Consider the following 250,311-nt stretch of genomic DNA (forward strand, 5'->3'; position numbering starts at 1 on the left):
CCCCTCTGTGCTTCCTCTCACTTCCTGCCAAGCCAACAAGACCACTCAGGCCCCAGGGGCAACTTGTGTGGCACAGACTCCCCTCCCCTTCTGTATCCCCTCCACCTCTCGCAAGCTATACATGGTTACATGTGCTTACCATCTTGTTACTTTGTCATTACCTTGTAGGACCATAACAGCTCTGCATGACCTATGGGAACTCTCTATAATGGTTCTGCAAAGCACCAAACTAGCAAAATAAAATAACACAGTTACACAGGAACAGTTACAGTCTAGTTATGAAATGATTCATAACTTCGCTCCATTGCACGCAGGTTAGTTTGACCCAGACTGTCTCCAGTCGGCTTGATTGTACCTTAAACCTTTTATTACGCTGCAACCCCCTGACAAGAAACATAAACAGAGATCACAGCTTGTTCCTTACACAGACACACACACACACACACACGCACACACACACACACACACACACACACACACACACACACACACACACACACACACACACAGAGCTTGTTCTCAGGGATCAAGAGAAATGAGGGTGGCCTGGTTTAAAATGAGATGGTGGGGGGTTAGCTCCACCTGCAGATGAAGCAAACCAAAATCAATCATTGATCGTTAAAAGTAAACACACAATATTAAAGTTTATGATTACAAAAAAAGTTTTATATGCAAAATACACCAAAATGATGTATGTGATATACAGTATTCCACTATAAAGAGACTGCGGCTTGTGGCTGTATTATAATATTATATACTCTAATATTGTTATGTTGGTAGTTTTGGTAAAATAGTAGATATGAAAATTCATGGATAAGAAAAAATATTATATTTTAGCATTAAAAATATCATTTTTATTAAAGAGCCTGTGAAAACTGGTGGATTAACCATTACAGAAACATAAAAAATGATTTTTGTAATTACCGGTATTCTTCATTTAGGGCAGCTGTGGTATAAACCTTACACTGGGTGGAGGTCTGATAAATTTAGATGTTAGATTCAACTCATTGTGCGCACATCGAAATGATTGTTCCAGATCACTCATCCAGAGACAAGCATCTGCAGTAACACTGCCAGAGACCGGCGCTATCGTTAGGCAATGTGGTTTAAGTTTCTTGCCCAAGGACACAACACAGCGCAGGGACAGGGGCTCGAACCGGCAACCCTCCAGCTGCAAGCATTTTTTCCCCTCATGGCTGCAAGCAGGTTTGAAGCCATTTCATTGTTCTGTAAGCTTCACTGATCATAAAGCAGAGCACCTATTTGTGCTTGTGGCTCTCACGTCAAATTTGCACATAGACTATTTATACTTGACTATTTTTCAACTCCACCAGGCTACAGCTGAAAGATTAAGGATAAAACCGTCCAACGCACGTCTGAAAGTTAATTTAAAGGAACACTTGGCCTGGCCTCCCTGTGTGAAGTTTGTATGTTCTCCCCTTGTTTGCGTGGGTTTTCTCCGGTTTCCTCCCACAGTCCAGAGACATGCAGTTAGTGGGGTTAGGTTAGCTGGTGATTCTAAATTGCCCATGAGTGTGTAAGGTTGTCTGTCTCTGTGTGTTAGCCCTGTGACAGGCTGGCGACCTGTCCGGGGTGTACTCCGCCTCTCGCCCTGTGACAGGCTCTAAAAAATAACTAACTGGTTAAATTAATGTACGGCTACTCCCACTCCTTAATAAAAGATTTACGTCACTGGAAGGAACAGTGGATGAGTTCATGTATGAAACACAGGAGACACGACCAGCGACGGGGAGGACATAACGAGACCAAACTCTGGGAGCAGATACAACTCTCACAGTTACACAGCATTTCCCTCAGCCAGCTGCACAGCCAGGAGACCCACTGGCTGCAGTTTATTTGGCTGGACTGGGCTTGGTTCTCTTGCTACGAATGCACTCATGTGCAAACTAACTTTTCCATATTTTCTGCATTGAAAGTCTGGTTTGCATAAATGCCCACATCCTATTATCATGCCCCTAGAAAGTAACCAGAGAACTCTTTGCCTCATGAAATTTTATCTGGCATTTAATGACTGTAATCCGGTGCTGATATAATGAAGAGCCTCAGGTCTCTGACCAATGTTTAAACAGCAGCCCAGTGCATTATTAAAACCCGGATGGACAGTGGTGAATCGCTGTATTATCACAAATTGCCATCTTGATCCCATTTAATCTCAAACTGATGCTACACTGGCTCCGTCTTATTGCCATTTTAATGCTGTCTTGACTCGCTAAAGTTGTCGCGAGTGGTTGCAGACTCGGTCCCAGTCTTTGAAGCAACCGTGTCAAAGGCAACGAGATTGTTCAGTGCACACGGTCACAAGTAAGTCAGCAACTACTGGTTTCTCTGGTGTGACTGAAGCACAAGGTAAATATCTTTTTCTCATGTTTAGTAGGTGTCTCAGTGTTACCCACACAGCAATGTTACATACAAACCTGAGTTTACTACATTTTATTGGGGATAAATAGAGCCAAGAATGTCAAGATCAAGTTGCATTGTGGGCAATGTAGTGTCACAACCCAGAGATAATAAAAGAGAAAGATGCAGCGTGAAGGCCAATAACAACTTAAAAAGGGTCTGAAGATAGGTGGGGCTAACACTGGGCCCAGGTGTCTCTGATTGACCTGATGTGTGCTCCACCCATCTGCTGCAGCACACAAACAGAACACACACAGAGATTAGACAGGACCAGGACAGCAGGCACAACAAAACCAAGGAAGAAAGGAAGGATGTCTGTGCGGTTTTTTTCTGCATCTGTTTTGACACTTCACTCTAATTATGAACTAATAAAGTAGCTACATCCTTTTTCTTTGTAAAAAATGACTAATTTTAGTCAGATATAAAAATCTGGAAAGAACCATGCCAACAATGCACAAATGAAGAAACACAAGCACCAGCTGTCCTTTAAATCCACGTTGACGGTCAGATGTCACCACCAGCTGCAAAATAAAAAAAGCACACACACACCCACGTCATGCAGTTTGGATGGAGCAATATATAGGCCGGTAGTAATCATGCATTATTGAGGATATGTCTGCATGTGTGTGTTTCCATCAAGAATGTGAATGTCTTCTGTCACAGCCAAATCATTTCTATGGTTTGTCCCAAAGAAAAAAACTGCAGTGATTTCTGTCTGGTTAACCTGCGTATCCATGTCATTATACCACATTATACAATTTTATTTAAATTGCATTTAAAATGCTACAAATTATAAATTACAAATTCCCCCAAATTGATAATGAGAGAGTACAAGTTTAATGGAGGCGTGAATACATAAATCAAAATTTTTTCCTGCTTTGTTGGTGGGTTGTTTATCTAGACAGATGTCCTTAAAGCTGTCGGAGCTCCTGGAATTCTACTATTCTGTATTCTTTGGAAAGAAAGCCGGACATGATGGATTGGTTTCTTGACCATGTTTTTGTTTGTGGAGATTTTTTTCAGACCTCACTGAAATGAGCAACTTCCAAAACAATATCCAAAACCGGCTGGTAATCTATTAAGTGGGTCGGGCTATTTGTCTGAGTTGACCATATAAGGGATATCCCCTCTCATTGACATCATACAGAGCCAAGAGTGGAAAAACTGTCTCAAACTGAGCTTTTATAGCTGTTTCTTAGTTCTCACCTCCCTCTTGTTGGGATCAGTGTTAATTTCGTTGACGAAATCTTTTTGTCATAGTTTTCGTCAACGACCCTTTTTTTCATGACAAAAATGACATGATAACTAAATAAAAACAACGTAAAAGGATAAAACGATGATGAAATTAATTGACACTTTCGTCAACGAATGAAAACGAAACAAAAATGCCTGGCGGGGATGACATCCAATCAGAACTTATTTAAGTTTGTGACAGGGCGGGACAATTAGGAAAACATCCAATCAAACGCACAGTTGAACAAATTTGCTCTAAACCCGGGAAGACCAAACTAGCCTGTGATTTGTTTTTACTTCGGATAGAACTGAGTTATGTAACCAGTGTCAGCAGGGAGAAAGAGAAGAGCCGATGTATGGACACATTTAACCTTTGACATTGTGACAAACAAAACGATGTGTAAACCATGTGGGGCGACTATCTCGGGTAAAAACACGGGAAAGCTTAAACAACATCTGCAAACCAGTCACCCAGACCTCCATGCAAAGGTCAGCATTTTAATGTCACGCAGGGTAAAGTGTTTTTCCAAGTTTAGCGTTTGTGTTTAGAGAAAATCTCCACACCGCGGTGGATTAGCCTTTCCTAATCTTAGTCCTGAACACTGCCCTGTACCTTTCAGAGCGTCCTGCTGTAAAACGCTCGGATTATCTCAGTAAGGTGGCGTTAATGATCAGGTGTTTAAGGAGTTATTCCATAACTTTAAATAAATATTTAATTTTGTGTAAGTGTGTATAATGACTAATTCAAGGGAACTGATGAAAAAGCATTTACATTTTACACCCTTTATATTTTAGTCGACTAAATCGACTGTAGATTTAGTCGACTATATTCTTACGATAATTCGTCGACTAAAACTAAAACTATTCAGATGACTAAATTATGACTAAAACTAAATCAAAATTTGCTGTCAAAATTAACACTGGCTGGGATGGGGGAGATCTGCCCGGCCTGGCAGTCACTGCTGATCATCACTGAAGCCTTCCTCAGGCCACAGTCTCAGGCCCAGATCGTTGCTCGCTCCATCTGCCGATGTTTATTGAAAGAGAATGGTGTGGTCCGAGCTTGTGGATTTTTAAATCTCACAGTCACCATCAGTACGAGGTTGTCATGGCACCCCCACTCCATTTTAAAGACATCAATGTAATGACTGAGTAATTTCTAAAATTACACAGTCAAGCTTTGGGTTCTTAAATTTATACATCGGCTTGGCAGTATTGAGAGAAGCAGTTCTGTTTCTAATTTTCCAGGAAATAAATCAAACTCCTTAAACTTTCAGTCAAAGGTCTGGGAAACTCTGCCTCTGATAATAGAACTCATATCAGTGTCTAATACCCTGCAGCTCCCTGGGAGACTCACCTAAGCTGCATTCGAGTGCAGTCTGAGCTGCTTTATTGGCTCTGGGAGAAAAAGAGTCTGTCTGGTCAGTGTGTTGATCCTGGAAACAGAGTGCGCTTAACTGCAGCTGTCTGTGCTCTTCTGTGATGTGTATGTGCCGTCTCTCGTCATTGAGGCCTCTGATGTCGAGTTTTCTTTATGTTTCTGCTGCCACAGCTCATCAGCCTCTGCAGAATAAAATCTGAGCTCAAGCTAACTGACCTTATTTGGGTATTTAACCAATATAGGTGCTGAGATCTGGTGACTGCAGAGGCCGTCTGAGTACAGTGAACTCATCATAATGTTTGTGCGCTTTGTGACATGGTGCGTTATCCTGATGGAAGCAGCCATCAGAAGATGGGCACAGTGAGATCAGCAACAATACTCAGGTAGGCTGTGGTGTTTAAATGATGCTCAGTTGGTCCTAAGGGGGGCAGAGTGTGCCAAGAAAATATCCCACACACCATGACATCACTACCAGCAGCCTGAACTGTTGACATGAGGCAGGATGGAGTCGTGCTTTCATGCGGTTGATGCCAAATTCTTTTTAGCTCTGGCGTTTCTCCTCTGACATCAACAAGGCATTTTCGCTGCTCACTGGACATTTTCTCTTTTTTAGACCATTCTCTGTAAACTTAGAGATGGTCGTGTGGGAAAATCCCAGAAGATCAGCAGTTCCTGAAATACTCAGACCAGCCCGTCAGGCACCAACAACCACGCCACTTAAATCACCATTTTTCCCCACTCTGAGCTGCAGTTTGAACTTCAGAAGGTCGTCTTGACCGTTTCTTCATGCCTGAATGCACTGAGTCGCTGCCATGTGATTGGCTGATTAGATATGTGTGATAATGAGCAGTTGGAGCCAGTTATAATAAATTATCAGTACAGTGCAAAGTCAAAGTCAGTCAAGTACATTACCAGCCAGCAGCCAGACTTATTGCTTCGTTTATCTCATCATTTTCATTTTACATGTGCTTGCAGTCATTTTCAGATGATTCCTTGTTTATTTGTAGCTGTTTTGCATCTTTCTCTACTTGCCTGTCTGCAGTTTTGATTGCCTTTCCAAGAAGATATCTTAGCAGTGGTTTCAAACACTGGCCCAGGACCCCAGCTCCATCAGGCCTATGACAGCCTTCGCCCGGTTGGCCCATTCAGTAATCCTTCCATGCTTCCCATAGCGCTAAGCCTCGGAAACCGGCCTCAACTTGTAACACCTTTCACTGGCTCTGCTCCAAGTGGGTGCTGTGACGTGTCTGTCAGGCCATGGGGTGACCAGATTTGCAGTAGTAGTTTATGGTAGAAAGTATTAGGTGAGTCACACACATAAGATAGAATTAGAGGAGGTTTAGGTGTGAGCTGTGTGTGCAAGGTGAGCGTTAGGTAAGTGGATGAGGGTCCAGTTAAAGAGGGATTTGCTTTAAAGCCTCCAATAACTACTCCTAAAAGCACACATATACACATGCACACACAGGCGCGCGTGCGCACACACACACACACACACACACACACCAGTCTCCGTGCTGAGAGGATTTCACTTCATCTATTCCGGTTAAAGTCATCTGTTATTCTGGATTAAAGTCTGCTTTGCATAACAATTCTTTGTATTTATCCCACAAGGAAGTGCGCACACACGCCTCTCATAAACATCGTGATGACTCACGAATGACCTCCACAGTTCCTGTAAGTCAGTGATTGTAGGTTCTCTATAAGTCTGTTTTACACTGAAATGAATCAGTGTTTAGCAATAATGGTGGTTTTTGTCGTAAAGCAAGCCAGCATGACACTGTAGATAGAGCTGCTGAGAGGAGAATTAAAGGAAAGCAGATTAGTGTGCCCAGTAACAACACCACTTTTAGGGAAATGGCCACTTTTGACTTGTTTACTTTTGCCTTGAAACACAGCATATTTGCCATGGATAGCTGCATTTGTCCTCAAATGCTGCTATCTGTGGCTAATTTCATCTGCTGCCTGAAACAAACAATTAAACCATCAAAGCAGAAAAAGCAAAAGTAAAATCTAGTTTCTGTGGTAAAATGTTTTCTTTTAGTGATGAGGGGAAAATAGTAAATATCTCCTGACCTGATATGAGCTGGAAAAAGCAGAAAACGAGTGAAGGGGGGCTGAAATGATCAGAAACTCAGCAGCAACAGCCGTCAAACAGAAATCATTCAGTAACTTTACGGTTCTGTTGGTGCCTTTCTGGGATTGTGGATCATAGGAAATTCCACTTATACAACCAAGGAAAAATGGCAGTCAGCGCTTCGAGATGGAAAACACCCGAGATTTCTTAAGAATTTAAGAAAGTCACTTAGTTATCACTTTCGCCTTAAGGCATGGTGCACCATCAGGCTGCAAAACACGCCAAACTGCTCTTGGACAGATGGGAGAAGCTGCTTTCGGAGGATGTTTTTGGTGCCATTCTTTATTCACGGCTGTGTTCTCAGGCAAATTGTGAGTGAGCCCACTTGCTTGGATGAGAAGCAACCACACAGGATGCTTTACTGTTGGCATGACACAGGACTGATGGTAGCACTCACCTTTTCATCTCCAGACAATCATTTTTCCAGATGCCCCAAACAATCGGAAAAGGGGCTTCATCAGAGTAAAATGACTTCCCGATCCCTGCACCTTTATGCAGAATATCAGTCTGTCCTTGGTGCTTTTGCAGACTTCTTCGCTGCCCTTCCTGAGACCAGGCCATCTCCCAAAAGTCTCCTCCTCACTGCGCAGGCAGATGCATTCATACCTGCCTGCTGCCATTCCTGAGTAAGCTCTGCACTGGTGGTGCCCCAGGCCTGCAGCTGAATCACCTTTAGGAGATGTTCCTGGTACTTGCTAGACTTTCTTGGGAACCCTGAAGCCTTTTTTCACAATAATCAAACCTCACTCCTCAAAGTTCTTGATGATCCAATATATATGGTTCATTTAGATGTAATCTAAATGAACCATATAAAACCCATGAATGTGAAGCCCTTTTTGTGCAAAGCAGTGATGACTCATTTGCAAACACTCTGCTGCATATTGAATTAATCTCGTAAAAGTTCAGGCCGGACTTTGCAGTTCATCGGGGAGGATTGGTGTAAAATTTATGATGTCCACTACTGTTGTTTTGCTGCACGGAGAAAAATAAAATGCACACATTACAATGTGGAAGGTTATATAAAACATGTGACTGACATCCAGTCTCCATGGCAAGGTTAGGACCCCTTAGGCGTCAGGGTCTGTCCGAGCTTTCATAAACCTCTGTGTTGTGGAGTCAGGGTCATCCTGGGACTGCCTGTGGGGGAACAGAGCGCAGAATAAGACTGACTGGGCGAGTGACCGCAAACGCAGCGCTCCCTGTGAAATTCCTCTGTCAATAGGGGCTTTTTCCAGGCCTGGTGCACCACAGCCCTCCGGAGACCCTCTGTTGACTGTATTTGCAGAGACTGAGAAAAAGACAGCCCATAGCTGCACTGCAAGTTCCCTCTGAAATGTAGGCCCTGCAAAAAGTGCAGAAGAAAAATGCCCCCATTTAATATCCACAACAAAATCTGATGCATTTCTCTTTTTTTTTTTTTTTTGCTCTTAACACTTCAGTCCCTGTGGTTTCCTACCTCCTAGACAGGAAGTGATGCATTTTATAGTTTTGATGTGTTCATATTTTAGCAGAAATAAAACATGCATCCATCATAACCACTCCTGCTCGCCACAGATCAGCTGCATAAGAAGAGACGAGCGCCACCTAGAGAAACTCAAACCGCAACAGGAGAAACTTCTGGAAAGACTGTCCGATTACTTTGCCACCCACGCTTTAAAAAGACAAGTGGCTGCTGGGAAATGCAGTGCAGAAACATTACAGGAACATAACAGGACGTCCCGGTAGCTTTAACATGTCTATAATACCACCGCTGATTAGAAGAGCCTGATTTTGAAAGGGCTCAAAAGTATTTTTAAGAAAGTTGGGAGTAATTTTATTAGCTCGTGTACTATAATGCCTTTTTTATGCTGTGCAGAAAGTGTGTAAACATGCAAAAATGCAATGCTTTTTCATTAAAAAAAATTTTTTTTTTTAAACTCCATAATTCTTTCCTTCAACCTCTCAGTTTGGGCAGGGCTGTTTTCAGGAAACACACATGCTGTAAATCATGTCATTCCTGCACAAATAAAGCTGTTTGTTTCATCCACCTCTGCTCAGGAAGGTTTGCCCAACAGCACAGCTCCACCTTGTGGTAAAGAACAAAACAACAACAAAAAATATATACTTATTTCTCCAATTAAAAACACAAACACATGCTTCATTTGTACAATAGTTTGATTTTATTCAACCATTTCAAATACTGATTTAAAAAGAAATCAGATTTAAAAATGAACTTAACAAAAGGTACAATAATTTTGTAGAGGCCATTCCAGACATATCCATTAAAGGATGTCATTTATCTTTTTCTACACACTTGGGTGGTGCAGACTTAAACTTAAAAAAATATGCATTAGGATTTCTTTTCTTTGAGTGCTTTAGATATGGCTGCTCTTGTTCCAAAACAAATAGAAAGCTTTAACTTCTGTGATATTAATGTATGAAGTGTTCTCAAATTTTAAAAAATAAAAAAAAATAAAATCAATAAATATAGCCAGCTTGTTATGGCTTTTATAACCAGCTTAATATGAAATTTAGTCATCTGTGTACCATGAACATACATGTGTGTGATATCACATTTATTTCAGTCAAGTCTTCCATGTCTGCAGGTATATTTGAATGAGTTTGAGACGGTAGGCAGGATGTTGACCGTGTGTGCGATCAGTGTCCATTTGCATTGCTCCTGATTGAAGTCTGACAGGTTGAGGGTGCTCAGCGAACAATGAAAGAGGCCAAACACAGACTGTATATAAAAGCTGGACAAAGCTGCAGTGACGTCACCCCAGACGTGATGAGTCAGATGTGGATCTGACTCCGAAACAGAGGAACACTGCACACTCATGTGGTAGCATCTTGCCAATCAGAAGGTAGCCCTAACACAGACCTTTATGGCTCTTAATATGGACTATAATTTAACTGAACATCAGACTGTATGCATGTAGACTTAAAAAAGCGACTGAGGCCATAAATTCATGTAGAAAATGTTTACTGAGATCAGATTATGTGAGGAGCAGGGTCAGACTTCTACAGTAATGACAGGAGTAGCCCCCTGCTGGCGATACGAGAGGGTGCAGCTTTAAGGCACTTCCACACTGGCTTCACTGCTGAAACCCAGAAGCTATGTCCATGTTTTTTGGGTTTTTTTCTACAGTCTGTGGTTGAGAAACACCTCAAAGTGTGGTTAAGGGCTCTGATCTCAAGTCTTCCTTTTCATTTGAAAACACTTCCAGCTGATTGAAAATATCATAAAGGTGACTCAAGCGCTGCTCGTCTCACTTCTCAAAGCTGCTGGGCTTGTACAGTTTTGAGCGCTTGATTTCTTGTAAACGGTTAGATTTAACTGAAAAGCTGAGTCAGAGGACTCAACTCAAACTTAAGGAGGTGAAGCGGTTCAGGACAGAATTTGGGGGGAGGTAATTAAACACATATAATACCTGCGCCGAGGCTGTCTTCAGATATTTTTATTTTTTTTAAAGGCACATTCAAAATAAGCTCTCTTGTCTGTTTCTCTTTAACATCAATGAGCTTCATTTAACACTGATATCAGATTTGGACCTTCTTCCAGCTCACCAGACAGACTCTGCTCAATCCAAATTTATGATCATATCATATGATAAATATGGGTGTATTTAGTCATATTTATCTTGAATTAACAGCTCTTGCATTACGAGAGCAAAAACACAACTTGACTGACATACTTGACTCGGCACTTAAACTCATGCCTCAGATTTTGAATTTTATCTGGTCTTCTTGTATTTTTTCCTGTTATTCAAAGTGGAGAGGATAATTTGTCTCCTAAGTGGGGGTTTAGGGGAAAACAGATATCAGTAATTCATGTCCAACGAGACAAAACTATTGCCAGCCGTAACATTTTTCTCTGGGTTAGTTCGCCAAGCTGATAAATGAAAATCACTGATAAGCGCAACAAAGCAAAACACAAACCTGCCTTAAAGTGCATCTGACCGATCTGCGGGACGCCGAGTCAGATGTGAGCTAAGATATGTTGAGGGAGTCTCACAGGCACTGTAGTCCTGAGGGGTTCTTCTTAAGACAGGAAGATTATTATGTCCCAATCTTTAATTAAGGCTGTAGAAATAACTTGCCCTGTGCACTGGTAACACACAAGAGAATTTCCAGAGTAACTGTGATAGATTAATGTGTTAACGAGATAACAAAGTAGCTCCCTTTTAACCTGTTCAAGGACTGGTTTCCCATAGAATTCTATAAGACCACAAGTCTTATTGCATCCACAGGTATCGCCCCCCGGTGGGCATTAAAAAGAATACAGGTTTAAGGTACTTTGGTGTTAGCTTCAGTTTTCAGACCTGTAAGGTATGTCCACCTTTTATATCATTTATAGCGAGCATGCACCCCCAGCCGCTGTTGTGGCTGAAGGTCTAGTGTTTTTTTTTTTTTAGGCCAGCTAACACAAAGAAAGTCTGGCTATGCTTCACAGTACACCTCAAGGGTCCAACCACACAGGTATTTCCACTTTGCCTTTAACTGCCATACTGAACCGCTAAACGTGAAGGGGACTGGTTTCAGTAGTTTGCATACGCTGTATCAGGGGGTCCTGTTTGCAGTTCTCTGAGGGCACCTTAAAGCGCTTTACAGTGTAATAACATGTGGTCCCTTTAAATTTGGACAACGGTCTCAAAGACATTAAAAAAGAGGACAAACTGAAGACAGAGCAAGCAATTTGTGGCTGGCTTCAGCACGAATGGTGTGAAAGGAGACGCCATCAATAAAGTGGTCAGCAGAGCACCCTCAAGTCCGGCGACACACTAACCTTCACGGCCAAGATGAGCGGTGCAGAATGCCAAATGGACACTGTGCGGGCAATTTTAATGTTTCGGTATTTTACTCTGGGAAAAGTGTCAAGGCGACAGCTAGGAACACATTTCAGAGACGACACAAACACTTCAAAGACCACCGACAGAGGCAGCTGATTGTAGCAGAGCTGTACTTTGACAATACTCATGGCTGGTGCTGTTGGAAATCAGCAAAAGCAGAATCAGACACAAAACTGATGAGGTCTATGTCTATTGTATTGCACATACAGAGAAAAATGCTCGTTCAAGTTTGCATACGATAGTTACAAAACATCCCTTTAAAGAACCACAAGCGAAGGCTGAAGAAAAACACACACACACACAAAAAGAAACATCCTTAAAACAGATACAACTTAATGAACCACAAGGCTGAGAAGTGGTGAGACGGGAAAGAAGGAACACCTTCTTGAAGTGACGAGCTGCTGCTGTGGCTCAGGTCAGTTTTATACCTTCCATGATGGTGCTGCAGGATGACGGTGTGACAGGAGCGGTGAGTGAAAACAGAGAGAACGAGGCGAAGTGTTATTCTGCAACACGACCCAGAACCGACGCACACAGTGCTCTCGTGTTTTTGGCTTTCCTCCTTTGAGTGCAGAAATAGAACAATAAAAACTTTAAGTGTGAAATATTCCACAAAATGACTCGACGTGGCTACGTCTGAACTGAGCAAAATCAGCCGTGTGTACTCTGCAGTGGGTAAATATCATGTCAATTGTTTTTAAAATTTATTTCAAACTTATTTACATTTTAAGGTTCCTCCTTTTTCCTCCTACACGCGTCAGATGAACTGAGAGGACTTGTGTGCAAACACACTGCTCAGGAAAGCAGTCTCATAATGCCTCCGACTGTAAATACAAGACAGGATAATTGTGTAAAGCATGATGTCTTACATACCGAGTGATCCATGGATATCATTCAGGCAAAATCATCTTGAGACTGCGCTCCAGTGTGAATATAGCCACAGAGATCTAACATGTATTCAGACTGTCAGACTGGAGGGGAACATCGAGGAGCTGCCAGTTTGTGGCTCGCCAGTCTGGGAGTCCATTAGCTACTATCTGATAGCCTATCCTCTGGGGACAATGTTCAATTTTTCAGGCATTCCAGCATCAGCCAAGCTTCAACTTCCTATTTTGTGCACTAGTCATCATTTATGAACATTGATGAATTTTTAAAAAAAGAAAAGAAAAAAAAAAAGAGCTAAATAGTTGTCAGATGATAGCCAGTGGTTTAAGGACTGCAATCCCTCTTTTGCTCTCCACACATGCTACTTTATCCATGCAAACAAAGTCTGCTAAAAGGTGATTGGTAAAGGGAACTCCGACTTCTAGCAGCTACAAATGAAAAGCAGAAATGTTCCACTACCAAAGATCTTGCAGCTCGTCTACAAATTGTGCGGATTTATGTGCAGATATCACATCTCACGTGTTTGTTTCCTCTGGCGACCACTGCGGCTGGTGACGAAGCTGATGGCTCTTTGCCCTCTAAACAATTATTGTTGCTCTTTGAGAGTCGGTTAGAGTCCGGGCATGAACACTAACAGATGTGCTATGATGTAAAGAAAACAGGCAGTACTTCACTGCTCAGTGTGAAACCGAGCCAGACAAACAAACTCGAGGTAATCTCTCCTTGTTCTCCGCATCTACACCGGCTTACAGGAAAGCCGCCACATCAAAGACGTTATTGCCTCAAGCACCAGTTTGGGTTTGGTTTCTTTTCCAGTCAAATCTATGCAATATGATTATATTAAAGCCTGTTAAATGGAAACTCCAGCAGTATTAGTACGAGCTACCAAGTGCCAACAGGTTTCCCATAAAGCAGCTGTCTTTCCCTGCATGCTTAAGACCAAATGCCACACCTCCAGTTTCATATCTCATCATCTCATTAATAAAGCTGCCTTCCCGATCCGCAGAAGGCATCACACGGCCGCTTTAACAGCAGCAGGTACGACATGCAGGGGTCACCAGTGCGGCCGGTCTCACCGAAAATCAGCTTTCGGCTCTTTGCTTTCGCTCACCGCTCCACATCAAACCGTCTGCATGCTGGTGAAGAAAACGTGACATCCAAAGGGCTGGATTTACATTCATCAAGTGGTGGAAAGAAAAAAAACAACTATAAGCAACTGAAGTGATTATATAAGGCCTGTGCTGCCCCCTCCTGCTGGTCAGGGTGTCACTACGGAGTCAGTAATGCAGCAGTTAAGACAACACCTTTTCCATGGGAATTCCTCTTTCTGATAAATAAATGGCATGAGCGACTTAAGCTATGACTTTTACCCCAGCCTCGTCTCTCAATGCATCATATAGGTCAGTTTCATAATCTTCTTGCACCCCCACACACATACACAACCATCCTGTTTTGTCTGCAAGACTTAAAACATCTTTTAAAAGAAAGAAAGAAAGAAAAAAAGGCAACACTTATAGCTTAGATTGATCTAAGGGTTCCTGAATCTAAAAAAATAGCCTAGCAGTCAAACTTGCAGGTGCTTAACCCTTTTTTTTGTCTTGTAGAAGGCACACAAACTACCACAAAAGTACTAATCTTTAAATGTGCAAAAAAGCCCAGTTTACATTATTTCCTCAATAAGAGAAAGAAGAGAAAAAAAGAAGGTTCAGCACGGCATTTCCTGCCTTCCTCTCCTGTTTCTGTGGAAGAGAAAGAGCAACCGTGCAGAGTTTATGAGTGTCATAGTAAAAATATGCTCTACAACCGACGCCTCTGCGATTCCTCTGTTGGCACTCTGCTAGCAGGCTAAAGGGCAAAGGCAGAGTCTGCATGTGCCGCTCAGATGTGCACATTTTGTATGTGGCTAAGAAAAGGCCGCGCGCCGGCACGAGGAGCTCTGCTTTGATTTGCAAAGATGACGAGCATCTCTGGTTCGTGTTGTGACTGGAACAACTCAGCAGACACAAAAAACACACATAGGTAAGATTAAAAAAATAAAAGCAGCACTTTTGAGTTCCTCCCTTGTGTGTTTTTTGTTTGCTCCAAAGTAGTTTTGTACCCCTCACAGTTTTATTTTTCCTTTCAGTAACAGTAGCTGTTGTCAAGAAGAACAAGTTATCCAGCATCGGGAGGCACCTCTGGTCCTTCATAGACTGCATCGCTCCTCCATCAGTCCCTCTTTGTCCTCAGTTATTCAGGTACAGGTGAGGAGGCGGTGGTTGTCGTCGACGGTTTGGGGGCTTGGAGTGCCTGCGGGTTGACGATGACCTGGATCACAAAGTCCTTCTGGATCTTAGTGTCTTGCAGCCGCGTCTTGTCCGTGAGCAGCTTTCCGGAGAAGAACCAGCGCTGGTGGGCAGCATCGATGTCTTCCTGGGCTTGCAGCTGCTTCTTCAGCTGACCTATGGTGTCCACCATGCTGACACTGAGACGCAGGTCCTTTCCTGTGGACAGCCGCACCTACAGAGGAGCAGGGAGCAAAACAGTGATTTAACAAGGGCTGCACGGAAAGGTGAACCAAGTCCCAAATGTAGATAATTTAAAAGCATTAGCATTTTACAGTTTTACCCGCATATGTTGCACTGTCACCAAGTGTTTCCTCTGTATTATTGTAGGGTCTTTACTTTACAATATAAAAGTGCCTTGAGGTGACTGTTATGATTTGGTGCTATATAAATAAAACTGAACTGAATCAGTTAATTGGGTGAATTTAATTAGCATCGCCTGGCTGCTATTTACCCTCCTAATTCCTATACAAGCAGTAAGGGTGTAATTAGATTTTCACACACTGTTTATGCATTTTTGGCTTAATTTGTATTAAATTAATAATGACGTGACAGGGATCTAGCCAGAAAAATTTCACAGGCCGGCGTGATCGTACAACCGGGGGTTGTCAGTTATCAATATTTAATACAACTCAAATATTTTCAGTTGCTCTGAATTAAATTTAGACTAGCTAATCTATTTAATTACTTTGCATACTGGGGTTTACTTATCACGGCACCTTGAGCTGGAATTCCTTCTTGGATGCTACTGGGGGTTCAGGGCTGTCGCTGGGGTCCTCATCACTGCGCTCTGAGATGAGGTTAATGGGTGGCGCCAGGCAGTAGACGGGCAGCTGGTAGCGGTTCCCAAGTTCATCGTAACACTCTGTCAGAGTACCTGAGGAGAGGACACCAAAGAAAAAAAAAAAACAGACAGGCTGTCACTTAAAACTATTAATTAAAAAAAAATAAAAATAAAAAATGGTTTATGCAACCTGTGTGAGTGTGAGGTGAGAACTGTATTGTATGTCTATACTGTGTGTTTTGTCCTCACCATGTGGCAGTGTGATACTGGCTCCGTCCACTATAGCCTGGGCTAATTCGTGGTCGTTACACTCCAGCGCCACAGCAGCTGCTTTCAGAGCATCCCAGATCTCTTTCCGCCCCTCAAAGGCCGGAGCTGTGTCCCAGAATTCATCCCGCTTGCTCCGTAGCTGGCCCTCCGTCATTGGGTAATCGCTCTTCCACTTAGGACGATCTTTTTTCAGAGGCTCATTACGTCCTGAGATGGGTAAAGGAGGAGTTGCCCTTAGACTTTGATGCACTTAGATAGGTTCATGACTTTCACACTCATAGCACAGTCATCATTCTCCAATCATAAAACAAGCAGCAAACCGTTTCACAGTCCTCATTATCATGTGTAAATGTGTCCCTCAGAATGCAAACAGATGGGTTAATGAGGAAAGCCCAAACTTAAGTCAGTACTTTCATCTCCTCGCTGTGATAAACAGAGCTGCCAGATAAGAAACTCTAGCTGTTATCAGAGATAGAACATCCTGCCCCACCCAAACATGCCCTCTCGATCTAAAATTAGGAGGCCATTCAGAGTTTTTTTTTACTCTGAATCTGTCTATGTAACCTTACCTTCATGTTTCCCACTATTCAGTATTAACACAGAGCACACCTAGGCCACGAGAGCACTTACTGATGTGGAGGTAAAGTATAAGGGCTGCATAAAGACAACAGGCTAGCATCAGGACAGTATGACAGTTTTGGCCGCTGCAGTTACTCATTGAATTTTCAGTGATTTTTCAATACAGGGTTTGTGTCATAGCTGGCTCTGACAGAAGCTACTATAGTTCAAAAATAAAATATAACCAGTTAGAAATTAGTGTAAAAGCTCCCCTACAGAATTAAATACTAAACTTGCCTATAGTTACAAATGCCTCAGACAGAGACGCCAGCCCCTGAGGAGTGGAGTGATGGAAAATAAGAGCATACAAAAGGGTCACCTCACATTCAGAGGGTTGCCTTTCTTTCAAACTAATTATTTATAGTGCAGGCTGCTCAGGAGGAGTAATCTGGAGGCCGTGGACTGGTGTAGGATTAGCAGTTCAAGGAGAGTGAATCCCAAGTAAAGCAAGAATAGCTTCTTCACTACCACTGCACTAAAAAAATGAAAGCAGATGTGGTGTCTACAGGAGACAAAAAGAATTTGGGTTGCAAATAAAACAGGTCAAGTGCAATTATACTACATACATTACAGACAAGGTGGCAATATTTTTAAAATTAATTAATACCACGAAAAGCCAACTCTAAAACAAGAAGTTTAACACAAGTCATCTATAGAAATATTGCAGCTATGTAATCAGGACCAATCCTTCAGCACATTCACACTGCCCAGTGACAGTGCCCGTGTGGACTCAACCCTGTGGCTGGTTATCACAGTGGATCCACTGTGGTTATCACCACAGTGGATCTTTCAGCTTTCTGCAGCTAAAGATACAGCCCACCTCTGCAGATTAAAGGTTTTTTTCTGGATCATCTATACTTTTAAAAAGCATGCATTATTATTACACTAGTACCAGTATCTTAATATGCTCAGTTTACTTCAGGTCACTCGACTCTAAAAGGTTTCTGAGAGATCCACCTGCTCCTAGTTTGTAGCTCTTTGACATTAGCATGTAATGTATTGGCTGTTATACACTTATTGCATCAGTATCACGTAACAAAACACTTCATGCACCTACAGGCTTTGAGGTTCCAAAAACTCTCGAGTTCGTGGCAAACCGCATCGTGCAACATGGCTCTATAAAATTTGGGTTCGCCTCTTTATTTATAAGCTGCAACACATGCTGCGAACCCTCTGCTATTTGCTTTCATTCTGCTGAGGCATCGTGATGATAACACGCCATACACATGAGGGTTCTGTTACAACAACTAAACTGTCTTCTTTTTTTAGTTTTGCATGTTTGCCCTCGACTTTTCCTAACTGTTTTTGTTTCCTCACCCACAGTGGCATGCCATTTCCTCCTGAATTCCTTTCTACTGGTTAGCACAGTACTGTGCAAAAGTCTCGAGCCACCCCTCATTTCTTTATACTTTGCTTCCAAGGAGCCAGTCTTTGTTGTAATTGTTAATGGGGCCTTAAGCCATAGTTCTCAAGGCTTTGTGAAGGTCTTTCAAAGTTTTTCCTTCAGGCATTGGCTGCTTGTTTGCTTATTTTCAGTCCACTCCTTCTTTTGTTTGTTTAAGCCATTAAACAATGAATTATGAATCAATCAAGCATAAAGAAAGGGCACCTAATTCAAGGGATGAACCACTGCTGTGTCTGAGAAACAACTTAGCAAAATTGTATCTTTAGGTACTTTGTTACAAGCAGGTTGTCACAAAAACACATCATTTGCTCCCATTTCCTTAGCCAAAGATAACACAGCTTGAAATAAAATAATACGTTGGCGCTAAGAAGCCGAAGAGCTATTAGCTGAAAACTTGGCAAATCCTTGAAAAGAATCTGAGGAAACTGGACAGGTGGATGACAAAAGAATAAGTGTCAGGCCTAAAATGCTATCTACAGCAGATGAACAGTATCTGAAAGTCATGTCCTTCATCATAGTCCTGACAGAGGACCTAAGAGATACATCTGGTCCTTCAGTTGATCCATCTACTGTTCAGTGGAAGGGTGGCTGCCTGGAAGTCATTCTTAAGGAGGGGAAACGGGGCAAAAAGACTGAGGTATGCCAAATTACACAAGAACTGGACTGAAAATCAGCTGCAAGAGATCTGACAGAGTGGAGTTATGAATCCAAATTTGAAATTTTTGGTTCAAATTGTCATCAGTAAGTACAGAGGAGGTCAGCAGAGAGGTACAACAGTGAGTGTCTATAGCAGTCTACTGCATTTCAGCCAGTGATGCTGGAAGCTCTCCCTCACGATGCAATGCAAGATCCCAAACCAAAAAAATATCCAACGATTCTTGTATACGAAGGTTTAAAGTCTCTGTTCCAGCAGCAACACAAATCTAGAGGAACTCAAGATTGCTATTCAGATCATTTAAATGAGAAGTGCATAACTTTCGAGGCGTTACTAGAGAGAATCAGGCATGCCGTTTCCCCCCATTTTCAGCCTTTATGCTTGAGTTCTGTCAAATAAGGTAACACAGACTTTGACCTCAGACTGGTTATTCCTGCTCGTGTTCCACCAACATGAGCAGCTCAGGAGATTGAAGTTTAACAAAAAAAAAAAAAAAAAAAAAATCCTCAGATGAGGGGATGGGTTAATGAACAGAGACAAACAGCAGCATTTTTCTGCAGTATACTTCTGTGAATCTGCACTTTCTTATAAACAGCTAAACTATGTACAAAAACTACAGAGTGAAACCGCACGCTAAAAATGTTTAGCTTATAGGAGAATACTGTAGAAACTGCACCACGGTTAGAGAGCCCGAGTGGCAGAAATAAAATTTATGGGAATAAGTGCGGTTTTGTGTGTCTGTGTGTAGAAAGACAGGACGCGTTGCACCACAACTAAATAAATAAAGCAACACATTACAGACACATGAAGCAATATGAAGGTGTTATTCATCATGCTGGGCTCGTAGAAGCCACATGATGAGGCTGCACTGAAGCTTCTTGTATTTACGAGCATCACTGAAATGCCTCATAAAATTGGAACAGCTACAAGGCTTCCTTGTGTTGCAAAAAACCCACACCTGACAGCTACAGGTGGCTGACAAAGGATTACCTCATTCTTGGAACACGTTTTCATTTAATAAGTTGCTTTGAACCTGCAAAGACATTTACCAGCTTCACACATTCACTTGATATGAGGCAAACAATCAGTGGGCAAGGTGTGGTTTTCTAGCTGTTCTTTTAAAGAGCAACAAAGATAAGACCAAACTGACACTGACCAAATCAACGTGTGGATGTATGGACACACACTCCCCCGCTTACGTAAAGTGAAAATGTGTGGGCTCATTCTTGTAAGCAATTATCTTATCACCACATTATTTCCTTCAGCTTTCTGCAGCTAAAGCTACAGTTAGCCTCTAAAAGCCACTTTCAGCTGCTCCCTTATTCACAAGGGGTCGTCACAGCGGGTAGCTCTGCGTGTTTGATTTTATGCTGCATGCACTTCCTAATGCAACCCCCAAAGGGATTTGTGTCTCCTCCTGAGATCAACGGATACAGTCAGCCTCTGTAAGTTGAAAATGGTCTCTGGAGGAACTCTAATATTTTAGAGAACCTTTTGAGTACATGGAGTAAAAGTAATTTATCTTGATACTAAGACTGGGTGATTCATTTTATTTTCAGTTACAATTTTGGTTTTCAGCAAATATGATAAAATAATCAGAATCAGGAAATGATTCTTGTGCAATAAAAATCAACAAACGCTTTTCCCTCGCTAAAAGCCAAAGCATTTATTGTATATTATATGGACAAAAGTACGCTCAGCCATAGAAAACCCATGCAGCGAAGCTCCCGGTATGCAGTTTTTGTGCTGATGTTGAGCCAGCGAAGGATCCCACTCTAACTGTATGTGGTCTTCCACTTTGTGGCTGAGTAGCTGTGGTTCCTAAATGCACAGAGACCACTAACAGTTGGTCCTGGAATATCTAGGAGGAAAATGGTGGCATCCTATTATAGTACTGTGCTTGAATTCAGTGGCCTCTTTAAAACGACTCATTCTTTCACAAATGTTTGCATAGGCAGACTGCATGGCTGGGGGACTGATTTTATACACCTGTGCAATGGGCCTGAAAACACCTGAATCCAAAGATTGAGAGGTGTGGCCCAACACTTTTGTCCATGTGTATGTTGGGTTTCTCACTCGATTAGTGATCAAACTCTAAATAGGAATGTGTTAGAGACAGTTGTGAAACAGGTTTGGTTGAACCAGAGTGATGATGTATTGGTATAGTTGTAATCCTGCTCAGCACGAGAGACAGCTGGATCCAGATGGTGCTGAAAGTCACTCACAGGAAGGCTGGTTTGAGGTTTGATCAATATCTGTTTTTGACTTAAATTGAAAACCACTGTTACAGAGATACTTTTTAAAACAAACTTGTAAACACAGATAGACAATGTTGACTAAAATAACGTGTTTCTCCTTAATCAAGCTGTTTTCTGGAGACACTGCATTCATAACAGACAGCCTACCTTGGAACTGGCAGGTTTCACTTTCCTTTAGAGCTCAGCTTACTTTCCAGTGAATTGTTTTCTTAATTCTTGAAATCTTAAACATAACTGCTGATCAATATCTACCCTTGTTATTAAGTGATACAATCAATATTTAAGAAATTGGAAATTGTACATTCATAATCACATTTCAGTTACATCTGTGCTGCTTCTAAATACTTTATTATACTACCATAACACCATCCCTCTATTGTGACAAATGGTCATTTCTGTGGGTGGCTGTGCAGCTTTATTTATTGTCCAAACTTGTTCTTCCAGTTTTTTCCACCCCGATGATGCAAATTAACCTCTTTTTGTCCCTCTGAGTATGTGGTACAGAGGCCAAACCCATGCATTACAATGCAACACAAATTATCAAATTCTGTCATCCAGATCAAATGAGTAAATAATCTTAGCACTAACTGTGAAAAACTGAGAGATCCCATATGAGCCATCTAATGCAATTTGCCTCTTCCTCCTGAGTGGTTGTGTTTCTTTATGAGTATGTATGAAGCAAAGGAGACTCAGTACGAGCCAATGCGGGGCATGATGTGACTTGTTCTCCTTGATTGAAGCCTTGTTTAGCAGAACGTGTCTGTTGATTCCAATCAAGTTGGGAAATCAACATGAGCCACTGCCAGAAAGCCCGGGTATCTTGGCTATGACCGCTTTAACTTTAAATAGCTACTCTGGCACAGGACAAAGAAACTTACTTTGAAGGTCATATTGGCATCAAAAATCTATGTTAGATGCTAATTTTAGGATAAGCAGGGGTCAGAAAGTCTACTCAAACAACGCCTTTTTTTATATGGAGAAAGCTGGAAACAATCTCAAAAACCTCCCATCTTTCTGATGCAAACTGGAGACAATTCCCACTGGAAAAAGACAGACTGAAAAACTTTCCAGCAGTAACAAATCAAGGGAACAGAACCTGCAACCAAATGAATAACAGACATTTAGTTTCCAAAGCAGCCACTATGAGGCAAACATTGAATTGAAGTGCACCTGCACTGTATTCAAACAACTGAGCATGCTTTTATAGCACTCTGACAGAAATCTGAGAAAGCAGGAAAGTCTTTTCCCCTAAGTGAGCACATTGTAAAAAGGTCAAACAATATAATCAGCATGTTTTTTTGGAAACTGAAGTTCCCAACATTTAAACAAGTCAACTGTACAGGACACGCATGCTGATGGTTAACTTCAGTTTGGTTGCCAAATTAAAAAAAAAAAAAAAAAGGAGGACTTCAGCATTGTTTTAACTTCCAGGAAGTTAACACACACGAACTCAAATCGTTGATGTGAAAAATGAGCAATTTTTGGAATCAATGCAGCTTTGCTGGCTGTTACAGTAACCACAAGGTTTTAATATAGAGAAGAAAAAAATAAATAAATCACTCAATAAGATTACTGTTTTCAGATGTTATCTGAATAACCAACTTCACATTCTGGGAACAGATGAGAAAGGAACCTTTTCTGAACTTCCCCCCTTTTACTGATGCAGAGGAAAACACATCTAAGTCACACAACATTTACACGTACAGCACAATCCAGGTTCCTCACCTAAAAAGTAAACTGGTGTTGTGCCAAAAAGTGATCGTCTGCCAAAAAGTGATTGCCAGAAAATGATTGCCCATATTTAAACTGTTGTAAATGACTTGCTGATCTATAATCTGTGAAAAATATGTCAAACATATCTCTCATGAATGATATCAAGTCATTTTGAGTAACAAACAACATTTCTGTCACAAGGTAGAAGCTGCAATCAGTTTTTGGCACAGACTTTTATATATTCTTTATTTATCAGGGTAAAAACTGCGATTGGCCAGATTTTTAAAGAGATATGTGGTCAAGAGGGCAGCAGAAATCAGATCAAATATGACATTACACTCTATAAAGATATTTTCAGTGACCAAAGAGGACTGGATTTATTATACGTACGTGCAATAATGCAGAGTCATAAACATACTCGAATAACAGGTCATTTCTTTATTTTATATCTAAGCCCTTCATAAATCCTATTGACTACACTCTATTCACCAATATGAGCAAATACATTACACATAAAAGCACATAGAAACATCAAAAATCACTTTCTGGCAGACAATCACTTTTTGGCACAACACTGGCACCTGTCAACCTGTTTTTACTTTCTGTAACTTTAATCAACCCATCTGAGGTAAGCCCTTCAACGCAATTCACGTATGTTTGATTTTACCAGTTTCCAGCTTTGGGTGTTTTAATGAAGCCCCCTGCACATTTACACAACAGCTACACAACGTTGCCTTACCTCCTCGTCCACCGTTCCTGGACGAGCCTCGGCTCTGTGATTCTTCCCAGCCTTCCAAGTATCTTCCCATACATCCCCCCATCGTTAACGGGCTCCAGGTCGTTTCCACGGGTCTTAGCAGCCAAACAGGGGCCCCATTGCGGACAAGGACGACGAACTAGGTCCGATGTAGAAGATGGGTCATTCGTAACCGCAGTGACGGTGGCAGTTACTGTTTAAATCACGTTATGCTAATCTATAGGTTGAGATTATGTCTCAAGTGTCCTCTTTGCGAGTAACTTCAGAGTTCACAGTTCGTGGCCCGCACCGATGTGCCAAGAGTCTGAGCAATCCGCAGCACCTGCCCCCGGCTCGTTGTTAGTTTTAGGAAACGGCCAGCATGTTTCCACTGTCTACCGCGCTCGTTAAGCTGGGCTGAGTTGTAAATGTTGCTGCTAACCCGTTCAAACGGAGCGCACCTTTCTCGCTAACAGGCTAACAGGGCCAGAACGCTAGCTACCACAGCGCAAGTAAACACAAACTTCCGCGCACACGAGCTCATTTCCCGCATGTTCCCTCTCCCATAACCGCAGCCGGTCTTTACAGTCTCCCCGTGTCCGCCCTGCGAAGGTGTGCTTCAGCTCTCTGACGCTCTCGTTGCAGTCTTTCCTTTAAATCCTCCAAACAATACTCCTCACTTCACTGGTAAAAGGTGACCAGCGGCGGTCTGCTAGCGCCACCGAACTTTTTTTTTTTTTTACGCTTGCGCAAAAGCATCCAGCCAGGTGTTGGTTTCTTTTGCGTCAGGACTTGACGTAATTATGAATGAAGGAGTCCGCAAGTGAATTTGACACCAATTGAGTTATCATATAACTGTTATTTTCAGCTACCTTGTCTGCTACTGTGGTCGTAATTTAAACCAATTAAAAGTAAAACTTCAGTGGAAGGGCAGAGGGCGTACAGCATGAATATCAAGAGAATTCCACTTTTGCGAGGTCTGGTGGCTGTAACATTTCGCAGTTCGGACGGTACGTGAATGCAGCACCAAACGGAAAAAAATATGGAGGGTTTTTTTTCCCAGCATTCAGCTGATGTTCACATTTCAATAAATGTGCAAATTCGCTGCTTGTTGTCGAAATAATACTATACTGTTGTCAATGGTCTCATTTTTATCAGATACAATGTAAAACCAGTCACTTTTTGCGAGTCACCTCAAGTTTTAGCGCATGCGTAGTCTCAGTGAAGTTGTTTCAGGGGCACGATGGCTGCGGACAGTACCTTAGTGCTGTCTCTGGTGGAGGAATTTGTCTCTGGACTACAGGACAGCAAGGCCAAAGATGCGGCAAAAGGTAAGCGGCCTTGGTCGCGTTTTGCCGGAGACATTTACAGAGCGGTTCGGTTGAAAGTAATGCCGCTGAGGCTGCAGAGCTGCTCCTCGGGGATGCGCAACGAGGCGTGATGGTTAACTAGCTAACTTAGCGCCGCAACATCCTGTGTAGTGTTACAACCGCACGATAAAAGAAAACATTCGTTGTGACATTGTTTCTGCTCATTTTATCAGCGTAACTGCTCGTTCCGGATGCATACGTCGTGTTTTAATGCACTGTCACTTCACCAGGACTTCTAATTTAATGCTAATCCGCAGTGGGTTAAGCACATGCTGCTTGCTAGCTGCTGTGTTTGTGTAGAAGTATTCTGTCAATGATCCCCGTGGCCTTCAACTTTGAGGTATAACCCGGTGCAACTGCTAGAGTTGATTACGGTGAGATCAGTGTTTAGCACCACTTGACTAAACTTGGCTTTTTTTTATGTTCAGGTGTCAGAGATGGGGAGTTTACAATCCTGCAGCTGGTGGAAGCACTTGGGTAAGCTGTGGTTAAAAAAAATATATATCCACCCTTGCATTGGACTGCGACAGTTAGCGCTTATATTCCTGTGTGATACCAGTTTCCATCTTCATTTCCTGTCCCGTTAAAGATTAAGTCTGACCAGTTCTCAGCCTCACACTCGAGCCAGAGGAGTCCAGCTTCTCTCTGAGGTTTTGCAGGAGTGCTATGGAGAGCTTACAGAGAGAGAAGGTACACCTCTTCTTCTGTATACTTTACTGGCATTGCACAGCTTCACAAAGACTGACACATCCAAAATGTGTCAAAATAATGGCAATTTTACATTCACATTTGTGTTGCAATGGTGCTTATACATGTAAAGGGTGATCAGCTTTCTTCCTGCACTTCTCCACAGTGGAAGTGCTCATTGCTTTCTATGAAAACCGTCTTAAGGATCATTATGTGGTCACACCGCCTGTCTTACAGGGGCTCAAAGCACTGGTGAGTCTTTCTTTGATACATGTCAGTGATTACTCAAAGTTGCAAGTTTTTTCAAAGCTGGAGAAATTTTTCTTGAAGTTCCAGATATGAGCAACATTGTGTGTTTTTATGTGGCCCCTCCTCCCCAGACAAAATCTACAACCCTGCCTCCGGGCTCAGCTGTGTCCATGCTGAGGTCTGTGTTCCAGGACATCCATGTACAGGTGGGACTGTCGTACTGTTGTAGACATTAAAGTTGCAGCAAGTGCGTTTTATGTATTTTTAACCTGCATATTTTGATAGTTGCAATACATAGTTATGAGCTTTGTTGCATCTTTGTTGAACATGAATTATTAAAAAAAAAAAAAAAAAAATTAGAAAGACAACGTAGTCCATTTTACTTTACCAGAGTTGTCAAGATTAGGTTGTTGCTTATAAATCACGTGACATTTCTAACTAATCCAGGTCATTGACGGGTTATGACGTAATACCATGTTGCATTTAAGCAATTTGCAGTGCATTAGATTGCACCGTTAATCAAAGAATTTATGATTAACCAAACAGTTCGTTGCATATGCTTTGTTTTTGAGAACATGAATTCATAGAGATGGAATCATCTAAAAATGTTCCTACTGATAGCTCATGCATTTATCCCCTCTCCCCTTCCCCAGTCGCTGATGCTGACAGAGAGAGCATGTGTCTACAACATGCTTATCAACCTCATGGAGACCAGGGAGGCTGGTAAGAGATAATAGTTTGATTTAGAGAAGCTCAGTTAACAGAGAAAGGCAGCTCTGCTGGAAGAAACAGGCTCTGTTGAAGGCACTGGTGATTTAAAACAGTCAAGCATGAGTTTTAAAAGTCAAATGTGTGAGCAGCTTCCTCATCTCAGGGTGGTAAAGAAAGGCTTACACGCCATCCTTTGTTTGACTAATATTTTGGCATGTATGTGTAGATATAGTGTAAAAGATGCAAATAGAGGGCTGACAGTGAGGTATTGTGTAGAGCTACCAGTGGTTAAAATGGAAATACTGACAGGAGGGATGGTACGCTGGGCCTTGTTCCAGAGAGCAGATTTAAAACGTGTTTGGTTCCAGATTTTGTTCACTCTGAGCTATGATGCCATGATTCACCATGGTGAGGGCTAAATAAAGGGCAAGGCCTTCCTTTTTAGTCCTGTGGATCATGTTGGTTCATGTTTGTATTAACAGAACAGGGGAAATCATTCATTTCCATATCATGTTGTCCACTCATTTATCCAGACTGAATTTTCAATTAATTATTCAGCTTGTTAACCTGACAGGGACAAAATGCAGATTACAGCAAGTGCAGATAACAGTTTATGTACTTGTTTTATTAATCTGACCCAGTAAGGCTGATTTAGGAGATTAGCAGATGTGTGCTGTGTATTTGAAAATGCTGCACACAACATTTTGCGTGTGTGTGTCAGTTAAATAAGAGGAAGTAAATGATTTACAATAAAACGATTAGGCAACTGATAAATCCCCTTAGTACCGATATTTTTGTAGTTCCTGTCTCCTTATTTCTTCCATTTTAATATTTTAATTTCACATGAGAAAATTAATTTTGCACAGTTTTTGGTTGCTGGTCAGACGACAATAATTATACAGACGTGGACGTAGTTGTAGCCTTCATCCATACATTTTGAGGAAGAGGTCAATATTTTTGGATGTGTCGTTCCTTTATCATGGTGCTTCCATATAAGACTTGGTCAGTCATTGTATGAACCTGCATTTGTCTCAGCTGTGTCAGAACTTTATAAAAATGCTTTTACATGATGTCTCCCTGCTTCGTTTTCCTGCAGAACTGAAGGGTTTGGGTGCCGACTTTGTGTTTGGTTTTGTGCAGTCCATGGATGGGGAGCGAGATCCTCGCAACCTCCTGTTAGCCTTTCAGATTGCCAAAAGCCTTATTCACAGAGGATATGATCTAGGTAAGAACACTACAATCTCTTCTCACTGTCGTCTCCTCTGTATTTCTGTCCTTCTCTGACTTTCGTCTCACCCTTTTCCATCACAGCATTCATGAAACTGTAGCTTTCATTCATTTCCCCGTCTGCCACCTCAGGTAAATTCACAGAGGAGCTGTTTGAAGTGACGTCCTGCTATTTCCCCATCGACTTCACCCCAGTAAGTCCCTGTTTACTCAGCTGGTTTGGACTGAGAACTGATGAAAGGAGGAGAGTGTAGCAGACATAAATGTCACCACTGACTTCCTGTGACCTCAGACAAACTCTGTAGGAAATAATAATGCAACGACTGCCTCGCCGTCTGCTCATGAGACACGTCTCTAGGTCACAGAGCATCACAGCTCTCTCTGGAGCAAAATAGGCACAAAGGGTGTCGTGTATGTGACATAAAACATCATGTAAGCTCTAAAAGTAGGCACAGCCATGGTCTTCTAATGTATTAATTTACAGTGGTTTAACAGATGTAAGTTGCAGGAGCTGCATTCAACCTCTTTATCTGTGTGTAGGATTCTGCATGTTTTAATAGACTTTCTATCTCTTCTCACTTTACCCTCTTTCTCTCAACATAACCATCTCTGGCCCATCTCAGCCTGCCAATGACCCCCATGGCATCACCAGAGAGGAACTGATTCAGGCACTAAGGGCCGTCCTCACTGGGACTCCAAAATTTGCTGAGGTGAGCAAGAGTATTGCTTTTCGTACCTGTGAAGGCTCTGTTAAGGGTTTCTATTCTAATATTTGCTGCCCTCTTACAGTTTCTGTTACCGCTCCTCATCGAGAAGCTGGACTCAGACGTTCAGAGTGCGAAGCTGGACTCGCTGCAGACTCTGGTGAGGAGCTCATCTCTTAAAAATGTTCTGTACTTCCAGACAAAACAGGAGCTTATATTGCAGATATAAACATATGACTGCCAGCTGTACAGAGTATGTATGGATAATGAATGATGCACAGCTCATGATTTCCTTAAGCAGGAGACTCATTCACCGCAGCTACAGTGGAGCTGCTGAGAGGCCCAGTGCAGAGAATCATGCAGATGACTTGTGATTATTTTACATTTTTCAGGCTGCTTGTGTGTCACAGTACGAACACAAGGATGTGGCTGAATTCCTGGAGGGACTGTGGACATCACTGCGCAGAGAGGTCTGTTTGAGATCAGTTTTAAAATACAAATACGAACAGTACTTGTGTATTTGGTGTCTTGGCTCTGTAAATAAATATTTTACCATCTTTTAATTTTTTTTTTTTTGGTGTGGGTTGATTTAACCTCTGTTATTAGCTCTTCTTCACCCACTCCACCCATCAGGTTTCTTTTGTAGCATTAAGAGAAAAGGAGGAGTAACTCATATAGTGAAATCTAATGAATCAGTTATATGCATGCATCATAATAACCTTCCAAACTGCTGTTGAGCCACCTACACCAAAGTGAAATGAAACTGTGTGCTTGTTGTGTCATTGCAGGTGTTTCAGACCTCCAGCGAGAAGATTGAGTCTGCAGGCCTCGCTGCTCTTACCGCACTCACTTCCTGTCTCTCTCGCTCAGTGCTCAGCTCTGACTCTGAGGACTCTCTCAGCACATTCCTGGATCTCATTCTCAAAGGTGAAATGCAGCTTTGTTGTATGTGCATGAAAACGTGAAAAAAAAAGGTCAAATGTGCATTTGTTCTGGAAAGAAACAGAAACTAAATGCCAACTAAATTTAGGCATCTATTTGAGTCTTAGCTGTGATTTAGTGTGATAAAGCACTCTCTTGGTTGTGAGTGGATTGTACAGACCTAGATACCAGTTGGTACCAGTTGGTTGAGGGAAAATTAGTACATCCTGACCGGTGGCGAGTGGTTGCAGGAGGTGGCTGGCTGTCACCGGGTGAAATCGATCGCAAACAGGTATACAGTGCTGCACTGAAAACCTCTTTGCAAGTCCTTTGGTCACCAGCATATTGCTTTAAACACTTGTAGTTTGCGTGGAAGATGCTGACTTGTCTGCAAAAGGTTGGATTGAGGGATGTTTTAAGTTTTTATACTTCTTAACTTGTAGTGAAACTGGGAAAAGCACAATGCAAACTGGAAACTGAGAGTATTTGCCTTCAAAATAAAAGCGGCCCCTTCTGAGCTGTGCTGGCTTCAACAGTAAGGTGCAGCTTCTCATTTGAAGTTTGTGGTTTGGTTTTTCTGTGCTTTGGGTTCAGTACTGCTCAGTGGTTAATAAGTGAGTGTCGTCTTCCATGCAAACCACGGATGACTGCAGCAATCACAAAGCAGTTTTTGGTGCAGCACTCTCTTTATTAGTGGTTTCACGTGGCAACAACAGTCAACGTCCAACAACCATTTGCAGACTGGTTGGGGATTAAGCATTTTTCCCTAGCCTCGAGCTTGAAAAAGAAGGCGACTGGACTTTTTGAAGATATTTCACCTCTCACCCAAGAGTTTTCTTCAGTTAAAACTAAAACAGCGCTTCTCAAATAGTGGTGCACCCCCTTGGGGGGGCATGGTGCGCTACCAGGGGGGGCACGTCTGACCCTGTGGAACATGCTTTTTTTTTCTTTTCTTTTTTTTTTTGCCTTACTAGAATTAAGTGTAATTGCACATCCACTACAGTAGGTGGCAGTGGCGCTCTCATTGTGAGTGTGCGCAGTAAGTAATAGCTCTATGTGTACGTTTTTTTTTTTTGCCTACTCACAGCGTAGAGCAGGCTCCACCGTGACTATTTATAGTCGCAGCGGGGGGGTGGGGGCGCAAAAGGTTTTCTTCCCTGGGGGGTGCATAACAGAAAATAATTGAGAAGCACTGAACTAAAAGGTAGAGAGTCCCAGGTCCCCCCTAGTGGGGGTTGTTCCCTTAATCAGTCAAGACTGCATTCTTGAGTTCCCTTCCCAGGCACCTGAACTCCTACTCACACACATGAACAATAATGGGTCAAAAACCAACTCCCAAGGGGACAACCCTCACTTGTCCACTGAGCCCACTGTATTGTAGTGGTGTGCTTCCAGAGTGGAGAAACGTCTCTGGAGTGCCTTCCAAAAATTTGCATTATGGTGAAGATCTAAGGCTGAAAAATTAATCTAATATGAACTGCAAAAAAATTGCAGTTCCTGGAGTGGCCACTTGAGGTTGACTCCAGAAGGAAGTCGATCTCCGTAGACTGCCATGGTAATTCATGAAAATGCATTTTTACACACTGGTACAAAAAGTTTTCTGCTGTTTTTTTTTTTTTGTTTGTTTTTTAAAATGCATTTAGATACTGTTAAAGCCAGGGGTGTGGCCTCCTTGATAGACAGGTGATGTAACAGCTACAGGATCCATCTTTTATTTACAGTCTATACCATTTGGTTGAGAACTGAAGAAGCCTTTCGGATGAGAGGTGAAACGTCTTCAAGAAACAAAAAGAAGTCCAGTCGCCTTTTTCAAGCTCCAGAGACTACAGTCTATAGTCTATTCACCGGTCCTTTTAATGGATGAAAATGCTATGCTTGTTATATGTAGTCATTTTAATTATTAGTCTCTGAGACATTCAAGGAGTCTCGTGTTTTTACTGTATTGTGCGTTTTCAGATTGCAAACATCACCTGTGTGAACCAGACCTAAAGCTTGTATGGCCGAGCGCTAAGCTCCTCCAAGCCGCCTGCAGCGCCTCCGCCAGGGCGAGTCACATCATTACAGCTGCCGTCATGCCCTCTCTCATTGAGCAATATAACAGCCGAACACAGGTAAGAGAGACCACCCATGCCCACTTGTTTAGCTGGTTTAATATGAGCAAGGCTTTTGTCTATTTAAGGATGGGGAGAGTAGAGATTTTACATTTGTTGTATTAGAACTTTCTAGACCATTTCCTTCAATTAACATCTGGATTTTTATGGGGTTTATTTTAATTTTAATAAGTCCATAATCTTTTCCCTCTCTCTCTGCAGTGTTCCCATAGACGGACATTACTGGAGGTTGTGCAGCGATTCATCCATTCAGTAAAAAACTGCCAGTCTTCAGACAATGGTAAATGACTAGACCTGTTTGATATCATCTAGTCACTGCTGCAGCTTATTCCACTAACACCTGAAATTATACTGCCCCAAGTGTTGCTCTGCAGTTGTTTCAGATTTGTGTGGCCTGTAAATATTTGAATCTTCTTGGCTCTGAACTGAGTCAAGCTAAAACATTCAATACAATGACCAAAGAAAGACTTTACTTGGTTGTGGCTGTTGACCTTTAATCAATCTCTTTCTGTGTCTTTACACTGTAATTGTCACAAACCTCAAGCAGTTATCTGTGTTTTTTTTTTTTAACAACACTGTAACTGTGTTTACTTGTATGTGAACAAGGAGACCACAAATTTGACCTCCTCAGTTTCTTGTATCTGCATTTGGTCCCTTCTTCAGATGAGAGTGTATTTTCAGCCTTCCGAGAAGCTCTGTGCAGCATCGTGTTCTCGGCTCTCTCTGAGAGCAACTCCAGTCTGCAGATCACCGCCACCTCCGTGCTCACGTCACTGGCACAGCAAACAGGTGAGATGTAGTAAATGCTTAAAGCTTATAGCAGAGTCACATGTTTGTGTTGTAAACTTTTTTTCCCCTCTTGCTCAGGTCTGCTGGTAGAATCTGATATCGAGCTAGCTCTAGATCATCTGACCAGACTGCTGCTGACTGAGGAGGATGACAGAGTCAGGTGAGCCTTCGTTTTTCCTCTGTCAGCTATTTGATTCCTCTTCATTCTCCACGTAGATGACGTCTCTCTTGTGTTTGTCCTCCAGTCTTTCTGTGGTGGAGTGTGCGGGAGCCGTAGCTCAGCTGCACCCGACAGTCGTCGTCACAAAACTGATTCCAAGACTAAAGAGCGAGATGTTTGCTGGTAAGAAGCTGCTGAATATATCACAGATATAAAGTACAGGAACATGTACAATCACATAGACATTAAATATGATCGTGCTTGCTTCACCTTGTTCTCCCCTCTGTTCAGAGCCCATGAATCAAGACCACAGAGAAGCTTCTGAACTACATTCCCATCATGCAGTGCGTCAGCGGTGTTTGTCTGCTCTGGCTGCAGTGTCCACCCAACCCAGTGTTGTCCAGGAAAGCACACCTGTCCTCCTGGAGGTCCTTAGTTCAGCACACACAGGTAATCTGGGTGGAAAGATGCTTTTCCGGCTTCAAGGACCCGCTCATTTGTTCACAGCTGATTTGTGCGACGTGGTGCAACCTTAGAATCACACATCAACTCGGACTTTAAAGATGCAGATCTTTAAAATTTCATTGGAGTTTGTCCCCAAATACAAAAAGCTGATGGTCAGTCAGGTTAAATGCTGAGTTGTAGGCGGTGAAACGTGTTGGTGTGCTTCGAACAGCACTGACACATCCTGCTCATTTCAGGTAGCGTTAGTTTTTCGGTGGATGAGGTGGTGCTGACGTGCCGCAGCCTTCAGAAAATAGCAGAGCAGGTTCAGGACACCGAGGAGACGGGACGCTGCTTCCATGACGTCGTCATCCCACGCCTGTTGTCTCTGGCGCTCCAGGCTGCACTGCAGGGTGAGTTGAGTTTGAGTTGACCTTTCACTGTTTTACTTTTGTAACATGTGTTTCTGGCAATACTCAGACATTTTGTCCTCACTGTTATTTGTGCGTTTCAGGTGAGGGGTCATCTGGAACTCGCAGTGCTCTGATGGAGGAGGTGGTCCTGTCTGCCATGGTTCCTGTCGTCAGTACTTCCTGCTCCAGGCTGCAGCCCACGTCAGTACTACTCTCATTCATCTCTTCCCCTGATCTTTTTTTTTTTTAATCTGTTGTAACTTAACACATCTCCATAATAAATCTCATTATTCTTATCTGAGCTGGTGTCTTAAGATATCCAAGTGTAGAGATATACTAAGCAAAGTTGCACTTTTGAAGCTTTTACTTGCTGTATTTCTTCTTTTGTGCCACAACCTCTGATCTAAATATATCATTTCCTGTTTCACACTCTCTCTTTTTTTCTATTTGAGTCTCTTTGATTTGTTTGCACAGTGTACTCTGACAGTTTTGTGGCGTGTGTGCGGCTTCCTTTCAGGCTGGCGGGACAGACGGCGTCGAGAGCTGTGTCTCTCTTCCTGGACAGTAATGTCTCCTTTTTGCCCGACAACTCCTTTCCTTCACACATTCAGCTGCTCAAGGTCCGTTTTTGTATGTGACCACATACCCGTTAATGTATTAAATATTCCCGATCATCTAATTAGATTTTGAATCTGACCTAATATAAAGGTTTTTTTTTTTTTTTTCTGATTGAACAAAATAGATTGTAAGAGGGGAAAAAACATATGAATGAAATATGAGTGCTTTGCCATTATTTAGCTCCAGAGAAAGAAGAGCTCTCAGTATTGAAAGAACATTAATGCCATACTGCATCACTATCATGTCATGCTTTAGTTGAAAAGTGTGATTGCTTTTCTTAGAAGCAGCAGGGGGATTCCTGGAGCCTGTCCCAGCTGGTTTGCCTGCTTATGGGCTGTGTATGCTCGTTACCTCGCAGCGTGAGTCTCAACTATTCAGATTTCAATTAAAAAACAAAAACCTTTATAGGAAGTGTATGCTGAGCTTTTCAAAGCTGCGTTTTTGAAAGTGTTAAGTATCGTTTGTGTAGGTGGAGGTGCCCCAGATCGACAAGCTGTTGTCGGCGCTGGAGGAGATGAGCTGCACCTGCAGCCACCCGCTGTCATACACGTCTGCTGCGAAGTGCTTTGCAGGCCTGGTCAACAAGAAGCCACAGGGTCAGTTTGCGTCCCGATACGAGTCGGCTTTTCTGTTAAATCCGATTTATTAAAGCAGTTTTTGTTTCCTCGTCAGGCGATTCTCTCGACGGCCTAATTCAGAGGACGATGAAGAGAGTTTGCAGTGAGCTGGACTCCCCTTCCTCCTCTGTTCGCACTCAGGCCTTCACGCTTATGATCTGGGTAAGAGTGACTCTGTGTCTGTACTGCTCGGTGCATTAGCACAGTTGGTGCATGATGCTGAACAATGATGTAGTTTTACTTGTTTTACTACATGCTTTATGCATCCTTTTATGAGTAATACTAAAGTTGCACTTGTCTCCAGGTTGCCAAGGCTTTGCTTCTGCGATACCACCCTCTGTTCACAACACTGACTGACAAGGTAAAAACAGTGAGCAGCATAAGGTGGATGCTGTGTCATTATGGTGGATGGTGCCTTTACATTTTGTCTCCCTCTGTGTTCTGCGCAGCTCTTCTCTCTCCTCGATGATGCTGATTTGGGTCCGATTGCCGCGGACGGCTTCTCTCTGCTGATGAGCGACTCCCCCGACGTGCTGAACCGAGCTTGCCACGCTGATGTACGCATCATGTACCGCCAGCGCTTCTTCAGCGAGAATTCAGCCAAGCTGGTGCAGGGCTTCAACGCTGCACCACAAGGTAGTGGGCACCAGAACAAGGACATGGACTTCATTAGCAAGAAGTCCATTAATATTTAGAGCACATGCATCTTTACACCCATACCTTTTTTGTATGGAGGAGCCAGAAAGGAAAAGAAGGAAGTCCTGTGATTAAAACGTTTTAAGCTACTGGATGATGATGAGTTTGTTTGTGTCTCCACCAGAGAAGAAGTCCAACTACCTGAAAGCTCTGTCTAATATAGTTAATAAGCTGCCCAAGCAGGTTCAAGTCACTGAGCTGCCAGCGGTGAGTAACACACAGCAGCTCTGGTCCCTTTTAATAAATGACTCAAACTAATGAGTGCCTGTAATCATTAAAAAGTTGTGTTCCTGTTTCTGTGCAGCTCCTTTCTTTGCTGCTCGAGGCCTTGTCGTGTCCTGATCAGAGCATCCAGCTGTCAACTCTGTCATGTCTGGAGCCCGTCCTCATTAACCCACCGCAGGTTCTCATACAGCAGCTGGAAGCTTTGGTCAACAGGCTGCTGGCTCTCATCTGCAGTCCAGCCATGGTTAGTGAGATCACTGCCCACACAGTGAGTCAGAATACTGTCAGCACAGGCTGAATGACAGCACTGCTCGAGGTTACAGTTACAATGTTTCTGGTATTTAGGCTTTCATAGAGCAACTTACAGCATTGTCTCCACTATTGGAGAGGATCAGGTCATAAATTGACTCACAATATTTCCTTTCCTTTGCAGAGTGTGCGGATTGCTTCGCTGTCCTGCATCAGTGCTCTTTCCCACTTCCCTGTACATGAGGTAAAACTTCAGATGTTTGAACACTTTGTCGAGTTGGTATAAATTCTTCCATTTTTAACGTCAGTCCCTCGTTGACCCACATTAAAGTAAAAGCTAAATTTAAAGCCAGTTTGTCACAAAGAAAGATTTTCCCTTTTTTTTCAGTGTAATAAATGCAGATTATTCAGTGACGCCGTTTTGGTGAGCTTGTTTACCTCAGAGTTGTTGTTATTGACTTTTTTTCCTTGATCAGTGTCTTTCTGACTTTTTTTTTCTATTTATTTTAAATAAGTCATTTCTGCAGGAGCGTGGGAAATCTTGTATCCAAAGTGTAATTTTAACACATTATTGCAATCTTTCTTCTGTCCCTGTGTGATTTAAGGTGTTGCCGTTTCGGGCCCGAGTGCTTCGAGCGCTGGCCAAACCTCTGGATGACAAGAAGAGGCTGGTGAGGAGAGAGGCAGTGCAGGCCAGAGGAGAGTGGTAAGGACCAACTATTCCTATTAAATATGGACTCATCTGGAAGGACAGTCAGGTTGTAATTGTAATTTAGGGGTCTCTGTGCATATATTAATGTTACTTTAACTCTTTTTCTGGTCCTGTGAATCTTACCGGGATGTAAACAGGTGCCATAGCACTCAGTGAGCGTGTGTTTATAGTTACTTATCTCTTATTTGCCCTTAGGTTCCTCTTAGGAAGTCCTGGGGGAAGATGATTTCCACCTTAATTGCCACCAAATTCCAAGTACCAAGTAGCAACGCTGTCCACTCAACAGCGCTCTCTCCTCGGGTAAACTCTCCAGCGCCCTCCATCTTCATGGATCTTCCTCCCCCCACCCCCCCCCCACCCCGTACTCTAACCCTGGCCGTTTTCTCCCCCTTTATACTGAAATCCTTTTGTTTTAACTGTCTGTGTTTTCACAAACTAAATAAGACTGTACAGACTGATGCACATAAGTGTGACTGTGGACCTTAGCCTAAGTGAAAAGAATGAAATGAGTGGTCTGTTAATATGCAACACGCCTCATGTATCGTATCATATATCACTGTCCTGTTGGCACAAACTGTCATGTGAACTGAAATGACTTCATTTTGGTCGGTAAATACTTAAATGTGAAGCGCTACAGTAAGGCCACGATCCTAATTAAATAAGGGACATTGGCTTTAGATGTTTGGTCAGCTAATCTTCTTTCAGTTAACAAAATAACAAAACCAACAAAGATAGTTTTGTGTTTCTTACCACGTCCAGTTTAAGTCCTGAAATTCAAAAATGGCTCAAATGTAGCTGTACTGTTCTGAGGTCACGAGCATCTGTCAGTCTGCACATACGATCTGAATATTTCCTGTATAAAGAGACGAGCGATTTCTTCACTGCGTATGAAGTGCAGATGGAGCCACGCTGAACCCAGCAGGCTGACAGTGTCAGTGTGAAGCCAGTACTGCCTTGATGCTTTTTAAGTGCCAGCCAGAAACGCGCGTACTTTTAGGAAGAAAAGCATCCTCTGTGTGCGTTTGTGTGTGTGCGCCACATCTGCGACATCATTGAAGAATTTTCGTGTAGTCGCCGTGACGACAGTAGTTAAGACGCTGCGGCTCGCACCTGCACCTTGGAGCCGCTGCTCCTCCAGCCCCACAGCTGAGACGCTGATGAGACCTTTTTACCTTCTGAATGTAACTCAGCAGCAGCTGGTTTGCTTGATTTGTGCCACACTGATGTTGAGAATATGAATGTGCCAAGTGTTCGCGTATCAAGCGCTTCTTAAAGCTTCCACGTTTTACAGAATCAAGGATCTCTTTGGGTAAATGTACTCTGAAGTTCAGATTGTAAGTTATGTGAACCACATGTCAAACATCTGTTATATTTGTTCAGATATTGATACTATAATCATAAATATCCTTTCAGTAAGGTTGGCTGACTTTGGACCTCACATCAACTTATGCCAAGGAAATAAGACAATATTTAAAATGTCTAATTTAAGATGTCATTAAAACCTTTGTTTACACAGAAAAATCTCATTTCTTTTAGTCTGAATATGATCACCTGAAAATGGAAACGCGTCAACCAAGAAATATCAAAACCGTGTTTTATTTTAAAAAGGTGGGATAAATGAAACCGGAGCACAGCTCCCAACATCATCACAGCTGGATGTCTGTTTCTATGGCAACTGCAGAGCCTACACAACCATCATGATTTCTGACGTGAAAAAGGAAAAAAAAAAACCCTGAAAGATGGAGTTATATTTCACAGTGTTTGATTCACACGTTTCAAGGCTGAATAACAAAAACAAGGCACACAACCACTTCTTCACCAGTGTGTAAGTTACTGGGAAATGAGTTGTGTAGCTGGCTTTTCACTCATCTTTGGCCAGTGGTCCCTGATGTTACCAGTGGACTTTTTTTTTTTTTTTTTACATGTAGAGTAGTCGATATTAAAAACATTTTTCAATCCAACACTTCTTAAATAAATCAGAAATTTTCATCTTTCATGATCTGCTTCCTCATAGATCCCCTCAGCCCACGCTGACAGTTATTCTGGCCAAACTACACAATTAAAACTCCAAAGACCTTTTAAAGAAGAAGAAGTTGAGGCTCAGAGCCAGAGATCAATACAGTCTCAGCTGTTAACGGTGCCACGTTCTGCACGTTTATCACTGATGAATAATAAGCACGTTAACGTTGGCACGACTTATTTTATAAGCTAACAAGTCAGATTTAGGGGAGCATCTGCAGCATGAACCAAGAGTAGAAGTTTACTGTAAATAGGAGGAAACTTTAAAGTTGTTTCTGCTGACTTGTACGGTGGCCCTGAAAGGTCAAATGCACTGCAACTTAAAAAAAAAAAACAGCAAATGGAGAAATGCTGCAAAAACCGCACAAAACAAAATGGAAGCTGAAGAAAACATTGTGGGTTTTTCTGCTGATATGATAGTGCCACACCCCACCCATCTCACATACCTGTAAGAAAAACACAATTATTCATGATCTCTTCAATAAAGGCTAGGTGAATGAGGCTTTACAAAGACGCTGGCCAGCAGCATCCATGAGTCTACAGTCACAGGTTAGTCTCACAGGTGGAAAAGTGACAGGTGGGCCTACGAAGTTGAGACACTAGCAGCTTCTGTTTCCCCCTTTCTATCGGTGGCAATACAGACACAGCAAAAGGCTCGTGATCTGTGTAAATGCACTGCTTCTTCCTTGCCAGTGATGCTGCTTGTAGCACAAATGCAGGTTAGAAGTTTTTGATGTGGTACAAAATTGATATGAAAGGCTGAAGGTCAGATGGCCATGGGGTCTCTCCTGGTGAAGGTGCAGTCCCACATGATGCCGTCTCCGTTGGGAAGATGGCTGGAGGGTAAGAGGACCCGTGTGATCCAGTGACTGAGGAAAAAAAAGAGCAGATGACACAAATTGTGACAGAAAACAATGAAGGACTCACAAAGCTGTAGTCTTTTGAAGGGTTACAGCTGATTTTACACATCAGATCGTTGTGTTTGTTTGAAAGAAACCCCACATCAAGACTGTTTTCACCAACTTACAGAAGTGCTTTTGTCCTTCACAGCCAGAACAAGGACAACTAATAGAACATGACTCAGTAAATACACTAAACTCACTGAGTAACTGGTCAGTAAGAAAACCACAAATCCTACAGTAACACCAACTGCATCACGTGGACACAAAGACCGGCAAGCAGCTCCTCAATTCATGCCAACTTTCTTCTGACTGGTACTCAGACTTGATTCTTTTACTTCAGTAGTAAAAAGAACAATTTAGGTTGTTTTGACAAAAATAAAAAATTAACCTGTGACTTCTGTTCATCTCTCTAAGTGGAATACTTGCACATAATCATTCAAGAACCGCAAAATCTGAAGCAGTGGCTGAACTCACCTCCTCTTCTCCACACCAAACAGTAGCTTCCAGTTGTTCATTTTACCGTGATGATACGGATTTCTGAACACCTGATTTGGAAGAGGAGAAAACAGGATTTTCAGAGACTGTTGATGAGTCTGGATTTTATTCTTGATCTCTGATTGATCTCTGCTGAGCTTCAACTGGTTTGTGTAACAAAAGACAAAACAATATAAAGCTAAACAGATGCAAATACTTTACCAACTTGGAATTTTATTTATAATGGAAGCAGCTATGGCAAGTCATTTATACCTTCAACAGAGTACATTATACATTATGTAAGTTACAGAGCAGGGCTGCTGAGCGCTGAGGCACACAGTTTCAAAACACCTCTGGCATTAACATCAGCACAAAAACTGGGATCTGGGAGCTTCATGGTGTGGGTTTCTATGACTGAGTGGCTCCTATAGGCAGTCCATGGCCCAGTACTTTATACTCCAGCTGACTTTGTATAGGAGTGAACACACCTTTTCCTTCTCCTTTAATCTTTTGGCTTCTTTGCAGTTGATGTGCCGCTCTATGCTGGTTTCACCTCTACTGATAAGTATGGCGTGCCACAGGGTGAGTCCTCCCAGAGCAACTGCCACAGAGCTGCAGGGAAGAAGTGGAAGGGGCATATTACAATTTGAATTATATGAATGATGTTATGAACTTTCTGAAAACATAAAGTGCCTCCCACCTGGTCAGCACCCAGAGGAAGAGGACGCTCTTATGGGCAGTGGTTTCTCTAAAGCTGTAGTCCGGAGGAGGGGTCTGATAGTAAGTCTGAAGGAGACAGGAAGTGCAGTTAGTGTCAAACTGGGCAGCATCCACAGTTTTAAATGAGAAGTTCAGGCAGAAAAGTCTTTCCAGAACCTTTTTGTTCAAACTACAGCCGCAAACTGCACAACCGTGCACGTGCAGAAGGAAGCACGCATCTACAAATGATGACAGGCTGATGCTCGTGACAGTCCCCTCCTCTCGTTCGTCAGAGTGTACATTCTCATTTAATTTCCTTTCAATTCAATTTAATTCAATTTTATTTATATAGCGCTAAATCACAACAAACAGCTGCCTCAAGGTGCTCAACAATAAGACAAATGCCTATGAGCAAGGGAAAAACTCCCTTTTAACAGGAAGAACCCCCCCCCCAGCAGCCTAGGCCTATAGCAGCATAACTAAGGGGTGGTTCAGGGTCACCTGATCCAGCTCTAACTATGAGCTTTATCAAAAAGGAAAGTTTTAAGTCTCATCTTAAAAATAGAGAGGGTGTCTGTCTCCTGAATCCAAGCTGGAAGCTGGTTCCACGGAAGAGGGGCCTGAAAGCTGAAAGCCTCCCATTCTACTCTTAAGTATCCGAGGAACCACAAGTAAGCCAGCAGTCTGAGAGCGAAGTGCTATACTTGGGTGATACGGGACTATAAGGTCTTTAAGATATGATGGGGCCTGATTATTCAAATCCTGCCCACCTCAGTTGAGCGTGGGAGCTGCCAGTTTAAAGATCCATCCATCTATTGTTTATTTACAGCCTCCTGCTATATTTTACGATCCTGGGTGTCTGATGAGTTTGGCTATTGGCTAACCACTCGTCAGATACAAGTGGTTCAGTAATGTGCATCCCCTGGATAACCCTCCTTTCTGACACTTTTTTTTTTAAATTAAAATAAATATTTTATTCAATATGACCCCAAATGAGAAAAAGTGTTTACAGAGGTCAGGGCTGTTCCCAAAGATGTCTACAGTGCCAGATCCCTTTCTGCAAGCACAGGAGTCGCCCCTTGGTGGGCATTCAAAAGAATGCAAGTTTAAGACACCATCTTCTATACTTTTATATATCAACACTACACAAAAGATACACCTTTGCATTCTCAATCGTAGCTCTTCCAGCAACCTTCCTCTTGGCAGAGACGAGGATGAGGAAATTAGAGAAACAAGTCCGGTGAAACAGGGAGTAAACATTGCAGGCATCCTACATCAGCTAACGTCAGCCAGCTGCATGGTTGTTTTAGTTGGCGGATGTAGACAGAAGGAGGAAAATAGTTCCTACATGAAACCAGATCATGATTTCAAATGACGGCTAGAAATCACTAAAGGCCAGGAAAAAAAGTACACTTGGATTTTGTGTTGAACTGCTCCTTTACCATTAATATCCAAAGCCTGCAGTTTTCTGTTTACCAGCTGGCACACTTAATCAGAATAAGTATGAAGGCAGAAGGTGCGGATCATTTTCAGGTCTCCTGTTTCTCGTGTTGTTTGTTACATGAGCTGACATTTTGCCTTCATACTATACTGACAGGTGCAAAACATTTCCTCATAGCTCCTCACTTAAACCATGCAGAGCAGCAGCATTACTAATAACTGGAAAAACCCAATTAAAAGAGTCGTGTCATAATGCATGTAAACTAGACTGGAACACCGAGATGTGTTTATGGGATGGCAGTTGCCAAGATGAAAACTCCAGCAATCTCTCCTCATCCAGCCTTACCTCTACAGCGTTGTAGGCGTCCAAAAACATGTTCCTGCTGCTGATGCTGCAGTAGATGCAGCCCATGGTCATGTAGAGGCAGAAGGAGAAGAAGTAGCGATGGTTGAAATGGCCCACGCAGTTATTCAACCAGGCTGGAAAAGTGCTCAGTTCAATATGTACAACAAGGGGAACACCAGAAAACACACAACTCTTAAAACATGAAATAAAAGTTCATTTTCATGCACTCCACTTTGAGTTTTTCCCGGTTAGAAGGATACGACAGTGGTGGTCCATCTTCAAAACACACCTGCAGTATAATATTATAACATTTTAGAATTATTTTAACATTATGGGGGGAAAAACATTTGAATCATGTGCCAAACTTACACGTTGCAGATACTGCAGTGGTGCGTCCTTGGTGGTTTTGGAATGATGCATTTCTTACAGATGGACACAGAAGGAATATGACTTTTGTCCTGATTTGAAAAAAATTATTCAGGTTATCTTTGTTTGATGATCTGAAACATGTAAGTGTGACAAACATGCAAAAAACAAAGAAATCAGGAACCGCCACTACGTCAGCTTCTGGGGGGTCTGAAGCCTACCTTCGGTGGGTGTCCTGGAGAGGTGGTGGTCGCCTTGTAATAATGGAAGACCACCATAGTGAGAAGCCAGTGGCCACAACAGAGGTGCCACGCAATCCAGTGTGCAGGGTACGTGCTGACAATTGTGGGTATGACAAACAGGTAGACGATGACCACAACTGAGGATGTCAGCAAGGTGACAAGACACACAAACACCTGGCCGGATGAGAGAAGAAGAAAGATTAAGGAAAGAAGTAGCAGGCGTAGGAATAAAAGAGGAGGGAAGTGAGCTTACCACTCCAAACCAGTGGGTCACGTTGTCCACGATCCAATAGACCGGTTCAAAAGCACAGTCCAGCAGAGTGTCTGAGTCGGTGAGACTGTTGTAATACAGGGACCTGAGCAGGAGCTTGCCGTAGCGCCACAGCTCCAACAACCTGCCGCCGATCCACGCTTTGGTACCCCCGCCTTGGCCCCCCCTCAGTGTGCGGCACAGCCAGCACCAGCGCAGCCCCAGTCGCATGGCTCGGGAGAGCTGCCACCTCCAGGTGCTGCTCATACGCATGCCACCACCGCTGCCTCCTCTCCTACACACTCTGCCTTCCAAACACACGCAAACACACAAACACACAGACCAGCAGTTTGAAACACAGGCCGCGTAAAACAGCAGCTCCTCATAACGCAGTCTGATAGACATCGAGCTTTCCATCGCTGCAGAGTGCCTGCAGAGAGCTCCCAGTATATTTGAAAAGGCGGCCAACAGGAAGAGTGGTGAGCTTTATACAGGTGAAGAAGGGCTTCCATTCCCAGAAAGTGTTCCCTTTCCCGAGAAAACACTCAAGCAATTTAAGTACAGTGACAACATCTCCTGTGTGACATATGCCCATTAAAGCAAACAAGGACAGGGGCTATCAGGTAAGGAGCTACGCCCGCCAGCCCCTACAAATAAACTTCTCCTGTTAATAATTGAAAGCAAATCTTCATCAGCGGGCCAAAAACCTCTCAGGGGGAGATGCAGAGTGGTAACCTTATAAGAGGGAAACGCAAAGGGACGTCTTAGGAAGGAAATAAAGTGGCCATCTGATCCTGGGGCCTCGTGTCATGAAAGTGAGTATTGGTTACACAGATAAGACTTGTTCAGGTTCTCCAAAATAGGATGACATTAATAATGAGAGCTAATCTCTCATTATTTACATTTAGAAGAGGACATCCAGCAGCTGGGCTTCCCATTAGACATTAAATCAGACCTATACACATACATATCGTGACCTTTCTATAAGAAGTTTTTTTTGGCAAAAAAATTATTTGTTTGGTTATTTTTTTTGGCCTAATTCATCATATTTTCGCTGTTTGTTTCATTTTTGGGGGTGTTTCTGAAAACCCTGAAAACAAATGACACAGACCATGATTTTAAGAGGGTGTAACATTAAATACACTGTACTGCCAAAAGTATTTGGTCATCTGCCTTCACACACATATAAACTTTAGTAACATCCATTCTTAATCCATGGGGTTTAATATGATGCTGGTTCACCCTTTGCAGCTATAGTAGCATCCACTCTTCTGGGAAGGCTTTCCACAGGTTCAGGAGTGTTTATGAGAATTATTGACCATTCTTCCAGTCGTGCATATGTGAGGTCAGACACTGATGTTGGATGAGAAGGCCTGGCTCACAGTCTCTGCTCTAATTCATCACAAAGGTGTTCCACTGGGTTGAGGTTCTTCCAAACCAAACCGGTTCATCCATGTCTTTATGGAGCTGCTTTGTGCACTGGTGTGCAGTCATGTTGGAACAGGAAGGGGCCATCCCCAAACTGTTCCCACAAAGTTGGGAGCATCAAATTGTCCCAAATGTGTTGGTATGCTGAAGCATTAAAAGTTCCTTTCACTGGAACTAAGGGGCCGAGCCCAACTCCTGAAAAACACCCCCACACCATAACCCCCCCCTCCACCAAACTTTACACTTGGCACAATGCAGTCAGACAGGTACAGTTCTCCTGGCAACTGTCAAACCCAGACTCATCCATCAGATTGACAGACGGAGAAGCGTGATTCATCCCTCCAGAGAACACGTCTCCACTGCTCTAGAGTCCAGTGGCGGGATCCTTTACACCACTGCATCCAACGCTTTGCATTGTGCTTAGTGATGTAAGGCTTGGATGCAGCTGCTCTGCCATGGAAACCCATTCCATGAAGCTCTCTACACACTGTTCTTGAGCTGATCTGAAGGCCACATCAAGTTTGGAGGTCTGTAGTGATCGACTCTGCAGAAAGTTGGTGACCTCTGTGCACTATGACCCTCAGCATCCACTGACCCCACTCTGATTTTATGTGGCCTACCACTACATGGCTGAGTTGCTGTCACTTCCATTCATTTCCATTTTGTTATAATCCCACTAACAGCTGATTGTGGAATATTTAATAGAGAGGAAATTTAATGACTGGACTCTTTACACAGGTGGCATCCTATCACAGTACCACGCTGGAATTCACTGAGCTCCTGAGAGCGCCCCATTCTTTCACTAATGTTTGTAGATGCAGTCTGCATGCAGAGGTGCTTGGTTTATACACCTGTGGAGATGGCCAGGTGATTGGAACACCTGTTCCTTGCAACAAAAAATAGACCTGCAATAGAAAAGTATTTGGAAGAAAAATATAACAACATTAAGTCCATGCATCCCCCAATTTTTTCAACAAAAAGAGTGATAACAGCAGCAGTGAAGGTGCTGTCACAGTTTTAAAAAGAATTTGGACACAGCAAATTTCCAGAAGCTAAGATGTTTATTGTATCATTAGAAAAAAAAAACAAAAAAGGCAACAAATCCTCTCTTATGAGTTGATGCAGCCAGCAAACAGATTTGTTTGAAAGTGCCTTCATTCAGTTTCTGCCAGTCTAGTGATTGTCTAACGGTTAATCTGTTTCAGCCCTGAATGAGATGGAAAGTCAGACTCTGCTTGAAGTTAAATTCATAACTTAATACATTTATAAAAGAAAAACACCTTTCTTTGACAATAAACAGAGCTAACACAATTTCTGTTTGTGTGACAAGCTGAACGAGTCGTATCACTGCACAGGCAGGCTGGTGGGCGTCTGAAGGGTTTTTAAAGGGCATAATATTAATGTTCATGGTTTGTACCTGACAGACAGGTGTGTGTGTGTGGGGGGGGGGGGGGGGGGGGGGGGGGGGCATGTGGGAAGAAGCAGTCTCTATGGAAACCCACTGCTCTAAATCTGGTCTTAGAAGAAAGGAAGGTCACAACCTGACAGTCTCACTATAATAGGCTTTACTTTGTCCTCTTCCTCTGCACTGTCTCTGAGTCACAGAGGAGGAGGAGGAGGAGGAGGAGGCACTGTCTGACATTTTTCCCTTGTAGACAGTAACTTGCCTTTTTTTTAATGTTTTTCAAGTAACTACTTGGATTCTGATTAATCAAACGTGGATACTGACTGAAGATAATCATTAGTGTAGCCCTGTCTTAATTTTAGTGACTGTGATGTAGCCCAACAGTTGTTTGCTTACTATTGATCGGGCTGCTGGACGAAAGGGTTTACAGCCTGCACGTCTTCGCCTTTAAGTCAGAAACCTGCAGCAAACTGAGAATCAGAGTCTGAATCTTTAGCATCTGTAACATCACCAAATTAATAACCACTATAACAAGTGCAAAAGCAGCTGCTTCACTGGATTTTCATCCCACCTTCATTCATTTCTTATTCTTGGCAAGTGCTGAACAAATAGCGTCTCTGAATGGGAGTTCACACTTATGTAAGCTGAAGTGAGATCTCATAACAGAAATGTCACAGGACTCTCTTTTAGGTCATCATTTCGTCATATGAGTCATTCATTCTCCTCAGACTCCATCACAGTTCACCGTTCAATTACACTTTGTGTGACAGCACCAACACAAACACAACTTCGTGTTCTGCTGTATCTGCTACTGACTTTAATGTTATTATATTGTAGCCACGTAAGTGTTTAAAAAGCACGTTTTCTACAATGACTGGTTATGGCTGAGACAAAACAGTATTACCAGTGTACACATGAATATAGCAGATTGACTGAATTATGTAGGGTGACTCTTTTTTGCCCTTTTTTTTATATAGGGTATTTTAGAGGACCCTAGAATTATGTCTACTGTATCCAAACAGTCAGATATGTCACATTTTAACGCTAGCTGGCTAACTGCAGCCGCTTCCATGCCCTACCCTTACCAGTTCGTTTTAATAGAAACAATTTGCCGCCTGGGCCAAACTTAACAACAACAGACTGTACCTGGTCAGGAGAACTGGGCGGAGAAACCTACAGGACCACGGTCAGGTCATGGTTCGGCTGGACTGGATCCTGCAGAGATCAGTGCCACCGGCAGCGAGCCTCACAAAGATCGTATATTGTTAGATGAGTCACTCAACAGCAGCAAAACTAGTGTGTCTCTGGACTCTGTTCTGGCTCCTAAACTGGACTGCCAGCGAAATATCTAGAAAAGGATATTTTTAAAGATAATGTGCCAGGAGTTGACAGCAACCGTCGCAGGCTGAGTAAACTCGGTGGCGTTACATAGCGGAAACTCAGCGCCTGAGATGTTGTTCCAAAGTGGAACCTCCTGTCTGTTTCCTCTTCCTCTCCTCTCAGCGGTGAAAGGTCGTCAAAAGCACGAAATGCATTCTGGGAAATTAAGTTCTATTTTGCCACCGTTCATTAAAATCCCTTTTAAATCACGCCGTTCGTTGCAACAAATTATTAGCGACATTTTATTACATATTAACAGCAGTATTTGTTTAGTGTGGCGACAGTAAATAACCAACAAACCCCCCCACTGTGAAACAAAAACACCCAAATTAAATTAACTTCCTATCGTGGAAGTCCTGAGGTGTCATATGATGTAGAAAAATGGCTGCGGTGCAGTGGTAAGATGCTATTTTCTTGTTATAAAAACAGCTTATTAGCAGCGGGAATCGTTAGTCTTCGAACACGGAGCGACTCTGAGAACATACATGCGGTGCAGTTACGTTTGTCTCGTTTAGTGTTACGTTAAACAAACGACATGTCAACTTTGTTTTCCAGGCTTGCAACATAACATTAAAGCCCAAAGCAGCTTTATTTGGTATTGTTATGGCTGTGGCTTTGACTCAAACGCGTTTTGTTTGGACTTATAAAGCCCGCGGCTGTGTATCACAGAAAGCTAGAGGTTAGGCGTTCCCATTTTCAGGAGTTTAGATTTAACAGCAGAGACGCACTCTCACATATAGACCTTAATACACCACCAGTCAAACTACTGCCATTATAGATATCCTGAATATATTAGCAGGGATACATAAGAAAGTGGTGGCTTATTCAGTCAAATATCCATCCATTCTCTTCCGCTTATCCTGTTGGGGGGGGTGGGGAGGCTGGAGCCTATCCCAGCTGTCATAGGGCGAGAGGTAGGGTACACCTTGTACAGGTTATCCATGCAATCTGTACCAATGCACCCCCGTGGCATCACAGATGCTGGCTTTTGAGCTCTGCGCTCCTCTTTAGCTTGGAAAATTAAGCACCCATTGTTTTTCCTGTCCACTTATTTCTCCAGATCTTTTAGTATTACGTACTGTAGATGAAGAAATATTATTTTTAATTTCACACTGAGCAGTGTAAACCGCTTAACTAATTGCCCGTGCTTTTCTTTCTTAGAGTGGTGCATCTTTTTTTTTGGCTTAAAGGGTCTTGTTCAGGCAGCCTGTCGCAGGGCTAACACAGAAAGCCAGGCAACCATTCACACTCCCATTCACACCTATGGGCAATTTAGAATCACCAATTAACTTAACCCCAGTAACTGCATGTCTTTGGACTGTGGGAGGAAACTGGAGTACCTGGAGAAAACCCACGCAAACATGGGGAGAACATGCAAACTCCACACACAAAGACCCTGTCCAAGGTGGAATCGAAACCTTGGACCTTCTTGCTGTGAGACCACCACTCCACCATGCTGGCGACCTGTACAAGGTGTGCCCTGCCTTTCACCCTATGACAGCTGCAGTGGGCTCCAGCCCCCCGTCACCCTGAACAGGATGGATGGAGAATGGATGGATGGATGGATGGGTCTTGTTCAGTTCATTATTAAAGAAATTAAGACCAAAAACTGTCTTTTGTGTAACCAGGCGTTCCCGCGGGCGCAACTATGATGCAGAGCTGCAGCGGTGTCGTCCTGAGGCCATTCCAGTTGATTTTGGAGACTACCATCCGCTGAAACCCATCATGGTATCAGTCTCTCACTCCTGTTGAGCTGCATCTTTATCAGCTTCATATGCATGTGATTAAAAACATCTGTCTGCATCATAAACCTTTTCTTCCTGTGACCTGACTCTCCATCTCTACTGCTTCCTCCTGGCATAATCTGCTAAAAAAAAAAAAATCTTTTTTAAAAAAATAGAAACTAAATAGATGATAACTTTATATAATTCACGGAAAACATACGAGAATATTGTAGTTTTTTTAATGTCCCTGTGACAGGTTTGACTCTCTCACTCCATCCAGGTGACAGATACAAAGACCCGTCGTGGGACCCGTAAAGGCAGCACCTCTTCCTCTTCATCCTCCTCTTCCTCAGCACCCCCAGACCCTCTGAGCTCCATGCTGGACGGGACCGACCCCCTGTCCATGTTTGCAGCAGCCTCGGCCAGCGAGACTCCAGCCATGTCGCACAGCAGCTCCACAGGAGTCAGTTACTTGGATAAATGTTATTCCTGAAGCACTGTTTATCTGAAAGTGATGGTGACAAGAGGTGTTGTGCTTTCAGGACCTGGGGAGGAAGAAGAGAGAGAAGGAAGAAGAGGCAGTGGGGCCAGATTTTGAACCTTGGTCACTGAAGCGAGGGGAAATCCTGGCCAGGTTCACCACCACAGAAAAACTCTCCATTGTGAGTCGTCTCCCATCGTAGCAGCGAGACTGAGCTGCTCTGTAGTTGAGGTTTTTACAGCTCTTACCCAGGGGCCTGTTATCTCATAATTTAGGCATGCAGTGGCCACAAAACTGCTGTCTTGGCTAGTTAGAAAAAATACTTGTGTTTATGAAATTTTACAGCTGGGAAGAAAGAAATATTCAGAGGAGTTTAAAGCTTTTTACATAGTTGTGCTTTGTGAGACTAAAACCTAATTAAAAATTTCTTTTTCCATAGAATCTTTTCATGGGCTCTGACAGAGGTAAGATCAACCTATGTTTCTATCCTGCATAATAATCTTTAATAAGCTTGTACTGCTGTCTATAGTTTCCTTATTGTCAATAAATCCTGTGACGGCATCGAAATGTAATGATTCTACTATCCAAAGCTGCCTTCATTGCATTCTTCTGTCCATGAAGCTCAGTCGTTCGAGCACTTTTGTTGAGTAGGGACTCAACAATATATGTGCAGAGTGTTGGTTTTTGACAGTATTGGCTCTGTTGACTGACACTGGCAAATAAAATAGTATAAAAGATTCATGCAGCCACCTTGACATACCCCACTGATTTGAAAAGTTGGAGATCTTAAAATGAGTATATGGGGATTGACTGGGTTTTGGAGTCAGCCTCAAGTGGCCATTGGAGGAACTGCAATTTTTGGCACTTCCTGTTGGCTTCAAATTTCAATCTTGGAAGTTGCTGCTTGGGGTTTGCAGATGTCAGTGGATAATCTTTACAGTATATTGCCAAAAGTATTCACTCACCCATCCAAATCTTTGAATTCAGGTGTTCCAATCACTTCCACAGGTGTATAAACCAAGCACCTCTGCATGCAGACTGCTTCTACAAACATTAGTGAAAGAATGGGTCGCTCTCAGGAGCTCAGTGAATTCCAGCGTGGTACTGTGATAGGATGCCACCTGTGCAACAAGTCCAGTTGTGAAATTTCCTCACTACTAAATATTCCACAATCAGCTGTTAGTGGGATTATAACAAAGTGGAAGCGATAAGAAACAACAGCAACTCGGCCATGTAGTGGTAGGCCATGTAAAATTACAGAGTGGGGTCAGTGGATGCTGAGGGTCATAGTGCACAGAGGTCACCAACTTTCTGCAGAGTCGATCACTACAGACCTCCAAACTTGATGTGGCCTTCAGATCAGCTCAAGAACAGTGTGTAGAGAGCTTCGTGGAATGGGTTTCCATGGCAGCTTCATCCAAGTCTTACATCACCGAGCTCAATGCAAAGTGTCAGATGCAGTGGTGTAAAGCACACCGCCACTGGACTCTAGAGCAATGGAGACGTGTTCTCTGGAGGGTTGAATCACACTTCTCCATCTGGCAATCTGATGGACGAGTCTGGGTTTGACGGTTTCCAGGAGAACTGTACTTATCTGACTGCATTGTGCCGAGTGTAGGTGGAGGGGAGATTATGGTGTGGGGGTGTTTTTCAGGAGTTGGGCTCGGCCCCTTAGTTCCAGTGAAAGGAACTTTTAATGCTTCAGCATACCAACACATTTGGGACAATTTGATGCTCCCAACTTTGTGGGAACAGTTTGGGGATGGCCCCTTCCTGTTCCAACATGACTGCACACCAGTGCACAAAGCAGCTCCATAAAGACATGGATGAACCAGTTTGGTTTGGAAGAACTTGACTGGCCTGCACAGAGTCCTGACCTCAGCCTGATAGAACACCTTTTGGATCCCATAAACACAAAACCTTTTGGAAAGCCTTCCCAGAAGAGTTGAAGCTGTTATAGCTGCAAAGGGTGGACTGACCTCACATGGATTAAGAATGGAATGTAACTCAAGTTCATATGTGTGTGAAGGCAAATGAGCAAATACTTTTGGCAATACAGTGTATTTATTGTGTTACATCAGTGTCACATCGGTTTTGCATTGGCTTAATGTTCAAGAATTGTGTGACAAACAGCTGAAAGACTCCAAAGCAGGTCAGTTATTTTTAATGAGGAAGATTTATTTGTTTCCTCTGAATAAATACTAATTGGCAACAATAACAAAAAGGAAAAACAACCAAAGTATCAGCAACAGTTATTGGTCAAATTGTTATTTGGTTCTTAACTTGGTTCATCACTTCCTGCTTTCACTAGGTAAAGCCACCAGTCCAGGATCAGCAGTTTCAGAGAAAGTTCGCACTCGTCTGGAGGAGCTGGATGATCTAGAGGAGGTAGGCGTCTCACTGCACATGTTGAACTTGCAGAAGCTAACATGTCTGAAGCTTTCAGAGTTCACTTCAAACTGGCAGAATTCATTCAAGTAAAAACAATTTCAGCTGAGCTTTCTTCAGAGTAGGGATGTTGTTTCAATCTCCTTGTCTGTGTGTGTTCAGGGCTCCCAGAGAGAGTTACTGAACCTCTCGCAGCAGGATTACGCCAACCGCATTGAGGAGCTGAACCAGTCCCTGAAGGAGGCCTGGTCCTCTGACCAGAAGGTCAAAGCCTTGAAGATTGTCATCCAGGTAATCTGGAATGTTTATTTAAGCTGTGGCAATATTGACTGGTGTTCCCTATAAGAGAATCAGCACTGAGCTGTGATCCGTGTTCCAGTGCTCCAAGCTTCTGTCCGACACCTCGGTGATCCAGTTCTACCCCAGCAAATTTGTTCTCATCACTGATATCCTCGACACATTTGGTCAGTAAAGACTCAGATTTTCCCTCGTTCATCCCTAACAATGTGCAAGTTTTGTTAGTATGGTCTTCCTTGTTTGCAGGGCGGCTAGTGTATGACAGGATCTGGACCATGTGTTCAGACCCACGCCCCTTACCAGGTAGGGTGGAGATATTCACAGCCAGCTTAAGCTGTTTTAAATGCTATTTATAGCATTTAACCTTTTTTTTGTAGCGTTTGTAACATTGCATTGATTCATTTGTTAACTATCACTTGACTTATTTTTTGCCACCTCAGATAACTTTGCAGCTGAAGATGTGAATGACACAGCAAAGGAGACGTGCCTCAACTGGTTCTACAAGATCGCCTCCATCAGAGAGCTTCTTCCAAGACTGTATCCTTCACCACCCTCACACAGAAGGATATGAGTTCATAGTTTGCTTTTGGAAAGAGTTTCATTCACTCACAGACCTAGTGTTGAAAGATGATGCTCTTATGAGCAGTGGTTTCTCTAAAGCTGTAGTCTGGAGGAGGGGTCTGATAGTAAGTCTGAAGGAGACAGGAAGACCCTACAGTAATTACAGAGAAAACCCAACGATGAGAACGACCCCCTATGAGCAGCACTTGGTGACAGTGGGAAGGAAAAACTCCCTTTTAAGAGGAAGAAACCTCCAGCAGATCCAGGCTCAGGGAGGGGCAGATATCTTCTGTGTCTGGTTGGGGGTGAGGGGAGGGAGATGAGACAGAAACATGCTGTGGAAGAGAGCCAGAGATTAATAATAACTAATGACTAAATGCAGAGTGACTTATGTATGTATGTAATTTGTATGTTGTATGCAAATTTGATTCTTTAACCTGTTTGTGCAGCTATGTAGAAGCTGCCATTCTCAAGTGCAACCGTTTCCTCAACAAATCGTGAGTCCTACAGTTTATCAGTTTCCTCCTGGATTTCTCTTTAGGATCCATAAAGATTTAGTAATAATATTTGGAAAGTGCTGTGTTAATAGTTGTGATACAGCACCCGTGTTTGTAAACTGGAAGATATAGTTTTTTTATCCTCATAAAACTTTGTTTGTCCACCCTGCCACCTTCCACAGCGGCATTCAGGAGACCCTTCCTCGGCTGACAGCCATGATCAGAGGGATTGGAGATCCTTTGGTGGCTGCATATGCCAGAGCTTATCTCTGCAGGGTGAGATGGGCTCTGCTCTGTATTCTGTCTCTCTTTCCCTCATTTTCCCTACTGGCCCATTTTTCTTTGCCTTCAGTCCCATAGACAGTTTAATGAACATATATTGATTTGTATAATTAATGCTGTTGTTTCAAGTTTTCAGGTAAGGTGTTGTTTTTGTCTCAGGTTTAAATGTGGCTGGAAATTTTAAATTGAGCATTGCGTACCTTTCTGTTAACAGATCTCATATGTGGGTGTGCTATTTAAGCTGCTTTGGCCTGTATACAGTTGTTGCTGCCTCTGCAACCCACTTTGCAACCCACTGCAGCCCCAGCTTCTGTCTTTCATGCTATTTCTGACTTAATCCATCTCCTACCCTTTGACCTTGATGCCTGCTTTTTTCTGAGTGCACATATCACTGCTGCTCCCTGATCCATAACAGTTTCCAATATATAAATTACTGCAAATGCAACATCAACAATCCTATTTTTGACTTGGGCTTATCAGTACCAGTTTTATAGGCTTTGTTTCATTGACACCGTATAATATGTCCCTCTTTGTAGGTGGGCATGGAGGTGGCCCCCCACCTGAAGGACAGCCTGAACCGCAACTTCTTCGACCCGCTCGGCACTTTTCGACAGATCAACAGCGAGAGCATCCACAACCAGCTGGTCCTGCAGAGGGTGGAGATGCCTGAGTACCTGACACTCTACTCACCTGCCATCAGCTGGATCCTGCAGTGCATCGCATACAGAGCTCCAGAGGTATTTTCTTAGACATTACTGAAAAAGTTGAACTTGGTGAAAGCCTCACAGAGGCACAAACTCACTGGTATTTCTGCTTTTAAGGCTGTTTGTGTTTCTATTCCAGTCTCTGCTTACAGAGATGATGGAGAGATGCAAGAAACTGGGAAATAAGTGAGTGCTTTTGGAAGCTAAATAATAAAAAATGTGAATTTCATTTTTTTTTTCCCAATCATGGTGAAAAAACTACTATTGGGGTGTGTTTCAGATCAGTGGTCTTTAACGGTTTATTAGATTATGTCGTGTTGTTGGGTTGCAAGAATGCCATTGTGTCTTGCCTAATGTTGATTTTTTTTGTAAGAAATGAATAGCTGAAGAATACTATGCTACTTTACACTCAGTACAACCACTGTTATTTAATTGTGCTCAAATTTTGTTTTGTAATGTTTTGTAATTGCTGTTACGTGTGATGTGCCTTAAAGTCTCATCGCACTTTTATTCCCTAGAAATGACCATTATTTTGAAAAACCTCTCATTCATATTTAGTGCAGGTATCATTAAAGTCACAAAATGTTTTTATTATAAAGAAAATGAGCACCGCAGTTCCCTAATTCATCGTGTTTCTGTTTCCCAAAGTGCTCTGCTTTTGAATTCAGTGATGAGGGCATTCAGGCCGGAGTTTGTTGCAGCCAGAGCCACAGACTTCATCGGTATGATCAAAGACTGCGACGAGGCCGGCTTCCCAAAGGTCAGAGAGCATGAAAGGCTGTGATGTTTGCTACATTTCTTTCAGACTTTTATTTTTTACCTCTGGTCTTAAATGTTCTTTTGTTTACGGCATGTGGGGAGTGTTTGAATGTCGTCTCCTTTTCAGCATCTGTTGTTCGGATCTCTGGGTCGCAGTCTGGCGTGTGCCGATCCTCCAGAATCCGAGAGGCTGACGATCCTGAACGAAGCCTGGAAAGTCGTCACCAAAGTCCGCAGTCCTCAGGTTCTAGCTGATCCTAGTTTTCAAAAAGGCTCGTTATTCCCGTCAGAATGTTCCAGATCTCAAAGTCTCATTTTGGTTTTCAGGATTACATCAACTGTGCTGAAATCTGGGTGGAGTTTACCTGCCGACACTTTACAGTGAGTACAAAGCAGTCAAACCGAATTTGGAAATGCATTAGCTTTCTTAATCCTCTCTCTATCTCTGACTGTCAGAAACGGGAGGTTAACACGATTTTGGCTGACATCATCAAACACATGACCCCTGACCGAGCATTCGAGGACGCCTATCCTCAGGTCAGCTGTCTCTGATATCTTGAATCTCAGCTGCTCTCCATCATCCTCATTCCCTTCTGCTCAGTAGTGACTGTTTCATGTCTGTTCTGCATGTAGCTGCAGTCAGTGATCAGGAAGATCCTCACCTACGTCCACGACTTCTCCGTCCTCTTCTCCATGGTGAGCATCCCCAGTTTGAAATGCATAACGAAACAGTGATTCAAATGTGAGGCTGCAGTTTCACAGTTTTTCTCTATTCGGTTCTTCAGGAGCGTTTCCTGCCGTTCCTGGACATGTTCCAGAAGGACAGCGTGAGGGTGGAGGTCTGCAAATCCATCATGGAGGTCTTCATCAAGTAAGAGCCACCTTAGAGTTTATTCAAGTCATGAGATTATTGAGGGTTGTGGCAGACGTACTGTAGTGATGCTTTCTTACAAATGTCACTGCTCTGCTCCTTTCCCTCTCCTGCAGGCACCAGGTGGAGCTCACCAGAGACCCAGTGATCCTCAACGCCATGCTCCACATCTGCAAGACCATGCACGACTCTGTCAAGTAGGGTATTGGTTTGTGTGTGTTATACAGATGTATATTACTACAATTGTTGTGGCTTTTAGGCATTTGGAGGCAATTTATAGTTGTAGTTTCAGCTAGTTTAATATAATAATGCATTAATTTTTCTCTTTGTCTTGAAGTGCTCTTACTCTTGAAGACGAGAAAAGATCTTTGGGTCTGCTGATCATCGGCTTCATCCGCATGGTGAGACCCCAACGCTGCTGTTACATTAGATTTTATTATGGTCAGCAAATCCCATGAAACAATCACAACTACTATTTATCTGACTTTATTAAGCTGCCAATGGCTGTTTGCTTCAAGCTGCCGTGTTGGATGAAGTATTAATTTAAAATGTATATATGTGTATGTGTAGGCAAGGTACAAGAGTTTAAGTACCAGAGGTTTTCTCATTTCTGTTTGTAGTCTTCTTGTAGTCTAAGTCTTTTGTTGTTGTTGTTTTTTTACCAATCACATTTGAGCAGGCTTTGGTTGCATTCACAAAAACAGTCTGTGTGGAAGCAAAAGATGGAATTCATCTGCCAAAATCTGCCACAGGCCATTGTCTAACTATGACTTTGCTTTTGATTAGCTTTTCTAAAACTATCTGCATTTGTGAACAGTGACTGTTCCACAGAAGAGGCTCAGATATCTACAGGCTGCACCGGAAGCCCTGAAAAACTGGATGTTGTCCCCAGAAGCTAACAGACTAGCCTTTGAGTTCCTTAAAAAAATCCTATCCTCGTCATCTTTTTCTTCTTTTATCTGCTCCCTTTAGGGGGGGGGATTATCTAACCCAGAATGTTGCTTGTTGAAATTTTTTGACTACATTTTTGTGCCTGTCTGTTCAGGTTTCCTTTGGGCGTGACTTTGAGCAGCAGCTGAGTTTCTGTGTGGAGGCCAGAGCCACCTTCTGTAACCTGGAGCCTGTTCTGGTGCAGCTCATTCATGTAAGCCTGTGTTTGTATATTTGGTGTTTCAGTATTAAGTCACCCAAACGCCAACTACGTCTTCTTCATGTGACCTTGTTGCTTTCAGACGGTGAACCAGCTGGCCATGGAGACCAGGAGGGTAATGGGAGGGAGTCACTCTCGCAAAACTGCTGCTTTCGTCAGAGTGAGTACACACATGCAGTTTCAAATCAGTGCACATCACTGAGCATTTCTTGTGGATGACATTTTAGCAATGCCAAAGGAAAGGGAGGTCATGCTATGGGGAGGGGGGAATAAACTGTATATAAAAGAAGGGCAGAGCCATTGTAACATTAACCACTGCTTTCTGGACTCCATATTTCAAAGCAGTTTGAGCCTGCCTCTAGTGGTCACTCCAGGAACTGCAGTTTTGGGGGTTTCTGTGTTGGCTTAATTTTTTTTTTTATAAACCCAGAGGCTGCATTCCTTTTCATGGAGTTTCTTCTTCCCTCGCTTTTCTTTAGGCATGTGCTGCCTACAGTTTCATCACCATCCCGTCTCTCAGCAGCATCTTCAGTCGACTCAGCCTCTACCTGTTGTCTGGTCAGGTTGCTTTGGCCAATCAGTGTCTGTCCCAGGGTGAGCAGCTGCCTCATTTCAGATTTAAGTATAAGATTTAGTTGCTCCAAACTTGGGCTCCTAATGTTTTTAACCATACCCTGATAATTTTATCTCCCTTCTTCCTCCTCTTGTTGTGTTGTTCCTTTCTCTATTTCTTCCTTTGCCTTTCTCATCCTTCCTTCCTTCCTTCCTTCAGCGGATGCTTTCTTAAAGGCAGCAGTAAGCATTCTTCCCGAGGTTCCTCGCTCCATCAGCGTGGAGGGAAAAGTTCGCTCTTCTGAGAGCTTCCTGCTGGACTTCATCAACAGCTTCTTGGCAACATTGCTGGTTATCCCGGTAAGGTTCATTACAGTTCAGAGGTGCGTTTACAAGAGATGTGTCACACCTGTAATTGCCCATTTTGTCCCAGTACATTTTGACAAATCAAATTTTTTACAGGACCATCCAGAGCATGGGGTGCTCTACTTAGTCCGGGGTCTGCTCAACATGGTCCAGGATTACACCTGGGAGGACAACAGCGACGCAAAGGTGCGGGTCTACATCAGCGCTCTGCCCCTGCTGGCAGCCATGAGCCAGGAAACCTATCTCTACTCCATCCCCAAAGGTAACAAACACACACAGAATTCCCATCAGAGTCCTCCTTTATGAATTTCTCCAGGCTAATTTCTGTATGCCCTTAAATTTTATGGCATTTTCTCTTTTTGTCACATGTAGCAGGACATGGAAGATTTTTTTTCTCTTCACTTTGCAGCAAACCTGTTCATCAAAAGTCTTTTCCCAGCTAAATGTACCTTTTCCTCTCGTTTCTCGGCTCAGTGGATTCGAATGAGACACTATATGGCGGAGACCCCAAATTTCTGTCAGAGATCAACAAGCTGTGCGAGACTCTGATCGGACAGATCCTCGACCATCTGAAGGCGCTCGGTCGTGACGAGGTGAGGACACGGTGTTTTTAAAGCATCCATTAGTGGATACTGTTTAACCAAAGTAATGCTGCCTTCATGTACACGTGGGAATGATCAAATCCACTTCTGGAAAACCGCGCTCATGTGTGTTTCCCACCCTCCTGCAGCAGAGCACACGCCGGCAGGGCGCTCTGGCCTTCTCCCTGTTTGGTGTCCTGCTGGCTCACAGCGATCTGAGGAACAACAAGCTGAGCCAGCTGGCAGTCAACCTTTGGAACCTCAGCCACAAGCATGGATACTGCGAGACCCGCACCTCTGTGAGTTCCCATTCCACAGCTTTCTCAAGCAGCTCCTCCCAGTTTTGAGGCAGATACATTTGTGGCGCTCTTCAGTTTAAATCTGCTTTCTGTGGATGCAGCCTCACAGACCTTCTCATCTTCGTGTGTCTGCTGCAGGTTCGGACTCTGGAGTTGATCAAACATCAAACTCAGCAGCCGGACATGGCTCACCTGTCAGATATGGTCCAGAGGCTTTCGCTGCAGTCCCGCACCTGAACCCCGGCCTCAATAACATGTGAGACATTGTTCTACAAAACTGCTCCAATCAAATTTCTGTAAATAAAAACTAACAAAGTAGTCGTATATGCCTGTTCTTTGTGGACACTTTGATGTAGCATATTCTCCCTACTTGAATCAGACCCTAGTGTGTTGACTGTCCAAGGCTGTAAGATGTTTCCTCCCACTGTGATTTCATCAGCTCTGCAAAGAAGGGGATCAAACTGACATACAGCCTCCCAACAACCTAAAATAGGTCCTGCCAGGGGAGAGTGGGCCCCCCTGTACCTTTATCAGGAACCAAACAACATCCTTTAAACCTCTGATAAGCTCCACCCTCACAGGCAAGTTAATGATGCAGGTTTAGCTTTGAATGAAACAAGCTGTACTGTTTAGCTTGTACATCATCTATTGTGGTTCCCAGTGTTTGAAAATTTAAAAAAAAAAAAAAAAAGCAGGAAGCTGTTTCACACTCACACTCTTCTCAGTTGTAGTTTATTTTTTTATTTACTGACAGCTGAAAAGTCAAACACTTCACTTTAGCTCTCAGAGGACAAAAGGATCAAAAACAGCAGCAAACAGCTGTGATGGCGCTCACTGACACACACACACCCCGCAGGCTCTCAGTCTCACACCTTTTCCCAGTAACAGGACAAATCTGACTAAACTGACTTGCAGGATAACAGAAACATAAGTTCCTTCCTCTTCTGACAAAACTGAAAATTAACACTGGGGAAAAAAAAAAAAAAAAAATAGGTAACTGACAAATACGGATACTGTAACACATTCTCGGATATCAGAGAATGTGCTCTGCCTGGAAGTCATTTTGGCCTGAATTTCCTTTGGAAGGTGGAGCTCTGTGGTGTAACAGAAGCCTGCAGGACAAGCCTAGTTCTGAATGCTTCATGACTTTAACTACAGTCATTTAAATAAGTTTCAATTCAATTTTATTTATATAGCGCCAAATCAACTGTCGCCTCAAGGCGCTTTGTATTTGCAGTTTTTGCAGTTTCTGACGACTCCGTCCCTGCCACATAAACAGTCTCTCTTCAACATGAGATAAATGCTAACAAAACAGCGTGCACAATAACCAATCAACACTATTCACCGTCCCTCTGCAGCCGCCAAATTCTTTAGGGGACGGCAGTAACGACGCATTTCAATAAATTATTCTGACAGCTAATTATCAGCTTGTCTATTGGCTTCTTGGATATTTTATTTAATGTATTTTTAATGAGGAAAAAAAACCATTTGCCCAGAGATTACTTTAATGTATTGGTTCATTTTTTTAAAAAATTCTATTAGTTAATTTGCTGTCTTTACTAATATTGGTAATTTAGGACTTCCATAAACCCAACACATAACTACATAAAAGTAAACTAGAAAGGCCCTCAGAGAGCACATACTCAAAGTCAGCTCACTTTTTTCAGTTTTAAAGAAAGCGATCCAGACTTCGCCGATGGGCTCTGTCTCCTGATTGGTAGTTTTTTTATTTTTTGCATAATCTGATGCACAATCAGGGCTTTGAAAAGGAAGCAAAGAAAAAGGAAGCCGTGCTCTCTGAGGGCCGATGACTTTAACACTGATAAGCAGCAGCTACTGAATGAATCATGCTTATTTTGCACTGGCTGAACTGATGTTTTCCTGCTGATCCAAGAAAAACTGGTTCACAGACCTAAAAATGGGCAGGAAACTACGCGAGAACGAGAGACAAGCAGAAGGTTTAAATATTAGCAATTTACAACATGCAATGCAGGTTTAAGTCTAACAAACAAACATTTTCACAGTGTCTCATTTCGCTCCTTTTATAAAAGGTCACTTTGCAGACTTTTAAGTGCTTTAAATGTTGCCACAATTTGACTTCTTGCAGCTGCAACAAAAAGTCAAATCTGGAGGTTTTGCCATTGAATCGTTCTTGGAGATCTGTGCTTGGAGCAACTCGGCAGCAGTTCAGCCAGTGGACAGCAAAAAAAGTTAAACCACTACAGTGGAGCCGTTTGCTGTCAGACAGCTGTGTGTTTGCAGTAGTGTTACCGAACAGAAATGACACTTTGTTTGGTTGATATATAAGGTGCAACGTGACCTCTGCTAATAGCTTAGCTTCAGATCTTTTTTTGCCCCCCCCGTGTCCATAAAACCAAAGATGAGACGCTGAAACGTGATCTTGACTAAAAGTACAATTTAATTTACTACCGAGAGGAGAAGGAGGAGACTTGTAACGGAATAAGTAGTTGAAAAATGCCAGCAGCAGCTACACCGTGGCAGTTGGAGAGCTGCTGTGAATTAACAAAACCCTTTTATATGCAACATTATGTAGAAGAGTTACACTTGTGATGCTGTCCTCTCCACTGAGACAATTCAGCTACCTCCTAGAAGCAGATTTTCACAGGCAGAGGACAGTTTGTGATGTCTTCTTCAAAAACCTTACACCCCTAAACAAAGAACAAAAATGCTGATTAAAATAATATTATATAAACAATTCAACACAGGAAGTTTGCAGTTTGGCATCGTCAGGCCAGGCAGTGCTGGCGGGGATGTTTTGCTGCCGGTGCAATACTTTTGATTTGAGAAATGGAGGGCGTTTCTGTGAAACGGCACACCTCTGAAATCATAAACCACCACCTTGCCCTGACCCCATGGTGGAGTTGAAGGAGGCAGACTGTGTGGTCGTCTTTTTTTTGTGTGTGTGTTGTGTGTGAGTGTGTGTGTGTGTTTGTTCGATCTTCTCGTCCCAGGCTGCAGGCTCAGTCTAGTTCTATGGGGCTGTCCTCCGGGGGTTCTTCAGCCCCGTCATCCTCCTCGCCCGAACCCATCAGGCTGTTCAGCAGATTGCCTGCATGGGTTCAAAATAGCGACTGTCAGTCTTTCACAGAAATGCAGTCAAATCGAGCGCATACAATGCTGCAGATAACTGTGAGATTAAATATATTTAACATAATACAAAAAAAGATCTGTTATTTTTACATTTTCTTTAATAGCTTCATAAATGATGCAAAGGTGAGGCTTTAGGGAGTTTCTTGGCAGCGTCACGTTTAAGAGTAACTGATGAAGAAAAGCACCGTCAAGCTTTTATCTTCATCTTGCTGACGTATTAACTTGTGTTCAAATAAATAGTGTTTAACAACTCACCTAGTAGTCCACCATACGATGGGGACTGTTTGGGTGGAACGCCAAAGAAAAGCTGTCCTATTCTGTCGAGATACTGAGGAGGCAGGAAAATATCAGAAGAGAGGATTACACTCGAGAACAGAGGTGGTGCTTACAGGTAAGATGATGTACTTTTTCCAGTATCGTTACCAAAATGAATTTGGTCCAAGCAAATCCAGCACAGCTCACCTCATTATACATGGGATCCCTCTTCAAGGAAGGCTGATATTGCTCACATAACACTGTGAAAACTGTTAATTTACCCCTGAAGAAAAAACAAAAACAAAAGCTCAAAATAATGTCAATCACTATCCTCACCATTTCAAAATAGAAAACAATTTACTGATATTTCTCAATTTCATTCTGTCAAGCATCATTAGCACAAGCTCGACAATTCCAACGTCGGCCCTCACCCGTCCACTGCCAGCAGCAGAAACCAGATAAAGTTTAGTAGAGGCTGCACGAAAGGAGGGCCCCTCTCTATGGACGGGTGTTTCTCTGTGTACGTGCTGAACACCACGGAAGCGCTGTTTTTGTTCTTTAAGCAGAGGAACCTGGAGGGTTTGAGAGTTTCGAGAAGAAAGGGACAGTTATGGAGATCAGATGGAGGACAAAGATAAATGATGCTCAGAGCTTCGTTGGAGAAATGGCTGACAGGCTGAAAATAGATCGAGCTGCAGGCCGACATGCTGGAGAAGCAGGCGACAGTACTGCTTTCTCCATTCCTGTCGCTTCTGAACACTAACACTTAAAGGGAGGCTGTTATACTTATTTACAGTTTCATAGATTCCTCGTACAGAGAAGATTCAATTTCAATTTAATAAACTTAAGAGAAATATTGATTTGCAACTTTCACAGTGCAACAACAACAACAGTTAATATCTGTGATATAGTGACAGTTCACTTACTGTAGGACGGCCTGCGCCACAAACATGTCAACCTCACTGCGGAAGCCTCGTGATGCTGAATACTCCACCAACATGTGTGCACAGCCCTCCCCGTCAGAGGAATGCAAGAAGTGATAACGAGACTCGCTGTAGTTTTGCTCTGAAGATTAAAAAATATAATAATAAAAAAATCATCTTAAGTGTCAAGATTGCAACATCAGGACAGCAGTGAGGTGTTTCTGTATACGATATCAAAAACGCTCAACACATGCAAATCTACTGAATTACAAATCCGATTCCAAGAAGTTGGAACACTGCGTAAAACAGAATGTAATGATTTCCATAACCCACAAATTCATATTTTAAGAAATATATCATTTTAGGAAATGTATTGACTTATTTTGAATTTGATGGCAGCAACACTTGGGAGGGGGACAACAAAAGACTGGAAAAGTAAGTGGTACTAAAAACAGACAGCCAGAGGAACAATTTCCAACTTATTAGGTTCATTGATATAGTTACATTCAAAATCCTTATCTCTATACAGCATCATCTAAATGACTAACCGATTACCTTTCCACAAAGTGACAGCAAGCAGTTGGTGTAGTTTTGGATGACCCAACTTTCCAGACCCTCCTGTGGACCATTTCAAGGCTCTGGAAACAAATGCTACCCTCTCTGGAGAGTTCTGGTCCATCAGGCTGAACAGCTTAGCCAGATTTTCTGCTCCACAAACACACACACACAAAAATCACCAAAAACATCTAAGAAGTGTAAATAAAATGTCCCATTGTGCTGACTCATTTGATTTGTCATGAGAATTTCCTGCTACATCATTTATCAGCAGTTCAACAGAGAGAAGTCAGATGAAGCAGATCAGTATGACAGTCGAGGCCAATCAACAGGATTTATTTAACAAAGAACATGCGCCACCTGCTCAAAGGCTTGTCAGAAAGTACACTCACGTATATGAAAATAAGTGATTAAGTGCTGCACTTAGCGGTTAACATTTACAAAGATTTTTACAGTAAATAATTGTTCAACTGGTACTGCATAGAACTGTCTATATTTTATACATGAAGTTATTTTAATTCAATATTAATAAAGATATCTGACATAGGATATACAGAGATGAGACAGCTGAGAGACAAATAAATAGTGGAACGATTGATGACCGTGATTAAACCAGTGTAAGAGGAGGTAGGGTTATGGTTCTTGAGCACTGTGGCTGATCTCTTTAATATATATCTATCCTCCAAGTCTGAAGTCAGTTTGTTGCGGTTACTGAGATGCTGAAAGCGATCCCTGCTTCTCGGCAGGCGACACAATACATTATGTTTGGTTGTATTTATTTAAATTACAAGAAATAATTTACCAGTGTTTACAAGAAGTCTTGTAGATGAACTTCAAAGAACTGAAAGTCTTGCACCCACCTAATATTTCATCTTCAACTTTTGTCTCAGATTTCTCCAAAACCTCCAGCACCAGCATGGACAGATCTGCTGCACTGTTTTGCTGCAAAGCAAAACGCAACAAGTGTCATTTTCTGTTTAATCTACACTGTCAGGACAGACAGTGAGTTGTCGTCATCGTTTACACACATATTACAATTAGAGAAAATTGAGTTAATAATTACAGCCAAACCAAGCTACTTTCCAACATTACACTATCTGAGCAAAAATCCAGCGCCCCATGTACCTGGTTATAGCTGAAGAAGAGCAGAGCGCCGTTAAACATCAGCTCCCTGGCCTCCGCATGTTTCCCCTGTGACATGTACCTGATGCAAGACACAACAACAGCATTACACATGAGATGGCACCATTTGTTTCAAGATACAAGCTTTGCCTGTCCTACTCAAGATCATTCCCGCTTCCCTCCTTTTCCACACCAGTTATCAATGTTTAAAGAACTACAGCCAACTTTGGGACTCCCTTTATTTCCAGGTGTTATGTTGGCCATTAAATGAGCAGGCCAACACAAAACTAACTGTAATAGAGATGTCTTTTGGATTAAACTGGCTTAAATCAGGTTTTATTAAACTACGCTACTGGCATGCAGAGAACCAGTGTGGCAGCATGACTGATATTTATATTGCACTAAGCACTGCTAGGGTTTCTACACAGTGTTGGAGTTAAGATCGTGTGCTGTGACAGACACTGGAAAACTCTGCAGACGTCTGATAGCCTTATTCTGGATTTTGAAGTGACTCAATGTACATCAGGACTAACTGAGCAAAAACACGTCCAGCCATCACAACCCAGACTGCGACGGCGCAGAATACTGCTAACTGGCTAACTCAACCGGGCATCTTCAACAATCAAGTTTTCGTTAAGTCAGCGGTCACTAAAACAGGTAGCCGCTGTATTCAGTTACTTGCGGATAAATAGATTTGCCAGTAACACACAAAAGCAGACACTGCTCGTCTATACTTCAGCCATCAGAAGCAAACGCATAGCTAGCTAAGTAGCGTTAGTTAGCAGTCTCGTTTTGGGACTAGATGGAAACCGCAACTGTCCAAACAAACACAAGGATCTCGACGAGTGGGCGGGCCCACAGTGAAATCGGACCAATCACAGGTAGTCAGGTGTAGGAGCGAGGTTGACAGCGGAATGATCTGGAACAGGCAGGCAGGCCTCGAAGCTAACTAGCAGTTAAGAGAACATGAACAAACATGAAACGAAGTCTCACCTAAAAAATAAAGTCCTGTACATCTGATGTGCTTCATAATAATCCCCCTTTTCTACACTGGCTCGTAGTTTGCCTTCGACCCTCTGTACGCCTCCGCGGTTTCTGGCGCTGGAGCACCTCAGAGAGTCCTGCTCCGACATGGTCGCTCCTCCTCCGCGGCAGCAGCAGCACCAAGCGAGTACGGACAGGCTGGACCCGGAACGCTTTAAACACTTTGGACCCTCGTCGCTTGCCGTAGCCGATGTATGTTGGCGTGAAGATACAGGGACCATAAAGGTTTGTTTTGTTTTTTTTTAAATCTTGTGACCAGCAGAGCACGCTCGAGGCAACATGATGATGATGATGTGGTTAATTTGAGGGAAAATAAAACTAAAAATATAAACCGGATTGAAAAAAATGTGTGTTGGACACGTGGGTTTATGAATTTGTCTGAGCGGATATTTTTATTTCCTGTTATTGAGTTTGTTTGTTCCGGCATCACAAAAGGAGCTTCATTAAACTTTATTAACAGAAGTACTGGCGCTGTGTAGGAGACACTTTTTCAACAAAAAGTGACCAGTTATTGCTTTCTGATTTTTGTTTTGTTTTTTTGGCATACATTATAAATTGACTAGACAGTAAGCAACCCCAAATAGTTTTTCTTATTTTAATCTCATTACACAGCAGCATATTACTTCCAGGATGCCCTTTTTTGCTCCTTATGCTATCCACCTAACCTGGATAATTGATGAAAATCTCATATTCTAGATTTTCTGAAGCCTGAAAACAGATCCCAGACAAGGTGCAGGAGTCTCAGTGCCTCTCAGATCATTTAAATTACAAAATATTTAAAGGTTATTATGGAGTGGATGACTTTTTGAGACTATAGAAATATTAATAATGGCAAGTAATTATTTAGCCAGATGACATTTGACATATTTGGTGGGTAAAAATGTAATACACAGCCGCACTAGCACACAAATCCCTTCTAAACATTTAATCACTTGCCAAAGTACTCAAATCCTCCTTTGGGGTTCCTGTTATGGTGATGTAAAGATGGTGGCACGCAGGCTCACAGGCAGACACACACAGTGAAAAAAAAAAATGTAGCCATAGTGTTGCAGCTGGTTAAAAAAAAAAAAAAAATACTTGAATACTTCATGTCATCATCAGGTAACTCTGCTTCATCATGGTACGTTATAAATATTAAGCTCATTTATGCTTTTTCAGGCGAGTATATTGAAGAGTACATTTATTTATGAACTGTGATTACAAAACAAAGAAAGAAAGAAAACAAAAGAACAACTGAAGAATGGCTATGGCAACCCCGTCATCTGAAAAAAAAGTACTTCAGAAAAAAGAAAACAGCAAATAAATTGTTCGGATTTACACACAAAAAACAAATTTAAGTTCAGAAAGTGTCAGACCTTCAGATATACCTGTTATTCTTACTAGTGCAAAGTGTCACATCACTTGTCTTATATACTGTAGATATTTTAAAAATATATTTTCTACCGAGATGAAATTCATGCCTCAGTTGTTCAAAAGACTCAATAATTCAGAGCTTAGAGGAAACAGATCCTGAACGTTTTTGAGTCCTTTAGAAGGCCAAACTTTAAATCAAATATCTGCATTTTTGTGACAGAGACTTTGGTACTTTTAAATATTTCACACAATACCAAAAGTTAATAAATACTCTCACTGTGTTCGAGTATAAATACCTGGGGAAAAGAGACCATAAGAGTCCAATGAGTAGTAACATTTGTTGAAAAATGAAACATAATAACCAATGCAGCCCAGTAATACAATGATAAATCTGGACATTTTTAACTATCCACAATCAAAAGGCAAGTGTAATACAAGGAAACTAATTCTGGCTTTTATATTTTTCCATATGAGTTCCACAAAAAAGGGAAAAAAAATATTACACAGAACAAATCTTTTGGAAGAAGAATATAAACATAAGTAACTTAAATAAAACATCCATTTTTTAAAGGCTGATTTTGCAACTAGTGACGACTTTTATGTATTACAGTCAGACTAATTCATCAACTTAATGTTTATCAACCTGGCAAAGCTGTCTGATCACTACAGCTACATGAATATAGGCCATAAAATCAGAAGTCATAAGTAAACATTTAACTATTTAGCAGCTGTTTAACACAAAGGAGAACACAAAGAATTCATTAAACTGTACTGCTGCACTATTTGTAATTATATCTAATAATTATTATAACTTCACTTTATTTTCCATGGTCATCTTTACAGTTGGATATCTCTTATAAATTATGAAGAACATGGGAGGGCAAAACAGTAGGACAGAACCACAGGACCACACAAATAAATATATGCACACTCAGGCCCAGCTTCCCGTACAGGGATTAAGTCTAATCCTGGACTAAATACTTTTTCCTATTGTGGTCTTCATTGACTTTTTCCTTTTAGTCTAGGACCATGCTTAATCCATGACTGGGAAACCGGCTGTCAAAGTCCAAATTCAATGATTAACAAATGAATAGATCCTTCCACCTTTTTGCATGTAACTCTCATTCTTCTTCTCTTTACATATTTCCCAGTTTTCTAGCCAGTGCAGAGGTCATATCAGCCAGCAGCTCTGCCCTGATGCGGTCCTCTCTTCTCTGAAGCTCGTGGACAAAATGCCCCCTCAGCTCTTTTATCTCGCTCACATGCTCCACAAGCTGCCTGCATGTAACACTTCGTTCCTCTGGGGGGCGGTCTGGCCTGCTATCCACCAGCTCAGGCCTCTGGCCACACAGTGACACAGCCCTTTTCAGACTCCCAGCATCTGCATCAAGCAGCTGATCTACAGTAAGCCTTCGGCCCAGACGGTCTGCATGAGTGAGCACTGGGATAACGTACTCCAAGACTTCCACTCCGAACAGTTCCAGTGTGGCTCGGACCGCTTGGACTGCATCCTGGTCAGTGGTGGAGCCTGGAGCACGCAACACCAGCAGAAAGGCGTGTGGTCCGGGACTGGCGAGCTGCACACTCCTCAGAATTTCCATAGCTTTCTTTTTGTTCCCCAGTGACGTCCCCAAAAGATCTGGAGTCTCAATTACTGTAAGTTCTCTACCATCTACGACGGCCCTTTGCATGGTACTCATCTTTAGAGGACCTTTGGTGGTTCTTCTCTCACTATTGTTCATTATAGTATCTGCTAGGGAGGTCCGTCCTGCACCAGCAGGCCCCAGAAGGATCAGCCTAAGACCTGGTGTCTTGGGAATGCTGCTTCCAGAGGGATCACACATTTGGTTCAGTAAGCTGCTAATGGTTGGATCGATCTGAGACTCCAAAGATCCGTTTCTGAATAAATCTAGAGAGGTGGTATGATATTTTAAACCAAAAAAAGGCCTTCTGGAGTAAAGCTGTGATTCTAAATCAAAATGAACTCAATCTGATGAACCGAATTTCCTGGAATGACGACGTTTGCCACAGAAAACAACACAATGCATGTATGCCACGTGCCAAAGACAACATTTCAACATTTCCTGTTTTGTTTTTCTTTGTTTTCAAAGCACTAAGCCCTTATACAGCTTAGCATAGCTTGTATCATTTCTACAGCTACATCCGTTGTTTGTATTTTACCCAATTGTTTGTGCTTGTTAAGCTGCTGGATGCCCTAATTTCCTTCAGGATCAATAAAGTATCTATCTAATGTGAAATTGTTGCAGTTAGGGGTCTCATCACTGCCTCAGGGACACACAGTCACAGGCACAAGAATGAATTCTGCATCAATGATTGCTTTAAGTCAATTTGACAGGTAATATGAAGCCATGTGTCTGAAAGCTGAGGCTGAACTGAAGGGTAATGATCCTGAGCACATCTGCAAATCTGACAAGCATGGCATTTACAGCCCGTCTCTCATTATAATCCTTATAATGCAAAACAGACAATAAATGAATGGAGGAGTTCTTATACATTTCAGAAAGCCAATAATTATGGAAAAAGGCTTAAAATGTTATTTCTGTGAATAATACTGGCTTCTGAAACCCCAGAATAATAAACTTATTCACAGAAATGCCTAGAAAATAACTACATAAAACATAACTATGGAATATTATTACTTTTTATCTTGACTATCATTCAGGAACACCATATTTGACTCTTGTATCCCTACTGCATGTTAACGTAGCCTCTATTTGACACAAAACAAAAAAACTACACAATGATGTATGAGGCGCGGCTGTAGGTGAATATATTGGGAAAGACTGCAGAAAATTTAGCAAATAAAAATGGCAATGAACTAACCGGTGACAGCTTTGATGACAGCAGCGATCCACTTGAACTTTGAGGAAAATGCTGAGGAAGGAGGAGATCAGTAATTTTTACTCACATGTATCACCGAAATAGCTGATCTGACAGTCACCTGATCTGACAGCCACTCAGACTCAGACACAGTGAAGAGTAAACAAAACAAAAACAAAACCCAGCAAAAATCCAAGAAACACTTACAAGCTAGAAAGCGCCAAATCCGAGACAGCCACTTAAACAAGCTCTGGATTCCTGAGACACGAGACATGAGCGGAAAATTCACCTCCAGAGTTTAACAGGTTTTTAGTTTAGACAGCAAAATGAGGAATGTTTTTCGTACCTTGGAGGGTTCCTACAAGCCGGCTTATCCACCCCCAGAGAGCTGACAGACCTGAAAGAAAAAGCGATTATGAACGTCCTTTGATTCAGTTTCATTTTTCTGCTTTTGTTCCAAAACTTGGAAGACAAAATGACCTCTGACCTTTGATGTATCAGCTTAGACAAACTTACCAGTTAAAGAACAAAAGAGACGAATTGGCCATCGGATCAGAGCTGGGAGAGCTGGGAGAGCGAGACTACAATGAACATCACAGACTGTCATAACAAAATGGACATTAACATGGAATTATTCATATGTCATAACTGCAGAATCTATACTGCTCTCTTTTATTTGCTTGTTCTGCAAACTGTGGTAGCAGTAATATTTTGAATTTTTATATCTGATATGACGGGTGATCCCATACATGTTAATGTGCCCTGGTGACCACTGAAATAAAGTTAATATAGATGCTTCTGATAAGCCCTCAAAATGTTTCAAGATAGCTGCTGAGTACTGAGACTTTGGCTCCTGTTATTAAGTTTGGAGAAATCACTGATTCATTCAATAAACCATTACTAACTCATAATGTAACCTCTGAAAACAAGTTTACTTTTTCATGATCTGCACACATATATAGACTTTAACTTCTGTTACATGGATTCTGATAAAGTACCAAACCCGCTCCTCTGATTTTAAAATTCTGGTTGGGATTTAAGATTTAAGGTGACAGGTTACTGACTGATTAAATGTTCTCCTGAGACAAAAAAAAAAACCCAAACATTATTTTGTTTAAAGGATTTAGATTGAAAGATCAATAGATTATTAGTCGTGCTTTTCACTGGTGAATAAATGAGGCAATTAAATTCCTGATTCACTGTTTAGTTTCTAGACCCTCTGTCTCAGTAAAAGACAAATCATTAAACAGTGTAAGTGCAGGTGTACGACTGACTCTGTGAGAACCTGTAGAGGAGATACCCCACCACGGTAAAAGCCCCCATCTGGACACTGTTGGCGTTCATCCACCAGCCTATCAGAGAGGAGAGAGGGAGGCAAATATTAAAGCGCTGCACACAACTGAGCATCAGTTTAACCTCTCATCCACATTTGCAAAAGAAAAAAAAAATGAAATAAGAAAAATATTAAATTAAAATACTCTCAAGGATCCCAAGAATGCCGTGTTTATCTGCAGTTTTACATTTAAAGCTGCTGCTTTCCTTTTAATTTCTGGCATCACAATTTGATGAATATATCAAAAACAGGAAACATTGTGGCTGGTTCTTTAATATTGTTTGCATAGTTTTGTTATTACAGATGATTCTTAAGAAAAAACAGGCTTTTGATTGCTTACATTTATTTTTAGACTTGCCTTACACTGCAGCGCCTGCACTCAACACTTTACATACAACATAAATTTTGCTTTTTTTTTGCACCAATGAAGATGCAATGAGATTAAAAAAAAAAAAGTAAATAAGAAACTCAAATTAACTTGTTTTGCTACACAGTGAAATTTTAATAAATCAGCATTATTTTTTGGTGCGTAAAGGAATATTTTGTTATTTCTTTCCTACCTGCATCTTCAGGGGTGTGTTTTTCACACTGACACTCCATCTCTCGGCAGTTGGCAAAGCTTCAGCCGGTGTCGAGGTAAGAAGAACGGGCAGCACCACTTCTGCTCAGCGCTAACACAAGTTCAAAGTAACAAGCTGCTTGAAAAATGCTGCAATGTTTATGTCACATTACCTAAGCGTTGTAGCTAGGAGTAAAAAGGAGGAGTTCTGATTAATAAGTATTCAAGACAGAGTAAACAAAAGCAGGAAAACCACAAATACAATGCTGTTGTCTATTTTTACACTTTATCCAAAGCAAAATGCTCCTGAACAGCTTTTACCTGATAAATGTCCTCCAAGAATGACATCAGCTTTCAAATTGTCAGTACTAGACAGAAACTCACATGTGGTTAAAGTTCTGTGCTCTTCTTCCTGCTTTTGCCTGCTCAGGCCTGCCCTCATCAGGAACAGTGCTTCTTTTCTTGTGCTGTGTGGCGAAACAAATCAATGACGAGGCCCGGGAATGTTGGTAATGACTTTTACTCTGGAAGGACACGCCTTTTTCCTTGCTACAAGAAGAACTAGAAATGCAGCTTAAGGTGAACTAACCTGTCTAATGATGTAAATAAAGAAAATTAGATGCAGGAATATAAAACAGTTTATTAATGCAAATGCAACACGATTAACAAGTTTCACCACTAGTTACAGTATTTATAAGATCAGAGTATTTCAATGCTTTTAGACTTATTTAGAATTTTATAGCCCACTCGATCAGGACACAATGATAGTTTTTTTTTTTAACATTCAAACATTGTTTATATAGAACAGGTCTGGCACACAATGTTTCTTATCTTATCAAGAACAACAGGAAGCTTTTTTGTTGCACACCAAACACAGTGTATGGTCCACGTGAAGGCTGCATAGTAACTTTAAAACAAGCGCAGGGACCCCAGATGATGGCTTCTCAAATATGTAGATTCCAAATTTACAAGAACTTCATTTGTGCTAAGCGGTTGTGGATAAGTCTGGCGTAAACTCCTCATGAGCCCAGACGGGCAATCAAAGCATCTATCAGCTCCTGCTTCTTGGTCCCAGTGGTCCGAACCCCAAACTGTTTACAGGCATCCTTCAGCACGGGCACGGTCAGCTTTCCCAGAGTGCCGTTCTGCACATGGGCCTTCAGCTCATCTTCTGTCAGTTCTACTTTGGGCTTCTTCTCGGCTCCACCTCCAGCGTCAGCTGCAAGTTCAGGGAGTCAAACAATAACCAGGTTTTTAGACACCAAAATTCCCAAAGTACTGAGTTATGCATAACTCAATCTGACTAAGTGGAAACATTTTGCTCAATGGGGTGTAATTTGCACATATAGTACCTGCAAGTAAAAACAACAAACACCCTGAAAGCATGATTTTGCTTAGTTTCAGTGATGTTAAAGTTCTGACCTGTTTTGCGTTTGGCAGCCGGCTTGCTCTCTGGATTGTAGCTGGCGGGGTAGACTAGATCTTTAAACTCCTGGAGCAAAGAACCCAGGCGCTGGTCGATCTGGTCCACCTTTGGCACTGAGGCAGAGAAACAAAGAGGTAGAATTACTAATTCCCAGCCACAGAAAGGAACCAGGATCTGTGTTTAGGTCTGCATCTTACTGATGAGATCTTCAGTGTCCTCCGGAGCCACCATATCCAGAGCCAAGGCCTCCAGGTTCCTAAAATGCTGCTGGATGACTGGGTTCTCGAAAGCGTCACTCCTGCATGACATTACAAAGTGCGGTTACTCAAAAAAGAGAAAAAGGTGACCCTGTTAGAAGTGAAGATCATGGATGTTGGGGGTTAGTATGATTTCACAAACTCCAAAGCTTCCCCTCAGATCCACTTTTTAGAGTTACCTGTATTTGAAGCGGAGTTTGGAGACGATCTCTTTCATCTTGTCCACCTGCGTTTGTGAGGCCGATGGAAACTGGGGAGGCTCCAGATTCCGCATATCGTCAGCGTATGGCAGGTAGATGACGTGGAATCCTGAGAAAAGGCAAAACGCCATCACACTGCAGAAAATTATGATGACCTTAAAGCTCAAGAGGTTTAGGTAATATTTATGTATTTGCGAGTCTCCTGTATCACTGTAAAATTCTGTTAGTTGCAATTAAAGCAGCTAAAATAATTTGCCACTTAGCCTGGGATTCTCCTCCTGACCCCTGCAGTGTATTACCTGGTGGTGTAATCTGCACCTTCCCCTCACCAAGCTCCTCATTCTGAGGCACTAAGGCAACAAACCGAGGTGGGTAGTTTCGGCGGGAGATGCACCGGCACAGAGCGAACACGTTCCTCTCGCTGCACTTCTTCAACAAGGCAGAGAAGAGACATGAACTACCTGTGATGAAAAATCACAGGATATCTGATTCAGTACCAAAGACATCCGTATTTACTATAGATGAACAGAAAAGTGAACTTTAAAAAAAGTCTTTGCTTTAAACCCATTCAATTCCAATTCAGTGGAGACTAAAGCATCCCCCAGCTTTAGATCTATTACGCATTTAGATAATGAGCATTGAAATATCTTAGTTTATTCTGCCATTAAATAAACAATATGTAGAAGATCTGACTCTGGATCAGTGGTTCTCAAACTTGTGGGCCCCATTTGTGGAGCACAGATGCATGTTGGGTGTGCACAGGTGAAGCTTAGTTCAGTGAATATGACTTTTGCAAAATGTTCATGTAAAAACATGTTTTCATGAAAAACTCATTATCTGGAAATATCCACAGTTTATACTGCGGTTTCATTCTTCAACCCCCCCCCACCCCACCCCCACCCCACCCCACCCCCGACACACACACACACACACACACACACACACACACACACACACAGTTCTACCTTTCACTTCATCCTCCTCAGGATAGAGGAAGAGTGCAGGCCGGATATGGTGATGCAGTTTGAGCTTCTCCATAGGTTTGAATCCAATCAAAACCAATCCAGGGTCATCAAACTTCTTAATGGCATCTACTTCGTCCCTCTCCATCACAATCTGTTTATTACCATAAAACTACACACACACACACACACACACACACACACACACACACACACACACACACACACACACACACACACACACACACACACACAAAGTGGAGTTTTCATGTTTAATTTAAATCTAAAAATATAAGAATAAATATAGCATTACATTAGGTCTGCTTTTACCTGGGCTTTCTTTATCTCACTGGGCAGCAGCAGGCTGCCAGTCTGGGTGTGGAAGGTTCGAGTTTTGCTGCGGACTGGCTCATTAGTTTCCCTGTAAAGTTTGATGGCACCTGGTTTGCGAGCTGCCACGGCAGTTGCATAAAGTCCCACGGCTACATTTAAGCCCTCACCAAGGCACAGGTTTAACCTAAAGATAGCAGAAATAAAAGATTGGTGTGAAGAACGGCCAAGAGGAGAAGGTTAATTAACGTCACCAGTACAAAGAAAGCCATCACTTACTTTGCAATAGTTCTCTTCTTCTGCTCCTTGGCCCGCACTCGTTTCTGGAGGTCCTCCAGTTTGTCACAAGGCTCCAGCTGCAGCCCCAGCTCACTCTCATCCTCTGGTGGACTCACAATGTCACAAAAGAAGAGCGAGATGTCGAAGCCTCCCGGTTTCATCAGGTGCATTAAATCAATAACAACGCCTAAAAGAAGAGGGACAAGTAAAGACAGCCCACACGCAGGATTACCACATCATCACACTCCAATGAAATAATGGGAACTTATGGTGTTAGCTGCAGTGACAAAAAAGATAGAAGTCTGAAGGGCTGCTAGTGTTAATGAACGTAAAATTAACCAAGCAGAGCTGCAAAGTTAAGACTTTCAGTGTGACGTAAGTTACAGTTGCATGAGAAGCAACTGTTGCTTCAGACCCACCGGTCTCCTTGAGATCGCTGGCCTTGGTCCGAGCCTGTTTGTCCCTCACGCTGTCGCCCTCGTGCGGTTCATCCCTACAGGTGAAAATCATGAGCCGCTTGTGTGAGAGGCGGAGCTTGATGTCACTGTAGAGGTTGGCACAGCACCACAGGGCGTCTCCCAACGATGTCTCTCCACTGCCCATGGTCTCTGCTGCCAGCTTGGCACCTTTCCCCCCCCGCAGAGCATCCACCTCCTGGACTCGCTTTGCACCTGTCCAAAATAAGAGAAGAGACAGAATGATGTCAATTTACAAAATATTGAGGTAAAAGGGAAAAGCTTATTCAGAAGAAGGAAGGACATTTAATGGATTTATTGAATTTGCTTGCTTTTTGCTGGACATGCATTAATAAAAAATGTACAAGCTAAAATTGACTGCAGCTTTTCACTGCTGCTTTAAAGTTTTTGCTTGCAGCAAAACAGTAGCATGACAGAGAAAGTGTAATCACGTGTTTGCTTGAAAAAGCAGCATCTTACCAGGTTCGTTGAGGTCATGGTACACGTAGACATGTTTAAATGAGTTTCTGGGGTTTTTGCTCTGCTCTGTGCCGTAGAAAACCAGAGCCACCAGGTCCCTGTGACTACTGATGATCTTACTGGTGTACACGCTGCGCACAACCTACAGGAGGAGCACACAAACTCTTATCGTTACAAGACTGCTAAAGGAAGGAGAGCTGAATGACTAATATAAAAATAAAAACTGGTAAAATATAACTGTCCATCTCACCTGCATGGTCATATCAAAGTTGGAGGGCTCCCCCTCTTCCCCCTTGATGAACATTTCCTTGGAGGCGTCAACCAAGAACACCAAACTGTCTCTCCCTGTCGCTCTGTAGTCTCCTATCAAACACAAACACCTCGTTTATTCTTTATTCACTTCAGTATCACCTTTGTATCAAAGCTATCTGCTAACATCTATAAAATACGTGTGCTCAAGATTTTAATGACTGCAGTGTAATCACAGCAGAGGTCTCATTTAAAGAGCAGTCAAATTAAATGTGATAGAGAACTTCATCAGACTAAATCAGATTAATGGATGGTAAGCTGACAACCTCACTTTATTTTCACTTAAGGTACAATGCTGTGCAAAAATCTTGAGCCACCTCTCACTTCTTTATATACTGTTAGGAAAATTGAAAATAGGTGCAGCAATTTATTGAAAAGTACAACAAGAAATACTCCAAGAGCGCAAACCTCCGCCAAGGCAGCATTTACTTTTAAGAGACTAGTATTTTATTTTGTATATATTCACTTTGTTCTTTTTAAACCTACTTTAAGAAGTTTGTAGTGCAGTAACAATCATATAAGGGCAGCATGACACATATTTACTTTGGTTACAGAGTAAGTCATGGATAATTGGTACTGATTTGTAAATATCTGGACACAAATAACTTGAGCTTATTATATAACATTACACTACAGTATATTTCTATCTAACTAGGCAGCTCATTCTCTCTTGAATACTTTCTTTATGCGAAATTTAAAAGTGAGAACGGAAGTCAAATGTAACATATTTGTATGCAAACTATAATGTGAATCCCCATATATCATTCCCTATATATATGTTGTCAATACAAACAATGGCAGTAAGAAACTTAAGAAACTTTGACCTTTGGATCAATCTAGGAGAGGTCAGAGGTCAAATGTGACATATTTGAATTCTATAAAGGAGACAACACATAACACTTGTAAGAATAATAGTTTCTAAGTTATAAGGCTTTTTGTCAATTTTTAACCAGTAAGTCCTTAGGTCGACCTCTGTGGTTGTAAGCCAGATTTTAATGGATTGTTAACATGACCCCACTCTACACCCCTACAGAGTTTTATGAGAATTCATTCAGACCTTTTAGAGCTATCGTGAGACAGAATGACAAGCATGCACGCAAATGCTACCAAAAACATAACCTCGTTGGTGGAGGTAAATATTCAGTATAGAGAGATACAGTATATGAGGCAAAAACAGAGTTTGTACAATTCTAATAAGCGTGAAAGTCAATATTTGGTGTGACCACTTTTATTCTTCCACATAGTCTGAACTCTCTGAGGCAGCTTTCTTCTCATTTCTTTCAGTAGTCTTCAGGAAAAGTTCTCCAGGCTTCTTGAAGGACATTCAAAGCTCTTCTTGGATGTTGGCTGTCTTTGGTTCTGTTCTGTCAGGATGATACTGCTTCAGTAATGTTGAGGTCCGGGCTGTGGGGAGGCCAATCCATGACTGATAGTCCTGCATTGTGTGTTTTTCTACCCATGTATGCTTTTACTGCACTGACAGTGTGTTTGGGATCATTGTCATGCTGAAACATGAAGCTGTTGCCAATCAGACAATTTTCATTTGGTTCATTTGGATCAAAATCTGATGGTACTTTTCTGCATTCATAATTACATCAACCTTTCAGATACCGTTAATCTTCCATAGATCATTTTTTAGGCCAGCTACATCTTCTTTTGTTCTTCACTTTCCCACTCACCTAAATTTTTGTAAAAAAACACTGCACACCATGCTGAGATATGCCATGTTTTCTGCTGATAGTTCTCTAGGAATCACCTGTCAAACTGTGTTATCTTTGTAGATTCAACTAAAGAAATGGGAACAAATTATGTGTTTTTGTGACAGTCTGCTACTAACAAAGTGCCTAAAGATACAATTTAAATTAGTTTTTTGATAAGTTGTCTTTTATGGTAGACACAACACTGTTTCATTTCTTGAGTTTCATTTTTGAATAACTCATAGGTCAGTGTTAAGTGGCTTAACAAGCAAAAATATTCCTCTGAAAATGCTCATGTACAAGGACTGGACTGAAAATGAGTGAAAACGCAGCCACTGTCCAAAGAAAATCTTTGAAAGGCCTTTGAAAATCCTGGAGAACTACTGTTCAAGACCACTTTAAAAATTACAAGAAAGTCTGACAGTTTGAAAGCAAAATATGAAGAAATGAGTGGTGGCTCAAGACTTTTGCACAGTAATGTAAACAGAGTAGTGTGGCTGTTTTTAATCTCACCCCCTGATTGCTCCCCTTCCTCTTGCTCTTCCTCATCATCCTCGTTTCGGTAGTAGGCGTTCCACTCTGCCATTGGTGCTGCCTTTGGTCCTGTTTCCGGGGTTTACTGGGAATACCATTGATAAATGTAAAGACTGCAGCGTTTACATTAGATTTAAACCAGTGGTTCTCAAATAGTGGGGCGCGCCCCCTTTGGGGGGCGCGGTGCGATACCTGGGGGGGCGCGTGTGACCCTGGGGAACAGGCTTTTTTTGGGGGGGCCGTACTAGTATAAAGTGTAATTGCGCATCCACTACAGTAGGCGGCAGTGGCGCTGTCATTGTTACTTCTGTCACGTTTGCGACAGTGCAACATTTTACGACTTACAAGACAACAGGTTTGCCTTGGTTAGCAGTGTTGAGTCAACAGAAAGCTCCGACTGCGTTCTGCCTATAGCCTCCGTTATTCAACATAACAACCCCCAACATGAAAAAGTTTTTAACAGGGATGAAAAGAAAAGCGGAGAGAGACAAAGATAATGAGACAAAAGAAAGTCACCCGAAAGCTAAGACGAGGAAATACGACGAAGCGTATTTAGCGCTTGGCTTCACTGTCACTACAGTTGGAGAAGAGGAAAGACCGGTGTGTTTGCTGTGTCTAGTTGGTCAAACATGTTTACAGTTTAAACAAGGATTTATTTATTTTTAATTTCAGGCAATGATGCACTTAAAATCTTTTCTGTTGCAGACTTAAAACACGATTTAATAAAGTTATTCTTTGTAAGTTTGACCATATGTCTTTCTTTTTTTCTTTAATGTTAATAAGGATAAAATGTTATGCAGAGATGGATAGTCACAGTGGGGAGTGGGGGGCGCGAATAGTTTTCTTCTTGCTAGGGGGGGGCGTAACAGAAAATAATTGAGAAGCACTGGATTTAAACAAAGCCCTTATGACAGAGGACTTTTTTCTGACTGCTCCTTTAAAACTTTCAGCAAATACGTACTTATACAAATAAACGTGGTAAAATAAATTAACCAGATAATAATTACTGTACGAAGAATAGCTCGTTTCAAAAACAGCTCATTATGATATTATTAATGTTTAATTAACTAACTACTTTTTAACTTTAGCTAGGCACTATATTGTTAGCTAGATTAGCTTGTAGTTAGCCAGTTTTCGTGGAGTTTGCATTTAGGAGTCGCCTTTGTAAACATTTTATTTTTACAGTGATGCACGAACATACACAGACTTAAACGTTTAACATGAATTTAAGACATATACAGTATTCCTCGGAATATTCAGTCACTTACCGTGTGCTCCTACTTTCTGCATATAAGCCTGGGCTAGTTTCAATCACTGGCGCGTTCGGGTTTGTGGACGAGCACGCTTAAAACTCCTACCGAACGTCTATTGGGAGTTTGCCTGTCCATCTAAGATATTGGCCAATCCTGTTGAGGTAGGCGGGGTTAGCTGGATGGGCAGTCTTCCTGTGTTATCGTTTACAGACAGTGACACAGCACTGGCTTCGACACCCGGCAGCTTCAAGTTACGTATAAGTATACTGTTTTACTTCAAAGTTTATACGGTTTTTTTTGGTTTGTTTTTGTTTTTTTTTAAATACTTTCTGATAGTTCCGCCACCACAAGCTTTGTTTAACTTTTCTTTGCTACCGGTGAGCTAGCCAGCCGTAACTTTCTAGAAGGTTAGAGCCGCATTGTCGTTTCCAAGAAATCACTTTGTGTTATCATGGACCAGACTGACTCCTATCCGGTGAAACTTTACATTTACGACATGTCCAAAGGCATGGCCCGTCAGCTGAGTGTCCCCATGCTGGGTGAGTTTCCGACAAACTCAGAGAGAGCGGTGATGCCGCTGAAGTGAAAGTTGTTGTTGCGGCCGAATTGTGTTTTTAATTGTTATTATCTTATCTTCACAGGGAGACACATTGACGGGATATGGTGAGTTTACAGCAACTGTTTCTCACTGATCCTCTGAGCTGCACTGAACTAGTTTAATAACATTGTTGGTGTCTTACAGGCACACGGCTATTGTTGTGCACGGGAAGGAGTACTTCTTCGGTGGATCAATAGGGATCTCCAGCTGTGCACCTGTAAGAATCAGCGCCATCATTTTACCTCAAGCATGACGCACATAAACAGTACACTTTGCAGCTCTTTGTGCTACTCACAAAGTCACAAAATTTATGTCAGAGTGTTTGTGACAAACCACTGAGGTGTGTATTTTTGCCTCCTAGGGCGGCACCCCGTTGGGTGACCCTGATTGTGTAGTTGAGATGGGCTTCACTGAAGTGCCTGGAGAGATTTTTATGGAGTATTTAACTTCACTGGCTGATTCCACATACAGGTAAAATAACATAAGGAGATCAGTATGGATTAATACTGCATGGTTTGAATGCACTTAAATTCCCCTATAAAAAATGGTGGGGATTATGAGGTGTGTGTGGTGGTGGGCCCCCAGTGCTGACCAGAGTGCTGCTGTCAAAAGTGCCTTCCTCTGACAATATAATCAGAAGAAGGGCTGAAGTCATATCACATGACATCGAGGCTATTTTGTGCAGATATGAATACAGAGGTGCCTCCACTTTAGGTCTCATTATTTTGCTGTCAAAATGTCTCCATCTTATTGCTTCCTGCTACTCACCTGCCTTTCTCCACCCCGTGTTTCTACTCTCTGCTCTTTGAATGCTGCCTTCTTTCCTCCTCTCGCTTTTTCCTTCACTTTCTGCAGAGGTGACAAGTACAACTTGTTTGAGCACAACTGCAACACTTTCAGCAACGAGGTGGCTCAATTCCTGACAGGCAAAAAGATCCCATCGTACATCACTGACCTTCCCTCTGACATACTCTCCACGTGAGTTGGCTCGGTTTACTAAGTTTCTTATTCTGTTCAGCTGAATACACAGTAATGCAGTATGCGTGTATTATTGTGCAGGTTAGCGATGTAGCTAAAAATATTGTCTTTCCCCGGAGGTGACAAACAAGAAATTCCCAGTTGTAGTCAATCATGATCATTAACAATAACAGTAGGCCTGATGATGATAATCAGCCAAGTTAAGCCATTATTGAGCACCACTTGTTAAAATATTTAAGTGGGTATATGTTTATATTTGAGCCTGCATGTATAATTCTGACCCCGTGTGGATTAGAGAAAATCCAGTATAAGTTCACACTTGTGCACCCAGTTCAAAGAAATCATTAAAAGCCCAAAAGTACCACAACATTAATGCCCATAGAGGTTGTTTATGTGGTTTATGTTTATGTATATCCCTGGTTATGTCTTACTCTCTTTTGAAAGACTGTTCTTGTGGTATTGAGTACTTGCTGAGCTTGTATCCAAAAATTTGCTTAGACTTTGTTTTTGGTTACTTTTGTTTTTTTAGTGTAACTGTAGTCTCTGCTGTGTTTCCTCGTAGGCCTTTTGGCCAGGTTCTCCGTCCCCTCTTGGATTCCATGGTCATAAATCCCGGAGGAAACAGCATAACTGGACAACCATAGATGGAGTCATCGCTATTTCAAAACAAAATACTTGATAGCATCCCTGCCTGAGGTTAACAAGTCGCTTTTCTATTTAATCAGCCATCAATTACTATTATTCACTTATTCAGTATATTCTATGTATGTGAGGGTTGAAGTGTGCCAGCCACTGTGGCCAGGGGACTAAAAATAGATTTTATACTTGGTTAATATACATTAACATGTTTAGAGATTACTTTTTCTTGGGTCAGTAAGATCGTTATACATGCAGATCTTCTGGATTTGTTTAAAGTTGTCATTTTCAAGGCAGAATTCATCCTCTCATGTGCTGCTACTCCTGAAAGGCTTTTTCAAAAGGCATTGTCATCCTCTCCTGTGGTGCTTCATTATGGCAGTCTGTCACAAAGTGTATTACAATGAGAAATCAAATGATGTGTACAGAAGAATCCGCCGATCGTGCCGTCACCTTGTGCGCATAACTAGCACAGGCCTCGTCTTCCAACCTTTTTGTCTTAATGTCTCCTAATGGATGTCTTGATTTCCTTCATCCTCTCACCTTCTTATAGTCATTCATACAGATTATGACAGTTTAACACAGTTTTCATGAACAGTGGGCCTTATATGAGTTTTCTTTCTTCAGCAATTATTGTGAGATGGAGAGATGGCACTCAGAGAATGCTAAATTTAAATCTCTGGGACATTTTCTATCATTTTAAATCTTCTTAAAACCTTATTTTGGAGCCAAATCATGAAACCCTTTAAGCATCTCTTTTTTTGCCCCAAGATTTGACTGTTATTTCAGTACATGGAGTTTTTATGTCCCAGTGACCTTTGAAATGAAAGCTACTTTAGAAACTGCTTCAAAATAACTACCCAAATAAGTGCCTAGAGGCAGTTAAAGAAGACTGGCAGGACCAGGATTGTGGTTTCTCTTCATGTTCTGAGACTTTATTTTTTTAAAAATGTGCCTGTTTCAAATGGGTGTTAAAAATGGGAGTCTAAAGACTCTGAATGTGTTGCTTTAGTAACAGTTTGCTAGATGTGTATCAACATATACACAGTGCAAAGATGTAACTGAAGACTTTTAGTATTTTTCACTATATTTTGGGAAGATTCTGAATCTGAATTTGAGTCCATCACCAAAAATGAGTTACTTGTTCACAGTTTGGTAACGTTTTAGTGCACTGTTCTTGTGTTGGTGTTTGTACTTGTCGAGGCACTCTCCCTGGCTTTTTTATTTTACTTGCCATGCTGTACTCCCCAAGGGGCCAGGCTGGCTCAGTTAAAACTGTTGTCTTTTTATGTGAGTTTAAAAAAAATAGTTTGACCAAATCTGAGGTTTCATCTTTAGCATGTAACCTCTAAGTTGTGTTTTACACCTGGAAACATCTGAACACGGGGAATTTTTTTTTTAATTATTTATTTTTAAATTCAGGACCAGTCAGCTTATGCAGCTTTCATTTTAGAGTTTGTTCAGACTGTTACATATCTGACATGTTTTACGTCTGACAACATGGATTGCTAAAGAATTTATACAGTTTGTATTTACATAATTAAATCATACATAGAAAACTGTGCGTAGCAACCACTTACCTCCATCGCTGTTCTAGCCAACAGTGTCTAATCATTGTTTTTGGACATCCATTATTTTCTTAATGTTGTTTAACCTGTTGCTTTTTTACCTACTTGATCATACATAAAGGGGAATGTGTAGCTCATTAATGCACGAGGCTTAGAAAGGCAATCATTTTGCTTATATTCAGGTATAAATAGGCCTTCATTTTATTCTTATTGTGAATCTAAAATGAGTGAATTAAATCTGAACTTGTTGGAAAAGACATTCACTATAATAAAAAAAAAAAGATGTGCTTACGAGCAGAGGGGTCACATGGCTTATATAAATGTTTGTCTTTAAAATGATTAATATAAATATTTGTTAACCCTCTGATGTCTAAACCATCATTGGTGGTAACCCTACCCTAATCCTATATTTTGGAGAGAGGTAAAACTGGTTTGATGTGTGCAAGGTAGATTATTTTCTTTCTTCCCTGATTGCCAAGACTTTGGAGAATAATTTAATAAAAACAAAAATTCAGACTGTCCAGGGTTAGAATTGGGGGCGATCAGCGATGATGACTTAGACCTCAGAGGGCAAAAGTTCTAAATTTGCACTTTATTAAATGTGTGACATTTTCAAATATCTTCCATTAAAATTGTTATTCTGTGAACAGTTTTCTGTTTGTTTTTTTTTTTTTTAAATTATAATTCTTCCTCTTAAGTTTGACAGTATTCTGCAAACATTTTGAGCCACCGCTCATTTCTTCATATTTTTCTTCGAAGCAGTCAGACTTTCTTGCAGTGTTTAAAAAGTGGTCTTTAGCGATAGATCTCCAGGTCTTTCAGAGTTGATTTGGTTTCATGAAATATAAAGAACAGCCACAAGGTGACACTGTAGGATAAGTACAGTGGCATCAGCTGTTCGCTGTCAGTCAGAGAGGGAAAATGCTGAAAATTTAAGATTTCTAAATGTTTGTGCGATCGGCACTGCTTCAAATATCGCAGCTGTACTGTACCTCCCCCCCGCCCCTGAAGTAGAGGCATTTTACTTCAGCTGCTCCAAGAAGAGGTGTCCAGAAACGGCACAAAATAACCGATCCATTAATAATAAAGGCTTCTCTCAAACTGTTACATATACCCATACTATATAAGCTAATTGTGATATTTGGCTGATGAAATGAGAATCAAAAATCTGATATTAATTTGATATGAAAATAAGTCACACTCATGTTTTTCTTTAATAGCAATCTTTAATATTTCATCTTTAAAAGTAGCATCTAAACAGTCTGTTATAAAGAACACCTCTAGAACATTTTGGGTATAAATTGGTTTTCCTGTTGTAGTAAGAAGTACAGACACATACAACAGAAACACTACACACTGTATTTCTCTCCAATACCCTTTGGCCTTATCTGTATCTATTATATTTTATTGCCTGCAGTAATCCAGGAGCCAAAGTGGTGTAAACTTGACAGTCTTTACCCAGCATAAAACGTCTTCCAGGTTTAAACGTGCTGACAAATGCTCCATAGTTCCTACTCACCACTTGTGGCCATATATCAGTTATTAATGTGTAATTACACAGCACTGTGTTTCACCTCTTATGTGAAAGCCTTGTCTATTGCACAACTCTGCTAACATAGGTTTCTCTATGTATCATCTCTCATCAACATAAAGCAATCTATAATGTTAAAATCTGACAGCAATAATAATAATAATAAATACTCTGTTCATACAGCCCTTATATAAATAAAATGTATGGGAAATCCAATAAATAAACATATTTACACAATATTCAAACAAAAACAATACTATGTGCTCTGAAAGACTGAATAATAACATATACAACATGGCCAGGATTTATCACAAGGAGTTGAAATAAAAGTGATTTGTTTCATCTGCAAAGACTAGAAGAACAAGTGGAGAAAAATGCATGTTTTCATACCACGAAAACAAACAACCAAATATTGGAAGCACTTGTTCACTGCAAAGAACTAAACTGCTATTGCTTAGAAAAGCTGATTTTGTGAAGCAGCAGTTTAAAACCCACATTTTAAACCCACAACACTGACCATTTAGAGGGAAGAGATGCCTGCCCGGGATCCTTTGCTGCTCCAGCAATGAGAGGATTTGAGTAATTACAGACGTGTCCTTTTTGTGTTAAAGTACGAGGGAACAAGAAAGGGCAAGAGATGGGTTCGGTGAAAGAGTCAGATGTTTGTTTCCTTGACCACAGCATGAGTCACAATACTCTAAATGTCGTTCACTAATATGCCATCACTTTAAATGATGCGAACGTTTGTCTTGCTGATCTGTGTTGCTCTTATTATATCTGTTTTTTTTAAATAGATGGACAGTAGTGAGACTGCAGTGCCATGATTAGCACGATCGCCTCACAGCAAGAATGTTTGCACCTTGCCGGCGTCTTTCTGTGCTGAGTTTGCCTCCATGTAGTTTCCTCCTACAGTCCAAAGGCATACATGTTAACTGATGATTCCAGTGTGCAGGCAGTAGGTGTGAATATTTGACAGATTAAGCATTTAAAGTGATTAGAATAACACGCTATGTGAATAGGTGACTGTTTTGTAGTGTAGAGCACTTGAGGGCTATATAAATGCCAGGTTAGACTTGCACTTAGAGAGCTCAGGGTGTTAGAAGCAGTGCTACATGGGACCTACTGTGCTTTTCCTTATTTTCTGTCACATATGTGACATATCTGTTATGGTCAGCCCAGGCATATAGCTCTAAATATGAATAAAGAAGCTCGACCTTCTGTTTGCAGGTGGCAACCAATTAGAACAAAGTTCAGCTGGGGCTTAAAGGGAGATGAGTTAAAACAGCTGGAAATGATAATGGGTCCACTTTAAGTTGCATGTTTTGGCAGACAAAGGACAGCATGTGTTTTTTTTACATTTACTGTACCTTTCCCATACGGTTTAGATGAACAGTTTAAAATCCCCGGCATGAATGTGTCCATGAAGTTTATGGCAGCTTCAAACAGTATGTGCCAGTCACAGACAATCAAATCACTATACAATCTCAGATCAATAAAGCTGCTGCTTTTGCTGCTCATTTCTTCAGGGATAAAGGTTGCAAGCTTTTAAAGCATGTGTTTGTTTTTTCATAAGACGTTCAAGTGTAATGTGAAAAGGGGCGTGTGCAGCGATGAACCACAAGTGCAGATGTCGCCTAGCTTTGGCAGAGTGTTTCAGAGTCTTTCAGCTTGTTGTGTCAGGCAGCCGTTTCAGCCAGACCCCCCACAGCCTGCATTTAGGAAAATATCACCCTTATAATATTCTTATTCTTCGTTACCTTGATTTTCATGTTTGTGATATTGCGCTGCAGAATTTAGCAGCCAAACCTTAGAATTTCATTTGGTTAATAGTGATGGATTTATGCGTTACGTGGGACAAGGAGACAGGGCTGTTTGTATGTGTGTTGTGTTTGGTCAGTCTTCATTTAGCAGCTGTGTTGTGTTGCATGTATTGTCCAGAAAAATGTGTTTTTTTTTTCTTGACTCAGTTGAACCTACAACAACCTTTTTGCTTCACTTTTAATTCAGCTGCTACAAAAGTTCCCCTCGACCCTTTCAGCACAAATATTACATCTGAACCTTATGGAACCATTTCTGGACACATGTGCCGTACATCGTACAGCTCCTGAGGGCGTTTCAGCCATAAATCATCTTCACCAACAAGTCCAGTGGAAGTGATGCAAAAACTGTTGAATGTTCATAACAACAGCCGAAGCTCTGCCCAGTGTCCTTTGCTGTCCGGGCCTCGGAGATGAAATGAGAAATGTCTAATGCTCCAGGCCTGGAAATGCCTTCGCGAACTTTACCGCAAAGGCGCCTGTAGGTTCGAAATTACATACAGGCATCTGCACACTCTGAGTTATGCCTCAGACAATTCAATAGCAGAAGACCAGATCCACACTGACTTCTTCCCCCAAGGAAGGAAAACATACAGCAGTGTGTGTTTGTTTTTCTATTTTCCCGTTCTCTCTCCTGCTTTTCTCTCCTTTCTAAAGAGCTCCAGCCGCGGGCTCTTAAGCTCTTCCTCTCTTTCCTCCTCTCCTTTTCTCTGGTTAGGATGGAGGCTGATGGGAGCTGACATGATGGTGGCATTGTCCTCACCGTCAGTTAATGTGACCCCTGGGGATGCTGTCCCTGCATGCTTGGCCTGATGGCAAAGAATGCAAAGCGCTTCATCGTGGAAAATTGGTGGGAGAAAAAAAGGAATGAGGGGAAAACAGCTGTGCATGGAGGTAGACTGAGAGCTGCAAAATAATAGAGGTGTTTTTACAAGAAAAACAGGAGGGAACTGAATGCACAGAGAGGCCTGTGGGGCCTGCAAACTACTTAAACTCTTACCTTGATGAGGACACTGTTACTGAATAGTGGATGATATATATAGATTGCAATGACAAAAATTAATGCCTTACATTTTAATATCATTATTTAACCAGCTCCAGCAGGAGCACTCATTTTTCATTCATTCTTAAACTGACCCAAATTAGATTTTTAGGTGCTGACCATAGAAAATTTTTAAGGAATATTTACCTATATTTTTAGCTTAGTGATAACAATAGAATCCTATCCTTTGCAACTGAGATTACCAAACTTCATAACCACCACTGCAATATTTTTTTCATGAGCATACATAATGTTTGTTTTTTCTGTTTGCTTGTAGAATGCTAACTTGTTATGCCAGGAAGCATAGCTAGCAAGGTGCATTCATAGACTGTATCGACAGACACCTTATAATTTATAATCGGTTTTCATATTTTTACCCAGTACATCTGAATTCCTGGACAGACTGTTAGTACAATTAACCACAGAACAAGCCATATGATTTGCTAAATAATTTCATTAAAAATTTTCCAAAGGTTGCCAACACCTGAATTACTGTCAATATTCTGCTCAGTGATTCAAATAAGCAGAGGCAAAGAGTCCAAAGTTTATAGAGTCATTGTTTATAATAAGCACATAAACGCGTCTTTTCTGCCTAAAGTTGGGCATTTTAGCCTGAGCACCAATGAGGATTGACTCACTCTTAGAGCCCACCTCAAGTGGCTGTTTGAGGAACTGCAGTTTTTGACACTTTCTCGTTGGCTTTATTATTTATGCTGCATTCCAGGAGCCAGGAGTGACACCAATCCAGAGCTGAGCCCACGTTCCAGCAGTAAAGTCAGAAAAGCAAGGAAAGGCTGGATTTGTTTTGCTCCTTAGGCATTCATGTGTGACTAGTAGTACTGGACAATGCTTGATTTTTTTTGCGCTTAAAAAGCTGCCGCACCAGGTTCATGGATAGAGCCTGGTCAATGCTCTGCATTTGGCTTATTTAGCCAGTCATAAATACATAACTGCGGCAGTACAGATTACAGATCTACGTGCTCTGCCACCATATTGGATTGGGAAGTCGGGGTTGGTGAGGCTGCTCCAACTTTCCGAGTTAGAAATTCAACTTGAGGGGGTGTCCCAGTTCAAAATTACGACTGGGAAAACACCGTTAGCCCCACAGGTTCCTGCTTGGATTGTAGAAGAAGAATGAACCTCCTGCAAGCATATGGAAAATCTATCAGTCCAAAGTCCAGTTAACTGTTTATGGATTTGTTCAATCAGACAAATACCAAAGAGTGAAAGGAACACATGCGTGTGACAAATCCCCATGGAGCTATTGTCATTATTGCTAAGATAAACTAAGCCATGTGGCCAAATTTTTAAATCAAGGTACCGTTGGAATACTTGGATCTAGCTGAGTTCAATGCGCCCTATGACATCACTATCCGCCAGATTGGATTTTATGGAAATCCTTCAAAAGTTTTGAGAGGTCACAAAGTTTGTCCGATGTTCACCAAAACTGACTCAGATCACCTTCAGGCCAGGTCTCACAGAAGTTACTGGATGGATTTTTGGTTTTCCAAATCGCTTGCCCGCCAGAGCCAATCGAAATCGGTGGCAAAGCTGCCAAACAGGGAACTGAGCTCATATCTCACCAACGCTTTAACCTATCAAAACCAAACTTGGTATGCAGACTTGGGACCTCTTCAAAAGAAAGCACAAAAAGTTGGGTGATATTTGACCTTTAGGGGGCGCTATAATTGCGAGGGAAAAAAAGTGTTTTGACCAATAACTGCGTGTTTGACTTTACAATGAAATCTGTGTGGTTGCTAATATAGTCAGAGGTCCCGAGCCTGATAAGTGCCAAGTTTTGATTTTGACTGAATTAACTGAGCCGCCATATTGGATTTTATACAAAGGTCACAAATTTCGTCTCATTTTCACGAAACTTGGTATATAGACTATGACCTTCAGAGCAAGCCTCAGAAAAGTTATTACATTTCATTTTGGTTTGCAGAAGCATTTGCACACAAAAATGAATCAAATGTGATGGCAAAGCCGCCAAACAGGAAGTGAGTTTATATCGTGGCAATGCTTTGGCCTGTCTAGACCAAACTCCACAGTAGGCTTTTGGACCCTTCCCTGAGGACACACAAGGAATTTGGCTTCATTACACCTTTGGGGGGCGCTGTAATTAACAAAAGTGTGTTTTAACACCTCCTCCTTGCTATTCTCACAACTTGTTTCCTAGCAACTATCACGTCTCGCTGCTTGCCCCCCCTCATTGCTGCTATATTTTTCAATCAGTTCCTTTAAAGTGGAGGAGGTAGTGAGTTGGTGCACGCCGACAGAGTTCCCATTAAATTGCATGAACATTTCCAATATTCTCTCAAATTTACGTGAAAGGTTCCTGAGGTCTAACTCTTGCAGGCGAATCACAGAACAGAGTGTACAGGAAACTGCATTTACCTCAAAATAGCTGAATGATAGCTCTGAATATTTCTTTAGGGTGGTATAGTAGAAGTTATGGCCAGCTGACTTTAATTTTTGACTTTGCTTTTCCAGCTAATTTTGTGATGTTTTTAACAACCAGGCCCGACCATGTCGCCACATGTACTGATCACCTGCTCCACCTGCACTTAGGCAGAATTACTTTTGGAGAACAGAAACTGACTGTTTCTTCCTGCCTAATCTGACTCAAAGTATCAAGTTCTCTGCTCGAGGGTGACTGCCGGTGGTATTTTTGTCCTGTCCATGTTCCTCTGAGGCCTGTACAGCCACAATGAACGCACATTGTAGTGGCAAATCTGTAGTGGTTGAATATTATTATAGACATGCAGCCTACAGGAGCCTGAGATTGGATTTGAGATACCCTTTAGCTGGAATCTAAATACTTATTATACGAGATCTTTGCAGTGCGGTAATAACTTTTACTAGCAAAGTCCATTTTCTCTAAAAGTGGTGGTGTTTTCCTCCTGAACCTCACTGTTTCCACTTATGAAAACACCCCTTTTCATTTTTTGTGTTTTAAAAAAAGCTCCTTCCTTAATTAACCGCATGTTGGACGAGCTGTCCCATACTCTGGCATTTTAGCGAACACCAAAGCTTTTTTGTTGTTGCGTGGAAGGTTGCCCTCAGAGTTGTCGTCACTCAGACAGTCACCTCATTCGCACTGTGGGTGGAGTAGCTCTTCTGCCTGGTGTGGTGGTAATAAGAGGGTTGAGATGGATGTGGCCCCTGGACATGCTGCCCTTGTCCCACTCCCACTCCCCCTCCAGTTCCTCCATACATCCCTCCATAGGGCGGATTATAGAGATCTGGCACGTTCTCTATGCTCTTCCGGGTTGAGTAGTTGTGTCTCCGGGTGGAGCTGTGCATAGAGGTGGAAGTGTGTGCTGGGGCAGAGGTCTGCCTGTGGACATGGCGGGCATTTGGCTCCCACGCTTTGAAGGCTGAGTTGGAGAGAAACGGGTGTGTGGAGGTCTTAGGGAGGCGTGACTGCTCGAGGTGGCTGGGGGGGATGGAGATGGAAAGAGGGGAGTGAATGTCGTGGTGGGCCGGCAGGGGTTGGTGGTGGATGTATGACTTCTCTTTAGGTGGAATGGGCACAGGCTGGAAGGCAGGGGGTGCCACAGGCTGGTACTGGGAGAAATCCATGAGAGGGAAGCTCTTGTAGTAGCTACGAGATGCAGTTTCAGCTGCAAAGAGACAGAGTGGAGACAGTCTGTGAGAAAAAGATCACATCATAAAACTTCTAAATACTCAAGAAGTCCCACCTGCTAGAATTTCAGTTTCATGGGCATCCAGAATGAATTTGTTGAGTTTGTTTCTTTCTTTCTTGATGGATGTATTTGAGACAATAGATACAGTTCTATTTGAAAATGTTTATGGCTTTCTGTTGTAGTTATATACACCTTCTGTATACATTCTGTAGGTTTTACAGATATCACAGCCCACTTTAACCCATGCAGATTTTACACATGAAGTGACAGAACTTCTAGCATTTCTAACAGCTGCATGGGCGCAGTGACTGTCGCCCACCAAAATCAGCTGCTTGTCATACACAAAAGGAAGTTTCTGCTCTAACTTCTTTCTTGTCCGGTCATAGGTCAGTGTTACAATAGAAAGGTTGTTCAGAGCCATGAAAATAAAGCACTCTTTTGAAAGTCAGGCCAGTAGAGCAAACACGTGCTACAGTTGGCCTCTTTAAACTTGTTTATACTTTGAAATCATTTCAATTTATCATGGTCTGATGCAGTCCTGAGTCACATACAGAAGCAGTCTAAGAAATTAACTGTCAGTGTACTAACACATGATCTGTCATTGCAGGAGGACGGCTGAAGACTGAATCACAGTTAATCCGGGATGCATTTATGCTTGAAGCTCCTGGCTCCAGCCTGTCGGCAGTGTCACCGTTCTGTGCACCTCAGAGTTTTGGAGGCAGAATTAAAACACTGCTCTCTTTATAAATGGTGGTGTTAGCACAAAAATGCACGTTTCCTCAATTTTATATGCTTAAATGCAGGTATTTTCTTTCTATAAAGCCCCACGCGGTCTGATCTGACCAGTAGCTTATGGTGGCTAAGGAGTTGACCAAGTAAAAAACTGCCTAGAAAGAGGTGAAAGTTGGAAGGAAATCATGAAAAAAAGATGGGATGTCAATATATATGATAGCACAGATAACAGTCTGTCAGCAGGGAAAAGCAGAGGCGTCTGTGAAGAGTCAGTCTGATCCATCAGAAGCACAAAAAAATAAATATTTTTCTCCCATTACCAAAAATTTGGACATTCTTGGCCAGAAAGGAGTGAAAAGATGACAGAGAGAGTTCGAGGAAGGTGAAGATGTGAGCAAGGATTTGAAAAAGATCAAAGGAGCAGGCTGGTCATTTAAGCATTTCCAAGTGGTGTATGCCCTCAGGGTGGATGAATATTAGTGGGGTTTCTCTTTTCTTGAGGCACTGAGGGCAGGAGGAGCAGGAGAAACTGAAGCGTGCAATGGAGATGATGGCGGTAAAGGTATGTGTGTCGTGAAGAGGGTACACAGCAATGGAGGTTTATAAATACCCTCGCCCTGAGTCTGACTCTGCTTGCGCGCGTGTGTGTGCGTGTCATCAGCACACACGAATGTCACAGGGAATTATGTAAATAAACTAAACACCGAGGTTATTGCCGTTAGCTTCCTGGCTACATGGACAGTAACCTTGTCTCTGAGTGTGCTTTCACTTTTTTGGTCCACCAACAGCAGCTGTTTCCTTTCTTTCTTTTCAAAACCAAACAGGTTTTTTTTGTAACAATTTCATTTTATTCTTGAACAGAAAAGAAATCGAAACAAACAAACTTTAGGAACATACAAACTTCTATCATAACTCAGTGTGATATTTTGTTGATCATATGGTAAAAGCCTCCTGCCTGCTTCTGAAATGGAAAGCATGCAAGAGTAAAAAAGTAATTAAACTATGTGTTCATCATACTTAATATTACTGCAAACATTAGCATGGTAACAAGCTTCAGAGCCAGCGGAGGCTTAAGGAGACTAAGCAGCTGCTTTGGGCTTCCACACCAGAAGGGGGCCTCCAAAAGCACTTCAGGTGATAAATGTATATTTTTTTGTGCTTGTGATATATCAGTAGTAATCATACAAAAGAGAGCAAATTATTTAGTACATACAGTACATAATATCACCAAAAGATTTTGAGAATCTGGAGAAATCTCCATGCACAAGGGACAAGGTTGATAATCAATACTGGATACCTGTGATATTCAGTCCCTCAGGTGACACTGCATTAAAACTAGGCATGATTCTGTCATGGAAACCATTGCATGGATGGGCTCAGGAACACTTCCAGAGCACAGTTCACCGTGCCGTCCACAAATGCAGGTTAAAGCGGTGTCATGCAAGGAAGAATCCATATGTGAACATGATCCAGAAATACTGTCGTCTTCCCTGGGCCAAAGCTCATTTAAAATGGACTGAGGCAAAAACTGTTCTGTGGATGAATCGAAATTCTTTTTGGAAAACATGGACGCTGTATCCTCCAGACTAAAGAGAGGGACCGTCTGGCTTATTATTAGCACTCAGTTCAAAAGTCTGCATCTCTGATGGAGTGGGGGGTGCGTGAGTGCCTGTGTAATTGGCAGCTTGGACATCTGGAAAGACACCGTCAGTTCTAAAAGTTACATACAGGTTTTAGTGCAACATCTGCTCCCATCCAAACAATGCAAAACTGCATAATGCAGCTATTAAAACAGCATGGCTTCAAGGTAGAAGAATTTTGGTGCTGAACTGGCTTGCCTGCAGTCCTTTCACCAATTATAAACATTTGGTACATCATGAACCCAGGACTGTTCTAGGAGCAGCTAGAATCCTATATTAGAAAAGAATGGGACAACATTCCTCTTCCGAAAGTCTAGCAGCTGGTCTCCTCAGTTTCCAGACTTTTAAGGACTGTTGTTAAAGGATGTAGTTGCTGTAGGACAGCAATTTAACTACAGATGACACAGACACTCATCAACCTTGCTTACATATATGAATATGACCAGAATATAACCAGTTGGCAGCTAGTTGAGTTGAGTCCACTATTGCAATGCGACAAGTTTGCGGGCGGCAGTTGTTTGGTGACAGGCGACCAGTGCAATCACCTTGTCATCAAAAGTGGTTGCTCCAACTTCCAATCAGAGATTTGGGAAAAGAGAGGATGCAGATGAGGCTCCACAGGTAAGGAGAAAAAGTCCCTCATCAAAGCAGACTGTTTTATTACTGTGATATGTGGGAATCTATTGTATCTGAATATTTATTTTTTCAAAGTGACAGCATTTTGTTGCATTTTGAGATTATTTCATATTAAATATGGAAGTTAAATAGCACAGCTGGCAAAATGACACTAAGTGGAAGGGGGCATTTAACTCATATTAATTTTATAAAAAAAGAAATAGGTTACAAGAGTTTATTTTCTCCAAACTGGAAAAAGCTCAAATTCGCCTTGAAAAGCAGTTGTGCGTTTGGATGACTGGTAGAGGACTGTTTTGTTGTAATGTGTGCCTGAGGTTGCTGTTGTTCTGTACACTATTAAAGCTGCATGTGCGTGTGACCTTTGCCAGCAGAAAACAGTCCTTACAGTCACCTGGTAAAAGCCCTAAAGCCACCTTTCCCGGCTGTAGCAGCTTTGCTGTTACATCCCAAATCTCCATAAAACTAAAACCATAAATCTGGAGGCATCATAAAAGTGTTCAGCACAAAAAATTATGAATGCAACATTAGAAATTTGTGCAAACAATCTTAGTTGATTAACGTGTCCATTTGTGACCCAGCAACTTATTTTGGATCACTCACTTGGTGATAAAGTACACTGGAGCTTCAGTCAACTTTGAATCCTTGTTATCTTGTGCAGTTACACCCTTCAAAGCTTAGCTGTTTTACTTTTGTTACCCTCTTGAATAAAATTGCACAGAAAGGCCTTGTTGCAATAATTCTAACCGGCGTACTGTAGGCGGGAACTCTGCTTGTCTGCATGACGAGGCACCACAGGGGAAGTAAATCTACTGTAAACTCCAGTTTACGTCAGTCACTCAGTAACATTTAGATGATTAACATTACTTAACCTGGAACACCGTAGGGGGGGAGGGGGGGGCCTCTTTAAGATCAACTCTGTTTTCCCAGAGGGAAAGAAACCCTCATCAGCTGACAGCTCCTGTGCTCTTAACTTATACTGTAAAGGTTGCAATGTCAGTTGGAGTGAGCATCAGTTAGTGTGTATTCATGTCTGACTTACCCACAGCTTTCAGGGAGCTGTACTTGTTCAGGCCCACTGTGCTGTGGTTGCTGTGAGGGTGTGGGAGCCCTTGTCCAAATGGTCCATAAGCAGAGTTATTCAGCTGGTACTGTTCTGGTGAGAGAAAAGCAAAGAGTCAGTTGTAAACATATGCATGCTTTACATTTAGAAAATGTTGCACAGCATATTCCTGTCTCATTCCTGCAGACAGCCATAACCCCAACTTTTTAGCATTTTAAAATTCATGTAACTCTACTGCAGTTGCCATATGCAGATATTAAATATATTTCCAAATCATGGCTTCGGGCCACGGCTATTTTAACCTTGAGGTACAAATTTGCCAGAAGCCACAATGGCCAACAGGTCCAGAAGCCTGTCAACTTGAAGTGTATGGTGCCTATACTGTAGCACAGCTCATGTGGCAGCTTCTTCGTAATTTGCCTACAGATTTGTTTAAAAGGCCTAATGTGACTATAATATAACATGAAATATTAAAGGTGTTAAAAAAAACTGTGTCCCTCTAGAAGACAGTTTAAGAATAGGTTTATAATGTGTGGGTTGCCTGAAGGTATCTTACAGTTTCAGTTCAGATTGTACTGTAGTGGATAATATTTTTAAACCAACATAATGAATCTTGGCTAAAGGGGCCCTCTGTGGTCTACAGCAGTATGTGGCTTTGCCTCAGCAGAGAGGCAACACTGCATAAAAGACACTGTTCAGACTCGTTGGCTGTTCATCCATCGAGCAGTTCATTAAAGATACGATGCTTTAAATGTATATATTCAGAGCATAGACAGCTGTGTAATGCTGGTGAGAAATGAAATCAAAACCATAAAATGCAATTTGCCGATTTGTGAATTTAAAGCCTCATCAGATGCCCAAATGCTGCACAGCATTTTCAAACTCTGGAAGGTTGACATAGCAGCAACTTTTTTAAAAAAAAAAAGAAAAACTTTGATCATAATTTTGGGTAGACAGGAGAAATGTTTCTTTGTTACATTACAAAGGAATATGTCCTTGCATGTGTTGATTTGATTGACGAACAGAGGGCCTTGCTGGTTGACACTGCGGGGATGTGACACACCAAACCAAAGCAACAGGCTATTGCATGCTGCTGGGCTGTCATTAATCGTTGGTGATTATAACTTCACACTGGAGAGATTTCACTCATTTAGAGGAGTTTCTTATTGTTTTAGCCTCCAGCTTTTCTCTATTTTTACACATGCAATAGATTTTTTTCTCCCCTTGTTATAAAAAGCTTCCCTCGTCCGTTGCTGTGTTTTCATGGATGTTCGTTTGTTCATTCATTTTCTGCTACTTTTCTGGGTTCAGGTTCAGGTCTAAGGAGAGACACCCAGATCTTCTTCCATGGTGTTCTCAAGCCAGCTGAGAGACATAATCTCTCTACTGTGTCCTGGATCTGCCCCATGGCTTCCTCCCAGTAGGACATGCCTGAAACTCCTCACCTAGGAGCCATCCAGGAAGCATCCTAATCAGATCCACTTCAAGGGGCTCCTTTCGACATGGAGGAGTAGCAACCCTCCAGAATAACCGAGCTCCTCAACCGATTTCTAAGGGACAGTCCAGCAGCTCATTTCACCCACTTATATCCATGATCTTTGGTCACTAGCCACAGATCGAGACCATATGTGAGGGTAGGAATGTAGATCGACCAGTAAATTGACAGCCTTGTCCACCCTGGTCAAAGAACAGTTCAGTGAAATCATGAAAATCCCCAAATTCCCATGACATTCATGGCCATGAGCGTATGTAAACTTCTGACAACAGCCGTAAATGCTGGATTAACATGAGTTAAAAGCATCGACCTTTTACTTTAAGGCTGGTGACTTTGGGTGAAACAGTCCCATCCCTGACGGGCAGCCAGTCCAAACTAAATGAACTGAGGTTAATGAACAATGGAACAAACTAGGGGTAAAAGAGTAAATCCCTGCCTATTAGCAATAATGAAGTCCACTGATGCAGCCAGTGCACTTGATGTGAGCCCCAGGGATGGATGGACACACATGAATACTCACTCTGACACACACATACCTAAACATGCTTCCTGAGGTCATCTGGGAGAGAGGGATACAATTGGTTGTATATGCCTCATGTAAAGAGTGCGGCAATGATGGAAGTGACAGAAAACGTCTCCTTCAGTTCTGAGAGAGATGTAAAGATGTGTACGCTGCACAGCTTTTTAATGTTAATCACCAGAGAGAGAGAAAAACTGAAAATGACAGGATGTACTGGTAGAATAAATCAGAACATTTTTCAGAAGGCAGAGGGATGGAGAAACGTCAAGAGTTAGTCTTTACGGAAACAACATTCACACTTTTACAATTCTGAGACTCTAATCACTGCACACGCGCACACACACACACAGACACACACACACTTTGATCAGTGTACTGTGTGCCGTAGTTTAAGCTGATTAGTGATGATATTTCCATATATTGTAATATGCATTGTGTGTGTGTGTGTGTGTGTGTGTGTGTGTGTGTGTGTGTGTGTGTGTGTGTGTGTGTGCAGACACAAGAAAATCACCCAGTGGTGCTGATCTTCCAGGATTTGGCAGATTAGTGGATTACAATAAAAAATGTCCTTTTTATACCATCATCATCATCATCATCATTATCACTACCTTCATCTTCATCATTCTGTTCCTCTCATGAAGCTGATGGACCAGTAAATGACCAACAGATCACACACAGCACTCTGGCTATCACCAGAAGCCCTGTTTCTTCCTTTAAACTGTTTATTTGGTGTGAATAAATCTGGCTGTGAAAGTGAAAGATGAAGAGTCACCTGCTACACCTGCTGCTTGAATTTAACCTAACTAGTGCATGCCAGTGATACAGTGCTGTTTGGTCTGTGATTTTAGTCAGTTGTTAGGTGGTCGCCAGGCATTAAAGTTTTGTGGATATAAATTAGGTGTGACTGGGGAAGTTCTCTGACTGACTCACCTATCAGGAGGTCCACCTGGTTGCCACCCTATTTAAGCCCAGCATGAGTGTCACACTATAAATACTTTAGTTGTTCTTGAGTTTAGCCAAGAATATGTGGCATGGTGAGCTTATTTATGTGCTCCTCTGGACAGACAAAGCTTATTCTTCTCACATGCTTGCTTTAAAGTGCAGTGGTTAGTAATGGCACCTCTCAGCAAGAAGCATTTGAGACTGAAGCTGCTTGTTGCATGAGGAGTTTGCAGGCGAGTTTGCCTGACGTTGTGTCACACATAGTGCACAAATAAGACTTATTAATGAATCACCCTGCTCAGCTGAAAACGTACAGTAAGTGGATTCACTGACTGCCTAATGTAACAAGTATCTAAATGTATGCGTGCAAGCCAATGCATAAAACACTAACTGAGGGAATTAGGAGAGGTTCTGGTTCGAGGCAGCGAATTTTAGAACTCCACATTAATTTCTCCATTAAGCACCACAGTGTAAATGTTAGGCATTGGGATCTCTTAAGCACCGAACAAGAGGGCAGGAAGGCTGCTTAATGAGTTATGTAATATCTTCTCTCTCAGCGGGAATGCAGGCGTACAGAAACGCTTCTTGTGTCTTCTGTCTAAATGATGTGGAACAGTGACAAAGCAGAGATGGGCATATGCATTAGTTTGTGTTACTCTGGCAAATAACACAATTAGCAAGATTAAGGAGCAGGTATAAAGAGTAGGACTATCCCACTGATTTAATGTTCTTGTGCAAAGTTTTACAGTAAATACAGAGCGCGTGAAAGGCCCAAAGAAGCCTCTGACATCAGTTTGAATATGAATATTCCCTCTTTTTTTTCCCCCAGGAGTTACATGAGAAGACAGTTAGTGTCATGGTTCTGGGTCTTCTGCCTACTATTTTATGTTTTTGGTCATTCAGGTTCCATTATTGTTTCTTATAGTTTGTTTCTTAGTTTGTTTTATGGTTTTGAGTTCACCTTTGCATACTCCCTTAGTGTTTCAGTTTTGAGCATTTAGTTTTGAATTACTGTGTTATATTCCCTCTGTCCCTGTGACTCTGAACAGGATAAGTGTAAGAGGTTGGATGGATATTCCCTCTGTGTGCTTGCCTTCCTGTGTTAAGTGTCAAGTCCTCATTCCTGTTCCCTGTTTGATTTTGTCGGTCCCTTGTCTTTTTGTGTTTTGTATTCAGTTCTACTTCCCTCATCTCGTCTTCAGTAATTATCCCCAGTTGTGTTCCCACCTGTCACCCATCCTCTTGTTATCCTGTGTCTGTATATATTGCCTCAGTCTCCCCTTGTCCTTTGTTGCATCCTCCCTCATCAGTTGTGAGTCTCCCTGCTTTGTGATCCTGTGTTTCAGCAATAAAGTTTTCTGAGTTAATTCGTGTCTCCTGTGTTCTGCATTTGGGTCCAAATTCTGCCTACCACAGCGCCACAGTTAGCACGTTTGTACCTGCATGTTAATCATTTAACTAGCTCCAGGAAGTAATTAGGTCATCTTAGCACAGAAAACCTGGCCATTCATTCTCTGGACAGTTACACACACAATGAAGACCTGAACTTTTCAAGACCTGGCAGAGCAGTATGTGATAATGTAAATGTTTCATTGAGCTGTATTGGGCATTAAATGTTGTTTACTATGCTAGCTCCTAAATACAAAGTCCATGTGAGGGCCAGTTGTACAGATGTGATAGCCCAGTAGCATCCAGGGGATTCACAGCAAACTGCTTCCTTGCCAAACTAGGAGTATTTCCGGTAACAAGAATGCATCTGCCACATATAAGGTTGTCTTCTGTTGCATGCTACATGTGAGAATTATGCACAATGTCTGGACCAGATTCTCTCAACACTGTCCAGCGCTCATGTGTAGAAATGGCTCCTGATTGCCATGATTACCTCTGCCCAGGAGGATATGTTTTTGGCAGTATTTGCGTGCATGTGCGTTATTCTGCCTGTAAACGCGACAGCTTGAAAAGTTTTGAATTAATTCTGATAAAACTTTGTAGGTGTGTAGAGTGGGGCCAAGTTAACAATCCATTAAAATTTGGTTTAAATCCACCAAGGTCTTCAAGGTCAACTTCATGATTTGTTGGTCGAAAACTGACAAAGAGCCTTATAACTTGTCTCTGGAGCTTGAAAAAAGGGCAGCTGGACTTGTTTTTGTTTCCTGAAGCCTCATAACGTAGAAACTATAATTCTTACGAGTGTGGTATCAACTTTAAAAAAGTACTGTATAGATTTCAAATATGTCACATTTGACCTCTGACCTCTCCTTCAAGATTGATCTGAAGGTCAAAGTGATAATAATGCTATTTAGAACTGTTTAAAACTATGTTTCTTACAGAAATTGTTTGTATTGACAACATATTGGTATATTGAGAATGATATATGGAGATTCTAAATATCACGTTACTTTGGATCTCTGACCTCTTCTTCAAGGTATTGCCATCATTTAGGAAATGATGCTAGTATATGGGGATTCTAAATATGACATTATAGTTTGCATCTAAATATGATGTCACATTTGACCTTTGACCTCACTTTTACATTTCACACCTGCCTTTCTTTTGAGTTGACCCCAAAATGGTGAATTACATTATTAAGACAATAACAACAGAAATCTCTTTGAAGGAGGACACAGTAATAGGACCAATAGGATACAACACTCAGCTGGTGTTGTATCAGCACCAAGAAGAGCTGAGGTGATCCAAATTGTCAGCATTTGTGGACAGGTATAAGTGTCAACCTCAGGGGCTTCAAAAAAAGAAGCCAACTTGGAAGTTTCATAATAAAATTAATTTTATTATTATAATTATTTTAACTGGAAATGGCAGGAGATTACACCTCTCCATTATCACTAATGTTCTTAAGGAGTTATTAAAAACATTTTCACACTACACTCGATCTCCTCTACATCACACACTGGTGAAGGTCGTTATTAAGGAAAACCTATATGTTAAGATGGTAAATCACAGAGTGCTTGTTTACTTGTTAATGCTAGCTCTGTTTCCACACAAAGCACAGCTTGTAACTGATTTCACAGCAGTGAATGCAGAGCCAGCAGCAGCTTGTTTAGCATGCTAATCTCCCATCAGTCTCCCATCAAAGATTGGAAGTTTAGTCAACCCTGCTACCAGAGACAATAGCTAACTGTAGCAACAAGATGGCAGCAATGTAAAAAAAAAAAGAGGCATCTCTTTGGTTTTAATTGATGTCTGTTTTTAGATTTCACTGGGCAAGCAGTGCTGCCCGGCTTTGCTTGCCCTGAAATAACATCACTGCTCTAAGGATAGTTTCCCCTTCATAACAACTGTACATTGGGTGGATTTTTTTTTTTTAATTATTTTTTTAAACTTTTCCACTGGATTTTATGAAGGTTTAACATTAGGAGCAGGACCACGTTGACAGACAAAGGTGCCATCACAGGCGGCTGTAGTCAACAGCTGTCTGCTAGGCTGCTGTCCACAAATGTGGGTCACTGAACTGGACTTTTCTATTGTCCACATTTGTGCTATCGGTACCTTTAAATGGAATTATCTGACAAATAATATGCCTGCTGTGAAGTACAACCCATCCAAGAAGTTTGCATTAAATTATTAGTCTGTTATTTAGCATGAAATTACAGATACGTGTGTCTGTGTGCTTCTCAAGAGATGTTCATGTTTGCTGATGATCAGTTAATCAAGTGTATTTGATTAGCAGCACCTGGCTGCCACTTATTCTCTTAAACCTATTGGATTACTCGGTGTACTTACTTTTTCACAGGACTGCACAGTCTCGTGTATACTTTCGTTTTCACGTGACTGTAGAGGCATTATATTTTTTACTTCAAAAACAAACAACAAAAAAGAACCTCATATTTTTTATTCTATTATTTGTATTTATACGTAAACTTTGGAACATTTTAGAACCTAATAAGGAAAACCCCAAAATACCCAGAGGGGAACTAAAATTAGTTATGGGTAATTTTGGCAACAGATTCTTTCCTTCTTCTTTCCTTTCCCTTTTTGGAGATTCAGATTTAGTCAATGAGATGTTTTGACCTTTTTCAATAAAACCTTTAGAACATTTGAGTGTAACGTCAGTAAACTGTGCTGAGGAGAACAGGAGTCACACTGATTTAGACGGTAAAATAACTGGTACTGATAACTAGCGATCATTTTAAATGAAGCATCAAAAAAAATACTCAGATGGGATCTGCTCTGATTGAAATAACTGCGACATTGATTATTAATAACACAGACATTCTCTTATTAGCAGTTTTTTTATGATGAAAAGAGGAGAGGATATATTTTTCCAACATTCAAAATACTAGGCTATCAATAAATTAACAAGCAAGGGCTCATAGTTTGCCAGATATTTTCAGTTTCCAGACTGTCTTAGCTGGGTTTTAGGAGACTAATGATGCAACAACAGGGAGTTCAAATTCATTTTCAAATCAGAAACTTAAAAACAGTTAAAGTTCTTAGAAGTGCTTCTTAGTGCAATGGGATTCACATTTCCTCAGTTTCCTTCACTTTCCCTGCCTCAATCACATACGCACATACATCCACACACACCCATCTTCTTCCTGCTGTTTGCAATTGTGCGTACTCAAGACCAAGAAACACTGTTTCTGTGTATTACGCGTGTTTGCGCATTTCTGAGTGCGCTTTGGCATGATACAAATGATACATAAAAGAAGTCTTATGTGCGGAGGGGGGGGGGGGGATAAAGGAGAGAGTGCATTGCATGGCATCTCTCATCTCAGAGATAAAACAGGAATATCTTTGTGTGTCTGTGTGCGAAACAGCAGTGGCAAGAATAAGGAGACCTGAGTGCTGAGAATAAAGCGAGTAAGCAGGGTGGCTACCACGTCTAAAACAGCGTGATCCAATGTGAAAGTCCGCATGTACCATTATTTAGTGCAGCAGAGGCAGCGTGAACAAACACAACCGTCTCCCACATCCACTTACTTTATAATCCTTGCTCTGGCTGAGTCAGGCGTACACATGCCTTTTGTCAGAGTAATCAACATGACAAGAGTATGGGCGTACAGATTCGTACTAAGATCATTAAGTAGTTTGCCTCTAATTGACCCCAGGGAAGAGTTGAGAGTGCAGGGAAACATTTTGGATGACACAAGCACTCAAAGTCACGCTTCTGACAGCTGGGGCAACGGGGAAAAAAAGAGATGTGGGAGGAGAAGAGGTGAAATTTGTGTTAGGAGTGATTTGTTACTGGGTCGCACGACTTTTGCAGTCGACTTTGATAAATAGGTCATCGCTTTTTGCTTCAAGCTTTCTCTCTACAATGACTCATATTTGTTAGAGACCTAATATCTGCCTCCTGTCCCCAGTTAACATCACTGATGGTTCATGTAAATCTCAAAGTATGTGACTTTAAAGATTTCTGACTTCTTGGCATTTTTACCCTATTAAATCACTGTAAATAGAATTCAGAGCTTCTGTAATGTGACATATTTCTGCATGAAATGTAATTTTCAGGCAGATGGTTTTAAACACAGGTCTGCAGACAAGAGGTGACTTACACATACAGGTTACTTTGGTAGAAATTCATTAATTTTACTATAAACACTTTGTAGTTTTGGATGGATATGGTGGAGATATATATATATAAATGTGCCAGCTGAAAGTTATTGCTCAGCTAGCTACCCACGAGCTATTGGCCAAGAGCACTTTTATCAAGCAGCAACCAGCGGTGCTGAAAATGAAACAACTACAGATCACAAAAGAAAACCCTGCAGTTCCTTGAATGTCCACATGAGGTGGGCTTCAAAGGCGAGTCATTCCCTGCAGACCCCCATGTCAAAATACCCAAGTTCAGAGCAGAAAAAATATGTTAAGAGCCTGCTACAAAAAACAGTTACACAGAAAGGTTAACTCACCTGTTAAATGCTCAAATGACACAAGAGTTAGCTCTTGAGTACATTTTGTTTTTAGCCTGTTTTTACCTAGCCAAAATTATCATCCTAGTTAACCCTTTAACAGCGGCAATCGATGCCCCTGTTACCAGTCCTTGCTTGCTGTGAACAGCTGGTTAACACTGAGTGTATCACCACTGATGTCAGATCAAGTGTACTTTGAATTACCGTAATTACGTGACGTTTGTCCGATCGGATTCTAACACCCAAGCAGAGAAATTGCGCTTCACACCGAATATAGGGTTATTACGGTGATTGGTGCCGGAAGTCCAGGAACATTTGAAGCATGTTCTGTCGCTGGCAGAGGTGGGAAGTAACGAAGTACAAATACTTCGTTACTGTACTTAAGTAGATTTTTCAGGTATCTGTACTTTACTTAAGTATTTATTTTTCTGAGTAATTTTTACTTTTACTCCCTACATTTTTACACAAGTATCTTTCTACTTATTACATTTTCAAACAGACTCGTTACTTTTTAACACGTCAGAGAGAAGTTTGCAATTCCGGTCAGTGCGCCGTCAAACATCAAACGATCTGAGCCTAAATGGAGGAATAATAACACATAAGAGACAATCGTACTGGCGTATCCTCCATCATCGGGGCTTATCTCGTACAAAGGGATTAAATACACAAACCCATATAATTAATGTCTCAATTATAGCACTATAATCAGGGGTCACAGCGGGCCGGACCGAGTCCGTAAGTTGCGCTGCGGCACATAAACAGCTTAGCTAGCGCTACTGAAGAGGAGCGAGCATGAAGGGAGTAACGTGTGGCAGGTAAATGCAGCGTTTCTAAATGCTCAACAAATATCAGCAAACACACAAAGTGTGTGCAGTTTGTTACACAGCTAGCTAAAAGAAGAGCTGCTGTATTTCAGGGAGAGCAAAGAGAGAGAAGTTCACTCAGAGATGGAGAAAGAGGACAGGAGAGGAAGAAGAGAGGTTAGATTTAAAGGTAAGGACTGGAAAATAAACTGAAGTATGCTGACTTTGTGTTATTCAAAGATTGTATGAAAATACTGCAGTTTAGGTTAGCTTGTTGTACTGTATTTACAGTAAAGCTCTGTGTTGGACTGGAGCACAGTGTTTGTGTTCATGGTCACAGTTACAGGTTACATCAGTGCAGCAGAGATGAGTTTGAATCAAAGCTGCTGATGCTGAGATTCATTCACTGAATCCAACATTTCTACAGCCTGTATGCTGTCAGTGTAGGGGATGGAGATCAGCTCAGATAGCTGTGAAATACTGGGTTACATCTTTGTGAGTTCACTTCATCCACACAGAGCAGTAAACCTCAGAGCAGCAGCAGCAGGTCAGCTGATCACAGCCTGCACACCAACATCATTTACTGCAGCTCACAATAGAAAGTTGTGATTCTTCTCCCCATGCAGAGCCACTACAGCTGATCTTAGGGTTCCTCCACCTTCTGAATCCCACTGTAACCCCTGAGTATCCTCATGTTGGTGTTTAGGTGGAGGCACAGTCACCCTCTACTATGGAGGACACAGAGAACAGAGCTGTGTTTAAATTCCCTTTCACAGTTTGTGTCCTACATAACAGATTCAAGCTGAGTTCATTCATTAGGATTAAAATTTAGATTGGAATAACGTTTGTATTCTCATGTAATATTATTTTATATTATTACAATAATGTATAATAAGGTTCGGTTAGTTTTACACAAAAATAGCAGGTAGAAACATCCTCCAAAGAACTACTTTTACTTTCTTACTTTGATTACATTTCAGAGCCTGTACTTTTTTACTTTTACTTAAGTAGAGAAGTTGAACCAGTACTTCGACTTTTACTAAAGTATTTTTTAACATAAGTACTTGTACTTCTACTTAAGTACAGAATGTCAGTACTTTTACCACCTCTGGTCACTAGCGACAGGTTTGGTATTAAAGGGTTAATGTCACAATGAAATACGGATGCATCTTGCTAACAAAGCCTGCTAGCTGGCTCCTCTGTACCCTATCGGCCAACGTAGTCATACCTGTTTTGAAGACAAACAAAAACAGATGGCAACAGCCAGGATCACAAACTTGAGGCTGCATATGGGAGTCCACAATTCAATGGGCGGCATCAGGGTGGTATCGGGTCTTTTATTTACTACTAGTCTATGGCTTGAATGTTAGAGCAACATATTGTAAAGAAGAATCATACAAAACCATAGCTCGGCAGAGCAAATTGTTAGGATGCTCAGGTTTATAAGCCAGTTATGGTTTGAATTTTATACTAAGGACTAAGCCCATTTCAGAGAAATTTTATTGCTGATTACAGTCGGTTACAGAGAATGCCATCACCAGCAGCCATCTGACTGGTTGATTTTAATCGTCTTTCTCTCTCTTTCCGATTGGTGGATATGTCTTGGCTCTCACCCTCTCTCAGATGAATGGTTTCCTCTTTTCTTGTATTTCCTGTCTGCACTATCATAGACAAAAGCATAAAATTGATGTAAATATTTTTTATTTATTCATTTCAAAGTGAATGTTGGCACTGGAGAAAATGGCAGCAGTCCTCTCAACGACCTTCCAAGTAATTCAAATGTGTTCAATTGCTCTGTGTGTAATGAGTTTAACTTTTTCCAAAGGCACCGCTGCCATCTTGTCTGCAGTGGAAAAACCAATACTGTTCATCTGTGTCCTGCCCAGGAAATCTATCTGGTGCTCCACTTTGTCCTGTGGCTCAATAAGGGAACAGTTTGCATTGTAAATACATATACATACACTGTCTGTCAGTTTACAATCACAGTCCAAAAAGCCAGAAAAGTAGAAAAAAACATGCTTGAAAGAGATGTGAAAAGAAAGGAGCAAAGAGCGGATGGATATCTGGGACAGATGGAGGTGATTCATGATGCACTGACCCTGAAATGTCATACTGTGAGTTTGCTTGAAACCACTTTACAACCAAACAAAATATATTTGTAGACAGCAGACACACAGTCTTAAGGCAAAGTCCATAAGTCAAACTTTTTTCTTCACAGAGATCCCCAACTTTCTGCAGTCAGTCTCTACAGACCTCCAAAATTCATGTGGCCTTCAGATGAGTGTGAAGAGAGTTTCATGGAATGGGTTTCCACGGCTGAGCAGCTGCATCCAAGCCTTACATCACCAAGCACAATGCAATCTCCTGCACTTAAAGTTATGAGGGTGGCTTTTGAATTAAAGAACCTGTTGGGTGAGAGGAGAAACATCCCGGACAACACAAAACCTAGAGGTGCCTGATGACTTTCAGATGGATGTGACATAGACAGTTAAAAAATCTGAACCCAATCTGAACACATTTACCTTGGAGATAGATGTCCACGTATCTTCTGTTGAATCCCAAGATGCTTTTATTTTTTTACTCCATCAGCTGACTCCAGGACCACTTTCGCTTTTTCATCTTTCTTTACATTAATTTGCATCTTCCTTTCCCCATGTTCAAGTGTACACTGTCAAAATCCCCCCTACCCCCATTCACTCACCAAATATAAAAACCCAACATCTGTTGAGCTGAGCCAAACTTGAATAGCAAACCTGACAGAAGCTGATATATTTAACAGTTAAAACAAGATTATGTAAAATAATTTTAGGTGCACCATTCTCTTTGGTTTAGGTCCTGCATCACACAAGTGGGTGGTGGGTTGACAGTGCTAATGGGCATTTCTTGTTCCAGAGGGGGTAAAAAGAGTGGGCCCAGAGCCTGTTAAAACATAATTATTCTTTTTTTCCCTACATGTTAAAACCAAAATGTGAGGTGTGGGTGTGCTGGATTTGGAATTGTTTAGAAAAAGGTCACAAGATGAGCCAAACAAAGGAAACAGAATCAAAACAGATGACAAAGAAAACCAACAGAAGAAATGTGGGAAGGCACAGGAACAGGAGGTGGATGACAAGAGCTACACATTCAGGATGAAGGGTGGTGAAGCACAAGTGACGTCAAGAATACATGGGTGGGAAAACGGACGAAGATAAGAAACAAACAAACAAAAAAAAAAAACAAACCCAGAATGTCATGTGAGGATATGCCCTACAAAGTAAAACAGGAAGTAACTAAAAGAGCAAGAAAAGCTGATTTCCATCCACCCGAAGTAGCAAAATCTTTTTTTTCTGGGAGCCAAAAGGCTCCTTAAGACAGTTACTTGTCTGTGTTTGTACTGTAGTGAAGACCCACAAAGATTAGGCAAATGATTCCGCTGATGTAGCCACATCTCACTTCCTCCCGGTTTCTTCTTTTTTGTTCTCCAACTGTGTGACGCACAGTGCTGCGTCTCCCTCACACACGCAGCAGCCACAGCTGAAAGGATGAAGCTGCTTTTTAGATGCAAAAATCCCACAAAGTGGAACATTCCTGCAGGGTTGTGTGGAGGTGTGGGCGTGTTTATTAGTGCTTTTGTGTGGAATCAGAGGTTTTGTTTTTTCACAGAGTGAGATAAAAACATAATCATAAGCAAATCATCTCATTTCCTGGGCCTTTGTAGTCATCGCCACTTAAATTTCATGCATGTATTTTGACAAACTTAATTTTGGGATCTGCCCTCCTGTTTGTCATTTCTTTTGTATTCTTAGTTGCAGTTACTGTTTGTATGCAAGTATTGATTTCTCTTCTCATCTTACTTTGTTTCCTCGTGTTAAGGTTAATGTTGTGTCTGAGTTCCCCTGTTTAGTTATTTCCTGTTTTACTTTGCTAGCTAGTTGTCGCCTATGTTTTACATTTAGTTTTACTAACCCTGTGAAATTATCTTAATTAGTTTCACCTCTGCTTCATTCCCCAGCTGTGTCTAATTCCCTGATTACCCCTCAGTGTTTGTGAGATTTTCTAGTCCCAGTTTCCCTTTGTCAGAGTGTCTATTTTCCTCCCAGTGTGTTCCTGTTTTTGGATTCTGTTTGCTGTAATAAAAGGCTTGCTTTTAGTTTGTCTGTCTGTCTCAGAGTCCTGCATTTCTAATCCAGCAACCCCCGACACTTCCAGGCTTATAGGAACCTCTGAGAAAACTGTCCTCGGCTCCTTTGCTAAGAGGCAGAAAGAGGGATTATCTGGGATATGTTTGCGTGGTTTCATAGTCAATTCGGCCCCTTGCAGATTACGTTCTCTTTCAAAACATTAAACAGCAGCGTCATAACAGAACTTAAGAAACTTCACGGTGGCCGCATCCATCTTTTATATGCAGTGGGCAAACCAGGGAAAAGGAAAACAAAGCGAGACACGGGCAGAGCACGTACAACAAAGGAAAACTGAGCCTGCGGCAATAAATTCTGCACTTCTGAGGGATCCTAATCAAGATTGTATTGCCTTAAAAAAGCCAATTTTATACCATTTATGTAATTTACCTGTACATCGCCACATACTGTGTCTGCACCTTTTATTTTGACAGTAGCACTGTAGTTGTGTTGGTGCAACACTAGCTTCTTCAGATTCTTTTTGTTTGAGCAAACATAACAAGCATCCTCTTGTTTAGTATTAGTTCTAGCAAGTGCATTTTTTGCACTTTTCAAGTGCATATGATCAATGTCTGGATGTCTGGGTTAAAGTGTCCGTCACATACTGCATGTGGCATCATGTCATTAGCAGGGTGTGAAATTCCACACTGTGAGAGATGTGAGATAGAAGCTGCAGGGGTCTCTCATATCAGACGCTCAACCCTCCCACATGATCACATGCAGAGCACACACCATCACCACTGATCGATAAACACGCACCATCAGTCACTGGTAGGCACAGACCAAACCAGTCCAGGCATAAAAGGTGCTTTGCACTGAGAGTCGTGTAAAACATGGTCAAAATGAGTGTTTGAGATTCAGGTTGCTGTATCTGCTGATGGAAATGTGGGGAAACGGCACGTGCTGCCTTCAGGGGTTCAGCCTGCTTACATTAGCATACTAATTACACAGTGCATGTGTGTGCGTATTGCCCAAGTGTCACACGTGCAACAAGCATGTGTTCCACTTACAGACAAAGATGCCTTTGTTGTTTTCACCCTGTCCTTTCCTTTAAATAAATCTCACCAACCAGTGCCAGTAACACACTGCACATTTTAAACAGATCTAGGCATCACAGTTGAAGACATTCAGTTTGACTGGTGGTCAGACTAATCTACCAGATGTCACAATGGTGTCTGAGTAGAGGGTAGCAAAGTGTTTCACCAAACTTGGGTTTGGAGTGCAGCGGTGCATGTAGCTAATTTGCTTTGATCAGCTTCCAGTTGAAAGGCAGTTCCCATCTTCTTGAGAAGAGTCTTTAATGCCATTTCGAAGGCTTTATAAAGCAAACAAAAAGCAGCCAATGTGCTCTGGATACTGTAGAGTTTTGTGAGTCTGTCTCCTACTGACCCCTCAGAGCAGCATCTTTGCTGTGTTCCAGGGCCTCCTCATTTACAAATTAAACCCTGAGCCACAAAACAGTTGAAAAATAGCTGCTACTGTCTGCTTGACAAAAAAAAAAAAAAAAAAAATTAGCAAATTGAAATCCCCCCAAAAATTTCACAAACTGTGTTTTCAGTGAGCTCATGTTTCCTGTCTCCCTGGTAGTCTCAATGCAGCTCTGATTTGAAAGGTCTGTTGTGCTACACAAGACAGATGCCGGCACAGTTACAGCAGCCAACAACAGCCAGTGCGTATTTGTGCATACGTTACCTGTACAACATACTGTACGCAATTAGTGTCGCTGTTTCTAAGGTTGTTAAGAAAACTGAAAGTTTTAATAAGACTGTATGTAAAATGGCTTTCAGACACAAGACTTTATTGAAATACACTATATTGCCAAAATAGTGTATTTCATCTGCCTTCACACACAGATTAGCTTGAGTGACATCCCATTCTTAATCCATAGGGAATAATATCATGTCGGCCCACCCTTTGCAGCTGTAACAGCCGCAACTCTTCTGGGAAGGCTTTCCACAAGGTTTAGAAGTGTTTATGGGAATTTTTGGTCATTCTTCCAGAAGTGCATTTGTGAGGTCTGGGGGATCTTCCAGGAAGACTGATTGATCAGTAGGCACTGGTTTCATACCAGCTGACTCTATGAGTTACCATGGCGAAATACCCCAGTAACAAGTGAACCAGTTTTGTAGTCCAGAAAACCCAGGCTTAACCCTGAAGTTACCAGGATAAGATGAAATCCTGCTTCCTACTAAAGGCCTGGTGACGTGTCTATCTCAGGGCAGTACAGTCAGTTGAGTGAGGCTACAGCCCTGTGACCTTTGACAGCAGTAAACTGATACTTTTTTACTGCATTACCTTTACATGTGTACCGTGTCCGTGTGTGTGTGTGTGTGTGTGTGTGTGTGTGTATGTGCATGTATGCGTGCACATGCTTTCTTTGCACTCACCACTCCTGCTGCGCAGCATCCTGGCTGAGACGCCGTTGGCTCTCCCTCCGTTGGGCGGACTGGCCGTGGCATTTTCCTCTGAGCTCACCTCACCCCCCTGCTGCTTCAGCAGGTCTGTCAGTGTCCTGGAGACCAACACACACACACACTAGCTGAAACTGGTGCTCAACTTATTTCATTTGATAAACATTATATGCACATTATTTTTATGTCTATTGGTAAAATTACATTGCTCTTTTCAACAGTTGTGTTATCCAACAAATGAGGCAGAGTGTAACCTGATTTTTTTTTTTTTTAAAGAAGTTTGTACTGTGAGATATAAATTCTCTCTGTGCTTACTCATCCAGCCAATGAAATCAATTAATCAAATCATAACAAAACAGCAATTTGAATGAAATGTGGACTAAAATAAAATAGGAGGCTTGTGTTTTAATATGATTTTTTTTCTGTGAAAGCCTATGGACAGAGGCCCACAAAAAAACATCATATGATCATTCAACTTGAAAATAAGTAAAAAATGATCAGGTTGCTGTTCTCGTTGGTGTGGGATGGCTTGATCGTAACACACAAGTTGGTCAGGTGTGAGAAAGTTCTGTGTTTTTAGTCTCCAGAGAACTTCAGCTGCTTGAACCACTGCTTGCACCCAAAGCCACAAACACACACAGTGCATGCATGTGTGCAAATAGCTACCACTTACATGTCGCTATGCATGCATGTCACAATGCAACAATCACAAATTTAAAACAGAGATTTGTGTCAGTGGGGAAGACATTCAGTGCCACTGCCTGTATTGGGACAGAGTTGACTGTTTGTATCTTGTTGCATTACATTTACTGTAGGACGTATGCTTACATAACTGAGCCTGAGCAACATATTTTTATTTCCAGGCTAAATTTCTGCCAGCTGTATTTGACTGGCGGCCTTTTCGCTGCCTGTCGTGTTTGCAATATGTTCACATTAGGACTTGGCTCTAGATGAGTTTGGGTGCGAGAACTGCTTCCAAACAAGCGCAAGTGTGCACACACACTCACATACTGTACACACAGATGTATGTTTCTGCAGAGTTTTGGGGACTTTCTGTTCATTTTCAGTGATCACCTGATGAAATGAAGATGTGCGCTATGTCAACACTTCTTTCCTTTCAATATAAACCTCTTTGAATAAACACATATGTGTAAACACACTGTGCATTTCCTGAATGTCTGCTATTGATTCAAATCTCTCACACACACATACACATAAATGCACAGGTACACAAGACACACTGGTCCCAGGGGCCACGTGTTCACACCCGGATACCAACTAGAAAAGTGTGTCCCTTTGGCCACTTCTCCGATAATCTGTAGGTGTGATGATGTGTGCGAGCAACAGTGTCACAGATGACAAAAACTGGCTCCTGCAGGGACTATGTTGTTGCCATTAAATCATTTTGATGTAGAATATAATCCCATTTGTCATCACCCACAAGTGTCTCATAGATAACTACTGCATGTGAACATTTGTTTGTCTTGACCCGCGTTTGACTCCCAACACTCAAAACAGGTGCCTCCCAGACCATCACTGACCCACCACCAAACCAGTCATGCTGAACGATGTCACAGGCAGCATAACGTCCTCCACAGCTTCTCCAGACCCCTTCAACTCTGTCACATGTGCTCAGGGTGAACCTGCACTCATTTTTTTTTTTTATCACCACTTTGATCTCCATTTGCTCTTATGACACATTCATTGGGGAATTAAGAAAACCGTTTGATCATCTGTTGAGCAAGGGCAACCTTACAAGAGACTGTTGAATCTTAAGCAGGGGAATAGATCAGTGGCTGAATATACAATCTGTCTCGTCCCAAAAGGGAATCCATGGAGAAATGTATTAGGGATTCTGTGGCTGCCGGCATCATCTCCCGTGGAGAGTGTCTTATCTTTTTTATCACCAAAAAAGATAAGATGCTCCATCCCTGCATAGTTCACCCCGGAAGATGATTCCACAGAATCAGCACCTATCCTACCCTCTACTTGCACAGTGGGTGCACTTTCCTGGGAGGTGGAGGATGTCGTTTGCAAAGTCCTGCAAGAGGAACCGGACCCCGGTGACAGCCCCCCCAACCCATGTTACTGTATGTACCTACCTCTGCTCGTCCTGCAGTTATTGGCTGAGGTCATGCCTCTAAGTTTGCGTGTCACACCAGGGTGAGTAGAAGCATCTCTCTTTTGAAACATTACTTTTGGTGGCCCTCCTTGGAGCAGGACGTTACCTTTGATCGAGTACACACACAATGCACTAACCACTTCTGCCACAGGATTATCAACTTTTGAAGCCAGTCTTGGGTATCAACCCTATTTCTGGAAGAGGACCTGGCCATACCCTCTATCCAGCAACATCTTCAGAGGAGTAGGTGAGCCTAGGAGCGGACGAGGGTGGCCTTGCAACGCACAGCAGAGCGTAATCGCAGTTGGCCGATCAACGACGGACTCTTGCCCCCTGTTACTAGGCCAGAAAGTTTGGCTTTCTTCCAGAGACATTCTTCTAGGTAGTTTGCTCCTCGCTTCCTAGATCTGTATGAGATTGACGCTGTTGTTAATCCCTCTGCTGTCCAGCTGAAGCTCCCTACTTCTCTGAGGATACACCCCACTTTCCATGTCTCTCATGTGAAGCCCTATCGCTCCACCTGCCTGCCTGCTTGCCCTCCAACACTCACCAAGCTCTAGACTCCCACAACACCTAACTTCCCCCTCTCCCAGTAATAACCTCCCAGAAACCAAGTAAGCCAGAGACATTCAGATGACTCAATTCAAAGTGCATCGGAAATATTGCTGAATGGACTTTAACATCGTTCTCCCTCTCCTTTCAGTGGACCACTGGCACCTGGACCTCGCCCATTATCTTGTGTTAAATAAAGGCCGTAAACCGTGAAGCTGTTTTGCTGGTTCTGTATTGCGGGTCCATTAAGCTACTGGCTTATGAGCCACGACATCTCGTTAGTTTCTTTATCCTTTTTTCTTTGAGTCACGTTTTTCTCTCACATCCCCCTCCTCACCTAAACTCAGTCCTAAATCTGACTTTCTCTTTTCCTTCCTCTTCAAACCATACTGTTTGTCTACCGCTCTCTCTCTGCTCCTCATCCCCTCTGTGACTCACTACCACGCAGTGCCTCGAGCCTCTGCGCACTCTTCTCTTGGCTCGCTGCTCAAACAACTTGCTGATTTGGACTTTTAATCTGCAACAAAACCTGTCTTTAGGCTATGTGGTGTTTATAGAGCATTGGCTGAGCTTTGCGAGAGTTTCTTTGGGTGCCTTTAAAGAATGAAGATGTCTTTGCCACTGGTTAAGAGGTTAATACTAAGGTGTGGGCTAGATTGTCAAGAAAAGCAAAACAATCAATTGCCAACATTAATGGGTGTAGATTCCTTAATGAGTCAGAATTTGTTTAAGTGCTGCCAGTGACTACTCTTTGTCTTCTTCTTCCTGTTTTATTGGTCTGTTGGTTTATTGGAATTGTACTGTCATGAACTTTAACCTTTAACATGCTAACCGAGGCCTGTGGAGTCTGAGATGGAGCTCTTACTTTTTTTTCTGTTTCTCTGAGTGTTGCACATCCACACTTGGGAAGATTCATTACTAATAACAACTCTCAGCAGATGTGGTGAAGCATCCTGTCAATCCTGGACTACTAAAGGGCAAATAGCACACATTTTGCACAAATCAATAACTCAACTACTTCTTTACATGATTTGAAATGCCATAATAAACAACCACAAACCAGTCATAAACTGACAGGCAACAACCCAAGGCCCCTTTTTCTACTCACTGATCAGGTGCGGCAGTCTCTCCACAGCATCAACACAATGAAAACAGCTGGCCCTGATATCGTGCACAGACATGTGCTGCAGGCCTGTGCTGCAGGCCTGTGCCGACCAACTGGCAGAGGCATTTACAACCTTCAACCACTCTCTATCCTTATGCACAGTACGTGTATGTCTCAAAACCACCACCACTGTGCCTCTGCCCAAGAAATGCACAACAAATGACCTCAGTGATTATCAGCCAGTTGCTCTTACCCAAGTCATTTCAAAATGCTGCCCTCAGACTGTCAGGCTGGGCAAGTACACATCCTCCTCTCTCACTATAAGCACTGGAGTCCTCCAAGGCTGTGTGCTGAGCCCCTTTCTGTATGCTCTGTACACGCATGACTGCCAACCCAACTACAACTCAAACACCATTGTTAAGTTTGTGGATGAGAGGACAGTCATCAGACTCATAAGTGACAAAATCAGCACAAAACATCATCAGCTCAGAGCTACCATCTCTGGATCATCTTTACACCACTCGCTGTCTGAAGAGGGCCAAGGAAATTCATAAAGACTCTACACACCCCGGACACCATCTGTTCCATCAGGCAGGCAGTTACACACTATCCACACACACAAACAGACTTAAACACGGCTACTTCCCTAAAGCTGTAACACTGCTGAACTCAGTCCCACAGAAACTTATGTTCATCCCTCATGTGCAATATTTTTCTGCCTAATTCCACATCCTACCCCTTAAGATATTACAATCTGTAAATAAATCATGTAATAAATCATTTTATGATTACAACCCTCAGGTATATTCATCGCTTCTACATATAGCCTGTAAATAATCTTACTGGTCATGTATGTAGATATTAGTATATATATATGTGTGTGAACATGTATGTGTATATGTGTAGATAGATATATGTACGTATAAAAACAATAAACTTTTAATGCATGTCAGTAATTTGTATTTATATTTTTGTCAGTGTATTTATGCTATTTAAGTTTTTTTTATGCACCATGTGAGGGGGTATTACCTTAATTTTGTTATGCTTGAATAATAACAATAAACAATGTCTTGATCTTACATTTGCCTAATTTTAAAAACCAATAAGGACAAGATGAATTTTATTATGTCCTGATATGTAAAACCTTGGAACTGAAAGAGTGTGTACTTTCTTTTTCACACGGCTGTAGTTACTATATAGTTGCAGTGTAGTTACATGATTATAGTTACATCACAAAACTGCCAATTAAAATGGGCTTCTTCACACATATATCCTAGGTCCAGCGTACTAGCTTAACCCAAGGCATGGGTTTGCTGTCCTCTATATAGTTCATTATATTAATTTAGCACAAAACATAGACATTTAGTAAATTCAAGTAACAAGCCAAAATGTTATCTGCAGAATGCAACAAGAGTGTGCAGAGAAGGAATGTTGGGAAAAGCTGGTTACTGGAGCTTTCCAGGTTGTGCAAAAGTTGCAAACTTTAGATCTGAATGAGCATGGGCCACATCTTTCTCAGTGATTACTTTCCATTTCAAGAATTAAAACAAACCCATATTGTCAAAGCTGATGACGCCTTCAAAAATATACAGACTCTCCTGTGTAAATGCATCAAATCTATGATATGAAAGAGCGGGCCAAAGCTCAGCAGATCAGCTTTCACTCCCACTGGGTTGTGTTGGCCTAAAGTTCCCCACGCAGTGTTCACTGTGAAAATGATTGTTTCTGATCTGTTGCAGAAAACCTATGGATCATACAGTGTGTCTGTGTATATATATATATATATATATATATATATATATATATATATATATATATATATATATATATATATATATATATATATATATATATATATATATAAAATGCTGATGCATTTCATGAGTAAGCTTCAGCCCTCACTGCTCTTATTATTCTATAACATATTATATAACAGTATTGTGATCAGGGAGCTCATCAGTTCCTCCATCCTTTCTCATCACATTAAAGCCACAGTGAAACGAGACTTCGTTAATGTCCTGTAACAATCAATTAGTCCTCCCAGGTCACCAAGATTAGAGCACACACAATGAGCAGTTATAACAAATATTAACAATAACTCCAAAATGTGAAATCCTCTCTGCAGCATAAATCCACTGACTGCTCTAATGTAGATGTTGTCAGTAAGAAAGAATGGTACATCACTACTGTACACCACAGCCCCTGAATGCATTCACTAAACGCACACATACGTACACACACATACACATATTGCCAAAAGTATGCATTCACCCATCAATATCACTGAGTTCAGGTGTTCCGATCGCGTCCCTCTCCACAGGTTTATAAACCCAGCACCTAGGCATGCAGACTGCTTCTACAAACATTAGTAAAAGAATGGGTCGCTCTCAAGAGCTCAGTGAATGCCAGCGTGGTACCGTGATAGGATGATACCTGTGCAACAAGTCCAGTTGTGAAATTTCCCCATTACTAAATATTCCACAGTCAACTGTTAGTGGGATTACAACAAAGTGGAAGTGATTGGGAACAACAGCAACCCAGCCAGGAAGTGGTAGGCCATGTAAAATCATGCTGAGGGGCATAGTGCATAAAAGACTGCCAACTTTCTGCAGAGTCAATCACTACAGTTTCATTTTATTTATTATTATATTTAATTATTAAAATAATTTTGGTTTTATTTTACAATTTTTTCTAAAACATCAAACTGTGGATTAGCAATGTTAGATTAGTTGTTGATGAGTGAGTTTGTCTTTGACCTTTTCCTGAGGACAGCAGTTAACCTCTCTCTGTCATTCTGACAAACACACTCCACACATGGTAACCACATGGTAACAGATGACAGATGTCGCTCCATTCTGAGACTGTTTTTTTCCTCCTATTTTACTGTATACAGTCTCCATCTGTCCTCTGTCCAAAACCGCTTTCCACTGTCTAGAATTCTGTGTGCAAAGTGAAGCAACTGTTGCTGATATCTTCATGTCACATTCTCTTTATTTCCCCCGCTTGTTGCTCCCCTCTTGTCGCTCATCCCTAGTTTCATTAAAGGCGGAGCCATATCACACAATCCCAAAAGCCCCCCACAGTGACATGAAGTTCTTGTTGTGGTAGTGGGACAGTATATCTGCTGTCAGATCTCACTGCCATATACATTTTTTTTCTTTTTTTTTTTACTTTGAACCTGCATTTAGGTCAGTGAGCGCATAAAGTTATTTAACCATATATCCTTTGAAATGTTAAAATTTACAAAATGGGCTAAATGTTTTATTCTGTATGTCTTGAAATGTGTGACTAAGCCCATAAACTCATCAGAAAAGTGAAAGTAAAAACAGAACACATTGACTTTCAAATCTCATGAAGCCATATTTTATTCAAAATAGAACGTAGAAAATGTAAACTGAGAAAATGTCCCATTTTAAGAATTAAAGAAGTGAATTTTTTATTTAGGATAGCTGCTCAACAGTCCGGGGTGTTGTTGTAATAGAAACATTATGTACTTTAACGTTGTTTTGCTAAAAGATGCAAAGCCTTTCCTGGAAAAGAAGTCGTCTGGATGGAGCAGATGTTGATATAAAACCGGTATTCACGTTTCACCATTGATGTGCCTTTTCAGAAAGCTGACAATTCCACAGGCACTAATGCACCACCACCATCAGAGGTGCAGGCTTTTGAACTGAGTGCTGATAAAAAACCGTATAGCTCCTTTCCTCTTTAGTCCAGAGGACACAGTGTCCATGTTTTCCAAAAAGAATTTTAAATTTCAATTAATCTGATCACAGAACAGTTTTCCAGTTTGCCTCAGTCCATTTGGACATATGGCTTCCTTTCTGCATGATAGAGTTTTAACCTGCATTTGTGGATGGCACAGCGAACTGTGTTTACAGACACTGATTTCTGGAAGTGTGCAGAGATTTCTCTGACAGAATCATGTTTTTACGCAGTGTCGTCTGAGAGCCTGAAGATCACGGGCATCCAATACTGATTATCAGCCTTGCCCTTTGCGCACAGAGATTTCTCCAGAATCTCCGAGGTCACAGTGATCTGTATTTTTTGTTTGTTTTTTTTTCATTTTGCACAGCATCCCAACTTTTATTGGAAATGTGGTTGTACCACAACAACAAGAAGCATAGGATGGCTTACAAGGAGCTGTGTCAATGTCTAGACAAGCACCTCTGTTGCAGCAGTGAGTGTTGTTTTTGACTGCTTCTCTTGTTTGAATTTGCAAGGCCTCTCATCTGCCAGTCAACTCATGCATACAGACAGGAGCATCTTTCAGTGCAGGAAATTCAACATTTTCCTTAAATGAGGAAAGGGCTGGTGCTGGTGATTTTCTGGTTTGAGTGTTGCAGGTAGCTTTATGGTTTTTCTCGCACAGAGCTCATGAAGGTTTTAAGTCAACTTGAAAATTAAAACGCAGTTCTTTCCAGTTCCCGACCAGCTCATACAGTGTGAACTTCCACAGTGTGTGTTTTTATTATTTAGCTGTTAGATGCAGCTGGTTTTTCTCTTCTTAATAAACTAACTTGTTTCGATTTCTTCCTGGCGTGGAAGCTGCCGAGTGATTTTTCTTTCTTTCCTGACCTTGAAATGGAAGAAATGCTGTTCTGTGCTAAATTAAAAGTTTTCAAGCAGTTCACAGTCAACACGGTTGTTTTTAACTGGTTTTCTTCCCCATTTGAAGCTGTGGACAGGCGGTTTATTAGAAGTTTGGAAGAAGAATGAAATGGAGCCTCACCATCCAGCTCACTTTGTGTGGGTTTGACTGTGACAGACAAAAATTCTCACTTTTAGGACCGAACGACCCAAAATGCTGATATGCTGTTCAAGACAAGACAGACATGAGGCTGCCTGTCGTTGAGCTTTTCATTTCCTAGCACCTTTACGCAGAAACAAAGACCGACCACAAACACGGAAACAGCACGCAGCCAAACCCTTAAGTCAGTGTGCGCTGACCCACATTTAAGTGTGTGTGGGCCCAGTGAAGCCTGGCAGCAGTGAGGAGGAGGAGGAGGAGAGGAAGGTAAAGCAGCTGCAGGGTGAAAATTGTCACTTCTGATGCAGCCAGGAATCTGTCAGCTTATATGTCACTTCACTTTGGGAGGAACTGCGGCAAGCGATGACGCGGGCGCACGCATGTGCACACTTTATCACATTTACTTGCAAGTATGCATGCATGCAGACATGCTCACACAAACGCTGGTGACAGGTGAGAGGTGATAGAGAGTGACAGCTCAACCCTCGAGGTACTTAAGAAGTAAGAGAAATTGGGAGTGGGGAGTGGGGGGGCTTATGGAAATGTAGCAGAGGGAAAGGAAACTTTGAAGAAAGTCGGCAAGTTGTTTCTCACATATCAGGTATTTACAGCTTGTAGTGGCCTGATTTGCTTCCTGACGGCAGTCTGTGTTTTCCACTTGCCACAGAACAAACGCATGGGTCAGGCTGCAGTTATAACATTTGTAGTATACCTGTGGACGCCGTGACCTATGAAGCTGGTCATAATTGCAGGTTTGTGGGAGCTAGGTAATGCATGTTCACTTCAGTTGCCCACTTCTTTCATTTGTTAAGCACTGCCAGCATCAGTTATAGAGCTGCAGAGGATCAAATCAAGATCCTTTAATTCAAAGATAATTTTATCGTTGACCCCCTCAGAGGACAATATTATTTAAATTGCTGTTTTAATTGTTATTTACACTGTAAAAATGCAGACAGTTGTAATGCAGTTAATGGTTTCCTGGTTTTAGGCTTGATAGCTGATTAAAAACTCATAACAGTTTATCAATGACTTGATGACATCAAGTCTGTTGCACTAAATAGAAGTCAGTATAATTCTTCTTCTATTCTTAGACCCCAAAATGCCAGCTCATATTTGGCCAGTTGCTCACCTGAGGTCTACCGCCAAAGTGTGGTTGGGTCCTCCTCTTGTGTTTTTTGAGCATCCAGAGTTTACAGTGTAGAGCCCTCTTTGTCATACTGGGTTGGCATGTCTCTGTTAGAGATGGCAAGGATCGGCCAGACGATGGCAAAGATTCTCCAAAGGTTTTTGGTGTGAAAGGCTCACAGTTTGTTGAGGTCACTGTCTGTCACCTCCCATTATACTGAACCATGTGGTAGAGAGAGCAGTACACAGCTGGGACGTAGCCTTGTTTGGTGTGGTGGTTGTAATGCAGTGACCTCGAGATTCTGTTCATCCTTCATTTGTTTGAACCTGCTCTGTCCAGTTATGTGAAATTATCACTGCTACGGCCTCTCAGTCCACTGGGATTACTGCTGAGTTGTGAATAATGAAGGGCATCACCTCAGGTTTGGTCTGCTTCAGTTGCACAGTGTTGTGAATGGAGGCTGATGCTCTTTGGTTTGGATTCCTTCATATACCACATAATCCAGTCAATAGACAACAAAGTTAAAAGCCCTCACTCATCCATCCATCTTTCCAAAAGATGCTAAATAAAAGATGGGGGAAGCTTTCAGGTCTGAAAAGTGAAGTCAAAGTGCCTTAAACCTGCATTCTTTCTTATGGCCAGCAGAGGGCAGTGACTCTGGTTGAAAAAAGAAGTCAGATTACATAGAAGTCTATGAAAAAAATGAACCTAGTTCTCACTCAATTTATGCTCTCAGTAAACACATTTCTGATGAGTGGATGGTCTCAATTGCTAGTTTCACGTCTTCATTCATACAGCCTGATGTTCATTCTGTAAATGACGGTCCCATTTAGAGTCAAATAGTGCAGGGCATACTTCAGGGTGTGGGCACCTAGTGTGCGGTCCTTTGAGCGGTTTGTCAGTAACATCTAATCCCAACAACTGTTCACAAATATCTGAACAGTCAAAGAAAATTAAAGTGACAATAGTGTAAATATAAAAAGTGACTCAATATTTTGTAATCAGAAGTGAGAAAGGATTCAAATCCGAAGTGATTCAATTTGGTGTGCGTGTGTGTGTGTGTGTGCTGATGGCCCCGTATGTATCCCCATGCTGGGTATTGCTTATCTGTGAGCCTTAAATCAGGGCAGAGCAGTCAAACCATTTAAGCAACAGTGTCCTTCATTACATAACAAAATGACTAAAAAAAAGCTGTGGCCATAAACACACACTGGATACAGTGTGACATGCAAAAGCAGCCAAATGTATGAATCCGTTTCCATGTAGTTTTGATGCTGGATAGAAACATGAAGGACAACAGAATCATGTTGGGAAAAACATTTTTTAAAGAAGTTTTTAAACTGGATCTCTAATGAGAGGGTGGCACAGTGGTGCCTGGGTAGGCTCACTCTGTGTATTCCCACTGTTCACGCATGCTTATTAACATTCATCAGTATTGTGAATGTGAGCATGAATGGTTGTCAGTCTCTCTGTGTTAGCCCTGCAGTGGCAATCTGTCAGGATGTACCCAGCCGCTTGCCCAAAGTCAGATGGGCAAGGTTCCAGTCCCTGTGACCCTGAACCGGATAAAGCAGTTAGGAAAATGCATGAATGGATAAACGGATCTCTGATGGAAGGATCTTTAAATGAAGAAATCTCTGCTCGTGCTTGTGTCTGCCTGTTCTTCGCCCCCAACTCAAAAACTATTCTTCTGATCGCTTCAGTCTCTGCGGCATGCTGGGGACAAGACTGTGCGCAGTGCTGTACTGGTTGAGTGGTGGTCTCACTTTGGGCTCATCTGCTGTGACCTTATCTCTGACCAGTGACATCACAGAAATATCAGAGAACCAACCTTTTTGGTTACTGCTGTTATTCAATGTTAAATGAATATTTTACAATTAAATTATAAAATTCCTATCAACATTTTTGTGACTTAATAACAAATAGATTAATTAAGAACAGTTATTATACTAGCTGCTGCATGTAATTCATTTAGTGATGGAAGATACAGGGTTTTCTTTTGGAGAGCAGCTGGAGCGCTGTGGCACACTAACATTTAGACACACACATGCACACACAGAGGCTCATGAATGTACTTATTCGCGCAAACACGCACTCAATCTGAACCATGTGACCTCCACAGGCCATAATGCTGTTCCTGGGCCGCTCACACTTTGCTAGGTGGAGTCTGTATTGCAGCGCATCTCGCCCCCTGGCTGTGCTGACCTCTCACTGTGGTGATCTGACCCATGCTCATGCAACCTAAATGCCACTCCTATTATTCTTGTTAATTGAACTATAAATCATTGCAAGTGTGTGCGCATACATGTAAAATCGTGAAGGTCACTTGTGTTTGTTTACAGTGTAGAGCCGGTCCCGCTCCAGTTGAAGCCTTTCATTAGACATGACGCGTATGACCTAAGGCGGCGCTCTCCGTTCTCTATTGTTGGCTGAGGATTAGTGCAGCGCGCAAACACGCCGAACCTGGAGTGGTTGGAACAAGTTGAGGGGTATTAGAAGGTGGATGTGTGTGTGGAGAGGAGGAGGAGGATCACTTTGGATTTTAACTTTCAAAGCTGATTTGGGAAAACTGTTAGGATTTCAGCTCGCTAATCACCCTCTACTTGCAGGATGTTAAGAGTTATCGGGAAGCAGGTGCACAGAAAGAGCAGGTGCAACAGCACAAGAGCAGAATGCAAAAATGTTGCTTTGTGCTCGGCCACTTTAATATCCATCTCTGAAGTGTATACAGTATCTGTGCATCCCACCTCTTGAAGTGTGCGTGGCATATGAGGTCTTGGCTGCACGTACACTTCTCTAACAGGGATTTATGTCAGCAGGCTAATAACTAAACAAGCATGCAAGCAGAGCAGCCCTGAAATGGTAAAGCTGTAATCTCAGTGAAATTTGTTTAATCTCAAGGGGGAGCGGTAATCTGTCAAGATGGGCTCATGGAGGGAGGATGTTTCTGCAGCTGAAGTGTTTCTATTTCAGCGAGGTGCTACCCTGCAGGAAATATTAATCCTAGCGGTGCGTTATCCACTGAATGAGTTTTGCGATTCACGTTAATGGGAGGCGCACAAACAGACCTGATGGTCAGTGGAGGTTTGTGGCGACGTGAGAGCAGCTGTCATAGTGTCCATCTTCTCAATTAAAATTCAAGACAATGGGAAATAAGGGACTAAGGGGATGTGGGGGGAAAGGCTGAAGAAGAGGACTTCTATGAACCAAAACAAAGTGATTTGTGATGAAGAAACTCAGGATGAGAGGTACAAATAGCGCATGATGAAATAGATGTTCGAGCAAGAAAATGAGATCAGAAACAATAAGCCTGGAGAGATATAAAGGACAAGCTCTATAGATAAAAGAATGAGAAGAGCCAGCTAGGAGAGAGCTGGCCCGAGATGAAAGCTGAGAGATCTGAGCCCATGCTGTGCTGTAATGAGTTCCTGAGGCGAACAGATTGAACTTTGAACCACGTATTAAACCCTATACTGTAGCTGGTGTGTATGCTCACATGCGTGTATGCATGATTTTATTGTATGAGGAGCTGTGTTTTTCTTCTCTGGGTTTAAGTATCTCAATTCGTAGGCACAAGATTCGCTCACCATCCAGTCCTGGAAACGATCGTATCTGCATAAAATGTGACTTAACGTGCTCTTTCTAAAACTTTGACACATTTGTACACCTGAGAAATTCTCCCACAGAAGCACAAAGTTGTGCAAGTTCACACTACCTTAGATTAGTTAATACTGATGAAAATAAAATAGTTCAGGTTCATAATTTAGATTTTGAACTAGAAATGAACTATTTTATATTAATTTCTTAAGCCCCGCCTACATATAAAGTGATTTGCTCACAGCATATCTCTTTGTAGCTGACAGCTGGTCACTATTTTTGACATTCCACCCTCAGGTATATTTGCCACCCCCACTTATGCCGATCAGCAGTTTTCTTCCCTCCCATTTGTGGTCACTTCAGTTACTTGCCTCAAAGTTGGGAAAAGTTTAACTCAGCATGTGCCCACTTTGTGTTGTTAACAGTTAGGCTATTTCACCTGCCAAATTTCACTGTCATTGCATGATTTCTGGTTCCCACATCACCACAAGTCTTTTTCTGTGTTATTCCTTTCCAGAAGAGCCTCCTCCTGCCATCCATGGAGTCTCCAGTCAGTGCCACTTCCCATCGAACCAAATCACAGTACACTTCTGTAAAATCACAGACGGTTCCTGACAGGGAAGTTACAGTGCCCTCTGGTGGACAAACTGTCCATCATCAACACTCATTAAAATGTTGGAGGGTGTTTCTCCCATCTCATCTTTGTTTTTTAACTTTTCTTTTATCAGACATTATAAATGCCGATACCAATACATTGGCAAATAGCTAATATAGGCCAATAATATCGACCTTCAGATAAATCAGCCAGACTCTGCTTCAAATGTTCATATGGAATTTCTTCAGTAACATTTGTAGCCAGAACTCCAGCTAGCACTATGCCATTATAGAGGTTTCTTGTTTGGCATCATGCGCATCATTGCTCGAAACATGTCCGCCATATTGGACCTGATACAACCACTGGTGGCGAGTAAAAAATGTGTATTCCCCGACTGGTTGGCAAGTGGTTCCTGGAAGTTGCTGGCTGTTGCTAGGTGAAATCACTGGCAAAGAGGGTTTCGTGCCAAAAACCTCCTTGTGATTGCTTTGTTTGATAGCAGATTGCTGAGACCATCAGACGTTTGCATGGAAGATCCTGACTTGTCTGCAGACAGTTGCTAACTACTAGCCAACAGGAAACAGTGAATGTTCACCTTCAAAGTAAGAGTTGTGCCTCAGCACTTCAGCCAGCATGTTTCAAAACGCACAGCTTTTAATTTTAAGGCAAACGGCCTCCGTTTCCGGATTGTGCCGCACTTTTCATAATTTCACTACTGCCGGTAAGTGTTTGCGGGCAAGTGCAAACTACGAGTTGCTATAGTTCATTGTTCAGTTCATGGTTCAAAAAATGCTCATGTGAAAAAAACAAACTTTCATCTACTGGGCAAAGTGGGAAAAACCAAAGGGATGAGGTGGTCAAATTTGGTTAATACTGTCAAGGATGCAGACCCAAATGCAGGACTCTGGAGACTAACTTAAACACAGCTTTATTGCTGGTCATTCACAAAACACAAGTAAAACAAGGAAAGGATCTACAAGAGCAAATAATCTAACTGAGTCGGATTCTCTGAAAAATGCAAAACAAGGAAAACACACGACCAAAGAGGGAGTAATGACAAAGGACAAGGGGAAACACAGACAATAAATACAAACTCACGAGGGAAGAGGAAACAGGTGGGAAACACAGTGGGACCAAATCAGGATTAAAGGACAGAGGAAGTCAAACTAGATACAAAGTACAAGGGACAAAAACCCACCAAAGTAAAACAGGAAGTAACTGAACGTGGAAACAGAAACACAGACTTAACACAGAGAGGCACACGGAGGAACTTAACATGAGAGACAAGACATCAGAGGGAGGGAACATCATACTGGGGAAGACACAGAAGGAAAACTAAACTAAAGCACTAAGAGCTGAGAACACAAATATACTTTAAAGGAAGATACACAAACGATAAGGGCCTCAGAATGATAAAATAAACAAAACCACAGAGTCCACAACTCAAAACACTGGGCACCTAGACCAGGACCATGACAAATACACTTTCATAAGAGGCTTCATAATTAATAAGAGCACGGTCACACATTAGAAGGCCTCCAGACACCAAGTCAAAGTTTTTAATTCCATGCTGACGTGCTGAATAAATCCAAATCTGAATATTAACCAACTAGAATTTTCTGCTCCACATGTAAAGAAAGTGAGAGCAAAACCACACGTAAGCAGCGTTAAATTCACACACACACACACACACACACACACACACTTGGTTCCAGACACGAGAGACGGAGTGTGAAAAAGCTGACAGTTCTGTCTGATATTAGTATACATTTCATGTTATTTGTTTGAGGAAAGTTACCTACTTAAGTGTGCGTGTCCATGTGAAATTTATTTATTTAAATGTATCGATCCCTGACTGCACGTTTCAGCGTGATTTGTGCTCATGTTACAAAGTTTCTGCACAGTCAAAACATATAACCTGCCAGTGTTGGGTAGGAGTGGCAACAACTTGATTTGTAATCAAGCTAGAAACAGCCCCTCTAAAACTTACATGTTTTTTGTTTGTTTGTTTGTTTGTTTTGGGGGAGGGTCTAAATATTGGGAGGAAGCCAACCTCTGCATCTCTCTCGCACACACACTTCCTCACCTGGAGTTGAGGTCAGCCTGTGTCGCCCCTGCACCTCCTCCACTTCCTCCACGGCTCTTCTCCAGGCCCAGTTTGGTGAAGATGCCCACCAGCACCATGATGGCCACCACCCCACAGATGATGTACACGATAAGTTGTGTGCGGTCCCGGTCCAGGTCCCCCTGGCCCTCTGTGATGGTGGCCACTGGCTTCCCAGTGTTGGCCCAGATGGGAGTGTCATAGTTGGAGCAGATGCTCTGGTCCAGCCGCTGCTGACGGAACTGGCAGCAGAAGCGGTAGAAGCAGGTACCACAGCAGTAAAGAAAGACTCCAGCATTGCAGTTGAAAGGTGGGTCCCACTGGCCCATGACATCATAGTAACCCTGGCAGCGCGTCCCACCGGGAGGAGGGAGATCCTCATCGTCTGCATCTCCGCCACTGTTGGGAGTGGAAAGCCCTGTCTCCGGAGGAGTGTTCTGGGTGGTCTCTGTATAGCTGGTTGTTGTCTGGTTAGTCAGTGTGTTAGGGGAACCCTCAGTTATTGTCACAGCAGTGACTGATGGACTCTGGGTGAGGGCTGGCTGGATAACCAAGAAAGAAAAGAGAAAGAAGAGGAAAAAGCAGCAGGAGAAAAGGTTGGTGGACGCCATGCTTCTTGGAGAGCCCTTTTCTCCAATGTCCCACCTGCAAGTTTCAAACAGGAGGGAAGCAGATGGACGAGTGTTAGCGACTAAAGAGAAAATGACATCTAGATGCTGCTGAACAGCACAAACATCAAAACAAGGCAGAAATATGTTTATTGTAATATCTCAACAAATGAGAAAAGCACACACAAAAAAATTTCCATATTCTAAGAAAAACAGGAAAGAAAAATTCCCAGAAGTAACTCAAATTTGCAGCATGTTCCTGTTGAAACACATGATTTATCTATTGATCCAACACATTTATGGAATCAATACTGAAAAGAGGGCAGAGTATGTTTTTAAATAGGTCAGTTAGGATCACTGTTGCAGACTTTTGTTATAAAATATATAAAATTTATATATATCTGCTGTCCAACTGGGAAAATCAGTCTGAGCCGACTTCTGCTTCACAAAGAAAAGAAAATTCAGAAAAGCAAGTGCCAGTTAGATTTTTTTTTTTAGTTTGAAAGAGCTAAATCAGTAACTTTTGAAGAATTTTATGCTTCAAAATCACTAACTGCGCTCTCACCTTCTTCCTCTTTGCAATCCGCGATCGACCCTGTGCAGTTCTCCCCCAAAGTTCAAGGACGAGAAACAAAATCCCACTAGAAATATCCACTAACTTCACCCAGCAGCATTTTTGCCCCAAGTTTCCTCGCGGTTCCCTTTCCCTCATGTGTTCTCCATTGTCAGCTGTAGATTCAATCTGGATGACTCAGACAAACCCAAAGGGATGCACTCCTCTGGTCTTCTTCGCCCTCTTTTCTATTTTTCTTTCCTTTCTATCACCTCTTGCTCTTCTTCTCTTCTTCAAACGCTGCCCAGTCAGAGGCGGCTGATGCGAGTCCGGTCAACGACTGTTAGACTCTGTGTGTGTGTGTGTGTGTGTGTGTGTGTGTGTGTGTGTGTGTGTGTGTGTGTGTGTGTGTGTGTGTGTGTGTCCATATGTGTGTGAGAAAAATTAAAAGAGAGTGTGAGGTGGTTGCACTGAGCACTGCAACAGTTCAGGAACCAAATGAGGTCTCCTCCTCTGTTTACTTCCACTCAGTGCCAGATAGACAGAGAGAGAGAGAGAGAGAGAGAATGTGTGTGTATGTGTGTGTGTGTGTGTGTGTGTGTGTGTGTGTGTGTGTGTGTGTGTGTGTGTGTGTGTGTGTGTATGTGTGTCGAGGAGGGTTATATCCAGCTGCATCTCCCATAATTCCCAGAGGGAAAAAAGAGGAAGGAGAGCGATGAAAAAGAAATGTTGATGGTTACTGAGTAATTGGAGTCACTTTGTGTGTTCTCTGCGTTTGTGTGTTGTTACTATATGTTGAAAATGTTGGCTTACCGGGGACAGCCAACATCTGCTGGGGTCACTCCTACTCATTATCTTCTTACCCCCCCTCAGTCGCTTGATTTTTCCTGGACCTCCCCCCCTTCCCAAACCCGACACACAGAAGCAGAAGCACCACCTCAAATTCCACCCACCCTACTTCCCCATCCTCATCGTGTCTCTTCCCTGCCCTCCCCTCCTGCCTCTGGCTTAGGTAACACACTTGTTTGCAGATTTCTGTGTCGAGTGTGTGCGTGTAGGTGTGTGTGTGTGTGTCTCTTGTAAGCATCTGTTTGTGTCAGATTCAGGAGTCAGCAGGGTCCAGCTTCAGCTTTGCCTCCTCTTTTGTTTCAATCCCAACACTCGCAGGAAATACCAACACCAGGAGCTGAGACTGGCACAGACTGCCAAAAACTGCAAGGACACACACACAAACATTCAAATGGACACATGCATGAGAAAAATATGTAAAGGTGCACTTGTCTTTCCCAAATTTTTGCACTTTGTGTATGTATGGTTTGGAGACACACACACACTCAAATGCCTCCACTGAGGCCAATTATAGGAGCTTTTTACAAAGTAAACTACCACATTTACACATTCTAATGGAATTATAAGCCAGATTGACAAGGGGCTTTTTGTTTTGCTTTCCGTTAATCGCCTGTCCCAAAATCCCCTCCTTTATGTGTTGTCATTCCGGCGCAAACTCAACGTTTCCTCCACTTTCCTCTGATTCTCACTGTATTCCATGCTGGATATCAGAGGAAGAGAGAGAGAGAGGGGGGAGAGAAAGTGTAACAGAGGCAATGAAAAGAAGAGAGTAAATGTAGGGCAGTGGGGAGGAGGCTGATTGAAAAGAAAGAAAAGAGAGAGAGAGAAAGGAAGGAAATGGGGGATGGAGAGGTAGAGTAGTGGATGGAAAATGACAGGCTGAAGATGAGATGTGCGACACTGAGAAAAGGGAGCGAAAGAGGGTTTTAGAGCGAGAAGTTGGAGGGGGAAAAAGAGTGAAGTGAGAGTTTTGAGAACAGGATGAAGGGAGCAGAGAGGTGACAGGTACAGGATGGAGGACTGAAAAGAGGGAGGATTAGGAAGCAAACGAAATGAGGGACTTTTTTTTTCAGTGAGTCCATTTCTTCATCATTTTCAGACCTGCGATGGTGGCAAACTCAGCCAGTGTAACCACACAGATGCACGTTTTGCGAGAATAGGGATTTAGTGGCGAGCGGGCAATGATGTGCAGGTTATGGAGCCGTCAACAGCAAACCAGCAGCAAGGTTTGAAAGAGAACCAGGATGGCCAAGAAATACTTTGCATGCTGTAAAATGTTATTTCAGTGTTGAGGATGTAAAAACCCAACTGGGGACAGTGGATAGAAATTAGCAAAAGCTCTCTGCAACACATCAGTTTCATGCTCTGCAATTGAACTATGTTAAACTCTCACATCCTTCTACCATATCATAAATATTTAATAAGTTAATAATTTTTTATTGCATTTTTGGAGTTAACTAGCAGTTCGGTGGTCCCTCTCTTGCACTGCATAACCACAATGGCAGCTACTGAGGGTCATTACTAGATAAAGCATCACAGACTTGGCTTTGTCTTGCTTGCTACTCTCTTAGTGTAGAATAGTTGAGGACGTTTCAGTATTTTTCCTTAATTACACACTTATGCATTTCTTTCATTTAATGCCATATTTTTGGGGTCTTCAGTTTACACTCAGATGTCTCTCTGAGTTCCTCTTGAATCTGAAAAAAAAGGTTCGACTAATGGATGGACCCTCCTTTCCAGCACCCTGGCATAGACCTTACCGTCAAGGCTGAGGAGTGTGATCCCCGATAGTTGAAGCACACCCTCTGGTCCCCCTTCTTAAAGATGGGGACCACCACCTCAGTCTGCCAATCCAATGGCACTGCCCCAGATCTTCATGCGATGTTGAAGAGTCGTGTCAACCAAGACAGCCCTACAACATCCAGAGCCTTCAGGAACTCAGGGCGAATCTTGCCCACCCCTGTCACCAAGGAGTTGTTTAACTGCTCATGGTCGCAGAACGCTGGACCAGCTCTTTATCCTCTTGAGGATATTCAAATGTGAGTGGGACTTTGCCCATCCAGTCTACATATGTTTCATGGACTTGGAAGGCGTTCAACCACACCCCTCAGGGTATCCTGTAGGAGGTCCTGTGGGGTTATGGGGTGTCTGGCCCATTGTTGCGGGCCATTCAATCCCTGTACAATCGAAGTGAGAACTTGGTCTGTATTGCCGGCAATAAGTTGGACTTGTTTCCTGTGGGTGTTGGACTTCACCAGGGCTGCCCTTTGTCACCAATTCTGTTCATAATTTTTATGGACAGAATTTCTAGGCATTGCCAGGTGGCGGAAGGCTTCTTCCTTGTTGCCCTCAGAATCTCATCTCTGCTCTTTGCGGATGATGCAGTCCTGCTGGCTTCATCGGGTGGTGGCCTCCAGCTCGCAGTGGAACGGTTTGCAGCCGAGTGTGAAGCAGCTGGCATGAGAATCAGTCTGAGGCCATGGCCTTCAGCCAGAGAAAGGTGGAGTGCCCACTCCAGCTCAAGGATGAGTTGCTGCCCCAGGTGCAAGAGTTTAAGTATCTTGAAGTTTTGATAACAATTGATGGGAGAAGGGAGCAGGAGATTGACAGATGGATTGGGGCTGCAGTGATGCAGACGCTGCACCGGTCTGTCGTGGTAAAGAGGGAGCTGAGTGTGAAAGAGAAGCTGTCGATTTACCGGTCAGTCTACATCCCTACCCTCACCTATGGTCACAAGCTTTGGGTTGTGACCGAAAGAATAAGATCGCGAATACAAGCGGCGGAAATGAGCTTCCTCCAAAGGGTGGTTATCCTCTCCCTTAGAGATAGGGTGAGGAGTGCAGCCATTCCGGAGGGGCTCAAAGTAGAGCTGCTGCTCCTCCACATCGAAAGGAGCCAGATGAGGTGGTTCGGGCATCTGACTAGGATGCCTCCTGGGTGCCTCTTAGGTGAGGTGTTCTGGGCATGTCCCACCAGGAGGAAGCCCCGGGGTAGACCCAGGACATACTGGAGAGATTATATCTCTCAGCTAGGCTGGGAATACCTTGGGGTCCCTCCGGATGAACTGGAGGAGGTGGCTGGGGAGAGGAAGGTCTGGGCTTCTCTGCTTAGGCTGCTTACCCCCCCAACACGGCCCCAGATAAGCAGAAGAAAATGGATGGATGGATGGATGGATGGATGGATGGATGGATGGATGGATGGATGGATGGATGGATGTGTCTGAGTGACATTCTATTCATAGCTACAGAAAATTACCACTTTGCAGATGTTTATAGCTCATATGGGCTAACTGCATTTTCATCCTAAATGAGTGCAAAAGTGCATAAAACACAGCTTGCATCCAATTTTCAGTTTTTACTACCGTAGCACCTTTTAGGAAAATTGAGGTCAAATTGAGAGCGTGCGAGCTTTTATGCAGCAGTGAATGGAAATAAGAAAAAAAATGACTGTGCGTGTGTGTGTGTGTGTGTGTGTGTGTGTGTGTGTGTGTGTGTGTGTGTGTGTGTGTGTGTGTGTGTGTGTGCCATACAGTTAAAACACAGAGGGGCTGTTGTTGAATTTTAATAATCTTGTTGAATTAATGTTCATTTTGAACTAAATTTGCGAAGTGGCTGCAGGTCTCTCATTTACTCGAATGCCCAGATGCGCTGAATATTTAATTGGATGACTTCACAGCATCTATGAATATTTACATTTTAGCTCAATGTGCCTCTACTGCCAAGTGTTAATCCTAAAATAAGTGTTTACATCAGCTATTAGTGCTGCACTTTGTAGTGCTTTTTTTGTCTCTTATGTGGACAAATGGAGATGCTGAGCGAAAGATTCAGTGACAATCAGAGGGTCTCTTTTGAGAGGTATCAGTTTACAGCTGCATATTATATTATAGCAATATTATAGGAGGTGTTTTCTCCACAATGTGGTCTTAGGCTTCAGCACTTCTTTGCCCCATGAAAGTTCCATCTCTGCCTGCCTGTATTTGGGTTTCCAGCAGGGGGCTGCATCTGTGTCACATTTTTTCAAGTTTCACTTCTGCTCAGTGTTTACTTACAGAGACAGTTTCCATGCAAACCATGGCAATCTGCTCACAACCCAAGCACTCATAAGGAGGTTTTTGGTGCAGCACCCTCTTTGTGACCAGTTTCACCCAGTGACAGCCAGCAGCTTCCAGTGACCACTCAGCGACCGGTTGGGGAATAATGCAAATTTTTCCCTGGTGACTGGAAGTTGCCAGGAGGTCGCTGATTGTTCTCTAGGTGCATGTGACTAAGACCTTAGTCTTCATTTCAAGCGGCAGGTTCTTAAAGCCTGTCTTCATGTACAGGTGCTGGTTAGAAAATGCTTTTGGCCAGGAGATATTGCCGAGCCTTCTAAGACAGCCGTTGTGGAAGTTGCTGATTTTGTTCCTGCCCTTCTTCACTACCCTCCAACACTCGGAGCCAAATACTACTGACTTAACGTTAATACAGTATTGCTTTGACTTCCAGATGTTAAAGTGCTGGCTGAAAGGACTTCTGGCTTTGTTAAGTCTGGCCTTGATGCCTTTATGTTTGATGTCAATTTATATCAGTTGGACACAAAAAGAAAAAGCAACACACATTCCCTTAGACAAAATCTAAATACCCTGTGTCAGGGTAATTTCATTTTAGATGGCAGAGGTGCTCAGATGTTTGGTTCACCATTTTGGGCAAAACTGTTCTTTGTAACCAGATACTTACAACGTAGGCCTGCAACAGACTGCCAGCCTGAGGATGTAACCTGCCTCTCACCCTGTGACAACTGGGACATGCTAATCCTCGCATCATAAAGTATTTCTTAGAATACAGTAAATACAGTGAGAAAAGAGCACTATCGTCATCACTACTGCCAGTAGCCTACTACCCCGCTGCAGCCACAACCTCAGTTCAGTCGATGTTGTGCCTGTCTGCACATATCAAAGGCTCAGAGTGCTTCTGTTGTCTTCTGTTTCAGGCTATAGGTCAGCCCAACATGTGTGTGAGTGTCTCTCTGTGACCAGTATTTGTTTTTCTGGCTTTCCAGCTTTCATCGCATGAGAGACGATTGTGCATCTCGATGTTTACAGGTGACTAAAACAACTGAATCTAAATGTGCGTGCATCAATGCAGCTTTAAGATTAAAGGTTATTCAGAGAGTTAGCCAGCATCGTGACAGGTTAATTGATTTCTCGGGCCAATACATTTTGTTTTATGTGCTGTTGAGGAGAAAATTCGGTGTTTGGCTTTTTTCTGCAGTGTGCCTCCATAAACGACACTGCAGTGCATAATATTTGACAGGGCACATTCAAGATGCTTAAAGGTTAAGTAACCTTTACCGGGTTTAGCTGATGTACTGCGAAAAGCATTTTTTCCATTTATGATTTCTCATCTATATTTATTTGATAATATATTAGTTTTACCCAAAATGCTACGTTGACCACTTAAAGCAACTTTTGAACATTTAATAGACTGCAATGTCATGCAGCCACACCAGGGCTTGTGCGACAGTCCTGAAAGACACAGTGACATGTTTTCACAGTACATACAAGCAAAAAGAAAATAACCACAGTTAAGATAAAAGGATGATATGAGATAATTAATAACATAGACACTTGAAGTTCAGAAAATATTAAATGTAAAAACGGTCTGGATGTCCATTTATGACATATGAAAAACTTAATGGGAAATCTGAAACTATTTATAAAATTATCCAAAATGATTTAGCATAACTGTTCGGTGAAACTACAGTTTCAGTTTTGGGATTCTAATGAGCTCAGCTTGATGAAGTCTGCTCACGTGAGGCCCCTTTAATGAATGCGAATTACATATGTTAATTCAGGCATTGCTTTATCTGCATTTATATGGTCATGAGCACACGTTGTAGTCTGTCTTCTTAGGGTACTGTGTGTGTGTGTGTGTGTGTGTGTGTGTGTGTGTGTGTGTGTGTGTGTGTGTGTGTGTGTGTGTGTGTGTGTGTGTGCATGTGAGATGTCATTTGTTCAGGTCTCATTTGACAACATTCTATTTGAAAGATTTTATACTCCAGGAAGCTGAAAAAAGGAATTAACACACCTTGTGAGTAGTTAAGGGACTGAGTGTGTGTGTGCTGGTAAATGCAGTTGTGCGTGGGTCTTTAGCCAAATATCCTGAGCATACAAAAAATGAAATAGTTTTATTTGCACTCTTCAGAAGCTTCATTGTGGTGTTTGCGTTCTCTTATCATCTCTCCCACTGTTGCATAAATCCTTGATTTTGAGGCGTCAGCTGTCAATCTTTCCTGTCGTATCTCCTTATTCAGTCGCATGTATATTTGTGTGTGTGTGTGTGTGTGTGTGTGTGTGTGTGTGTGTGTGTGTGTGTGTGTGTGTGTGTGTGTGTGTCATCCTGACACTGCAAATCCCCAGCACAAAGCTAATAAGCGAGTGTGATGTTTCTGATGCTGCGGGACTGAACCCGTTTGTTGCCACACAACTGCACAGCAGACATTTAGTGCTCCACATGTTTTGACCGGAGTAAACACTGCGAACCTCACAGTTCTCCTCGGGGTGGTGGGCTTTGATGGGTTTATATGAGATGTGATGTGAGGAAATGTTTGTCCCGGCTCCATTTAGGTTGCCTGGAGAATAATTTAAACGTCTCTCTCTCTCTCTCTCTGTGTCGCAGCCTGTTTCCTCATGCACGAACGCAGCACAGAACATATAAGGTTGTTCTTTGTCTGTTGCTTTAATAAGAGAACTTAAGGTGACACATTGTTTCATTCCTTATGCACCAGAAAGGCAAGAGGTGGTCTCAGAGTCCCTGCTCTTGTATTTACTGTGCAGCTTCACGTGTACTTGTGGCAGTAAGTTTTGCAGAGTCGCATAAGGCAGGTCTTAAAAGGGACCTATTATGCCTTTCTTTAATTTCTGTCATATGTGGTGTTACAGTGGCAGAGGCTCGAAGTTTCAAATAATTCTGTCAGTGTCTGTATGCGTAATCCCTGTGAGCCTAAAGCTAAGACTTCAGACTGTTTTTTTTTTCCACCCACCTGAAGAGAGGAGGAAGACAGCTAAATGGCTTGTTTCAGACAGTGGATGAACTGACGGCCCTGCATAAGATAAATAAGGATTATTTGAACTGTGAATCATGCAAAGCTACTCTAGCAGAGCACGAGCATAAAAGCATGGAGCTTGAAGTGAGAGCTTGAAGTTAAAATTCACACAAGTTAACACAGAGATACTAGAGAAATAAAAAAGTCTCACATTCAAGCTACCTTTTCATTTTGTCTCTCAACAGCAGATACCTTATATTTCAAACCCTCATTTAGGGTTATCAATAAAACACAAGGTGTTTCAAGGTGGTTTCCAGACCTGTTCAGATGGGAGGCAGTGTATATTTTACTGATGGTTTGCCTTGTGATTTCTGCAAGCTGAAGAGGGCTTTATCAGTACTAAAAGCTTATCTATAAATAACAAAAATAATGATCAGAACTAACACTTTTTTCTCACACAGGTTTGAATTGTTTTTAATCTAAAAACATGCATAAATTGTTAATGTACTCTTAACAATGTTAAAACCTCAAGTTATTTTAAAACAAAAATAATCTAACCTTAAAAAATTATTTATTTTCATGTGACATCACATTGTTGGAACTCTAGCCAGAGGCTCGAAACGAGGCTTTCCTCTGTTCCCTTACAGCAGTGCTTCTCAATTATTTTCTGTTATGCCCCCCCCTAGGAAGAAGAAAACCTTTTGCCCCCCCCCACTCTCTGCCGGGACTATAAATAGTCACGGCGGAGCCTGCTCTATGCTGTGAGTAGGCAAAAAAAACCTACACCATAGAGCTATTACTTACTGCGCACACAATGAGAGCGCCACTGCCACCTACTTTGGATGTCCAATTACACTTAATTCTAGTACACCAAAAAAAGCATGTTCCCCGGGGTCAGACGTGCCCCCCCCTGGTAGCGGCGCGCCCCGCCATTTGAGAAGCGCTTCCTTACATTTAGCTGTATTATGTTTATTGAAATCCCAGCTAGTTATTATAATGGATACATGACGGAGCCACTTGGCTTTTTCACAGCTGCTATTCAATCCTAGAATAAAGCAATGCGATGAGAACATGTTTCTACAGTAAACGCCCCGCCATGCAAAAATCACCAATCTCACCAATCTCTGAGTCCTGCGTCTGGGTCTATATTAACAGCGAAAGCTGCAAAGCATACAGAGCAGCTTCTTCACAGAAGTACACAAACACTTTTTATAACTTTTTATAATATATAAGAAATTCTCTGTGGTCAAAGCAATGGTGCATACTACTAGCAGTGGCGATCTAAAATTGATATAGTTAACAATTAGGATTGTACCCTAACACTGTGTATGCCTGCGTTGGATCCATAGCAAATGTTTATGTACGTGCAAAAGGCAGAAATGTTTGACCAGAGGGGGAAAAGCTTAAAAATGTGCACACTTGGATGAGCCCACAAACTCAATTAACTGTAGTCAATGCAAACCCTTCATGCATATGGATTCGGGATAATGCATTTTCGTGGCTAATGGCTGCAGCAGCTGTTAAGGCAGCATAAACAACAGAAAGCAAATGCAAACATGGTTAAATACTGAAATCAAACCCATACTCTTTAAATCACTCTGAGTTATGCTGTCTTAAAACACATTTCATACACTGGGTCAAGCCTAAAGCTGTACTGATAGGCTGCATTGTCACAGCCGGTGGCCAATACGAAAAGGTGGACCCAAATGCAGACACTCTGAGCTCCAGGGGGGCAGGCAGGTAGGCTGAATCTGAAAGCTGTCATATTACGAAGACACGGGAAGAGGCCGGTATCAAACTGCAGGTGGAGTGGTGGGTAAAGATATTCTCAAGGACCAGATGAGGCAGGCTGCACACAAGGAAAGAGAGAGAGACTCAAAAAAACTGAGCTCAGCTAGTGACCAGGTACAACCAGTAGAAGCAGACATTCTGGCAGAGACTGAAGGCTCGACCTGCCTTTTAAATAGTAAGAATGACTTTGCAAACTCAACCACAATGGCAGCACGGTGGTGTCGTGGTTAGCACTGTTCCCTCACAGCTAGAAGGTCTGGGTTGCATGTTCTCCCTGTGTCTGCGTGGGTTTTCTCCGGTTTCCTCCCCAGTCCAAAGACAGAGAGTTAAGTTAACTGGAGATTCTAAATTACTCGTGAGTGTGAATGGTTGTCTGTCTCTCTGCGTTAGCCCTGCGACAGACTGGTGACCTGTACAGGGTGTACCCTGCCTCTTGCCCTATGACAGCTGGGATAGGCTCCAGCCCCACCCATGATCCTGAACAGGATAAGCGGAAGAGGATGAATGGATGGATGGTGGAAACTCAAGCACAATAGTTAAAGATACACATTTAGCAAGTATTATCCAGCAAATCAAAGTGATCAAAATACAGAATCAAATCTAGCCAGCAGTGCTTTTAAGGGCAGGGACAGTCCTTTGATTGTCACGGTGTTTCAGAAGGTCTTTTCCAATTACATCATCTTCAAAAATGGTCTCTCCTGATGAAACAGAAGCCTGGTTTTCCAACACAGAAGACACAGCATCCCAGAGCGGACAGAAAAAGGTGTTGAATACGGGACAGTGAGAGAGGCAGCTGAGTTATTAGAGTCAACTAGGTGAATGATTAGTGACATTTCTCTGAATGTTTGGCTCCACTCAGGCCAATTAGAAAAAGCAAAGGCAAAGAGGGCAGCAGAGCCCAGAGGGCCTGAATTAGACCGCGTGACCACAACATCCCCAAAACACGCACGCACGCACGCACGCACGCACGCACGCACACACACACACACACACACGCCAGTAACCTCAGTCAGTCACTGTAAACAGATTCTGCAGCCTCCCATACGCGTATGTCAACAAAATGGTTTAAAGACACCAAAAAACTTAAGGTTTTATTTTTATAAGAATGTTATTGTCATTTATGATTTTTTATTCTAATTGTTGACTCCATAAACAATAAAAAAAAGACACTTGGTTATGCAGATTTTTGTGTTTTGGGCTCAGGTAGAGGTGGGATGCAGAAACGATGAGATGTCAAGAACTTTCTGAAATGAACACAAAGGAGCAGCAATTTCACAAAAGGTAAAAAAAAAGGGAACACTCAAGGGTAAATACAGACTAAATATGGAAAAGAGAAGTGCAGGCAGCTTTAAGAGACTGTGTACTACTTGGAACTGAAAGGCACAAAGAGTACAAAAGAAAAAGAAAAAGATGCAGTGCCTCCTTTTGGATGATATAGAGGCAGGGACGGCAAAGAGTGCGAGAGTATTGTTTCCAATCAGGGTACCGTGTGTGTCTCTCTGCTCAGTCCCCCCCCCCGGACCTCCCTGTCAGCAGTGACCTTTACTAAATCAAAGGAGATGCTAATATCCAGCTTCATTTGGGCCCATTACAACTGCACACGCAGCGACTTATAGAAGTGAATGAGCTGTGTGCAGACGCCCTGTGAGAATAGCTGTCAGTCTTCACGGCCTGCTTTGATTAGCAATTTGAAGGGCCTCTGCCCCCCCGGCCCCCGACTGTCCTCAGCAGATACAAATCAGCCCTGACGCTGCCGCGTCCATTACTGCCATCATTTCTGGAGAGAATTGTAATGAATCTCATTTCCCCAACAGTCCTCACTGCTTCTCTCTCTTCTTCTCTTGCTTAGCTTTCACACCAATGTCCTGCTTTTTGCTACGGTACACAATTTTTACTTTAAACATGCATAAATATCCACCTTCACTTTAAAAAAATTATCTTTTCAAGTAAATTTAATTTTGTGGGTCTTTTTCCATTATTCAATACAAAAGTGATAAAAGGAAATGATCTCAGAATTAGGATTTGACCCCTGCACCCTCCGACTAGGACGACGTGGGTCTGATCCTCTGGTCCCCTCGCAGGCAGCTTTGACGCGCCTGTAGTAAAAGATCAGTGGTTCAGTATTTGTGCTGTTTTTCACATGTACATTTGTGAGTGCATCCCCAGCAGAGGACACCAAGAAGACTTCAAGAAGTATAACAGGAGTGACTGCTCGACCACTGCGTCTCCAGCTGTCTGTATCTGTGTCCACAGCAGAGTATAATCAAGGCCTAACCCTTCCTACGTTGATGGGAAGTGACAGCTGCTTCTCTAAGATCATTGCTGATGTCCATCTTCCTTGGCATTGTGTTAACACACACCTGAAGGCTCCAGACCTGCAAACTGCCACAACATCTGCTTTTATAGAGGTGGCTGCTTGGCTGATGATCAGGTAATCAAGTGCATTTGATTAGTAGGAAATGGATGCTATCTCTGAATTCCTATGAAGCAGTAGGGGTGCACTTAGTTTTCCCACACACAGCTGGAATTTCACTCATTTTAAGACCTGCTAAGGACCAGATGTCTTTTATTATCTCCTGATACATAAAACCTTGGATGTGGATGTTTCTTCTTAAACATTTTCTGGATCAAGAGAAGTTTCATTTTACAATTCAATGAACAACTCAGTGCATGAGACATAAAATCCATTGATTACATCAAGGCATTGATTTCTACTCAGCTCCAGACTTTTCTGACCTGCAGCTCTAAAAGGTCAAGGTGTCAGCGCTTCCACTCACATCAGCCAATCTCAGAGCTGCTGTTTTGTTTGGGTGCAGACAGCGCAAGCAGGGCAACATTTCCCAGGCTGTGGCAAAAGACAGTTTTCTATCAGACGTCTAAACTGACTTGAACCGGAAGCCCGGGACACTCTTGCAATGGAGTCTTAATCTCAGGAGGTTAATAAATAAATAATTGTAACAAATCCACATGAAACTGCTGCCGAGAGTGGATAAATGCTTCAGTGTGGGGGATATCAGGGGTTAATCTCCATCACGCATCTAAATCACTTGACCCCTCTGACAATTTTCAGCCATCTAATCTCATTCTCACAAGATCAGAACGGAAACACACACGACTGAGACGCGGGCGAGGGATGTGAGGAAATCTGTAATCTGTGTATGAGAGAAAATAGAGCAGAAGAGTGAGAGATGGCTTAGCGGATGAGTGCAAAGCCTTGATGTGAGAGACAGAGCGCATTGTGATGAGGTGCGAAAAAGAGAAGAAGCAGGAACCTTAAAACCTCCAGAAAGTTCAGCAGAGATTTGCTGCATCTGCCTTAAACTGTTTCATGTGACAGTCTGCGTGTCATCAAGTTTATTATGTTTGATTAACCTGAGACAGTGATTAGTAGCTTTAAATGACTGCAGATACAGAATTTTAAAGCGAATAATTGCACTGTTAAAAACGTAGCGTCTCACCGGTTAATGTGTTTCCACTCAGTCAAAGAATATCAGACCACTGTTTAGTTTTTTCACTGCTGCATACTTATTTCTGCAGTAATGCACATTTATACTGCAGGTAAACATGACATCATTATGACTGAGGTCACAGGCACACTGAAGCCTTTGCTTCACAAGGGGTGAAGCAAAATATCACAATATACTGCACAGCTTCCTCCTGCAATAGGATTATTAATATGCTGATGCCAAACATTGATAAGCCGTGGCATTTTTTTTTATACTGTTTTATAACAGCAGATCTAAACTAATTCCCCCACCAATCTGACTCACCAGAGTTACTGCATCATGACTTTTTGTGATTATCAAATGAATGAGGGGGAAATGGCAGAGACAAAGCTAATCAGAGAGGTAATTATTCAAATGCACATATTATAGGTAGGTAGGTATCAAGGGGTTGCCACAGCAGATGGATCTGTGATCCTGGGAACAGATTTTTACAGATGTCCTTCCTGATGCAGCATTCCCATTTATCTCAGCTTGGGTCCAGCACTAGGAGCCCACTCACGTGTGATCCCCGGAGCTGGGCTTGTGTTTCCTCACGAGGACCTTTTGCACATCAGGCAAATGTGATCATACCAGACTGTGGAAACACTGTGAATAAATATTTACCCACAGTAACACAGCTTTTGCTCTGTGAGTTCAGGATTGGTGGAGAAAATAGGTAATATTTTTTCCAAATTTCGCTTTTAGGACAATGACAATATTTACTGGTCATAAAAGCACAGTTTGAAAATAATACAATCTATTTTCTCTACTTTTGAGGTATAAGCAATCACGAAATGAAAAATAAAACCAAAATACCCATACTTGTTACCAAGAAACAACAAAAAAAAAAATTTTCAATGAGACAAAAGTTTAAAGTTATCCATTTGGAAATTGAAGAGTACGTTTCCATTCAGTTCAGTTCAGTTATATATAAATCACAACGGTCACCTTGAGGTAAGGACCCTACAGTGATTACACTGCGTCTCCAGCTGTGCTCCATTAACAGCAATGCTTTATAAAGAGGGGGATTGTTCCTTTACCCATTCTCTCTCTGTTAAGTACATGTTTGTATTCACACTCTGTAGTAGTTTTTGTAGTTTTGTAACTACACTCTGCTACCCGAGGTCATCTTTCTGCAGATTTTCCTCTGAATCAGATTTGGTGGGTCACAATGTAAAATGCAGCTGAGACAGGCTGGACACAAAAGTTTCCCTTTTCTCACCAATGACATGCTCACCTTTGCATTCACCTTCTTCCTTTAACAGTGAGTTCGATTAGTGTGTCAGGCTTCCTATAGACGCTGTGATGTACTGCCATATCATGTCAATTTGCAATGCTAAACAGCAGCCAGGTGAGTGGCAGTCGCGGTAGTTGATTCTAATAAGGAGTTGCTATTTCAGTAAGTCCTGCAGCAGGCTTTTTTCTCTGGAGTTAATCACACTGAACAACAACACTACAGCTCCTCTCTCCTCTCTGGGGTCTCCATCGGCGCTTCCTTTTTTTTCTGGCTTTGCTCGCTTCTTCTTCTCCTTGTTTTTATTTAGATCTATATCTGTACGGCCTTCCCCTCATCTCATTTACATCTCACACTGCACTCTGGTTTTTCCCACTTTTCTTGGTTAATCAGAGCCTCTCTGGGATGTTCAGGTTGAATGTCATGACACTTGATGCATTTTCACCAAATCGCTCACTGTCCACCTTGTTAGGTACACCTGTTCAACTGTTCATTAGGACAAATATCTAATCAGCCAATCACATGGCAGCAACTAAATGCAATCAGGCACATAGACACGGTCGAGACGACCTGCTGAAGTTCAAACCAAGCATCGGAATGGGGGGCGGGGGGGGGTCAGATGGGCTGATCTGCTGGGATTTTCCCACACAAACATCTCTGGGGTTTACAGAGATTGGTCTGAAAAAGAGAAAATGTCCAGTGAGCAGCAAGTTGACGTCAGAAGTCAGCGGAGAATGGCTAGACTGCTTTAAGCTGATAGGAAGGCAACAATAACACGCACACAAAAAAAAAAACACACTCATTATAACCAAAGTATGCAGAGGAGCATCTCTGATGGTAGGGTCAGAATTTGGTGTCAACCACAGGAAAGCCGAGATCCAACCGGCCTTGAATCAACAGTTCAGGCTGGTGGTTGTGGAGTGCGGGATATTTTTCTTGGCACACTCTGAGCCTCTCAGCATCTCTGAGCATCAACTAAGCTTCGCAGCCTCCCTGAGTATTGTTGCTGATCACGCCCATACCTTCACGATCACAGTGTGTCCATCTGTACCCATCAACGTGCCATTTCTTAAATGCCCTCCGTAGTCACCAGATCTCAATCCAGTAGAGCACCTTTGGGATGCGGTGGAAGGGGAGATTCACATCATGGATGTGCAGCATGCAGTAGCATGTGTGACAAGTAGCCATCCAGCAAAGCGTCCCTTTTTTTACTCTCATAATGTACAAAATAGACATAATGCAGTATTAAAGAAGTTGAAACTTTAACAATTTTGACCACAAACTGATTAATAAAGTATTTTTTAAGATAATTTGCATGAGCACTAATTTTTTTTTCATGGTGTGTGTGTGTGTGTGTGTGTGTGTGTGTGTGTGTGTGTGTGTGTGTGTGTGTGTGTGTGTGTGTGTGTGTGTGTGTGTGTGTGTTGGCAGCACTGAGAACAACATCACCAGTTTACATATCAGAGAATCCAGAGGCTGATGGATTGGTGATTGTGTGGATTTTCTTTCACTGTAGTGTCTACTGTAACCAATATCCCACTAATATCACTGTATTAATTAATGCAACCGACTCTGAGTACAATCTCTTTGATTACCTCTCCTGCATCTGAGCGAGCGCTTCCCTCCAATTAAACTGAGAGCTTAGGGCTGTTTGGGCTGAACCAGTCAATTAATTGATGCTTCCATTGTGGTGAGCCTACTTTCATTATGTACTTTCATCATGTCCATTGAGCATTATTCACTGATCCTGCATCAGATCACTGAAACAAACACAGCATTGAAAGGAAAAATAAACTAACCAACCAGTTTGTGAATTGAAAATCAGAAATATGAAAATAGCAGACTTGATTCGACACCTGTGAAATACGAGCCTGTTGTTCGGATTATGTGGAGCGACTGTGCTTCTCGGGACTGTAATATCCAGCCTTTCTAAAAATGTCTCATGTCAGTCGTGTTCTACGCTGAGGACAGTCTCACTGATGGAGAATGGCATAAAGCGGTCAGTTGTGCCTTGATATTCATGCTTCATTGTTTAAGGTAAAAATCAACATCTGTGGGGTTCAACAAAAGCCTCTGAACCAGGCCAGCATGAGCGCATTGCATAACTCTGCCTCACACTGTTTAGCTGTCCCAAGGTTATGTTAAAAGACACTGGCCTCGATTATATGCTGACTAGTCAACCGTGAGTCCAGCTGTCCCTCCCAAAGCACAGTTAGATCCTACTAAATTTATCATGTCAGGTTACATTTTCTATGGGAATTAGAAAAGTTTTTGTATCCCTCATCTCTGGCAGCTTGTTCTGCAGTTGTTGTATCTTCCAGATTTTTTTTTTTTCAGATACTACACAATAACACCATATCTGTTTTTTTTTTTAGTGGGTGGTAGGTTTGCAGCCAGACCTGTTTGGACTCAGCATTGCACATCCATGCGGGAGTGACACATGCAGAATGTGGTTTGGCATTGTCTTGCTAATTTAAGCAAGACCTTCCCTGAAAAAGTTGTAATGTGGGCGGTGACGAGTCTGCACTCACGCCCCTGAGATCCCAGCTTTTGAACTGTTTGCTGTTAAACAGTTCACATGGTTATTTCTTGGCATTAGGTTTATCTCATCTTATCTATTAAGCGGTAGCTCTGCTTCCAGTTCCATCTTTATAAAACAGTCACAGAAGTCTTGCTTCAGCTGTTGTTAATGTTGCAGATTTTTTTTGGTTCTTTTGTCTGTCTTTTTGTCTATTTAGCATCAATTTTGTCTCGTGCCATGAGCCGAGTGTGAATAAGAAGGTTCATTTAGTTTGCAACATTCGCACTATTTGCAAACCGCTCTCTGTGACTACATCGCCCTGTTGTCGTTGTTGCCTCCATACTCTGTTTTCCTTCAAACAAGCAGGTGTAGAACAAAACAGTCCATCTATTCTGTCAGCACCTCCCTCCCTTTCTGCCTCCCACTTTCCCCACTGATCCCCTCTCCGTCTCCCCCCTGCCCGCGCAAATGTCAGCCCTCACATCTTCTGCTATCAAAGGATCCACAGTCGCAGCAGGATCCACCCAAACCTGACTGCTCCTCTCACATCATCCAGCTTCACATGAAAAAAATGAAGACGGAGGCACCACGATGGAGGACAAGAAAAGGAAACTGAAATACGATGGCTCGGTTGAACAAACATGTATGTTGTGATTTGATTTTCTGCAACTTTTTGCTCAGCGATTAGGAGAACATGAAGCAATAAAAGTATCACTGGTGCTATTTGCATGATTTAAACGGCTTCAGAGTCAATGTTCATATTCAGCCAGATCATCACCGTCATGAAACACGCAATCATAGAACATGTGACACCTCCACAAAGACATCCATGACTTTTTATTCAAACCTTTAAAGGGGCATTTCCAATGATTTTACAGTGTTCTCTTCTCAGTGCATTTTCATTAATAACTTTATTTATTCTTCATGGCACAGATTCAACAAGGTGCTGTAAAAATTCCACAGAGATTATGGTCCATGTTGACATGATAGCATCACGCAGTTGCTGCATATTTGCTGGCTGCACGTCCGTGATGTAAATCTCTCGTTCCGCCACATCCCAAAAGTTAGATTAGATTGAGATCTGGTGACTGTGGAGGCCATCTGCATACAGTGAACTCATTGTCATGTTGAAGAAACCAGTTTGTGATGATCTGAGCTTCGTGACGTGGAAGCAGACATCAGAAGATGGGCACACTGTGGTCATAAAGGGATATAGATGTGGTCAGCAACAATACTCAGGTAGGCTGTGGGATTCAAATGATGGACAGTTGGTATTACGGGGCCAAAGTGTGCCAAGAAAACACCTTTACACTGCCACATCTTTAAACCCCAGATGTGCAGAAAAATCCCAGTAGATCAGCAGCTTCTCAAATACCCAACAACCGTACCACACTCGAAGTCAAAGCCAGTTTGAACTCCAGCAGGTCATCTCGATGACGCCTACATGCCTGAATGCACTGAGTTGCTGCCGTGTGATTGGCTGATTAGATATTCGTGCTAATGAGCAGTTGAACAGGTGAACCTAACGAAGCCTGTGCTGAAACTGTTTAAAAAAGTGAAAGTTTAGTTTTGGGCATGTCAAAACCAGTGATGATAATCTGGTGATAAAAGGCTTTCTGCGAATGTGTGATTAAAAATCATGCATGACGGCTGGCTGCAGGGTGACAGGCTCCTGTCAGTGGGATGTGGAATACAGAAGAGATCTTTAGCCCTCGTGGCGCCGCAGCCCTTTGGTGCTCACTGTAGTTAATTAGTGGCATGCCCTCAGGACTTTTATCTGCTCTGTCTGTGTATGGGCAAGAGAGAGAGATAGTACTGATGCTGCTCCAGGAGCTGCTGCAACCTGTGTGTGTGTGAAGGGAATTTATGAGAGCATACTGAGCTGGCTACATGTTTGCATCCTGTGGATTGTTTATCTGCATATGCTGCAGTCTGTGTGTGTGAGCTACCAAGAGCTCATCAGGGTCACAGAGTTGACAAGGAGTTGGCCAAGTGAAGCCTGATCCCCTCATAGGAGGGAGGAAGTGAGCGAGTCAAACTGAGCATTAGAGCTAAATGTCGAGAGAAAACAAAGAGGAGATGCTGAAGAGCTCACCGTGCCCTCACTTTTCAAGATGAGCTTTCTAATTACTATCAATTTAAATGACCTCCCCACAATTCCTGTCTCCTAAGGTTGTAGAAATTGGCCTCTTTTCATTGAGGAATTGCTCCCCGTAGTGCAGAGCTAGAGCAAAAATGGCCGTTCCAGGAAGTCACTGGTGGTTTGAGTCCCACCTTGCCACTGAACTATGATGACTGAAAGCTTGGACAACAATCAAGAATACTCTGTTTCTAGTATTTCACTAGAACATCCAATCTGTTTGTTTGTTTGTTTTTTAAAGTAAGTATGTTCAGGAATATAATTTTCTCAGGGTATTACATGCTTATAACACTGCTTGACTCATGAAATCATCATTTGAAACAGCTGATCTGACTTTTCACAGCTCCCTCTGGAGCCACAGCGCCTTTTCAGAATATTTCAGCCTGTTCCTGATTCCCTTGAGCAGTAAATTTAATAATCACCTCTACTGTTAAAAATGTAACTGTACACAAAACACGAGCACTTTACTGAACAGTTGATGTTGTGCTTTCCCACATGGGTAAAAATAAACAATGCCAGCAAATGACTTTTTAGTAAGTAAATTTCATGAAAACACCCACTTGTTGCATCCAGATGGCTGCTGATTGTTTTTTTTAAACAAGTGCGCCCTCTTGTGGCTTTTCATTTTATCACCAGGATTATTTAAACCACACCGTGAGTTACCAGTAAATAAAGCACTCTGATGTTCTTCGCTGTGTTATACCACAGATACCACATCTGTTCATGTAAAAATGCAAAGACAAAAAAAAACAAACAAACATCTTCTGCATTTTTATGGTATGTTTATTTTTTTAAATCTTTTTTTCTTTAAAAAAAAAAATGTCAAGATCCCAGTAAGCCCCGCCCTCACCCTCTGTTCCCCAGCCGGCTAGCTCGGCTCTAAAGTAACCAGCAAAGAAAAATAGTCATATAGACAAACTGTAATATACACCCCATATACAGCAATACATAGTGGTCTACCATAATGTTACCAATAATACACAACCTCCAAAGAGGCTTCAATTCAAACTGTTGCCACTGATATGGTTTGTTTCAACAGCAACTCTCAACCAGTGAAGGTTGTATCTTTGACTAGTGTGGGTGAGGTTCAGATTGCCACGATGAGGCCACCAGCAGCTGCCTTTTTTATTTTTAAAACACACAATCAACGGCTCAGCTGACCAATTGTAACACAATGTGGCTTTTACTCAGCTGTTGACCTGAACACCCACCCTTTAAACCAATCAGATTCAGCATAAGTGCAAAGTTTAGGAGGCACTGACACACTGCTATCTCTAGGAGCCCAAGCAAACATCACTGACAGTCGCTCCTCGACGCTGAGCTGTCCAGCTGTTTACTGGGGGTTGAAATGGGTTGAAAGCGACCTGCAACTTTCAGCTGGTTTTCTTAAACCTGGTTTTAATGCAGGTCAGGACACGGGAAATGGGATTTTATCCATCTGGATCCCCATAGAATTAAAAATTTAAAAATCCACTTCAGGTCCATTAAGTCCTTTCAATGAATTTAACATCTATGTTTCTTGCTTATTTCACCTCACCTTGCATATGGTAACAGCCAGTGAAAGACAGGACAATCTGTGTTAATGTGTATGTGTGTGCGTGCATGCACGCGCATGTGCCAGTGACCCCCCGCAGTGGTAAAGACAGCATAGAGTATGTGCATGAAATAAAGACGGAGCCTGTACACAGTGTGAGCGACCACATGTCCATCTGTGTGCATCTGCGTGAGGAGCTACAGACATGGCTACCAGTGCAGCTGCAGGTCTGTATTGTCCAGAAAGTCGGCCGAGAATACGCTCTGCGGTGTGTGCGGTGCCAGTGGAGCTAAACTCGTCCCTCCATCGCCAGCTCCTCCTCTTCTTCCTCCTCCATTCCCCTCGCTCCCTCCACTTGCACTCCCCACCATGTCCAACCAGTCCATGCCATCAAGGTTGGGGTCACCAAAGTCCAGCCCGGCAGAAGGAGGAGAGAAGCCCAGGTCAGACGTGTCCATAGGGGAGGGAGGGTGGTCCAGGATGCTGGGCGTGCTCAGCATCTGGCTGTGGAGGTCGTCGATCAGCGCCAGTCCGCCGTCGGACTCTATGCCCAGCAGTGGGGCGCCTGTGGTGCTCTCCAAAAAGTCCTCCAGACGCCCACTGCCTGAGCAGGGCTCTCCCACTGAAGGCGCCGGGCAGATGAGGGGCTGTGTAGGGGTGGGGGGGGAGAGGTGGAGGGGAGATGGGGCATTACATGGAGAGGGTGGGTCAGAATGGAGCGGGGCGAGGGACGGGTCCGGGTTGACCTTGTAGCCGGGGATTTCTGGTAGAGGACAGGGATATAAAGGTCATTAAGACAAACAGATTTGTGATGTCTCTCTCTCGTTACACTGAGATCTCATTATTACCTCCACTTTTGAGTAGGATGTCAAACAGGTCGTCCATCTGCTGGCTGTTCAGACCATTCTCCGGCTATCACAGAGGAACATAATAATCGTTAGTCATCAATTACACATGTAAACACAGCACTGAGTTCTATACTGTAACAAACTCCATTTTAAAACGGCACCTTTTGGCCTTATTGTAGCAATTTAATTAGTTCAGTGAATAACTGGTCAGGTTCAGATGATGGGATTTTACTTCAAAATAAATCTTTAAGATTGGCTAAAGAATATTATTTGCCCCTAGCGACAGTGATGCACCAGGGATTCTTCACTGAAATGTTGTAGGATCCACTATAGAGCTACTTTACACAGTAAACGCCCATGAGTTATGTATTTAATATGTATTTGTGGTGGAATACATATCAGTGGGAGCAGGAAGGGATGGGTTTTTCTTTTAGATCATTGGGTCTGTCAGGATATCAACAGCAGCAAGCTAGTCTACCACTGCTACCTAGTTAATCCAACCCAACACCACCGCAAGTCCTCTGCACAAAACATTATAAACATTATTGACAAAAGTGTGAGAAGATGAACAACATGGAGTCGCAGACAGGGAAAAGATCAATATTGCAAGGCAGCTGGAAAGAAAAGACATGCTGGAGGACATACTTTGGAGCGCTGAGAAGGAAGGGAGGTGTTGGGTTTAGGAGAGGGAGGGGTGAACAGTGTGTGCCGGTCGTAAGGCAGACACACCTCCTCTCTCTGCCAGCATGGTGTGATGAAGTGATGAAATGAGAAAAGAGAAGAAACAAGGAGACAAATTTAATGAACATGTGGAGAGCAGGACAAAACTAGAGATGACATGCTGAAGGTAAATCTGCCTGGAAGTGGAAGAGGAGGAGGAGGAGGAGGAGGAGGAGGAGGAGGAGGGGGTGCTGTTGCTGGTAGTGTTACCTTGAGCGATGACATTAAGCTGCTTTGGCTTTCATTGTCTAACATGTCGTCGAAGAAAGGCTGCAGGTTGGGCGGTGCGGTGACTGAGTGGTTGGGTTGTGGATCGCCGTTGGTGTCTAAATGCAGCCCTGTTTTTTGTCCCTGAGGGCAAAGAGTGGCACATTTAGAGTGTAAGGCACACATAAACTGTGATTGGCTGCTCACGTCTTATTATAGCATGCTTTGGGTGATTTTACACTGTGTCAGTGGTGACACCTTGTGGTAAGAGGATGTTGCTGCTCAGAATGTTACAATCACTATCATCCTTGCATGTTTCATAGAGAAAGAGTCTTTGCTGTACCTTTTTGTTTGGTTGGCTCACAGGCTCCGCCTCTGCCGGCTCTTTTGATTGGCTGCCAGTGCTGGGGAGTTTACTTGGAGTCGAATGCAATCTCTGAAACATTACAAGCACATAAAGTTAAAAATTCTGTCAGACTACATAATATTATCAGTGTTTCCCCTCACATAAGCAGTGCATGCAGGACTCTTATTTTTGCATTTTATTATTTTGTTAATTTGTAATTTTCCTTCATTCTTTTTTTGGCCGTCATTCAGCTTGACTCCAAAGAGTCTCGCTCTTACTATTAAGCTGCGTCCACACAGGAAATGATTCGAAGCGGTGTGGTAACCGGATACTTTAGTAAGTCAACAACATTCAGTGAGTTCAAGCAAATATGGGCAAAAAAACAAAACAAAAACAACCAAAACGCTGGCAACACGAGATAAGCTTCTCACCTTCGAGGTGAGCAACTGAAGCAACTACCAATGATTGAGCAGGATACCGCAGACTGACATATGATGTGGTAATAAATATACGCAGGCAACCAGAGTTCACTAGTGACCAACTGTCAGCTTCAAAGCAATGAGTGATGAGCGAGTCACTCAAAGTTTGGACAAAGCTGAATTATCATGAAGCTGGTGACAGTAGCTCTTGTTCTGCTCTGGAAATCTTGAGCGAGCTAGACAGCAACTTTAGCCAGGAGCAACATCAGGTGGAGAACTGGTAAATGTGCCGCTACGCCAGACTCAAAGGTTGCAGAGACGAGCAAAGGCTATCGTCACTCACTGCACTCAAGATGGGAGAAATGGAGGAACTGACTGAAGGTGTAACTGATTATTTAGTTGTACAAATAGTCTTATTTGGAGGGAAACACTGAGCATTATTATCATCATCATCAGAATACCATGTCCCCTGTACCTGCAGTGTGATGCGTCCATTGGTTTTGACCAATGAGGACACTCCATTCTGTCCATCTGTGGGTTGACTGGTGAGAGCGATAAGGTAGTGGTTCCCATTGGTGTCTGTGACCAGTGTAGGTGTGCCATTGGCCTTGAGGAGGTCTAATGAAATGGCCTGAGTGTGGACTGGTGTGCCGTTCTGTTGGTTGATGATGACTGGAGTAATCTGGAAACAGAAAAACGTTACGTTAACGTTTTAATATACAGCAGGAAGTACTGCGGCATTTGTGTTTCCAGTCTTTGCAGTTCTTACTTTCATCCTGACTTCCTGTTATTACCTGTTGTGTCACGGCGGCTGCCGTCTGCTGTTTCTGTTGCTGCCTCTGCTGAGCTTTTTGCTGCTTCCTCTGCTGAGTTTGGCTCAGTGCGGATTTCTGATTTGTCACCGTCTGGTTTTGGATCTGCACCTGAACCTGCTTTAGCTGAACTTGGTTCTTCTGCTGAACTTGGTGCTGCCCTTGAGTTTGCTTGAGTTGGTTTTGCTGTACTTGCTTCTGTTGTACGAGTTTCTGCTGGGCCAGTTTCTGCTGCGTTAACTTCTGTCGGTCGTGGATCTGCTTCTGTTGGGTCTGCTGTATGATAAGCTGCTGCAGTTGCTGCTGCTGCTGGAGCAGGATCTGAGCTTCTTTCTTTTGGTGTTGCTGTTTTTGAGGATTCAGTTTGGATTCTGCAACCTTCGGCAGTTGCGCCTGACTCTGTTGCTGTTTCGGTTGTGGTTGCTGTTTGGGTTGATCGGATTGCTGAACCTGCAGCCGCTGTATTTGCTGCAGCCTGAGCAGAGTCTCCTGTGAGCACTGCATCGGCAGAGCCTGCTTCTTTGATGAAGCCTCCTCTGTTACTCCCTCCATTCCTTCCTCAGGCTCCACCTCCTTCTTCACCTTCAACATGATGCCATTAGGGAGCATAGGGGGCTGAATGGCTGAGGCTTTTATTAGAGTTTGGAGTTTAACCTCTTGGCATGTTCTGCTCTTCTCACTTCCTTCCTTCTTGACCACTATCCCACCTGCCATCTTGCCCTGCTCCAGCTGAGACCTGAGGGTCTCCACCAGCCTCTGCTTCTGCTTCAACATCCTGGTGAGCTCCTCAATCTGTTTGTCCTTCTCCTGGAGCATCTGGTCTTTGTCCATAGATGATGTGTCCATGGCTAATCCAGAATCGGGAGGTTGGACAGATGCCGGTGAGGACTTGGACAGGCTGCATGAGCTCTGGATCTCATCTTTGACTACGAGTGGAGAGATGATTGGTGGGTGCTGAGGAGAGGGGTGCAAGGTGAGCTGGGTCAGCGGAGAGCTCACCTGAAGGACACACACACACACACACACACACAAAAAAGGAGAGGATGTTAAGAAAAAGTCTGGGAAGAGACAACAATGTTCTAACAATAACAAACCAGGCATAAATCTCACCATCTCTCCAAACATGTCTCCATTACAGCTTGTCTCATCTGGACTCATTCCAGCTAACGACCTCTCTGACGGAGTCGGCGACACCGGAGGGCTCGAGCTGGTGCTGCCAAACCGCATCACCCGCCCTGGAACCGCCTGAGCCATTGAGGACAGAGATAACTTAAACCCACCTTCTGCCGATTGGTGGTCAGAGGCAGACGTTGTGGTGGGAGAAGATGTGGTGGTGCTAGCAGCTGAGGTCGTGCCCTGCAGGCTGGACTGCGAAATGCCATTTTTCAAAACCGCTGCAGTTCCTCCATTTTGTTCCTGGTAGTTACGGAGCCTCTCAATTAGATCATTCTTGGTGCCTGAGACGGTCAAACCCCGCAATTTCAATTCTTGTTTCAGCTCAGCAACCTCGAGGATGGAAACAAAAGCGGTATTCATATAACATACACTGACTCAAAGTGAGAATAGACCAATTTAAAATGCTCAGTTCAGAGGAACTTTATTTATCTGGACCTTTAAAGGGTGAGTGGGTGCTGACATACTGATAAAAAGATTCACCCTCCAGGTGAATTTTAAGCAGACTTGAAAAAAAAGCAATTTGTGTGCGTCTTTTGGGCACAAAATTAGATTTTTGTTTTAAATTACTAAACAAAAGTTGGCACTGCTTCAATGAACAACAACACTGTGTATAGTAATGTTCATTTTTAATAGTTTCACAGGACACGATAGGCTCAATAAGCTCAACTTCTGGTCCTGGGTTACTTACTTTGAACTCATCCAGGTTGGCTGGCAGAGTGGCTGGTTTGGCTCCTCCCACTGCAGCTTGGCTGTGACGGCCTGTCCCCGTTTGACTTGAGGAAGCTGTGGTGGTAGTCGTGTGAACGGTACGAGAGGGGGAAGGGCCAGAGTTGGTTGTGGGAGGCTGCTCCGTTTGCGGCCTGAAGGAAGACAAATGACATAGTTGTGATAAAGATTGCTCTTCTTCTCTGGCAGACCAAAGGGGAAATTATGATAAGGGACCAAGTCTAGAGTAAAAATATACTGGTGAAGTTGAAAATAAGTGCGTCAACTACATGTTTTCTTGGATTTTAGAAATGAAATCTCTAAAAACATCAAAGTTGTGTGTGGTTTAAAATGAGAAAGGAAAAATAAGGGTGTCAAACTTGTTGACTGTCACCAAAAACCCACAGCAATTAGTCGACCTGGCTTCCAAACCATACACACATAAGCAAAGCCTAGTGTGCTCGACACTCACTTGGGAGGGGCTGGCAGGATGGTGTGGTAGTTGTAGTGGTGCTGTTGCTGACTGAGAATCTGCAGCTGCAGGAAGAGCTGCTGCTGCTGGAGCAGCTTCGCGTAAGACGAATCCATCTGAGGCGGACGCTCCTTGTCTGCCTTCTGGTCGGGAGGGATGTACTGATGGTACTTCAGCTTCTTCACCTTCACGCAGAAGAAGGAAAGGTTTATGAGACAGACGAGTGTAAAGTGTGCATTCTCTACGTATAAGTGATGCATGCTAATAAAGCAGCTACAGTAAAATTTTCCAGTGAAGAAAAGCAAGTCTATATATTCTGAAGTGCTGAGGGCACTGTGGTTACAGAAAATGGCATCTCTTCCTCTTTTACTAACGTTTCTCCTTAGTACCATTATAAAATGTCAGAAAAAAAAGCAGTGAGGTTAGAGAGAAGTGCCTGATTTAAAAGAAGCAGACGCCAAAACCGCAAAGAAGCTCTTTAACGGGTTCTTTCAAATCTAAAGAGTAACTTCAGTATTCGTCACTCAGCTTTCAGAGCAGCTTGATGGACTAGATATGAGAAAAGTGAGACAAACAAAGCTCTACTGCAGTCGTCTAAAACTTATATGTCGACGACTGCCTTTACTGATGACTGTTCATAATTTATACTCTGTTCAGGTACTCTGTCGGGGATGTAAATCGTCAGTGTGAGTTAAAATGAAAACGATACAAAGACCTTCCTGACCTTGGGTTTGCTGTCCTTTGCTTTCTTAGGTCTCTGTGGAGGGCGATCTGAACTCGCCTTGGCCTGGGACTGTAGACAGAAAACCGTGAGAAATTGTGGTGGGGGATGAGGAAGGAAATGAAGAGATGAGGGGGGGTGTTAGCCAGTTACAGAGTTCCCATAACTAGAGATTAAGGTCAGAATTATTTTTAAGTCATAAAATCAGCAGGAAGCTCAACTCTGAAAGAAAGAGCAGCGCACCTTGACCTGTCCAGCAGAATGGCGGGAGGAGGCCGAGGTCATCGTTGTCCCGTTTGTAATTTTGGGTGGAGGGGACGAATCTAATCCGTTGGCCAGGGGAGGTGGTGGTGGAGGTGGTGGTGGTGGTGGCGCAGGAGGAGGCTGTGTAAGAAACTGATGAGGTGATATTATTGTGGTTAAATATGTGTGATCCTGATGACAAACACTTCCACTAATAGCTCCGTCCAGTTCTTTCTGTTTGGTTTTGATTAAAATTACAGCCTCAGTAATACCTGTGTGGGGGAAATGTCCCCGTTCTGGGTGAGCACGTCTGAGGGGGAAACCTGAGGGACGGCACTCAGGGGAGAGTCCTGATTGGTTAGCTGGTCAGGTGACAGGGCATCACTGCTGTCTTCATCCAAAGACGAGCTCTCTCCCCCGTTTCCCTTTGGAGAATCTGTGACGGAGCAGAAATGTTTACACGTTCAATAAAACGACACATTTTCAGAGTGTGAAACTGGTCGGCATTGTTTGGAATTTCCAGAACTTCTGGGATCAGAGGGCACAGCCGCTTCCCACACAATTTTTAACAGTCAAATAAAGTTTCTCTAAACTTAGTCATTGCTCTTTAGCAATCAACACTGAGCAATTTTAGAGAAGTTACAACACCGCGTGTTCTGTCTCACATGTTTCAAAACAGGACCGTGTCCAAACAAAGCTCCCGAGTCATTTTGGTTACAGAATTGCTTTTTTTTTTTTTTGTTTTGTTTATACACAGTGCACACACCTGAATGTAACTGCTCAGGTGTTCAGACTGAATGGAAATCAAATTGCTGAGGCAGTGCAACTGCACACCAAGTCACTGGTACAATGACAACACAAATAGTAGAGGTGAACGTGTTTTAACCTGCATTCACCACAAGCTTGATGTTCAGCCTGAGTGCACCTTAACCCGTCCAGTGTTGCTGAATCCTGCAGGTATGCTTGTGAGTGTTGAATGTTGTGCTCGAGTGTGTGCATGCATTTCTGAACCACAACACTTGCTTAAGTGTCACAAATACACAAGATTGCACACAATTTTCTTAAATATACTAGCCTGCAGTGCCATTTCAAATGCTTCACTCCCTATTTAGCAGTGAAATTCCGCCACGGACGCAAACTTTGGTGAGCAATAAGTTACGCATAGGCGACGTACGGTGTAAACAAACGCAAACAGAGAATTAACACTGCATTCACAGGGGGATGATGAAATGAACACAACAGACACAAAAATAAAAAGCACTGGGATTTATAATAAATCTTGCTAAATAAAATAGCTGTTAATAATTGCTGTATGTGCGACGATGTTTGTGCAAAGTTTTGTACAGATTAGCATACCTGATAAGGAGCAGATAGGGTTCATCCATATATGCATATGTATGTGCTGATCATTATAGTAAAATGTCTCTTTTTTGTCATTTACTTGGCAAAATCATGTGTTTAGGGGCCCAGCAACCCTGGGTTTAAGTATCTGCCAATTAAAATGCATTCCCCACTATGAAAGAGAGACTGGGAATCATTATTTCAAATTGAATTAAACATTGATTTTCCTGGTAATAAACAAGTGCATTCAAGAATATAAATGTGCTGAAGTGATATTTATTATTAAATAGTAAATGAGAGAGATCTATATGAGTAAAGTGATGAAAAAAAAATTGTACTGCACTATTCACCTCTTATTTTAATTTCATTTCAGCTCAGTGTGAGTCATTACGGTGCTTTACTGTCATTCAAGGTCACACCAGCTTTTCCTTTTCCTGCTGAGTTTAACTGCGGGTACACACGGGAAGTGCAGACACATGAGACACAGGTGAAAGGAAGATAACGTTGATGGAGCTGACGACGGCTTGTCGTGTTGGCGTAGGTGCAATAAAAACCTTCCCAACTTGAGATTACACGATAGCGAAAGAGTGATGCCAGCATCAGCATGGAAGGTGTTGCCAACTGAACTTTTGAGTTGCATCAACTCACTTGACCACTGCTTGCAGTTAAATCACAAAATACTGCAAACGCACAAACAGAATTGGAAATCGCTTCCTCCACGGTATCTTAGCTCTCACAGACCTTAAATGAAGGCATTTTCTGTTACTGAGTTTGTTCCTGTACTGAGACACGCGCAAGTGAATGCTGATGAGGTGTGTGTTATTACCCAGCAGTGACTGCTGCAGATGGCAGGCAACAGACAGGATGTTCTTGTGGACCAGCTCGATAGGACCCGGTCTGTGAGAGATTTTGTCGTTGAGGTCGTCGGCTAGTCGCGCTCTCTTCAGCTGCAGCTGCTTAGCCTGCAGTGACGGCTCTGCTGACGTCTCTGCAGAGGACACAGCAGGACATCGTGCATAAATGTGCATTTATTTATCAAGTGATTCATTTTGATCTGCAGCATAAATGAGATACTACACATATGATCCTGGGCCCATCTCTGGATCTGCTCAAAATATCACGACAGGCTGTAGGCTTTCTAAAGATTGACGATATTGAGTTTTGGGCCTTTTCTAGCACTTCCTCGATTTAACTTCAACCTAACTTTAAAAACGAAACCAACAGCCAAACCAGCTGCTTGAAAATTGCAAGAAATATGACACTTTAAACCACAAAAGCATATATGACATTGCACATGAAAATGTGAAAATAAGCACATTAGTTCATAAAGAAACCATGCAAAGGCACATTTTATGAAAGTCTGCACTTACAGTGGCCAAATCAGGCTAATTAGGTGCATGCAGAAATATGGAGGAGGAACTGTACAGTAATCTCCTTACAAAGGTTTGGTTCCATATTTTTTACCATATGCTTCCTTTTCAAGAAGGTCTGGGTATTTTAAACATGACTTTTTGACAAAACTCGCACTTGTCGATTAAAACTCACCCTCCAGAATGTGCATCCTGACCAGCTCGGAGCGCTCAGGACGACTGCGAATCTTCCTTTTAAGGTAGTCCTCAGTCTGGGAAGGAAACAAGACACAAAATCACAAACTGTAAATATGAACTCGCGATAGCTGCAACACCTTAAAACACTATTCTGACCATTTTTACTGCTTTAGTTTCCACGTCACCCTGATCTGACTGCTCTGCAGCTGATATTTACGCAGCTCATGACAACTTTGCACAAAACTCTACAAACCAGAAATCAGTTGTACGATAACCCACTTAAAACTCAATCAGTATGCGTGGCTTCACCCTAGAATGCCACCTCACTATCTGTAAGCACTCAAAGTTTCAGTTAGGTTGGGTGTTTGCACAAATACTGCTGCTTTTCTTTTTTTTTTCTTCACCTCTGAAGAAAATCCACTGAGAATGCTGCAAACTCATTGTTCTTGTGGCACTCACCCTTGCTCGCTCCAGACTCCTCCGCTGTTCGTGAAAGGCTGCTGGGCTCTTCAGTGCTGCATGGGGGGAAGGGGTGGGGTGGGGGGAGATAATGCCATTTAGACAGACTGACGGGAGTCGTGATGCTCATTTCAGCAAGCGAAAACGTGAGAATCGGTACGGCTACAGTAAAAGACAGACTCAAAGCAGAAGTGGCTGCTGGTAGAGAAGGTCAGGAGTGCTATTCTAAACCACACAGTGATGACAGCTCAGTAGGCAGATCAGCCTCTGCTGCAAGTGTGTGCGCAGCCACCTCAGTTATCACTAAGAAAACCGTTACATTTCCTCAGCCTTTTTTACGATGCTTTTCACATCAGGCGTGTTATGTTTGTTGTCACTGCAGCTCGTACCCTACGGCAGCTGCAGGAAGTATCGAGATGTGGTCAGCGGTAGAGTTAATTTAGATAACCTTGATTTAATGGAACAACTTGACTAAAACCATGAACATAAAGTTTACCAAACATTCACTCAGCAGTTTCATTGACCTAAATGAGATCACACTGCTGATTATTCAACAAGTTTTCCACGTATTCCAGGGTTATTGTTTCTCATAGCTTCAATTGAAGTTGGAGGTTTTTGCTTTTCTCTTTTTCTTTTGTTTCTGATTTAGGATCACACAAGGTTAAAAATGAAGAGAGGCCCAAATAAAGATTTAGGTGAATTTCCAATCTTCACCACACAGAAACAGTTAGACTTTGAAATATAACAGTGTACTGAATGTGCCTTTTCTAAATCAGTACAGCAACCCAGCTTCAGATACTTTTATGGTTATTTTTACTCAGAAATGTGCTGACAATTGTGGTACATTCTGAAATTTTTATAAAGCAAACTAAATGCGAAAAAAAGGGGCTAAATTTACAGCATTTCAGAGGTCAACTATCTGCAATAAGTCTGGCAGATGGACTGTGGCTGAGGGACATCAATTCTTGATGAACAGAGTCTGGAGTGGATCTTTAAAAAGGAGCAAGAAGGCAGAAGAAAGGCTGATGAATAGATAGCTCCACACCCAATGAAAGTCTACATTCATCACTTCATTGCTCAGCCATGACTGTGTGTAATTTACCTAGTGTACGGGGTGAGGGGTGAATGTGGTGTGTTTGTAAGAGGGAAAAAAAATGAAGATGCATTAAAAACAATTTTAGCTTTGCTAGAACTGTGTAAAAAGAAAAAAAAAAAATATTACCTTCTAGGAGAAAGAGGTGGTCGACATGAAAAATAAGTCCAAAGCGTCACATATATTGCATTTTATCTTACATTTATAGTTATTCAGTGTGAGGAAAAGTCCAGAAGCACTAACTAAAAGAAGTTTTACAGTCCATCTCCATCACAGTGCTGAGCCGAAAAGACCTTTTCAAACTTACGGCTTTTAATATCAAAAGCTGTTTAAATCACAAATGGAAAGGCGAGGGTTTAGCGAAGCCACACGGGCAAACAAAGATGCCCACTCTGTATTTGGGGAAGGATATTCGGAGGACAGCGGCAGTTAATATGATGTAAGAAAGCAATCATCCGATTGGTCAAGAGTTGTTAAAATCCCTGCCAAGGGTGTTTGAGAGAGGACATTCTGGCTACAGCAGGGCGTCAACTGTATATGCACCACAGATGACTGGGTGGGGGTCGGAAGCATTCCTCGTGTCACAACCCCTGACGTTCAAAGAATACCAGTTGTAATTTGACCAACCAACGGTCTGCATCACAATGAAAACACCACAAGGACAAACAGATCCTATAAACTACTCAAACACTGATTAACTGTTTCAACTTCACGCTAAATTAAAACAATATTTATTGCATATGGGGGAGAGGAGGTTGGGCTGGTATTATTATTTTAATCTTACTAGACTCATGCTGGCCTTTTATTGGAAAACAGCGATCAGGCAGTGACCTTGTTCACCAAATGAATGAAAAAATGGACAATAACTATTATGTCTGTAAATATATTTATTTAAATATCTTTATTTTCTGTTGGCCTTTGAGACCTTATGTCATTGCATGGTTTGTTTATGTGTTTGTTAATGTGGATCTATTATGTGAGGCCTTCCACAACAGCTCCAATTTCTCATGTGGCCCATTGGGAAAATGAATCGCCCACCCCTGCTCTATGTGATGTCAGTAAGAGAGGATAATTGTAATAAGGTTGCCACGGGTGCAAAGCTCTCTGTAGCAGCAGCCCCACCCACCTGCAGTTTAAACCTTCTGTTTGCAAGGGGCAGCCAATTAGAAGAAAGATGACTTGAAAGGAAAGACAAGGGAGCTAAAACACAAGGTGCTAAATAGCTATTTTTTAAAATATGTGCAATTAACAAATACATATGTACTGTATATCTGGATATACTCAAACATAAAAAATACCACAACAGAGGTAGAATGGGCAGCAAAGAGAACAAGCAAGGAATTGAACTCTCAAAATGAGCTATTGAATCAACAGTTCTTCTTTCAGGATGTTGCCCCTAATGCACTTTCAAACTGAAACTTCATGGAGAAGAAAACACTAAAAAGTTATTTGAAAATGCCAAGAGGAAGTGAAAACTTTCAGCTCAAAAAAAGAGCATTTTCAAATCTATTATTACAGGCACAGGACCCAATACTGTTCAGAACTTTCACCTCTGGGACACCTCCACCACCCTGACACTATTACCTCAAGCTTAACTATAAAAAAATATCTGGTGGTCTTTTCACACATTGCCCATTTATTTATATAGTATATACATAAAATACACAAAAGATATAAAAATTACAGATTTGTTGCCGTTCTTAACTGACAGTGTTTGAGAGTGGAAGGTTAATCATTCACACCTCCTACAGTTGCAAAACCAGTGTGAGGATTTGATACCCCAGCAGGAACTGACCCCACATCAGTTCCTACCCCTAAATGTCTCCTTTACAAAACATGATACAAAGAACATTTAAGTGCAATAATTGGACAACTGACAGGAAAAACAACCCTGATTGTTTATTTATGGCACTGTTGATGGTTCTATGTTGGCCAAAACAAACCATGTGCTGACACTGTGATTTGAATTTTCAGATTATTTTATGTTTCATAAACCCAATGAATAACAGGTTGATAAAATAACACAATACTAACTGTTGATGGGGTGGCTGTGGCTCAGGAGGTAGAGCAGGTCATCTACTAATTGGAAGGTTGGTGGTTCAATCCCTGGCTCCAGTCTGTATGCCTTGGGCAAGATACTGAACCCCGAGTTGCTCCTGATGCGTTTATCCGAGTGTGATTGTGTGCGTGAATGTTAGATAGAAAGCACTTACACGTAAACCTGCATAAAGTGCATTGTGCGCTCACATAGAGCAGAAAAGCACAATATGAGAACCGGTCCATTCTCTTATTTCTTTTGTGTTCATTTGTACAACAGCTATGTGGAATTATTTAGCAAAATTTATTCCTGTCTTCAAGATACAGTTAACACGAAAATCAATAGAAGATAATGTTAGTGAAGAGAGCAGTTCATATGATCTGTACTGACCTATAACTCGACAGTGGCCCTGATGCCTGAATAGCCTTCGCCCTCTTTTTGCATCTCAGGGCGATCGTTAAAGGAGGGCTTTCTGTAGTCAACAAAGTCGTCACCTTGAGAACAATCTAAAGAATCTCATTTAAACCCGTGCCTTTTCTTTCTCACAGTTATGCTTTTTTCTTGGAATCACCACAGAAGAGAAACTGGAAAGTGAAATACTCCACCAGAACATGCTGATCATAAAGCAACAGCAGTCCGGTCTGAGGCCTGCTGCAGAAAAGAGGATGCAGAGAGATTTACTCTAACTACAAAATGGTTCACTGTAAGACTCCGTGCTGCCCACCAAAAGAAACCCTTGGCCTTCACTTCACGGTTTTCTTATATACCCAAACCTTTTTTTGCAAAGTGAACCTGGTACACCGGGGGCTTATTAACAGTTTTAGCCAACAGCAACTTTTCAACGGGAGCTGCTTTAAAACAAACAAAAACACGACAATAGGCACACCACATGTTGCCATCCATTCATGCCTACTTTTTGTCACCCTTCGTGGCATACAACTAGTATAGTCTGTGCATCTACTCTACGTTTCTATGTCTGAATGGACCCATCAGGTAACTTCTCAGGTCTCCATTTGGAGATCTTTTTCTACTCAGTCACAATCACTCCATCAATGAATGGAGGCTAAAAAAGCAAAGTGCTTCCTGCTAATACCTTTGCTCTTCACAGAAACAGAGGGAAATTTTCAAACCTATAATTCTGCCTCTTGTGATGTGAGGAACCCTGAAACAGGAAGTGGACAGACATAAAGAGGAAGCTGCCCTACTTGATAACACAAAGTAGTGCAAAGACACAGCTAAATTTGACACATGAAGAACACACATACTCATAGTGATAATGTCGATAAGGGCTGACATTTGTTAGTAAAAACACAAAACAGTCCAGACCTTCACAGTACCACCTGTGATACAACGGAAAGTACAACACAGACTAAAAGACACTATTTACCAACATATTCCACAGTGCTGTTTGTGACAACGTAAGGCCCGCTCAGCATGTGAATTAAATGACCATCCACATATAGGCAAGTATCATGTAGCACCTGGTATCACGCAACAACCTCGTTAGTGTGTGACAGAGTATGATTTGCTGTCTAATCCTGAAACAGGATAGGGTTAACGGTTTGACCTCATCTCCTTGGTACAGCTCTTATTTTCTGCTCTTTGGGTTTCTACAAGCTATATAACACTGAATCGTTCCACACAATAAATAAAAACTGTCTTTAGGTAAAAATGAGCTTCTGAAAGCACATTTATGTGCTTGTTTAGGTGACACTACCATATATCGATAATATACTCTTCAAGTTTGCAGTATACGGTGCATGAGGTTTTTAAAAGAAAAACAGAGTGAGCAGACTTACGTGGCATGATCCCTTGGCTGACCAGCTCCTCTCGTGTGCGTCTCTGCTGAAGCTTGAGCTGAAGGACTGCATGGAGACACAGGAGGCGAAGAGGAGAAAGAAGAGAAGATAGTCAGTGACGGCCAGTTAGAATAAGAACCGGCAACGTTGACGGGCTGTGCCCGTAAAGCCTCAGAATCAGCAATAGAGCCACAATATTTAGGTAAATAAGCACAAAAAGAAACACATATGACTGACACGAAGAGGACCTGCACTCTGTGGCAACCGGTTCATTCTCCAGTTTCCCCCTTCTTGCATGCATCTTTTTCTTTTTTCTTTTTTTTTTGAAGTTACAAAGGAGGCGGTACAAGGTGGGTGTGTGTAGACACACTTCCTGTTCCTAAACGCAGATGTGTGAAAAAGCAGCAACCATCTATCAAAGAGTCAGTGAGAACACTAAAAAAATAAAGCTGCTATAAAGATTGAAGAAATTAAAAGGAATTAAATAAGACCAGCTCCAATTTGGGACTGAATTAGAAAAAAAAAAAAAAAAATGGTCCGATTGCGTCGTCATTTGAAAACAGGAAGCTCTTGTTACATAACAGAGAGGCAGGGGGAGAGAGAGTTATAAGAAACACAATGCTGGACAGAAAAAGTTGGACCATGTCTGACCTTTCTGGACAAATAAAATGTCAATTGTTGAGTGCTGTGTGGCACAGTCCTCCTCATCCTGATACCTTCAAAAGTTTTAAAGTACCCAGAAAGTTTGGCTTCATAACAGCAACTGAATGTTAAATTAGAAATCAGCTGGCAATCACTTAAACATAGCTGGGCAAAGATGAGAATATTACAAAATAACAATTATGCATTAACAGCTGCAAGATCATGCAAGTGCACTGTATTTCATCATTAGCTGCAGCAATGGCTTTATTGCAACACAATAGCAATTTAGGGAAGTGATCTGGTCCCTTCAGTCAACCATGTGCACACCACAAACACACCAACACCCAAAAATATACAGAATGGTTGAAGACACTGTGTGTGTGTGTGTGTGTGTGTGTGTGTGTGTGTGTGTGTGTGTGTGTGTGTGTGTGTGTGTGTGTGTGCATAAGTAACTGACACTGCACTATACATGCAGTGTTTACTTTTAATTTTGTTTTTTACTTCAAAACTTAACAGTATCGGAGAAGGAAGAATTATGTTGTTACACCAACTAGCATCAGCACCAATGTAAACATTCAGCCGATGCTCCTGCTTTAGACATCTCAGCTATATCCCTGCTGACAGGCTATGAATGCATGTGTGCGTGTAGTGGCGTAAACCACCGAGGATTCCCGAGTATTTCGGGCCAGGGTTGCATCTGCTACTTTGGTCAACCAGCACCTGTTCCTTCCCACTAACCAAGTGACATCATTGGGACTCACAACAAGACTGCTGTTGCGGGTGCCGCCCTTGTGTCATAACAAACAAACCTCACCTGGACAGGAACACCGCAAGATCCGTGAATTAATGTCAGACCCTGTGCAACTAAAAGTCACTCTTTGGCTCTGAATTCTGGCTGGCGAGCCCAGCTCCCCTCTGTTATTTTTACAAGCGTGTATGCTCCACATCTAAAAGCATCAGTCTAACACTAGAGACTCCTCACTGCAAGCAATAACATGCCATGTGACATTTAGCAGCATAAACACCCAAACCTAAACACACTTACGCAAGTCGATCTATACGCTCTGCCCGTGCAGCTGCTAGCAGATTCATTTTCTCTCAGTGCCAAATGCACAAGAAAACACTTGCAATTAAAGACCATGCACACACAGACGCACACTGACCGTGCCACACAGCATTAGATACCACCTGGCACTTCCAGGGAAGAGGTTTATTCTTGGAAAGACTTTGCCTCTATCCTAGCCTCACATCTCCACAACCCCCCCCATCCATATCCTCTGTCATACACCCAGGATACTCCAGCTTTCTCCTGCCCTCTCTTTGCTGTCTCCCTCTCTGTCCTTCATTTCTGACAGCCTGAACACCAGGCTGGTGAGATCAGTGGCAACACTGGCTCTAATAGTGGATTATAATGATAAAGCGTCAGCTATCAATAAATATCCAACCAAAACAATGCAGAAGTCTCACACAGACGCTTTACACAATATAATGATGGTGTGAAAAACTGCAGCAGTGTTAAAACTGTAAATTCATGCGTGTAAACTAATCATGTATGTTTTTTTATTTAGTACCGTCTTTTTTTAACTTGGTCTTTTTTCTGTTTTTGTTCCACTTTATTTTGGTTTTAATTCCACTAATTCACTATTTCACTTTTTAAGTTTTAGTGCCCTTTCTTTACATTTTGTAATGCTTAGCAAAAACACGAGTATAAAAGACAGACAAGAACCATTCAGAGGCTATGAACTGTTTGTTCCGGATTAACCACAAAGCAAACTTTAAATGGGTGACTGAAAGACAAATGAAAACTTTTGCACTGATGGTTACATGCACTGCAGTAAGAAATTATAATAAGATTATTTTTTTTAATATACTAAAACATAACCAACGGTGATAGTGATGTTTTGTTAACTGTAAGCAGATTACTGCTTGGAAAAAAAAAAAAAGAGGGATGTGTCTTTGTCTTTTGGAGACCAGCTCACACTCTGGGACTTAAATCAGGTTTGAAGGCCATTTTGGTTAATTTAAGAAAAGGATGAAAAGGCAGGGCAGTTTTATTGGGATACTAGGCCACAGCCGAAGCTTGCTACTACACTCATAAAAAGTCAGAGCAAAGGAAGACGGGGAGAAAGAGGAAGACGACAAAGACGCAGTGTTTGAAGATTTTAGATTAAGCAGAGGAAATGACAGTAGACCACAGATGGTTAGCTTATTTGAGGACAATTACTGAGTCGATGTTTTGATTAACACATCGCTGTGAAAACCAGAGAATTAAAATCTTGCACAATAATTTCAAAGATCTGCGTGTAGGTGTACATCTTGAGCACTTGATCTCATTAAATACCTGACTTTCTCTGCACAGCAACTACAAATACAGCTTTCTTTAAACCTTTCATATGCGTAACTTCAAAAATATAACAAATCACCAGTCATGAAACCTTTTAACTGCAACTTTTAAAGCTTCCGTTTCAAAACTGATCACATCACAATATGAGATAAGGTCTGTATTAAAAGTCATTGTCATTGTCTAAAGAGTCATATTAGAGGGGGAGAACAGTGAGATAGAGTTAAGATGGTGGTGGCCAACTGGGCTAAGCCTGCTGCGCTCATGTGTCAGTAGATCTGATTAAACATGTCTGAGTTCGTCACTGTCCCCACAGACCCCTAGCTTGGCACAACTAAGCCTGCACACACCAACCCGAGTGACACACATGAAGGCAAAATACTCCAGGCCCACAGAGCGTGTGCCACATACCCACCTAAAGACAAGCCCCCGCAGACGCTTGGAACAGACGTTACGCTTGGCACTAGGCTTTGGAAACGTTTTTAATCGGGAAAGATGTTCTCATCGTTCGCACAGTAGCACAGGTTTGATTGCATTTGCTGAACGGAGAGGCGAAAGCGGCGCCTGACCGCAGCAAATGTTTCGCACATCGGTGAGAGTGGAAAAAAGCTAGAGGGCAGGAACAATACAAGGTTAAGGCCATTCACGCCTTGGAATCACTCGCACTGCCTTTCCTCTGCTGCGCTGTGCCGAGAAGCAGGATGACAACAAGAAGAGGTGCGGTGAATACTAAACATCTTTAAAGTTCAAGTGAGATTAGACAGCTAATGGCTTCGTGCAGTTCTTGTCACTCATGCTTGTGAAGAATTCAGCAGCGGTTCAGTTAGCAAAAAGCACACCAGGACTAATAACCTTTAACTGACAGCTATAGTTCAGATAAGCACAATGAGTGAAACAAATCGCTTCTTTAAAAAAAATGCCCATCTTTTCTCTAGACTGCCTCCATCTCCAGTCATTCTAACCTCACAGGAATGTTTTGTTTCATCTGCAGCCAGTCAGCTGAGACTCTGGCCCATGCTTGTAACGTTGGTTATAAACAAAGTGAGGCCTTTTTTTGCTGTTGCACGAACCATACCAAATTAGGCTAATTTTTGATAGTATGTCACTGTTGGATGACTTCATTTTTTGGAACGCGATGTTTTTCGAGCCTTTTACACATCACATCTAAATTCCAAACATCTACAGTGGCAACAAGTGTCACACAGTCTCATTTAATACTAACATACTAAAAAAATATGACACTACTATAAAAAAAATAAATAAATAAAAGCTAAAACTTCCTCTGTAGATGAAGTGACAGTACATGAATACAAACGTGCTAATCATTTATTATTTACATGTGTTGCCATGGAGCAAATGTTTTTATGAGCTGCTTCCTGTTTTTGGTATGACACAAACACGTGTACATGGCTGACTTAATACTCCTACCAATGCTTTTCGTTCTACTTCACCAAAAATGCAACAAGGTAACAAGAAGTGATGTGGCAGTATTTTCTACTAATTATTCAAGAAACCTCTGCACGTCTGTCCGTTCCTCACCTATCGCCATTCACGTGAACCACTTCAAATTGAGTAGTTCTCATATTTTAGCTAAAATCTGTTACCAGTGTTTCCCCTTCAGTTCGGTATCACAAATAAGTGTTAATAAACCAAGACTCAAGGACTCAGCTTCATTGACAAACGTCTTACTCAGCTTGGTGAGCACTGGCTAATTTTAACATTAACCTGTTTATATGAAACAGTCAAAGACGCATTAACCTTGAAGAAATGAGCAAAGTTAGCTTAACATCACAGGCTGAGTTGCCCACACTTCCTTAATTCAATATAGCAGTATTTATCAGTGTGAACCTGAAACCACTTCAACTTCCTTCCATCTTACACAAGCCAGTAAACTCTATCACTTATCTGTAGCGACACCCTATTAGCTATTTATATGAAGCCATAAAGTACAGATATGTAAATGTAGACTGAACTGAAGTACATAAACACAACATTGGCTCCAGATCGCCCACCTTCTTTCAGGCTGTGATAGACAAGTCTGTCATGATCCGTCTTCAGTCCTGCCTTCTCCATGTCATCTCCCATTGGAGGAGAGTCCAGGGAGGAGGCCTCAAAGGACAGGCAATGGTTGGTGTCCAGCATTATCATTTAGAATGGAAATTGATTATTCGGTATACATTGAATTCCTCGTTTTAAAGTAAATCTCCTCCAAAGTCCCAAATTTTGGCTGTATCCCTGAAGAAAGGAAGCCCTCGATGTGTCAAAAGCTGTCCCTGTAAGTAGCTGTCCTCTCTTTCTAAGGGACGACGTGATTGAAATGCTTCAGAAGACTCCGTTCCAAGTTAACCAATATCTCCTTTTAAACCAAAAGGACAAAGAAAAACACAGCTGCTGCCGTTGCTCTTCTATCCCAGTGTTTCTTCTCCGTATCAGAGCAATCGATTGGGCTGTCTCAGCTTTGCTCTCTTTCTCTTCTGCCTCCTGCTCTCTCCTTTCCTTGCAGTGTCAGCCGGCGAGTCACGACAGCGCTGTTCTGCAGTTTCCCAGCGAGCCGGGGTAAAGAAATCCACAGGGCGAGTCGTGGATAAAAAGAACAAGAAAGCTGAAGGGAGGAAACTGAAAAGAGGCCAGCGGCTGAGGAAGGGAGGACAGCAGTGAGCTCAGCAGAGAGAGTCCCCAGTGAGACTGCTCTGGTTGCAGCTCCTCCTGAATCTCACACACATGCAAGGACGCACACATACACACAGACACACACGCACACACCAAGAGCTGCTGATAAAGTTTTCCTGCTCAGCTGTTGCCATTCATTCACAGTTACAAGCTCAGGGGGGCTCCAACATGAAAACCTGCTCCTTGTTCAACCCAAACACAGCAACCAAATCAAAATCACAGCAACACCACTCCTAAAAACTTCCCCTGGCTATAAAAAAAAACAATGGCTCAGATAACCTTTTTTATTGGACAGGTAGAAATTATTCCATGCAGCATGAACGACCTTTGTCAAAGATGCCTGAGTAAATCTGATACTGGGATGAGTCACACATTGACTTTTAGAGTGATTGATTTGATACCCAATCACCTTCAGGGAAGGCAGCTCACACAAACCTGCACTCATAAAGGGAAAAACATCTTCAGACTGGTGCAACCAGTGAATTATCCAGTGCATCCTAATCCCACTTAAAGTTCTCAGATTCTTTTTGAGTTCAGGACTACTACCAAACTGTCTGCTGATGGCAAATGCCGGCCACGGCCACAGTCACCCCACCCCCTGATCGGTTTTAAATAGCAGGGCCAGCTGGCTATAAGGGGGCTAAATTCAGCTTGGCTTCACCTGTGCACTCGCCGGGTAAGGTTACTATGAGACACACACACACACCCACATCTCTGCCTCCAAACAAACACAAGAAGCCCCATTTCCTTGGATTAAACCAATATTTTATGAGGCATGACACACACACACACACACAAAAAAAGACTTCAACATGCATTCAGCACTGGCGTATAATTATCAAATTCAAAAACTTTGCACACCACAGGACTTCATAGCTGAACTGTTCAGTACGTCAATATCATGCAGGCGACACTCAGGACAGCAGTGCACCTGAAAACACAGACAACACCTTAAACAAACGCTGTCTGGTGACTACAATTACTGTCTGTTATGAGTGTGAGATTAAAGTCCACCTGCTGCTATGATTCACAGTCTGGGCAGGAAACACAGAAAAGACAGCACACACTGAGATTAGGATATGGCTGTGTAGGCTGAATCTCAGCAACACACATCCTAAACTGACACACGGCATGCTAAACACATATGAGCTTATTCACACCTCCGCAGCTCAAAATCATAAATCCTTCATGATGTAGAAAACTGCTCTCCTGAAGTCTATGTTAACACTTCAACTATTTTTAATCAAATTTCATTCTCTACATGACTAAATACCTGAGGGGCAGCGATTCCCCTGTAATAATAGTACTGAGTGAGGGAGTAGTGTGACAATATGCAGGCAGGTTTTATGATTTTAGAGCAGCGTGACCACACTGTGTGGGAGGTACAGTTCATAGTTTCCCAGGATTTAACCCCTCTGTAGTCACCAGTAACCTAGACTAATGGATGGGTCATGATCTCCTTTAGAATTAGTTAAAAGACGCAACACTGACCAATACTTCACTTCAATACTAGTGAAGTAACAGAAAAGTATAATGCATGGATCCTAATTGTATTCAGTTGTAACGTATCTGATGGTGGTGCTAGATTAAGGCTGAACATCATTTTGACACAATAGGAAAATTTATTTTTAATATGCTTCTTTAACTTTCACACGGTTTGGCCTAAACTGATTAGCATTCATCCTTTCAGCACCACTGAAAGCAAACTGCAACTTTTATCCAGTGTTTGTTGAGGTATGTCCTATGCAGTACTGATATTGGCATCTCTACACATTGTTTAAAAAAAAAAAAAAAAAAAATTATATTTTTTATATATATATATATATATATATATACACAAACTCCAAAAGCTCTGATTCCAAGGACAGATGTAAAGTTAAAAAGTGTTCAACCTGCACTGCTGGTCAAGTATTTTAGTCCACAGCCTTCAACTGGATGGTGAATTAGGTGTCACAGCTCTGAAGTCATTTGACTTTGTACACTCTTAACTCGATCTTCCTTTGACCTTCACTAAAAAATATTTACAGTATGGGACTTTACAATTTAAAAAAAGATGGGTTTTTTTGTGAAGAAGACAGGACAGAAAGACTTGCATAAATGAATGGGGAAAAAAAGCTGAAAAAACATTGTCTAATAGGGGTCAGTGATCTGGCCTAAAGATCGCATGAAGATCTCTTGGGCCAGTAATTGGACCCATAATCCAATCACAAGTTTGGCTGCTTTGTTATTCATGAGGGGTTGTCATAAGCAGGTAGCTCCGCATGTTTGATTTTGCAGAGTTGTTTTTTTGCCCAATTCCCTTCCTGACGTAACTCCAAAGGGATTTATGTCTCCTTGCTGATTTATCACAAACAGATTGCATATCATTATCAGCTTCACCCCATTCAATCACAAACTGATAGCAGACTGATAGCAGACTGACTCCGTCTTATTGCTGCTTTATCACCATCCTGACGCTCCAAAAATTGCTTTGAAGATGGCAACTGACTGAGTGATTGCAGACCTGGTCTCCATCTTCAAAGCAACTATTTTAACAATGAGATCCCAAGTTCATTAAATACCTAATCAGAGTTAATAAATTCAGAAAGCGACATCTATTTGATTGAGTAAATACATCCTTGGGGAACTAGCACCTCTTGCAAAAAGAGGCAAAGACCCTGCGTTACTAAGTTGCCATCAATTAGATTAATTAGAATCTTTGGCATGTTTATTTGCTCCATGACCACCATTGTTTTTCCTACATGAATAAGACTGATTTTAACTCCAGAGTATTTTATTTAGGTAACATTCAAACAGTCTAGGATATTTTGTTCACTGCAAAAGTTTTTAAAAATATTCATAACAAAACTAATACTACCAGTCGTAACTTTAAACTTGGGTAACATATCAGCACTAAGCCAGGCAGTAATCCCCACTCGTATTTTTTCAGGATGTCTGAACGTTTGATGCCTTTCTAGTCAAAGGCAAGTTTACAGATGGACAAAGAATGCACCGAAAAGATGAACCCAACAAAACCTGAGCTGCCAAGAAACTAACCAGGCCAAGTTTCAGTCTACCGCAGGTCAGAGTTGCCATTAACATTCCAGCAGAGAAAACAGACGGCAGGTTTTTCTTCTTTTACTTCCTGGTCCCCCGACCCGCTCCACTTGTGGAATTTTTCAGCACTCTTTGCTGGGGCTCACTGACATCAGGCCGGGGGGATTATTCTGCGTTTTTCTGAACTGAGGAGCCTCTTGGCTATGGCAACCATGTGCGTAATCATGAGGAAAGGATGTGGAATTTGGAACAAACCTCAAAATGCGGTAACAAAACTGCACTTAATCACTTGCTTCATTCACTAGTTGTCGTTAAAGCAGTAAACTCACAGGAAAAGGCTTGCCAGTCAGCTCTTTACATGTTTGGGGATGAGGCAGCTGTACAAGTTGTCCTGAGTTTACCAGATGCATAATCCCTAGCTGACCTACTGCTGAACTTTAGCTTCACTCCAAAGAGGAATCAAGATTTGTGCTTTTGTCAGTTGCCAGTGACACAATTTCAAAGACACATTTATATTGTGGAATATAGTAAGCAGAAGAATATAAGCAGAAACTTTTACCAAATTCTAATCAGACATAATGCCAACATGAGCTACCTGAAAGGATGCTAATAATCCCTTGTTGCACAGGAAAACCATGAGTATGCACAACTGGGGCAAGTCACAACTAGCCTGTACACTGAGTTGCATCTTTACAGACTGGTTTGTGTTTTAGTTTTTTTCCAAATAAGCTTTAGGGGCTTGGAGGTTTGTTTACTTCCTATATGATCACGAGTTCTGCGTCATCATAATCATTATTATTATTTTATCTGCACCCACACAATTGTTTATCAGATGGCTGAAAGAGAAAATAATTTCTGTTGACCATCTTGCAGCAGCACCCCTCAATGTGTCACATTATGTCAATAAAAAGTAGTCTAAATGTGCTCTAACTGTATGCTGAAGCATCTATAAGAGCACAAGTACTGAAAGGGCCACAGGCCAGCTGGCAGCTGTTAGCATCTGGTGCCGTGAACCTTTATTGTAAAACAGAAAAAGACTGGAGGAGGAGGGGAGCTCAGGTAGTGTTCAGCAAATGAAATTTTCAGAGAGGAACAGAGGCAGCGAGAGAGAGGGGAAAAACAGAGAGCAAGAGTTGCAGAAAGGGTGCTCCCAGTGCTGTGATGTCGGCTTTGTAACTCTGTTACATAACTCTGACATCTGAAAATAATTTTTATTGTAATGAACCCCGTAACCTCCTGCCCTACTTGCAGAAGAAACACAACTTTCTTTTTTTTTTTCCCCTCAGACGTACGACGACACACTCCTGGGCAGGCTGTCAGCAAAGAAAGACGGAGTGGGACACAAATAAAACTATTTCACTGAGTGCACGTTTTACAGCATACAAGCATCTGACAGAGAAAGATGTTTTTGGCTTGAGAAAGTTGTTTCAATACTGACCGTTTATGTTCTTGCAAGTCTCTTTCCTTCAGTATTATAGGCCTCTGCTTCCTCTCCTCTCCTCTTTCTGTATATAACATCTAATAAAAGCCTGGCTCTTAATTTGCTTCAGCATAAGAGTTTTTATTAGACGCAGACCTTTGGGGACACAGGTTTCTATTTATTGCAAAGGCTTAAGTGACATGCAGGTGCAAAATTAAGTGCACAAAGAACAAAATTTCACAGAAAGAAACTGTTTTGAGGAAAGATAATGTTCTGGCTTATTTTTTTTCTCCTTCTTTTGTGTCCACTGCTTCCTTCTACTTACAAAAATCTACTGAAAAATCTTGCCAAGCCAGCTACTGCTATTGGCACATATTGTTCTAACTCTGCTTTCAAGAAAACTCGTCATTTGTCGTCGTTTGCCATGTGCCATCTGCAGATGTGGCATGTAGCTGATTAAAGATCTCTTCATTTTCTATTGCATAGCAGATTTTACTGCAGAAGTCTCGAGTGATTCTAAGAAGTCAATCCAAAGAAACGCAGCTTGTTCTTTAGTATGGTGCATGAAGATGGTGGAATACTTGAAATGTGACATCACCTCTACAAGAGTTTCCCGGATTGAAACTTTTGATGTTATCTAATGTTGCCAACAGAGATTCCTGTTTGTGCAGAAACGCAACTCAATTCTCACACTTGCTGGAACTTTTCTTCCAGTTCATTTTGGCTATAGTATAAAGAGCTGTCATGTGTGTCCTGTGTAATTATGTTATAGCCTAAATAATGTAAGCAAATTCTAGCCCACAGCCCTGATTTTTTTTTATCTTGTGGCTCATGTCGGAGTCATCCTAATGAAACAGGAGTCCCGCCACTTCACAGTGACCTCTGTTACATTCATCAGCAAACGTTAAGTGCTCCACATTTGTAGCTGGCAGGTGAGTCATACGCTAATGGCTGTTCTATTATTCAGAAACGCCAGAGCACACCGAGGTGAAGACAAGCTTAGGATTCATGCGTCCTGTTTGTGGGCCTGCGTGTTCCCACAGCGTGCACCTGTGACAGCAGGAGCTTAAAACTACAGTTCAGTCCAGAAGCTTTTGGACAATGACACAGTTTTTCTGTATTTTGCCTCTGTACACAACCACAGTGAATTTTAAATAAAGCAACTGAGAAGTGACGAAAGCACAGAGTTTCAGAAGCCCAGAAGTATTTGGACAACTGACTGGCAAGACGTTTCATGGCTATGAGAGACAGTTCTCTCGTTATTTCATGACAAATTAAGCTGACAACAGATCTGGAGATGATTACAAGTGTTGAACTTGTAATATGAGGTCTAAAGAGGTGTCGCTGCAAACGAAGAAGGCCGTGAATAGGCTGAGAAACACAAATAAACTTATCATGAGGTAGTAAAAACTTTAGGAGTGGCCCAAAATAGCTGCAATTCCAAAACAGTTAATACAGTACTTTTGTCAAAACCCTTGAATTGAAGCTGAAAGTCTCCATTTTCATTTCATCCGCACCTTAGACTGAGGGTTTTGGGGGGCAGTGTGGATGGGCAGCAGTCAGGTGCTCATGTCACATCTGACTCTAGCTTTCATACAATCATACACATCTGTTTCACACATACACCCAACATATCAACCAAACACTAAAGGGGGGGATCCCCTACACCCCTATTTCCTGCACCCTGTTCGGGGCAGGAAAGGGGTCGGCTGATGGTTTGTGGGCCAGGTTGGCTTCATCCCAGAGTCCATCTGGCCCTGGGTGGGTGCCCATTCATCCACACTTCATAGGAGGGGTTAATGTGGATGGGTGTGTGTCTTTGTGTACTTGGTATATGGGTATATGTGAGTGAGTGACTGAGTAAGAGGCCTATATATATGTGTTTGTGTGTGGATATGTGGTGTATGTATGGCTGGGCTGGGTCTGGGGCTTGCCAAGCCTTGGCCTCTGTGGGACATGGTCGTGGAGGGTGGGTTACTCCTGCCTACCACTCCCCACTGGTTATTGCTGCCTACACCAGGATGTGGGTACCTGTTGTTCATTTGGCCACACACCCTCTGGCCAGATTTCAGGCATTTTTGCGTGATGTGTGGCCTCAGGTCTTCAGTGCTCCTGGGGGTCTGTGTACAGCCCAGGTCTCCTGGGTCTGTCTGTCTCTGGCTCCTGGGGGGCACTGCTGCACCCTCATTATCAAGTACATTTCATGACAAAGACACAGACATTCACACTCTCAGTCTCTCACTCGCTCTTTCTCTGGTTTGTCTATCCATTTTGCTTTGTGTTTAATTTTGTCTTTGTTTTTCCAGGTACTGATTGTTTTGGGTTTTTTTGCAGTTAATGATGTACTTGTCCTCTCTCTCTCTCTCGCTCTCTCGCTCTCTCGCTCTCTCTCTCTCTCTCTCTCGCTCTCTCTCTCTCTCGCTCTCTCTCGCTCGCTCGCTCTCGCTCGCTCGCTCGTCTGGCTGTATTGCTGACGCACACACACGAATAATAATAAAAATGAATCAATAAATAGAAGAAAAAGGAAAACACTAACAAGAGGAGCCTATGGAGAGTTTATAGAGCTCATCTTGGAACAACAGTGCATTCAGGTCATGATTCTGATTGCAAAAGCTGCCAGACAGGAAATGCTGTTTAGAAAAAGAGGGGAAAAAAAAGTGTTTGATTTAGAATCCACTGTGGCAGTATATACAAAAATTACAAAAACTCTGGAACTGTCCAAATATTTATGGATCTATCTGTACGTGTGCAATTCCATCAAAGTGTAGCAAGATGGAAATCATAGTTCTAATATTTTGTTTGTTCCAGGTGGTTAAAATACTGTGTTTTTATTCACCAAGTCATGGATACATGTTGTCCTAGTCTTTGTTTGCACTCTCACGGTTTCTCTGTTTTGCTTTGCGCTCATAGCTGACTAAAGCCTGGAACTCCAAGTGTGAGACTACACAACTTGAGCACACTTTCAGAGATTTACTGATCGATCAGTAGGTGACCAGGATCCGCTGGTTTTCAGCTGACTGTCCATGCCATGTGTCAGGCCAATCAGTCTCGTTCTATGCTGAGTCAATTTCAACCTGACCTTCAAACCTTTCTAGAAAGTAACTACATGTTCTGCTTGGTAATAATGCACCTTGGGAACCCCTAAATTAATAGAACGCTAATGTTAACAGCTTCCTTGTTTTCATAGCTCAGCCGATCTGAGTATAAACTCGGCTTGTTCAGAACTTCTGTCTCTTCTTTGCACTGCAGCCGTTTTAGTTAAGATAACATTTATTAGCTCCACTTCTAGCATGAACTGCTGGGTTCAATCAACACTGTTTGCATACAAGAAGAACCTGCACACATTGCCATCTAGCATATTTGGCGGTGTAACTACAGAGAGACACACACATGGAGAATATGATAAAGATACAGAATACATTTTCAGTTGGATTTTGATTGTACTAAAAAGCTCTATCCAGTAATTGTGTGTATACGATACACGTTTTTTTTTTAAATGTGCAATTCCTATACACAAAATAAAATAGGAATCTGCTGCTGCACTAAAAGGAAAAATGACTGATTGTCATAGTCCACCCATCCATTGAGTTTCTTAACCACTTATCCAGTTCATAGGTTGGAGCAGAGCGAGAGGCGAGGTTAAAGAGGTTTCCCGTCTATTGCAGTGTTAAGGTTATAAAAAATTTTTTTAAAAAGCCAACCAGTTTATTTCCTGTGGCACGGGGATTGCTTTGTTTCCATATTTTACACTTAAAGTTTTTAACTGGATAATGGAGGGTTTAGTGTGTTTGATACTAAAGTTAGTAATATAGTATTATTCCAAAATATTATGTGACATTAAAACTTTCCCTGCCATCCAATACAATACATAATTACTGCTGTAATTTGAAGGCAGCACGTATTCTCATTAATAAGCCCCCTATTACCTTCATTTTCTGTTTTGCGACTCTCAGTACCAATTATAAATGTGCTCTATAGCTGTGCTCAAAGTACACACCACAGCACAGATGCATTTGTGAAAATGAGTGCCAAAACTGAATGCAACATGCTGTGCACAGCATGTTGCATTCAAGTGGTGGATGACTGATATTAACTGAGGTAAACGTGTGCCCATCTGCCCCACACTGCCAGCTTTGAGAGTGAACTGCATGTTGTAAGATGTAGTAAATATGTGTGCTTGTGTGTCTTTAAAGATCACTGAGCTACATGAGTGGGCTTGTACCTGTGGGTGTGCAGGCATTGTGTTCCTGTTGCTACGAGCAGACCTGCGAAGTGCTTTTCTTTAGCTTTAGGCAACAGATCTGAGTGAGGTTTTTTTGGCTATGATCTCACACTTCTCATTATCTAACAGGAATTTGCTGGATTGTAAATCAAAGATGTGTGTGTGTGTGTGTCTGTGCTTGTTCAAATACCACGCTCTCAGGACACAGTAAAAAAATGGAAGGCTACCAATTCCCTAAAGAGCATGTCCAGATTCTGACAGTGACACCAGTTGTGAAATGTGCATGTGTGTGTGAGTGAGTGTGTGTGAGTGTGTGCTGGTGAGTCATGGGTAGTTTGTGGGTGTGTGCGTGGTGTGCTGGACACACTTAAGAGCTAAGCTTCTTGCAGAACTTGCCTCTGTTGCATAAATATTCTCCTGCCTCTCTGTTTATTAGACTGGATGCTGTTTACATTCACCAAAAGCTACGACATTTGGTGTCCCGTTGTTTGTACTCAATCTGTTTTGTCGTGTTGCTAGGAAGCACGGATTTGTGCTGCAGTTTCATACACTCCAGTGTGTAAAGATCCATCTATCTCCACATGGACACAGATATGATTATCTAATGCCATGGAATCACTATTACAAAGGAAAGGAGACATGCAGCTGGAGGATTGTGTCTGCTGCAGCTGTTTGCCGGGATAAGACAAGCACAACTCTTCCTTCCTTCCTTCCTTCCTCACTTTAATTTTTATATTTTCTCTACCTTCTTTTCAATTGTTCAGTTCTCCTGACATTCCTTCTTCCCTTTCTTTCTCTCCATGTTTATTCCTTCGCTTTCTCGCCATCAATCCGTCCCTCCATCCTATTCTTCCCTCTCCTCTTCACTCCTACTCTCAGCTTGACAGAGTGCTCTGGGGTCTCTGCTGCTGGCTGCCTCCCAGTAGGTTACATAACAGTACCAGCAGCTTCCCTGAATCACTGCTGGGCTAAGCTAGCCTCAGCCATGAGCCATATCTTAAATACTACCCAAAAGCATGAGTGTCTGGTTGTGTGGGAACAGATTATATTTTAATTTTTAATTTTTGAAACTGATCATTTCAGCCTCCTGCCAACGAGACCCTTGCTAAACATCCTGGTGTAATCTATAGCCAGTCATGCATCATTATGCAAGACAAACAGGCATGTGATATTCATCTTTGTTTACAAGTCTGAATGACGTAGGGAGGCAAATCAAAAATCTCACTTAATGGAATTTCAGCACGAGGCTACCAGCTCCACACCCTTACATTTCACCCTTTTCATGACCATTTTCTAGCAGTCAACCACTCTTCGTCTGTGTGGCACAACATAACACCTCCAACCTACGTCTAGTTTCAAAGTGGTAATTTGCTGTCATTCCCGAAGGTCAAAATGGTTTAAGTGACTAGAAAGTACAGGAGCTGATATAAAAGCCTTGGAGACTTGGAGTTTCTGGACCAGACAGTTTGAACTCGTCTCTGTGCCTGTAACAGAAAATTCTGCAGACAGTGCTGACACACTGTCTCAATGCATTTATCATTTAAAAGTGGCAGCAGATGTAGTTCACATTGTAACCTGGAGCAGGTAATTTCTGCTTAAATCTGGAGCAGAATCTGACGTCTCTAACCTCATTTTCCGTCAGCTTCAGTGTCCGTCAGTGAGCCTTGGATACGCTCCCTCAGCTAACATCTGACTCTCCAAGTTTGCCTGGATCCTGGCCCATTGCCTGCGGTCACTCCTCGGGCAGAAGTGGTGCCTTGGCTGGACAGTTCACAGCTGCTGAGTGATGGATGGCCTTCCTCTTCCCCTTAACTACATCTTCCAACCTGTGCAACAACCTTACCCCCTAACTTCTGCTTAAGACAGACTCTGCAAACCTGGTCTCACAGCCCCACCTGGGATCTGTGCCCTGAGGACCTCATTTACACACATGTACTTTATGGTTCACTTTCCGCTAACTCAAGACACAAAAAAATAACTGGAAAATGTTCTTGTTTTCAGATACACATGCTTTAAATATTTAAATAGCTTGGAGCTTCAGTTAAAATCTACTTTGCATGACTTATGATTTGATGTGTATTTAGAAAAGTCCATGAAGGTAGAGTTTACAGGCAACTTTCAGTTATTTCCTTAATTAAAAAAAAAAAAAGCATAAAGACTAGACAGCACTCAAATGGACTTTACCTGACTGGATAGTCATATCCCTCTGCACCATGCTGAAGGGAGACCTTCCTGGCAAGATTACGGATTCATATTTGCGACACAGCCAGCGCAACTCATTTGAGAAAACACAGAAGGCTGAGGAGAAGTCCGGCAGCAGAAAAGCCACAGCAAACCTCTCACAGGCAACTGGTACTCCACAGGTAGCAGCACACTTCACATTCCCTTTCTCTGGACCGTCTTGCCTACAAGTGCGTGCACGCCCCAACAGAAAGGGCGTGTGTAGGTCTCGGTGTTTGTACCTTATTGCTTCTCGGATAACAACAAGATCCACCCATCGGCTCCAGTTTGTTCTCTACTGTTCCCGTGTACAATTTTTAAGCTCTTGTTAAGAAGAAAACTTTTGGTCACTCCTCTGCACTCTCAGCCAGTTTAGAAGCAAAAAGAAAAAGAAGAAAAACAAGCTGATGCCAAGCCTCACCTCCTCAAGTCCAACTAACACACCCCCTCTTTTCTTGCTTTTCAGTCTCCCTCACTTTCCTCCTGTTCCCTTTCTGAGAAATTATGCAATACGGCCATTTCAGACATGACCCCCCTCCCCCCAACTCTTCACGATATCCCCATCCTCCTTCTCATTTTGCTGTTGCAGCCCACACTCAAGCAATTTTCTCCACCTCAAAGTTACAAATGATCTCAATCCCATTATCGTAGCATGACCGCTTTTGTTTGTCACAGAAAAATTCTGAGGCGAGTTTGTAACTGGGAAAGCAGGAAATGTAAAAATGCCAAGACCAGTCTTGGTTTACATCATCCTTTCCCTTTGAATCAGAGGGAAACAACTCCCTCTTCTTCTCTCTTACACACACATTAAAAGATCTAAACATCTGTGTGACCTAACCATCCTGAAAAACATGCCACCTACAGCATGTTTAACAATCAGTCTCCCAGCACTTATCCTTTACAGAGGAAGGACCCTCGTGCAGTAAACATATTGCATAACCTGGTGCCAGAGATCAAGCATTGATAAGTTTTATATGCAGGCCCTGCGCTTCTACTGCCACACATGCATGCATACAGAAATGCACGTGCAATGCAATTCTCCGGTGCTGTAAATGCACCTTGGTGCTAGATAAGCTGCAGGAGTGTCTGCAGCAACATGTCTGCTCCTGGCTTGCAGAATGAAGTATAAGGAAAAGACCAACAAGGGAAGGAGTTGTTTAAAGTTGGGAGCGATGGCCTGAGGCTGTGAGACAGAGAGAAACATGGTCCTAGGACAAGTAGTCACAGAGCCATTTTTAAATGCTTCTTTAAATGATATAAACATATGTTCAAGTAGCATAATGTTTCTTTTCTTATCACTTTCACTGCAGTCTAAAAATTAGCTGTATGTTGCCTTGACTCTGTTTTCTATGGTACTCATTATTAGCGTTATTGTGCATTGTTCTCTGCCACTGTTAATTTATAAATCATTGACTGATCCAACCTTGCCTAACCTTCATTTCCTCACAAATCAACACTAAGTCAACTAACTTGGCCTCCAAGTAAATAGGTGATCAACGCCCAGCTGGGAACAATGTCCAATATGCCTGACTCTTCTGATATGGCAAGATACATGCGTGCATGTGTTTAGCAGAAGTTGCACTATCCCGTGGGTGACTTCTGTTGCATTGTGGAAACAAATACTGCGGACTGATGAAACTGAAATAGAACTTTTTGGCCTCTACGATCACAGGTAGAGCTGGGCGACATCGATATTCATAACATGGTCAAAGGGTGTTTCTTCCCTCTCTTCTGCACTTTTTAAATTTTCATTTATCAGTCATTATAAATGCCAACAGATTGACAAATAGCTAATATCAGCTACCCTATGAACTGTTTTCCTTGTACTATAAATCAAGTACCACCTCCTTCCTTTACAGCACTGAGCTTACGCCCATCCCTATAAGCCCAACCTTACTCACAGCTTAGTTTAGCTCAAGCAAAGAAGACAGAAAGTGAGACTTTGTTCAACAAAATCTTTCTAACAAGGCTTCCATGGGTGAACATTTAAAACGATTACCGTTTGCCTGCAGTTGCCACATGAGTCCTTTTTGCTGCCGGCTTTAACATCACTCTCCCTGTAGCTTCTTCTGGCTTCCCGGGATGTGGGCCAACAGGGAGACTTTATGGTTAAAAACACCCACTAGTCTGGGCATACTCCCTACCAAATGAACTTGTGTTGTCCAACAACTCCACCCCTTCACTCACAATTCAAAATCCACAATGAACCATCTCAAGAGGTGCAACCTAAAAGGTTTTGCCATTTCTTTCACAGTCCTCTGGCCTAAATATCATCTGTGGGCAGACCACAAATAGCAGTGCATACAAGATGGGCCAAGACGGCGCAGAAGCCTTTTGCAAAAAGAATGAGTGAAAGGCGAGAAGAACTGAATGACTGGTCATGCTTTACGTCCTTTTTCTTTTCTGGTTACTTTTGAGACTGTAACAAATAGAAAAAAAAAAACAATCTTTCTAGAAATTGTACCTTAATATCTTTTAGAACCAGCTCATGTTTTACTATCTTAGCTGCCAAACCCTTCACATAGCCATTATGTAAGCTCTGCTTCGCTTGTAATTTGGCATTATGGCCCAAAACAAATCAAACACATAAATCCAGCAAGCATAACTTATCCACTGTGACTCAGACCAAAGACAGCTGCTCAAGTATCTCAGAAGGGCAAAGCAATGCAAAGCTAATGCTAACTCCAGACACAAAAAGGGCCTACAGAGTGTTAAGTCCACAGAGCAAACATGCAGCACACTCTAATCTACTGTAGCGGGAGGTCAAAGCTGAGGAGCAAGCCAATTAGGTACAGAAGCTTCTTCACTCCCTTCTTTCTGGAGACTTCGGTGCACACAGTCTTCTACATATACACAGTGCCTCCTCAGCACTTAAATCTCTCTGTCTCTCTTGCCTTTAGACGCCCTCCTTGGCAAGGTAATCTCTCCACTGACTAATGAACAAGCAGTACAGGCGCATCTGACATTTAACTTCTGCCTCTCAGACAAGTGCTTTTTCCACTTGCTACTTGGTCTCAAACTTATGTAACATATCCTCCAAGCCCACCTTTTTCTCTGCTTGGAGGAATTTATGTTCACTTCTGTTAAGGATGAGTAGTGTTCAGACAAAATATTAACATGAGGCAGAAGCAAGAGTGCCGGTCTGTGAAATCTGTAAAGTGTTTCCCACACAGCAGCCCTGAAAAAGTTTATTTAAAGCCAGGAGGGATAACTAAATACAACACTGATTCATTCTCACATGAGTCATGTTATGATATAGTAGTTGTAGCATATAATAGCAAACATCTAATGAATAAATGATCAGTCCTGCCTGGCTGTGAAGCAAAAACCAGTGTGAAGCTGTAAGATGACACAAGGAGAAAGTGTTTTTAAGACTGCTTTTCAAAAACTTGTGGCGAGAGCCAAAAGTCAAGCAGTCGGGCAAAAGGGCAACATGTCAACGAATGCACACTGTGATCCACAAAAGTGCAGTATGCTATTTGCTTACAAATGAGCAGAAAACATGCATATGAGAAGCTGCACTGCAAGTAAGTAGAGCTTTGCAGGAAATTTTGCAGAGACACTATCACTGAAGCAAACCTGGACTGACATGCTCAAAGGAAGTGTAACTAGACAATTTTTATACCAAGTTTTCCACCAGAAAAGTTGTTAGACATGGTGTTGTTAGACATGGCAATCAGACTGGGGAGTCAGGTGGGGGTAGTGAGTAAAATTGAATCTTGAATTCTATTAATGTAGTGATATCCACCGACTATATCACTATCCACTATTTTGTCTTTGTGGTGGCACAGTCAAAACAGCAGGGCTGCACACATAGAGACAGAGAGGAGTTTAGAGAGAAACTAACATGTACATATGCTAATGTTACTGATCTGAATCATATTTAACCCTGTTTACATACAGATAATCAAACACCCTACACAGTAGATGGCAAAATGGTATTAAGTCATGACAACTGCCTGGATTTTAAACCCTTTTTAAGTACTTTATAGATACAGAGAGCAATATCTTACGTGTCAAAAATAGCAGTTGTAGCTTTTTGTGCATAGGCCTTGTGGGAGGAGCCTGTGTATCCAAAACATGCAAAGTATTTATTTTATAAGCCAAATTGCATACAGTGCATTGAACATTTCAGTTCAGACTGCATGAAGTTACGCTGTACTTCTGCAAAACAGAGGGAGGATTCGATTTTTGCTATGTGACAGATGTCTGTTGTGGTTTCTTTAACACCCATCCAAAACCCAACATCAAAATGCGTTACTGAAGCAGTGGTGACAGAAAAAAAACAAACAAAGGTTACATGCGTCACTGTCTCACCATTCTTGCGCTCCTGTAGAGGCAGCAGATTGGGAACAGGCTGAAGGGAGAGCTCCTGAAGCTCATTGGTCACGGCGTCGCTCTGGGGGCTTGGGGCCGAGCCTGGCGCTCCAGCAACTTCCATATTGCCAGGCCTTGGCTCCTCCCCTTTTTGTGAGTCCATTGATGCCAGGGTGACAGAGAGACCTGAAATAAAAATAAATTTTAAATTAAATTGCATATTTAATATCTTGTGAAATAATCAGCAAAAAGTGAGTGTAAAAACTGGATTAACCATAAAATAGAGCACATTCAATTTAACTATAAGTACACAGCTTTTTTATTTGCAGTTGAACAAAAAGGCTTACATATACACATATATATACACATATATATATATATGTATATATATATACATATATACACACACACACATTATATATACACACACACACATTATATATACACACACACACACACACACACACATTTTATATATACACACACACACACACACATTATATATATACACACACACACACACATTATATATATACACACACACACACATTATATATATACACACACACACACATTATATATATATACACACACACACACATTATATATATATATATATATATAAAAAACTAGACAATTTTTAATAAATGGAATTATGGCTCCAAGCTGAATCAGTTTGCACTTCTCTGAGGTATGTATACCGTACTATGCAGTGCTGTTCCCACATGGATAATATTTCCTGGGCCATCCCCTCCATTCTTCCACTTGCAATTTATTTCCCCATTAAAAAACATTTTATTAATGACTAACTAACACGCTAGAGCCATTAAATAGTTTCATTTCAGTGATCAGCTTGTCCTTTATGTAGCCACAGCTGAGTATTTCCTCAACTGAGCTATGCTGTAAACACAAAATGTTACTCTGGAATTTTTACAGGCTTTAACAAGTCCAAAGACTAGTCCCAGGAAATTTAGTCCCAGGAAGCTTAGTCCCAGTCCCAGGAACCTTTCTTTCCCTTCCAGACTGACTGACTGCCTCTCTCATAAACAAATCATTTGGGAAAGAGGAAGAATGCTGGGCTGCAGACTAGGGATTAAATCAGCCATCATAGAAGAATTTGCATGTTTCAGCTTTTGCAACTGTTGCTGTGGCCGCTGCTTTAAAAAGGCAGTTTATTCGGGGGCGAGGGGGTTTACTTCTTAACAACCATGGTGTGATTTCCGTACATCTAACCCAAGTAACAAGTCGCATCAGAGCTAGAGGTACCTCATAAAAGAAACTATAAAACGAGCACTTGTTTGTGTGCATTCTGCATTTCATCTGGCAGTGAGACAAATTGTCCCTTGGGGACAGTTAAAGTAAAACTGAAAGTCGAGTTGAAAGTTGTAGTGGGGCTCGCTGTAAAAAGCTCAACTTAAAAGTTTCCATATAGTCAACTGGGACTGAACCGAGCCTTGAGGCTAAGAGTTCAGGAGCACAATCTGTACAAGTATATCATGAAGACACTCCCCTGTTTGAGGCCGCCTTCTTCTTTTAAGCATGTGATGAGCAATATGAATGATGCAAATGTAACCTAAACTAATGTGCAAGTTTGAACACGATAACAAACACGCAAAAAGGCGACCAAGCTAAACCTGTTTTTCGCAACAAAAGCATTCAGTTTAGCTCAGGCTACTTGGCTTGTGCAAGTGACACGCTATAAATACACTTCATTATCATATTATTACATAGATATATTCTAACATTGCCAAGGCAATTTCATGTAAAGCACAAACACAAAAAAAGCAATAAACCACAAGCTAAAACTTATACATGACACTTACTTTTAAATAAATTTAATCTTCAGGTGATATTGCTGTTAAAAAAAAAAAAAAGTGCCCCCATAAGCTGTAAGAGTGTGACAGTGATGGAACATGCAAAGTTGTGTAAAAGTTGCACTCAGTGTGATTCACACTTCATAGCCATAACGGGTGAAAACAAAACAAACAAACAAACAAAAAAATGCTGTTGCTTTCTGACTAGCAGATACACATGTAACACAAACTGGTTGAGCATGAGAAGAAGCCAAGCCTGAAGGCTAACCTGTCTGAGAACAGACTCTTGCCATTCAAACCCATATTATAGAAGAGATTTTCCTGATTTACTTGTGCAAGCCTGGTGTAACTGGTTCCTTTCTGAAGCGCTCCTCTGGACTGAGCAAGCCCAGTAGCTTTGGACAGCTACTCGCTAATGGTTGTTTACAAAGGCAGGACCTGCCGCCGCGCTGTGTTGCTCTCTCTGCAAATATGTGTTTTCTAGCTGTGGGGTTCTGATGGGGATTCTGTCATTACTGCACAGCGGGACTGCAAACAATGAGGCAGTGTTGTCTGAGATGTTACTCCTCTCTCTCACAATCAAACAAAAGCTAACACGCCTGAATAGCGGTACGCTAACCACATGACGCAAGATTTTCACTTGATCTCACTTGATCGCTGCGTGTTTGACTGTGACAGACTTAAAACATTTAGATGTTTGACATCTAAACGTCAAATAAAAAAAAATGTGGACCTATCAGAATGTTGGTGAATATTCTTACGTCATACGGGAATTTTTTATTATTTAAAGTTTTTAAATGTGGACTAAAATCATTGAATATATTAAAAAGATTTATCAGTCTTCTCTAACCTGCAGGGCTGAGTTTCCTCACAAACAGACTTGTGCAGGCCACCAGAGTATATTCACAGCTGGTGACTGATTTAAGCATTTTTTTTTTTTTAATCCATCTGAGGGTACAATTGATCAATTAGTGGCCAATCCCATCACTCTCATTTTGTAATTTCAGTTGCTGCTAACCAACAGGAAGATCAGGTCACTGTTGCGGCAGACCTCAATATCATTCAGGTGCCTCCCCAGACTTTCTTAACCCAATGTCTGACAGACTGCAACTCAAAGGTGTTGAACTAGTTGGCGTCAGTAGTTCTTGCTCTGTCTGTGAGATCTCCTATGAGCCACAGGGTCAGCCAGCAGAGCAGAACAAGGGTTAAACTCAGCAGCTGCTGTCCAAGATGGTAGAGTCGGGGTTCAACAAATGGACAAGAGATTCTCTGGAGAGGCAGCTGAACGTGTTTTTCAGTCATTTATGTGGCACAGAGTTCTTACTCAGAAACTTCTGCACCAACTTATAAACAGTAAACAATAAGCTGACATCAAGAAGCTTGTGAGTTCCAGCACCCATGAGCACATACAATGTTACCCCAAAGCAAAACAAAACAAAACGCTACTGTTCCTCCATCCAGCCATCATCGTTAAGTTTCAGCTTCACAGGGGTGTGGAGCCTAACCCTGGTGTCAAAGGTTGAAAGACAGGGTCACAGGGCTAACACAATCTGCTTTCACAAATTATAAATCCGACTCTGTCATTATCAGGCAATGCTGGACCTAATAAAATACAGCTAAAAACTAGCAAAACTGGGATTTAAAACTACAGATTTTTGAACGCAACTTTTTGATTTATTATGGTTTAGTAAGATGAAATTTATTTTAACAGATTATGTATGGTATAAATAACCCCGAGTCAGCATGCATAGGTATTTTTTTTCACCATTCTCTTCATAATAACATTCATTAATAAGCAGTCATGACAGCATCAGCCTAGTAAGTCCACTGGAGTACCTGCTACTCTACATAGGTATGTTTTACATAGGTGTTTTTGACCCATCACTTTCAAATCATTTTACAGATAACAACCACCAAAACTAGTCTGGCTAGGTAGCCTTAGTGTTCATACAGAGAAAACAAAGCAGAAAAGTAGTTTTGAAAGATTCAGATAACTCAAACAATGGTGCTAAAATAAAATTTAAGCAACAATTAGAACTTGATATTTGTATAAAGAAGTTATTCAATGCTGTAGCAAATACATTATTACCATCTACGTGAGCTCAATAACAGCATACGCCAGCATGATGAGACAGCGAGATAATGTGTGCACTTGCTTCTTCAATCTGACATGTGATCTTTGTTTCAGCACACCACTTTGAGATGCATATCTCCTCAACAACAGGTGAGAAGGCCTGTGCAGCTTTATGTCTGCAGCCTTTATTGAGGACCCACCCTAAAGTCTAGCATAATAAACAGCCAGTGACCTAGATATCAGATGTTACAGGTTAACTTAACCTGCCTATTGCAAATGAAGGGAAAGAGATGCTCACAGTGGCCTCATCCTAACTTTCCCAACAGATAGCTGCTGTTCAAACATGCAGAATGTACTATTCTGCTGCAACACTGGAGCATTCCTGTCTACACGCCCACACTAGTCTTTCAGATATGCATCATTATTACACTGGTACACACTGCGAGGCACACACGTCCAAGAAAACCGCTACCAAGAATTTCAAGAGCTTCCCACCACCCCAGCATGCAGGTAAAGGATGTGGTCATAACCTGGCGCATGAGAAACTAGGCCAGATGCGAACAAGGCTTGTTGCTTACCTGTGTTACAAAATCAGGAACGGGCGTTTTCCCATTTCAACAGGACACAGCATTGAACGGTCCTTAAAGTAAAAAAAAAAACAAGAGCAAAGCTTCAGGACACATCACCTGGTATTCCCTTTCTCCTCTAATCCACTACTATACGCACTGATGTTGAGCAGCTGTATAACAGGGCATGTGCGAAAACATAAACGCTCTTGAATAGTAAAAGTTGGTTTAAAAAAGATTGATAACATGGGCTAAAGGAATCCACGCTCCAGGAGGCCTTTCCACAGATGTCATGGGGCCGCAGCCCGCAGCTGTCACTGTCCAAAACACACAGGCATGCTAAGCTATTGTTAGCCTGTCTGGATGGGAGTGAACCTAAACATCCAAAAGGCGAGCCAAAGTAAGGCTGCCACAGAAAAGCGGACACACCCGCCGTACTTGACGTGAAAAGCTATCAGCTACAAGAATAAAGTATTTAACGCTGACACCGGCTTAAGCTGAAAACTACTCGCCCCCCCCCTGCTGACTGCAGACACCCCAAGTTAGCTAGCAACCGTTAGCATACCAAAACAGCATCACCGCTAAGTGCTAACGCCTAGGAGTAGTTATCTGCCCCTCTCTCCGAACAGAAACTAAGCTGTTGCTCTATCTCCGAGCTACGAATTCATATTTTCATGCTTACTCATAATGTTCGCCACTTGTGTGTTATGTCTGTAAGGATAGACGCCTTTGGCATCACAGCGCCACTTCCGAATCACAAAGGAAACTTTAACCGGAAAACCCTCCTCTGCGTGGGACGCGGAGACCCACTTCCTTCACTGCGCCGTTCCCACGGGCTCAACGCGCTTGTGTAAAGGGATGTATAACAGTGGAGTCCTGTCTGTATATCTCACACAAAACTATGGATCCCCTCACCACAAAGGTACGCGTACTATTTATCTTTAGATGTAGAGGATTGGCACTTCTGAGAACTGTCACACATGCGCAGTCTCTGTCTCCCTCTAGTGTCGAACTGCGTGTACTTCAGGAGACACACGGAGCTACAGGTCTATAACCACGTCTATAAAATAAACTGAGCGCCTTTATACTTTTATTCTACGCGCTTTTTGTAAAGCAAAAACAAAAGTTATAACCAGTCACCATAAAAATGTTGATTGGCACTTGAAAAAAGCGATTTTATTGGTATTGCTTAAACCTAGTTTGCATATGGAATGTACAGACAATTTCCATCTGTACATCAATGTGTTTGCATCATGTAGACCTATAAATGGGGTGGTGGGAGGGGACTCATTCAAAAGAGTATCGCGATATTTTGCGCATCGATATTCCGTGGATACAGGGAAACCAAACATCAATATTGTGTTAAATAAGTTGAAAATACTCTGGGAGTACTGTGAACTAGAGAGCTCATCTCATGCACCACCATCTTGAGATACCGTTAACCAAACAAACTTGCATTAAACTGTCTCAGCAGAAAAACCATGCAACACTGGATGCACTTAACTTGACAAAGCTACCTCCTAATTCAGAGCAAGCTCATGGCTCAGTCACACAACCTTCTTCTATCTACAAAAAAGAATTAGTGGCTGGCTGTTAATTGTATTGAATTTTTTTTTTTTTTTTTGTGACCAATTGCAACTTGTTAACTGGGATAGGCTCTGGCCCGCAACCCTGAAAAGCATTACTGGAAGAAAATAGATGGATGATGGATGGATGATGGAACTGCAGCATTTTTGTACACAGCCCCCCATTTTCAGTTTTATAATCTTGGGGTTTTGTGCACTTAGATTTCCAAGTTTGGGTTTCTATTTGGCCTTCCTTTGTACTTTTTGGTGTTTGTGTCATGAATTGCTGTGCAGCAGGCGAGGTTGGACTCAAGATTCAGGACTCCCAGGACAAGATGGTAACTTAAACCTTGTTTTATTGAGCAATAACACAGGACATGGTAGCTGCGGTTATACTGGGGTTGGACAAGTGCCAGAACTATCTAAGGGAAAACACAGAACAAGAAGACACACTGCGAGGGAAGTACTGACGACAACAACCTAAGAAACACTGAGACCTTAAATACACACACACACACACACACGCACACACACACCAGGTAATCAAGGAGAGTGAGACAGCTGAGGAGGATGAAGTCACAGGTGAACAGACTCACAACAAATGACACAGAAAGCGAAACTCAGCACAAGACACACGAGACAAGGGTTGGCAAAATAAAACAGGAAGAGTGGGAACAGGGACACAAACTCAGACTTGACACATAGAGAGGCAGGCAAGACATGGGAACAGGACACAGAGACAAAACACACACACACAAGGACACAGATGAGTGACCTTGGGAACAGCGAAGAACAGGGAATCTAATATATATATATATAAAAAAAATACCCAAGAACATGACTGATAACTAAACTAAAGCTTATCCACTATTATATTTAATACCACTACTTGCACTCACCATTTATACATATAAAGCATGTATGCATATTGCTTACTTAATGTTTACATTGCACTGACATTTTACCTGTTATAATTTGTCTAATCTTATTGGCAGCTGTTTTTTTTTTGTTTGTTTGTTTTTTTACCTTTTTATATATTTTGTGTGTTTTTACCTGCGGTGTTGCAAAGTGTTGCCTTTCTGTACCTTGAGCTACTTGCAATATGTCAGTTTTCCTCTGGGGTTAATAAAGTGATTTATCTTTGAATAAATGCTTCTGTCTTCCTTGTAGTCTTCTTCAGATCAACTGTTTACGCTCCCTTGTTTGTGCTCTGCCTGGGTTTTCTTCACTTCCTGAGTCGGGAGTGGATAATTTGCACAGCTGCTGCCTTCCTTGGATGTGGTAGCCATTTCTCAAGCTCCCTCTCCGGAATCAATCTCTGATTCCCCCGTTGCCCGTGGGCACATAAAGTACCACTGAAAGTTGATAGGGTAGACCTGAAACATCATGGCAACAGAGGGCCAGTGATCAGCTTGAGATCATCCAGAATCATCAGCGTGGCTCTGGTGCCCCCCCCCTACAGGGATACTTCACATAAGTTTTGGGTCTGATAAATACACCCACACCCAGCACTCATTTCCTTTTATTAGCTCTAGAATTGCCACGAGGTAATGGATGGGCAATCAAAGAAAACATAAGTGATTTCATGTGCCATTCGCAGTTTCACAGTACTGACCAGATGTTTGTTTAATCTTTGAGACAAGCATATGCTTTTGGGAGGATCGACCAGGTAGCCCCGAGCTACCTCCCAGCTGGGTGCAGGGCCCCCAGATGGATTTTAGGTTCTTCCAGTTTGCCTTCAGATTCTGTATTTAGGCTCAGTTTCTGCAATGCTTCATATTAAGAGGTTCAAACGTAATTGGACAACTGACTGACAGGCAGTTTTGTGGAAAGGTGAGGATTGTTCTGTTATTTCTTGACATAATATGTAATAATATGTCATAATATAAGTCTTGAGTGTACATTTGATAGCTTTTAACTATCTGAGGCACAAAGAGATATCAGTGCAAGTGAGGGAGGCCATCATTAGGCTGAAAAACACAAAATAAACCAATCAGAAAGACAGCAACTACTTTAGGTGCGACCAAATCAACAATCTTCATTCTTAAAAAGAGTGAATATCCTGGCTAGCTCAGCCCAAACATGTTACCCTTTTTAACACATGGGAAATCACATGGACCCAGTATCCTGAAAGAAGTATCCTTTATTGCCTGCAACGAGCGACTAGAACTGTAGCACCTGCTACTCTCAGAGGTGGCAGACTCGTGTGGGGTGTTGAGGACCCAGATGTGGATGAGGGGAGACAAACAGTTTAAACAGAAAATGCACCTTTATTAGTGAAAAAAAAGTCCAACAAATTCCATTAACAAAGAGACACAACTCAGAAGCAGGAGGAATATAATAGGAAACACACTGGAAGGAAGAACATGAGCAGAAAAAGAGACTACGAGCCAAGTGCAGTGATATCAACATTGCTCTGCAGTGGTATCAAGATTGCTCTGCCTCCTCTAGTTCTGACTGTGGTGCAATCTGGACGAGGTCTGGATGTTGGTTTTCATGGGGAAGTAACTAGTGTACAGTGCCTGAGTGTCCTATCCTTAGGAATAAGGTGATGGCAATTCCTGCAAAATAGTCCGGGTGCTTGATGGTAGTTTTTCCATTATGCTGTCCACATAGAGGGTCATGCTTTCCATGAGGTTTTTATTTGAATCAGATTTTTCATCCTGCAAGGGTGTACATGACAGTACATCTGCTGTCCGCAGGTTCTTTCCAGGGACATGACTGATCAAGTAAGAATAACCCACAGGCCTCATTTTGAACCAACAGATTCACAGAGGTAGGATGTCCAAAGCTTAGGTCCATCAGAGACTCACCAATGGTTTGAAGCACACACTCTTTTATAATGTCCTTTTTTCCCCCCACAGCACTGTGCCATGCCTGTTGGACACTAATTTTGGGTGTGAGGGACTTTTCCCACATTTGTAACATTCAGTTACTCTATTTGTCTCTACATGTCCTTGGCTGGGTTTATTTCCCTTATTTAGTCTCTTCTTTCTCTGAAGCTGTTTGTCTCTGCTATAACTCTGTCTACTGAGCATGTCTCTCTTTTTCACAGTGTCCCCACGTAAGTCACTCTGCTGTTGTTTCACTGCTTTGGTCTGCCTTGCCATCTGGATTGCTCTGACTAGCATGAGATCCTTATCCAAGTGCATGTGCTCTGACAGGTGTACATCAGCGAGCCCTAAAACCAGCCTGATTAGCTCATTGTGAACCGCACCATAATTGCAGTGTTCTGCCAATGTACATAAAGCAGCAACAAATGACTAAAGATTTATTTTCACCCTGTTTTGTCATGTTGAAGCAAACCCTTTCATATATGATATTTGTCTTAACAATGTAAAAGTTGTGGAATTCATCCCTCATTGCTGCATTGGTTTTGTTTGTCAAACAATTTAGTCCTTCCAGTATATTGTCCACGTTATCACCCATGCAGTACAAATGGCCCAGGCTTTTCCAAATACTGGTAACTTTTGTCGTACTTTTGATATACTATCCCACATCTGACACCATGTTGTGTTACCGTTTCAACTCATGGGAAATCATGTAGACCCCCCCCTTGGCGAAAGTATTCTTTGTTGCCCACAACGTGCAGCTGTTAGTCGTCCTTTCTCAAATAAAGCCTTTTTTAGACCAACACAACATTTTAGAGCCATTTCAATCTGGTTTTAAAGCTCAGCATAGTACCGAATCGGCCTTGGTAAGGGTTCTAAATGATGTTCTTAGGGCTAATGACTCTGGGAACTATGTCATCCTTGTGCTTTTAGACTTATCTGCCGCTTTTGACACAATAGACCACAGTATCTTATTGTCCCGTTTAAATACCCATGTTAGCTTTCACGGTACTGTTTTAAAATGGTTTGGTTCCTATTTGTCCGGCAGGTCTATATCTGTTAAACTAGCTGACGCAGAGTCCTTACCTGCCCCATTATCTTGTGGGGTTCCTCAGGGCTCAATTCTTGGCCCACTGCTTTTTTCTCTCTACTTGCTGCCTTTGGTCTCAATTCTGCGGAAGCATGGAATTTCCTTCCATTGCTATGCAGACGACATTCAAATGTATATGTCATTAAAGAGAGGTGCCTCCTTGATTAAATCATTATTGCTATGTTTGGAGGACATTAAAGAGTGGATGGCCCTTAATTTTTTAAGCTTTTATGGAAATAAAACAGAAGTGATAGTGTTCTGTCCGAGAAGCCTGCAGGATTCATCTCAAATTGACCTGGGACCCTTAGCCCCTTACTTAAAGCAGACTGTGTCTAACCTGGGCTTCAAACTTGACTGTGAACTGAAATTTAATCTTGAGGTCCCAAGATCTAAGTTAAAGCTCAGAGGCGATAGAGCTTTTAGCATTGCTGCCCCTATTTTATGGAACAAGCTCCCTTTACGTGTCAGGAGTGCCCCGTCATTGTCAACTTTTAAAACTTCTTTAAAGACACATTTTAATTCACTGGCTTTTAGTATACTTTGAGATCTTATTAATTTTGTATTTGCTGTTTTATTATTGTTCTTGTTGTTTTGCCCTTTTTTATTGTACAGCACTTTGTTGCAGTTGCTGTTTTTAAAGTGCTAAAAATGAATAAAGTAAAGTAAAGTAAGTAAAGTTAACCCCTACTACAACAAAACTACCTACCAATTACCCAGAATCCTCTGAGCGACCTTATATCACCAACATAATCATTATACCACAAGAGACACCTTCATAAATGGAAATGCAGAAGGTTTACAAGAAAGTGTAGCCACACATGCCCATGCCAAATGTGTGCCAAAAGTGTGTCACTAGTGTTTATTGATGATGTGACTGCTGATAGAAGGAGATGGATTAATTCTCAGGTATAAGGGGTTTTCTCTCTGCCAAATTCTGCTATTCAGCCAAGTGGATAATGATCCAAAGCATACACTCAAAACACAGAGGACAAAGGACACTTGAAGACTGTAACAGGAAAAAAGTGAATGTGTTAGCCCAAAGGCTTCTGGTGAGGTGAGGGGGGCAGCGGTTTCCCACAAGGGGCCGGTTGGTCCTGGACTCAGGAACACTGTGTGTGTGTGTGTGTGTGTGTGTGTGTGTGTGTGTGTGTGTGTCATGTTTATCTGCGCTGGGCGGTAGGTGCCGACCTTGACCATGATGGTGCACTGGGGGCATGGCCACTTCAGGCCCTGGACACCTGCCTTCCCTGCCCTGCGGTTGGGTGTAGGGAACTGGGGTGTTTAGCCATTAGTTAGCTGGCTCTCTCCCTCCGGGGATAGTCTTCTACCTCCCGGTCATGTTTCCTGACCCTTCCACTCTTCCCACTCAATCAAACAACTCGTGCTGCAGTGAGTGGGGCCACCCCCTTGACTCTGCTCGCTGTGCTGTGTAATGTCCCATCCCTCCTTTTTAATTACATCATGCGGCTCACACCACATCATAGTACACATAGGGCCTTGGGGGGGCGGGTGTGTCACACGTCACACACAGTGGTTAGTGGATGGAGCTGCTGAGGTGGCCCCACTTGTCTGTTCACTGCTGCCTGCTCCGCAATTTTTTTTACATCTCAGATATTGAGGGCCTGGGGATGGGGTGGGGTGGGGTGGGGGGGTGCTCCCCCAGGTTGCGCTGTGCTGGTACCCGCTCGCCCACACTTAGTGTCCATGTAAGATCCATGTGTGTGCATGAGTGTGTGACTGGCATATATGTGTGTGAATGTGTGTATGAGTATATGACCTGTGTGTGTGTGTGTGTGTGTGTGTGTGTGTGTGTGTGTGTGTGTGTGTGTGTGTGTGTGTGTGTGTGTGTGTGTGTGCGTGTATGGACAGCTGGGCCTGGGGTCTGTGGCTTACTGAGCCTTGGCCCCTGTGGGACCCGGTTGCGGAGGGCAGGAGTCACCCCTCCCTACCACTCCCCGCTGCTCCCCGCTGCTCCCCGCTGATCGTCACTGCCACCCCTGGGTTGTGGGTGCCTGTGCGTCCGGGTGAGCATAGCTGGATATCTTAGCATGGTTTTTGTCTCGCTCCCTTGGCGGTTGTGGCCTGGGGGTGGCTCAGGCCTCTTCGGCGTGGGGGGGGGGGGGGACTACAAACTACAGCGGGATTGTGTGTATGTGTGTATATGTATATGCATGTGTATAGCTATGTGAACATATGTATCTATGTGTGTCTACATCTCTCCTATTATTTTTTCCTGTTTTCTTCTTTTTTTTCTTTTGTTCTCTTTCTCTATCTTCTTCTTCTGCCTGTCAGGCCTGGTATGTATAAATAAAATAAACATACAAACAATAACAAGAGTAGCCTATAGAAAACTTATTGAGCTGTTCTTGTAAAAGCAAATATGTTTGGTACACCAATGCATTCAGATCATCATTTTGATTTAAAAAACTGTCAGACATGACAGGCTAAAAAAAAAAGAAAGAAGAACTGAAGATCTGAAGAAAGAAGTAAGAGATATGTATAAGGAGTAAAAATATCAAGAACTTAGGACTCAAAAACTGAAAGGAGAAAAGGCAAAAGGAAAAGAGAGGATACTTTTTCCACATGACTCTGAAGAAGTGCAGGGAGAGTATAATGAAGTCAAGCATGAAAAAGAAAGAAGTGAGAAGGAGAACAAAAACCTGGAGCAAAAGCATCAGCAATGCTGCCTAAGAAAAAACCACAAACAAAATGCTTCAGGGTTTTCAAGAGGAGGGAAATAGGACAGATAGAGGTGGACAAAAGGGAAAAGATAAAAGAAAGAAGATAGAGAACTTGAAAAAGAAAGAAATAGATGACAATAAAGGTTTCTGGAGCTGGCTTCCCGGGAATAAGAAGTGCTTTGGCGACAGGAGAGCAAAGGCAGCTGCTGCTTGTTTTGCTCTGGCAGCTTCCTCTGCCTCCCTCTTTCTCTCCACCCTTTCTTAACTCTTTCATTTTTACCTCTCCCATGTCTTCGGTTCAGTTCCTCCATTTGTGATTGTGCCTGTTGCCTCACTCACTTCTCAACTTTCATCTCAAAGTGCATAAAGCCTGCATGTTTTAATAATAATAAACCTTGTGTAACTGTGCTCAATCCAGTTTCTAATTTCCCCTTTTAGGTCCAGTCACTTCCAGTTAATTATTATTAATGATTTCAAAAGAATTAGCTTTATTTTAAATCCACATTTATTTGTTTGTATTTCCTTTTAAAACTGTATTACATGGAGAACCGTCCTTCACGGAAAGCTGTTTGCTCTGTAGCATTTCTCATTTTCATATCCTCCCTGGATATAAAATTAACAAAGCTAAAAAGCGAGAGGAGAAGCATGAATGCTTTTCAACAGTACACCATGCAAATTTGAAACATACTTTCGAAACTGACTTTTACAGTAAATGTCAAGTCAGTCATGCAGCAGACATTAAGGTCTCTATTTACAGGTGGGGAACGCACTAAAACACTTTATAATAAGTTCACATGATCTCTGATAATTTGGCAAAATCCAGATTATCAGAGGAAGAGATGATGCAGATCTATAAAGAATATAAAAAGTAAAACGGCTCAAAACAGCACTGATGCAATGTAAATACAACAAGACAGCAATGCTGCAGAAATTTCTTTTAGCCATTCATTGTGCTCTACTGTAGGTGTTGCCATTTACTTCTAATGCGCTACACAATACAGCGCTGAAACTTTAAACTTGATCCATTTAAGTAGTCTAGTACTTTGTGAGTTCAGGACTGACCCACAGCCCGATAACTGAGATGTGAGATTTCATTTGTTTGTGGCCTGATCAGGATCAAATTCATTTTATTGATTGGCTATTCTCAGTTATATACAAGTAATACAAATAAACTGATCAGTTTCCTAATTTGCATTCTATATATGTTCGCCTAAAACCAAATACGGGTATATACAAATTTTAAGACAGTTCCAGGAGACATAATAATTAATCACCAGGCAACACTAGTTGGCTGATTGGGAAGGTCATCAAAGTGCTCGACCCATCTCTCCCTGATATCTGCTGTCTCTGAGAGAAGCATGCTGCTCTTTTCTATTGGCAACAATTCCAGCAGCTTAAATGCAAATTAGGACCACGTATGAAAATATATATCTTTACATATCATCTGTTTCGCCAACTGAATATGCAAATCCCTGTGACAATGCAACACAGTGTGGGCTGCTATTATTTTACAGAGGGCATCCTTTTGTGGTTTTAGTATGGTGAAGTTCAGTTGGTATGTATAAAACACATTCCTTCACATGAGAATCTACATTGCACTCACAGCAAAAAATGTGATTAAAACCATCAGTGAAAATTTGGCCCTAACAGCTGAATATAATTCCCTCTAGACTGGGTTAAGTTACAATGGTGATCTAGCCAGGTTAATATTATCTGGCTCTTTTGTTTCTTTTCTAGATTTCTGCTTATACTGCAGCTTTAGCCCTCTGAGTTCTCCAGGATGTCATCATCAGTGCCGACTCCAGCTCTAACCCTAACCTTTACTCTAACCCCAGGCAAGAAGGAATGTATTTATTTTTTGTTAAATTATTCTTCCAAGTCTTGGCAATCAGTGAATAAAGGAAATAATCATTTTATCATTTTCCCAAAAAAGGTCTGTTTGCATTTCTCCAAAATATAGGGTTAGAGTTACCACCTATGATGGCTCTGACCTCAGGGGGTTAACCTTGTGGCTCTGTTTAACTTTGTAAACGCTGGTTTGACACCTGTTGCTTGATGGTAATTGCAAAACTGTCTTGACATTGGAAGAGTAGCCTCCTGTATCACTTTGCATCATAAACAAATAAAGGGTTGAGCCTTTTCTCTCATGTTGTTTTAATAAAGGACAATACAGGAAGACCATCAACAGCATTAACACGTCAAAAATGCCGTGGTAGCAGGTTTGTGTTTTACATCGCATCCATCATGTGAGCGAATTGTTTGAAGATTGTGTGAATTTGTTGCACATATTGTGCCATCTGAGTTCTCCAACACTTTAATAAATTATGGGTGCACACTGACATCTGCTTCTCATAACGTAAATACATTCACTTATCTTTTATTTATTTATTTTTTAAATTTTTTTGCAGAAAAACGACAGATTTTTGCAGTAGAGTTTGATAGATTTTCCTCCTTACACCTGACTGACATTAAATCAAAATGACAAAGCAAAACAAAAAGCTAAAAGAGCCTAAAGCAGTCCTCAATTTTGTCATCCGCTTTTAAAGTTACAAGGCTGCAAGTGCTTTAAGAGGCCAGCAGGCAGAAACGTTTTATTGGGGTAAAACGTATTTTTATATATATAATTTTAAACAGCATGTGAAGCAGCTCTGCGATGAAAAGCACATTACAGGTGAGAAAAAAGTGGAAAAGGGAGGCTTTCGCAGTCTCAGGGGAGGATCCGCTCCAGTCTCCTGACGCAGGCGGTGACAGCAACATGGAGCCTGGGAGGAGCTACTGCGCATGCCCGCGACTGCACGGACAGAGAAAGAGACAGGAGAGAGCCACAACAGGAAAAAAGTGGCAAAGACAAAGGTCTGAGCAGCCTTTAGGGGAAAGAGGACAGAGGAGACCGAGGTTTAAGACCGGTTTACGGCAGCCCAGCTGTGACACCAGCGGCAGGTAACGGGCGGTGAAGTGGTCGGCGACAGAAAATGAAGTTATAAATCATAAAGGTGGCGTTGTGGTTGTGTTTGCTGGAGACACAGAGTCACGTAGAGCAGCAGTAAAGACTAACGCCAGATACTCGCTGCTGCTAGCACGGATTAAATCCATCTGTACATCTATGACTTTAGAGTAATGTATTTGCTATCCTTCCGTAATGGAGTGTAAGCGTCACAATAATGTGTAGCTGTTGTCATATGTTGCTAGCTTAGTGAACAGCTTGCTTCCTCTGTCCAGTTCAAGCTGCTCGAAATGTTTACCTTCCCTTCATTTGGGGTCTACTGACCGAGAAGATCCTGAAGCTCTGAATAATGTAACAGCATATTTAGCGTCGCTTTAACGTGTTGTTTAAGCTGTTTGGCAGCTGCTCCTTAACTGAGCAGGTCCGAGGTGTGATTTTGGACTTCTGATACGAATTTATGTCCATTTCGTTATGTGTAATAGCTACATTTTAAAGAAAAAAAAATGGACTTTTTTTTTTTTTTTTTTTTTTTTTTGCATTTGAGCTGCTTATTGGGTATATTTTTCTCCACAGTGTCAAACTCTTCTGCTCCAGTGGAAGTGTAGCCTTGTGGTCAGCAGTCTGGGGATGGAAAGATCTGCTAACCTATAGGCTTTGGATGGAAAGAGTTGTCAACACATAGAGAGGATGGAAGAAGTGGAAAATACAAAGAGAGTAATGGCAGTGTGACACCGCCATGCTGTTGCAGGAGTAGTCTGTCATTTTGGAGCATTCAGTGTATCTTTGCCGGTTATACTTCATCCTTTGTAAGAGACCTTTCTTCACATCTGTCTTTTAGAGGGAGAAAGCGGGTTTTGCTGTGTTAAGGAGCCATAGGTTTCATTTACCTTGCAACCTCCCTCTAGACACAAGCTCCCTCTCTTCCAAGTGGCTGAGAGGTTGCCACGCCAATGGTTGTCATGATGCTGATGTAGCGTCCTGACACTAGTAGTTGTGGAGCTGAAGGAGGTACCGGCGGTGGTGGCGACGACAGTGGTGCTGGTGAACATCCAGGGATGGGAAGTGCTCCGTATCCAGCCGGTGAGTGGAAGGGGAAGGGGCGAGGCAGCCTGCAGGAGCTGGGCTGCATGCCCTGGAAGGTCAGCAAACAGAAAGGTGGTGGAGGAGGAGGAGGGGAGGCAGTGGTGGGAGCAGAGGAGAGAAGGTGCAGGGATCCCAGGGAAACTCAGCAGCAGCAGCAGGATCTCTCATCGTCCTCTTCCTCACTCACCCCGCCAGCTCCTCCCCAAGCTTCTTTGGCACCTCCGGTCATTTATCATGAGAAGCAGCGGCGGGAGCTGTGTGCACTTCACGCGCTTAATAACGTCTTCCAGGATGGGACAGCCTTCAGTCGGGACACCCTGCAGGAGATCTATCAGAGGTGAGACAGCAGGTAGACACACACACACACACACACACACACACACACACACACACACACACACACACACACACCCAGTACTGAGGCATTCATAAAATGTTTTGTAAATGTAGTTGTAAGTGCTGTGTGGATGATCCCTCCTGTCAACTTGTTGCAGGCTCTCTCCCAGCACTATGGTGACACCACACAAGAAGAGCGTGCTGGGAAACGGGAACTATGATGTAAATGTCATCATGGCAGCCCTGCAGACCCGAGGGTTTGAGGCAGTTTGGTGGGATAAAAGAAGGTATGTGGGGCTAGCAAGATAACAGGTCTTAGTATGGAAGCATTATATTTAATCTAGAAAAATTATTGATTTAATAGATTTATTTTCATTTCCTTATGCTGTAGCTGCAGTTTGTCTTGTGACTTCTGATTGTTTACCAGAAAAGTCAATGGGAGACTAGGGAAGCCCAAACCAAAGAAAAGCAATCACTCTATTGTTGCTTATCTGTAGTTGTTTACACTTGTTCCTCTCTTATCTCACTTGAGTACACATATAATATAAATGATAAAAAAAAAAAAAGAGGCACCCTGTGTTTTCATCTGCACCCGAGCCACCTCATCAGCTGGGTCTTGAGTGATTTCTGTGATTAGTCAGCGCTTCCTGTACTTGATAAAGTCAGAGACAGTTTTATCAGCATTCCTGCTTCCTTCACTATCAGCCTTATATGACTGTTGACAGCAGCACCAAACACAGACTTGCTTTATCGATAAAACCTATTCCTGTTTTTCTGTTTTGGAGCTTCTGCAGCTGCACACTGTTGCTGTTTGATATAACACAGTGGAGAGCTCCCTTTTTTGCATGTAACTAAGGCATTTATATGTTTGCTATTGTCAGCATTGAGCTGTTGGTGTGTTAACCAAAGACTGAGGTGAGAAAACAACACAATATGTGGAGTAGCACTTGAGCACTTACGTTTTCTTGATTCCTCGACAAGAGGAAACATGACTTCTTTTTCTTTTTTTTAATTCTTGGTCATGTTTATGATGTAGCTGTGACCTGAGGCTGTTTTTATAACTCTCCTCACTGGGGATTTTAAGTGCGGTAAACACTTCAAAGCCACAGATATTTTTAATTATTTGGATCACAGTGAAAAAAGTTTGCTTAACAGTTCCTTCCCCACAGCTGGACTATTTATAAATACAATTTAATTTTGGCAGGGAGCAAAATAAAAAAATAAAAGTCCACTTTTGAGAGGGCAAGTGATTGATGAGACAACAAACTGTGATGCTCCAGGATGTTCAGGGCCCCTGTTCCACAGAGCAGGTTTAACAAACTCTGAGTTTAAACTCTTGAGTTTTTGGTATCAGAGCGGCTGATCGGAGTTAGATCAGTCAGCTCTGATTATGCTTAGACTAAATTAAACGTGTAATTAAAAAAAAAAAAAGAAACAGCTAACATCAATGGAGCTCTGCTATCAGGATTGGGTAAAGAAAAAGCAGAGCCTCCTTTTTAATCCAGTGGTGACAGAAATATGAACATCTCTCACAGAGAACCATGACCAGACATGCTCACAGCTGACTTCTTGTCCACAGAGGCACAGTGTTAGAACGACGGCGACTACAGACTTTATTCTGAACTGGCAATAAATCGGCGATGTCCAGTGATCTGCATATTTGTCCTTACAGTGACAACAGATCGATTAGAAAGAAGAAATACCGAGCTAACATATTAATGGGATTATAATGTGGTAAACTTAAATTAATGCACTCCAATATGTGCTCAGATTTTGTTGAAGAAACCTACCAGGGTGCGGGTTAGGTTCTTAGTCTATTACTCAGAGTACTCAGGCTCAGAGTTTAAGTTAGCTCTCCTGCTTAGCAGAACAGGGTCCCAGTGTACTTATATCAGTGCACAGGCAACTGTGTTTTGAAATGTGCTCCCATACTGGAGCATAGGTGTGGCAGGCATTTAAGCACTGAAACTTCAAAGCCATTATTTCAGTCTTCTTTTGCCACTTAATGACAGGTTGAATTTTGATGGACGCAAAGTTTGCACGTTTCGCCACACAAACTTCCCTTTTCACGCATTAAAAAAAAATGTTCGTCACAGTCAACAATCCAAACTGACAAAAGCGCTTTGAAGTGCAGTATGCACGTATATTATATAACCTGTTTGTTTAATTTGAAAATGAACGTGCCTCTCTAGTTTGTTTAAGCTGCTGGCTGCAAGAATGCTTCTGATACTCCCGGCGGTCTCTTGCAATGTCCTGTGCGTAGCTGAATAGCTTTGGTCATGATTGTTACTGTGGACAGTTTATCACAGGGGTTTTTCCTGACTTCCTGACTCAGAATGGACCTTTGTGGAGCGGCTGCACTTGGAAGCACATTTAATCTGAACATAGAAAACGCAGTGAATCTGGGTTACGTTATTTGACAGAAATCTGCACATTTTTGTATTATTTCTGACTTTTTGTTTAAAAAACAAGTTATATTTTAGGTATTAGAACTTAAACCGCAATCCTTAAATTAATCGTCACATTTTAAAGAAAGTGAAAGTTTTCCAGAAGTAAAAGCAGCCTGTCTTTCTCCAGGGATGTAGGCAATATTGAACTGTCCAACGTGGAGGGCTTCATTCTGAACGTACCGTCCAATCTGCGCTGGGGGCCTCTCCGGTTGCCACTTAAGCGGCAACACTGGATAGGTGTCAGAGAGGTGGGAGGAGTCTACTACAACTTGGACTCCAAGCTGCGTAGCCCTCAGCCCATCGGCAATCCGGATGAGCTCAGGTGAGCGCGATTGTGGGGCTGGGGCAGGGGGTGTACATGTGTGCTCACCACAACAGCAGCACTTACAATTGTTTCCCACTTTCATTGTCATAAGGCTTAGAATAACAATAGATGTGCCTGTGGAGAGGATCAACCAAGAAATGTGATTATACTATGTACCACAGCCTAGTAGTCATTCCTGTTATATTTCTTTGAAGCGTGCTGCCTGAGGTGGAAAGTCTCTGTGAACGAGTCCATGCGGTCACAAAAAATTTGCTGGCATGTGGTCGATTTCCAGCTATCAGTTACAGTATTAACACCTGCTGCTACTTTCAAAGTAAACTTTTACTTAGAATGACCAAACTTTACAAAATGGTCTCAATGTTTTATTAAAAATGCCCTGAAATGAGTCACTGAGATTATGAACTCATCAGAAAAGTGTCTGCAAAGGTCAGGGCAGAGGTCTGCGTCCTGTAGTCGTCTATAGCAGTGGTCCCCAACCTTTTTTTGAGGCATGGACCGGTTTTGTGTTAGACAATATTTCCACGGACCTGCCTTTAAGGCAGTGGTTCTCAAATCCAGGTCTTGTGGCCCAGTGTCCTGCAGGTTTTAGATGTGTCCCTGATCCAACACACCTGAATCAAATGGCTGAATTACAATCTCAGTATGCAGTCAAGTTCTCCAGAGTCCTGCTAATGACTTCTATATTTGACTCAGGTTTGTGGAAGCAGAGGCACATCTAAAACCTGCAGGACACTGGGCCACGAGGCCTGGATTTGAGAACCACTGCTTTAAGGTGTGGTGGATAAATACGTCAAAATAAATGATATGACCGTAATCAAAAATGTGATATTTTCTAAGTATAATAATAAACGGGAGTCCACTGTGTATTCGTATGGAACTCTATCAGCAGCGTCCTCGTAACATCGCGCCACATAGTGAGTAACATCCTCTCTGCCCACGATGCTCCCTGGTCGCCATGGCAATGTATAAACATGCCTTCAAAATAAGATAAACAAATACAGTAGAAATCGTCTCAGTTGGATTCAGATGGCCCATCGAATGTCATCCAACTTGTCAGAAATCCGTCTCAAGTGTAAGTCAGATAAAATCCAATTCTTCCAAATATCCGACAGTTTGGGGTCTAATAGTGAATTTCACTGCAATTTCTTCTGCTTCATCTCTGGATTTGCTTCCTCAAATTTTGTAATTCATATTTTTGCTCATAAGTGCGAGTTTGTAGCTTACACTTGCCTCCCACTCTTGCCATGATTGTCTCCAGTGAAGTGAACTGATATAGACACGAAAGCGATCTCCAGGCATCGTTAGTATGTGTAGTTGTGCATGAACGTGGAAGTTGGCGGACGGGAGCTGAGGAGGGCTTTAGCGCTAAACTCATCTGGCTTATGGATCACAACTAATTGGAAATGTATTACAGTGGGACCACATTTTTTTTATGCAAGTTAGGTGAAAATCCAACTGATTTAGGCGATGATTTTATTGGAATTAAATCCAATTTATGTGACTTCAACTTTTACTGTATCAAGCGCATGAAAAATACAACTCAGCATAACGCTGAATCAGTGTGAGCCCTGCGCTTGTTTCTCTGCAACTCATTTTTGCTAGCTTGTGGGTTGGCTGGGTTCGGCCTCACTAAGTATCAGCCTGCACACATCGATACAAGCTTTGATTTCACGTGGAGAGTGGCTACAGCGTCGCAGTGTCGAGCGCCGGAGAGTGTCAGCTTGACTTGATTGGGTCCGCCTCACTGCTATACCCGGTGTTGCTAAATATAAATGGTAAATGGACTAATTCTTATATAGCACTTTTCTACTCTTGTTGAGCACTCAAATATTTAAACGCGCATTATGTAGATCAACCAACCTACTTTGTTAGACGAGCACGGGAACCAGTGAAGCTTGTGGATTTAATTTTAGCGGTGAGGCATCACGTGACCGAGACAAGCGTCTTGAGGCGTCATTGACAGATGTAACGGAGTTCAAAATAAAATATTGTAGAATAGAAGAACAGAATAGAATGCCTTTATTGTCATTGTACAGGATGTACAATAAGATTGGATTCAAATGAGATTGTTCAGACTCAGATAATAAGTAAAACAGAAATAAAATGTTAATTATTCTTTAAGTGGGTGGTTTGGGGACCACTGGTCTATGGGGACCAGAAGTCTTTTTGCACCTGCAGTGCATTTTTTTTAAAAACTAACTTCAGTTCTTGTGTTTGATTTTTACCACAATCCCAGGAAGTTTCTCCGCCAGCAGCTACGAGGGAAGAACTGTGAACTCCTGTTAGTCGTCTCAGAGGAAGTGGAGGCACACCAGACATGGCGGTCTGATGGCTAAGGGTTTAACCAGCCTGTCACAGCTCTAACTGGGCCAGCAGACCAATCGCAGAGTGAACAGAAGAGGAAATAACGTTGTGCATGGCCAAAACCTTTCGATGCACACTTGCAGATATATCCCCTCTATATACACACACACACACATAAACACCTTTTTGGGTTTTGTTTACACAGCCATTGCTGGACAATTATCTAGTGAGATACAATGCAATGAAGGAAGCAAACACTTTACAGGGAGAATCAAAGAATCACAGCTTTCTCACGACGCAGTTAAGACTTCGAAAGTGTTATCCTGTTTCTGCTATTTTTGTTTTGTTTTTTTTATATTGATACATATTTTCAGTGTCAGTTTTGATCTTTTGCTTTTTTTTTTTTCTTTTCTTTTTACTTTTTTCTACTTTCCAAAGTCAGTGGAGTTCAGGCTTTATGAAAAATGCTGTGTTCATGTGCCTGTCCCCTTCTGCCATGCTCCCTGCTTCAGTCACGACGTTCACTGATGTGTCTTCGTGTTTGTGTCCCTCCCTTCATGTCGTGAATCTCTCTGTCCGTATCACTTTCACCAAAGCGTGCCCTTCTTTGCCTCAGTGTGACTCCATCTCTCCGTGTCTTTTTCTCGTCACTGGTTAGAATCAGTGATTTATCACGTTGCCAACTTTGTACTTCAACACTTCCCAAACATTGCCGGCACAGACGGAGCCTTTACTGCAGAGGCTCTGCCGACACAACGGTTTTATATGGCAACAAAGCAATGCAACAACACCCAGGCCAAGTAGTCCCTCTAGTGGATGTTTGCCTAATTTTCAACCAAGGAAGAATAACGTCATCACTCATCCAGTTTTTGTTTGTTTGTTTTGTCAAATTGTTCAGATTGAAATCTCAGATTTCTTATGGCATGCCTCACTTAAGCCACCACCTCATGGCTTTTTTCATCAATCATTAATCAAAAAGGGTGCAGCTTGAATTGAAGAGTCAGAAAACTCTAGTTTATTTTGCCTAGAAAAAAAAAAGTTATATTTATATAAATTAGTTTTACTTTGTATTTTTAACCCCCACTACAGCTGAATGACATCTGCATGTCAGAAAGGTGGTATCGTATTACTAACGTTTATTTACCTTTAGCAGGATTATTTTATATCAGGATATAATAATCAAGTTAGCGTGACGATTTAAATTTAATTTGTTGATACAAATATAACAGCAAAGCATCCCCATAATTCAAAATTAGAAAACCTGACCATGTTTTATAAAAGCTGATGTTTTTTTTGGGTTTGTTTGTTTTTGTTTTTAGGCCAATAGGTGCATGTGCAGCATATAAATACACGTCAAAATGATTTTGAAAAGGGGAAATTGCTTTGTTGTTTATTAACATCTGCTGAGCTGTAATTTTTACTCAGGTGCTACAGAGCACCTGAAACAGAGTATTTTAAGCAAAGGAGCTGCTCTTCTGGAAAACTCTGTAATGTAACCATAATTGCCCCAAACATCCCTTTCTGCATTATGTTCCATAAAAAAATATTATAGTGATATTTTTAAAAACAAAAGTTTTTGGCAGATATCAAACAGCATATATACGCTGATACTGAGATATCTGTAATAGTTGAATATCTTCTGATAATATCAGTCAAGTCAGACATCAGTCGGGCTCTTTACACTAGTTAATGTGCTTAATAGCTCCAGAACAAGCAAGGAAAGGGAAGTCCAATGAAAGATCATGCATTTGAAGAAATTATTTTATTTCCCTCTATCATCGACTTCCACCCAGAGCCACAAACATTTCTTAAACAGCTTGAAAGTTATTCTTCACACAGATGACACGACGGTTACTAACCCCCCCCAAACACACACACACCCCTAACTTTGGCTTTAACATTTGTTCAGATTGACACCACCACAGCAGTCCTCTGTAGCACAGGAGCTCAGCCTATGTAGAGATTCTCCTTCTCTCTATCCTTTTCCCAAACATGCCAAATTACAACCCTGAGAGGATGTCACTGACTGTCCTACCCAGTCTTACACAGTCAGCAGCGCCCTCTGTTGTGTGAGGTTTCAGTGTGAGGACGATTTTGGTGGTAGAGTTAGGAAAAGGGGGGGCTTGAAGATCTGAAGGAGGAGAGCAGAAAGCCTCGACGTTGGTCAGAAAGTATCCAAAAGTCCAGCCATACTTGTGGTTAAGTGTAGTGAGATGAGCCCAGCGAGAGATTCTGCCGTTGTAGCGTTCATACTTATCAGCTTAACTGTTAAACTGTTTATACTATAAAAGTATTGTCTATTGATGACAATATTGGCCTTAACTTGTTTACATTAAAAGTATATATGTTGCTCTGAAAGATTAACAGGGGCTGTGCAGTTTGGCGCCATTACAGGAGATTAATTCCAAAGCACCGATTTTATCATGAGTTCAGATGAGAAACACTACGAAGCTCGTCTGTGATGATGTTTTCACTTTTGCCGCCAAGGACTTCATGTTCTATAAAAACATTTGAAATGCGACGACTTTCATAAAGGGAAAAAAAAAAAAAAGATTACCTTATTTTAATAGTGCATGTCTTATTTTAAAATGACTCCAGCGCACTCTGTAGACCTTTACTGGCTCGTTATATCCAAGTGTACCTGCAATGAACCATCAGAGAAACTGTCATCAGTTTGTGGAGATTTTCAGCCCAATCACATCATGACTAGTGTGGCACATTTGCACTCAGCATTTGCTTATTTTGCCATGACAATCCCATTCAGCCCTTCCTATTAAAGGACCTTGATTGTCACTGTAATATATATTTTTTTTCCTTTTCCATTGAAATAAAATGCTTTTATTGGCACTTTATGTATATCATGAGTGTGGGTGTATTAAATGGGTTTCTGTTTTCTGTTTGCTTCCAAAGGGTCACTGTTGGGTTATTATATATACAATATGCTACCCTTCTAGGCCTCAGTGCATGGAGAGGATCGGCTTGTGGCTCTTCTGAAGTGTTATCCGAACCCAGGTTGCTTTTATTGCAGCCTTCAGCTCATCTGTAATTTTGGGTCAGGCAACCCGGCTGGCCAGTCGAGCACAGTAGTCAAATGTTCAATAAACCACTTGGTAGTAGTTTTGGCACTGTGGTCAGTTGCTAAGTCCTGCTGGAAAATGAAATCTGCTTCTCCATAAAGTTTGCCAGCAGAATGAAGCATTAAGTGCTCTAAAATCTCCTGGTAGACGAACGTGTTGTCTTTGGACTTGATAGAGGACCATCCGCCGCCAACAGCAGCAGAGGAGATGGCACCACGAGTCACCACAGACTCCAGGAACTTCTCACTAGACTTCAAACACCTTGGATTCTGTGCTTCTCAGCTCTTCCTCCAGACTCTAGGACCTTGATTTCCAAATGCAAAAATTTAAATGAAAAGAGAACTTTGGAGCGCTGAGCCCAGTGCTGTCCCTCTTTATCCACTGTCTGTGGTCCAGGAGTGGCTTGAATAGGAATGTGACAACTGCGGCCCCTTTTCCTGAGTGTGGCAGCTCTTGGTGCACTGACTCCAGCCTTAGTCCACTGCTTGTCAAGCTCTCCCAAGACAGCCACCTCAAGGCTGTGGTCATCTCTTGCGCTCGTCCACTTTTTCCTACCACACTTTTCCCTTCCAGTCAGCTTTCCATTAGTATGCTTCGATACAGCACTCAGTGAACAGTCAGCCTTTTCAGCAATGACCTTCTGTGGCTTATCTGTCAATGATCGTCATCTGGACAGCTGTCAAGTCATGGGGAAGAACTACTGTACTGTACTTCAGTGCGCTGAACTAGATGGAGAAATGCATGGTATTCATGGTATTTTTGTGAGCTATAACATGTAATAATTTAAATTAAAACAGAAAAAAGGCTTGAGATATTTCACTTGACATGTAATTAATATAGACTATATGAAAGTTTACATTTTAGAGCTAAATTAGGGGAAAAAAATAAAATTTTCATTATTATTATTAGATGCACTAATATCTATGTAAAGTGTTTAAAACGAGCAGCTTCAATAAATGTAATCACAATATTAGATTATATATTATAATAAAGGAAGGCGTGTTTATAGTATGGTGCTGCTGCTGCTTTAAGTGAAGCAGAGCAGTCTTTGGTGTCCATATATACGCTGCATAATAAAGATGAGGGTGGCGCGCGCAGACTCGCACGGAAACGCGCTTTGGAGAGAGCGGGCGCGCGCGAAGCGGTGTGCAGATGTGTCGCAGATTTTGTAAAGTCACTGGACGCATGGAAAGATCCAGCAAAAAGGAAGTCGCTCCGGATAAATGGGCCTTTAAACTGTCAGGAAAACAAGGCGGCCGAAGGAGAGACGCGGGGAAGAAGACGTAGCCGAGGGAGGGCTGTCATAAGCAGTTAACGTTAGCTTAGTTTGTAGGAGGAGAAGGACGTTACTTTGACAGTTAAAAGCCAGCGGACGGCGGCGGCGTGCGGAGAGATGGAGCTGTCAGCGATCGGAGAGCAAGTGTTTGCCGTGGAATCAGTCGTCAAGAAAAGAGTTAGAAAGGTAAGCGTTAAAAAAAAATGCGGGCAAATTATCAGCCTCTATAGCTTTCAGAATTTTTGGTATCAGAGAACGCTACTTTAGATGCTAATAAAAGCTTTAGAGATTAAAGGAGGAGAGCTGCGTTACTAATCTGGTTATCTAATTGCAGAGCGCACTGACAGAGCAGGTGAGCGGAGGATGTCCCTTTAATTTGACACGGAGACTGTTGTTACTGTACTACAGCTTAACGTGTCAGGTGTTTGGCTTATAGAGGCGATCAAACCAAAAATACCCTGTTTTTTGGGCCCGTTTGCTTGCCAGTTGTGTCTGGGTCTAAGTTACCTATTGTGTTGACAAATGCAGGTGTGAAGCTAGGTTTTATTGACTCGAAGGGCACAGGGAGGGCCCCTGAAACTATTGTCCCGCCACTGTTACATCTGTTGGCAGAATATCAGAAATAGTCTAATATTAAACACACCAGTTAGCAGCATTCAGCTGGTAAAAGCTGCTCAGATTGAACGTGCTTAAGTAGCATCTTAAAATATCACATTTCACAGCATGTAACAGGATGTGATGAATGTCCCAAAGTCAAAGAATACCTTATATTTAGCAACTCTTAGTCATTTGTGATGCTAAATTACCCAGCAAACATAATTAAAATTCTGATGTCATCTCTGTGGTCAAAATTGGTCGCAGTATAACTGCAAAACTGACCCACAAAGGGACCCATAACACAAAGGACTAGTCAATTCATCTCTTCCAAAGTGAAGACCATAGGTCACCTTATTGCAATGAAGGAATTAAATGTGTCTTTTTTATTATAATAATTATTATTTATCAGTTTTCACTTGTGATTAAATGACTAATGATTTCAGATCTAATATACAGAATATAAATCCAGTATGTCAGCTTAATGCTGACATACTGAATTTTCAAGTCATATGCAACCTACAAGCCTTAAGGCCAAATCTACACAGTGAGTACAAAATATTTACATGATAATATTTACATGCATAACATTTATTAGGGACCTGCTGATATATTGGCTGATATTAGCTATTGCTGATATATCGGTATTGACATTTATAGTGGCTGATAAATGAAAATGTAAACGTAAAGAAGAGATAGGAGAAACCCCCTTCATCAATGTTGTGAGTGTTGATGTTGTACTGTTTGTCCAACAGAGGGCGCACAAACGCAACAACCAGCTGATCCAAGCAGAGTCGGGCACTGCATAAATGAGTAATCCACAACTTGTTGTGACAGTAAAACAGGATTATTTTTATCTTAGTAAGTACTCGTTTATGTTTCATGTGTCTGAAAGGAGAAAAAAAATACAGGCCAATATGCTGGATTTTTATATCACCAAATATCAACATCAATCTTAAAAAAATCCTATATTTGTTGGACTCTAATATTTATGATCTTGTTGTAAGGTTTGTAAATGTCAGCTTTTTGAATTTATATATTACAGACATATGATTGCCATTAATTATACAGTATTTTTGTCGTGTGCTGTATGTGCAACTAGTGATTAAATTGAAGTCGGGAAAAGCGGTGACTTCACCGACTGAGAATACCTTTGAGAGCCTGGAAGTTATTATTGGATGATGTCACAGAGGATGACTGATCTGAGTAGATTGCCTAGTATGTGGAAAACATACAGTACATTTTGAATTGCGTTAAATATAGATGTTGTATCTTCTGTTGACATAATGGCAACATCTTCCTACACATTCAACTAGAATATAATGAGGGCAGTCCTGAAAAAGATAAGAAAAAACAGATAATTGTCAAGTAAACTAATTAAAGTGTGATTTGTTCTAGTATAAGAGAAACAAGCATATGGTTTTTTATCAATACTATTGTGTTTTCATGTGATATACTTGTATAAAGTGGTACATTTACAAACTTTACACGCTTTTACACATAAAAGCTTGAAAGAAACAAACTTGTTATCTACTACAATCGGGCCAAGCACGAAGAAAATGCAGCACACTGTACGTTTAAATGAAATCCAAGTTACTGCTAGAAAATTAACATCCTTTCAGAGTTTGACATTTTGACCTGAGCAACCTGATAAGATGAAAACTAACCGGCTGGCTCTGAGATATCACATCCAAGCGGTTAAATCGGTGTAAATGGGGAAAATGTCACACAGAAGTGCACTCCCTCAAGTTGCATCAAAATGAGACATGGTGCATCTGAGAGATGAGGTCATTGTTGATGGGTTGATTTCATTGTGCTTGGCAGTGGTTCCCTACTTGGAGGTGAAGGCACTCACAGTGGGTCACAAGATCCACTGTGAGTGTGGGGGAAAAAGAGAACAAAGGAGCAGAAAAGAGACATTTTAGTTCTTGTTATTAGAGTTATTGCTTTTTTTCAGACATGACTGGCTTTTTTTTAAAACTTGTAATTTTTTTCAAACTAAAACAGTTCATACGGAAAACAAAACACTATATATATGAAACTTTGTCTCCACAGGGACACGTGGAGTATCTGCTGAAGTGGAAAGGATGGCCTCCAAAGTGAGTATGGAGTTTGGAAGAATAAGATGGTTAACATGGAATGAAATTTAAGAATGCACCTCGTACAGCACTGTGCAAAGGTCTTGAGCTACCCCTCATATATATATATATATATATATATATATATATATATATATATATATATATATATATATATATATATATATATATATATATATATATATATATATATTTAATTTTTTGACTTAAAATACAGGTGTCAATCTCAATCACAGGATGGGCCAAAATTGAAGAAACAGATTGAGTCGTGGGCTGAACAGGATTAAAAAAATAATAATTTTATCAGCAATATGAATTTGAATGGCCAGAATACAGCAACTTTTTCGTCAACACAATAAATCAAATATAAATTTATATTTTTCTTCAAAAATGACATCAGGAAAAATGAAAATATTTCAAGCAGTAAACTGCACAGTGTGTCCAGCTTATCAGCAAAAAGCGCAGCTGCAAACACAGCGGTGGAGACCTGCTCTGATTTTTTTTTTTTTTTCACACGAGTAATCACGCAGTCCCGTCTTATTATACCAATCCGCTCTTTTCCCTGCACATCGCAGGCGAGGAAAAGAGACACCGTTTACCTCCGATGTCATTGATCAGGTCCTCTGCCTCCCACCTGTTTGGAAAAACAGGCAGTTTTCCACTTTTCATTTGGTCATTTTTGGGGGCCAGACTAGCTTAAATGTCACTGTAAAAAGTGCTGACCGATGTTTTTGTTATTGATAACACGGAAAATGGGTTAGTACACAGGTCTTGGCCAGTGGGATTTGTAGTATAAGTGGTGGGAGCACAATTTACCCGCGGCCCATTAATAATAGCTGTATGAAAACATCTAGCGGGCCGTATAAAATTATATCGGACCTTGAGTCTGACACATGTGACTTAAAAGGAGCCGATGGGATATTGTCATCACCCCTCCAGGTGGGTGGCTAGCCAAGTTTAAACTTTGAGAACATGATAACTCGAGAACGATGTGGCCTAGGATGTTCAAATTCCCATCATAGATGCATCTACGCAAAATCTTGGATGAGTTTGAATCTTGGCAACCTTGACCTTCAGGTCACTAAAAATCTTGTGAATGCGATAACTAGGATTTTCAAATTGCACTGGCAGCAAGAAAGCTGCCTAAGAGAGTTCAGACTGTGTTGAAGAATAAAGGTGGTCGTACCAAAATATTCACTTATGCTTGCACATGTTTCAATAAATTCCTGTACCCATTTCCTGTTTTCCTAGCAAAATATAAAGAAATGCCAGGTGGCCCAAGACTTCTGCACAGTACTGTATGCACATACAGAAAAGTACCGTCCACATATTTACACACACACTGTGCAAAATGTAAATAAACACAATGCAGTGGCTAGCAATCACTTAAATTGTATTCATTCATCAAAAAAGTACAAAGACAACAGATCAGCTGTTGAGAAATTAGAAATGTTTTCATAAAATGTGCTGCAGCAGCTTTCAGAAAAGTTGGAACAGAAACACTGAATGTCTTCATAACAAATGAGGTTGAGCAGCAGTATGATTGGATAATAGGGCATCCCAGAGAGGATAAATCTGTGCTTTGGCAGTTTGACATTTTAAGAATGTTTGTCCGAGCAAAATTGCAAAGAATTAGGGGATTTCATCAGGTATGGTGCATTATATCATTACAATATTCAGGGAAAACTGTATGTAGGGGAGAACCGATGCTGAATGGCCGTATCAGAGGCATCTCAGGCTCTGCTCTGGATTAAAAATCCAGAAATCTTGAAACTTTGTCACTTTAGACCTGAACTGACTTTAGATGGACTGAGGCAAAGTGGAAAACTGTTATTTTTGGAAATTATGGGCTCTGTGTCCTGCAGGCTAAAGCATAGACGCACCATTTGGTTTGTTATCAGCACAACTAAAAAAAAACCCAGTGTTTGGGATGTTACAGAGGCACAGTTAAGTTGTACTTCTGCGAAGGCACCATTAATGCTGAACCACAGTACAGATTTTGGTGCTACCATCCACAACGTCACTTCTTCAGGGGAGGGCTTTCTTATTTTAGAAGTGAATAGCAAACAAATTTCTGCATTTATTACAACAGAAAGTGTTTCTAGTAAAGAGTTCTGGCCTAAACTGGCCTTTCTACAGTCCAGACTTGCCACCCATTAGGAGACACAAAAATACAACATCAAGCAAGAGTGGGGACATGTTTCTTTTACAACTAGGGCATCTGGTTAGTGTGTTTACAAGAAAAGGTGATGCAACACAGGGGTAAACGTGTTTCTGATCCAACTTTTTTGGAAATATGTTGCAGGCAGCATTCGTAACTTCAAAATGAGCAATTTTTTTTTTCCACATAATAAAAACCTCTCAATCAACATTTAATATGTTGTCCTTGTTTCATATCAAATGAAATGGGGTTTAAAAAGGCATTTTTGTGTCCTGAATTTTTGGGAATGGGGTTGTATATACAGTGACCCTCTACAACATTAAAACCACCTGCCTAATATTGTGTCGGTTCCCTTAGTGCCACCCGTCAGGGCATGGACACAGGATCTCTGGGAGTGTCCTTCTTTGGGCCCTGTGGGTTGCAGGGTGGGTCCTCTGTGCGTCAGGCTCTTTCCAGTGCATCCATCAGATGTTCGATTATATTGAGGTCTCGGGAGTACGGAGGTCGGGTCAACACGTTGGGCTCTTTGTCGTGTTCCTCGAGTTGTTCCTGAGCAGTTTTTGAAGTGTGAACGGGCGCGTTATCCTGCTGGGGTAAGCCGCTGTCATCAGGGAGTGTAGGTTCTATGGGGAGGTATATCTGGTCTGCACCCATGTTTAGGTGGGTGGAAGCAGCTTCCACATGAATGCCAGAATCCAAAGTTTCCCAGGAGAACTTTGTATTGTAAGGAGATGAGCTGTGTTTTTCACTTCACCTGTCAGTGGTTTTAATGTTGTAAATACCTTTTTGCAGTCATAGCAGTTTGAAAATGTTACATCAAAAATTTTTAACTAGAGTTCTAAAGTTTGTTTTTGTGATTATAACGTGATTATAATAAAGACAACATGTAAGCACTTTGTTGGCCATCATTTTAATGGAGAAAGAGAAACTGTTAATCAACAGACTGATTTAATTGGCTGATTATAACTGTAAATTATATGTGGAAAATGAAGGAAGCTTTTATATGCTTTTTGTATCCTCTTACAGGTACAGCACTTGGGAACCTGAGGAACACATTCTGGACCGGCGCTTGGTGCAGGCCTACGAAGAGAAGTAAGGGCTGCCTGTAATCACCGTGCACCATTCTGAAGAATTAATAACGGCATTTAAATTAATTTTGTTTACTGCCTTTTTAGTTTTTTTACCTTTGGATTTTACTCCTTCATTTAACACAAAATGTGCTCATACAAATTGTGTTTTCAAGGTTTCCCCCTGGAGGGAATCCTTGTGATTTTTAACATTTTGCAAGTATTGTTGAGTATGCTGAGTATTGCAATAAAACATATTACAATTTATCGCCTTTTTTCAACTGCAAATTAAGTCCTTGGAGTTAAACTTTGTCACTGTTTTATTCAGTAAGATAAAGTTATCTCACTTCAGTTATTAGTTTGCTGCAAAATGAGATTGTCAAGAATAAGAAATTCACATGAACTGTTACATTTGTGCTCAGCAGCCTTCCTGTTCTATAGGAATATAACCAGAATACAAACCAGCTGAGTCGAGCCCCACTGAGTTGTGTTCATTGACACAGACTCATTCAGGCTGACGGCAACATGTTGGCAACATGTCTGTATTTATAAATTAGACAGCAATTATTTGCAAACCTTTGACAATCTCTCTGAGAGTGATTGCAGTCAGACCAAGTCAGACTGCAACTGTTTGCAGAAAGGTTGCCTCCTGTCAGGTGACTCGTGCAGTCGCCTCAAAAGTGATCGTGAGTGTGCAACGCCTTCAATCATTGGGCAACCATTTAGCCACTGCAAGTTGCAATTGGTCAGAAAAGGTGAAAAAAACATCAATACAATCATACAATCATCCCACTGCTTGTTTGTCCACTTTTACTCATTTCTGTCCCATTAGGGCAACATAACATGCAACCTGCAACCTGTTTGTTCTGATATTTTATGGAAATTGGACGTGTTTTAAATCTCATACTAAAAAAATGGAAATAACACCACTTTATTATTCACACAAATTGAAAAAAGCAAAAGATTTAATTGTTCATATAGCCTCTAGATTGGTACCTGTTTGTGTAATCATAAACATGTTGGTGATGTCTGTAATGAGAGTTAATTATAATTAAGCAATAATTAATTAAAGTTAATTATTGTTTTCCTTAGGTTGTCCCCTCGGGCAGCCCTGCGAGACTTCCAACCCCTCTGCTGTTTTTAGAGCGCTCCTTGGAAGCCCCATTCTGACCACTTACACTTGATTCCAAAATGTCAAAACTGCAGCTTTTCAACTTGAATTCATTAGGAAGTGGAGAAAGTTGGTGGGTGGTGAGCGACGGTTGTGTTGTAGTTGATGTGGGATGTGTCTTATGTGTGATGCCACACACCAGAGTTGGAGTGGTTTGTGTCTAATGTTGTACAACAAAGCTTAACTCCGTGCAGACTTTCTGACCCTAAGTCATCGTGCACAACCTCATGAATGTGCCACCTTCTGGCTTGGACTACTTTTTCATTGCAGTATGTTGGTCAGAGTGTGATCAGCAGTGATGAAAGTCCGGTCGGTTTGGCAGAGAAGTTGATGTTTTCTCTCTGTGCAGTTTTGAGGGAAATTGCAGGCGGTCAGAATGGGACTTCTAACAGTTACAGTATTGTGTTAACATATAAAACATTTTTCTGCCAGCCTATCAAAAGTCTGCTTGTTTTCTCTAGGGAACACAGAGAACGAGCTCTGGGTCACAGAAGGAAAGGATCCAAAGCCAAAAGACTCGTTCTGCAGGTAAAGCTTGGAATTTGAAAAATAATCAGATTTAAGCTCCTTAAGCTCTGACGGTGACGTTACACCACGTTTTTCTGTTTGATCTTAATTCAGAATACTGTCTACACCATGGATCTCCGCAGCGCTCACAAGACTCCAGAAAAACCACCACCACGCCTGCGTCTGTCCCTGACGCGCTCTCTCCTCCCTGAGGATGAACATCAGCCGTACAGACAGGGCTCACAAACACAACTGTCACACCACAGAAGCAAACAGAGGAGGAAGGAGTTCAGATGCCTCAGCTCAAACCCTCCAAGTCCTAGACAAGAGAACTGGGAAGAGCAGGGAGAGGAGGAGGAGGAGGAGGAGAACAGCATGGAAGATGACGAGGACAGGGAGGAGGAGGAGGAGGAGGAGCAAGAGGAGGCTCAGAAGGACACAGCAAAGAAGAGCAATGGCCTTTTAAATGGTATGTGTGTCAGTTGGTCAGCTAGTGGACTCTAATCAGTATCACAACCTAGATTTATTTGACTCTCTTCATCACTTGGCATGCAACCAAAAATATTAAACATTTCTCATTTTGAGCTGATTAAAGAGCAAAGCATGCAATGGGTAAAATATAGACTTGCTAAAGATTATTTTACTTCTAAATTAAGGTTCATCTTTGACTGGGGGGGGGGTTCCTTTGAGAAAATGGTAGGAGACCAGAGTCCAGTTAATAAACAAGCAACAGTATTTAACAGATAAAATAAATTAACAGTAAAAGGCCCATGAGTTATCTATCTTTGTAATTACCTTTTAAAATTAACTTATTAACTACATTAACTTGATACGAGGATTAACACCAGGCCTGAATGACAGTATAGTAGTTCTACTAGATTCAGTGAGGCACGGGGGAAAACATGCAAACTCTGCACAGGATTGGAACCCACGACCTCCTCACTGTGAGGCCAGTGCTATACGGCACCACTGTGCCATCTATGTCAATGTCAACAGGGCCAACTAGTCTTTTTTTTTTTTGTTTTTTGTTTTCAAACTGCAGTTAAATAAATATTGTACATTCTGTTGCTGTCTAATTATTAGTCTTACAGTTTTTTGGGCATCCACTCAGCATGTCTCCTGGCCCCCTGTAACTGTACCATTTTCACCTTCTGCCTTTTTCTCTGTGTGTTCCTGCATCAGGACATGAGAGGACAGATGACTGGAGCTCTATTCTTGGACCAGACGAGGGCACGACATCAGAGAATATTTGGAGACCCATCCTTTGTCCAGGAGAAGTGACAGTCACAGACATCACCCTTAACTCCCTCACAGTGACTTTCCGAGAGTCGAGAGTGGCCAAAGGCTTCTTCAGAGACTGGGGCCTGGAGGTCTGAATGCTGGAAATGGGGTTAGCAGGTTAGCAATGAAGGCATGGCGAGAGGGAGATGGAGGCACCGACACAGTGTGTTATGTGTTTGAGGACCACGGTCAGTGTTTTCATTCCCTCTCTGCACCTTCTCTCGCTGCTTGTCTCATTGCCAGCCACTCCCGGCTTGCTGATTGGTACATTTACATGCACAGAGTCACCTGAATATAAGCTGATCTCCAGGTAAAGTGTTATCTTGGTTGTTCTCAACACTTTTCCTACAATGGGCCTGAACTGCCTTGAAGGGCATCACATGCCACTTTATATTAAGAATAGGATTTAAATATTCAGTAATCACTGAAGGGAAGTTCTTTTGTTGCAGCTCCCACAGAATGAGAGACATTAGTAAATTAAATTGAGCAAAAAAAGAAGTAATAAATATACAAGGCCACAGTAAGGACCTTCTGACCGCAGCTTAAAAATTGCCACCACAGAACTTGTGTAGCATTCTTCGTCTTGGTACCACATGCATTAAATAAGGGGAGCATCCACAGGAAAAAAGCTCCAGCTCTGGCCCTTCGTGTGGACAATGGCAAAGTTCCTGATCTGCTCCACTTTTCTATTTAAGTGAATTTCCAGGTAGTAACTTTTAATGGCAACCAATGAAACAAAAAACATGGAAAGCTACTTCTCCACAGAGCAGAGAGGAATTAAGTTATTCAAACAGTCCCAACAGAAGCATGTGATAGAAGAAATAATGCTGGATATTTGTGACGGCCTTTCTAATATCTGTTCTTTGTCTCCAGAGCGAAAACTGTGCCACATAAGTGTTTCAGCTAAAGGTCCAATCAGAAACACTGAAGGACCAAATGTGAAGCAGGTGCACCTGAGGGCCCCAGGAATCAAAGAGCTGAACATGTGTGGCTGTAAAATGGCCTCTAGTTTACTTGTATTGTTGGTATCGCTTGAAGTATACGTTGTCCAAAGCAAAGCTCTCCTATAGAAAAGATTCAATTTAGTTTTATTTATATAGCTCCAAATCACAAGAAACAGTCGCCTCAAGGCGGTTTATATAATAAGGTAAAGACCCTACAATAATAACAGTGAAAACCCGACAGTCAGGACCACCTGTGAGCAGCACTTGGAGACAGGGGGAAGGAAAAACTCCCTTTTAACAGGAAGAAACCTCCAGCAGATCCAGGCTCAGGGAGGGGCAGTCTGCTGCGACCAGTTGGGGCTGAAAAGAAACACAACTATGGTCGCACAGTACTGGATGCAGGTTTTCTTTGTTACCTTAAGGTGTAATAATCTTAAGCACATTTCTTTCCTGACAAACAACTTGAAAAGTCAGCTGCTCGCCTGCTCGATGGTTATTTTCCCGGGTTACCTGCACCATGCAGGGACAGCGGCCCGATCGCACCAATCCGTCCTTCTCCGCAGCAGCTCGAGCTGTCACTGTTGGGTCATTTAAACTGAGACTGCCTGACAGTACTGGCTACTGCCTACTACTGACTAATCACCCTGAAACCAAAAAAAAAAAAAGCAGCAGTAGCTTTCTAGCTAACATTCGCTAATTAGTTGCTTTGAGAGTGAAATATTTCTTGTCCTTCACCTCCCAAATGACAGAATTATTCACTTATTAAAGTCCATATAACTGCCTTGTATAAATGTTCATCCTGGAGACATTTATACATTAATGTAAAACAAGTGAAGTGGCGCTCTAGCAGGAACTTCCGTGGCTTTAGTGATGGAAATGCTGAGCTCGATGCTTTATGCGGATCCCGAGTTGTGACTGAACACTGTGAATTGAGCGAATCTTTTTTTGGGGTTTGTTTGTTTTGGGGGGTTTTTTTGTGTGGTTGTTGTTACTGTTGTTAATTTTGTCAAATCAGATTCAAGATTATTTTCATGCAGAATCTTCTTTTTGATCCTCGTGAAGTAGAAAGCAGCTGCAGTGATGAAATAAATGTGGTTTCACAGTTTAAAGTAGCACAAAACTAGAAATTTAAACAGCCAATTTCTTTGAATTTGCACTTTACACGGCAGCTCCCCACCAGCGTACTTTGAGTTTGCCATCTGTGTTTCTGTAACAGCTGTATTTTTTTTCACTTTAGAGGCGTTAGCCTTAGCTCCGGGGAGAGGTGGTCCAAATTTGTCCGGCGCCTACCTTTTGACCTGTTCAGCATAGATGTCCCAACCAGGAGCTTATGCTCCCACTGATACAGCTCTCCGGGTCATTGAAGCACACAAGCCCCCACACCATGAATGGGGATGGACCGAGTGGTGGGTAACATTGGTAACCATGTGAAAAAGAAAAGGAAGAGTCCTCTGTGCATGTAAACAAAGCCACACTAAGCCAGCCTGACTGGACTCAGACATTTTGTACATACTCAGTGAGGTGAGCATAGGTGTCGGTCCCATACTAACACACAGTGCTGTACCTGTAACCTGTAAACACGTAGACTGTTACTACTGTACAACACGTGGCTTAGTCTTGTATGCGTTTCAAAATCCTCTGAGAGAAGATTTGATCCGCCTGCATGCCTTTCTCCTCCAGTACAGTTACTATATCAATATAAAGACAGTGTAGTCTTCTCTGTTCAACTAGCTCTTCATCTCAGCACATACAGCCCACCATACAAGTGACAAATTTGTACCAAAATGAGAAACTAAATGAGACTTGATAAGATGTATTATGGAATTGCACTGTATTAACATCATAAAGGTTTGTGTGTCCAGCAGGAGCCTCTTTTGCAGAGACTGATGGGCAGAGTTTCAAAGGCAAATAAATAGCTGATATTTCAGACCAATATTCAGTAGCTTTTTATCATACATAGCATTTCCACCAAAGGCTCTGTCTTTATCCATTAATCTAACTGGAAATGCTTCATTTAGTTAATCACCAAACAGACTTTCCACTAAAAACCAGGCTGATGCAGTCAGTTTTATTTAGTTTAGTTAACTGTGTGGCGTACTAACCCAACTTTCAGAAAGCGTGCTTTTCAGTTAATAAACCACCAGTAGAATAATATTAGTATCCCATCACAGGTAACAGCTGGTAATGGATGGGAGCGATGGGGCTATTTTTTAATGGAAATAGTTTAAAGGGGAAACTAAAATTAAAACTGTGAAAGGCTCTATAACGCACAATCAAAGACAGCTTTCCAAAATGACCTCATTGATGATTGATTGATGATTAATGTGGACAAAGCCCACATCACAAAGGCATACAGACCAGTGCCAACCCCAAATTCTTGTGACCTTCAGCAGTCGCTCAGTGACTGAAATTCAAATGTTCATTCACTGGGTGGTCAGCGCAGTAGGATGCACATTTATTCATAGTGACCGGTGGTTCCCGGGGGGGGGGCATGACAGGTCACCCGGCCTGTGTGACTGGATGAAGTGAATCTTGAACATAGGATTACTTATCTCAAAGTATATGTAATTATATAATATGTGTTCACATTCGTTATCAATAAAGGCTCATTTTTTGATTGTTTACACAGCAATAGAGAAACCAACACCACAACAAGGCTCATCTTAATAGCTTGGGTGACCAGATCCCAACAAACTGAATGTGCGATCTTCTTCTCACTATAATAAAAAAAACCTTCCCTTCATATGTGTTGGGTGAAAGTCAGACTTTAGAGAAGCACGTGTCCTGCAGAACGCGTCAAAATGTGAGGAACTGTCTCAAGATGTTGGACAGAGGGACAAGGATTAAAAACACTGCACAGTCCCACATAAAGAGGGACATCTGGTGACCCTAGTAGTAGCTGTTCATCAATTCCTTATTTCTTCTACATTTTCATTAATATTTCTAATGATCACTGAAAAATTGAGTTACTGCAGTTCATGAATGACTTTAAGCAGTATTTTTAAAACACCGCCCTCCCGTCGGTTCAGTTAAAAAGGTTTTAGAAGAATAATACTGATAGATTATAATCACAGAGTTCCAAATAATTCAGATGGTGATGAGAGAATAAATGACAACTGAACAACAAACAGCTCAAATAAATAAAAATGTTGACAAATGATTACAGTATATCAGTCAGAAGTGGAAAGTTTCAGTGATCAGCGTCACAAACTGGAAAACAACTGAAGCCTGACTCTGGACCCAGTAGATCAGTCTCCACTGGCTTCCACAGAGGGCACAGGAGCCAATGTGATGTGTCATGTTTATGGAATCTCCCACAGAGGTGTCCCATTGGTCCACATGTTGTTTATACCACACTGAGGATGATGGGTCAGCGTCTCGTGACCCTAAAACTCTGTGTGACAATGAAGCTGCAGGGAATGGAAGTGCCTGATGTTGCCTTTTTTTTTTTTTTTTAAGTTTTGTCTGTGCAGCTTTTAGGGCTAATAGTTCTTATTTTCATACACACACATAAACCCACCTTTCCAGTCCCAGCTTTTTTTTTTTTGTTGTTGTTTGTTTCTGTATGTATGGATTTCACCGTCCTTCACTGATGTAATTAAGACTTGAAATACGAGGAGACGAGGAGAGAAAGATTGAGAGGAAACGTGTATTTTTTAGTGGTTATTTTTCTACATTGACCTGAATGTATATTTATTCTTTAAGGGTGTATTTGTCACTCCGATGACCAACGAGGATAGTTTTTTATACAGTTTGTGATAACCACTGAGCTTATGCCATACTTAAATGTTGCTGACATGACATAACAAGCGCCCCGGATTTGACGTTGCCTGATGTGGTTGCTCGTGCTGCTTTCGTCCACCACTGAGCAAAGAACCTTGCACTTTATTGTGATGTAACCCTGCACATTACATGCTCCAGTCTACGAAGTGTCATTGTGTATAGACTATTTCTATGGTATTACTAAAATAAATGTTGCTCATGTTTAATATCACTTGAAGCCAATCTCTTGATTATTTACAGTAACATCTTCTCTCATACTGTATTTTGAAGTAAGTGGGGAAGCATGTTCCAAGGGGAGGGGCCTAAAGAAAATATTAATGCACTATTAATAGTACTGTATCTTTGACTGTATGGATAAGATGGATGTAGCCGTCTGTTAGTTTGTGGGGTGTCATTATGAAAGCTCGAGTTTAGCATTTTGTCCATCCATCTCCATCTTGGTTGTTTTTAAAGCTAGGCGTGACCATATTTGGATGAAAGGGTAGAGCTGGAGATTTATCAGTGCAGTTTAGCTAACATTGTTAGCAAGATGCAGCTGTAATTTACAATATATTCCATAGGATGCCACTTTAGGCTAGTAAAAAAAACAGGCTGCAAACAAAATGCTCTCACTGGAGAACCTGAACAGCTGACACTTTAGTGTCTTAGTACAACACAAGGATAAACAAGCCATTAAAAACCATCGTGCTCCTAAAATGCTGAACTTCAGACCTTAATAACTGGTAAGTTTTACAGGTAAAAGTTACCTTAACCCCCCTGCTTTAAACACATTTCCTTCTGCTGTAAACTTGGACAGATTATCTGCCTTTTGAAGGCAACATCAAATATTTATTCAAGGAACTGCAGTTTAGCGTTTGGATTTTTAAGGACACGTTTAAGAGTTTAAAAACATCTGATAAAATCTGATCTGATGTATGAGCTAATTTTGCTAACAGAGAAGATGCTGATACAAACTGATCACACAGGATGGATGGATGGACATTGTATTGTTGAAAAAAATCTATTTTAGTGCCCTCTGGTGGAAAAGTGATGTACTGGAGGCCCCCTGCATTCTAAATTTTTTTATTATTTATAATTTCAGCACATACTGCAGCTTGGCAAGAAACATTAGTGTACATATGATTGCATGCAGAATGCATAAAATTGCTTGTATATTCATTGCAGTTTGTGGTAATGTATGTGATACTTTGACACTGATAAACTCACCGGCCTCTTTTTTTAACAACACTTTGCTACTACCAGGATGGACCCCCCCCCCCCCCCCCCCCCCTTTGCCTTCAGAACTGCTTTAATTCTTCATGGCAGAGATACAACAAAGTGCTGAAAACAGTCCTCTGAGGGCTTTGGTCCGTATTGACATGACAGCATCACACAGCTGCTGCAGATTTGCTGGCTGGCATGACGTGAAGCTCCCATTACACTGCATCCCAAAGGCGCTCTATTCAATTGAGACTTGGCAATTTGAGTACATTGAACTCACCGTCATGTTAAAGAAACCAGTTTGATTTGAGTTTTGTGACATGGAGTGTTATCCTACTGGAAGCAGCCATCTGAAGATGGGTACCCTGTGGTCACAAAGGGATGGACATGGTCAGCAAAAATCAATCTCAGTTGGTACTGAGTGGGGGTGGCTGTGGCTCGGGAGGTAGAGCAGCTCTACTGAAGCCCAAGTTGTTCCCCGATGCAACTCTCAGAGTATGAATGTGTGTGAATGTTATATAGTAAGCTCAGCTAGAGTAGAAAAGCACTATATAAGAACTAGTCCATTTTACTAAGGGGCCCAAAGTGTACCAAGGCAATACTCCCTGATGCCCACCTGCCCGAACCGTTGATACAGGGCAGGATGGATCCATGCTTTCATATTGTTTACGCCAGATTCTGACCCAACCATCCGAACACTGCAGCAGAAATCAAGACTCATCAGACCAGGAAACATTTGCAGAGCTTCTGTTCAATTTTTGTCAAGCCCATGCAAACTGTAGCCTCAGCTTTCTGCTCTTAGCTGATGGGAGTAGCACAGCAGTTTGTAACTGATGCTCAAACGCATCATACTGTCATTTATTCACTGGCAGAAAATGAATGTGAAAAAAAAAAAGAGGCAACAGGAGTTTCCAATGGTACAAACATACTTTATTGTACAATTAATTTATTGGCAAAAAACAATCAGACCACCAAAATAACTTAAAAGAAACTAATGAAAGTGGAGCAACAGTTATTTTTGCTTTCTCTCAGCAAGCACCGAAATTGTTTAGAGGGGAAAAAAAAAACAGAAAAAGAGTGGTCAAAGATTCCATTTGAATACTAAACAAATATTTAAATAGTCTTACTTCCAGTCTCTTTAGGAAAAGAAATAATAAAAACAAAACTATTTGTTCAGTTGCCATCAGTTTGTACAGTGATTCAGTATGTTTACAACTATATTCATGTACATGAAACATTTCTTCAAAAAGGATGGTATAATATTCTCCAAGGCCTCCCCAGGCAAACTGACAGACTGTCTGCAGTGTCTTTTTGCATCACCATAACATCTTTAATACAAAAACAAAACATGTTTTATCTATTAATTCCTGTAGCTTCAAGTTTTATTTCCAAAAAATAAAATTAAATAATATATCTATTTATAAAAGACAGATTTTCCTTGTTTTTTTTTCTTATAAAATAAGTCTCAAGATATATTGCCACCTGGTTCTGATGCGTTCCCTTCCCCATACCCAGCAAGCCCAACCTTTAAGAAAAATAGTGAGTATGTGAATATTGTGTCTTCAGTCCTCTCCATAAAAAGCTAAATGACCAAATGTGAACTCTTAGGTCACACCTCTAATCAACCCCGGCTTCGGCTCAACTTCATGCAGGTTTCCTGTCTTAACTTTTCAGATTGTTTAGGCGTGTGACTGGTTGCTATAACCTCCCGAAAACCTTGTCAAAAAATACACAGAAAAAGGCGCATTGGTGCTTGTGACCTACTACACCCCATACTGTACATTATAGAAAAAACAAACCAACAAAACAATACTGTACAGTAGCTCAGGAGCACTTTTTTTTTTTTTCTCCAAACACATACAAGCAAATATCCAATCAAACAAGGGGAAACGCTCATAAGATTTTTAAATTATGTACATTTTTTACATCTTTCATATTCATTACAAAAACAGTATCGAAGTCCACCATTTCTTAATTTTGTACAGTACTAACAGTGAATTAAACCTTGTGGCTGAGAGGCAGTCATGAGAATGCGGAACAAAGGGAAAAAGAGTGGAATATTGTAAGGAAAACCGTCAGGGTTGAGGATACAGGCAGGATTATCTAAAAAAACCTCCGCAGCCCTAAAACGACCTCAGCGACCTTTTCTCAGGGTTACAGTCCATAAACAGCTCTAATATATGTACAACAGAACCTTTTTTTTTTCTTTTCTTTTTTTAAATCAGCCAGCTTCAAACAGGTATAATACATTTAGATGATGAGGCATCCACAGTTCATCTCTCTGTAATATTGCAGATGGTGGAGCGGGAGAAGTAAAGGTGAGGAAAAAGTGTGCACATTCGCAGGAGAACTGCGCAGAGGCAGTTCGCGAGCAAAAGGAACAAAAGGATCCCCGTGTGTGCGCAGGTGTGACGACTGTTTACAGAAAAGTACGACCAAACCTGCATCAGGTTCACCCGCTAGCCAGAACACTTAAGGTTTAATTCAAATCACAGAAATCCTGACAAAAAGAAAACAAACCTGGGATAGCTGTCAAAGAACAACAAATCAAACTGCATTGAACACACCTTCACCTTCCACCTAATCAAACTCAATAAATATACATCTGAATTGCTGCAGTCACTGGAAAAAAAAAAGAAAAATGTACATTTGTGTGTCCAGAAAAAGCCTCAGGTAACGGAAGATATGTCGATGCTTGTTTAACAAATTGTCGAGGGAACAAAATAATTATAATAATATAGAAATAAAATAAACGTACTCTGCAAAATAGATACAATCATGACTGGGTATTTGAGGAAAACAAAACAATTAAAAAAAAAAAAAAAAAAGTATATCATGTCAACCCACTTTCATTTTTAGCAACATTTGAATTCTTAAAAATATTCATAAAAAGGCAAAATTCTCAGTCCCCAAAAATATTGTGTCATATACTTAAGGAAGTAATATCTTCAACCTGAAACACTGACCTTCCACCTTTTTGTACACAATTGGCAAAAATATATAGATATTTATTAACAGCAATAACTTACCATTGTTTTAATTTATTCAATTATTGACTTCTAAGATTGATGTTGCATCTCCCATAGGAAGGAAGCCTCAGTTCATATTTATACATCAGAAAAATATTTAAATAAAAAATAAAAACTTCTAAAACCCCAAAGCTGCCCCCCCCCCCCCCCCTCTCTCCTTTCATGGCAGTTTGTTATTTTGGGGCAACAGATCAGAGCATCATGACGGAGAGACAGTACAGAGTCAAGGCTACATCAGGTTGTGGTTAATGTTCGTTCCCAGCTCCTGGTTGTTGTTGCTGTTGCTGCTGTTATTCCCACCCAACATGTCCGACTGCCCCCCTTGTCCACCGTGCATCCCCGTCATCCCGCTCAGCTGGGACATAATTGAGTTCTGGTCTGAGCTGAACTGACTAGGATCTACAGAACTACCTGGTTGCTGCTGCTGGGGTTGAGGCGGTTGAGGTGGTGCCATATTGGAGTAATGTTGACTGAGATGACCCGGGTGGGGTGACCCAGTCTGAGTCTGTGGGGAGATGCGATGAGGTGAGGGCTGGGGCTGAGGTTGGGAGGAAGGCTGCATGCGTGGGGACGGGCTGGAGTGTGGAGGCTGCGACTGTGGCCTTGGTGAGGGCTGTGGTGACCTGACCTGACTGCTGAGTGATCCTGCTGGACCAAGTCCTCCTTGTCCTTGTAGGTGGTGATGGGGGGACTGAGCCATCTGCTGCTGGGGACTCATAGGACTGCTATGCTGAGCTGGAGAACCGCCTCCCAGGTGCTGCTGCTGCTGCTGCAGGAGCCTCTGCTGGATATTCTGGGGGAGCATGCCTTGGGATGTCTGCGGCATTGGAGGGCCACCACCCGTACCACCAACTCCACCTTGTGGTTGCTGCCCTGGCCCTGATCCGCCTTGTCCAGGCTGGAGTGGAGGTCCTCCAGCACCGCCACTGGGCCCTACATCTTGTCCTTGAAGTCCACCCATTTGATTTTGTTGCTGCTGCATCTGCATCTGGATCCGTTGCTGGAGCACTGCAGCTACTTGTGTCATGGGGTTCTGGTAGCCTTGCTGGCCTAGCTGTCCTGGCCCACCCTGTGGTCCTCCTTGCTGCTGGGGAACACCTACACCCCCCCCGGGCTGGGGTTGAGAAGAAGGGGGTATCCCTGGCTGTCCCTGACCAGGTTGCATGAAGCTTTGCTGGCCTTGTTGCTGCTGCTGCTGGAGTCCTTGAGGCTGCTGGAACTGGCCATGGTTTCCCATTTGCTGCTGTTGTTGTTGTTGTTGTTGCTGCTGCTGCTGCTGCATCAACTGTCTTCTCATTAACAGCTCTCTGAACTGTGTCATATTGGTTATGTTCCCTTGTTGGCCTGCTTGCAATGCTCCCTGTTGTTGCTGTTGCTGCAAAGTGGCCATTTGCTGCTGCTGCTGCTGTAAGTTGCCAGGCAACACTGGGCGCTGTTGTAACTGCTGAAGCTGAGCAATGGTGGCCAAATTGCCTCCCCCTGCTCCACCCTGAGGTATGTTCATCCCTGGCTGACCTGTCTGATTCACATTAACCTGCTGTTGTCCATCCATACTGGCAAGCTGATTGGCTCCAGGCAGACCTCCAGCAGCCCCTTGGAACCTCACACCTCCAGGGCCTCCTTGTGGAGGCCCACCTGCTCCTCCAGGACCACCCTGAGCACCTTGATACCTGGCTGCTCTCTGTCGAATAAAAGCAGCCATAAGCGTTGGGTTAGAACGAAGGATGTTGAGGACTTGATGCTGTTGCGAGGCTGAGCTTGGGGAACGCAATGCTCGCAGCAGATCTTGTAGTGCCGCCTGGGGTAAGTTCCCTGATCCAGCTGCACCTGCTATTGAAGCAGGTATCCCTCCTGCCCCTCCCATCGGCTGCATCAACACTCGGTTTCCTGGTTGAGGCTGCTGCGGATTCATCAGTTGTTGCTGCTGTTGGGGAACTGCTGGCTGCTGCTGTGGTGCCATGTGACCCATCATGTTTGGCCGTTGCTGCGGGTTCATGGTTGGTCCCCCAGCACCCCACTGATTTGTTGGCTGAAGCTGTCCACCACCTCCTGGCTGAACCTGCTGCTGAACATGAGGTGGCAACTGTGACTGCGGGCCACCTTGTTGCATCCCTGCTAGCACTCCTGGTTGCTGTGGATCTAACATAGTCCTTCCAACATTTCCCTGAGCCTGGGGGGGCATGCCCTGGGCCCCAGTGTGGGGCATTCCCATCTGGGCCTGGTTGTTCTGGTGATGAGAATGCGGTGGTATCATGCCCCCCTGTCCCAAGCCACGGATGTGTGCCTGGGCCTGAGCCATCTGTCTCTGGGTCTCTGCAAGGCGCTGGATTTTTAGGGCCGTCTCTACAGCAGCCAGGGGTGGCCCTTGCTGCTGGCCTTGGACACTCATGGGCCCCTGGCCTTGGTTGGGTGGTTGTTGCTGCTGAGGAGGGGTGGCTGGACCCATTCCAGGTTTTCCAAGGGACTGGGGGAGAGGAGAGGCTCCAGTTGGTCTGGGATTGTATGGCGGCAAACCACCAGGATGCTGCTGCTGCTGGAGTTGCTGGAGATTTGGGGGCTGCTGCTGAAGCTGAGGTACCATCTGCTGCTGAGGAGCATTCATCATCCCCCCTCCACCCACTGACTGAAACTGATGGAAGTGGTGTTGAGTGGGAATGCCGCCACCTTGCTGCTGAACCTGCTGTTGTTCACCTGGCGTTCCCATGCCACCCATCCCAACCCCTTGCTGCTGAGAAGGTGCAGACATGTTACACTGGGTGGGTGTCTGTGGGGTAGGAGGTTGTGTTCCAGCTGATGTAGGGGTACCAGGACCAGTAGCTCCATTGTTGGCTCCAGGAGAGGGCAGCCCATTGCCCCCAGGTGCTCCTCCAGCAGTAGGCTGGCCCACTCTCTGCATGCTGGCCATTCTCCTCCTTAGCATCTGAGCTTGCTGAAGCCTGTGCTGCAGCTGCTGCTGGCGAAGCTTGTGCTTGATGTTTAGACAGAACGGGACGGGGCACTTGTTTTCCTGACAGTGCTTAGCATGGTAACAACACAACGCAATAAGCTGCTTGCAGATGGGGCAGCCGCCGTTGGTTTTTCTCTTGCAACCTTTCGTGTGCTGAACGACACGTTTCATCTTCTGGCAGGATGGCAGAGAGCAATTTGCGTTTCGACACTGGCACGCGTGGACAAGCGACTGGATACAGCGCTGGATGCTGAGGCGACGGGAATCTCCAGGGCTCTGAGTGGCAGCAGCAGACTGGTTGCTACTCTCATCATCCAAGCCGAGGCCTAACTTCTCCATCTTGTGCTCGTGGCCCTTAGTGTTATAGCATGTGATGCAGAGGTCGTAATCCTGAGACAAATGGCGGAAAAAAAGCAGTTAGCAGCAGCATAGTAAATCCTAACCCCATTTATTCTGCCATTACAGCAAATGAGACAAACCAAAACCACCTCATTCCAACTCACCTCACAAACAGTACAGTGGAAACGAGTCTCCACGTGGTGCTTGCACTCATTGCACGTGTAAACGAAGCGGTCCTGACTTTGGTTATGCAACTCCACCAACATGCACGTGGAGCTCCACTTGGACCTCCTCAGCGAACTGAACTCAAGGTGCTTGTCTCGGGCCAGTGTCAGGAAAGCATCGCGACCATCCATGAGGTCACATGCCATCAACGGATCCGGGTCAGAAATAGGGGGCAAGGCATTTGCCATTGGGCCTGCAATCAGCCGAATTACAAAGAACACCTAGGACAGGAAAAGAGGTGAAAGCAAATGAAATGTAGTCTTTAAAATAAATCCAACCTTGTGCCAGTGACCCACCCCCCCAAAATGGAAATATCCCAAATCTTTAGTCCCCCCTCCACCCCATACCTCTTTGTGTTTTTCCATAGTGGCGTAGAGTTTCTGTGACAGGTCATTGGAGACATTAGGCATCCCTGGCTTCTTCTTATTGGCTCGGCTCAGGCTGCTCTTGTTCTTACTTGTCTTTTTGTTGTTCTTCTTTTTTGCATTTTTGCTGTCTCCTTTTGTGTCCTGCACCAAAACGGTGATTTAAAACAAACCCATCAGTGAGTACACAGTCAGCAAGCACGTACACACACACACACACACACACACACACACACACAAAGGTGAGAAACCATTCTTTGTAATACTAACCATTATTCACCCCTATTTTAATCAGCAAAATGCATGTAGATTTAAGAAGCACATTGAGTCATTTATTCTTACATCAATACTCTCATTGGAAGTACTGTTCTCCTCCCTTTTCCTCTCCTCCTCCTCCTGCTCCAGCTCTTTGATGCTCTCCTCCAGCACATTAGGCCAAAAATCCCCTTCAAAGTAAGGCAATTCCTTGGCACTGGTCAAACGATCCTCTGTCGCCTGCTTGAAGATATCCTTTTGGGGTAAACAGACAGCAATGTTATTATACATGTGCTACACGTGTACATCAAAGTTAATATTTACTCCTGTTCTAAATAGTCCGGGGGCTAAAAAATGCCCCTTTACCTTGTAGTCATGCACAATGCGTTCTGCCACAGCTTTGTCCAGCATCTTCTTGTACCACTCCTGAAGGCGTTTGGGCTTTGGGATCTTCTGATCTGCAGGGTGACAGTGGAAGATGTAGTCGTCCCCTTCACTAGGTGGACAGGCCCAGATGTGGCCGGTGGTGTAGCTAAGGAGTGCAAAAGAGACCACAATAACCACTATGCAACGACTGGCCAAATGTGTCAAAATAACCTAACCAAAATAAATGTTCTGTTTGGTAACAGCACTCACCCTAACTTCTTCACATACTCCAAGTACCCAATGAGGATTTCATGGTAAACTGCTGTTCTTAGACACCGCGGCCGAAAGAAGTGTACACTGTCCAGGTAGGAGATGTACACTCGCCTGAGTGGGTGACAAAGAAAAGATGTGTATAAGAAATTGCTGTAACTACATTTAAAATGTTTCTTTTTTTTTTATTCCAAAGTAGAAAAAAAAAAATACAAAATACTTGGTAAAGATTTAACAATATGGTAATTTCTTTACCTCTGGTTGGGCTGAGGACAGTCAGATCCATACTCCTGAACATGCATACCAAAGAAACAGACATCTGCTCCATCAATGTCCTCAAACGCAAAAAGGGCTTTTGTCCTGTATGGGAATGACTCGGACATCTCACCGCTGTCCACAAACCTGGAGACAAAAGAACGCGTTAATGTGGGGGCTGTGAATGATGCATCTGTTCAAACAAAACGCAACTCAGAGATTTCTGTTAGCTCGATTAAACCTATTTAAACACCACCATTACTTTAACTCTTAGTTTCCATTTCAACAGTACTGTTAGCACTTTTATGCTAGAAAATTTAAGAACAAAAAATGTTTCCTTATCACAGTGAATGTAACGTTGCAGCTTTCACCGGGCTGCAAGTTTCCATTCAATTTCATTTTACAAAATCCCTTTATCTATCCAACATACAGAAGCTGCTGTAGGTAAACTAGACGGCATCTCCAGCTCCGGATGGAAAGAGTGTTGTTGTACCTGGACTTCATGCCTGGTTTGACCTCCACCACTTTATCAGATACATGGACGACACGAATGAAGACCTCTCCAGCCTCTGGGTGGGCCTGTCGCTTTAAGAAGTCGTTCACCCTTTGCTCCAGAAAAATGCCCAATTTTGTTTGGGGCAACCCTGTGGGACAGTTAGTCAACAACTGTAGAAAACAGCCAGCACTAAATACTAGAAAAATATAAAAACTTCTGTTTGTAGTTGTACATCTAACATACTGTGAAAAAACAGCAAGGAAAGACATCAAGCTGGATGAATATCAATGCAAACTACAACTGTAATTATTTTATGTCATAGCGTGGTCAAATGGTTGTGCATGTGCAACATATAGACAACATTAATTAACCTGTTTAAGAAAGCGTTCCACTTACTTTTGGCAGAATACTTGTTTTCCTTCCTCATCTTATTTGCCTTCTTTAAGCAGCCATCACATACAAAACTATGGAGCATAAATAAGAAAAATAAAAGTTTGCGTCACTCCACAAACATTTGGGGGAAACAAAACAAACCATTTTTTAGTGGCAGCTAGACATTTATAGAACTCATCAGAACAACTGGAAACAAAAAGGCCACTCACCCTTCTGGCCAGATTGTTTCGTTGTGCAAGACACAAATCTGATGCATCCTGCGCCCGCAGTCCATACATTCAACAAACCTGACCACAGGGACAGAGGCGAGGATACAGCTTAGACACTTAAATCTTTTTTGCCCCTCAAATGAAAGTTAGACTGGGCCAAAGACTGACTTACAGCTCAGGGTCCAGTGTGTCATTCTTCTTCTTCTCAAACTGATCCTTGTTTATTGATCTGAAATCAAGAAAGAGGGATACTGTTGACATAAAGAGTGTAAAATCTGCCAAATCAGATATGCAGAGCAACCTGCTGTGGCGACCCTTTGTGAATAAGCGAGCAGCTGAAAGTAACTGTAGCTATTCATATTCACTTCCACGGTTTAGTGATACCTTGACACAGATTTTATTGCAGCAACCATAGCTGCATTCAAAAAAGGTGTTAAGGGTTGATAGCAATAGTTGGTTACTAAGTGTTAAGGTTGTGTTGTGCATCAAAGGTAGAGTTCAGTGTGAAGTCTACATCTCATGGCCTTAATGGTAAAATTTAAACTATGAAATATTATTTATGTATGCCTATTATGGCTTTTCTTTTTTTAATGTAATGGAAATGAGCATAACAGACTGACAAGATTCAATGGAAAACATTAAAAAGGATCTAGCGCTCTGAAAGGTAACATATATGTTTCGAAAAGTCACGTTTTTTTTATTGACTAATACTCACGTCTGTGGCTGGGTGGGGTCGTCACCCAGGGAAACGGTCTCTCCCTGGATCTCGTTGAAACACTTTTCGCAGTAGTGGTACCTGTCAGCAAGAAGCCCAAATTTTGGTGAACTACACCGTTCCCCACAGCACAGTCAATCACAGACAGCGCATGGGAGGGCAGTCACCAAATGGTATAGGACATGGGCAAGGCAGGGTGCCACAAGCGAAGCAAGCAGGAAGTGCAGGAAGGACGAACGCAGGACAGCAGGGAAGTCGTCACCGCAACGGCCAGTCATGATTTTAAGGGGTGAGGGAATGGGGGTGGGGTGGGGTTGGAGGTGCATGATGGTGGTTCAAGGCAAAAGCAAGCCAATGTAGATATCACAGTCAATTGGGGAAAGGAGGACAGACAAGTCATATATGGACCAGGGACAAGACAAGACAGGACAAACATCCAAGACAACACACAGCAGAGAGCCGAGGCAAAGCACAGATTAGCAATTTGGACATGAGAGGATGAGCAGCAACAACACCACCATCACAGCTAACGGAGCAGGAGCACAGTCGACAGGAGCTAAATGGGAGCAGGAAGCTGTAGAACAGGACGCAGTACAAACACTCAACAGATAATGAACAAGTAAGCACAGACGACTGCTCAGCTGTTCATTCGGGCAGTTCATTTTAAAGTCGGTCCTTTCGCATTCCAGCAAAGTTTTTATGAGTGTATTTAAAAAACAAAATACAAAAACAGACCATTAACACAGGTAAGAAAGATGAAGGGCATATTTTAAAAGTATGGCATTTATTGTCCAGCTTCTTCTGACTTCAGTATGTGTCGGCAGCGTTTCCTCACACACAAATTTTCCTTGGGCGGTTAACCCACAAATATTATGCAATTTATTTTTGACTTCTTTCAAAATTAACATGATTGATTAATAGTGGTCAAGCCATTGCTCTTATTTTGAAAGTTCTGTCACTGCCAACCAGCTGGGCTGGTCCTCCATAGCCTTCAGCTGTCTCAAGTTTCTTGCCCTATGATGGAACAGATTCACTCAACTGTCTCAGACTGCAGCTGGTGATGGCAGTTTTTGATCTGCTCTGGAGGGCCACTCTAACCATAACCTGCAGCAGGTGAAGAGCTAGTGCCGCTACGCTGTAGCTCACTGAGGCTGCACAGCAGAACGAGAATTATACAGTCGGCAACTGCAGTCGAAGACGATGGAGCTGGAGTCAATCCAGGATAGGCTACTTACTGAAGGCAGCAGGTGATTATGCCTCTGTTAATTATTGTCACAGCATAGAAATACTATTATTCATTAACTAGCTTAAGGATGCGAGGGTGTGCCTCCTTTCACGTGCACACACACTGATATGCAGCTGTTCGTACACTGCCTGCCTCCCTACCACCACAAATAAAATGTAATTGTGTGGGAAACACTGGTGAGTGTTTAAACATTTTGAGCTGAGCTTTCATTAAAAAGAAAACACACACACACCTTAAAGAATGTCATAAGTGGACTGACTGTTAAAATGCCGGTGCATTAGGCACAACGTGGAAGTATTTAAATTAAAAAAAAAAAAAAAAAAGGAGAACATGAAGTGAAGGGAAGTGTTTAGGAAACAACATTAATGAGATAATCACTTGGCATTTGTTTTCAGTGTTTAAACAGTTCTTAATGGATCTCTTCCCTTTTTACCATCAATTCTTCCCATTACCCTTAATTTCGTTATTGCTCTTCCGTTCCCCCCCTGAATACCTGTTCTGGTAGCTGAAGTATGCAGCATCTCGGGGGATAGTGCACAGCTGCTTTCCGTAGCAGCACAGTGTCTGAGGAGAGAACTCCAGCTGATGGGCAGAAGCAAAGAAAAAAAAAAAAAAAAAAAAAAAAAAGGATAAAGAACATATTAACCTCTTGACTGTCAACAACTGTATCTTTGGTCTCCCAAATCATTCAGTCATCATGTGAACAAAGCTAACTGTGATTTAGTGCTCTCTTCATGTAGGAAGTGGGAAATAAACTACCTGAGTCTTACTTCTGTGTCCCTCAACCTCTGCATATGCAGAGCTCCACCTCGGCAGCTGTTCCATCTGTGCTGTACAATTAGCATTACAGCTGGTGGACAGTGCTACTTGAGTCAAGTGCAGCATTAAAGTGCATCACACCCCCCACACTCTTGCTGGGACAGCTGCCCAAGTTAACAACCCTGAACTATACAACAGTTCTATTATCAAGTCTAAGAAGTGCTTAATATTAACCCTCAGTTTAATCACAGTGTGACAGTAGCACGTATATATATAAAAATGATTTCAAGAAAAATGCTAATATTTTAGCTGACTTACATGATGAAACAAAAACAGGTGAAATGTTAACAGAAATATGGATACTATGAGAGAAACCTACATCCATATTCCACCTACATTAACTCATCCACAGGAACCAAACTGTGCTAAGTTCTGTTTAGGTTTTTATTTTATCAGAGGGGAGAAAAAAAAACTAAACTACTCTACTCTGATTTGCCACACTGTAAAAAGTCATGCCTTCAGCCAGCCTTTAATAACAAGGGCCAATCAGTTTTGTTATTTGTCTGCAAAACCAAAAATAGCGGAGTCTAATGAGAGCTGAAATGTGATATAGCAGTGGCATGCTCAAGGCCAAATTTAGATATGAACCCACTTCACTTGCTTCCATTTTCAGATGTGAATGAGAAGCGTTCATCTGAATCATTGTCAAGACATTCAAACGCACATCTTTAAGCCTTTAAAGCCAGGCGATCGCCGCTGAAGCGCCGGTTTCCTGCCTTTACTAGTCGTGAACAGCTGGTTAAGATGTAGCGTATCAGCACCGAGTCAGCTGATCAAAGGAACTTTGATCAGCTGACAGAAGTTTTTACCGTAACTCTGTGACTGTTTGTCCTATCGGAAAAATTCAAACGGTTCCTGAAAGCTCAGAAATTGCACTTCTCAGCCATATAGGGGTATTACAGTATTTGTTGCCGGAAGTCCGTGAACGGCGGCACTTTTCAAGTACGCTGTGTCGCATTCGACAAGTTCGGCGGTATAAAGTTAACGTGGATATTATGAAATGGTACAGTTTTATACTCCGTGGATTGGTTCACCTGTTGAGCTTCTTTCTGGAGGTTGTTTCATGTGTTAAGAGTGGCTGGTATACATGAACAGTTAAAGGGCTTTGCTGTTTAATATTTAGCCACTACACTAAAGTTTGTAGTACTTAAGTTAATCTGTAAATGGGTGATACTGTGACGAGTCGACTAGCCGTGTTAATTTTAACCAGTGCAAACATGCGCACAACTTTTCACGTGTCAAAGCGTGAAGTCCACCGAATGTAAATAATAATTTGGGGACGTGTCATAGATCCAGTGCATTAATAGTACTTTGTTTTATTTGCACACAAACTGCAAATTTCTGCACAACAGCTCAGACCCCTTAAGACAGCATTTATGAATTCACATTTAGCTAAACAACCAACTGGCTAAAGGTTTCTTTATTAAGTCACTTAAATTCATCTATTCATTTCCTTTTTTTTTTTTTTTTTTATGTGTGTGAGCTCAGGGCTGTCAACATATGTGGTGCATCTGTCTGCCTCTATGTAATCCACTTTCACTAGATGTTTTGGCAGACTGCTCCCATTTCAACCTTTACATGCACAAGTGACACGTACAGGTGACTCTCAAAAGACATTAACACCACAGAATGCTTTTAATCCTATCTGATCTATGGCTCTAACCAATACAACACCGCTAACCAGTTCTTCTGTGCCCACTCCTATTCCACTTCACCCATTCAGCCAGTTATGCAGCACTTTGTCTCACCTTTCTCCCACAACAGTAGCCAAGGCTCTGCATCACAGGGTCTATCTCCTGCTCGAAAACCTCGGCCAGCTTGGAGCAATACTTGTAGACTCGTGATGTTTTGCGATTGTACAGCCAGGCGTTGTTGAACATCAGCCAGATGTCTTCCACGTACTGCCAGGGTTCCTGGTACTGACCTAAAACCAGCACACACACCATGACGACAACTTTCCAACCTAAATCTAAAAATGTTTGTGCTGCTAGTCCCTCCTTTTTCATACAATAACTCCTCACACCCCCAAATTTATACACACCATTGCGGTCCATTAAGTTTCTGTGTTAAATGCGACAGCATATACTAACCTGTGTCTAGCTTTCGCTTGATAGTTGATAAGTCCATCGGGTTCTTCACAATGTCAAAGTAGTCCTGCAACATCAGAATGTCAAAGCAGAGCAGTTACACCTTCTGCTAAAGTTTATAGGATTTAAACGTAGACAAGTTAAAACTCAAGTTTTCTTTGCAAATATGACAATGAGCAAGTAAAAATAAACCTAAACCTCAGCAGGGATACCTACAGGTATGCAGAGCAGTTGTGGGTCAACAGGCATCCTGAAGGGCAGAGACTCTGGGTCTTGTCTGTAGAGCGATTCAAGTGTGGGCATCAGGGCCTGTCGAAGCTCCTCTGGCTTGAAGACTAGAAGAATAATGAAGAGGGTAGAATGAGATGATAGGATAATAAAAATGATTCATTTCCAGTGGCCATAAAACAGCAGGCAAAAACTTAAGTTTGACTTACTCTTCTTTTTCACTGGGGCCTGTGGTACAACTGCCTCCGAAGTCTCCTCTTCCTCTTTCACCTCTTTCTTCACCTCTGGTTTCCTGTCTTCCACCTTTACTCCTGACGTCTGTGTTGTCATCGACGTATCCATAGGAACTCCTTTACCTCCCTCTCCACAACACTCTTCTTTTTTCAGTTCAGATTTTACAGGCTTTTCTTCAGTTTTGAGGTTGCTGAGCTTCCCTCCTTTGGAGCAGCTGCCGGCATCACTCTCTTCCTCCTCATCCTGATGCTTGACCTCCATCTTAGTGTCAACGTTGGTGGCCGAAGCATCCGAATGTGGCTGCTGGGACGAAGTGTCCAGACTGCTGACAGAAGCTGGAGTCGGGGCCTGACTGTCAGCTGGGAATGAACCCTTCTGAGACAACTAAAGACAGATGCAAAAATAGACTTAGGTGCACAAAAGTAGTAAATATGAAAGCGATGCATGACAGGGAACATACAAGTAAAAATGAAAGAAGAAAAAAAAAATGCAATACAACTGCACAAGTTGCTCATACTCTGGTGTTGCATTAAGCGACAATGTAGGGCACTGTGAGATGTTCTTCTGGGGGCTTAAGCTTCTAAAAGGTGCTTGGCAGGATGAGGAGGAGGAGGAGAAGGAGAGTGATGTAAAGAACTTTGGGGAACTGAGTAAATTTACATTGGAGCCAAAGCATGGCCACACCAAAATTTGATCTGATTTGTGCTATTATTTCTAAAGCATTTTCTCTTTAAAGCATTTTCATCATTGTTTAAAACTTTTGTACTATATACAACAGACTTGATAAAAACAGAAAAATTATCCTAATGCCATGATTTACAGCTCTTTCTCAAGTTTCTAATACATATATTATAAACGCCATTCTAATAAATGCAAGTATAAGAAAATATCAGACTGACCGGAGTGCGTGGCAGCTGACTACCATGCGGTGTTGAACTGCAGGCCAGTCCAGGATGAGATGGAGTGGTTGAACCAGAAGGCCCCATGTGTTGCTGCTGGAGGGGCTTGTTGGAGCCCGGGCCCTGACCAAGCTGGCTCTGCTGAGGAGCTGGAGGTGGCACCAGGTGCGATGCATTAGGCGTGTGCGGTTGTGGTGTCTGCGACCCAGCAAGCCTGGGGGGCGTTTGGTGGGGAGTAGGTGATCGGCTGTGAGCAGGTGATCGGCTGTGAGCAGGAGAGGGTGAACTGCCACGCATGGCTCCCAAATGAGGGTTAGAGTTGGGTTGCTGGTTTGTGTTAGATGGAGTCACTGAGGAAGCAGGGGCTCCAACAACTGAGTTGGGACCTCCACCACCCACGCTTTGGGGACCCATTGACCCTACTGCAGGGACCCCACTGGGAGCACCAGCTGAACCCGACTGCGCTAGAGGACTCGCAACTGAGAGAGGGGGAGGAGTGCCCATCTGTGTCTGAGGACAGAAAAAGAGTTGGTTAAGACATGGAAAGGGTACCTGAAGAACACCACGATCTTATATGCAAAAAAAGATCACATCAGGTTCTGCTAGATTGCCTATATGTTCCGTAACATCATACTTTAGGGAAATTCTATCAACACTTTCAGAGGATGACAATAATGAGAAAGATACTCATCTTCTATAGTTAGATTTTAGACATTTTACTGCATGAAGGTTTATATTAACCCAGAACATTGTAGTACCATCTGACAATCAAGGAAATACTGGGGAGCCTTCTTCAGTTTTTTTTAATGCGCCAATCCAGCTTTTTATAATTTAGATAAGATACAGATAGCTCGTCTCTAAATATTTGCCAATACCGAGGACAAGTCTGATACCTGTGTTAAGAATGATTCCACATTCTTTTATGTTTAGGCTTAACTTAAACGTAACAATTTCAGCTCAGTGTGAGATTCATTAGGCTACTTCATGGTGTTATTTACAGTCGGACCAGCTCCTCCTTCCCTATTCTCACAGCAAGTGCGCATCCTTATACACACCTCGCCTGTAGAGTGAAGCTAGCAATAGTGTGAAGTCAATATTAATCTAATTGGCGACAACACTTTGTATTACTGTAAGTGCAGCAAAAGCTTCCCAACAACTGAGAGAGAAATAAACAGACACACACAGGGAAAGCAGTGTCGGAGCCTTTGTATCATGTCAACAAATTTGACCACAGTCAGTGGTTAAGTAAAAAGTGCTGACCCTTTCCTGTTAGCTTCCTCTAAGTGATACGCACTACTGCTGGAATAACATCGAGCAACATGGAACTGAACCAAGTAACTTGGACCACCAATAAGCTCATTCTCACAAATATCCAATCCAGCTTTTTTTTTAAAAAAACAACAATTGGAACAATATCTGATCCAAAGATTGGTGTATCCCTATTTTTAGGTGTATAACTAGATGCTTTGTGTACTGGGCACTTTGAAAACCAGAGCAGAACTCTGTACAACATGCTTCTCCTCACACCTGACACATTCACGACAGAGATGATACTTACTGACCTCTGTCCTTATTAAAGACTTAAATACAGCTTGCTACAGATTTACAAAAAATATTTCTAAGACCAACATGATAAAGACATGTGGGCTGTCTTACCTGTGTCATGCCTCCCGGTGCCCCAGGCGGTGTCATCCCAGGCTGAGCTGTTCCAACTCCAGGTCCTGAGCCAGGAAACTGTCCCTGGGACAGATACTGGTTGGGCAGCTGGTTGACATTGGGCTGCCCCACTCTGGGTCCAACCATTCCCATCTGAATTTTCAAAAAGAGGAAATGCAGGGGTCTTCAAAAAAAGCCAACTTATTTATTTGCTGACAGTTTGACTTTAAAAAAAAAAAAAAAAAAAAAAAAGAATAAATTAATTAAGAACATTACTCTAAATTACTTTAATAACTACTTAATTTATTTTCCCTTCCTTTAAACTGTTCTGGTCGGCAAATATCTTCATGAAAGCACTGAAAAATACTGATATCCACGGTGTACTCTTAATTATGTGGCACATTAAAAACACACAATATCAGACAGTGTGTTTCGTACTGACCTGGTTGCCAGATGCTCCCATGGGTAGAGGAGGTGTCGACCTCTGGCCCATAGACTGCATTCCCATTTGGTTGAACTGATTCATACCTGACAAAACACACAAGTTATGACGTATAAACACTAACACATTTTGTATGGACTCTACATAAGACTTTATTTTTAAAAAGTGCTTTTTTTGGTTTTGTTTTATTTATTTTTTTAACATGATGCTGTGGCAACATGAGGGCACTGAAGCTCAACTCTAAAGCCGATTATACTTTACACACCCGAGATGTGGCTAGGATCTGCTCGGGTCAGAATGATGTAAATTTCGTGAAAAGACAGTGAGCACGAGGGTCCTTGTGGACATGCCTTACCTGGGCTTTGCATTCTGTTGCCCATCTGATTTGGTCCAGGTGGTCGGACCATTGCTGGGTCAGTTAGGGGACCGTCTGTAAAAACAAGAGCAAGACAAAAAGGAAGTCACGCTGTCATCTGTGCACCAAGCATGAGCACAGGGGTTAGTACAAACCCTAAAACATTTAATCTTTTTTTCAGCAACACCGGCAAATGCAGTTTAATTGACTTTCAAAAGCCTGTGGTATAGATTGCTAGCAATGTGTGCAAGCTCTTCAACAAAAACCTGCACCTCTTAAATAACAGATCTTATATTGTAGAAGATATTGTACTGCAAATACTGGGAAAAAGAAGATAGCAGATTGCAGGTCATAGTCAAATATGATACAAATACTACTACATTCACACACTGAAGCGTCCACTAAATCCATTTCATGAGGTAAAATATAATATAAAACAACTAATTAAAAATGTCACATTCTATCGAGTTAGATCTACAAATCTAAGTGTAACCACCCCACATGGCCACTCACTTGGAGGCAGTCCAGTGGGGGGCTGACCCATGCCAGCAGGCCCAAGGCCTAGACCCTGCTTCTGGAGTCGGGTCCTCCGCTTCTCCTCCAGTTCCTTCTGGATCTTATAGATCTTCTCTGCCAGCAAATGATAGTACTCAGCCTGACAAAAGAGGGCCAGAGATAAGGAAATTAAAAAACAACAATAACATTTTCTGTGGCTTTTTTTCCATCTACAGAAAAAGACAAGTTACCAAGCGGGAAAAAAAAAAAAAAAAAAAAAGAAAGTACTTCACCTGCTGCTAGAAATTTAATTCCCAACTAATTTGTCAGCATCATATGTTGTTTTTAGCTTTTAAGACAGGTCTATGACTGTCAGAGAAACTTACTGAAACACAAACACCCCTGATTTGTCGAGGAGAGGGCAACTTACTCTGCTGTTAGCCGACTCATACATGTCCCCCTCAACTTTTCGGGCATAAGCCACCAGGTTCTCCATTCGACGGTCCTTGAGGGCAGCAGGATCAGGAGTGGGAAAGATGGCCTGGACGCTGTGGAGCGACAAGTGAAGAGAGGAGGAAAATTAGATGAAAGAAAATAAGGTGAAATTTATGTAACTGACGTGTTATTAATGAGAATGACATCAAAACCATAATCATGCTTCCTTTAGGATTGTTTGTGTGTGGATGCCAGTATATAAAAATATTCTTACATTATTTATGCTTTACTTTACTATTGTGCACTACATCTCTTCTTAAAGTGGACCTCTTTTGATTATTTTTAACTGCATATTTTTTTATTCCCAGATTTACTAGAGTAGATTTGTATGACTGACAGTTCAAAGTAATCTTTATTCGTCTCACACTGGGTTATGGTGCAACTCCTCAGTTCATCCTCTGTCTGAAATAAGCCGTTTTAGCGACTCACCCTTGCTTCAAGACAGGTGTCTTCTAATTAATTGTCCCTAACAAACAAGGTTTTAGCAGGTAGGTGGGGCTGCAGCACAGACTGAGCCATGTGCCTGACCTGACCACGACAAGGATGTCCAATTTTGATGAAATCATTCAGATCCAAGAGTTTGAAAAAGGTAAAAACAACTCTGAAAACAAGCGTTCGGGTATAACTTACACATAAGCTGCTGTCAATATATGAAACTTTGGCCATATTTAATATGACAATCCACCACTGGAGCAGTACAAATATGATAGAAACAGAGAAAGCATAACAGGTCTAATTTAAGCAAAGCTGACCATCTTTTGTGTTTATGCCTATACTAAAGGATTACATGGCACCACCTAGGACACTGGGAGGAATGACACAGGTACGAGGGCCCACACTTCTTCATGTATGCTGCCATCTCTCCACTAGTGCTTGCAAAGGCTACATGTAACAGGCACTAACTGTAGTTACAGTCAGCCAACTTAACCTAACCCTTCATATCCAAGCAGATGAATTAGAGCTAAAATAAAGGGAATAATATATTTTTGTTTAGAATATTTTTAAACCTGTATTTACAAGGCAAAGCTAGATGTGATCATAGGTGCAAAAAAAAAAAATCAAATAATGCAGCTTTTCTCTTTAATACTTACAGCTTGTGTACCAAATGATTTCGTAGGTCCTGCGTGATGTCCTCATGCCAGCTTTTCCTCATGCCTGTGGCAGAGGGAGGGGCTGCTGTAGGCATGGAACCGACCCCACCAGCATCATTCATCAGACTAACAGAGACACAGAGGGAATCCTCTAAATGGCTTCTTAAAAATAAATGTATGACATAGTCTCACGTAGAACTGACCAAATTTTTTTTTAAAGGCATTTGTGTTCCTTCTTACCCCTGGCTGTTCACATTAAGATGCATCATGGTATCTTGCAGTAGACTGGCTTGCTGGCTCTGAGGGGGAGCACCCACACCTCCATTCACTCCCATAGGATTCACACCTACACCACATGGAAAAGAAAGGAAATTATATATCTTTATTCACTGTCCTATTCTAACAATAGTGATACAGTGGGCATGCCTTTCTCTGGACATGTCCCTCAACATGCCACTGAGCTATATGGCATGAAACATATTCTTGAGATGCTCATTTTCCCCAGCGACATCTGCCATTTTTATATAGCTCTTTTCATCGCTCCCGCTGGCAATAAGCAGCTTCTGAAAAGCCACTTCAAGTATACAGTAATCTAATTCTAAAACTGAAGGTCCTTTAACCTCTTGTCTGGCCTCTGAAAAAGAAAATGCTTAGCACTGAGTGCTAAAAAGAGCAGACAACTCAGACAATGTCTTTTTACTGAAAATAAATTAAACTCACCCATTGGATTCAAAGGCCTGACGCCAGCCTGCCCCTGCAGACCTTGGTTGGGCATGTTGGGCTGGGAAGTCTGAGCCTGGATTTGGTTCCCTTGGTAGGTGAGGCCCAGAGCAGCGTAGGCTCTTTCTATAGAGCTGGGGTCAATCTGGCTTGGCGGGTTGAGGCTGGGAGCACTTGGTTGGCTACCAGTGACTGCCCCAAGAGAGCTGCCTAGTCCTGCAGCGGCCCCTGCAAGTAAAGCTGTAAAGACATAAAAAGCAAAAGGTTATGAATACATCACATCTGTTTGAAATAAAAAAAGAAGTTACTAAATATTTATATAAAATTCAGCCAACTTTTTGTGTAATATAAAATATGTTTAAAGTACACCCAAAACAACGTTGTCAAATTCAGCACAATATAATAGATATTAGCATTACAATGTTTACAAATATACTGATATAAAAAAGACTGATAATGACAATAAGACAGCATGATATCTAAAAGATTCATCCCATGGTAAAAAGAAAGGAAATGTACACAAATGTAAACAAAGGTACATTTTTTTTTTGGTCAGATACAGACACTCACACTGCGTGTTCCTCTTGTCTCCAGCATTCTTCAGCGGCAGGCAGACAGGACAGTCATGTCGCGTGCAATTCTTCCAGTGGGAGATGATCTGCCTTGATGATGCACAATGAGCAACTGTTGGCCAAAGAGGCAAAACAGACGGGGAATCAGGAGTTGGGAAATGGAGGTGCATTAAAGGGGGGGAAAAAAATAAAAACAAAAGCTAAAGAAGGAACCAAAAAAAACAATAAACTCAAGCCATAAAAACTTGGTTGTTTTCATAAGTAGTCTAGTCTCAAAAATCAGGCAGCCAAAACGTAATGAAGTTTACGCCCCAAGTCCTTAAATGCTACACCCCTCTAATGGGTGAGACATACTTTCATTACAAGGAACACTGCCAGTCTAGTTAAAGCAAGCCTGCTTGACAGCTCCAGGAGGGATTATTCTATCCAGTGTTTCCAGGAGCATGCAGCATCCTTTCTACTCACCCTGACAGGACTTGCCAGCCTGGCAGTGAGTCATATGGTTGAGGACATTCTTCATAGTGCGGCAGTGGGGCAGGTTGCACTGCCAGACTTCACCATTGGCCTGCTCCCGCCGCTGGCACTTGTGTGCATGTAGCAGGAGTACCAGTTGCTGCTGAATTAGCTTCCGCTTTTCAGGGTCAGCTGTGGGCGGTGCTCCAGCTGCAGCGGATGCTGCAGAAACCTGGGTACCAGGACCCACCAGACCTGCTTGAGCGCCAGGCACCATCCCGGGGGCTCCTCCTCCCACAGGTGCACCCGTGGGACCACCCACACCTGTCTGTGACTGCTGTGTGCCCTGGAAGGAAAGTGGGAGGCAATAAGAAGAGGTGAGACAGTGGAAACAAGAGAAAACAAACACGGAATAAAGAGAAGGCAGAAGATCAGAGGGAGTAAAAATGGAAGAGGGGGTGGAGGATCAAAAAAAAGGATAGTGTTTACAGCAGTACTAGAGTATATTGTTGGAGTCAAATGAAAAGACGTGAAAAGGTAGTGCAGCAGGAAGAGTTAATCGAGTTTTTGATTATATTAGAGATGCAATGACATACTGGCCAAACAAGCGGTATCAGTGAATGTCAGCCCTGTTGAATAGCTGACATTTAGGTTTTCTTTCACATCAATTTTTGGCTGGCTAAATGATCAAAAACACCATGATGGAGAGCTGAAATATTTTAAAACATGTCAGGTTTTTGCTTTTTTTGATCTTCTGCTTCATGATACCAATGGAAAAAAAAAAAAAAAAATCAGTTTGCCCCCCCCCCCTTACCATGGCACCCATTCCTTGCATGGGCTGGTTCTTTTTGTCCACACTGAACTGGGTCAGGCTGTTGGCCATGGGACCTTTGTTCTGGAGCTGAGGGCCCAGCCCTGCGCCTCCCAGACCTTGATTCCCTTGACCTCCATATGGACCTCCAAATGGGCCCCTGGATTCCCCATCATCCCCATCTGACAGATGAAAATACACATTTAAAAAAAAACAAAAAAAAAAAAACAAAAGAAAAGAAAGATTTGTGAGAATCATGAAGATATGAGAATGAAAGAAGACTTAAAATTTATCTTTGCCTTCTTTTGGTAAACTGAATGTCACTGATGTGATGATGACTTGAGCACCTAAGCACTACAGATCCCAGAACAGTGTGGTCTGATAGTTTACCACATAACCTTGCAGTGTTTCCTCAAGAAATCAAGTCTTAATTATTAAATGAGCTGGTTTTGTGACTGCTTCCTCACACCATAAACTTTAGAAGAGCCAAAGTTAAAGGGAACAACTAAGTAAATTAAATCTCCCACTGCTGAAGATAGAACATGCTCCAACTATATCATTAGAAAACAATCTGAAACACATGAAAACAGCAATTTACAGTAGCAAAGAGTGTGTAACAGCAATATGACGTGATTCTCCTTTTCTCCATCCACACTGAGGACGCCATCACAGGCTCCCCTGAGTTTTTTTCTTTTACCTATTCCTAACCAAGAATACCCCTCACTGCATTTGATTGGGTAAA

At 42.2% G+C, this 250,311-nt stretch overlaps 13 protein-coding genes across 25 annotated transcripts in view; 5 read left to right on the top strand and 8 right to left on the bottom strand.

Annotated features, from left to right (window-relative positions):
* Positions 1-9,395: 9,395 nt before the first annotated feature.
* ubtd1b (ubiquitin domain containing 1b) lies at positions 9,396-24,375 on the bottom strand. 2 transcript variants are annotated; one of them, XM_030755355.1, is made up of 5 exons: positions 23,647-24,375; positions 16,238-16,465; positions 15,924-16,081; positions 15,105-15,379; positions 9,396-13,661 (listed from the first exon to the last, which is right to left on the bottom strand). In XM_030755355.1, the coding sequence occupies exons 1-4, from the start codon at positions 23,726-23,728 to the stop codon at positions 15,110-15,112; spliced, it is 738 nt and encodes a 245-aa protein (XP_030611215.1). In that variant the 5' UTR covers positions 23,729-24,375; the 3' UTR covers positions 9,396-13,661; positions 15,105-15,109. The 2 variants fall into 2 exon arrangements, with proteins under 2 accessions (XP_030611215.1, XP_030611214.1); XM_030755354.1 differs by having other exon boundaries at positions 9,396-15,379.
* A 411-nt stretch (positions 24,376-24,786) lies between these two features.
* On the top strand, positions 24,787-38,056 carry mms19 (MMS19 homolog, cytosolic iron-sulfur assembly component). Of its 2 annotated transcripts, none has more exons than XM_030754636.1 (31): positions 24,787-24,974; positions 25,442-25,490; positions 25,603-25,703; positions 25,867-25,952; positions 26,081-26,155; positions 26,603-26,672; positions 27,757-27,885; positions 28,020-28,081; positions 28,511-28,597; positions 28,677-28,751; positions 28,984-29,061; positions 29,380-29,518; positions 31,469-31,623; positions 31,825-31,903; positions 32,287-32,412; positions 32,491-32,572; positions 32,658-32,755; positions 32,864-33,022; positions 33,274-33,429; positions 33,531-33,630; positions 33,947-34,049; positions 34,335-34,406; positions 34,517-34,643; positions 34,720-34,826; positions 34,969-35,025; positions 35,114-35,300; positions 35,485-35,567; positions 35,665-35,829; positions 36,019-36,078; positions 36,440-36,540; positions 36,742-38,056. In XM_030754636.1, exons 1-31 carry the CDS (start codon positions 24,887-24,889, stop codon positions 36,770-36,772), a joined length of 3,087 nt encoding a protein of 1,028 aa, XP_030610496.1. In that variant the 5' UTR covers positions 24,787-24,886; the 3' UTR covers positions 36,773-38,056. The 2 variants fall into 2 exon arrangements, with proteins under 2 accessions (XP_030610496.1, XP_030610495.1); XM_030754635.1 differs by having other exon boundaries at positions 24,798-24,974; positions 34,329-34,406.
* Positions 38,057-38,126: 70 nt separating this feature from the next.
* On the bottom strand, positions 38,127-47,569 carry zdhhc16b (zDHHC palmitoyltransferase 16b). 4 transcript variants are annotated; one of them, XM_030754638.1, is made up of 10 exons: positions 47,264-47,569; positions 43,288-43,588; positions 43,014-43,208; positions 42,796-42,884; positions 42,687-42,715; positions 42,427-42,560; positions 40,642-40,727; positions 40,430-40,553; positions 39,942-40,012; positions 38,127-39,434 (listed from the first exon to the last, which is right to left on the bottom strand). In XM_030754638.1, the coding sequence occupies exons 2-10, from the start codon at positions 43,555-43,557 to the stop codon at positions 39,332-39,334; spliced, it is 1,101 nt and encodes a 366-aa protein (XP_030610498.1). In that variant the 5' UTR covers positions 43,558-43,588; positions 47,264-47,569; the 3' UTR covers positions 38,127-39,331. The 4 variants fall into 4 exon arrangements, with proteins under 4 accessions (XP_030610498.1, XP_030610499.1, XP_030610500.1 ...); XM_030754639.1 differs by having other exon boundaries at positions 43,288-43,592; XM_030754640.1 differs by lacking the exon at positions 47,264-47,569 and adding an exon at positions 46,514-46,597 and having other exon boundaries at positions 43,288-43,592.
* Positions 47,570-47,667: 98 nt separating this feature from the next.
* Positions 47,668-59,315, top strand: vps35l (VPS35 endosomal protein sorting factor like). 2 transcript variants are annotated; one of them, XM_030754865.1, is made up of 30 exons: positions 47,668-47,895; positions 49,126-49,225; positions 49,502-49,684; positions 49,764-49,883; positions 50,142-50,166; positions 52,014-52,090; positions 52,253-52,381; positions 52,470-52,554; positions 52,634-52,690; positions 52,828-52,924; positions 53,398-53,445; positions 53,628-53,721; positions 54,264-54,464; positions 54,571-54,617; positions 55,080-55,191; positions 55,318-55,434; positions 55,518-55,571; positions 55,647-55,727; positions 55,824-55,886; positions 55,976-56,061; positions 56,178-56,258; positions 56,399-56,462; positions 57,107-57,205; positions 57,294-57,371; positions 57,691-57,805; positions 57,984-58,123; positions 58,226-58,391; positions 58,604-58,722; positions 58,863-59,009; positions 59,148-59,315. In XM_030754865.1, the coding sequence occupies exons 1-30, from the start codon at positions 47,879-47,881 to the stop codon at positions 59,244-59,246; spliced, it is 2,901 nt and encodes a 966-aa protein (XP_030610725.1). In that variant the 5' UTR covers positions 47,668-47,878; the 3' UTR covers positions 59,247-59,315. The 2 variants fall into 2 exon arrangements, with proteins under 2 accessions (XP_030610725.1, XP_030610724.1); XM_030754864.1 differs by having other exon boundaries at positions 47,669-47,895; positions 58,860-59,009.
* Positions 59,316-59,724: 409 nt separating this feature from the next.
* get4 (guided entry of tail-anchored proteins factor 4) lies at positions 59,725-66,179 on the bottom strand. Its single transcript, XM_030754762.1, has 9 exons — positions 65,969-66,179; positions 64,979-65,057; positions 64,714-64,795; positions 63,854-64,003; positions 63,302-63,440; positions 62,807-62,947; positions 62,583-62,658; positions 62,376-62,448; positions 59,725-62,079 (listed from the first exon to the last, which is right to left on the bottom strand). The coding sequence occupies exons 1-9, from the start codon at positions 66,106-66,108 to the stop codon at positions 61,991-61,993; spliced, it is 969 nt and encodes a 322-aa protein (XP_030610622.1). The 5' UTR covers positions 66,109-66,179; the 3' UTR covers positions 59,725-61,990.
* A 1,046-nt stretch (positions 66,180-67,225) lies between these two features.
* LOC115798070 (GTPase IMAP family member 6-like) lies at positions 67,226-72,528 on the bottom strand. The gene is made up of 8 exons (XM_030754761.1): positions 72,427-72,528; positions 72,107-72,217; positions 71,488-71,565; positions 70,730-70,780; positions 70,560-70,610; positions 70,421-70,471; positions 70,217-70,267; positions 67,226-69,281 (listed from the first exon to the last, which is right to left on the bottom strand). The coding sequence occupies exons 2-8, from the start codon at positions 72,144-72,146 to the stop codon at positions 68,509-68,511; spliced, it is 1,095 nt and encodes a 364-aa protein (XP_030610621.1). The 5' UTR covers positions 72,147-72,217; positions 72,427-72,528; the 3' UTR covers positions 67,226-68,508.
* A 214-nt stretch (positions 72,529-72,742) lies between these two features.
* On the bottom strand, positions 72,743-80,485 carry xrcc6 (X-ray repair complementing defective repair in Chinese hamster cells 6). Its single transcript, XM_030755419.1, has 13 exons — positions 80,303-80,485; positions 79,014-79,119; positions 76,745-76,857; positions 76,495-76,636; positions 75,979-76,230; positions 75,560-75,746; positions 75,281-75,467; positions 74,954-75,122; positions 74,288-74,449; positions 73,968-74,097; positions 73,729-73,829; positions 73,528-73,644; positions 72,743-73,324 (listed from the first exon to the last, which is right to left on the bottom strand). The coding sequence occupies exons 2-13, from the start codon at positions 79,084-79,086 to the stop codon at positions 73,125-73,127; spliced, it is 1,833 nt and encodes a 610-aa protein (XP_030611279.1). The 5' UTR covers positions 79,087-79,119; positions 80,303-80,485; the 3' UTR covers positions 72,743-73,124.
* Positions 80,404-84,706, top strand: desi1b (desumoylating isopeptidase 1b). Its single transcript, XM_030755420.1, has 6 exons — positions 80,404-80,826; positions 80,929-80,950; positions 81,030-81,102; positions 81,247-81,356; positions 81,741-81,863; positions 82,426-84,706. The coding sequence occupies exons 1-6, from the start codon at positions 80,739-80,741 to the stop codon at positions 82,505-82,507; spliced, it is 498 nt and encodes a 165-aa protein (XP_030611280.1). The 5' UTR covers positions 80,404-80,738; the 3' UTR covers positions 82,508-84,706.
* A 6,472-nt stretch (positions 84,707-91,178) lies between these two features.
* On the bottom strand, positions 91,179-129,881 carry shisa8b (shisa family member 8b). The gene is made up of 5 exons (XM_030755671.1): positions 129,501-129,881; positions 128,310-128,972; positions 112,353-112,477; positions 96,155-96,268; positions 91,179-92,083 (listed from the first exon to the last, which is right to left on the bottom strand). The coding sequence occupies exons 2-5, from the start codon at positions 128,936-128,938 to the stop codon at positions 91,536-91,538; spliced, it is 1,416 nt and encodes a 471-aa protein (XP_030611531.1). The 5' UTR covers positions 128,939-128,972; positions 129,501-129,881; the 3' UTR covers positions 91,179-91,535.
* Positions 129,882-149,311: 19,430 nt separating this feature from the next.
* mrtfab (myocardin related transcription factor Ab) lies at positions 149,312-191,239 on the bottom strand. Of its 6 annotated transcripts, none has more exons than XM_030754992.1 (20): positions 191,016-191,239; positions 190,346-190,407; positions 185,880-186,065; positions 165,012-165,077; positions 160,082-160,137; positions 159,621-159,696; positions 158,902-159,063; positions 157,007-157,170; positions 156,735-156,887; positions 156,495-156,563; positions 155,771-155,955; positions 155,282-155,453; positions 154,528-154,923; positions 153,400-154,416; positions 153,081-153,287; positions 152,184-152,276; positions 151,844-151,984; positions 151,559-151,651; positions 150,914-150,977; positions 149,312-150,828 (listed from the first exon to the last, which is right to left on the bottom strand). In XM_030754992.1, the coding sequence occupies exons 3-20, from the start codon at positions 186,040-186,042 to the stop codon at positions 150,275-150,277; spliced, it is 3,831 nt and encodes a 1,276-aa protein (XP_030610852.1). In that variant the 5' UTR covers positions 186,043-186,065; positions 190,346-190,407; positions 191,016-191,239; the 3' UTR covers positions 149,312-150,274. The 6 variants fall into 6 exon arrangements, with proteins under 6 accessions (XP_030610852.1, XP_030610851.1, XP_030610854.1 ...); XM_030754991.1 differs by having other exon boundaries at positions 156,486-156,563; XM_030754994.1 differs by lacking the exon at positions 151,559-151,651 and having other exon boundaries at positions 156,486-156,563; positions 191,016-191,238.
* A 10,055-nt stretch (positions 191,240-201,294) lies between these two features.
* Positions 201,295-210,794, top strand: josd1 (Josephin domain containing 1). The gene is made up of 5 exons (XM_030755840.1): positions 201,295-201,440; positions 202,018-202,864; positions 203,022-203,150; positions 205,441-205,635; positions 207,875-210,794. The coding sequence occupies exons 2-5, from the start codon at positions 202,500-202,502 to the stop codon at positions 207,972-207,974; spliced, it is 789 nt and encodes a 262-aa protein (XP_030611700.1). The 5' UTR covers positions 201,295-201,440; positions 202,018-202,499; the 3' UTR covers positions 207,975-210,794.
* Positions 210,795-212,136: 1,342 nt separating this feature from the next.
* On the top strand, positions 212,137-226,092 carry cbx7b (chromobox homolog 7b). 2 transcript variants are annotated; one of them, XM_030755790.1, is made up of 7 exons: positions 212,137-212,481; positions 214,945-214,988; positions 218,176-218,241; positions 219,849-219,915; positions 220,009-220,363; positions 221,077-221,292; positions 223,357-226,092. In XM_030755790.1, the coding sequence occupies exons 1-6, from the start codon at positions 212,413-212,415 to the stop codon at positions 221,268-221,270; spliced, it is 795 nt and encodes a 264-aa protein (XP_030611650.1). In that variant the 5' UTR covers positions 212,137-212,412; the 3' UTR covers positions 221,271-221,292; positions 223,357-226,092. The 2 variants fall into 2 exon arrangements, with proteins under 2 accessions (XP_030611650.1, XP_030611649.1); XM_030755789.1 differs by having other exon boundaries at positions 221,077-226,092.
* A 1,960-nt stretch (positions 226,093-228,052) lies between these two features.
* Positions 228,053-250,311, bottom strand: part of LOC115797901 (histone acetyltransferase p300) — a 26,715-nt gene continuing 4,456 nt past the window's right edge. Inside the window, 30 exon segments of the mRNA XM_075074449.1 lie at positions 228,053-233,468; positions 233,582-233,863; positions 233,990-234,151; positions 234,350-234,517; positions 234,629-234,794; positions 234,899-235,012; positions 235,154-235,300; positions 235,647-235,797; positions 236,046-236,113; positions 236,252-236,329; positions 236,424-236,480; positions 236,967-237,047; positions 238,706-238,794; positions 240,780-240,955; positions 241,122-241,185; positions 241,335-241,453; positions 241,556-241,964; positions 242,480-242,989; positions 244,136-244,288; positions 244,578-244,663; positions 244,933-245,007; positions 245,446-245,587; positions 245,858-245,975; positions 247,014-247,139; positions 247,254-247,359; positions 247,734-247,973; positions 248,304-248,417; positions 248,771-249,104; positions 249,573-249,730; positions 249,733-249,751. Of these exon segments, the coding sequence (XP_074930550.1) occupies positions 230,361-233,468; positions 233,582-233,863; positions 233,990-234,151; positions 234,350-234,517; positions 234,629-234,794; positions 234,899-235,012; positions 235,154-235,300; positions 235,647-235,797; positions 236,046-236,113; positions 236,252-236,329; positions 236,424-236,480; positions 236,967-237,047; positions 238,706-238,794; positions 240,780-240,955; positions 241,122-241,185; positions 241,335-241,453; positions 241,556-241,964; positions 242,480-242,989; positions 244,136-244,288; positions 244,578-244,663; positions 244,933-245,007; positions 245,446-245,587; positions 245,858-245,975; positions 247,014-247,139; positions 247,254-247,359; positions 247,734-247,973; positions 248,304-248,417; positions 248,771-249,104; positions 249,573-249,730; positions 249,733-249,751 (7,620 nt within the window). The 3' untranslated portion in view covers positions 228,053-230,360.

The sequence above is a fragment of the Archocentrus centrarchus genome, chromosome 19 (genome assembly GCF_007364275.1).
Source record: "Archocentrus centrarchus isolate MPI-CPG fArcCen1 chromosome 19, fArcCen1, whole genome shotgun sequence".
Classification (NCBI taxonomy): domain Eukaryota; kingdom Metazoa; phylum Chordata; class Actinopteri; order Cichliformes; family Cichlidae; genus Archocentrus; species Archocentrus centrarchus.

What these genes read in the sequence shown, in the direction of transcription:
- cbx7b (XM_030755789.1), top strand. Translation starts at nt 212,413, where the DNA reads ATGGAGCTGTCAGCGATCGGAGAGCAAGTGTTTGCCGTGGAATCAGTC. An exon ending in TCAAGAAAAGAGTTAGAAAG is followed by an intron (nt 212,482 to 214,944) that starts GTAAGCGTTAAA and finishes TTGTCTCCACAG; the next exon opens with GGACACGTGGAGTATCTGCT. An exon ending in GAGCAATGGCCTTTTAAATG is followed by an intron (nt 220,364 to 221,076) that starts GTATGTGTGTCA and finishes TTCCTGCATCAG; the next exon opens with GACATGAGAGGACAGATGAC.
- vps35l (XM_030754864.1), top strand. An exon ending in AACCGTTTCCTCAACAAATC is followed by an intron (nt 53,446 to 53,627) that starts GTGAGTCCTACA and finishes CACCTTCCACAG; the next exon opens with CGGCATTCAGGAGACCCTTC. An exon ending in AGGCGCTCGGTCGTGACGAG is followed by an intron (nt 58,723 to 58,859) that starts GTGAGGACACGG and finishes ACCCTCCTGCAG; the next exon opens with CAGAGCACACGCCGGCAGGG.
- josd1 (XM_030755840.1), top strand. Translation starts at nt 202,500, where the DNA reads ATGGGAAGTGCTCCGTATCCAGCCGGTGAGTGGAAGGGGAAGGGGCGA. An exon ending in CTGCAGGAGATCTATCAGAG is followed by an intron (nt 202,865 to 203,021) that starts GTGAGACAGCAG and finishes AACTTGTTGCAG; the next exon opens with GCTCTCTCCCAGCACTATGG. An exon ending in GGCAATCCGGATGAGCTCAG is followed by an intron (nt 205,636 to 207,874) that starts GTGAGCGCGATT and finishes CCACAATCCCAG; the next exon opens with GAAGTTTCTCCGCCAGCAGC.
- zdhhc16b (XM_030754637.1), bottom strand. Translation starts at nt 43,701, where the DNA reads ATGGAAAGCTCGATGTCTATCAGACTGCGTTATGAGGAGCTGCTGTTT. An exon ending in ACGCCTACAACGCTGTAGAG is followed by an intron (nt 40,728 to 42,426) that starts GTAAGGCTGGAT and finishes TGTCTCCTTCAG; the next exon opens with ACTTACTATCAGACCCCTCC. An exon ending in TTTGGTGTGGAGAAGAGGAG is followed by an intron (nt 39,435 to 39,941) that starts GTGAGTTCAGCC and finishes TTTTTTCCTCAG; the next exon opens with TCACTGGATCACACGGGTCC.
- xrcc6 (XM_030755419.1), bottom strand. Translation starts at nt 79,086, where the DNA reads ATGGCAGAGTGGAACGCCTACTACCGAAACGAGGATGATGAGGAAGAG. An exon ending in CCATGACCTCAACGAACCTG is followed by an intron (nt 76,231 to 76,494) that starts GTAAGATGCTGC and finishes TATTTTGGACAG; the next exon opens with GTGCAAAGCGAGTCCAGGAG. An exon ending in GTGAGATAAAGAAAGCCCAG is followed by an intron (nt 75,123 to 75,280) that starts GTAAAAGCAGAC and finishes GTGTGTGTGTAG; the next exon opens with TTTTATGGTAATAAACAGAT.
- desi1b (XM_030755420.1), top strand. Translation starts at nt 80,739, where the DNA reads ATGGACCAGACTGACTCCTATCCGGTGAAACTTTACATTTACGACATG. An exon ending in AGACACATTGACGGGATATG is followed by an intron (nt 80,951 to 81,029) that starts GTGAGTTTACAG and finishes GGTGTCTTACAG; the next exon opens with GCACACGGCTATTGTTGTGC. An exon ending in CCCTCTGACATACTCTCCAC is followed by an intron (nt 81,864 to 82,425) that starts GTGAGTTGGCTC and finishes GTTTCCTCGTAG; the next exon opens with GCCTTTTGGCCAGGTTCTCC.
- get4 (XM_030754762.1), bottom strand. Translation starts at nt 66,108, where the DNA reads ATGTCGGAGCAGGACTCTCTGAGGTGCTCCAGCGCCAGAAACCGCGGA. An exon ending in AGTTGAAGATGAAATATTAG is followed by an intron (nt 64,004 to 64,713) that starts GTGGGTGCAAGA and finishes TTTGTGGAGCAG; the next exon opens with AAAATCTGGCTAAGCTGTTC. An exon ending in ATCGTATGGTGGACTACTAG is followed by an intron (nt 62,080 to 62,375) that starts GTGAGTTGTTAA and finishes GAACCCATGCAG; the next exon opens with GCAATCTGCTGAACAGCCTG.
- mrtfab (XM_030754991.1), bottom strand. Translation starts at nt 186,042, where the DNA reads ATGGACTCACAAAAAGGGGAGGAGCCAAGGCCTGGCAATATGGAAGTT. An exon ending in CAGCCAAGGGATCATGCCAC is followed by an intron (nt 160,138 to 165,011) that starts GTAAGTCTGCTC and finishes CCCCCCATGCAG; the next exon opens with CACTGAAGAGCCCAGCAGCC. An exon ending in TGAGCCAACCAAACAAAAAG is followed by an intron (nt 151,985 to 152,183) that starts GTACAGCAAAGA and finishes CTTTGCCCTCAG; the next exon opens with GGACAAAAAACAGGGCTGCA.
- LOC115798070 (XM_030754761.1), bottom strand. Translation starts at nt 72,146, where the DNA reads ATGGAGTGTCAGTGTGAAAAACACACCCCTGAAGATGCAG. An exon ending in TCTCTTTTGTTCTTTAACTG is followed by an intron (nt 70,611 to 70,729) that starts GTAAGTTTGTCT and finishes TTTTTCTTTCAG; the next exon opens with GTCTGTCAGCTCTCTGGGGG. An exon ending in TGTCATCAAAGCTGTCACCG is followed by an intron (nt 69,282 to 70,216) that starts GTTAGTTCATTG and finishes CCACCTCTCTAG; the next exon opens with ATTTATTCAGAAACGGATCT.
- ubtd1b (XM_030755355.1), bottom strand. Translation starts at nt 23,728, where the DNA reads ATGGGGGGATGTATGGGAAGATACTTGGAAGGCTGGGAAGAATCACAG. An exon ending in CAGGAACGGTGGACGAGGAG is followed by an intron (nt 16,466 to 23,646) that starts GTAAGGCAACGT and finishes TACCCATCTCAG; the next exon opens with GACGTAATGAGCCTCTGAAA. An exon ending in CAGTATCACACTGCCACATG is followed by an intron (nt 16,082 to 16,237) that starts GTGAGGACAAAA and finishes TCCTCTCCTCAG; the next exon opens with GTACTCTGACAGAGTGTTAC.
- shisa8b (XM_030755671.1), bottom strand. Translation starts at nt 128,938, where the DNA reads ATGGCGTCCACCAACCTTTTCTCCTGCTGCTTTTTCCTCTTCTTTCTC. An exon ending in CAGGCTGACCTCAACTCCAG is followed by an intron (nt 112,478 to 128,309) that starts GTGAGGAAGTGT and finishes GTTGGTCTCCAG; the next exon opens with GACACTGACAGACCTGCTGA. An exon ending in CAGCTCCCTGAAAGCTGTGG is followed by an intron (nt 92,084 to 96,154) that starts GTAAGTCAGACA and finishes GTCTCTTTGCAG; the next exon opens with CTGAAACTGCATCTCGTAGC.
- mms19 (XM_030754635.1), top strand. Translation starts at nt 24,887, where the DNA reads ATGGCTGCGGACAGTACCTTAGTGCTGTCTCTGGTGGAGGAATTTGTC. An exon ending in CCTTAGTTCAGCACACACAG is followed by an intron (nt 33,023 to 33,273) that starts GTAATCTGGGTG and finishes TGCTCATTTCAG; the next exon opens with GTAGCGTTAGTTTTTCGGTG. An exon ending in CACACATTCAGCTGCTCAAG is followed by an intron (nt 34,050 to 34,328) that starts GTCCGTTTTTGT and finishes TGCTTTTCTTAG; the next exon opens with AAGCAGCAGGGGGATTCCTG.